The 288358-nt window shown below is 36.7% G+C and overlaps 1 protein-coding gene across 1 annotated transcript; it reads right to left on the reverse strand.

Annotated features, from left to right (window-relative positions):
- Positions 1-5155: 5155 nt before the first annotated feature.
- Positions 5156-184091, reverse strand: LOC129248917 (kinesin-like protein GA13060). The gene is made up of 14 exons (XM_054888530.1): positions 183919-184091; positions 175967-176230; positions 18901-19075; positions 18194-18403; positions 17965-18058; positions 17566-17769; positions 13164-13358; positions 12750-12970; positions 12207-12336; positions 9003-9266; positions 7368-8850; positions 7151-7258; positions 6897-7082; positions 5156-6262 (listed from the first exon to the last, which is right to left on the reverse strand). The coding sequence occupies exons 1-14, from the start codon at positions 184089-184091 to the stop codon at positions 5689-5691; spliced, it is 4281 nt and encodes a 1426-aa protein (XP_054744505.1). The 3' UTR covers positions 5156-5688.
- Between the last annotated feature and the right edge of the window lie 104267 nt (positions 184092-288358).

The raw sequence follows: 288358 nt of genomic DNA on the forward strand, positions 1-288358 counted from the left end.
TACTCTGCCAGAAAGCAAAATAGAATAACGAAACCAACGCAAGCCTGAGTCTTGTCGAGGCCCTATGCTTCCGAGTGGAGTGAACTACGAAAAAAAAAATTACGGCATAACTTTCGTACGATTTTTGCATACGAAAAATTATTCGCGGGTTATAACGGAACTATTTATACTTTCTTTGATATATTGTGCATTCAACAAGTGATTTTAATCGCGGATCGAAGCACGTGTTGTTAAAAAATAAAATGGAATTTTCGAACGCATATAAGAGGCATATTTTGTATTTTTTTTATAAAAGTAGTAAAAATGCAACAACTACTGCTGCAGAAATAAGCACTGTTCACGCTGAGGATACCGTGAGTGTAAGGAGTGCGCAAAAGAGGTTTTCAAAATTCCCAAGTGGTTACTGCGACGTGGAGGATGCCCCGCGCGCTGGTCGTCCTGAAGTCTTTAATTCCGACGCCTTGCTCGAACTCGTGGAATTTAAGAGCCGATATGATAGCTAAGAGGTTAAATTCATCGCATCAAACATTTCACAGGCACCTGGTTCAGTTGGGAAAGGTTTCAAAGCTGGGAAAATGGGTTTCGCATAGACTTTCCGTCGCCAACCTTCAGCAGAGAGTGAATGTGTGTTCTCAGCTGCTGCAACGGCTTGAAAATGAAAGTTTTTTAACCGTATCGTTACTGGTGATCAAAAATAGGTCCTTTACAATAATCCTGTTCGCAAACGCCAATGGTTAGATAAAGATGAAGCACCAGAACCGGCCCCTAGAGATGGCCTTCACCCCAATAAGATTATCCTGTCTATTTGGTGGGATATGGCCGACCAAACCAGACAATAACTGCTGATTATTATTCCCATCAGCTATCAAACCTGAATGAGGGACTTAAAAAAAATCGACCGTCTTTAGTGAATAGACGCAAAGTTTGGTTCTCCCCGACAACGCAAGACCTCATACCGCAAGGCAAACATTAGGCAAGCTGAACGAGCTCGGATGGGAGCTAATGCCGCATCCACCACACTCTCCGCATATTGCACCTTGTGATTATCACCTTTTCCGTGGACTTCAATCCCATATGAGTAAGAAGAACTACTTCTCAAAAGAAGCTATAAAAAGGGATATCGAAGCGTATTTTGGCTCCAAGGACAAACAAATTTTTGAGCAGGGAATTAAAAATTTGCCTAAACGTTGGGAAGGCATTGTAAATAATGAAGGAAAATATATTATTGATTAATAAATACTTTAAACATCTTTTTTATTAATTTTAAAACCACCTTTAATAAACGCACGAACTTACGGACTGACCGATATTAGAAATGCTGTGCAGATAATCAAAGTAAAAAACGATTTTTTTTGGTTTAAAAAATGCTTCTTTTATTTATTTCCACACTTCTCTCGCTTAGTTTGTGACGTTAGTTATTTCGTTAGTATTTTTTTTTTTCGAAATTTTTTCTTACTGCTTTAATATTAAATTCCAGTTATTATTTATCAATAATCAATGCTACCTTTATAAATTTATTTACACACATGCACATGTGTAGGTGTGTAAGTAATGCAATATTTATATTAATACAATCAATAAGGGTACGTATGTGTGTATGTGTGCTCTGTTCCTGTTGCTCTTCTTCGTTTTTTGTGGGTCAGAATACACCAAAAATATTTTGAGTACTGTAATTTTGAAACTCTTCAAATATTTTTTTTTTATTGTTTTATTTTTTATTTAATTTAATTTTTTTTTTGAGGTTGGCAAGGATAGACAGTTAACGCGACACGCTGACACTAGACAGAGAAAGCGCTGGAATATTCGAAAATAAATATTTAGGCGCTTGTGAGTGTAGACTGCATTTGGTTTAATTTCGTTTCACCGATTTTACATTTTTTTTAGATTCTCTTGGTTTTGCATAGATGAGTAAAATTTTGGTGTACCCGCTTTTGGGTCTCTGAACTCTGAATATCGGCGATTTGTATGCATAATTCTCAGTTTAAGCTAAAGTTAAGTTTAAATTTCCATTAAAGTTAGTTTAGCCACTTCTATAGTATTTTTTTTTTTTTAATTTTTTCCAACGCACACACATACATTTACACATATTCTCATGTACATACTATATTATATACTGTGTATGTATAGGTATATTTATTTATTTATTCACTTATTTTTATGCACTTGTAAGTTTTGTAATAAATTTTATTTATTATAATAATAGCAGTTGTGTGTATGTATTTGTATAGTTATATGTATGTATGTAGTTAATATGTATGTATATCGAATGTGAAATGCATTTAAATATTTATTTAAATTTTTTTTAAATTTTTTTCTCTTTCAGTTGCATTTCGTTACACTGCATTATTTCATATCAGTTGAGTTAGTTTCGGATAAACATTTCAAAATTTTAACATAGTTTAAATAGGCAAAACTGGCAACAAAATTTCTATTTAGTACTTAAGTTTTTATAGTTTGTAGCTTTTTTCGATTTTCGGCTTTTTTTTATGGAAAAGCTTTCGTTTACACTTAAATTTAGCTAAATATATTAACAATTTTAAATAAAAAACTTATTTATTTAATATTTCATTTTATGTCTAAGTTTTGTTGAGTGTTTAGCAAAGTCAACTTTTAAGTAGTTCAAAGTAAAATCGCGTTAATTACATAACAGCGCTAAGAAAAGAGGCAGCAACTGTAAGGAAAATCACTTAACCAAAAAAAAAAAAAACACTAAAATTAGAGCATAGGCTGTGAAAAGCCGCTGTAAAGGTAGCAGCCAGATGTGGTAAGCACGCAAGCGAGCTTGAAAGGAGGCAGCAAATCAGCATAAAACTTTTCAAACATTTATTTTCATTTTCATTATTTTCTTTTTCACATTAGGCATGAGCTTTAGCAGCAAACTTATAAAGTGAAAGCTGTGCATGAGTATTCAAAAGCATTTTCTAAAGCTTGCGAAACCATTTCATGAGTAGCTTAGATTTTTCGCGTTACTTGCTTTCAACTGACACTTATAGTAATATAGCAATGCATTAAGCTTTCACTGGTACTGTGGGGTAGCTATAGGCGCACACATGTGCTTGACGAGCTGTGTTTAAATCACTAAACTGAAACACTGAAGATTAGTAACCTTTCCATGCATTTCAGAATCTATAAATTTATTTGAAAAAACTCTTAGTATCTCTATTTTCACCCCACATGTTGTTCAAACTTTCATGAGCTTTCACGAGCTTTCATACGCGTTTTGTGGCAATCACTATGTAACGAATTTGGCTATTACCTTTCAACTTAAAAGCTTTCGCATGTGTTTATGCTTGTAAGAGCTGGCAAAATTGTTGTGGAAAGCTTTTGAGATGCTCGTCTTCTTAGTAGCGCATTGAGCTTTCACGCAAAATTCCACAAGCCTTCCTTACGTTTGGTTGCTTATGGCAGTAAACTCTCATGCTGTAAACTACAAACTCTCACATATCTTTGGGGTGTATGTATAGGGTGTTTCAGAAGTGAAGTGGTTGCAGATCTTTGGTGATTTGGAATTTGGTAATTTAACGTAATACACTCATAACCAAAAGTCCGATACGACCCCGCATTATGAATAATAAACAGTCTGAACTACAAGATGAAGTCCAAAGTAAACAAGACAGGCATCATAAAAATGGTTTTGATGGCGCCATCTTTTTAATGAAAGGTGAAAGCTTGGTGACATTCGGTTCAGTGTAATCGAAGTTATTGCGTCTAAAGTGTCATTATGTTTGTTTCATCGGTACAAAAATGAGCTTCAAACAAAGAGCTAATATCAAATTTTGTTTTCAAATTCACATTTGAATTGGAGAAGTGAAAAATCACGTTGATGCTCATTTGTTTTTGTGATTCCAAGGGAATTACCTACAAGGAGTTCGTGCTTACGAGCCAAACCGTCAATGCAAATTTCTATATTGGCGTTTTGAAGCCTTGAATACCGCGAAGGAGGAAGCTGGCGGTTACTGCATGATAATGCACCATCTCTTCTATCCACTCTTGTGATTAATTTTTGGACTAGAAATCGCATTTTAACCACCAATAACTCACCGTATTCGCCTGATATGGTTTCCTGTGACTTTTACCTATTCGAAAAATTGCATTTGGCCATGAAAGGAAAACGTTTTGTGACCGTAGCGGCCATCCAAAAGGCTTGTACAGGATGTCTGTCGCAGGACATACCGGTCAATGACCTGAAACACTCTTTCGAAAAGCGTTTAGATCGCGCAAAACAGTCTATCGAGGCCAGAGGGGACTATTTTGAATAAATAAACTCGAAGTTTTCTGAACAAAGTTACTGTCGTCTTTGTTTCACCTACGCCTTGTTTATTTTGGACTCCACCTTTTGTGTCAGAAAGAACAATTTTTATATACGCATCGTGTATTGCCAGAGTAGTCGTGGTGGGCATTTAACGGATAAGAAATTTCATACATTAACCGCAACAAGTGATGAAATTAAAAAAAATCAGTTCGCCAAATTTTTTTTTGGGTCACCCTGTACTTTGCAAAACCAAATCGTTTTTCAGTGCTTTTATTGCTTGAAAAGTTTGCAAATTTATTTTCGAAATGCCTTGTGATCGCTTTTTAAAATTGATAATAAAAATATTTTCACTTCTAAGGTTGATAGGTTTTCAAAAGCTTTTGCTCTCAGTATTTGAAAGCCATAAACTATGTTGCTTACAACTTACAATAAGCAGCATAATAAGCATACAACATGAAATGGATAGCTTTTACATACCACTAAATGCTTGGTTTCGCAGGATTTCATTTGAATAAAGCTTTCACCGTTGAAGTTTCTCAAAAGCTTGCAAACTTTATTTGTAAAGCTTCTGGTTTTCAGCTTTAAGGAGAAAATAAATGTAGCACAATTCATTGAATTGAAATTACTTGGGTATTTTTTCCAATGCCTTTTGGAAACCATGAACTTTAATAGCTCTAAGCTTTCATTTTTAAATAGCATAAGACTTCACATATTTATGTTTCGGCCCACAATCCTCACGAATGCAATTTAGCAATTATTAGTAGCCCACAATCGTATTTCGGAAAGCTTTTTGCTTTGTAGTATTTTACTATGTATATCTCTAGCCTTTAAAAGCTCACAAACAGCGTGCACTTAAGCGAGTAAAAAGCTTTCAACTCAAAATATAATATTTCAGCCCTCAGAAAGGTTTGCGAGCACACATTTTAAAGCACTCAAAGCATACAACCCGAATTCACGCAACTTTCACGTGGCTTTCGTGTGCTGTGCGAAAGCTTATAATTCAGCAGATATCATTACTTCACATCCAATACTTACTTACACAAAAGCTTTCACTTCACTAATGGATTATGCGTTATTACGTTTTGTTTTTGATAAGTACTACCATTTTAAAAATATTTTCCGTTTGTGTTTTATCATAATTTCAATTTAAAAATTCAGTCGCCATTTCAACTACCACATAAAAACATTGGCTTTGGTTCTCCCAAAAAAAAGAAACACTAATTTTAATATTAAAGTAAAAAATTTGGCATGCTTTCATGTTATTGTTTCTAACGACGCGCAAAAATTTCTTGGTGGGTTTGGCGCACTTTTGTTCTTATTTATTTTTTTGTATGTTGCATATTCTTTTTCAATACGTCTGCTCTCTTGAACCCTAAACTGGTTTACCTCTGTTCGTGTAATAAATTCGAGTTCCGCCCTCGGGCCTACTTTGCTCTTCAAAAGTCGCTGATCTCGCCTTCAGTCTCCGGATATGTGCAGGTAAATGGATTCATAAGCCAATTGCACAGCCCCTTATCCTGACGCTTCTTCTTCACCATTGTAATACGATTGTGATGTTCTTTCGACAGACCTGACGTAAAGCTACTCTCATCACTATCCCGCGCTGTCGCCACACTATGATAGCCGCTCTCGGCGCGTCGCGAAATGCCCGAATGCTTGGAAGTGCGTGGCGTTGACGAGTCGTGACCGCTGTCGTAAGCCTCACAGGAGGTATTCAGTGGCAGCAATGGTAATTGGGTTTGAGAGGATGTTGGCATGGCGGCGCCACCGACGCCTGGCAGATGCTCTTTTTCGAGGGAGGGTCGCTTAGAGGGTGAGAGTAGCGCTGCTTTTTCATCTACTTCGCAGATGTTCTCGTGTTCCATGACGAAGGGTTTCTCCACTTTTGGCAAATTCGGATCGGAAGCACCGTCGGGATGGCGCAGAGAAGCATATTGTTCCATGCCGGCGATTTGCATGATGCCATTCAGGCTGGGCAGACTGCCTTGGCTAGGACTGCGCGAGGGTTGTCTGTAAGTGAAAAAATAGGCAGAGGAGAGAGATGCTGATTATTCGGCAGAGATTTACAACAATTGCGACAAGATATATGCGATTTGAGGAGAGTAAATGAAGATGAAATCAAAGCGTTCTTAAAAGGAGAGTTAGTGAAATAAATAGAAGGTTAAGGTAAGTGGGCCAGAGTTAGATCCGAAATAACAAAGAAGTTAGAGAAGATAAATTAAGGAACAGAGGTGCTGATGCTACTGATTCAGATTAAGTGGTAAGAATACAACGTTCGGAACAGGAAATAATACAGTTCAGGAACGAAGGATGCTCGATGAGCTCAGAAGTAGAAAAATATGTGTAAGAAGACTGATCTTGGGACTGGCTAAGTTTATGATTTGATCTATGTGAACATAGCCCAACCAGGAATTAAAAAAACCGCCAGATTTGTTCCAAGACAATTTAGTCAAGAAACAAAGTACAAAAATATAAATGATTAATATTAGAGGATCAGCTATAAGAGATCAGAGGGGAAAGAATATTATGGGAAGTATTTATGTTAAAAAAATAAGAGCAAGAAAGCATCAAAAGTTAACTTAAATAAACAAAGCTGAAAAAATGCTGCATCATTTAGCGGCCATTTACACATTTCAGTACTCACCGCGGGCTTGGTGGCCTATAAGGCGGCTCACTGCACACACTACCTGGACCCGTATTGAAGCGGTAGGCGGGTTCACTATACACGCTGCCCACATCGCAGCCGCTGCGGAAGACAGGCGTCACTTCGGCCATGGCCAGCTGTGAGGTGAAGATCTCACGTAAACGCGCTAATTGATCGAATTGGTTCCTAAATGGAAGTAGAAAAAATTTACATGTATTATCATGCAGTCAAGGGAAACCTTTCCCATATCTTACCTCGTTCTTTCACCCATCGCACAATCGCTGAACGCATCGCCGGCCATGTTGAAGCTCGACACAATGGACATGTTGTCAATGTGACTCAGCGCGGACAATGGATGCTCGCTGCTTGGCAGAGAAAAGGGAAAGAGAAGGAGAAACAAAATGGTTGCATGAATTTTATGAATACATAGTAAGTACTTATACGCTGCCCAGTTACATGTGTATAACTCACCCGCCCATTGTGCGCGCTATTTCCTCCTCTGTCACCTGCAGTCCACAATCGGACATGCCCATGCTGTGTTGGGAGTAGTGATGCGATGATTGCCGTGAAGGCGCATTGTGTTGCAGCTCCTCTTGGCGTCGCAATTCTTGTTGCTGTTCACGTTGTTGTTGTTGGTAGAGCGATTCGCGTGACACATGTCGCGACAGTATGCGATGCAGACTTTCGTGCGAAATTTCACGCGAACCGAGTGGCTCAATTAGCGGCAACGCTGGCGGCACCTCCGAGGGTCCACTGTCCTGGTCCTCATCGCAGTCTGCTGGCCGATCGCTTTGGTGTCCACTCACACCAACACCTTGCTCCGACGCCGCCGTAGTGCCGACTTGTAGTTGCTGTGAAATGGTGCCATAACCGGTGTGCGAGTGCGTCGAATGTAAATCAGTCTCATCTTTTGTCGTCGTTTGGGTAAGTCCGAGCGAGCCTGTGGCGCTGGACTGTCGTTGATGGTACAACGCCTTGGAGCCGCGTATCTCCGCGGGTGCCGAGGCATTCGTTGTGCTCACAGCTGTCGAAAGACCCATGGCAATGGCTTGCGCCAGCTCCGCCTCGCTGGCGCACAAAATAAACTGCTGCTCAACGGGTAGCGAATTCTGCTGTTGCAATTGTGGTTGTTGTACAGTGCGCTGTTGGTGTGGCAATTGCCTTGTGCTTGTCGCATACAAATCCTCCGGTGCGTCGAGTGACTTCTGCTTGAGCTGTGACATGTGGTAAGTAATATTGCGTAGATGCTGCGCTTGTTGATCGCGATGAGCGGCGTTGGCAACGCCATGCGTGGGCGATGATGCTGCCGATGTGGTTTGGAAGACTTGCGAAGTCTGATTCTCCACCCATTGGCGTATCATAGATTTCTTATGCGAATCCATGAAGCCATAGCCCTGCACTTGTGAGGGCGCTGTAGGCAGATTACCGGCGGTCAGTGAACGGGTGGATTGCGACTTCGGGCCATCGATCCACGTCTCGCACTGCTTCACATGATTGACTTCGCGCATCAAATGACGCGCCTCAGCCACCTTGGCGCGCGAAACGCGCGGCCCATCAATCCATTGCTCTTCGCTTATCTTGCGCATTGGACTGCCGGGACAGTCGAGTGCGTCGGAAGTGGCGGCGACAACATTTGCGCCACCACCCACGCCTGGGCGTCGAAGCGGCGAGCCCTTAGGTGACGGCACATTCGAGCCTTTCGAACACATCATCGCAGTCATGCCGGTGTGGCGCAAAGCGCCTGCAACTATCTTTGGTGAGGAGGCTGAGTGCGATAGTGATTTAACGCTGTGCACGGGTGAAAAGAACTGTTGTTGTGGGTCGGCGTTGGAAGTTGCCCCTTGAAGCGGTTGTTGTTGCTGTTGCACTTGCTGGACTGGTGTTGGACTATTGACGTGGCCGCGTTTAAGGCTGCCATTGCGACTAGATGCATTAATGGTGGGACTTTGGGGCGCTGCTATAATAGAATGGTAGATTTGGCGGGAGGTAAAACAAAGAAGGGAGAAGTAAGAAGACAATATTAAAACATTTGTAAAAAAAATTCAGCTGCAGAGTGAAGTGCGCATTCATAACCTGCGTAGTCGCCACTTTTCCCTATCCACCCACCTTTTTGTGCAGCTGACTTCTTTAGTGTGCTCGCTGCACCACTTTTCGCCGGCGACTGTTGCTGCTTCTCCAGTCCACTACCTTTCAGCGCTTTGCTCATCACACAGCGATTATCGCCACTGCTTAGCGAGGGCAAATAAACCGGCGGATGTTCGCCATCCGTAGCATCGTCGCTCGGACCCATGTAAATGACGGTGTCTGCAGATAACTCGGAGCTGGAAGGATCTGCGCCAGAACCAGCCGATGAGCCAGTGGATTGATGTCCTAAGTGGGTGGAAACAAGAAAATGGTCAAAAAATAGTGACAGAGGCCAATGGAGATGAGAAGTCTTACTGATATATATACAAACTTATGAAACGACGAGCACGTCACAGGCTATTTTTACTCAAATTCTATCTGACTACGATTTAAAATAGAAGTAAGACTTGGCTTCATTGACTTACAGGCCAATAGTAACACAAGTAAAAATGAGCCTTCATGAAGGTAAATAAATATATTATATTAGAGAGCCCTGGGGAAATTACTTCCTTTAATAGCTCCTTACCTAATAAAAATTGCTGGTTGCTAATCAAATCTTTATTAAATTAGGAAAAATTAGTGTGGCATCTCAGCTGAGAGCGTCTTTGTAATGGTCACCAATGAAGGGTAAATGTAGAAGTTTGGAAGAGCGAAGTAAAATTTCTTCTCTTAGCAGGAAGTCGTGAAATTATCGGCTCATATTTTTTGAATATTCGTATTAAGATTTCTTAAATACGAATTTGCCCAAAGGATACATTTTGCCCCAATACAGTTTATTCTTGTATCATAAGTTTCATTATGCTGACAGCCATTTTACGCACAGAATCTGAACTGTCAGTCAGTATCATAACAGCGCGGAATGAAATTTGCTGCTATTGAAAAATCGCAGTTTTCAAAAAATGTTTTTTGATTAAATATTTTAATAAAATTTTTTTTTTTTCGTTCCATTTTTTTCTTGTTAACAATTTTTTTGTTAAAATTGTTTGTTTAATTTTATTTGTTTAAAAACATTTTTTGCTTGAAACTGTTTTTTTAAATATTATAAAAAATTGTTATGTTAATTTTTGTTTGTGTAAAATTTATTTAGTCTATACGTAGATTTATTAAAAAAATTGTGTTGAAAAAATGTAAAATTTTTTTCTTTAAAATTTTTTAATTTAACTTTTTAAGACAAAATTGTTTATTGTTTTATTTCATTTGCTTAAAATTTGTTTTGTTTCAAATTTTCTTTTTAAATAAATTTTTGATTGGTTCAAATTTATTTAGTACGTATACGTAGATTTATTAAAAAAATTGTGTTGAAAAAATGTAAAATTTTTTTCTTTAAAATTTTTTAATTTAACTTTTTAAGACAAAATTGTTTATTGTTTTATTTCATTTGCTTAAAATTTGTTTTGTTTCAAATTTTCTTTTTAAATAAATTTTTGATTGGTTCAAATTTATTTAGTACGTATACATACATTTATTAAGCAAAAACAAACCAACAAAAATATTTTTTTTTTTCAAACTTCTTTTTTGCATTTAATTTTTTAATTAAAAAGTTTTTTTTTTGCTAAAAAAATTTTTTTTGTGCATTTAATTTTTTAATTAAAAAGTTTTCTTTTGTTAAAAAAATTATTTTTGTTTGTTAAAAACTTTTTGTTTAAAACTTTTTTAATTTAATTTTTTAATTAAAATAGTTTTATTGTTTTATCTTATTTGTTAAGTTTTTTTGTTTGAAATTTTGTATTTAATTTTTAAATTTTAAAAGGTTTTTTTCGGTTTATCTTATTTGGTAAACTGTTTTGTTCAATTTTTTTATTTAATCTTTAAGAAAAAAATTGTGTTGAAATGTGAAATATAAATTTTTTTTATTTAATTTTTAAGACAAAAATTGTGTTGAAATGTGAAATATAAATTTTTTTTGTGTAAAATTTTTTAATTCAATTTATTTAAGACAAAATAGTTTTTTGTTTTATCTCATTTGCTTAAAATTTGTTTTGTTTAAAATTTTCTTTTTAAATAAATTTTGTGATTAAAACTGTTTTGTTTAAAGTTTAATTTTTTTTTAATTGTTTGTTTTTTGTTAAAATTTTCATCTTCATTAAATTTTTTTTTATTTAATTTTTTTTTTGTTATTTTTAAGATTTTATGTTTAAAATAAAATTTTTTTTTGTTTAATTTTTTCGTTTATTTCTTGTTAAAAATTGTTTTATTTACAGTTTTTTAAATTTAATTTTGTATTGTAAGTAAAAAGAATTATATTTTTGTTTAACTTTTTTAATTTTTTTGTTTTTGCTTAATATTTTTTGTTTAATTTTTTTTAATAAGAAAAAAGTTCGGTAGTTTTAAGTCACCGACGATTTGGTTTCTGTTGGAGGGGTAGTCTGGAGAGATTTTAAGGTTGTGGCGAGATCATAGTTGTTGTGTTTGCGTTGAAAAGGCGGGTTGTATATTTCGAGTTTGTTATTAGATGCGCGTGGGCCATTTCTGTTGATCCTAGCCGGAGTCATAATATGGAAATCTAGGTCGTCGGTGTTACCAATGATAAATTTATGTTTCAGCAGATTATAATTCCTTATTCTTACTACCTACAGGTATAGTAATAGTTTCCTTCGCAGTTTGAGAATAATTATCACTATCCCCTTACATAGCCATTCTGTAAGTACCGGTCGAGCTTTGTTCACAATGCCTAAACCTAAAACTCCAACAAATGCTAAGTGTTGTGACTTTAGGCAAATAATCCAACTGGAAACTATGATAGTTATATAAAACACTGAAAGCCATAAAGGCACAGAAGACTGATACGGAGTTCTAGTCTTGAGTGGAAGACCTAGCTTGCAATATCCGCCAAAGTTGTGTCTACGGATGGCTTTAGGCCATTGAAGAATCAGCCAGCAAAATACTTTCTTGATAACGGCTTTTTCCGCTTTGCCAGAGCGTTCGAAATTAATAAATAAACCTACTCTGCACTGCTTTTAAAGAATAGCAAAACCCTTTCAGGGCTTCTAAGGGTATCCTTCCACTTCGAGACATTTCCTCCCACTACACATGCTACACATATTTCCTCCAAATGTCAACACATATGAACGTACTTATATGTAACGCAGCCCATACTTTAATTTCACTGATTTACACTGAGAATTTACATATCTCTCCAAGGCGATTGTTGGTCGCTTTTCGAGTGTGATGCAACATAGTACCTACCTCCATTAACGCCCGCCGCCAACCCTCCCACACCCGTTTTGTCACTTGGCATTGGAAAACGATGCTTACGCCGACGCATGCGATGTATGCGTGAGGCCAGTTGTATCGTCGTCAGTGCATCCGTGTGCGACTGCATGCAAACGAAAGGACGAAAGAACGAAAAGAGCAAATGGAAAAGCAAACGTAACAACAACAACATTAGTAAAAAAGCAAATGTAAATTGAAAGTCATTTATCATTCTCATTGCGACACAGCAGGATGATCGCGCAGAGCAGAGTGCGATTTTATGAATGTGCAATAAATTGACCAACCGGGCAGTCAGTCGCAGTAGATGGCGAGTAAGCATTGAATCAATAGTCATTTCCATTATGGAATTGTTGCCCAATTAAGCCTCAAAACAACAATGACATAGTCCGAGCTGGAGTGCCACTCGAAAGTACCGCTTAAGAGCATACCAATTACCCGGCATTGAACCTCTTATTGCACATTCACACGCACAACGCTACGAGACGACCAATCAACCCTCTGTCAGCGTCAACTCACCTGTGTGTGCGTCACGTGCGCCATTATGGCGACATGACACGTCAACGGCGCCAGACAATCTTTCAACAACGGCGTCAATGGATGATCCTTGTTCGGCGGATGCCGTTGTCCACTCAATATGGCCAGTAGTATATTGCCGATGCCGGAGAGTGGCAGTCCACCGTTGCGGTTGGCACAACCACCCAAATCGATGAGATGTAAACGACTACGTCCTCCAGCCACTGTGCGAATTGTATGCATTCGAATGAAAATAAGTGCATTAAAATTTTAGCATGAAATATCTACACACATACGGTGTGCTTAGTGTAGCTGTGCATATGTGTAAGTGTGTGTGTGTGTAGGTGTTGCAGTTGAAGCATTGGAATTCCAATTATTTTGCCGTGAGCTTTGAGATTGAACAGATAATGTACTCACCTCCGCCCTTGCGCGACAAACTGTACTGGTAGACGTGGAGTGTGAATATCATGGCCGGCTCAAGCCCGCCTTGTGGTCGCCCGGCGAGTGCAGCGTCTAGGAACAATGCGGCACGTTCGGCGGTGGGAGCACGCAGTTCGGTGGGTCCGCCAAGAAAGTCATCACGCAAATACACACCCGGCGAGTCATCGGATTCTGTTGAGCATTTATGTGAAAGAGGGCATGGAAAGAAGTACGAAGAATGTAATTTAGTGACTAATAATTTAAGATATTAAAAAGGAGGCAAGCTTTGAGGGTAAGTTAACACAGTAGCCACAGTACCATATATAACTAGTTTTACACTAATATCTAGGAAAAAATTGAGAGTGTGGCGGCTAATAATAAAGAGGGACGTAGGGAAAAGGGCGTGAAATGAACTCAGTAAAACTCTTAAGGATGGTCTAAAATTAAAAAAAAATCGAATCTTTTTCTTTGACACTTCGAAAGTATAGGCTTCTAAAAATATACTGTCAAATTTTTGGAAAGAAATTCCCAGTATTTTCGACTCTACAGCCATTTTAGCAGATAGAGTTAGATTCGTTACGCGGCAGCATAAATGGTCGCATTTAAATTGTCAAAACTTTAAACTCAAATATATTAAAACTACTTTCTTCGGTCTGGTGTTATCAAAGAAAAAAAAACTATTCAACCGAATCGTGTGAAATTTTAATACGCTGTTCACAACATCAATGGCTATTGCCCGTACTAGAATCAAGAATTTCTTTATTAAAAAACAGAAAAACCAACCGATTTTTAAAGAGTCAAATTCGAAACCACGCCATTTTCTAATTTTTTTTTTTAAATTTTTGTGTTTCAAATAAATGGAAGAGCCAAAATGGATAACACTGTCCAGGTCGAGTTTTTCGGGCTTCACTGCCAATTTTAAAATTATTAAAATTAAAAATAAAAAAATTAAAAAAGGAAAATGTTTTTTTTTTTAATTTTTGTATGTATTTTTAATTATATAAAACGCCTAAAAAATTTAAGTATCTTTTTTCATTTTTTATTGTAAAAAAAAATCCTGAAAATACCCTAAATTTTCAAGCTCTAAACCGCCGTGACCCCTTAAGCTTCTTATCATTACTATTGAATGAATGGTATTTATCAAAATTGCAGTAAACATACAGGAATTCGAAACATAATGTCGGTATCAGGGTTCGGCATTTTGCACTACCACTAAATTGCACTTTCACTAATTTTTTAATTGTAGTTAAAATAATGGTTTCATTATCGTCAAGTCTTCAGTTTTTCAGCGTTTTAACTGGCCGCTTATAGCACTAATTATTTAGCCCAAGCCTGTTGTGTATTCTATATCTACATTCTGATCATAAGATACGGGCAGGCAGTCGGAATGTTCCCAATAAGAACAGCGCGACATACTGCAAAGTTTAGAGAATTTTTTTATCTTTCCTTTAATTTTTTTTTTTTTCTTTTTTTTTTATAAAAATATTCAAGCTACATCAAAAACCACATAAATTCAAGTTGCAAACTTAGTACAAAATTGTGAAAAATTCAAAAAATTGTCATCTAAATTTCAAACTGGGATATAAAGGATTTTTCAATAGGTGCGCTTCAACTTTTTTCCGATAGGGAGGGCGAACGACGCAATATTTTTTATTTTTCGCTTGTCATTTGTAAACTTCATTAGTATACATTTCATCATGGAACGCTACACACTTGAGCAACGATTGCAAATCGTGCAAATTTTTTATGAAAATAATCGTTCTGTTGCTGCTACTTTAAGAGCATTACGGCCATTTTACGGTCCATTTAACAAGCCGTCCCGTTTTGGGGTTATGTGAAGTCATTGGTCTACAGTAACAAGCCGGCGACGATTTGTGAGCTCAGAGCCAATATTGAACGCGAAATTGCTGGAATTTCGGCCGATTTATGCAAAAGAGTGGTCGAAAATTGGGTTCAACGTTTGGACTTCGTAAAACGTGCACGCGGTGGTCATGCAAAAGAAATGTATATGTTCAAACTCGATAATAAAAAAAAATTAGTTAAAAAAGTCAAACCGTTCGTGTTTTATTCAAAAAAATTCAAAAGTCGAAGCGCTCTTACTGAAAAGCCCTATATTTCGTTAATTCAAACTAGCTCAAAATTCACGTTGATTTTTGGTAATTTTTCTTGTTGACGGTGCTTTCGGCCATATAACGAATGCACGAAATGTTTTTTGATTGGGCTAAAGACTGCACACTCGACATTTTTTTAAAAATTCTGATTAAATTAGTTTGAAACTTTAATGAAAATTTTTGAATTAAAAAAAAAAACAAAAATTAAATAAAAAATATCTAAATAGTCAAAACTTTACAAATGTCAACACAACTATTATTTTGAGCACAAGTGGACATAAATATATTATATTTACCACGATGTTATGTGTTAGACTGTGCTTCTTCTCTTTCTACTATACCACACCACCTCCAAACGGCATTCAGTTTTATGGGAAGCTCTTTCATCACAGAAATACACTCGGAAAATTGCCATTTCTGGCTGAGAAGCGACTGCTATTTGAAGTCTCTTATATCATATATAAGTACATTGGGCTTCAAACATGGACCAGTCAAATGGTAGTCACATTCGAGCCCACTCGAATATGTCAGTCACCGTTTTATATAAATTTATCAGGAGAATCTGCTTAATCTCACAAAATATTTGCAAAGTGCTCTTTCTAATTTTAGTACGAGATTTCTGCATTTAATGTTTAAGTGACGAATAGTTTCAAAAGTGCAACAAAAGGTTAGGCATACCGAGTATAAGGAAAATAACTAAAATGGAAAAATGCTATATATTTTGATTTTGCGTTAAGGAAATTACGTATCTGGAAGAAAAGCGCAAAAGCCAGGCTGTGATCAAAAATTTTAGGTCGGCAACGACTAGCTGTAAAGCTGTTCAAAAATGTTGATGATATCTTTTTTTTCTTCGACCGCGCAGTGTTATTCCACACGAGGTCTCAGGAAGGCATGAAAGGTAGGCAGCAGTTGAAGTTAGAACAGCACAGGCAGCCTAATCTGGTTGTCCGTGGAGTATCCTGTTTTCTTTGATAAGCATGTAATGAACGAAGAACGCGGAAAGACAGTCAAAGGCGAATATTCGTTGCAACCTTTTGACGGCAGTGCTAAGTGGTGTCGGGAAAAATAGTCATATAGACTTCAAGTTTGGAGCGCCTCCCACCAGCGCCTTATGCGAGAGATGTAGGGCTGAAAAACATACAAAATCTGATTTCTGTAGGCCACTTTTTCAGGAACGTAAAATGCTAAGTATAGTTTCATTGGAAAGCTTGATTGGATGCCCCGTAAGAACGAGATGGTTTGAGAATTTATAAAGATAGGAATGGATTATATGTTTTCAGAGCATCACAATTGATCATTGTGGCCATCGTTTGAACTATTTTCAAGTCTAGATACATTGTACATTGAACTTAATAATATATAAGCCTGAATCCAGCTTGTCACCAGATTTCTTATTTGTTTGTTTTTTGAAAAATTATGAAGGGACCAGCTAGCTTTAAAAGGTTCAAACTTTGTTGAAAATGACACTTAAAATTAAGATTAAGATTCAAGATTTAAACAAAAATCATTAACTCACAGGTTTCCTTTCAAAACTAGTACAGACACAAGAAGAAAAAGTCATTTTTTTTTTTAAACAAAAAATTAAAAAAAAAAAAATTTCAAAAAATTTTTGAATTTTTTATTGAACTTAGTTTCTGTTTCCTTTTAGTTAAACTACTATTTTTTAGAAATTAGGTATTTTTATATTAGATTATTAAGATATAGAAACTTTGGTTGATGAACTAGCAGACAGAGAGAGGTTGTTTAATTCGCCTCTTCATCTGATAGTCTTGGTAGAAGAATAAGCACTACAATAGTCACATAAAAAGAGTTTAACGGCACCGCAACATTACGTTTGGTTCATCCCATAGCGCCAGTTCTGCTTACCAACACTGGCCCACTGGCTACATTATATCATAACTTCAACCTTCCTATCAAAAAATATTAGATTCTTACCCATTTAAGGTTTGAGAATAAGATCCTAAGATCTCTAATATTTCGATTTACAGGATAACAGCAGAGGAAGGGGCAGGCATTGGAGATCAGGTAGAGAAGGACTTAGCTTCACTTCGTGTGCTCAAGTGGAACCGGTTAGCACAAAAAAGAAACGATTGGCGCAGTTTGTTAAATTCGGTCAAAAACACAAAATTTTATTTTCGTGCGGTAAGACCCTTTGTATGCAAATCGCTTTAAGTTTAAAAGTTAAAAATAAGACATCCCTAACGCTACTGCAGTGGCTTTACAGTAGTACCATTAGTTTTAAAATTTAAAGTAAATTAACTAACCAGCCACCATTCGCTCGAACTTACCAGTCGCATGCGCCGCCAACAAATCCTTCGAACTTGAGTCCGGTTTCGTGGCGCTGACACCCAGCGCACTGACACGCACCGAAAAACGCGCACCACTCTTCTGACGTCGCTCATTAATGCCCTTGTAGAGCCACGAAATGGCGCAAGGAATAGCACCTAATTCCGTGGGCGGATTCACGCCACCCAACATCGTTTTCGGTTGACCTGCCAAATGCGAAGAAGGCGACGGAAAATGTAAGTATAAAAGACAATAAAACACAAGAGACATGTCGTATAGGAGAAAGTAAGAAAAATGTGCGATAAACATGTTGAGATTACGATTAATGTAAAATTTATTGCACATTTCCCGTCGCAAATAAAACTAATGAAAAAAAAGCAAAAAGAAAATGTAAAACTTACCGGAATTCGGATAGCCAATCGTTAGGAGACAACCGTCCGAACCTTCCAACACGGCGGGTATCACCTCAGACAAAGCAGACGCACATATATCGGACTGCGAACGGAAAGAGAAGACAGAAAGCCGAATAAGAGATTAAAGTAAAACTTTTAAATAGTCAAATGATATGCCAGCTTGGCGCCGTTGCTTCACTCCAACTTTAAAAGCTTTCACATTGATTAGCGCACTCACCTGTTGATCCTCCGCCGTAAAGAGGCTGTCGAAAGCGAACATTTTCGGTGCCGCTACCATCGGGCCACGCTCCTGCGAAGTGGAAGCAGCCACTGCACTCGCCGCCGATGGATCTGTCAGCGTCACTTGGCGTTTCTTCTTATCGACCGCCATAAAATGCGGATGCTCGGTGTCGGTGTGTGCGTCCGAGACACGCAACATTACCTTAACCTGGAAAATGGTTGGCGAAGAAACAAATACTTTTTTTCATGTGCAACAAAAAACAGAAAACAATTGGTAGTAAATTTACTATACTCGTATGACTAATACTTGTACACATTTACTGAATGTACCGCTGTGTATGTATGCATGTGTCTGCCACATTTCACTTATGATTTGCGGCATTTCGTGTTGGACACTTGCAACAGTAGCTCTGTTGATTGCGATCTTAATTGCTGCGGATTGTAATTTAAATTAGATTTATGCCTTGATCACCTAATGGGTACTTCACTATTTACACCGCCTTTAAAAATGTCTGGCAATTTTGTTGACAGACCGAGATTATTAGCGGTAAATCGTAGACGGTAATTGGATCGCGTTTTTATGGCACTGCACGTCATGCAATACTTAACTTTGGTAATTCTATACGAGCACTAGAGTTTATTTATATGCGGATGTGCACACAGGTATGGGTCGCTGGGTGGGAAACTACGTTGTGTTGTACTCACCTTGCCGATGCCGTAGTTTTCCTTGTTTGCAAGTCGCCGTGCCAGGCCCGGTGGCATGGGTGGTGGCGCTCGCTGTAGCGCCCCACAAAATCCACCATTTCGTGTGCTGGCGTTTGGCAGCTCGGCGGTGCGACTTTTGGTGGAATTGCGTGTCTGTGCAAGTTTCTGTGCAGCTCTATATGAAGAAATTGTTAAAGAAATTTGTTAGAATTATTCGTTGCAATTAAATTTTTCATACAACACATTTTAAAAGTTATGGATATATGCAGATGCAAGTAAATATTACGAAATGTAATTCTAGATTACTCCTTTTCTTATATAAGAACAAAAAAAAAAAAAACAAAAAATAAATAAATAAATTTAGTTTTTGTAGCTCAATGAAGTAGTTAATACTAGTCTCATTGACTGGCACTACAACCCTTAAATATATTACATTCGGTTCTTTTTAATTTAGTTGCTCGCTGACTCAGACTGAGAATTGGTTGAACGCCAAAATTATTCAGTAAATTTTCCGCCTTGATGAGAGATATGCAGTCTTGTCTTTGCCAAGGCAATATAGTTGCACAAGATATGCCTTGAGGTTTCATCATCATTCAGACAGAGCCGACACTCTCTCATTTGTAATGCGAATTTTTGAGAGATGCTAATTTAAGTAATAGTGACCTGTGGAAACCCTATTATTTTCCTAACATCAACTTTACCAATGTTTTAAGTTCCTTATTGCGGGTAGAAGGTCTTTTGGCTTGACGAAGTTCTTATGTAACTTCCCAATGGAAAATTCTGGAGTATTCTCCAACTATTTACCCTCCTTTTAGCTTCTGCCCAGTTGATACGGTCACGGTCTGGGTATCAGCAGCTATTTCATTACCTTTTATTCCAGAGGGACCCGGAGCGCAGCAAAGTACAATTTTATTTGTTGCACTAAGTTGCTTAAGATTGCTAAAGCATTCGTCCACTACTTCCGATTCCACAGAATGTGAAGCTAGTGCTTTAAGGAAGATTTACTATACTATTAGCTATATGTGCCCTTATATAATTTATTCTTGCACAGCTTGAAGTTGCTTGAATTTCAGCCTGAAAGACGGTAGGCCTTTTGTCCATTAGTTCGGAGATTTTCGTGTTTGGTCCATAAAGCGCCGCACCGACTACAGTATATGTTTTCGAACCGTCTGTGAACCTTTCGAAACTAGGATCGACCAAAGATACTCCCAGTTCCCATTCGTCGCGGTCTGAATATTTTTATTTCATTACCATAGAATAGTTTATGCATTTAATGGCTAAGATATTCCGAAGAATATTTGCTTCGAAATTAAATTAGCTAATTGTTTGGAAATGCCAGGGTAATCTTAACCGTTGAAGCAATTCTAACATAAAGTAAACCATGTGATACAAGGTGAAGTCCAAAATAAACAAGACTGAGTGAAAATAGAAATGGTAGGAGCTTTGTTCCGATAACTTCGAGTTTATTTATTCCAAATAGTGCCCTCTGGACTCGATACACTGTTTTGCGCGATCTAAAAGCTTTTCGAAAGAGTAGTTCAGGTCATTGACCGGAACGTCCTGCGACAGACAGCCTGTACAAGCCTTTTGGATGGCCTCCACGGACGCAAAACGTTTTGCTTTCATGGCCAAATGCGATTTTCCGGATAAGGAGAAGTCACAGGGAGCCATATCAGGCGAATACGGTGAGTGATTGATGGTTAAAATGTGATTTCTAGTCAAAAAATCAGTCACTAGAGTGGATCGATGAGATAGTGCATTATCATGCAATAAGCGCCAGCTTTCTCCTTCGCGGTATTCAGGGCGAATGCGATGCAACAAACGCTTCAAAATACCAAGATAGAAAATTACATTCACGGTTTGGCTCGTTGGCATGAATTCCTTGTGGGCAATTCCCTTAGAATCGTGAAAACAAATGAGCATTGACTTGATTTTAGAATTCTCCAAACGCGATTTTTTGGGTGGTGGCTGGTCTGGCGCATTCCATTCGGTACTTTTACATTTAGTCTCAGTTTCAGGTTCATGTTGGAGGCACTACGTTTCATCACCAATTACTATGTTGTAAAAGAGGTTCTAGTGTTTTCTCGCCTCTTTAATGAGGTCTTCCAATTTTGGTCCTCAGTTAACTTGTGCGAAATGAAACCTGCGCAGACCTTCCGTAAGCTCAAATGATCAGTTAGAATGCGATAAATCGATGTTTCGGAGATATTCAACTCCGATTCCAATAGTTTCAATGATGATTTCGGTTAATTTTTGTTAAATTTACTAATAATTTGGATGAAGTTTTCGGTGATTACTGATTTTGGGCGGACGTATGTTCATTGTCATTTATGTCCTCACAACCATCTCTGAAACGTGCAAACCACTCATGAATTCTGGCACGAGATATACAATCATCGCCATACATTTTTTCATCAATTCGAATGTTTCGGTAAACGCTTTACCGATTTTAAAACAAAATTTGATATCAGCTCTTTCGTCGAAACTCATTTTTGTACCGATGACACAAACATACAGACACTTTAGGTGCAATAATTTTCACTGGAAGTCAGCTAGGGATGTAACTTCCAACGCACTAACTCATTAAGAATATAGTGCCATGAGAAACGCCAAAAAATGACCCCAGTCTTGTTTATTTGGACTTCACCTGGTATATTAGTTTGGGGAAAATGAAACCATTATTGATGAAACCAAAATTGCACGTAATTAGCTGTTACAGTATCGGCACCGTAAACTCTAGTCACAACGGCCAGGCTTGCATTTTTGCCTTTACGCCTTCATCAAAGAAAAACTGTAAAATGTACCGAATTCTCTTTTTATTGACTTCCATTGTTAACACCCTGTTACTCGCAACTGAATGGAATAAACAAAAAACCCGCAAAATAATTTTTTTACTGTGAAATGTATTCTTCTTCTTAATTGGCGCGATAAAGCGAGCCAGTGGTTTCTTTCTTGTGCTAACCGGCGCCAATTGGACACACCAAGTGAAGCCAAGTCCTTCTCCACATGATCTTTCCAACGCAGAGGAGGTCATCCTCTTCTTCTGCTACCACCAGCTAGTCCCGCATCGAATACTTTCAAAGCCGGAGCGTTTGTATCCATTCGGACGACATGACCCAGCCAACGTACCCGCTGTATCTTTATTCGCTGTGCTATGTCTACGTCGTCGTATAGCTCATACAGCTCATCGTTTCATCGCCTACGATATTCCCCGTTGTCAACGTGCAAAGGTCCAAAAATCTTGCGCAGAATCTTTCTCTCAAACACTCCAAGCGTCGCTTCATCGGATGTTGTCATCGTCCACGCTTCTGCGCCACACGTTGGGACGGGCATGATGAGAGTCTTGTAGAGTGTTAGTTTTGTTCGTCGAGAGATGACTTTACTGCTCAGTTGCCTACTTAGTCCAAAGTAGCACTTGTTGGCAAGAGAGATTCTACGTTGGATTTCAAAGCTGACATTGTTATCGGTGTTAATGCTAGTTCCTAAGTATACGAAGTCCTTTACAACCTCGAAATCATAACTGTCAACAGTGACATGGGTGCCGATACGCGAGTGCGCCGACTGTTTATTTGATCACAGGAGGTACTTCGTTTTGTCCTCGTTCACCACCAGACCCATTCGCTTTGCCTCTTTATCCAGTTTGGAGAAGGCAGCGCGGTTGTTAAGGCCGATGATGTCAAATGCCACCTTGACAAATTTTAAAGTGTTTGATCAATATTTTATGAGATATCGATCACTACAGCCATCTACCGAGAAAATAATGGATTCCCTTTCCGCAAACTAATACTTTCAGGACTTGGCCAAATATGCCCCCGCCGCTTAAGGGGGTGGTAGGGTTTAGCGCTAAAAAAAAACACTTTTTTTTTTTAATTTTTTACAGAAATATGGCTTAAGATACTTTAATAAAATCAGTTGCATGTTATTGTACATCTTTTCAATAAGTTTTTAAAAAATATTAATAATAAAATATTGACAAAAAAGCCCATGACATGTTATGTTTTTCGAGAGGTGCTCTGCGGTGCCAATCGGCATTCGTCGTAGAATCATCTGAAACTAAAAAAGTCGAATTTTTCAGTTAAAGTATGACGTAATGCTCCCCCCTACATTAACAAAATTTTTTTTTTCATTTTTTTAGTTTTGGTGGCAAAAAAACGTAAAACGAGCATTTTTGGCGAAAAATTTCGCCATATTTGTAAGTGAAAAACAACCTTAAAAAAAAATATAAAAAAAAACAGTGGGGGGGGGGGGGGGGGGGAGGGTATTTTTGATTTAGAAAACGTGTGCCAAATTTGTAAAGAATCGGTTGAATAGTTTCGGAGTTGTGATTGGCACCGACTTTTAAGAAGTCGTTTCGGGAAAAACGCGTTTGAAAAAATGACTGAAAAATTATCGATGCTCCGCATTCGAGGTAGAGTGCCTACAAAGGCTATAACTTTGAGAGTTCTGCTCCGATCCACTTACAATTTTGACACAACATTCTTGAAATGATTTACTATAAGAATTTAATTTAATCTTAATTTACTGCATTGTATTTCCTACTGTGACTAAATTAAAATGTGGCTTTACTTAAAACTTTTACAATCTTTATTTATTCTTTGAACTAATTCTTCTTCACCAAAATACAAAAATTCGAACGAAATTTTAAACTCTATTTTTTTAACGGCTCTCAGTTCATGCAGCAGTTTACGTTGAACCTCTTCTATAGATTAGAAACGATGGTTATGTTTTTTTAAGTTTATTGAATAGCCAGAAGTTCTAGAGATTTAAATTAGCACAAAGGTGGGTGTGGCAAGATGATTGCGGAGTTTCTTGTCTTAAATTAAAATTAAAAAAAAAAAACACACGCACACACAAAAACAGAACAACAAACTTGTTTTCCCCATCACATTTAGTTTTTATACACTCCCTTATTTCCACCTGCCTCCTTTCCCACATCCATATACAAATGTTATTTCGCCAACCTGGCAGCCACAGTTTAATTTCTAAGTCCAGACAACGTAACTCATATTTTTATATAAAATAAGTACGTGCGCAAGTATGCGGTTGATAAATCCCCAAAAGTGTTGTCTCAGTCAGCCCAACCGAATGCTAGCCGTTGGTTGCGAATGAAATGAACCGAACAAAACCAAAAAATCCCAAAATGCAATTATGATACCCCAACATAATAACCGTATTAGACACGATGTTAATGCCATTAATTAACACACAACAGTAATACATGAGGAAGTGTTTGGGGGGGAGGTGTACCTGTGTGTATGTACTCGTACGTGTATCAACATGAAAATAGACCAGCAAAAACCATATACGAGTGCAGGTAGACAAGAAAGGAAACAAAAAAGCTAAATATAATAAATGTATGACTACGCCACTAATGGGATGGAAGAAGAATAACAACTTCCAAGGCAGCAGCATTTTCAGATTAAAGCGAATTTCCACTTTAGAACTCAGCTGTTTAAATAACTTCACTGCATGAATTTCAATAATTTAGCCCTTTAAGTGTTAGAACTGGAACTCGCTGGTGGTGGCAGAGGAAGACAAGAGCCGATTTACTCTTTAGATAAACTTACAAGAAAAAGCATCTGCTTCAACTGTATGCAGCTTCGGTGAGTGGTACTGAGTAGATGAAATTTTGGACAGACTGCATAACACCAGTTACAAGCGATGAGCTCAACTCTGAATACACCTGAGGGATTGGCACATCGGACCATAGAAGTTTTAGTTGGGTGAAGATCTCACACTCATGTGCTAATGGCTTAGTTGGTATGAAAGAAGGCTATAAGAAAGTTGGTAATGAAATTAAAGCAAATGTTTTAAGGGGCCAGATACCTGTAAACGGCCATATTTTCCCTGATTTTCATTAAAATTATTTAAAATGAAGAAGTCAATATATTATTTTCAAAATTGGCATACAGTTTATATATACATTAAAATATTATAAATTTTATTTTTTTTTTTATCATTTAAAATTGCGGATGTACACTCAATTCTTCCAGGAAGGTCGCAGCGAGGCTTTTCAATCGGCGGGCATTGTAGCATCAGCGTCAGTGACCAGAATACAAAAAACCAAATTTTTTGTTTGTTTATTAATGTTCTAATTTCTATGTGAATTAAACAGCAAATGGAAAAAAATTCGCGGAATAAAATGCTTGAAAAAACGAGTTTTCCTACTATTTTTGCTTCGAAAAAAATTTTTTTGAAAAATTTTCGAAAACTTGTAACTTCACATAGAAAGTAATATCATAAAAGAGATGTGTGCAAAATTTCAGAGAAATCGGTCAATAACTGTTCGAGTTATCGAGTACGCCAATTCGAAAAATGTAGTCTTGAGGAAAACGCGTCTAAAGTCGTCAAAGTAACTCTGGTATACCTCTCCCAGCGCTCGAACGCAAAGAATAGAGTCGTCACGGTTGACTATCTATAATATAAGAAATACTTACATTTACATTCTAAAAATTTTTTGACATATTCTTATAGGATTATATTTTTCATTTTATGAAAAACATTTTTTTTTCGAAATTTTACAGGTAACTGTCCCGTTAGGTAATGGTAACCAATCACGCAGCCGTCTTAATTGTTAATTGCAGGAATTTCGCTTCGATTTTCGTCTTAAAAAAAATCGTCTTCTTACTTACAACAAGAAACAGATTTATAAAATCAAAAGACGTCAAATTTAAGAAATTTAATTCAATTCGGATTTGTGCGTTAATAACTCAAAATACTGAACTTCCAAGCTTTTCCACTCTTTAAATGTTCACTTTAAGAAAAAAAAAAACGAAAATGCTTTAAAGCTGTCAATTTTAGTTCCAATTCAAAGCATCAAATTCAGCTACATTTTTCGTTTGTTTCCATTCTCTTTTGAGGAGATCAATTTTCTAAACTTCAAAGCGCATAAGACAAGTATTATCAAGAGAGACTCCTAACCATCGGCGTTACGGGTAAACGCACAAAGAATTTGGGAACAAAAAATATGCGGCGGCAAAAACAAAAATCAGTAAAAAAAACAACAATAACTCAAAAGCCAGAGCTAAGAACGACGAATTTGCGAACAATGCAACACCAAATTTCACTGCCTCCCAGCTACTCGCATATTTCAAAGGATTCGCACCACATGCAACCGAGCGCTCAGAGCGCGTTGGTTTATTCTACGAGTACTACGCAGCAAAGCAAACGTCCCAGAAGCAGCGATAAGCAGCAGACATGCAAAACGATAGCGCAATAGAATGGCAAAGCAGCAGCAGCAGCAGGAGCGGCAGCGGCAAACATTTAGGCAGTCAAGCAGTCAGTCAACCGAGCTATCAAGCGAGCTTTGCGTGAAATCGAGATACCCGAAAATATTAAACAAAAAGAAGTGGAATTTGGACCGACGGCGGCAAACCCAATGCTGCGGCGCAAGACAAAATCCCTTTGATGTGAGTGTGAAAAAAGCAGTAACGGCTGCTTTTGAGGCGAAGCAGCCCAGCAGAGCTAAGCAAATAGAAAGGCTTTTTTCGCTTGCCATAAGTTTGCACGCTTTGACTGCTGCGCCTGCCTTGTCGGTTGTTCGCTGTATAGTTACGGAGTAGAGGTACTGCCTCTACTGCTCCTGCTGCTCGTGCTGCCACAAGGATATCATTGTTCCGTGCGTCAAGAAAAAAATAAAGCACACAAAAATCCATGCAAGTGGGTGAGAATTTAGTAAAAAAATGTGTGGATTTTTGAATGAAAGCAGTGCATTGCTTTGGGCTTCGAATACGCTTTGTGGTTGGTCTGTTTTGAGCTTTGGCAGCGAATTCAATATTAGTTTTTTTTTGTTTGTGAAATGGCACTTGGGCGGAAAAAATTAGAAGTCAATGCCATTAGACCACAATTCGTATGATAAAGGAAAAGTGAGGAAAAATGGCAAAGAAAAACGAAAAATGTACGAGTTATTTCCTTTTATTTAATACGAAAGCTTAAAACTTAAAGTTTTGGAGTTGGTAACACCAAATCCATCCTGAACGAATCTTCGAAATACGCTCAACATTAGCCTAGTTTTACTTTATTGTTTTAAAAATTTTAGATGTAGAATAGAGGCCGAATGCAGAATGGTGTTTGTTAACTTCTAATTTTTTGCTAAGCCTATTAGGCATAAATACATAAAAAGGTTCATCGACTAGCTGCTCTATTCATTAAAGGAGCGCTAAGACCAACTCCAACAGCGGCTCTTGAATATTTGACTTACTACCGTAGACCTTTTTGCAGAAAGCATTGCATCTGCAAAATCCTGCAAAGTCTCCGGAAAGACTAAAAGCCCTAAATGAACTCTCATACAGAACCATAGGCATGGCTGAATAAACTGAAGCAATAAAGTCCGGTTTTTAAAAGGGGAAAACGGTTAAAGAGTACTATCGAAAACAAAACAACAACACTTTAGCTCCAAACTCAATACACTTAACTTTTACACGGACGGTTCTAAAATGACTAGTGGAGCAGGCGCTGGGATATATGGCCCAGATTTAAGCCTAAGGAAGTTGTATAACCTTCCACATTTCTGTAGTGTATTCCAGACTGAGGTTTTCGTAGTTCGACAGGGAGCAGACCCAGCTCGTGTTACTACTGAGGCAAACTCCAAGGTTAAGCTTTATATAGATTCCCAGGCAGCCATTAAAGCAAACAATCACATCGCTTGGTATAACGTCCAAGATACTTCTTCAGATCAGGGAGGCAATAGAAAGGTTGACAGCGATTTTTAAGCCACATTTCTAAGCGGACGAGGTAGTATTGTTAAAACGATGGTCTCTCTATCCTCGGATTTTGTCAACGAGATACCAAAGTGCAAACGAAATTAAACAACGAACTAGACGAAAACTTTATCAGAAAATTCAGTCCACATGCAGGCGTGCTAAGATCTGTGTAAAAAAGGCGGTCACGGACGTACTCAATTTATACTATCACTAATACGAAAATATGGTAGAACTATGATAAGCGGGCTGACGGGATATAGCTCAGTAGTAGCGCAGCGTTATGTACGGAGAAGAACTCGCGGTAAACTTTAAAGCACCTTCTTTGTGGATTCCTTTGTGAATATCCTGCGGTATTCAAAACACGCCTGAAATATTTGGGGCACCACAGTTAGACCTATTGGAAGACATCTCAGCAGTGGGTTAGAAATGTCTCCTAAAACTCACAAAAGAAACAAACACCATGCAGGTCAACTTTTTCAAAACGCATAACTTATAAACTCCGTATGGTATCGCTATGGACCGAACCCGTCTGCAAGTTATCCTGGTCAATCTAACCTGAACAATCTAATCTTTTAGGGTAAAATATTTCAAATTCCTTCAGATCAAAACAAATAGTGTACAAGCTTCTGTTGATTTTTGAGGCTTTACTACTTAGGTTGGGTTAAAATGGCTGCCCAAGGAATGGGCACACTTGGACGAAGAAAACTAATTCATCCTTTGCGGTCCCATTGTGAAGAAAGTAAGGTGGAGGAATACCTATGGGAAGAAAGGAGGGCCGGTTAGAGGTGGGGGTGGGAGAGTTCTTTTAGTGTATGTGGATTATGAACGATGACAGTGTGCAGTTGCTGATGAAGTTCAACAGATATTTAATGTCAAAGGCTGCTATATCAGCAGTTGTAGCAAAAAAGTAAGAGCCAATATGCAAAAATCTTAGCACTGCGTGAGCAGAGCAGCTAAGCAGAAGGTGCTGATATGATTCCACCTCATCCTCCATACATCTGATGCAGAAAGGACTCGAGGTAATTCCCAAACCTCACAGTACCTCGCTGATGGTGTCCTGTGAGAACACCCACGAAGTTCTAGAGATCGCTTAAGAGCTCCTAATCCAAACATGGCGAGAAGGATTTCGTGACCTTACAAGTTTGAGTACTTGCTCGGCACTCGCTACGCTCCATCTTTCCAGGAGCAGACCGTAGGGTCTTCCTTCGAGGGGAAATCACCTCATATGTCCCTTGTCTGCCCAGTTCATCCACATCACAGATTCCCGCAATATTGCTATGTCCGCCAACCGAAGAACTCGGATGCAATCGAAAGTGAGGCCAGGCATCCCTGACCACCATCACTGACCCGAGGGCCCTAATTGGCGCTTGGCTGTCGGAGTAAATATTTACTTTCTTCTTTCCCTCGTCTGCCCGGTTCATCCACATCACAGATTCCCGCAATATCGCTATGTCCGCCAACCGAAGAACTCGGATGCAATCGAAAGTGAAGCCAGGCATCCCTGACCACCATCATTGACCCGAGGGCCCTAATTGGCGCTTGGCTGTCGGAGTAAATATTTACTTTCTTGACAGTTAATATGCGTGTGAGTACCCAATCATTTACTTCTTTGATTGCGGCTACCTCTGCTTGGAGCACACTGCAGTGATCCACTAACCTGAATTTGAGTCTGATGGGAGCTGCTCCCAGAATACTGCTCCGCCAACCTTTCCTTCGAGTGTGTAGCCCCCCGTCCACTCCTCCCTTGATGGAATGTGAGTGGAGAAAGTTCCGCATGGACTAAACGAGTATTTACATTGATTCGTCAACAGGAGGATGAACCCAAAGTTTCTTAGGATACTTGAGTGTCCATGAGTGAGATTGAGCCCATAGTCTGAGCCCCTCAGTCCGATCTATAGGTACCACATTTAATATTGCGTTAAGCGCTAGAGTAGGAGTAGTTCGAAGCACCTCACTGAAGCCAAAGAGACTTTATTACTTGCTCGTCCCATCTTTCAGTTAGCATAAGAACTCCACACCGGAGGAGCTCCAGCGTGGAAGTTTCGGTAGTGCGCGTTTGTCGTATCTAGCGAATATCTCTCCAATACTTCTGACATGCTTCAGGCCCATCGAGGTTAAATTTTGTTTTTCTCGCTAAAAATGACGGACTGGCATTCATCATCCCAGAACATATGATAGTAGGCGAATTCAAGATTAGCTCGTTGTGGCCTCGTGTAAGCTAAGTCTATGTATTTTGATATTTCAAAATCGAACCTTTATTCAGAATTGGTTGCATTTTTCTCTTCGTAACAATTAAAGAAATTTCACATCTAATTTGGTTAGGGCTGCTGGTTTTATTGACAGCCTACTGTCTTATCTCTCTATTGCACCTGTCGTCAATCTTAGGCTACTGACCAATTCTTCTATTATAATTTTTCCATATCCATCAGGATTTTTCAAAAAGTGGTGGATGCTATTTTTATTTTGATTTACTTTTAGCACTATTTTGTGAACTGAGCCTGCCGATTCACTATAAACTAGAATACTAGCACGTTCCTCGATAAATAGCTGGGGTCCTCTATTTGACTCACTTAAATTGTAGGGTATACCATTTCAGGATATATTCGCAGTATTCAAATGAAAGGACCCTAACAAGATTTAAAAAATATGTTTTATTATCAAAAATATAGTAAAATTCTCCGTTTTAAGAATAGTAGTTGGTGAAAAACAATATAAATACGCTCAGGAAAATTAGCCTCCATCCTTTCTCTCCCTTTCCATGAATGACGTTTCGGTTTTCTCAAAAATGATCACTCAAAATATTAGCCTTAAATTTAGTTTTTGTCTACATTTCTCTGCAAAAATCAGATAATCTGCCCAAACTGTTATTTAAAAAATGCGACTGAAGCACATCTCGTGCTACTCCCACTATCCATTTAAAGCCTGTGGCACGTGCATCAAAATATGACATTTAAATGTTAAAGATACAGAGCGGAATAAAAGGGTACCAGAGCAGAATAACAACTCTTGTGAAAAGGATTCAGAGTGGAAAATGCAAAATTTGAGAAGAAAAATAAAATGGAAAATGCTGGCGGGCAGTAAGCGAGTCAGTCACACACACACACATTCACATATCCAAAAAATAGTGCAAAAAGCCGAAGTGGTAAGGGCAGACAGATGGATGGATGGATGAACGCAGAGTGTCCCAAGGGAATACCTGTACGCTTCCAAATGAAATATTTTTAGATGCATACACACAGGCGTATATATATTCGACGTAATGGGGAAAACAAGTTGTTATGACTGACATGGTCACAAATACAATTACATATTTGGTTGGTCTAAAAACTACTGTTATACATACACATAGAGATTTACAACTGAAAAACTACCGACATACGTTTGGGCGCATACAACTGAAGGATTATGACAGAAGGTAGGTCTCGAAATGGCGAGACATGATGAACGACGACAATGACAAAAAAATGTAAAAAAGAAACAAAAAGAGACTAGATTTGTTGCAAGAGACAAATCACAACAAATCTAGGCATGTGGGTACATGTATGGGCATTAGGATGGGTTGGTTTTGAATTGGTTAATTTATAGAAAAATATTAGTTTAGAAATGAATTTACCCAAAAATTTCCAAGATGTGTAGGCTAAAGATTAATTTGAAGCACTTAAAATAAAATTTAAAAATTGTAAACCGTAGCTTACTAAAGACACAGGGTTTCCTAATATTTTTCTCTGTATATATTTTACCATATTTTCTCTAAACAACAAATGCTCGGCACTTTTTGTATGGATGAAAAGAGTCAACACCGTTTGCAAACAAAAAAATTTTAAAAACCAACGCGCTTCTCCTTCAAACGTCTACTTTATTCTAGCACCATTCAATTGGCCATAGAACTACATACCCGAAATCTGATTCAAAATTTGAAATTTTGATGAAAATTGAGTTGAGATTGAGTTAGTTTTATTAGTTTGGGCAAAGTTGGATTTATATGCGACCTGGTCTATGAAAAGGTACCTTACGTGTCAAAAAATCATTTTTCACTTTTTTGTTGATTCGAATAGTGTGTGAAAGGCTCTTTAAAATGGTGAAAACCAGAAAGTCATAATTTATTTAAAAGTTTGTTAAAAGTAAAAAAGAAGAAAAGTACAAATACGAAAAAGACTGATTTTTTTTGTCATGATACAAATTAGAATAACGAAGACAATAATTTGTGCAAATTAAAAACTGAACCATTCCTGGACAGTCTGAGGTGTAATAAATGCGATACTGAAGTCTGTTTTCAAAAAATTTTTGTCACCGGGTCTTATAAGTTTTTTTTATGCTAACTTAATTTTTAAAACGATTTCTGCGATTTGCATTAACTTTTTCTTATTTATTCATATATAAAAAAATGTTTTTCACTGCTTCTGTGATTTTATTGATACTGTGAACTATGCTGAAGAAAATAAGCCAAACCGGCTTGAAAAATATTAATATTAAAAAAAGTTACAAGGGTTTTTAGAAGTTTAAACTTTAACTACTGTTTTCTCGAAAACTTGTTTTCGCACGTAAGGTACCTTTTCGTAGACCAGGTCACATATCATTTTTGTATTTCATGTTATTTTATAAAAAAAAGAAACATAAAATTAAAAAAGAAACAAATTAATGGTCAACATGCCAATAAGTCCCTGTGCTAAAGTTACTAGGCGCGCTTTATAAAGCGGTGTTATTTCGATATTCAAAGAAAAATGCTATTTTTTAATATAAATGATCGGATGTTTACTTCATTATAAAGAGGAAGGTATGTCGTTAATAGTGGAAAATAACATCGGGCAAATGACCACCACGACCACGCTTACAGGAGAATATCCTTTTCATGAAATTTTCCATAACCGAATTGCAAAGTGGCTGTGCTATGCCCTCGAAAGCCTCACGAATTCCATCTTTGAGGTATTGAATCCACTCTAGGCTGTTGGCCTGGACCTTTTATTTCATGTGGGCCAAAGAAAAACAGTCACAAGGTGTTAAATCACAAGATCTCGGTGGTCAATTGTGATCACTTCTTCGAGAGGCCCGGAAACTTTTCCCGTAAAAGATCAATGGTTTCGTAGCTTGTGCGGTCGTAGCTCCTAGGATGAATACCATCCAATTCCGGCCATAAAAAATCATTAATAATTTCTCGATCGCGCAATCCATTCACCAATAATACCTGTTATTGGAAAACCATATATGTAGGTGCAGCCCGCAAAAAAAATAAAGCATCTTAACATTTTCACAGGGTATGACTATTTATTTCTTTATTTTTTTATTAAAATAATTTTTTTGTAAATATATATATATATATACATATAAAAGAAAAAAATTCTAGTTTCAAGATTCGAAATTCGAAAATTTTTGACCAGAATTAATAAAACACATAATTTTTGGTACGCAGTTTTATAGCCCATTCGATTTTGTTCATAGTTTAAGTTGCTCAAAATTCTCCTTGGGTTTTTTTCATTTCTTTTCCTGATTCATGTCATTGATTTGTTATATGGGCAAAATGCGCAACACCTCATGGAAAAAAATTATAAAAATTCAACGTGCTTTTCTGGTAATTTGAAACTTCATTTACTGAAATCTAATCCGCACATAATTTGTTTTTCTTTTAACTCTGATTGAAAAGTTTGAAATTTGGATACAAATTTTTCCCAAGTTTTTTAATTTTTATTTTTTTTTTTTATGAAATTGGGATGACTATTGTTTTTTTGTTGGACAAAGTATAGCCCACTTTTTCTAAGAAATAATGTATATTAAACAGAAAACATAGCGAAAACTGGTCAAAATGTTATATTTTTTCGAGGGCCGCATATATGCAGTGTCGGTTAAGTCAGACTGAATTAGATGAGCAACAACAACAAAAAATCACTCAAAAGCTGCCTAAGCTCATTAAAATATCCAGGAAGAAAGCAGGTTTAGAAAAATATGGGTAGATGTGAAATTTGTTTTTTATTTATAAACAATATTTTATACACAAAAATTTTAGTCCACTGGTGGAAAAATTAATGGATAAAACAAACATCCAATTTACCGCCATTTTTATGAATAGCTCAGTTAAAAATGTGAAAAATTGGTAAAAATTTTGAATTTTTTTTTTATGTGAAAAATTTCTAAGAATTTTGAGTTTTTTTTTATTTCTAAATTTTTTTTACTTGGAAAATCTGCATTGGCAATCAAAATTTTAAGTTGAAAGTTGTGATTAAATTAAATCAAAATTTGCTAATATCTATAATCTATATACACAGCTCATACTCAATGATACTATGTTCTTTATAGTTATTGGAAAAGAGTTACGAAACCCTCAAAAGAAAACCGCAAATTATAAAAAATATGTTTTGTTTTGGCTGAGTGCAGACTTGTAAAAATTTAGAAAATTCCTCTGTGAACACATCAAAGGAACTAAATTCATAAAAGCTTGTTGGTTCCAACACAGGAACATTGAATAAAAATTTTATTATTAAAGAAAAAAATTAAATTAATTAACAAACTGGTTAAAAGGACCCAAAATATACAAATTCAGTTGCGTGTACATTTTTTGAATTTTTTTAAATACTTAGAGGCTTTAGAGGTATATGAATTGATCTGAGGTGGTGTTGACTGTCCGTTGCTTTTTGAAATGATTCTCTTTATTATTTGGGCCAGAGCTCTTCGCATTTCAGAGTTTTTCTATATTTGTCTCTCAAAACCTATTTATGCTTGAAATATTCCTATTACTAGAGCCTTAATGGAATTTAATAAAAACTCAAATCTGTTGAGATAAACTTTTCATGTTCAAAAGATCGCCTATTAAAATTTTTGAATATTTATTATAATTAGTTTATTTGAACTTTCCTATTTTTAACGCCTAATGAAATGAAATGAAAGCCTATTAACCTTAAAATATGGTTACTTAGGCGCTAAGAATCTGCTATACTCATTGGCTCAAAAATAAAAAAATGAAGAAATGAATATAAATAGAGCCGCCCTAATATTCGCAACCAAACATACTATTTGACTTACATAGACACATTGACATATGCAAAAAACACGACAATGCAAGTATGCATGTAAAAGAAAATACGGAATCAGAAAACACAGTTACGCACAAAAAAGACGCCTGCTTTTGACAGACAAAACCAGGTTAAAAGTTTAAAATATGTTAAAGCATATTTTGAGGCGATTTTCATAACAATTCGGTAGCTAGCAGCAGTTAGAGTGGTTTAGTGAATAAACATTGTATTTATTTATACACACACATACATACATGAATACACACATACACATATACATACATACATATGCTACACATATCTCTATTTTAATTTAAACAATTTTTTTACATTTCCTTTTCTCTGGCTTTGTTGTGACGGCCTCTTGATGCTCCACAGGGACTTAAGGCACAGAGCAACCAGAGCAGGAGAGTAAGCGTAACAACGTATATTTAATACCCTTGTTTTTAGAGCTTCATATGAACCCAAAAATGTTAATTCTAGCAAAACAAGAACAATAAAATAAAAAAATAAAAGCAAAACATTGAAAACAAAGCAAAGCCAACGGCCAACGGCCAACAGGAAGCCAATGCCGTATTGCTGAGTGCGTGTATTGATGGACATCTTTTGGGTGCAGTAACATGGAGAGGTGTACATGTTGTTGTGTAAAAGAGTATAGGGAATGTTTACAATGAACATGCTGAGCAATTATATTTCTACTCGGGTTTTCAAGTTCTAAAAAGTGAGGGAACAGGCTTTCATTCGTTTGCAAGTTACTTCCGTTAGAAATCTTTAAATGCCAGGTAAATATATCGCTCAATGATGCAGAGAAGCCCCAACTCAGTTAAAATTCCAATGTTGTTGATTTCAAAATATCTTGTTATGTCATCTACACACATTCCTGCCTTTACTGTGAGTAGACAGTCCCAAGAAGAATGACGTGCAATTTTTCACTTACGAGTATTACAAATTTTCATTCAAAAGAGGTCCTGGTTATGATGCAATACAGAAGTTGATAAATTAGGGATACCTGAAATTTCTCTATGATCAACATCTAAACTATGTCTGGAACATAAAGATTCCTATTCATCCTATGACAAGCGAGTGGAAAAAGGCAGTAAAGACAATGCTGACGATATCGATTGAATGTATCTCAAATCTCGAATTTGATACAAAAAAAGGCGATTTATAGTTGGGTATCTAACATACAAATCATCCGTTCACCATTGAATTATATTCCTTTCCAATCGGGAGCATTTACTATAGAAACATCAGCTACACACCGAGAGGCGGTTCTGTTTGGCAGCTGTCTTTATTGAAGATTAGACTACCCCACAATAGATTTGACAGACTTCAAAATGATGAAATAGAAAAATTATGAAAAATATCGACTGGTATTCACTGGCGTTATTTTATAGATTTTAAGTGCATCCAAAGGTTTCCTGGGTAATATCGGAAGAAAAATTTTTCGCAGATGTGATGAGTTCTGAAACAGACATAAGTGAGGTAGAAATCTTAAATAATTTTGATTTTATGAACTACTTAGAGAATTTAACGAATACAGCACAACGGCATGAAGTTGGTCCATGTACTAACAACACGAAACGGAAGCTTGTGAGAAGTTTCAAGAACATAAAAGTGAATGTTAGCTAGTAAGTGGTACTGGCAATGGTTATATGGGTTAGGCCAGGGTCTTTATGCACTGTAACTAGATTTAGCTATTGTGCGCCCCCAAGTGCTTAATTTTAATTATTTAGTATTGCGAGAAATCAAACCAGCTTCTTAGCAGGAATCAATCAAGTCTTCCTCTAGTAGTAGGTACGAGCCCAGGATTCTGTGTGCTATGGACTTCTCTTCATCAGAGCAGAATCTGCATAAACTAGTGCTAGACAGTCCTTTTATGTTGAAGTGTTTATTGCAGGCAAAGTAGCTTATAAGTGGTCCACAGAGTAATCTAAAGCCCTTTTTATCTGGCGTTAGAGCAGATTTGGGAGTATTTTGGAGGGATTAGGGCCAAGACAATGTCATCGCAAACATGGCCCTAGAATGGAATCCACAAGGCTCTAGAAGAAGAGAACGGCCATGAACAACTTGGATGCGATCAACACACGCGGAATACCAATCAAGATGTTCCTGGCATGAAATTCGAAAAATTGCAAAAGATAGCTCACGTTGGTCTGAGTTTGTTTCTGCTATATGCTCTGATTAAAAACGGTATTTCTTCATATAACTATATCAATAATTTCATGTAGAAACTATTTATTGTTAATATGGCAAGAGATATCAAGGAATAAAAAAAAGGGCCGTTTATCCCTGGATTCATTTAGATCCATTTTTTGACTTTCTGTTTTAGGCTATTTTTGTTAAAGCCAAAAAATGCGATCTAGGCCCCACTATTATTGCTCCTACCCCTTGGAGCGTTTTGCATCCATCTGTATACCATTTTTGCGAGTCATCATATGGCCATGTTGGGCTAGACGGGAAAATTATCTTGTGTCTCTGAATAAGATTGAGTTCGCTGTCTGTGCGGTCATTCGCCTGGCTTATGCATGCGGAGTGAACATCCTGAACCTTGTTTAGGGTAGCAGTGTCCGGTAAGATACCCTGGTTTTAAATTTTTCTTTCATATGAAAGGAGATTGCTTGCATAGCAGCTTCCTCTTGTATTGCTAAGTGTAGCGGTGGTAGATTTACAAACACTTCTATGTCTGCAGTTAGGGTAGTTCTCATAGCCCCTGTTATGCTTAGGCACGCCAGCCTTTGTTGTGTAGAAAGTTTTCATATAGCTCTAAATTTATTGGTTTTTTTCCACCATACCAATATCCTATATAGTAGTACAGGCCAACTCAAAGTTAAGAAAAAAATTGGTCACTTAACTAATGCAACGATAGTCCAAAGATGGCCGATAACAAGAGATTTTAGAAATATATCAGATACACCAACGCCCTTAAGATAACGTTTTTTCACTAGTGTGGCACACAAAGCGAGGATAGATTTAAGGAACCTACACAGCATTAATGGAAGAGGCTTTACATCCATTCCTCGGTTTTGGTCGAGATGAAAAAATTGACAGTTACTTCTATCCTTTAAGAGAGAAGAAGTTCCCTTATAATGAGAACTTTTCGTGTTTGACAGACGTTAATTTTTCAATCTTCATTGGCCATTAGACCCAATTATTTTGTTCCTTCTATAAGCTGGTAAAAATTGAGCCAATGATCCTGGCGAAGAGGCTAATGCTTTAAATATTGTCCGTGGCCTCTAGAGAGTTGCTTTTTTACTATAGCAAACAAAGCTGTTGAGAAACAGAGAACGGAAGTATTCGAACTCCAATGATAATAAATAGGACCAACAGATGTCGAAATTCTGCATAATAATAAAGAAATTCTGTAGACTGCTAGTATCCATGCGTGGTATCATCTCGGGTGTAATTAATGAGTGAGAGCTTAGACGCCCAAATTTTAAACTCGTAAAAGCAGTTCTGGTTCCACCTTATTATACGTCACAGAGCTATCACAGAAGAAACTTTAAGTTGCATAGAGTTTCAGTGCATGGATTCCCATCGGGCGGCGCTCCTTTAATACACGCACAACTATCGAGAGTTGCGGCTTTGTTAGCCTTAGACGATCATTCGAACGCCTCCGATTTACTCATTCAGACGTGGATATAAAGCCTTCGCGACCTTACATGTCCGAGCTCTGACTCCATGCATGCTTTGCAGAATCTAGGTCCAACTATCCAAAAGCCCATCACACATAGCCAAGGAGCACCCATCTCTCTTTACACCCTCTACAGTGCCGTGTCCTTAAGTCAGCTCCTCAGCCAGGCAGCCTCCTGGGAGTACTTAAAGTGCCTCGAAAAATCAAAATCACATTTATTCGGAATCTCATTAGGTAAATGGTTTTATGTTGTAAACTAAGTTTGTCGCGATTTATGGTATTTGGAGAAAAAGTGTAAAGCAAAAGTGCGTAACAGTTGGGTCTTCGCAGCGCTGTAGGGCGCGCGCATAATGCGTTTTGGCTGATAACGGCGCTGGCTGCCGTTGGCAAGAAAGTCAATTGGGTGGTATTGCGTTAAAATCGCATTATACTACAAGGATTTGTGGAGTTTCAACAATAAATGTGTTAAGCCGAAAAGTGGATAAAAGTATGAAATGGAAGCAGCGAATGATTGGATGTGCGCAGGACCTATGAAAGCAGGGCGAGGAAAGCGCGTTTGCATTTTACGAGGTGATAAATTTTGGCCTTGCATGAGCGTAGTTGTATGTAGGTATGTGTGTGTGTATATGTAATGTTATTGTTGCTTACCCTGTTGGAAAAAACTCAACTAGGCGATGAAATAAATTTCTGGTTCAGAGGTAGCAGCATTCGGACAGGAAAACCTCAAACTTTGGCAATGATTTATGAAAATGCGACAAATTTTCATCAGAATTTCAAATTCAAAAAAAGTTAGATTTAATTAAAAAAAAGTTTTCTATTTAAATTTAAATTAGAATTTAGTTTGATAAAAAAAAAATGTTACGCAGTTTTATAATCCATTTAATTTGAGTATAATAAAATACAAGTCTAAAGTGGCTTAAAATACTTGTTGATTTTTAATAAATTTTACGTCGTGCATTCGTGACGTGGAGAAAATGCGCAAAAAGTAAAAAAAAATCTTAAAAATCAGAGTGAATTTTAAACCAGAGTGAAAAATCCTCCTTCTATTTTGTAACGATGTCAACTTTAATAAGGTACATCTTGCATCGTACGAGGTTATTGGACCAACAAAATTCAGCGATGTGAGAGGGAAATAAGTAAACTTCTTTTGAATTCGTTCAAGTCTATTAAGGGGTTATATACAGTTAGAAGGCCGAAAAAAGCTAATTTTCCAGAAAACTTTTATGATTTAAAAATTTTTTGATTATTTATTGATTTAAAAATTTCTACACATATCACGTTATCTTTTAACTGTATTTTAAGACTTAGTATTAGTAAAAATATTTATTTCAAAAGGAGCTACAGCTGATCTCCGGGAACTCCTCTCAAAAAAGACGTTTTGCGGTGACCACTATATCTCTGAACTGGATCTTCAAAAATTAAAAAACGAAACACATTTCGTTAAAGTAATGTTAAATCTAGTAATTAATCGAAGGAATAAGCAAAATAAATTTTTTTGACAAAATGACGGTTTCTCAAAAAAAATCGATTTTTGACCAAAAATTCGGCCTTAAATTATTTATAAAAAAAATATTTATCAGCGAGAAAAAATCTTCGATTAAATACTAAAAAATATATTTAAGAAGCTCGAGTTAAAAGTGTTCGTGTTGAGACTAATCGGTTTCGCCGTTTTCGAGTAATGCTGGTTACCGACTTTGTAAACACCATTTTGAGAAAAATGCATTTGAAGTTTGAAAAGCACTTTAAAGCACTGAAACGCGTTTTCAAATTTGCTTCTAACTTCGAAAATACCGAAACAATATTAAATTGTCTGTGTGTATTATAAAATATATGTGTATTTACATTAAGAAGAAAAATCGATTTTTTGAAGATTCTAACTGTATATAACCCCTTAATAAGGCAAAGGTGATGCTGCCTTCACATAAAGACAATGCATTCCAACTTAGATCGAACAAGTGAGGCGAATAGTACCTTTAGCATATGGATCAATAAAGTCTGAACCAACCCGCCGAATAAGGCAAGTATACGACCTAGAAATAATATAATTTAAATTACTCAAAAATAGAAATTTCGAGTCAAAATTACATCCAGATCTGAAACTTCATTCATTATATCAGAATATTCCTTTAGTCAGAACTTTTGTAGTCACCTTACCATTGTGGCACTCCCTTTAGCGTTGTATAAATATAATATGAAATTTCGGAATTTGTGTGCCAGTAGTTTTTCTCCTCCAAACAAATCAACCAATTTTGATAAAATTTTGCACTTATGTGGTCACTTGCATGATTTTTAGTTGTAGTTGAAAGGGTACGTGTAGCTAATGTTGATTTATTCCAAAAAATTGTTTTTTTCCGATTTAACTCATATTCAGGATATAAAAAAAAAATGTATTAGACCAAAATGTAATTGTACTGTGGTAGATGTCTTAAGCACTGCGTATATAATTTTCCACAAATTTTCCAAATACAATGTATGCGTTGCTTTATGTGTGCGATCATTTTGTTAGTTAGATGTAAGAAATTCACGAAACCCTTTGAGTTGCTGGCTAGTCCACGCAGAAACGACCGCGAGGGCGAAGGTTTAAACTCGTAATTTTATTGTGATATATCATTAATAAAAATTTAAAAGGCGTTTAACATTGGGTGGAACAAGAAAACTTTGCGAGTTGCGCTTGGTTGCTCTTGAATTATTCTTAAAGAAATAATATTCCACATGCGGAGCCGTAACTATACATTTGGCAAATAAATATAAATAAAAAGAAGAATTTGCTGCACATCAAAGGTAGCCAGGTTTCTAAATGATATGCCGATAGTCTGCCTCATCGATTATTGCAACAACGGCAGCAGCGCGAGCTACTATCATATATAATAAAGTTTGTTTTCTCAGATGTACTATAAAATGGTTCAAGGCTTCGGAACTATCACAGAAGCGGTGCTTTCAGAAACAAACATCTTTGGGTCAAAAGCAGTTCAAAGCTTAGGGAAAAAGCTAAACATTGAGTGGAGCTTTGAAGTTCAGAATAAAGGAAAATGGAACGAAAGCATTGATTTACTTTAACAAAAGTTAGATTAGATAGTGCTGGCTGATCTGTAAAAACATCTCATTCAGACCACTAGGCTCCATTGTGTTGTCAGTGCTATATGTTTAGAGTCAACGATATTATTTTATCTAATCCTTAATGTCTTAAAGTCTGCGAGTTTTAACAAGCCGTTCAGCCTTTTGTCAGCAAAAACGTATGTATGTTGATCCTAGGTACATTTGTCGAGTCCTACAAAGAGCAGAACAGTGGCAAAGCAGGTGTTCAAAACTAATCTAGCATTCAATTCGATGCACGTTACCCGCATCGCTATGGACTAATCGTATTTAGCCTGCGTGCCGCGAGTCTTAAAATAAAGTTTGTAGTTTCCGTATTCCAAGTCCTTAGCATAATTCTGGCAGTTTTGTACGAGGTTGAGTATTCCCATATTGACTGCGTTTCCAGAGCTTGTTCCTCACTTAGTTCCGATTTCAGAAAAAAGAGTAATGGGTATATGTCTGACGTACTCAATCTCGACAAACAAATATCTATCTGCCTTAGCGAAGTCAACGGCTCTCTCATTTTCTTCTATTCCTTCGTGTTCTGGCATCCAGTAATTAGTGACCAGCCCATCTCCGCAGAATACATCCATTTTGAATCTATACATTCCGAGTTAGTTCAAGGAACCATAATTGATTTAATAGCCGCTTGGTTATCAATGATGTTTGGTTATCAAATGTTTGTCCGAGTATTAAGAGGAGTTAATTCCGGACCTAATTTAGTTGCTTTTGTTGCGGTATAGATTTCAGCTTGAAATATACTACAGTAATTAAGAAGTCTGAAAGGCTTTTGGATAAATTGCGGACAAATTGCGATTCTAATACTTCCGCCATTTTGGCTTCATCTGTGAAAAAATTGTGTGAATGATATGAGGATTCTAGACCTTCTGCCACCCATTTTGCTCTAAAATGACGCTAGGCTTTCTGCCAAATTTTACAAAAGCTATTTACCTATATGAAAAATGAGATTAAAATATTGGTAAAGTGATTTGATTATTATTAAAATAATGTGAGTTTGAAGGTCATGTCTGACCTTACATATAAAGGTTGAACGCCACAGAAAATTAAACTGTACACTCTGTAACTTAAACGGATTAAAAAAAAAACACATTTTTTAGGAAGGTGTTCAAAGTTCAAAGGAATCCGATATTAGGTTTCCCGTATATTTGGTAAGCTTTATTTAAATCATGAAGACATTATTGATACTTCAAATGGAATTGATGCACGAAGGACTGTCGGTTTGGTATTTAACTGATGAAGGGTTTTCCAATAACAGGTGTTATCTATCGCTATCGAGAGATGACTAACGATTTTATATGGCCGGAATTGGATGATATTGATCTGGACAATTTTTATTTTCAACAAGACGGCGCTACGTGCCACACAAGAAACGAAACCATTGATCTTTTACGGGAAAAGTTTCCTGACCGTGTTATCTCTCGAAAAGGTGATCACAATTGGCCACCGAGATCTTGCGAATTTTTTCTTTGGGCCACGTGACCCACGCGAGAAGGTCTACGGCAACAGTCCAGGGCCGATTCAAGGCTTCAAAGATGAAATTCGTGAGGCTATCGAGGAACAACATCAAGACGCACACCACAAATAGAAGGAGGAGCTCGGGTGTACGCGCCAATTATATATATATATACATATATATATATATATATATATATATATACATGTATATACCGAGGACTTTGCAGCTCGGTTATGGAAAATTTCATGAAAAGGGTATTATGCCGTAAGCGTGGCCGTGGTGGTCATTTGCCTGATGTTATTTTCCACTATTAACGGCATACCTTCCTCTTCATAATGAAATAAACATCCGTTCATTAATATTAAAAAATAGCATTTTTCTTTGAATATCAAAATAACACCTCTTAGTAGATAACCCTTTGCTTTGAAATATAGAAATTTAATGGTAAAGTTGAAAAAAAAAAAATAAGGAAAAAAAATTATGTCTACAGGCAAGTATCAATTTGTTGTTTACTTTTCCGATAGACTACCACAGAGCTATTGTCGCAAATTCTTTATGATTATAATTTTACTGTTATCATTGTTATCGTCAAGTCAAAGAAAAACAGAAAAATTAATAAAGAGTCTATTATATATCTATACATCCATCTGACATGGAAAAGAGAAAAAAACTAGTGCTATTCATGGCCCTAAATATTCACTAGAAGCAAACCAGTTCGCAACTAATTGATTTCCCTACAGGGTGTGCATTCTTGTCATTGTTTTCGTGCTATTTCTCCAGCACACACGCAGACCCCTACGCATACACAACTAAATATGCATGAGAAGTTCCATATTTACGCGCTTGCAATTTACTGTTTTGACGAACTGCTTTTGCTTTGATCGTAAATAATTTTATGTCTCTCCGTTCGCAGTTGCTTTTCTTGGCTTTACGTTTGCCGGAGTCGAGTATCGATATTCTGTAAAAAGACGCTTTTCCGCCTGACTTTCGCATTTGCCTTGGCGCTTTTCCACTTCATTCAATGCGTAATGAGTTTTTAAAAATCGAGCTATAAAATTGAGCGGGTCATAAAAAGCACGAGTTTCAAGAGGCGGTGGAATCGGCAGTGGAAAATCAAGAACGAGGTGGCTTTATTGATTAGATATACGATTGCTCGTAAAGGTAGCAGTTAAAAATAAAGAGTAAAATAAAATAAGTGAAATAAATTTAAAGTAGTTTGGCTGGCCTTTATCAACCTTAAAATATGTCTGATTGCTTAACTATTATGAGAATTAGTAGGTATTACTGCTAAAATTTAATCTTTTTAAACGTTGCTGGCGATAAATTTGTGTACTTCAATTCACTGGTGCAATATTAAAAAAAAAAAACAATACTAATCCAATTCAAATTTTAATTCCTAGTACTAACTGCATTATTGGCTTTGTTAGATTGTTTCAATGGCGCAGTTTTAAAGAAGGTGGCAAGATTTTGAGACATCAAAAATAATTTATAGAGGGATTGAAAATATGTAGAATACTTTAAAGTCTAAAAGGAGATCCATTTGTAAATATCAACGAAGTAAATTTTGTGTCAAGAATGGGACCTCCACCAGCACAAAGCTCAATTTATCAATTGAACATAACCTATAAAGTTCTTTGAGTTGCCCAGAAAACAATCTTCAGTGATAAGACCATTTTTGGTTATTGGCCATTTGGCTCTCAGACTAACTGACATTGTATTGTCAAATAACGTGTTTAGAAGGGAGGCAGCCAAAGAGGTACCTCTCTTATTGCTATAGGCTCAGAGACACTCGAGTGGTTAAGGAGCCTTAGATTGAGGTTCAGTGAGAACTCTTCTAAGTGCATTTAGCTTTCAGCAATCGATGTAGCATAGGTGGCTGCATAACATGAGATTTTCACATTTGCTGTTCTTGGTCGTTCTTACAAAGAACCTGTGTGCAAGGCAAAGGCGAGCGTAGTGTAGTACCAGCGCGCTGAACTTTGCGGGAATATCATCAAATATTTAGCGTCCCACCTCGATAGCTTTCTAAGCTCAAACTTCATTCAATGTATGAGCAATTTCATTGCATCTACTTAAGAATTTATCACATAAATGTGTTTGAAGAAGATTTAGAAGAATTTTCTGCGCCTCCCATCATGGGATGGCAGTGCATCCTTACAACCATACAAATTCTAAATTTCAAAAATCCTACTCAGCTACTAGGTTAGATAAGGTTGAAGCGGTTGTCTACTATGGGACGCACTTGGGACACACATAGCTCTCCTACAACCAGTGTGAACTTTTCAACGACATTAGAAGATCCCTGATTTCCACATTACTGAGATCTTCGAATTCATTAAAGAATCGCATAACTAAAATGGTAAATCTACGTTTGGATAGAGCAAGACAATGGCACAAGAGGTATGAGATCTTCCTCTTCCGCATTTGGACAACTTCTGCAGGAGTCAAGTGTTTGGACGCCCATCCTCTGCGCGTGTCTGCTTGTTAGACAGTACCCCGTTATAACAGAAATCATTGTGCTAAGCCTGTACCTACTTATTTTGTCTTAGCAGCGATTCTGTGCGTTTAGCATTAAGAGTCGGCCACAATTGCCGGGCGATTCTAAAAATGGTTTCATTACGCCACCTTTCATTTGATGTGGAGTCTTGCTAGTTCATCGGCCCTACAGTTACTCTCGATAAGGTTGCACAGGAATGCCGGGCGGCCCTAAATGATATTAGTGACACATTCAAGGTCAGCCTTATTTGGGTTCCGGGGCATAGAGATACTGAGGGAAACTGTAAAGCTGATGAGCTAGCCAGAAAAGGTACTGCTCTTCAACTGCTCAGTGATAAAGGTACCATTGGAATACCGATGGCCACGAGTAAACTAATAATAAAAAAAACCACATTATCCAAGAAGCCATTAGTTCATAGAAAAATGAAGATACGTGTCTTACAGCTAGACTTCTATGGCCGCAAATAAACAAGAAAAGAATAAAGGAATTGATAAATCCTTGAAGGGACAATATCTCGAAGGTCGTGGCTTGTTTAACCGGTCACTGCCTATTTGGCAGGCATTCCTCGAGACTAGGAGTTTTCTTCCATGAGTATTGCAGAAGTTGCAGAGATGAGGAAGAGGGAGAAACAGTTGAGCACTTCCTTTGCAATTGTCCAGCCCTAGCTAAAATCAGAGCAGGTTGTCTAGGTAAATACTTTTTTAATTCTCTTAAAGAGCTGTCTGGCGTGGGGTTGGGGTCAACACTACGTTTTATAAGAGCCACAAAATGGTTCCACGAAGGAAGATAAATGAGGTTCCCGTGTAGCACAGTGGTATCACCACGGACCTGTAAGGTCTAAGTGAGTTGGTCGTGCAGACCGACTACCACCATAACCTAACCTAACCTACGCTCAATATCACATTGACCAGGAACCCATGTTACCTTTAGGTGAAATGACTCAGCCATCTAATTAAGAGATGTGCCGCATTTCATGATTACTTTAGAGGTTTTCGATTTCTTTGTGAGGGATTTTATAGCCGTCTGGGTATCTGTGAAAGTGCAGATATAACCGCCAGGTATCGCATAGCACTATATGAGTAGTCGGACAGCCGAAAACTATAGGAGATCCTCAGATGTTCGGTATATACACCTCCGCGCACCCTGACCTCGACTTTTAAGTCATTTATGTATGCATGGATGAACTCGCCCTGGCTTACATCGTACCGTTCCAACTCTTCTCTTGAGGGTAGGAGTACCGTGAACGTTGTAATGGCAATTGCCGGCGGGAGTGCATAGTACACCAGTATGGGAAGCTAGAAAATGCGAGCTAAGACTTAACCATGGTCGTAGCCCGTGCTTGACCATTTACTTAAGGTGTGCAATCTTATTTCCACACAGCCTGTGATATATCTTGCCTGCAGATCCACTCGATGGAGGGAGCATATAATGTCTTCGATGGTGTGATTGACATTGCCCCGGTATGAGAACAGATACGACTCATTCAGTCTTTGGATCCACTACTAACTAATCGCTAATTCTTCTCAACTTCTTCTTACTTCCACCATCGTAAGCAGACAGATAAAGCTAAGCTTAACTAAAAACCGTAACAGTCAACGTGCAGTTTGACTTCATAATTTCTTGTTTTGAACGTGATAATTTTTTAATCGTTACGCCTCTTGAATAAATTTGGCTAACAAACTTATCTTTTGCAAATCAGCTTTCAACCACCTTTAGTTATTTTATACGTACGTCCATATTTCTCATTCTCAATAGAAATTTGCTTAAAAACTTTTGCCCATCGTCAATTAGAAGATTACCTTTTGAACTGTTTTGGCATCCTCATCTAAGTAATTATGAATAATAAATTTTAAGAAATACACAAAACCACACAAAAGCAACTCATTTGCAATAACTTAAACTTCTCCCACATCGCAGTTCCACCGCTAATAAATAATTCACACTCGCTGTCAAAAGTGAAGTTGAGGTTGCATTAAAAAGGCTGACAGTTTTCGTTGAACTTTTCCGCTTTCCGTCTGTTTGCTTTGCTTTGTTTAATAAATAATTGAAATTGTAAGCAGAGAAGTAATAATTTCGAAATTGCGGTTTATTGATTGCATTCAAACTGGAAGTGTTTCTTTGTGAAGAAAATGTGGTTTTATAAATAAGTATTGAAATATGTAAATATTTCTAATAAATCACACAGTGGTAGGTAGGCGTAGTGAATAAATTATACGAAATCATATGTAAATATGGGTGCATTATAGTTTCACATACAATCTCGTATAAACCAGCCGTTCTCATAGTGAAATATTCTTAGTGTTCTTAGATCATATTTTAAATTTGTGTTACATCCACTCCATCCGGTCAACATTGCTGGGCTTTAGAGTATTCAGATGGCCATCTCTCAAAACATGTTTCAGAAGTATTTGTTTCACATGTACCAGATTTTATTGAATGTAAACGGATGTACGGAACAATTTCCATTTATCTGTACCTCACAACAAGCTGAGTGAATTTCTTCAGTGTCCAGCGCAAATCTCCCTTCTTCTTCTTTGTTTCCAAATTCTTAATACAGAATGTAAGTGATCGCAGCAACAAATTCATTTCAATTCCTAATACTTTTTTATATAAATTGCTTTGAAAAATTTATTTTACTTTTTTACTTTTAACAACTTTGGGCCTTCCCGGACTGCTGTACAATGCACTCCCGCCTACATCTGCCATTACAGCATTTAGACCTTCCTACCTGCAAGAGGTGAGTGGGAACCGGACTATGTAAGACAGGGCGAGTCCATCCATGTATACACAGATAGCTCAAAGCTCGAGGGCAGCGTGGGCGGAGGTGTACACTCCAAACACCTGGGGGGGATCTCCTTCAGTTTTCGGCTCCCCGACTACTGCAGTGTCTTTCAGGCTGAACGGATGGCAATAATGAAAGCCGCAACACTAATACAGAGTGATCCGATATCCAGAAATGATATCTACATTTTCACTGATAGTCAAGCGGCGATAAAATCCCTCACAAAATAATCGACAACCTTCAAGGTACCCTCGCGACATTTAGGGTAATTGTAGAGCCGATGAACTAGCGAGACTCGGCATCAAATTGACCGATGAGTACATAAAAGGTATATACCTATGAAATAAGACTTTCAGCTAATAGTCCATAGACGTCGCTAGGAGTATTTTTACCTTCCCAACTGCCTCGTTTTTTTCGTCTATCATCTGTGAACAATATTCAGTTCATTGTTTGTTACGTTTCACACAACAATGCATTTTTGTCGCTCTTAAAAATGTCGAATTTCGTGCCTTCAAACTACGATTTGCGGACATCGTTGATTCTCTGTTTTCAATTGAAGAAAAACGCTTCTCAAGCTCATCAAATGCTTATAGAAACTTATGGTGGGCATGCTCTAAGTACAGCACAGTGCTTCAGGTGGTTTGAAAAATTCCGAAGTGGTGATTTTAGCGTGGAGAACGAGAACCGTGGCCGGCCACCGAAAAAGTTTGAGGACTCCAAATTGCAAGCATTGTTGAATGAAGATGATGGTCAAACTCAAGAAATGTAGGCAGAGCAGTTGGGAGTGACCCAAAAAACCATTTCCGAACGTTTGAAAGACATGGGCATGATTTTAAAGATCGGAAGATGGGTGCCGCATGAACTGACTTGATGACAATGCACCGCCACAACGAACAAGAGCAACCCGGGAATTGGTGGAGACGTACGATTGGGAACCGCTGGTGTATGCGGCTTACTCACCAGACTTGGCGCCTTCCGATTATCATTTGTTTGCATCGATAGGCCACGCACTTTCTGAGCAGCGCTTCAATTCTCACGAAGAAGCCAAAAAATGGCTCGATGATTGGTTTGCGGCTAAAGGCGGCCATTTTTTTTGGCGCGGCATCCACAAATTGCCCGAGAGATGGGAAAAATGTGTCGCTAGCGATGGCTATTATTTTGAAGATTAAATTTGTAACCATTTTTTGTTAATAAAAGTTTCATATTGAAAAAAAGTCTCATTTCATAGGTAGGAAGGCAATGACATACGGATACTGTTACAAATATGTAAGCTACACATCCTTGCAGAAATCGTAAGGAAAGCAAACGAAAGATGGCGTAATGAATTCACCTGCATAATCGCCCGTCAACTGTGGCCGACTTTAAATGCTAAACGTACAGAAGTAAACACAATCTTAGCACATTGATTTCAGTCATAACGGGGCACTACCTAATAGGTAGACACGCCGAGAGGATGCGTGTGCAAACTCATGACTTCTGTAGAAGTTGTCTAGATGAAGATGAGGCAGAGACAGACGCACCTACTGTGCCACTGTCCTGCTTTATCCAGACGGATTTTTACTATTCTGGGTAAACAATTTTTTAATGAGTAGGAAGATCTCAGTTCTGCAGAAGCCAAAGATATTTTAAAATTTTTGAAAAGCACACTCTGATTTTAGGAGAGATACGGACAAGGTCCCCACGCATCATCACAATGGGCTATGAGCCTGAGAGTGTCTCACAAGACAACCGCTTCAACCTAACCTAACTTGTAACAAAACTATGACAAAGAATCCCTCGTTTTCCTTCGATTTTGCCTTGCATAATAGGTTGCAATAACTCAAATTTAGGACCACGCATAATATGACTGCGATATAACCACATTCACTTTCTTCGGGTTACACCTACAGCAGGAGGAGTAGGTGCTGTTTGGAGTCCGAGGAAAATTTTAAGAGAATACAGGTCCGTAAGTGGTTTTTTTTCGATCTTATATTATTTTGACAGTTCCCTCTGCAAGTCTTAACAAAAGCTTAGAATCATATCCTCGCGGAACAAATTAACTCTTTTACACTTAATTATTGTAAACCCTTTTCAATCAATGTCATGTCCGTTTATTGAGAAAAATCAAAACTATGTTTTGTGACGAAGCGGATTTTTTACTCGGCGAAAGCTCGCATGTGATCGTCGAGAAGCCAGTGTATCCTCACAGAATGGAAGTTTTCTTCAAATTTTAGAACAGTGGTAGGCCAATAATTTTTCTTTGAAAATGATGCTCAAAACACCATTGCCATCAACTTCGAGCGCTACGGAAGCTTGATAAAAAATTGTTTGTAGCCGGAACTTGAAGTCATAGACTTGGACGATCTTCGGTTCCAGCAAAATGGTACGCCATGCTACACCACCCCTGCCCTCCACCTCGGAGCAGCGATTTGACGCAGGTACATCTTTGTTTTTGGGGCAGAGAAAGACTGAAATTATGTGAACAAATCATGAACGCTTCAGGTTCTTATGACGAATATCAAGTAAGCCATTCGTGGAAACTGTCAGCAAAGTCTTGGATAACTGGGTTAACAGGAAGGGCTGCTGCGAAGAGAGCCGAGGCAGCCATATGCATAAAATTATGTGCGCTGAGTAATGAGAATGTTTGCTCCTTCAAATAAATCAACTGATTTTGATAATTTTTTTTTTTTTGGTAAAAAGGAACCAGACTATATAGTCTGCCAAAGTAGGCAGACGGCTCATTTTCAGTTTCCCTGCTTGTACTTAAACAGCTTTACTTGAGGAGAAAGCTTCAGATTTATACTTTCCTAGGTGTAACTCACGAAATTTAATCAACGTCGGAAAATGTTTAACATCCGCATAAGATTTGATAATTCTTCTAATAAAGTGGAAGTAGTACTAAATTTGAGCGATTTCGGACTACTTTTGCAATTTTTTACACCTTAAATGGAGGCGTTGAAACCAGCAGCATTATTTAGCTCAAATTGGTCAACCAACTTGTCCGCAGAGGCATTTCACAAAGTTTCCTCTATAAGCATGCAGATTTGAAGACGGAGATGTGATGAAAGCGCATTTCTTAGAATCTAATCATACTTTTTAGGATGCATAATTTTACACTGAATGGTATTCGATTCTCGAAGTTGCAATATTCCTTAGCAACTCGCCTTAAGTAAGTATGATGGATTTCTAGATCAAATTAGTTATGTATATCAAATGATTCTGACCTTCTAATAGATTCAATTCTGCTGAGTTCTCGGAAAGAATTTCTTTCCGCAAAGCCGTAGAAAGGATAAAAATGAATGTTTCGTACATACACGAGGGACGTTTCAAAAGTTCGTGCAAAAATAATAACAACCTCTCGTAATAATCGACGAGAAAACACCATTCAAGTCAGTTAAACACATAGAAATTCAAGTTTCATGTCAAACAAAAAACCGCATTTCAGGCTCACAGGTTCGGCCATCTTTTTTGTACATGTTTGGGTCGCTAATTTTGAATCCGATGTCTATTTGATACTCTGCTTATCTTTCACTGCCCTCAGTGATACAATACTATACCTCTCCAAATTGTGCTGGATTCTCTTCATTTTCAAAAGTTCCTTATGGAACTCACAAATCGTTGCGCTAATTTAGCGCTGTAGATTACAACGAATTTCAAAAATAATAACAGAAATCGTGCTGATTTGTGTCACAATAAAGTGATTGTTGGAACTTCTTGGGGTGCTTTTTGTAGAATCAGATTGCACACTAACTAAGTCACCAACTTAAGTCGGGCTACTGTCGCCGGTATTGAGGATCCGATACTCTGCATCGCAAGACGCTTAAATGTGTCTGAAGTGACGGCATAATTCAAGGACTCAGCCGGTTAACGAGCTTTGGCAGCGTAGGGCTGTCTGGTTATAAGGTTTCAGATTTTTGGGTTTATTAGGAGCGAATAATATTGGCATAAAAGTTTATGGAATTTGGTTAATTGGGCTTACCGTTGGAGCATTGAGTCATAAGATTATATGGTTTAATTGCTCAGAATAATGTTCTTTTACGTTATGAAATCCAGAGGTGGTGGAAATAAATGGAGGGACTCAAAAAAGGTATAATAAACATGGTTTGACCTCTTAGTCCGAAAGTCGAATTTTTATTTTCTTAGTGTGGCTGTGTAATAAAATGTCGCGCTAAGTCCATATAACACCCTTTTATATTAAACGTACATCATCGACATAAGAAAAAGCGAGTAGTTGTCGATGAATTAACTACTTCAGATTGGATAGTTCAACGAAAATCGATATAAATTTACTTATAAATAATATTGATTTCTATAGGCTACTGCGCCTTCTCAACAACTTCTCTCACATCCCACCAAATTCGTTTGATAGTCCAACTAATATTGCTTTATTGAATTTTTAGCCAAAAGGCTTAGAACTGCCAGCCCATAAATGTATGTTTACTTGAGTGTACATGCGTGAGCATGTCGGAGTATTTGTGTTTGCACTTTCTTATAAGAAAACTTAACCCAACTGAGCCAGCCGCCTAATCATGTTGTCGAAGTTCAAAGCACGTTTTGAGAACTTTTTGAAGAACGCAAGTTAAGCATGCAGCGGGATGTCGAAAGGAAAGAAAAATAAGAAAGAAAATATACACAACGACAATGCCAAGAATAACAAGAACAAATACAAAGGCAAATAAAAGTATACACAAACATGTAAAGAGAGGCTGAAGTTTGTTGCAGCAACGTGCTTGCAATTTTGTGACAAGTTTTTCGGGTGCTTGCGAAAGTAGATAACAACAACTACATATAACAGACTGACGACGAAATGTAGGGTTTACAAAGAAAGTTGAGAATCGAAAAATACAAGAAAAACCAAAATAACACAAAAAACAAAAAAAAAAAAATCAACGAATAAAAATAAAAAGGTAAGGCAAAGAAAAAATTAGTAGCGCCAGAAACATTGCAAGTAGGCAGCATTTAGGGAGAAGAATAAAGTAAAAAGTAGCCTTACAAGCTACCGTCTAATAAGAAGCATTTTTTCCTTCAAAATTCGTGTTTGTATTTACTTAGGCTGGCAGTTGCTTGTTACCATGTGAAGCAGCAGTATTCCTTTTCTTAGCGTAGTGAAGTATGCTGGTTAGAATTTTTGCGACGTGCAAACATGCGACATTTTTCTCCCAACAGGCAGCAACCTTTCGCATGCCTTTACCACCAGCAGCTTAATTTTAATTTCTTTCCAATTTCTTTGTCGCCTACATTTTTCTTCTTTTTTCCTTTCTTTTTTTTCTTCATTTGCTTCATTTCCTTACTTTATTTTTCGATCGCACTTTGTGGATGCATTTGTGTACTTGTGTAGGTGGAAAATTGTGTCGAGGGACAAGCTGCTCACTGTCTGCTGCTGCGCCCAACTAGCAAAGCAATAACGAAGGTTACGTATACGCACCGCAAGACCAATGTGGCCGTGAATGATGAACCACAATAACAATAACTGGTTGCGGTATTTTTAGTATTCTAGTTGAGTACGACTGAGTGGCTGTTTGTATAGAAGTTTATTCGTTCCTACATTCCACCGCATGCCCACTCTATGCTACAAACAAGCAGAAAATGAACTACCATGGATGGATGAGCGTGGAAAGGTTAAGAATGTGAAAGTGAAAGAAAGGGTAGCTAACATCAGTTTGGGCAGTTGTTTGGTTGTTGCAGAAGCTCAAGTGGAGTGAGAGACTTGTAATAATTTAAAATGAGAAGGAGATTTGTGCGTAAAGAACAATTTTTTCCTAGTTTTTAAAATTGCTATGGGACAATTTCGTTCTTACTTTTGATTCGTTTGTTTTATGAGTTTATTACTTAAAAAAAACGTTTTCAACTTGGGTTGGCGTGTGAGTAACGGAAGTGGACCAAGCTTACATACGAAATGAGCGCAAAAGCAGACATACATACAAACATATAAAATGCAAATAATTGGCGAATAAATTCTCTAGTGCTTTTCAGGCAAACTCTTTCTCTAAGTTGTATTTTCTAAAAGTGGTCGCCCCACAGTAGGCAATGCCAAACCTTTTACTGAATTTCTTGCAAAATTTCTTCTTACAAAAGGTTTCTAGAAAACCAGCATCCATTCGAAGGAGCATAAAACTGTTAATGCATCCTTTAGAGTGAAAATATATTTTTACAAAAAAAAAAAAGAATTATAACTAAAAAAAATAAGAATAAGAAAATAATGTTAAAGATAATAGAAATAAAAAAATAATAATAAATAAATAGAATGCGTAATTGGCTTTTCTAAAGATATTCGAATGCCCATAGGATTTGATAAATGCCGAAAAATAAAAAAAAAATGGAAAGGGCAAAGTCATAAATGTTGAACCGGGTGCAGATGACAACACAACAGCGAACATTAAGGAAATGGAAGAAGGTGAAGTTTAAAGGTACCTTGGTGTATTACTAAAAAAAAAACAATGTTGAAACAATGCAAATGAGGCAAAAGCTTATAGCCGAGTATAAAAAACGCCTCCACGTACTTTGCAAGGCAAACCTGAATGGCAAAAACCAGATCAGAGCTATCAACTCATTTGCAATACCTGTAATTTCGTATAGTTTTGGCATAGTAAAATGGTCAACAACTGAACTGCACAACTTGGAACGCACCATGCGGACAATAATGACTAAACATAAATGGCATCATCCTAAAAGCTCTGTGTTGAGATTTGCACTGCCTAGGGAAGAAGGAGATAGAGGTGCAATCGTCGTTGGAGCCCGGCACGACAAGCTGATCCTCAAACTTAGAAATTACTTCTATGGAAAGGCCGGAAACTTAGCACTTCACTATGCCGTCAGTGTAGCTGATGACAAACTTACTGCCCTCAGAATGATGCATGAGTTTAACAGCAGGAACACCATAACAAAAATGGACAAAGTTGAGCAATGATCACGAATGCCCATACATGGCGTATATTACAAAGAATTTAGAAACCCGCATGTCCACGCGAAACTGTCGCACTGATGGCTTATTAATAAAGGAATTTTCGCGCAAACAGAAAATGATATATTTGCTATGCAAGATGGAGTAGTACCCACGCGAAATGATGTAAAGTACGTCATCAGAGAGCCCAATGCTCGGGCAGACATATGTCGTAGAGGTGGCGACCACGGTGAAACTCTAAACCATGATCTAGCTGGGTATACGCTATTAGCAAACTCTTTCTACCTTAAACGACACAACGATGTTGCAAAAATTATACACCTACGACTTGCTCAAATGTACGATTCTCACCGTGAGAAGACACCCTATTACAGATATGTTCCAGAACCAGTGCATGAAGATAAGGACATGCTTCTCTATTATGACAGAACAATCCTTACGAATACCACAAGAACTCATAATAGACCTGACATATTTGTGGTAAATAAAAATGACAACACTGCGTTTGTCATAGGCATTGGTGTCCCATTGAACAAAAAAAACATTCATAAAACGTACACGGAGAAAATCAGCACATACCGCGATTTGGGGATTGACATCAAGCGGCAGTGGAAACTCAGAAAGGTCTTGCCACTGATCATACCGGCCCACGGACTCGTTCATGTAAGTCTGACGGAAAGCCTCAAGAAGCTCAAATTGGAGAAGCACCTTTTCTATGACCTTCAAAAAGCGGCTCTGCTGAATTCATAAGAAACTTCCTTCAGTAAATTAGTATACATATATTTATTGTTACAATATTCACACCTGTACCTATTAGTTCTATGTTAATTTAGAGTACGATAGTTAAAAACTTATTGAAACAGTGTAAACATCTGACTTGCAGCTAAGTTGCCGCCAAGTTGTGTAAGTGCCTCCCGAAGAATGGGATGTTTGAGAAAAAAACAAAAACAAAATAATAATAAAATTATAATAAAAATAAAACTGAAAAAGATGCTGAAATTGAAAAAGAAACAATTTTTTGGCCCTTCTACTAAAAATTTTCTTTTCAAATCCTTGAATATCCTTCAAAATTTTTTTTAAATGTTTAAAAAAAAATATATATATGTATGTTCAGAACTAAAAAGTGTACTACCGTTACATCGAATTTCGTCCCACTAACTTTATTCATTTATGATTAAAAAAAATGATTTTGTTTCATTTTTGTGGAACAAAGAAAATGTGCGTTTTTCACCTGATTCGATTTTGAACGTATCCTTGAGAATATCCTTGAAAATTTTCCATATTTATTTTAGAAAGATATATACAGGGTGAACGATATGAAGTGTTATCAACTTCACACTGCTTGTATCTATAAAACAGCTCATGACATCAACGTCAAAATATTTCTAATGATAGTTCAATATATTGTTCATATGCCATCAAAAGCATTTGCGTCTCAGTTTTTTTGAATTTTTTTTTTCTGTGATGGAATTCAAACGTAATAGTGTGATTGCGTTATATTTGCCTGGGTTCGTGAGCTCAGTCACCTCAAAGTGAATAAAATGTTTGTGTGTCGCTCTATAAAACGTTACAATGATACTGGTAGCATTGCAAAACGCTATGGAGGTGGACCAAAAAAAACCGCAACAACGCCAGAAATGGTTCGGAAAGTGAAGGCTCGACTTGAACGAAATCTACGTCGAAGTGGAAGAAAAGTGGCCAAAGAACTGAAAATATCCGAAGACAGCATTCGACGCATATTGCAAAATGAGCTCAAGGTCAAGGCTTACAAGTTCCAAAAAGCAAACGAACTTTCACCCCAGCAAAAAAAAGTTCGGTGCGAAAGAGTAAAGAAGTGGCGAAGAACGTGGCGAATTTCCTAACATTGTGTTTTCTGATGAACCAAATTTCCCAATTGAGCAGTTCATAAATACTCAAAACGAGCGTGTTTACTTGACCGAACGCTCATACGAGAATTTGAGCCTACGTATGGCCACTCGAAGCAATTTCCCATCGCAAATAATGGTTTGGGCTGCAGTGACCGCTGGTGGACACTCTCCAATCGGTTTTATCGAGCCTGGGGTCAAGGTAAATGCGAAATATTATCGAGAAAATCTTTTAGAAGCTGCTTTAGCCGTGGACACGCAAAATTTCGGTTGTAGATCATGGACGTTCCAACAGGACTCGGCACCGTCTCATAAAGCTCGTGTGAACCAAGAATGGGTAACAAATCATGCTCCACACTTCATTTCGTCCACACAATGGCTTTCGAATTCGCCAGACGCAAATCCGATGGACTATACCATCTAGTCCATTTTGGAGAGCAAGGTGAGGACTAAAAAATATGCCAGTATGGATGCGCTGAATAAAGCGATTATACGAGAACGGGCCAAAACACCTCAAGACCACATTCGTGCAGCATGCAAACCATTTTTTGACCGGTTGAAGGCTATAGTCAAGGCAAAAGGTGTCATATCGATCTAAAGTGAATATACATATATTAAAATTGTAATCATTTTTGAAGAATATTGTCTTTGAAATGAATAAAAACTAATTTCACACAAAAAAGTTATGGTGTTTTGAATAGGTAACACTTCATATCGTCTGTATGTGAAAAACTTTATTTACACTACCATCCTCGGATTTCCTCTCTCGGACTTTGTTACTTTTAGTATAAAATTATTAATTTAGGCTACATTTTTTTTTTTGTTTTTGTAGAAAAAAGAAAAAGTACTGTTTTAACCTGATTCTGTATTGAAAGTATCCTTAAAAAATTTTCTATATTTATTTTGGAAAAAAATGTATGTTAGGAATTAATATCTACGCTCCCACATCATCGAATTTCCCCTTCTAACTTTATTTGGGATAAAAAAATATATTTTTTGTTTTTCGTTTTTAGCCTGATCGATTGTAAAGTATTTTTTGTTTTTGGTTTCGAGCTAAGAAAATTTTATTGTTTCAGAAAAAATTAGTCCGCTGCCAAACTTCTGCTTGTTTCATAAGAAGCTGTTGGTATTAGGAACAATTTTTTAGGCAAGAATTTAAGACTTATTTTTCCTATCAACTGGCACTTCAATAGTCATACTTAGTCAAGCGTAGCTTAGGAAATTCACATAAGCACCTTACCTACGGCCGCCGTAGCCGAATGGGTTGGTGAGTGACTACCATTCGCAATTCACAGAGAAAACGTCGGTTTGAATCTCGGTGAAACACCAAAATTAAGAAAAACATTTTTCTAATGGCGGTCGCCCTTCGGCAGGCAATGGCAAACCTCCGAGTGTATTTCTACCATGAAAAAGCTCCTCATGAAAAAATATCTGTCGTTCGGAGTCGGCTTAAAACTGTAGGTCCCTCCATTTGTGGAACAACATAAAAACGCACACCACAAATAGGAGGAGGAGCTCGGCCAAACACCCAAAAAGGGTGTACGCGCCAATTCTATATATATATATACCTAAAAAAATAATTAAGTTTAAAATATTAAGTTTTATTAAATTATTATTACTAAATATATTAAATTTTATGAAATTAAATTATTATTATTTTTTATTATAATAATTTCTTATTTTTTATTTGTTTTCGTGGTTCGCAGATCGAATCACATAAGAAAAATGATAATACCAGTATGGTATGGCATTTTTTTTTGGTTTCTGTTGCCTAGTGCTATTTCATAAAACGCGTAGCAGAACTAAGAATTCATTAGCAAAACGGAACAGAGACCAGTTTTTTTTTTGTTTTCATTTTTTATACCATAAAAGCATGCACAAATATTTCAGAATATTTCCAACGGTGCCATCTGCATATTCGTGCTGGTGTCCTTTTAATTCCTGACATGCCATCCATCGCACTACTACATGGGCAAGAACATAAAATTTCTACATTTCCTGTCCTTTTTAGCTTAAAAATTTCTTATTCCATTCAGCTTTGCAGTCGATGGCTATTGCAAGTAAGATAAATGATTTAAAAAGGATGACGATGCCAAAGGCTGTTTTCCTCTGCTTTAGTTGTATTGAAGCAACCTTTGCTGCATTCTGCTGTTTGTTTGATTAATCATGTTTTGAGCCATTTTATTGGGGATTTTTGATATATCCATTTTTTCCTTTCGCATTTCAGGCACCTTTTCATTGGAATTCTGCAGTAGTTGTCGCTGTAAAGGTTTCTATCAAAATAATTCCATTTGCTTGCTGTAGCAGCATTTGAATTCCAATCAAATGGCATTTGAAATTCAAAAATGGCATTCTTCATTTTTATTAATGCAGTGAAAGTATGTCGGTATTTAGGTGTAGATAAATAGTCATCAATATTAATACATTTCATTGCTCCTACTTAATTTTCAAAATGTGAAGCATAAAGGGGTATGAGTTTTCCGTTGATTGCATCTTACACTAGTACTAAAAGTGTTTTCTTTCAGAATTTTATTTTTAGAAGAGTTCTACGTCGCAGCTGTCTGGTATGCAAATCATTAGAGTGACCAATAATTTAAGGTTTTTCCACACAGGCTCTTAAATTACTTATTGAAAAAATGCAATGTAAAAAGTTCAATAGGCAATGGGAGAGAAACTACATTTTATCTGTACAAAAAGAGTCTTTTGGGAGTTCTGCAGGACTACAGGTACTTACTGAGGATTTTGAAATTTTCATTGGTTGACCCAAGAGATTTCGTAGCTCCTAAGACACTCAGGAGAATAATTAGTATTTTGATTTAATTCTGAATTTCGTTTTCGTTCAGTTGAAAAAAAAGCAAGGAATCGCAATATAAAACATCCTTCTTTATTTTATTTACTAATTGTTTCATTTTTAAGTGAAAATATTTATTATCCAGATCGCACACATAAACATTCTAGGAGACTTTAGCAGTGAACTGAAGAAATAATAAATACAGAAAGATATAGCGAAAAATAAGATAATGAGCGAAAAAGAGCGCAAAGTTGATCATCCCATTTTGTTTTTAAATAATTTTTTTACTAAATAAAAAAAAAAGATTTTGAATGAAGGAAATCTTTATTTTCACGCTTCGCACTCCAACGCTTGGCTGTTTGTAAATACGATTGGCGAACGACCCCATGTGCCAATATTATAAATATTTTTTACATATTTTGGTATTTTTCAATTATTCAAAAATTTTGCAGGAGTGAGCGCTATAAGTTATCTTAACTCAAAATTAAGAATTTGGAGCTCTATTTGAAATTCGCACCCTTCACATACGTAAGAAAAAATTAGAATTTATGGCAAATTGTGTTTATGTATGGCTAAAAAACTGAAAAAAAAATTGTTAAACAAATTCCTAGGTATAATAATTTTTCATTAAAGAAATATTGCATGAAACCTTAATCTATGGTTGCTCACTTTGGCTTCACAATGAACTCACACTTAGCCTGCCCGCTTCACACTTAGGTGATTCACTCGGCGAAAAATAGTGATGAGAAAGATTTAACAAAAAAATAGTAGGCTGCAAAAAAGTGGAAGTAGGGCGAGAATAACAAGGAAACTTTAGAATAACCTATACGTGTATATGCGTAGCCGAATGGGTTGGTGCGTGATTACCATTCGGAATTCACAGAGAAATCGTTGGTTCGAATCTCGGTGAAAGCAAAATTAATAAAAACATTTTTCTAATAGCGGTCGCCCCTCGGCAGGCAATGGCAAACCTCCGAGTGTATTTCTGCCATGAAAAAGCTCCTCATAAAAATATCTGCCGTTCGGAGTCGGCTTGATACTGTAGGTCCCTCCATTTGTGGAACAACATCAACACGCACACCACAAATAGGAGGAGGAGCTCGGCCAAACACCTAACAGAAGTGTACGCGCCAATTATTTATTTATTTTTTTGTATGTGCGTATTAGCAATTTAAAGAGCAAAATAATGTAGGAGCTCATTTTTAAAGCCCACTGTACATCGGACGGTTTTAATCTTTTGTGGCAGACCGTTCCGAAGGCGAACAGCAAAAACGAAGAACTGACGTTCATATAAAAGGCAACCGTATTTTATACATACTAAGCAGGTGATCGGGTGAATTGCAGATGAATTAAATTCATTCGACCAGGTATTTGGGCTCACGGGAGTTAATGACTTTGTGAAGCAGTATTAGACATTTTACTTTTAATAAAACATCAAATTTTATAGAAAATATTTTTAAGGCAAAAATTGATATGTGAATGGAACGTTTTACACAACAGCGGTGGAAAAAACTACTTAGAAGTATGAAATCATTCATAGCCGATCTATTAGAAGTGTGACCGGGAAAATTCAAACTTAAAATTTCGTTCCAAAAAACTTTAAAAGCTACTAAATAAGCACATTTTTTGTATACGCGTTATGCAATTTGTTAGTTTTGTGAGAAATTTAGAGAACGTACGCTGCTTTCATAAAAGGAGTTTCGCATGTGAAAAACGATCTTAAGCAGTGTTGCTATGTACACACCTTAAAGGTCCAAAAATGTCACGTGCACCTGCATCAAAATATTTAAAAAGGCGAAGACATTGATAAATAAATGATGCAATGGTATACCGGTGTTAAAAATGTTGAAGTCTTCCCACCTGGCGAAGACCAAAAAATACATCTTAAATGCAATGTCAGAGTACCATTGGTTTGTTTGTGACAAAGCCTAACTTATCGTTGCGTGAAGCTGAAAAAGTTTGAAAGAAAAGTTGTACTAATGTATTAAAAGGACGTTTACGTGTAGAAGACCTCAAATTTTGAAGCAAATAAAAAACCGCTGCTAATGAGAGCACATTGAAAAAAACATTTGCGTGGGTTAAGGTAATTTCAGAACGGAATTTGGCAAACGTAACTTTCCCGGATGAATCTTCCTTTTAGGCAAATACTTACATACGAGGGTCCTGGTCTACTACTGATAATCGACAACCTCAACGAACTGTTAATCATCCAGTTAAAGAAAAAAACAATTGGGAATCTCTCCAGAAGGAGAGGAGGGATTGTTTTAGTAGCTACACCACTGGACGCAGTGGACGACGTTCGCTGTAAATGCGAAGGCATTTAACCCTATATGATCCACCAAAAACAGAAAAAAAAATAGAATTGAAATGTTGGATTGGTCTTCACAGTCAACTCTATCGCAAATTCTTGGGCAAAAATAAAGCAAAAACTCAAAGAAAAACAAATATGGACGGCTAATTTGGAGGCGGCTACCTGCACAACTTGCGCAGAAATTAACACAAAGTATGGCTCGAAGATAGGAAGACTTTGGTGGTGACTATAGATTTTATTGAATATATTACGTATAACAAATATTATTAGCCCATAAAATGCAGTTTGTTAGAATCGAATTGGTCAAATAGTTTCTAAGTTATGGCGGTTACGCTTCTATTAGGTAAACTCTACACATAACTCTTCAAATATGATAGTTAAGCTTAAATTTAAGATAAAAATCTGTATTACCATACTTGTGGAATAAATAATGATACGAATAATATTATAGCTAGCTTTTGTACGATTTTTGCATACAAAAAATTATTCGCGGAATATAACGGAACTATTTATATTTGCTTTGATATATTGTGCATTCAACAAGTGATTTTAATCGCGGATAGAAGCGCGTGTTGTTGAAAAACAAAATGGAATCCTCGAACGCGTATAAGAGGCATATTTTGTATATTTTTCATAAAAGTGGTAAAAATGCAACAACTGCTGCTGCAGAAATAAACACTGTTCACGGAGAGGATAACGCGAGTGTAAGGACTGCGCAAAAGTGCTTTTCAAAATTCCGAAGTGGTAACTGCGACGTGGAGGATGCCCCGCTCGCTGGTCGTCCTGAAGTCTTTAACTCCGACGCCTTGCTCGAACTCGTGGAAGCTGAGCCAAATTTGACAGTCGATATGATAGCTCAGAGGTTAAATTCAACGCATGAAACAGTTCACAGGCACCTGGTTCAGGTTTCAAAGCTGGAAAAATTGGTTCCGCATTGACTTTCCGTCGGCAACCTTCAGCAGAGAGGGAATGTGTGTTCTTAGCTGCTGCAACGGCTTGAAAATGAACGTTTTTTGAACCGTATCGTTACTGGTGATGAAAAATGGGTCCTTTATAATAATCCTGTTCGCAAACGCCAATGGTTAGCTAAAGATGAAACACCAGAACCGACCCCTAAAGATGGCCTTTATTCCAAGAAGATTCTCCTGTCTATTTGGTGGGATATGACCGGTATTGTTTATTATGAACTTCAGGAACCAAAGCAGACGATAACTGCTATTATTTCCATCAGCTATCAACCTGAATGAGGCTCTTAACAAAAATCGACCGTCTTTAGTGAATAGACGCAAAGTTTTGTTTCACCACGACAACGCAAGACCTCATATCGCAAGGCAAACATTAGGCAAGCTGAACGAGCTCGGATGGGAGTTCATGCCGCATCCACCATACTCTCCGGATATTGCACCTTGTGATTATCACCTTTTCCGAGGACTTCAATCCCACATGAGTAACAAGAACTACTCCTTAAATGAAGCTATAAAAAGGGATATCGAAGCGTATTTTGGCTCCAAGGACAAACAATTTTTTGAGCAGGTAATTAAAAACTTGCCTAAACGTTGGGAAGACATTTTAAATAATGAAGGAAAATATATTATTGATTAATAAATACTTTAAACATCTTTTTTATTAATTTTAAAACCACCTTTAAAAAATGCACGAACTTATGGATTGACCTGTATTACTTAAGCAAACAGCTTTGCTTATTAAATCAATATAAAATATAGGAAAATAGTTCGTTTTTGCATTTATTTATATATAAATATAATTTGCGCGTACACCCTTTTTTGGGTGTTTGGCCGAGCTCCTCCTCCTATTTGTGGTGTGCGCCTTGATGTTGTTCCACAAATGGAGGGACCTACAGTTTCAAGCCGACTCCGAACGGCAGATATTTTTATGAGGAGCTTTTTCATGGCAGAAATACACTCGGAGGTTTGCCATTGCCTGCCGAGGGGCGACCGCTATTAGAAAAATGTTTTTATTAATTTTGCTTTCACCGAGATTCGAACCAACGACCTCTCTGTGAATTCCGAATGGTAATCACGCACCAACCCATTCGGCTACGGCGGCCGATATAGTTAAGCTTAAATTTAGGATAAAAATCTGTATTACCATACTTGTGAAATAAATAATGATAAGAATAATATTATAGCTATCGGTCAGTCCATAAGCTCGTGCGTATTTTACCCATAATTTCACTTTTGTACGATTTGTGCATACAAAAAATTATTCACGGAATATAACGGAACTATTTATATTTTCTTTGATATATTGTGCATTCAACAAGTGATTTTAATCGCGGATCGAAGCACGTGTTGTTAAAAAATACAATGGATTCTTCGAACGCGTATAAGAGGTATATTTTGTATTTTTTTTATAAAAGTGGTAAAAATGCAACAACTGCTGCTGCAGAAATAAACACTGTTCACGGAGAGGACACCGCAAGTGTAACGACTGCGCAAAAGTGGTTTTCAAAATTCCGAAGTGGTAACTGCGACGTGGAGGATGCCCCGCGCGCTGGTCGTCCTGAAGTCTTTAACTCCGACGCCTTGCTCGAACTCGTGGAAGCTGAGCCAAATGTGATAGTCGATATGATAGCTCAGAGGTTAAACTCATCGCATGGAACAGTTCACAGGCACCTGGTTCAGTTGGGAAAGGTTTTAAAGCTGGGGAAATTTGTTTCGCATAGACTTTCCGTCGCCAACCTTCAGCAGAGAGTGAATGTGTGTTCTCAGCTGCTGCAGCGGCTTAAAAATGAACGTTTTTTGAACCGTATCGTTACTGGTGATGAAAAGTGGATCCTTTACAATAATCCTGTTCGCAAACGCCAATCGTTAGATATGGCAAAGATGAAACACCAGAACCGACTCCTAGAGATGGCCTTCACCCCAAGAAGATTCTCCTGTCTATTTGGTGTGATATGACCGGTATTGTTTATTATGAACTTCTGGAACCAAACCAGACGATAACTGCTGATTATTATTCCCATCAGCTATCAAACCTGAATGAGGCACTTAACAAAAATCGACCGTCTTTAGTGAATAGACCTAAAGTTCTGTTTCACCACGACAACGCAAGACCTCATACCGCAAGGCAAACATTAGGCAAGCCGAACGATCTCGGATGGGAGCTAATGCCGCATCTACCACACTCTCCGGATATTGCACCTTGTGATTATCACCTTTTCCGTGGACTTCAATCCCACATGAGTAACAAGAACTACTCCTTAAAAGAAGCTATAAAAAGGGATATCGAAGTGTATTTTGGCTCCAAGGACAAGCAATTTTTTGAGCAGGTAATTAAAAACTTGCCTAAACGTTGGGAAGACATTTTAAATAATGAAGGAAAATATATTATTGATTAATAAATACTTTAAACACATTTTTTATTAATTTTAAAACCACCTTTAAAAAACGCACGAACTTATGGATTGACCTGTATTACTTAAGCAAACAGCTTTGCTTATTAAATCAATATAAAATATAGGAAAATAGTTCGTTTTTGCATTTATTTATATATAAATATAATTTGCGCGTACACCCTTTTTTGGGTGTTTGGCCGAGCTCCTCCTCCTATTTGTGGTGTGCGCCTTGATGTTGTTCCACAAATGGAGGGACCTAAAGTTTCAGACCGACGGCAGATATTTTTTTATTAGGAGCCTTTCATGGCAGAAATACACTCGGAGGTTTGCCATTGCCTGCCGAGGGCGACCGCTGTTAGAAAAATGTTTTTCTTAATTTTGGTGTTTTACCGAGATTCGAACCAATGTTCTCTCTGTGAATTCCGAATGGTAGTCACGCACCAACCCATTCGGCTACTGCGGCCGCCATTGCATTTATTTAGTTTGCGATATATTTTCTAATTTTCTCTTATGAAGAAATTCTTTAAAATTCGGCTTTAATAAATACCGGAAAGCAAAAGTGCACTTATTTCACTTAATGCCATTCATAATCCTCTAATATGCAAAAAATAAGCTTGGGTAAATTTCTATGCTCTCACGAGTATTTGTACACTTACAAACTTAGATACTCGTAGAATGCTTCTCTACATGCTCAAGTGTACTCTACTCTTTTATGTATTAACATTTACCCAAGCACAAGCACGAGATGCCAACTGTATACGCACAGGTATACCATAAGTATGTATGTGTTCACCTAACAGCTCGTGTATTAGAAGTATTAGCTATAATAGAGAAAATATAGCAAGCATTTTTTTATTTCATTTTTCATTTTAAAGCATTCGTGTTTAACGAAGCGTCGAACCAGAGTCTGACTACGTATGAATGACGGTAAATGATTCAAATGATGAGAAGGTCATAGAACACAAAATGTGTGTCTTTCAGAGACATAATAAGCCATAGTGAATGTACTCGAATGAGTACTTAGCAAATGAAGGAGTTAATTACAAATAGTTGAAAAATATGAAATATCTGTTATGTTTACAACAGAGCGACAGAATTTATGAACTCGGGACAGTGCGGAGGGTAGATTTTCAGTGAAAAGTTCTTCTTTACATTTGTACGTATTGATACATTTTGACTATTTACATTCTGTCAAAAAAATATCGGGAATTATTTATTTAATCAGTCAACCGCAGGTGTGATCTGCGATTTTCACTATGAATAAAAATATCGAACAAAGAATTTATCTTAAATTTTGTGTTTTGAACGGGGTTTCGTATGCCGAATCATTGAAAATGTTGAAGAAAACCTATGGCGAGTGAGCTTTACCAAAAACACAGGCCTACGAGTGGTATAAGGCTTTTGTAGAGGGTCGAAAATTCGTAAAAGATTTGCCCGAACTGGTCATCCATCAACTTTTTCAACCGATGAAAACGTCGACAAAGTCAAGGAAGTGGTGCTGGAAAAGCATCATTTAACTTTGAAGGAGGTAACTCGTGACCTTAGCGTGTCTCACGAATCTATTCGCTACATTTTACTCTATCGATTGGGCATTAGACGCGTTGCTGCTCGACTCGTTCCAAAAGAGCTGAATTTCTTTCAAAATATTAATCGGAAGATGGTGGTTGACGACATGCTTGAGCAAGTGGATTTGGGCCCGTCAGGTTATGAGACGTGGGTATATGAGTTTGACATGCAAACCAGTCCACAGGCGGCTGAATGGCGCTATCCATATGAACCAAAACCAAAAAACCAAGTCAAAGTCGGTGAAAGTCATGCTACTCGTTTTCTTTGTTTATCATGGTGTTGTGCACTCGAATTCATTCCAAATAGTACTACGGTAAATAAAGAATGTTATATGGAAGTTACGTGTCGTTTGGGAGAGAATGTGTGTAGGAAGAGAATGTGTGCCCAATTTGTGGAAAGACAACTCATGGATCTTGCACCATGATAACGCACCGTCTCACAAGGCTCATACTGTGAACACTTTTTTGACCGAAAACTCTAATATACCGGATTTAGCCCCCTGTGAATTTTTCCTTTTCCCAAAACTTAAATTGCCACTCCGCGGACGCTGCTTTGAGTCGATAGAGATCACTAAGGAGAATTCGCTGAAGGAGCTTAAGAATATCTCTTCAAAGGCTTTTAAAAGGTGGGCAGGAACCAGATCAAAATGCTTAGAAGTTCTATTATATGAGAAGTTAGAATGCCTCCCGAGGTTAGAGCTTGAGAGTTTACTTCGATTCGCAAAAGACGCAGACATATTACAAGATGTCTACTACAAAAAAACGTAAGACGCTATCTGATAACACTAAGGACGAATAGATCTATGTGATGGCTTTCAGCTAGCCAGGTCAACCAGTCAACCTGTAATTTCAGATATTTTTTTATAAAAGTATAGTACGTACTACAACAACTACCATATGAAATAAAGTTTACAAAAAATCTTCAAATTTTTAACAAAATTTCAAACTTTTTTCTCGGAAGTTTTAGACGAATTTCAGGTATGCAATTTTATAGATCATTGAATTTTTGCGTATAATGTGGGAGTTTCAAGTAGATCAAAGATTACACTGATTTTTGAGAATTTTTTTCAGACGCAGTCTTATGCATTTTCTCCATTTAACGCCTACTCTACATTTTTTTATATGAAAGAAAACAACCAACACCGGCAGAAAAAAAATGTTAAAAATCAAAGCGATTTTTGAGCCGGTTGAAACTTGCATTTTATTAGAGCAAAATCCAATGGATTATAAAACTGCATACCCAATTTTTTTTTTATATTCTAAGTAAGTATTTTATAGAAATTTGCACACTTGCAAACAGACTGCGACGAGAGTTTATATGTACATACATGAAGAACAACCAAACTAAAATAATCTCAAAATAATCGGCCGCATTCTTGAAAATCTTAAGCTCTCAGCTTTTAAAAAACACCCTTTACCATACACAGTCGAAAGCCATACACGAGAACGCCAAAGCCAGCAATACAAATAACATAAAAGCACGCCCATTCATGCAGGTGTTAATCTATATTTCATAAACTCCAACCGAAAGCTAGCAAATGCGCTGAAATTTTTGCATCATAAAAGCGCTTTTGGTAAATATGTAAATTTCTACTGGCAGCCGAAAATCAAAATAAAAATTAATGGCAGACATAACGTAGAGCTGAGGAGAGTAGAGCAGAGGAGAGTAGAGCAGAGGAGAGTAGAGCAGAGAGTATGCAAAATGAAAAACTGAAAATTTAAGGATTTTAAGAAGTCGAAAAAAGACAAAAGTGAGGTTATCAGCATAACAGCCCAAAAAAAGTAAAAAATAAAAAACAAATTAAACAAATACTCGCACGCTGCAATGTGGGCTGCGCATCTCTGCTGCTCTGCGGCTATCGGCTCGTTAATGGCTCAAAAGTGTTAATACGCGCGTTCGGTAGCACACCTCAATGCACTTGTTCACACACACACACACACAGAGCCACACACATTCACTTGCAAAACAAAGATAAAAAATATGCACCTGCAATTACCCTGTAGGGAAACGCAGTTGTTAAAATAAGTGACGGCGTAGTGAACTCCGCCCTTTTTTAGCAACTACGAGTAAAGTTACTCGCCAGCGAATTAAGAAGTCGCAAAAATTTCCGGCTACATTTTGAGACTACTGAAGAATGCTTCATTTTATACTGAGCCTTATAAGTTCCTTTTAAAAGTATAGTTTGTTAAAGTTCGAGGTAAATCCTTCTTCTCTCCAAAAGTCTGATTCCTTGAAATAAAAAAAGATTGATTGCTAACCGAAACATTAGCGCTTTCAAACCTATTTAAGGGAAAGATAGGTTATGTAAACTGAAACACAAAAAATTTTAAAAATAATTAAATATAAAAATAATTAAATTTGAAAAAAAAATTAAGAAAATAATAAAGAACGGATAGAAAAAAAGCTTAAACGTTTTGCATTTAAAGCTAATTTTCAAAGCATTTTGCTACGATAAAAAATTTGTCTTTCATCCGTCTATAAATCGCCGAAAAGTTTTTTTAATATAATTTGTTTATTTAGCATCCAATCAAACCAATAAACCATTTTTCCAGTATTGAAGAGTTTTTTAATTTATTATTCAGTCATTTTGAACTCTGTAGCTGTTTTCACATAATTGAGGCAGTCACCTAGACTTGCATCTCCCTAAGCTAAACTTTTTGTTTCATCAAACTCAGGTTCTTTAAAATTCATTATTTATTTCATTTTAGAGTTCATAAACAAAAAATTTGTAACTCCTCAAACTGATGTCAAATAGCCAAGTACAATAAAATTTCGGCACTTGTTAGAAGGATAAAAAAAATACAAAAAAAAAAATTTGTTCTATAAAAAAAAAATTAAAAAAAAAATGCTTGCTGAATTTCACTCGCTGTTCCAAGTTTTTTCGTATGACAGTCAATGCTGTTTTAACTAGTAACTTTCAGCAAGAGAAAAGGTATTTTTTTGAGGCACATGATTACATGCTTCAGTTTCTTCTTGTCTGTTCCATTCTTTCCTATTTAACCAGGTCGTTGAGATCACAAGCTTGCCCTATTGTAGTAAATTTATTCTGCATCCAAAGAGCGTCACAATCGCCTTTTATTTTTGAATATTTTACAGAAAGTGCTACTTCGAACACACCCTGTGACTCTTTATTACTCAATGTGGAAAGCAATCTTCCGATACTCCTTTTCGTAGTGATTTGTGAGTTTGAACAATGTTTCTATCACTGGGTTACTTCTTTAAAAAATACTTATATTGTTGTGAGCGGGCAAGGAGCAAGCCATAGGAGTTACCTCTTTGATGAAATTTAAGTGATAGGAGTTACCTCTTTGATAAAATCGAAAATATGTAGAAAAACATGGTGAGGTTATTTAATTTAAAATTCTCTATTATTTTGTTGCGCGGTATGCTTCTTGGCCCTTGTACCTATGCCAAGCAAAGAACCAACTGCTGCTCTATTTCATTCAAACACTAGAATCCCTTTCTCTCACTTATTTTTTTAAATTAGTATTTCACGGCATTTATTAAAAATGCACCAAATTCCATGTAAAGGCATTCTAGATGTAGTGAACTATTTCAAATTACAAAAAAAAAAACAATCACATGCATGAGGAACGAGGAAGCTGAGGAAAAAGATTATTATGAGGAGGCCAAAGAGAGGAATATCAAATCCGAATCCACTCAATCTGACATTTTCGCACACCTGGCTCTAAAAATAGAGCAAAAAAATTTTTTTTGAACCTTACAAAATGCTCTATGTGGACTTGAAACATATGAAGATATTTTGCAAGAGCAGTTGTGCGTCAAAAGCACTGCTGAAGAATTTATAGTAGAAATTAGAACTATATTTTTGTTATTTTAAAATTAATAACCTTTTTCTAAATTCAAATAATACTTTTTTGTATTTCTTTCTGAGTCATACGACCCCTATTTGCCTATTCAGTGATGTCGATTTCCCAGCCATTTTAGTGTTAAGAAGTGTATAGGAGTTTTGCAGCATTGTTAAAATTCTTGTTGACAGAGAAAAGCACTTATCATTCCTCATCACTATGCTAGTGATTTTGCAAATCAGATTTTTCCTACAGGTGTACGAGCTCGTAGTAGTAGCAGAATTGTAGGTATGATTGGCGCAAGTACAGTAGTATAGTATACATATAGGCGCACGTGCTGAAACAGGGTATATCGCAAGTTTTTGAATTTAAGAGATTAAAGTAAATGGCATCTGCCGCCAAAACCTATCACCTGAGTAGTCTGATTTTGTGTCAGAACACCATTTTATTTTACATGCCACCCTTTATTTGCCGCTCATATACATATAAAGGCATTTACATATGTATGTGTGTGCACAAATGAAAGCTTCAAAATATTTATGGCATACGATGATCTGTTGCAATGTTTGGCTGCCACTGATTGCTTGCCTGTTGCAATTTTACTACATAACTGCTATTAAATATATATTTTTTCTTGTTTTTTTTTTTGTTTTTATTTTCTACGTTTTGCTCAGCATATGCTTTTATGTATTATTTTACAGTTTTAATTTTTGTACAGAGCAAATTGTTGTGGCAGCCTGAGTGCCGCGCACTCAAAAACTTTTTAACGTTACAATGTTGCATGAACAAATTGTTTCAATTTTGCCAGCTCAACTTTTCAACACTCCCGGTAGTATTTGTGTTTATTTTCATACTAAAAGTATGCAACGAAATTTTGAACTTGTAAAGCTTTTTGAGTGGTTGAACATCATAATGCAATTTTGCTGATTATTTTGTTTACAAATTCTTTAATTTGTAAAAACTTGCAACGGATTAAAATTAATTGTTTTACCTATTTCTGATTGCGGAATATTGCACACATTTTTCATATAGAAGTTTAAAATGTCTACTTAAATTCGCAATAGAAACAGGCACCATGCGGGTGGACTAATTCAAATTACAAAGCAAATGAGCTCTGGTATTGCTATGGATCGAACCGGCCTATTCGTGACTGCAAGTTAACCAGTTCTTGCATTTTCAGTCTTTCCAAAAAAGTTCATTACGGTAGTAATTGCTTCTTATACTACAGTCTGACTTTAACCCGAAAAACATAACTTTTTTTTAAAAGTCCGCCATTTTCTATTTTTCAAAAAAATGTAGCACTTGCCAGAATGACAAGCCTACATAATAATAATCAGTTTAACTTTCAAGTTTCAGATATCCTAAAGAGCCAAAATCCTGTTGACAAGCCTCATATCTTTTCTTTAAGACGCTTAGTTGTTTTGTTTTTGCATACTATAAAATCAAAACGATCGCATTTTATTTTCTTAAAAAAAAATCCTAAAACATATCTATAAAAAATGAGTATTTAGGACCTATAGCTTTTCAAGCCGCCTCCAAACGGTAGGTGACTTTTATGAGATGCTTCTTCCTTGGCATAGATGGATATAAGAAAAAGCATTTTCAATAATTCGGTGTTTCATGCCCCTGAGCCGAATCGAAAGGTAGTCAAACACGAATGTCACGCGAATGGTGTTTCTAGGTTAGATTAGGTTATAACGGTTGCTTACTATGGGACACACTTAGGCTCATAGCCTATTGTGATGTCACGAGGGGAGATTGTCCTTGTCTCTACTAAAACTTTTCAAAAAATTTAGAAGATCCCTAATTTTCACAGTACTAAGATCTTCCAAAATTAAAAAAAAACATTTTTCTAATAGCGGTCGCCCCTCGGCAGGCAATGGCAAACCTCCAAAATATCTGCCGTTCGGAGTCGGCTTGAAACTGTAGGTCCCTCCATTTGTGGAACAACATCAAGACGCACACCACAAATAGGAGGAGGAGCTCGGCCAAACACCTAACATAAGTGTACGCGCCAATTATTTATTTTATTTTTATTTAAGATCTTCCAACTCATTCAAAATTGTCTACCTAAAGTGGGGAATCTGTGTCTCGACAATGGATTGATGGTGCTGGTAACTTAACCTTATAACTTTTTTATAAATTCAAACATTTTTTTTTGCATTTTTTCTGAGTCATATGACCCCTATTAGATTAGATTTGTGGGGGGTTAGATAAGTCCAAGTACTCAGTCAGGAGACCATTGTACTACACCCGGATAGATTTGAGTAGAAAGAATAGAGATATGAAAGATAAAAAGTGGGTGGTAAGACAGATTAAATTAGTTCTTCCAAAAATCTCTTGTACTCATTGATGAATCTTAAGAGATCCGGAAGAGGAAGAGTATGAACTTTATCCATACTCAGTATATCGCAACCCAAAATCCTAAGTCTGATTATGCAAAATGCAGGATAGCTACAGAGAAAATGCTCTGCAGTGTCGTCATTCTCAAGACAGGATAGGCATATCGGGCTATCTACGACCCCCATGGTAGCCATATGCTGGCCACAGACGTTGAGCCATGTGATTACACCCACCAGTACCCAGGTCTTTTCTGCTGAGTTTTAGGAGAAAGGTCGCTATTTTCCTGTTTGGTTCTTTCACAAAGCACTCGGCTACCCTGCACGCGTGCAACCCAGACCAACGTCCTCTATGGCCCCTGCTCATCATTTGGTATATCAATTTCCCAAGTATAAAAGGCCTTTTAGAAAAAAATTTCAAAAATCGAAGAATTAGTGCAGCTAATCGAGGAGTTAAATTCTAACAGATAAGAGAAAAACTACAGACTAGCAGACAATTAATTGGATACGAAATTTGTTTTTGAATAACGTTTTCACTAAATGAAATAAATGAATTTGGCTGATGGGAATCTTTATTTTTATCATTCCTCCTCACTCCGCTCAAGAAGCAGCTAAGGTTGGAGAGCTCTAAATTCTTTTTGGTGTAGTATCAAAATGATTTGGACGAAATTTGCTACCGAATTACAAACGTAAATGAAATCTGGAAACTCTTCTGCAAGGTCCACTAAAAAAATGCAGAGTGAAAAAATCGTTGTCAATACTATTTTCTAGGATAGCGAATGGACTTTATTAATTGATTAAGTTGGTTATTTGTCTGAAGGCACTACAATGAAAAGTCAATACCTACTATGCAAATTCATTGAGTCAGGCAAATGGACCAGACGGGGCGTGGAAAGTTGGCGCGCGGACTGCTGCTTCTGCAAGAGAACACTCGGATGGCGAGAAATGCCTGAAAAGCTGCGGAACTCACAGAATTGATGAATTGCATCACACAGTCAACAATTGGCTCCCAGTGCTTTTTCCTTTTTTTCAAATTCAAAAAATTAATTACGGAAATGAAATGGTAGGGCGATAGTGAGATGAAGGCGGTGGTCATCATCATCATCATAATTTCCTTTATGGCAGTAGTCTGGTCAAATACTCGTTTTTCATAGATATTTTTCAGGATTTTTTTTTTGCATGTGCTACAATGGGAAAACTTTCTGTTCTACATATATCTGATTCCCACCCGAAAAAAAATTACCTTTTCTTTAAAAGTCCGCCATTTTGTTATTTTTCAAAAAAAAATTTCCCATTGTAGCACCTGCCAGAATGACAAGCCTACAGAATAATAATCAGTTTAACTTTTTCGTTTCAGATGTCCTGAAGACAAACATCCTGTTGACGAGCTTCCTATCTTTTCTTTAAGACGCTTACTTAGGTGCCACACTACTACAAAAAAAATATTAAAAAAAAAGAATGTTTTTCTACAATATATTATTTGATATCAATAAAATCATACTAACAGGTGGCGCTAAAGTAATCCTCCTATCAGAAAATGCTATACATTTTGCGATTGGCCCCTACTGTCAGTTCTGTTTTGACATTTGTGTAGTAAACACATGCGAAATACACGTTAATAAACAATGTTACGCTACACTGCTCCCGAACGCGGAATATTGCTGACTATTTATTTGACCAATAATCGGTCGGTGACTTTGGCACAACGTGAATTTCGTCGCAGATTTCCTCGCCGTCCAACGCCTACTGGTGAAACACTGCGACGTTTAGCCGCTCGCCTCGAAGAGACCGGCACAACACGAGATGCTGCCAGGCGTGGCAGACCCCGGAGTAGCCGTTCTGCAGAGAATATTGCTGCTGTAGCCGAGGATGTTATGGAAGCCGGAAGACGTCGCGGGCCAAACGGTTACTGTGAATGGTGAGCGCTACAGAGCAATGATCAACGAGTTCTTTTTGCCGCAACTTGATGAATTGGAATTGGAAAACATGTGGTTCCAACAGGACGGTGCAACGGCACACACTGCACGTGCCACAACCGATATGCTGAAGGATGCATTTCCCGGGTGCCTAATCTCCCGTTTTGGCGATTTGCACTGGCCAGCAAGATCGCCTGATTTGACCGCTCCAGACTTCTTTTTGTGGGGCTTTTTGAAGTCGCGGGTTTATGTCAACAAGCCTCAGACTCTTGCAGTTCTTAAAGACAATATCCGTCAAGAATGTGAGGACCTATCGCCGGAAGTTTTGGCGAAAGTGATGGAAAATGCCATAAAAAGGGCTCAAATGGCAATCAACTGTGGCGGCGGCCATTTACATGACATCATATTCTCGACTTGATGTAAACAAAATTAAAAGACCAAGTAAAAATAATCCACAAGAAGAATCAAAGTTTTTCATTTTTTTTTTAAATTACTGCCAAAAAACATCGCAAGGTTACTTTTGCGCCACCTTGTATAAAATGAAACGATTTTATTTTCTAAAAAAAATATTCCTAAAAAATATCTATAAAAAATGAGCATTTGACCAGACTATCTCCCATTGAAGCACAGGGCCTCTATAAAAAATTTTCACCTGGTTCTGTTTTTGCCTAGCAATTTTAGTGCGTTCCACGGTTTGCCGCATTCATCGACTTCTTTTTAATCTTAGGTCGGCCCCTCTTACGGCTTCTTGGGGGTTCTAATCAGGAGCCTGTCGACAGACTTCCGTTGCATCTTTTCGCGGTGTGTGGCCTATCCACCTCAACTTTCGTAATTTTATATGGTTGGCTATTGGCTGCACGTTGCATTTTTTATATAACTCATCGTTGCTGATGCCGTTTGGCCAACACCCCTTGAGAATACGCTAGAGACATCTGTTTATAAAGCTCAAGTTAGATGGTCGGTTACATCCCAGGTCTTGCATCGATAGAGCAGTACTGAGATGATTTTTGATTTAAATAGCCAACAGTCCCATTTTTGTTTGGAAGGATATTTACGATGGCTTCCAGACTTGGCACAGCTGAGCATACACGCCAGTTGCTGTGCTTATTCTGACAAGGATATCCTTTACCGCACTATTCTCAGCAGATATTACACTGGCTAGTTAGGTACTCTCTGTGAATTCCGAAGAGACGTCGGTTCGAAAATTAATAAAAACGTTTTTCTAATAGCGGTCGCCCCTCGGCAGGCAATGGCAAACCTCCGAGTGTATTTCTGCCATGAAAAAGCTCCTCATAAAAATATCTGCCGTTCGGAGTCGGGTTGAAATTGTAGGTCCCTCCATTTTTGGAACAACATCAACACGCACACCACAAATAGGATGAGGAGCTCGGCCAAGCACCTAACAGAAGTGTACGCGCTAATTATTTATTTTTTTTTATTTTTTTTATTTTTTTTTAGTTAGGTACAATTTTCGACTTTTCAACTTCTTTGCCACGAAGCATAAAATTGCTGTCATTTTTGGTGTTCTTTTTTATTGATTTCATGATGTTGAAAGGTGGTAGTAGAACACCATTTTGAAGAAGTATAAAGAATACATTTTCAGTGGCATTGAAACTGAAACGATACACTAATTTGTGTAGCAAGTACCTTAGACCACAAACTTATTAGCCGACTCTTGTAATCCTAACCGATTTTATTTATCTATTGTGTTAAGCCTTTTTTGGATTTTGTGGGTATGCTGGGTGATCAAAAACAAAAAAAACAAAAAACTGCGAATACCAAAGCACTTAATAGCTTCTTACACATGCATATTTACCATTCTTACAGTACTTTGTACAGGGCCCGCCATCTATCTTTATGGGTTTGAACTAGGTATTATTTGAAGAATGGTAACACTTAGGTCATCTGATTTGACAGAAAATTAGTTTTATTCTTCCCCTGAACGAAAATGGTTGTGTATACGCTCAAAGAACGCTGGGAAATATTGCGACATTACTTTGAAAATCATGGTAATATTGCAGAATGTGTACGAAAATACACAGCTATGAGCAATCTTTTGCGCACTGTCTTCGAAGATCGCAATATCAGCCGAAATTCTGATATCGTTTGCCGCCTCGGAGCTGCAATTTGACGCCGTTGGATTATTATCTTTGGGGTGCCGTCAAAGACCAGTGTTATTCCAACAAACCAGCAACAATTGATGCACTGCAGACCAACATACGCGATGTCATAGCTGAAATACAGCCGCATACAATCGAAAATGTGTTGAAAAATTGGACCGATCGTATGAGATGGTGCATGGCTAGCCGAGGCAGCCATATGAATGAAGTTGTGTTCCATAATTAACCGGAAGGATAAAAAAAACAGTTTGGAAAAATATTGAGTAGTTTCTTTTTTATAGCATTTTTAATTCCGAAAAGTTATATGGCGGACCCTTTATATATAAATATTTATGCAAAAACATTCGGCTGCATGTTAATGGCCATAATGGACAGCAAAAACTTACTTAGCTTACTTTGCCTTTTAATAGCCAATGCCTGGCGATGATGATCAAGATATACTCAGTGGCACAAAAGCAACTACAAATAATTTTTAATATCTGATTTATGTGCTTTCATTAACTTTAGCCTGTAAGACTAAGGAAATTGGGAAATGCAAATTATGTATAAAACAGTAATAACTTAAAATGGATTTTTTATGATTTACAGATGGGTGACAGGAAATTGAACTGGGGCCAATTCATGAGAAAAAACGACAAATTAAAGAGTTATAACAGTTTATATATCTGCGGTAAACTTATCATTTAAGACATTGTAGCGATTGTGTCCGAATCGACTGGACTGGCAACAACAGCGAGGGAATGAAATACCAAAACAAAAACATGAATTCTCCTTAATGGCGGCATTAGATGGCGAGGTAGAACTCGTTAGAAGATACGAGCTGCCAGATCTAGAAATTACGATAGTTACTAAGCACATGGACTTATACCTACATGAGCAGAGGTGCATATATACATAGATATAATTGGCGCGTACACCCTTTTTGTGTGTTTGGCCGACCTCCTCCTCCTAAGCGTGGCGAGCGTCTTGCTGTTGTTCCACAAATGGAGGGACCTACAGTTTCAAACCGACTCCGAACGGCAGATATTTTTGTTTTTTATGAGGAGATTTTTCATGGCAGAAATACACGCGGATGTTTGCAATTGCCTGCAGTCTTCTGCCATATTCAGTCTTAAGTTAAGAGCGTAATAAAGCAAGTAAATTGTTTTGCCATAATTGTGTGGCTTCCATTTGACAATCCAGTGATCGAACTCAGAGGAATTATTGTGGTATATTTTATTGGGATTTTCCCGTAGCAAATTCGTAGCAGCCTTACCCTTCTCGTATAGAAAAACACATGACAAAGTTGACAAAAACACAGCGTTTACCTGAAATGAGTAAAAAATAAACAATAAAAATTAGTTTATACGAATACAAAAATTGTATTATTATTCTTTTTTTTTAAATATAGAAAACATCTGTATGTGGTAATTGGATTTTCACATCAGGGTTTGGAGATCAAAAAGAAAATACTTCCATTTTTGTTTGTGACATTCTGATATAAGCATTTGAAATAGCTTTGCCGTATTGGTAATTTTTTAGAACAGAGTTGATTTTATAAAAGAGGAGGGACGAGGGAGTGCAACAGGCTGAATTTTAGTTACATATACACTGCGTTAAACAATTATAGCACAGGGAATTATTGGAAAGGTTTACAATTGTTTTTATTTCTTATTTAATTTTAATAATTTTTTTTTATTTCTTATTTAATTTTAATAATTTTTTTATTTCTTTTTTAATTTTAATAATCTTTTTATGCAAATATAGTTCATTCTCCAAAAAACCTATATAAATAAATCCAAGCTGAAAATATTATGGAAATTAAACAAAAAATTCCGAATTTTCATAAACATTTCAACCTTTAATAACAATTTTTCGAAAAATTTCATTCCTGCAGGTACTGAATTTTCTTTTAATAAAATGCGAGTATGAAGTGACTTAAAAATTGACAATTTTTTTTGCTGAAGGTTGGCAGTGTTTCCTTCCGAGTAAAAAAAATGTCGAGCAGATATGAAATATTTTACCTAAAAAGTTTGCGAAATGCTTTAAAACCGAAATGTGTTGACAAGTTTTTCAATATCAAAAGCCAGTTACGTCAGCAGCATTCAAAGGCGCCGTGGTCGCTTTCTTGCTAGTAGATATCTCGAAAATCCTTTGAAATAACAAAAGGTGCATTCATTAAAGGTCGTGGCACTAGGTCAACAACAAAGTTTTGTACCTTTGATTGTCAAAGCAAAGTATTGGCAAAGTAGAAAACAAAGAATAAATTCGCCTTGTTTCATTCTTGACTGACAGCCACATGGACACGGCGAGCGAAAACACACAAATCAGCTGATTTACCAATAGAGTCGACTCTCGTTAATTCGACCTGCGATATTTCGAAACTCCCATTAATTCAAAGTTATCACGAGTTCCCTACAAAATCTCTTCATATTTCAAATTATGTCCATAAATTTTTATGCACTCGGTAATCCGAACGAAAAAATCATTGCTACGACGCGGTATTCGAACTCATATAGTCAAACCCTCGACAATGCAAATTTGCAAAGTTGTTTGGTGTGTTAGTAAGAAATTTGAAATTGGAACTTTGGAACTCCCCTGAAAACACGGGCACATTTTGACGCTCGCTTCCGCACGAATCGCTTCGTTGGTATACAGATTAAAACTTTGTATTAAATATGAGTCCTAAAAAGTGTAAATGTTTGGCAATTGCTGAAAATAAGAAATGAATTGAAAAAATAGAAGGAGGTGAGAAGAAAAGCGATGTTGCAAAAGAATTTAAGATTCCTCTCAGTACTAAAGAAGAAGGAGAAAGTTACTGCTGCTTAAACTGCTGGAGCACGAAAAAGAACAAATAAGGTGAATTTCCTCGTCTGGAAGAAAAAGAAAACAAAAAAAGAAGTTAGAGAAGATCAGGAAAAAGACCCATCAATGGTACCAGTAGTTGACATCAGCGGTGTGAGTTTTTCTGACTATGTTCAAGTGGATGAAGATGTTGCTCTCTCAGGATCACTAGCCAATGGCGAAATTTTATCTGCGACAGATACGAATGAAAAGAGCAACGATGAAGATGAAGGCGACACACCAGAAGCCTTGGCAGAGGTGTCCGTTAAGGTGGCAAATGCCTCATTCGATGACTGACAAAGCTTTTGTTTACAAAACGAAACTGATGAAACAGCATTTCAGGCACTTTTTCTCCTTAAAAAGATTATTGAAAAATCTGAGCAGCAGCAATGTGGTACGAAGCAAGCCCGTAAAAATGAGTTCTTTTCAAGGATTCATCAATTCACATTCTGAATATGTAAGACATAAGCAGTTAAAGAAAAAATCTTGATGATTCGAAATTTTATTTATTTTATCTCAAAAATTTCGAACCGTTTAATATTTCAAACACTCAAGAATTCCTAATAACACTCAATAATTAAATATTTAAAGTGTACTCTGCCCAGCTTGTGAAGAGGAGGATGAGATGGCGGACCACTTCCTGTGCGTATGCCCCGCCTTCGCGCGAATCAGGTTTGAGGTCTTTGGCAATGATGTGTTCAGAAGCGACCATCTTGGCTCCTTGGCACCACAAGATCTACTCAGATGTCTTCGGAGATCGGGTAGATTTAAAGAAAATTAAAAGGGAATCCAAGTGTAGTACAATGGACTTAATTAATGTGTGAGTGCGGAACATGCTAGTTGTCGCGACAAAAAAAAGAAAATATTATAAGAGTCCCTCGAATTTCGAATTAACGATTTTTAATATATCCGCCTTGAAATAGTAAAGACAAAAAAATAGCATGGAAAGCTTTGAAAATATAAAAATTCACTTTTCATTCTCACAATTTATGAATACCCTCTGCTTCCGCAGCAATACCTATTGCTTCTAAGCACAAGTTGCTCTTCCATTTATTTTCAGCGTTGCCTAAAAGAACGATAAATTAAAAACTCAGCTATTGGGTAGTTTAATTTTTTTTTTTCATATAAAAACAGTGGACGAATTTGCTCATAATTTAGCAATAATACTCAGATTTGAAGAAATAAGGATATAATTAAAAAAAATAAATAAATAAATAAAAATTTTTCACAAAGCTATTCGTCAAAATTGTTTCCAAAGAGTAGATGGCAATAAATGTCATAATCGGTTTAATATCGCCTGTTTCATATTAGCAAGCAAAAATTGAGTTTAAAATAACCTTCCTTCTTTTTTCATGGATAGAATTGAGCATTAAAGTTGTCTCTAGATGAGGATGTTCAATTTGTCGTTTACCTCTCTGATCGTAGTCAGCATTTGCAAAACTTAAAATGTCCAACTAAATAACTTAATTTACACAAAACACATCACTTTACGTAACAAGAAGAAAAAGGTAAATTTCAGCCAAAACACGTGAAACAAAATGGCAATAATTTAAGGATCAACAAACTGAGAGCAAAATTCACAGGCGTAAGAAGGTCGCAAAAAATCTCAATTCAACCAATTTTCCGCACTAAAATGTAAATGGACACCCGCATTTTTCTTTCACTGCAACTTAAATAGCCATAAAATGTTCGGGCACGCATATGCTTTATGGGCTACGAACCTTTTTAGCCAAGTAAGAAATATAAAAAAAAAACAAAAAAATAAAATAAAAAACAAAACCAACAAACGGTCTATTTAGGGCAGAAAAAGTAAACACAAAGTCGATATAAAATAACGAAAAAAGGTGAAAAATAAAATAGCAGAGAAAAAGGTAAATATAACTAAAAAATGGGGAAGGCACACAAAGGCGCTACAAAAGGAAACATAAGTGCGTATGACATAAAAAAGGCACTTGGCAAAAAATGTATCAGTACATTTAGAAAAAAATATATTTTTTGCAAACTCGGCATGAAGCACACGCGTTTCGATCAAAAAACAGCGCATAAATCAGCATAATCGTTTTTATTGTGAACGCTGATTTGAAAAGGAATTGAGGCAGGTGTTGGCGTAGAACAAAAAAAAACGCGTTTCAAGAAATGTAGGAGTTCGGAAATTGGAAAAAGAAGATATAATGGAAGGGATGCTTATATAAGTAAAATAGTGAAAGAAAAGCAAAAAGGAAGGGAAGGGAAACTGATTTGAGAATATTTAGAGGTGGTAAAGGCCATAAAATACAACAAAGGCCACTGGCCGAAATGAGGTTGAGCTAAAGCTAAGTAGCCTGAAATTCAAGCAAACAAAAAATCAAACCGTCAGTGGCAAAAAACCTGAGGAATGTGTGGCGAAATAGATGTATGAAGCACAAAGAAGCAGCCAGTGATTTGAGGGCCAAACCGAAACAAATCATGGAGGTGAAATAAAGTTTACTTAAGACATGGAATTTGCTTCCTTTTATATTTTATTATATAAACAAAAGAGGCGGAAATAAAGCTGAAGGGCTTTGAGTGTTAAGGACAGCTCTGCCAGAATTGGTTTCTAATTTGAAGAGGAAAAAATTGGTGTGAATCGATGCAGTATTTAAAATTTTAAAGCAAAAAACAACCAACAATAAACAAGAAAATGAGTTAAATGAAGCGGATACTAATACCTGAGCACAAAAGCATACGTATAAGAAAAAAAATCAAATAAATCTGTGCCTTTTTTACGGATTCATTAAAGGTGGTGGTACTAGGCCAACAACACTGCAACACTGTTCTGTACGTTTGATTGTCAAAGCAAAGTATTGAGAAACTAGAAAACAAAAAATTAATTCGCCTTGTTTCATTCTGGACTGACAGCCACATGGACACGGCGAAAGAAAAAAAAACAACTCAGCTGATTTACCCACACCACCTTTAATAGATTCGCCTTGAAAAATTCCAAAAATGTTCATCAAAATCTCAAACTTTTTAATTTGGACACATTATAGCCTATTGAATTGTAGTACAATAAAGTGCAAGTTTCAAATGGTTCAAACTTTTCCTTGATTTTTGAAAACATAAAGATGTCACGGCAATCCTTTGGAAAGTCGTAACTAATTTTTATTATATTATATCCACAGCTCTAAATCTTATCCCATTGACTTAGTGTTTCATATTTAGCAGTTCTTTAGCTCACCTTGTATTTGTAGAGGATCTCCTGAATAATATTGTTTGGAGAAAAAGTCACCCTTTTTTTGCTTAAAATTCAAAACATCTTCAATGTTTCAGATTGTCCAATTTAGGTCAATAATGCACCGCTTTGTTGTTTAATTTGTTGCCATTTTAGAAGTAGCTTCCTAATGACTATCTCATAGAAGTCTTCGTGCGTATTGACGAAGAACTCTAGTAATCGATTTTTACAATCTTTTCTTCATACCCATTTCTTAGAACTCAGAAGGTTTTGCAATGAGAGAAAACGGAGGTAATCGCTTGGTGCTCGGTCCGCATTAAATGGTGTATGCATAAAAACTTCCCAATCAAGCTCCCGCAGTTTTTGGCGAGTCACTACTGGCGTGTGTGGCCTTGCGTTGTCCTGATGGAGCACAACACCTCTTCTGTTGGCGAATTCTGGCCGTTTCTGGTCATTCGCTAGTCTCAAATGGACCAGTTGTTGATAGTAGAGATCTGAATTTAGTGGTTGGTCAACCGGAAGCAACTCATAATAAATGATTCCTTTCAAGTCTCACTAAATACACAGTAGTCCAGCCGTTAGTCCTGGTTTGGCCACCGATGCACCGACATTAGCTTTCTGTTAGTTGACTAAACGACAGTCCAGAGTATTGTTTACAAGCGCACGGAAGCATTTTGCCGAGAGTAAACGCGAAAAAAGAAAATCAGTAATGGATTTCAAACATAGTAGTGTGATTGCATTTTATTTGGTCGGAAAATCACACCAGCGATTGTTCGTGAGCTCGAGCATCTTAAAGTAAATAAAGCTTTCGTTTATCGCACCATTACTCGTTACAATGATACTGGAAGCATCGCGAAACGTCATGGAGGTGGTCATGAAAAGACTGCAAGGTCATGTGAAATGGTGCGAAAAGTGAAGAAGCGACTTGAGCGAAATCCCCGACGAAGTGCCAATCAAATGGCGAAAGAGCTGAAAATATATTTATGGCCGTAACATCCGCCGCATACTGAAAAATGATCTCAAATGCCATCCTTACAAGATCCAAAAGGCGCAGCCAACCACCCACCTGGGAGGCTGCACCCGCCCCTGTTATTGGTTTGGGCCGCTGTAACCGCAGATGAGCGCTCGCCAATCATTTTCATCGACCCTGGCGTCAAGGTAAATGCGAAATATTATCGGGAAAGTATTCTTGAGGTTTCTTTGAAGCCGGGAGCAGACAAACATTTCGGTGGACTGGCTGACCATGGACGTTTCACCAAGATTCAACACCATCTCGCAAAGCTCGAGTGAACCAAGAATGGCTAAAAAACAACATTCCGAACTTCATAACGTCCACAGAATGGCTCTCAAATTCACCAGACGCGAATCCGATGGATTATTCTCTTTGGGCCATTTTGGAGAGCAAGGTCCGAACTAAAAGTTTCACCAGTCTTGAGGTGCTGAAAAAAGCCATTGTCCGCGAGTGGGCCAAAATACCTGCAAGTCACATTCGGGTAGCTTGCGATTAGTTTCTGGGCCGTCGCAAGGCCATAGTCAAGGCAAAAGGCATATCGAGCAAAAGTAAATTAATTCTTAATTTTGTATTATTTTCACACATTTTTTACTTTGAGTTGAATAAAAGTAATTTTCCAAACTAAATTTATGATCTTTTTAATTGGTTACACTTCGAGTGCCGGACCCTGTTCATATAAGTATAGGTATATAATATAATTGATATTTACGCCATTTTTGGCCGAAAAAAGCTCTGAGAGAACTTTCTGCGACTTCACCTAATATCTCACAATTAATCGGAAACAATATACCTTTCTAATGAAGCAAAAATTATTGAACGTTGCTTTTTTTTTGTACAAAAAAAAAATGTATCCAAACGTTGCCCCACCCTTTATAATGCGTTACAAACAGAAAAATTACAAAAACAAAAATATATATTTCATATCGGCATACAGACATGCATATATGAGTATCTACATGCTTACAGTACCAACCAAGTATCACCAAACACAAAAAGTTTCACAAAAAAGCTTCTCCTTAAAGGTAAGAAAATAAAACTAAACACTTCCTTGCGGCCATGGTCGACTCGCCATGAATGAAAAGTCCATATATTTTCTTATTTATGCCACTGCAGCAAGATGCCGTCACTGCTATGGACATAGCGCTGCCCAGGTGCTTAGAAGTGAGCCAAACCAAAAAAAGAAAAAAAAAACACTCAAGAAAGAAGTAAAACAACTCTTGCCAAGGCTTTGCTGGGCTTTGTGCGTATAAAAAGCAAATGAAAAACAAAATGAATAACAACATTTGCATGTGATTTTAGATATACTATTTTACATAATGCAGATTCAACATCACAGATGAAAACAGCCCGTTAAGGTCGGCCGATTTACGTATGAGCTGAAATTGGTTTAAACAGTAGATGAGTGAGATTTGAAATGAAAGCTACATTGTTGCTGTTGGCGATTACAAATGGAAGTTATTCTGGACATAAAATAAAAAATTATAAAGAAAGCAAATATGTGAAAACTAAAGAAGAGAGAAAGATTATTTTTGCTGCCAGAAGAAAATTAAGTTTTCGTTACTATGAGCAGGCAAACAAAAATAAGATAAAAGAGATGTTAGACATCTGGCAGCTGAAAGGCATTTTTCTTAGGGGCTGAATACTCTGCCATACAAGAAGGAGTTTTTTATCAGCATTTTTGTTATACCTTCTAAGAACATTTGAAAGCAGAAAGCACAAAAAAGCGTGTTTTTTTTGTATTCACTAGAAGCAAATTTTTATTGTGCGTGTGGCTGTATTTTCAAAGGTTGTATGGGTTTCCGAATGCGCCTTATCATTTTTTTACATAATTTTTTTAATTTTTTCTTTTGTGCAAAGGTTGAGCTTATATCTATTTTATTTGCTTTCTTTAAACTTTGACCTACATAATGAAGCATGTGATTGCTTTCAGTTTAGTTAAGTAAATAAGTTTGAATAAAAGGAGGAATCAAGCAATGGCGGAAGCTGCTTCTTTGAGTTGGAAAAAGAGAAAAGAGTTGACAAAAAATATCATCTTTCGAGTTTACATTTGTGTTGAGCGAAGTTGAAAAATATAATGGAAAAACAGAGCACATCTATTAGAATTGAAATTATTATTTGCGGCACGAACAAAAGGCTGCTAAAGGCGACGTGTCGGCTTCCGAAATGATTCCTGCTTCTAAAGGGTGGTTAAATTTCAAGGGCCGATGTTGAATGTAAACCACACCTAAACGTCAAGTTTTTTCTACATTTAATTTGGCATTTTTTAATTTCAGACTAACGCAATTTGAACCATCGAAAGATACACAATCGAGTGGGCGTTCAAATCAAAATGCATATCGCGCACTTCGTGATTTTTTCATCTTCAGTGATGAGGCACATTTACACCTCAGTGCATTCGTCTATAAGCAGAATTGCCGCATAATAATCCAAGAGTGATTGCCGAAAAACCAATGCACCCACAAAGAGTGACTGTTTGATGCGGTTTATGGGCCGGCGGCATCATTGGGCCGTATTTTTTCCAAAATGAGGCCGGTCAGGCAGTTACTGTGAATAGTGTTCGCTATCGCGAGATGATAACGAACTTTTTATGGCCCGAATTGAAAGATATGGATGTGGACGACATGTGGTTTCAACAGGACGGTGCCACTTGTCACACAGCTAACGAAACAATTACCCTTTTGCGCGAAAAATTTGATGACCGAATAATCTCACGTCGCGGCGATGTCAATTGACCATCAAGATCATGTGATTTGACACCGTTGGACTTCTTTCTTTGGGGTCATTTGAAAGAAAAGGTGTAAGTCGATAAGCCAGAAACAATTCAAGAGGTAACGGATGAGATAATTATGCCTCAGCGTCATCGAAAATTTGGACCATCGGATGGAGGTGTGCCGCCAAAGCCGCGACGGCCATTTTGCCGATATTTTGTTCAATCGGTAATTGAGCCACACCAATATGGTGATAATAAAGAAAAATGATAATAATTTTTTAAAAAAATAGTACTTTATTCTAAATCAACACTGGCCCTTGAAACTTAACCACCCTTTACTTACTCTGTTGTGTGGTTGTGTGATTTCTATTATCAGTACTCGTACATCGGTTTGAGTGCAAAAATTCAGTGGCAAATTTGAATAAAATTAAAACAATTATTTTTTAATAAACTGTTAAACAAGGTGGCGCAAAATTAATCATCCAACTTTGTTGGTGAATGAATTTTGACTAATAAAAGAAATTTATTTGAGTGATGGAAATTTTATTTTGCCCTTTACGCGCCCCTTTGCTTGTCTGCCTAGCTCTAAGTGTCAAAAATCATTGACGTACGATCATTTGAAAAAATTGTAAATCTTCCAATAGGGTGATTAATTTAGTGCCACCTTGTATAATAAATGCGGCTAATGTTGATTGATTGTCCTTCTCATTTTTCTCTTAAATTCTTTCATTATTCTCTTAAATAGAACTGTTGATGGCCTATCGGTTAGTCTAATTAAATGTTGCTCAGCTTTGATTTCGCCTCTAAAGCACAGTTTCAACATGTCACTTTCCACCGGAGTTTTCACTGAAGACTGGAAATTAACTTTCATTACTCCTATCCTTAAAAGCGGCAATAAAAATAATATAGAAAATTATACGTCGATTTCCAACCTATCTACAGTTTCAAAATTATTTGAGTGTATAGTCAAAGACAAAATATACTTTGCTATTAAACAGTTGTTATGCCCCAATCAACGTGGGTTTATTCCGGGCAGATCTACATTAAAGAATTAAGCTATCTTTACAGAGGACTTTTTGCAAACATTTCAAAGAGGTTGCCAAATGGATGCGATCTGTACATATCTCTCTAAGGCTTTTGGTAGGGTATCTCACCCAATATGAATAGCTGAACTTGAGCGTTTCAGCTTTCACTCTCGATTTCTTAATTGCTTAATTTCCTATCTCAATAGTTAATAGGCACTGCGTCGTTTGATTTGATAATGTATCGTCTTATTCTTTTATTGCTTCGTCTGGTGTTCCCCAAGGTAGTGTCCTAGGTCCGCTACTATATATCCTCTTCATTAACTATATTTCTTCCTGTTTTTCATTGTGTATTTTTCTTCTACGAGTATACGCGGATGATTTAAAAATCTATTATGAAATTAAATGTCCAGAAAATTCACCCACTCTCCAGTGTTAGTTGAATAACTTATATAGTTGGTTTGTGCGTAATCGTTTGTTCCTTAACATTAATAAATGTCACTATACTTCGTGCGCGAAAGTTTTTAACGTTGTTCCAATAGTTTACTACATCTCGAACTCGCCGCTAAAGTCAATTAGTGAATTAAAGGATCTCGGTGTTTGTTTTGAATCCAAGTTAAACTTCACCACCCACATCTACTTTCTTCTTTCTAAATCGTTCCGACTGTTAGCCTTTAATCGTCGAAATTATTCTTCGTTTTCTGATCCCTATACTCTCAAACTGTTGTAATCGTCCTTAATTTGGTCCAGGTTAGAATACGCGGTACTCGTTTGGAGACCGTTTCATGCAGTCTATATTAATAGATTAGAGTCTGTTCAGAGAGCTTTTGCGCTCGATGAAATTCGTTGATCCCATTCCGTCTTATCGGTCTCGTTGCTTATTAAAAAATTTAATATCCTTAGAGTCTAGGCATGTTCTGTTGTCGATGTGTTTTGTATTCGATTTTTATGCGGGCTTAAGAGATTGTCAGTAAATTAATTTTAATGTTCCTTCACGCATTTTCTGTTTTTTGTGGGTATTGCTAAAACTGTTTATGGAATGTATGCTCCTTTTAGAAGGACGCTGGTTAAATTTAATGTTTATTCTTCTTCCTTAGTCTTTGATTTCTCTTACTCTAAGTTTACTTTTAAGAAGTTACTTATAAGACTCTTGTCATAAGGTCTTAATTTGTATCTACCTATGTAAGAGTCTGTAAGCCTCTTGTTTGTTTATTAAATAAATAAATAAATGAATAACAAATTTTCTAAGCAAAAATTTTTTCAAGTGAGTTTTTCAGGCGTCGATTGAATTTAACTTTACTCTAAATAGTAATCTGAGAAGAAAGAAGTGGATATAAGGTCACGACTTTCGGCAAAATATTCCTTCACAATTTTAGACTTATGGCTACGGATTTCAACCAGTTAAAGGAAGACTTTTTCTTGCAGATAGGCGCTTCTAGAATGTAAAATGTGCAAGGTGTTATTTTTAATATTACTAGACCTATTTCTTAGGGTGATTTGGCAGGCCGCCTTGTGAAGCAATCCTCTGCCAAGATGTTATAAATGATTGTGGTTTTCCAATAGCCTTCATAGGTGGCATCAGCAATTGAAAAAGATTCAATTTGGACTCTTGTGAACTCTTTTTTTATATCAAAATATATTCCATGCTATAACAAAACCCACATAAATTTAATTTTAAAGCTTTGTGCAAAATTTTTAAGCATTCATCCAATTTCCACCAAAATTTTACACTTTTTATTTTGAGTTTTTAGAGATTGGAGTATTTATTTTTTTAGCCTTTTGTAGTCCTAGTATAAAAATGTTCAAGTATCCTCAAGTACCTCAAAGTTGTACTAGATTTTTGAAAATTTTCTCCTTTGACGGTGGTGAAGGAATGGCGCCCAGGCACGCATAAATTTGCTTAGCTACATCCATCGGTGACGAATACACTGTTTAAGTATAATTTTACGTCGAGTGAGTTAGAGGGTAAATTGATTTTAGATATTTCAAAGCTAATGCTTAGATCGATACAACGATTTTTTTAAATGAAACTTCTTATGCGTCGATGGACGAACGAGAATGGAGAGTCAAATTTCAAGGGCATCCAACGTTTTGGGCATTTTTGTTCCGCGAGAGAGAAAAAAGATATAACGTAGAGGAAAAGGAAAGTGAGAGCTATACCCTTTTTATTAATTACACTGTGCAACAGTGAAATTATACTTTTATGGAGACCTAGTGCAACTTGTAGGTATAGTAAAACTAAGAAAAATGGTATAGGAGAAATTTCCAATACACCCCCAAAATCTCATTTTATGGCCATAAAACCGTTTTTCAGTAGGTTGATGTGAAGAATAACTCCTAACTTCGCCATTTTCCATCCGATTTCGAATTTGCTTTTTTAGTTCGAAAGAACAAAAACAAGCCTTTTTGACAGTGTGTTGATATTTTTTCTGAAATGACAACTGACGAGACTGTAGACGGAAGAATTTAGAATTTTTTATTTTTTCTCTATTTTTTCAACTTTGACATAATTTTTACGATATTACCCGATATTGAGGATTTTTTTAGTACCCTACTGTTATAATAGGACTATGAATAAGTTCGTGCGGTTTTACAACAGATGGCGTAACTTGATTATTATTCCATCGATCCACATTTCCAAACATTCATTGGAGAGCTACTGTCGTAAGGCACAAACGTCAGTATAAGTTTTTTATTTGAAGCGTAAACAACAATATTTTTACCACACTTGAAAATGTCGAATTTCGTGCCAAATAATGTGTTTTTGCAGCAGTACGACGTAGTCATTATGGACGGGCAAGTGGTGGACTCCTTTATGGCATTAAAAAAGACCTAGAAAATGTTGATGTCAGATATTCGTTTAAGTGTTTAGACTGTTTAGACGTAATCGAATTTTGTGTGGCTGAAAAAACTGTAAACTTGATTCCATTATATTTGAAGGGTAGTAACTGGATACATGATTTTGAAATTGTAAAAGAAAGTTTTGTTCAAAATGATTTTGTAAATGGTGTTGTAATCGGTGACCTTAATGTACGAATTGGAGACTTACAAGTAAATATGGACGAAATCTTACTAAATGATATTGTAGGAGGAAAAGCAGATAGGATTTCAAGAGACAAAAAAATCAATAGAGGTGGGAGGCAGTTCATAGAGTTCTGTATAAATAATGGTATAATAGTGTTGAATGGCATGTTAAGTAGTGATATTGAGGGAAAATTTACTTATGTTAGTAATATAGGTGAATCAGTAAATGATATATGTGCAATATCTCGGGACATATTGAAACATGCGTCTGATTTTATAGTGGACTATAAAACATGGTCTGATCACATGCCTATTATTTTAAAAATGCAATTGCCTGCCAGAAAATCAGCTTCAATATGCAAGACGAACTTGTTACCAAAAATTGTTTGGGATGAATTACGAGCAGAATTGTATAACAAGAAACTTATTAGCAACCTACAGAAAAAGAAATATGTAAAAAAAGAGCTAGATCTTGAAGATTTAACTGATATAATTAGAATATCAACTTCACAGAGGCGCAATAAAGAAAGATTAAGAAAAAAATCGGAATGGTTTACCTGGAAATGTCGGTCAGCTAGAAAGATGTCTTTAAAACAACTGAGAATTTATAACAAAACTTTGAGTGGAAGTGATAAAAAGAAATATATTCAGGCAAATAGAAAATACAAGAAACTGTGTGAAGAGAGCAAGAAGAATTACTATGACAATCTTGAACTCAGAATAAATGAGGTTAATAACAGTAAGGATTGGTGGAAGATGGTCAACGTCCTTCGGTGTTCAGTCACAGAATCTTATCTAGAGGTATCGCCAGCAATATTCATGCACTATTTTCAAACATTATTAAATCCAACTCGCTGTGCACCATGTATACAATATGTGGCAAATCTAGTAAGGGATGATGGTCTAGACAGACCAATCTCAATAGACGAAATCAGATTGATGTTACAAAAAACGAAATGTGGAAAAGCTCCAGGCTCAGACAAGGTTCCATATGAGTTTTTTAAAAATGCCGATGACCGATTTCTTGTTGAGTTGGCAAACGTTTTTAATAGGCTATATAATATGGGCCAAGTATCTGAATGTTTCGAAACAAGTCAGATATATCCGCTCTTTAAAAAAGGCGATAGGAAATCTCCCTCCAATTATAGAGGTATCTCATTCATGAATTGTGTTGCAAAGATAATGATGGGCATTTTAAATGAGCGACTCACAAGCTGGGTAGAAAATAAAAATATTATAACAGAATTTCAAGCAGGTTTCAGAAAGCGACATTCAACTGTAGATAACATATATAACCTAGCAGCAATAGTCCATATTAAGTTTAGGGAGAAGAAAAAAGTGTACGCGTTTTTTGTGGACTTTAAAGCCGCTTTTGATACTGTCCCTAGACAACTATTGCTATACAAGCTTCATGAAATAGGAATCTCCACCAAAATGGCAAACTTTATTGAAAGTTATTACAGAAATACATGTTCGATAGTAAAAGTAGGAGATGAAATGAGTGAAAAATTCAAAATATCGTCAGGAGTAAAGCAAGGGTGCCTGCTTTCACCTTTGCTCTTTGCTCTTTACTTGAATGACCTGCACGACAGCTTGGAGTGTGGACTCTTTATAGATGAGTTAAATATCCGTTTGTTATTATATGCTGACGATATCGTCATATTGGCAGATGAGGTTAGTGCTCTTCAAAAAATGATAAGCAACTTAGAAAAATACTGCGATAAGTGGAATATGCAAGTGAACTTATCTAAGTCAGCTATAATGATTTTTCGGAGAGGCGGTAGAATAGCAGAAAAAGAAAAGTGGTTTTTTCACGGCGAAGTTATACCAATAACGAAAGAATATAATTACTTGGGTGTAAAGCTAACATCAAAACTCAGTTTCAAGCAACATATAGAAAATAGAAATGTTCTAGCGAAAAACAGCATAAATGCAACTTGGTGCACATTTCTTAGTAAAAATAAAATTAAGTTGTCGGCAAAATGGAAACTGTTTTTAGCGGTGACTAGAGCAATCCAGAGTTATGCTGCTCAGGTATGGGGAAACTCGTTGTTTGAAGAAGTAGACAAAATTCAACTTTATTTTTTAAAAAGGGTACTTCATCTCCCGAGTAATACGCCATCTTATTGCATTCTCTTAGAGACAAACGTTCCAAGTTTTCATTTGTATACACTGCAGCTTCACTTAAAATATATATTTAAAACGTTATTTGAATATGATGATAATAGATTGCCTCATATACTATCAAAAAAGATTTTAGAGAAACAGATATTTTGGGTTGAAGAAATTAGTAATCTAGCACAAAAGTTAAATATAGCATGTAACTGGGGCACTTTAAATAAAAGAGAGTGGAATAGAAATATAATTTCAATAATAGAAAATCTTCATGATTCGAATACTCGTACTTTATGGGAAAGGGCACACCAAAGCACCCGATTATATAAGGAATTAGATCATAACAACGCCAGAAGCTATTTAAACGATAATACTGGAATCTATAAAATTATGTGGATTATGAAAGCCAGATGTGATTTAATATACTTGGGAAGCCAAAGGGGTTTAAATTGCACTTTATGTAACTTAAAGGAATTAGAAGACATCACACATTTCTTAGGAAAATGCCCGATACTTAAAAGAATTCGTCAAAGATTTTTTGGAAAATATAGTTTAAACCGAGATGAAATCATTGACATTTTAAATGGTGTTGGCCCTTCTGGATATAATAACTTATTTAAGTTCATCACTGGTGCTATAGAATATAGAAAATTAATTTTAAGCGAATTCAATATATAGTACCATAGTAACATATGTAAAATGTAAGATTTTTGTTTTTTTTTTTTTTTTTTTTTTTTTTTTTTTTTTTCTTTTCTTCCGACAAACGACCTAGTGTCACTGTCGTACGTTCTAATGTTAATGATTAAAAATGAAATGTAATGTTTATTTTAAGAAAGTCGAACAATAATAATAATAATAAATAATAAATAAATAAAATAATGTGTTTTTGCGGGGAATTCTTCTTCATTATTTTAATATGAAGAAAAAAGCAGCCGAAAGTCATCGTATCTTGGTGGAAGTTTATGGTGAGCATGCTCTAGCTGAGCGAACGTGCCAGAAGTGGTTTGCACGCTTTAAAAGTGGTGATTTTGGCTTGGAAGACGAAGAACGCGAGGGTGCGCCGCCAAAGTTCATGGATACCGAATTGGAGGAATTGCTCGATCAAGATCCGGCTCAAACGCAAGAAGAGGTTGCAAAAACTTTGGGAGTTGATCAATCAACCATTTCCAAACGTTTAAAAGCCATGGGAATGATCCGAAAGGTAGGCCATTGGGTGCCGTATGAATTGAAGCCAAGAGACGTTGAACGCCGTTTTATGGCATGCGAACAACTGCTTCAACGGCACAAAAGAAAGGGTTTTTTGCATCGAATTGTGACTGGCGATGAAAAGTGGGTCCATTACGACAATCCAAAACGTCGGGCAACGTATGGATACCCTGGCCATGCTTCAACATCGACGTCGGCGCAGAATATTCATGGCCTGAAGGTTATGCTGTGTATCTGGTGGGACCAGCTGGGTGTTGTGTATTATGAGCTACTGAAACCGAATGAAACGATTACGGGGGATGTCTACCGACGACAATTGATGCGTTTGAGCCGAGCACTGCGAGAAAAACGGCCGCAATACGCCGATAGACACGACAAAGTTATTTTGCAACATGACAATGCTCGGCCACATGTTGCACAAGTGGTCAAAACATACTTAGAAACGCCCAAATGGGATGTCCTACCCCACCCGCCGTATAGTCCAGACCTTGCGCCATCCGATTACTATCTCTTCCGATCGATGCAACATGGCCTGGCTGACCAGCACTTCCGTAATTACGATGAAGTCAAAAAATGGATCGATTCGTGGATTGCGGCAAAACCGACCGAATTTTTCACAAAGGGAATCCGTGAATTGCCAGAAAGATGGGAAAAAGTAGTAGTAAGCGATGGACAATACTTTGAATATTAAATTTGTAACCAACCGCACGAACTTATTCATAAAAAAGAAAAAATCTTAAAACTCACACAACTCTTTTAATTTTAATTCAATTACAGTCAAATATAGCTCATTTGACGCAGAATTAAATTTACTATAACAGTAGTGTACTAAAAAAAATCTTCAATATCGGATAATATCGTAAAAATTATGTCAAAGTTGAAAAAATAGAGAAAAAATAAAAAATTCTAAATTCTTCCGTCTACAGTCTCGTCAGTTGTCATTTCAGAAAAAATATCAACACACTGTCAAAAAGGCTTGTTTTTGTTCTTTTGAACTAAAAAAGCAAATTCGAAATCGGATGGAAAATGGCGAAGTTAGGAGTTATTCTTCACATCAACCTACTGAAAAACGGTTTTATGGCCATAAAATGAGATTTTGGGGGTGTATTGGAAATTTCTCCTATACCATTTTTTTTAGTTTTTTTATAGCCACAAGTTGTGCTAGGTCTCCATAAAAGTATATTTAATTTTTTTTTTTTGTCACACCATGTTATTCGTGAGTTTTTCCTTGGGGTTGCTGATTTTTTGCTCCCAATTTGTTTGCGTTTTTATTTGGTGCCTATTTTTTGGCGCTTACTTCCGTTTCCTGGCTAGTGTTTGTGCGTTCTATATAGTGCTGCCCATTCCGGCGTCGGATTTATTGGTATTGCCTTGCGTTTACCTACATCGGTCGAGTCTTCTCCGTTTTTTTGTAAATTTTGTCTATTTGAATTCTCTGCAAATGTTGTGAATTTATTTAGAAATATATTCTTTCTCTCTCTCTCTCTCTCTCTCTCTCTCTCTCTCTCTCTCTCTCTCTCCCTCTCTCATTCTCGTTCGGGTCGCTCCCTCTTTCTTTGTCTGCCTTGAAAGTTTCACTTCTTTTATGTGTACTGCACTACTCGTACTTTTTTTGCGAATATGATGTAAACCTCTTCACCTCATCGGAGTATTTATAATTCTTCCAATACAGTAATTCACACTTGCAAGCCAAACAGCTTAAGTATACAAAACGGCATGCAATCGAGCGCGAAAAAGACAAACTAAAGACTGTCATCATTAAAAATATTTTTTTTGTTAAATTTTTTTTTTAAGTTATTCAAAAACATGAAAAACTCAAAATATTTCTATTTTTGATTTTTAGTTTTTTTTGTAATTATTCCAAAACAAAATTGTGGGAGGTTTTATATTCCTTTGATTAAAGTTTTCTCTAAACTTGGTTAAGTAAATCGCTTAAAAATCGTCATGCTGTTAGAAACATTTTTTTTTTGTATACAATGTTGAGAATTTTCTTCCATATAAGTCGTATATTCGGGAATATTTTCTATGAAAGAAAATGATCAACATCTCAACGAAAAAAAATGTTGAAAAATAAACGAAAACTTCGAGGCACTAGAAACTTGCACTTTATCCTAATTCCAGAATTCTTCTGAATAAAGAGTTGAAAATTTTCTTTTACATTTTTTTCGTTTGAAATTTTTGTGCATTTTGTACAAAGTATGGAACTTTGAATTGTATGGTTTTTATTTTCGAAAGCTCTATATTTTCTTAAAAACACAAAAGCTGAATTCAGGTAAAAAGTAAAACAAATATCTAAAAAAGCATACTGAAAAAATACAATTTTATAGTTCATTAAATTTTGGTATAATAAAAATGTAAAGGGCAAGTGCCAAGTGGTCAAAAAAAATTGCTTTGATTTTTGACAGTTTTTTCTGCGGGCGGTGTTAGGCTTTTTCTTCCATATGAAAAAAAACTCGGAGCAGGCGTTAAATCGACAAAATTCATAAGACCGCGACCAAAAAAAAATCTCAAAAATTTGTGTGACTTTTCATCTAGTTGAAACTTGTGCTTTATTACACCAAAATTCAATGATCAATAAAATTGCATACTCGAAATTTGTCTAAAGTAAAATTTGCCTAATAAAAAGTTTGAAATTTTGATACAAATTTGAAGCATTTTTACAAATTTTATACACAATTCGAAATTTTGGTAGTTACATGGTAATTGTTGAAGTATGAATGCTGACCGCATGTAAAACTACAACAAAGTAAGCCCGCAGAAATACTTTAAAAGTATTATAAAATCAGTGCACAAATTCTGTAATTCACCAAAACTATTTTAGGGGCCCATTTGTCATGCAACTTAAACTGTTCGCAAATGTTTCAAATACTTTATGTAACTCAAATATTTTAAAACATTTTTATACGATGCTATTAAAACTAATATAATTCATTTAAAGAAACAAGAAAAACAATGACAAAAGTCAGAAAAGGGACTCCCACTCGCCGCCATTCATACAAATACCGATTGGACAAACAACATTTAGCGCAGCCAAAGCATTGCTTGCGGCTGCCGAGTGGTAACCAAAATCATTTGGAATTCATGGAATTTTTCATTAATTTACAATTTTCGCCAGTTGAGAAGAGCCACAAACAAATTATTTCGCCGCCTACAAACTGCTGCGCAATCCTTGTGCTGTCCGGCAATTCCATTTATTTCATTCCATTCATTTCTGTATTGTTTTATTTTCATTCTGATTTTCATTCAACTACACCTTTCTGTTTTTGTGCCGTTAATATTGTTTTTTGTTGTTGTTGCGCTACTCTATTTCTTCGTATTGCTGTTCATTTGCACGTTCAGCTGGCTGGAGTTTATAGAAGAGGGGAAATTGAGGCTGAGTTGAGGTGAGATACTAAAAATGATGAAAGAAGTACGCTTCAGCTATTTACTATTTGCCTAAGCGCCTAAATGTATACAAATTAACAAAGTGACGTTGCAATTTGCTTGTCGTCGAAGTTGTCAGCAACGTCATCGCGATTTTCATTTGCCTTATTGCCTGATTGCCATTGCTGTTATTGTCGTTTTCGTCATATTCATTGGCATTGCCTCTTTGCTTCACTGCCACATTGTATTTGCTGTCAAGGCAACACTTTGCTAACTCCGTTACCTTTTCACTACTTTTTGTTATAATTTGTTTGTTTTTGTTTTTTGCTTACGGCCGACCTCTTTTTCGGGCATCGCATGAGAGTCGCAATTAAATCAAAGAATTCGCTGTCAAGTTCATTGAGCCATTTGTGGCATGCAAACGGTACTTTCCGCTGCGGATGTACGGCCCTTCATTCCCTGTCTTCCCCCAGTCAATGTTTCCTTCTTTCTCCCCCCAACTCACTCACGCCCCTAATAACTATGTATTAGTTGAATTTGGTTGTTTTTGTGTCTATTTACTTAAAAGCATAATTGTTGTTGCTATTACAGTTGCCCTCATTGTGTTTAAGAAGTGCGTAAATAAGCAACGGAAATTGGGTCAATTTTGGGTTAAAGGACTTGTAAGTTTTACGGCAGCTAGTTTGTTGTTGTTGCTTTTGTTTTATCTTTCCTCTAATGCGATTTTGTTAGTTTCATTTATTTTCCCCTTTAGACCTCAATTTCTTCTATGCAGTTGTAGTTAGCTATTCGCTTCATTCTTCTTTTGACTTTGCATACTTTGAGGCGTGCAAATGTACGATAATACTTATTTGATTTCACATAAAATTATGTAATGTAGCTGAGTGAGTGTGATTGGGGCCATTCATTTTTTTGCTAAATAGTCTTCTTCACTTATTACTTCTTTTCTTTAATAAAAACGTTACTTTAATTCGGAGCTGTTTATGAGTGTGTTAAGTGCATTGAAATTGATGTGAAAAAGGCACGATAAGCTCTTTAAAGAGCCATGCCAAATTAGGCTTTAGCTGGATAGAGAGCAACTGAAACCGGAAGAATTTTTATATCCCAGTAAGCAGTTATGATAGGTATTTGAAATGATTGAAGTGCCAGTCTGGCGCTCCCCAAGTAGCACTAAAGTGCCGTTTTGATGCCATTTTGAGACCTCCAAAAGATATCTACAGCCAGCCAGAGCTGTTGATGGAATGGAGAAGATGGATTGGATTTAGGTTGGCGCACTGTCCCAGGCTATCGAAGAAAGGAGCATCCAGTGGCCTTAATCGTCTAGCTGCCAACCCCAGACATTTGCAGAGGAAGTGCTCAACAGTGTCCTTCTCCAAAAGATCTCCACAACTTCTGCAATGGGCGTTAACTGGTAACCCTAGTTTTTTCGCGAAGTTCTTCTTCTTCTTGATTGGCGCGATAATCGCTTACGCTATTTTGGCGGAGTTTAACAAAGCGCGCCAGTCGTTCCTTTCTCGTGATAACCGGCGCCAGTTGGACACACCCAGTGAAGCCAAGTCCTTCTCTAGCTGTTCTTCCCAACGCAGGAGGCCTTTCACTTACTCTGGTACTACCAGTTGGTACCGCATCGAATACATTCATTTATATCCATTAGAACGACATGACCCATTCAACGTAGCCGTTAGATCTTTTTTTGCTATACTATGCCTATGACGCTGCACTAAGGAGGATGGCTCCATATGTAGAAGTCCACGCATGTGGAGAAAGTCACTGGTTGCCATACACTTGGGAGTGACCAGAAAGATTCTTTTACATATGGTGCATGCAACTCACAACTTCCGTGCTTGGCCCAAGTATCCTCTGGGTAGCTTCCGAACACACGGGTGAGAGCAAGCTAATGTCAGAAGGCGAAGCATACCAGGAAAGCTGGTTATGCGCGGGGTTTGGGACCTGCCACATAAAAATCCCTCTCAATGAAAACACTAACAAAGCCTCAGATGAGAACTTCCTATACTGTGCAGTCACTTAACCCTCCGATGTTCGGTGCCTTATGATGCGGTAAGTGCATCATAAGGATCTGCCAGACCCATACAAATAATGTAAGAAATATGGTTTTAAAAATAATTTTATTTATTTATTTGAACGGATTAGTATTAATTACGAAAGCAATTGTCCTGTCCATATAATTTTCCATCAATTTCATGACGACCCGTTCACATTGATTCGTTTCTCGCTGGCCACCTGGTGGTTTCCAGGTATAAATTATACCTTTCAAAGGGTAGTTTGAAACAGAGTCACAAATCCATCACACTTTCATGCCATATTTTGCCGGCTTACTCGGAATATATTGGGTGAGTCGAGTGCGCCCACGATATGGAAATAACTGTTCATCGACGGTTACATGACAATCCGGAGTGTATGCTTTCTCTCAATTGGCCATCAGCATGAGCCATACATCGTCCAGGGCAGCAGATTTGCTTTGCTTCAACCTCTCAGCACGAGTACCACTGTTATCGAAACGGATGATAGTAGTTAACCTCTTGAACCGAGTCAATGACATAGTGGCCTTATAAATTGGCATATTGTAACTGGCCCACAATTCTTTCGCTGGCTGAGAATTCGAGTGGAATACATCAGCAATAAGTAGCATCCCAAAAAAAGCATACATTTCGTCTTCGTTAGTCATTACCCAAGTCATTACCCATTACGCTGTTTATTACTGGGATGCTTTTCATTCCATAGACGAAACGCTTCAACGGCTTTTCTGTTGGTTTCCTGCACAATGATACTTACGATTTCAGGAGACAGCAATAGCTTGAAAAGAGCTTTATGACTCGGTAACGCTCCTCGTAGTGGCCCTTTACGAGTAAAAGTTGTAACATTGTGACAACGAGGCCTTCCAGGTGGTGGAGGATTTGAATTCCACATCTTACCATCTTTCGACTTGTATATAAGCCTGAAGGGCGATAGCTTCTCTATAAAAATCCTCAATATCATCATGGTTTTCATCCAGAACAGCCTCTTACTCGATTTCCTGTTCTATATCTGATGCTTCACCGAAGTCATCTTCATCTGGTAAATATTCATCATCTTCTACGTCGCCACTTGTTTCAAATGGATCGGACTCCTGTCCCATAATTTCTTCAATTTGTCCCAGAAGTCGCTGACATTCTTCCGGACTCACATCTGCTGCACTTAGCTTACGAAGCAAACGCGTCATCACATCAACTTCATCCATATTTACTTGTTCCATTTTATTTAAAAAAATACTTCCCACTAATTAAAAAACACGCACGTGTTAGTTGTTTACACCTAACGGCTAACCAATTTACATGAGAAGCTTATATGGGTCTGCACAGACCCATGTGATCTTAATTAACGGAATTAGTTTAAAATTATTATTTTTACAACAAATATAGCAAAAATCTTAATTATGCTACATTCACAGTGTGCTACACTACATTTTAGGAAGTCATGGACTAAGAAGCCTCAGATATTAAAAATAAAAGATCTACATACATTTAAAGATCGAATGGGTCTGGCCAGACCCATATGAACATCGGAGGGTTAATGGGAAAGGTGCGTCTGCATGGCTGGTTGATGTCCTCGTGAGAATAAAAACTGACATCACTGCCATTCAAGAGATGCGATGGACGAGGCAAGGCAAGAAAAAGATAGAAACTTACGATGTCTACTACAGTTGCTATGTAAAGGTGCGCAAATGCGGCGTTTTATTTGTTGTGGGAGAGGACTTCGTCGCCAAATACTGTCGTTAACTCCGATGGACGAACATCTCGCAATAATCCGCAAATGAGCGAGTTTTTTCAAGTGAAGGACATCATAACTTTTTTCTCTCTCGCGGAACGAAAATGGCCAAAGCGATGTATGGCCTCGAAATATTACTCTTCATTCTCGCTCGTCCATCGACGCCTAAGAAGTTTAACTTCAAAATCCTTCGATCAGACATTTTTTTCAAAAGCTGTATAAATTTTATTGAAATCTGTCAAGCGGTTTTTAAGTTACAGTGATTCCTTCTATGAGCGCCTGGAACGTTCCTATGAGCGCTGCCTCCACTACGACAGAAAAACTCGTGGTTAACGACTTCAACACCAGGGTGGGTGAGGAAGTGATTTTCGATCCCATCGTCGGAAAATTCAGCCTGCACACGAAACATCCGGTAACGGACAGAGGCTGGTCGACTTCATCGGGGCGCGAAACGTGGCAGTCTGCATTCCAGCATTCCAGAGATACTCCAAACTGATCGAAAAACGCGGAGCCAAATCGATAGTGTTGCGATAGATAGAAAACATGCTTCTAATTGTTTAGATGTACGTACGATTCGAGGACCCAACATCGATTAAGATCATTACCTCGTTACAGCCAAACTGTGCACACGTCTCTGTGCAGCAAAAAACGTACATCCACGCAAAGAATGTTCAACATCGGAAAGCTGCACTCATATCCAGAAGACTCGCCACTTAACTATCAGCCCTGCTCTCAAAACTAACATTCTCCAAGGTTCTCATCATGCCCGTTCTAACGTATGGCGCAGAAGCTTAGACGATGACAATATCCGATGAGGCGTCACTTGGAGCGTTTGAGATAAAGATTCTGTGTAAGGTTTTTTGACCTTTGCACGTTGGCGACGGTGAATATCGCAAGCGATGGAGCAATGAATTGTATGAGCTTTACTATAATACATAGATATAATGCAGCGAATAAAGATTTAGTGGCTGCGTTGGTTGGATCAAGTCGTCCGAATGGATACAAACGCTACGGCTCTGAAAGTAGTCGATGCGGTACCAGCTGGTGGTAGCAGAGGAAGAGGAAGACTTCCTCTGCGTTGGAAAGATCAGGTGAAGAAGGACTTGGCTTTAATTGGTGTGTTCAACTGGCGCCGGTTAGCACGAGAAAAAACGACTGGCGCGCTTTGTTCAACGGCCAAAATCGCTTAGGCAACTATCGCGCCAATCAAGAAGAATAATAGTTCTGAATGATTGATCATCTGAATGGTAAGGAAGGTATAGAGATTTTTGCTGTGCTTGCGGGTTCTTGACAGCCTTGAGTTTCATGCGATGTGAGGATGGAAGAAATTATCGTGGATTCAGTATTAAAATACAGTAAAAGAGGAGAAAGAAGGTAGATGGGTTTTGGGAAGGTTGCTCTTAAGTCAGTGTTGTCTTGCTTTCACACTCGGAGTTAGAAGACATACCATGATTCAATTACATTCAAACCTATGTGAACGAAGCCTTTGAATGCGGTAATCTCAATGCAATTTTCAAAGCCAATATTAATCATCCCTACACTCCACAATTTCCTCTAACCAACACTTTCTCACTGCTTCGTGCTGTCTTCTCTCGTTGAACCATGCGCTAACTTTTGCGCTCACTTTCATGACTCATTTTCGGTTCATTTCTCATGGTTTTACGCACAAATTAATTTCGTTTTAAACTCATTAAACGATGACAGCCGACAAAATGTTTTTTAACTGCGCAGCAGCGAGTTAAGCAAGGAAAAAAACAAGCAGAATTGGTTAAAAATGTATGGCGGAAAATATAAAATACGCGGAAAACAAATAACTTTAGTATACAGCAACAAGAAAAATGACAACAACAAAAAACAACAACCACAAACACAACCTCACTAATAGAAACAAAGTCCAAAGCGTCCAACTCTGGCACGAAAATTTTTAATTTCATTTTCACTTGCAGTTCAGCGGGTAGACAGACAGACAGTTGAGCATAGCACAGCATAGTCGCAAGAGTGAGGAGGGGTGTAAATATGCACAAACGAAGTGACAAAACTTTCACCCAGTCAGAAGCCTGGTCTACTGTGTGACTGGCGCCAGACAAAGCTAAAATTGAAGCGAAGCGGGCAAACGCGCAAAAATTACATATAAATAGGGCGATGACCAGGAGCGATTGGAAATGGGAATGACAAGTGTAATCCACTTTCGCTTGCAGCAAACGGGGGGCGTGGAAAAAACAAATTGGAAATGTAGGCATGGAAGTATGTAAGCTTGTTTGTATGTTTTCCCCACCGCTTACTTCACCAAAAAAGGAGAGAAAAAAAATGTTGCAGAGGTTCCTCCTCGCCCCCGCCCGCAATTGCCGAAAAATAGCTGCGCTCGTATTTCATTTTGCATTTTAAAATAGCCGACGAATATTTTTTAATAACAACGGAATGTTTCGAAGCATTCGACGGACAGGCGAGCAACGCGCAATGTTACAGAAAAAAGAACAACAACAAAAAAATAAAAACAAACGAAAAACGAGACACAAAACCAAGCAGCAGCAGAAGGAGAGCGTCGGCTTGGAAACTTCGCCTGTCACTTTTGCTTTTCGTCCTTTCGCCTATACATCTTTCGATAGGAAAATGAATGACTGTCAATTTGTTGACGTTGGCTTTGTGAAGTGCGTTCCCTTTTTATTCTCAAGAATGAAATTCATGTTCGCTTGTTGAAAATTTTACTAATACCCAGGAATTAAACTTCAATTAACTTTGATTTTTTCTACATCAACGCTCAGGCCACCGCACAGCCGGCAAAGCAACTGCGACAGTCAGGAAAAGAAAGCGCCAACCACAGAGTGCCTGCCAGAGGCCAGAACACGCAAAGAGGGTGCAAGGGAGAGAGAAAGAGAGTGTCTTAAGTAAATCCTCCACTCAAACAACCAAAAACAAAAAAAAAGACAACAAATTATATTACGCGTGTCTGGCCTTTTTTCATACCTTCCAATAACTGTCTACCCTGCTGTCAGACACCCACCCGCCATGCCAATCGCCCATCAGCTGAAGCCATCCAATCCATCCATCTCAGCTTTATCATCAACATTTTTCCTCTACTGATTTTTCATTCACGAAACATGACTTTGCTTTTTGTGTCCAAAAAAATTTTCTTAAAACTTGTTTCAAGTGAACTGGAATGCCATGACATGATGGCTGCCATCCGTAGTTGAGCCAAAAATAATGCCAGTGCAGCAAAAACAGCAGCAGCAGTGGTATTTGAAGCATCCTTCGAATTTCTTGCGAAACAAAAAAACGTGCTTCGTTGAAGACACAAGTAATTGTGAGGGCCATCGTTTCCTCATTTCTCTGGCGGCACGCATTCATGCAGAAAAGTTGTCTCAGGTCTTGTGGGAATTTTATGAGGGGTGCTTGCCCTCGGCACAGCCACGCGTTAGCCTTTTGTCAGCTCGGCTGAGGGTTGAAAGTGACTGGAAATAGGAAAGCATACAAACTCACTCTTCTATACGTACCCGGTGCATAGCAACAACAGCAGGAGTCTATAATCCAAGTGCGGTTGCAATGATTATTGCAAGCATTTAAAAGTTATTAACTCTTGAGGGTGATTTCCATGAGATATTGTAATGGATTTTTTTTCTTCTTTTGATAAGTGTATTGGCACTCACCCCCGCACTTTGTGATTTGGTATAATTTCTAACTGATTTTGTACTTTTTAAGTGCTTTGGATTAAGCTGTTCGCGTATGTGAGGGGAAGGGATGTCATTTTGCGTTATACGCTTGAATTCAGTTTTCCTTTCGCAGGCTTGTGTGCAAATATTTGGAAGTGACGCAATTCAGAAATCCATAATCGTAACAGGAGATTTTAGAGGAAGTTTGGAATTGCTTAAAGTATTAAAAATTCAAAGAAACCACACAAAAAACAAAGACACATATAACACTGTGGTACAAAAAAAAAAGTTGCAAAAAAACTTTGGATCGGACATGGTGAGGGTTGTAGCTTATGAAAAACTGAAAATAATGGTATAGTTGAAATTTCCAATACACCCCCAAAATCTCATTTTATGGCCATAAAACCGTTTTTCAGTAGGTTGATATGAACAATCACTCCTAACTTCGCCAATTTCCATCCGATTTCGAATTTGCTTTTTTAGTTCGAAAGAACAAAAACAAGCCTTTTTGACAGTGTGTTAACATTTTTTCTGAAATGACAACTGACGAGACTGTAGACGGAAGTATTTGGAATTTTTTTATTTTTTCTCTATTTTTTCGACTTTGACATAATTTTTACGATATTATCCGATATTGAGGATTTTTTTTAGTACACTACTGTTATAGTAAATTTAATTTTGCGTCAAATGAGCTATATTTGACTGTAATTGAATTAAAATTAGTAGAGTTGTGCGAGTTTTAAGATTTTTTTTTTTTTTTTTTACTAATTTGGAATGTTGGTATAGCTTACGCTAAATGGGAATAAGGACGTGTTTTGATGCGTTATTATAGATACGTAATATTTATTGGAGTATATATGAATACATAAGAGTACACTGTACTGCATACAACAGAACTGGTTAGAACTTACGAAAATATCTGACATATTATAGCACATTTTTTTCAATAGAAATATGGAAAAGCTCCCAAGTGTGCCAAAGTTCACACTGTACATTGATTAACAAAAGAAGTTTGTTATTATAATTTAACCTTATTAAAACGTCAAAGTTTTATTGTTTGTTTCATTGAAATTCAAAAGATATAAATCAAAACGTTGCCAGAAAAGTCAAATTTCTCAATATTCTCCGATGATATGGCATCATCAGCCTTATCATAAACCAGATGATTGTTATTTTTGTAAAACGGACGTAAACGGTCATCATTATAAAACTCGAAAGCACATAAAGTATGCTGATGTTGCAACTGTTAAGAACCCCGTAGTCTTGGACGATATGATTGACTCAACTGCAGGTCATGAACTGAAGGAAGTTCAACTCATTGCTGATGATGATCAAACTGATAACAATAAACCTGATGATGAAGAGTACTTTCCGTCTGGTTCTAAGTTTTCAGAACGAGACATTGTATCAAATTCAGATTTTCAGGATCTTTCTCCTGATTTACATACTTCTATCGGGAAGGCAATCTGAAACGCTCGCTTCTCGATTTAAACAATGGAATTTAGTTGATGACGACTTCAGATGAATGATGATGATCGAATTTCTTACAGAGAAGTATTCAAAACTGATGAAGAAATGACAAATGTACCGTACCATACTAAACTCCAAAGGGCCGTTTCCAATGCATTTTTAAGTTTGGAACCAGTGCCGTTGTGTACTGCACCGTACCATACCGTACAGTGCTGCACTGCGCAATACTCCAATAAATATTATGCGTTTATAATGACACTTGTTATTATTTTCATGCTTCGAAACGCATACCAAATCTCGTAGTAAAAAAAGAAAAAATCTTAAAACCCACACAACTCTATTAATTTTAATTCAATTACAGTCAAATATAGCTCATTTGACGCAAAATTAAAATTACTATAACAGTAGTGTACTAAAAAAAATCCTCAATATCGGATAATATCGTAAAAATTATGTCAAAGTCGAAAAAATAGAGAAAAAATAAAAAAATTCCAAATACTTCCGTCTACAGTCTCGTCAGTTGTCATTTCAGAAAAAATGTTAACACACTGTCAAAAAGGCTTGTTTTTGTTCTTTCGAACTAAAAAAACAAATTCGAAATCGGATGGAAATTGGCGAAGTTAGGAGTGATTGTTCATATCAACCTACTGAAAAACGGTTTTATGGCCATAAAATGAGATTTTGGGGGTGTATTGGAAATTTCAACTATACCATTATTTTCAGTTTTTCATAAGCTACAACCCTCACCATATCCGATCCAAAGTTTTTTTGCAACTTTTTTTTTTGTACCACAGTGTAATTTGCTGCGTACGAAACAAAAAGTGTTTAACTTATAAACTAAGCAAACTTTTTAAATGTGAAAAAAAATTATTTCCAAAAATCAGCTTAACAATTCAAAAATATTTAAAAAAAATCTTCGCAACAATTAATTTTTTTAATTTCGACATTTCTGATTGTTTTTAAAGGAGGTTTGGAATTACTTAAAATATTAAAAATTCAAAAAATGGGCACATTTTGATTTGCAGCGTCAAGAAAAAAATTTTTTGGCCCATTAGGTTTGGCAGCCGCATGCCACTTAGACCACGAAATGGGTCCCTTGTGAGCCGCGGGGGTTGAGCTACATTTCCCTCTCCATATTGAACCAGCCTGAGCTTTTGACAAAGCGATAAAGGTTGTTGATACCTAAAGTGTATAGATTATCTATATTCGTTAAGAAGTATGATCTTAAAAATCGGTTTCTGCTTCTGGCTAGAGCCGGGCATGTGCAAAAAAGGTGTTGAATTGTTTCCAATTGTTCCTCATTTCTGCAGCTACGACAGAAATCATGCATGTAAACGCCTAATCTCCCTGCATGATTTCCTATGAGACAATGTCCTGTGAGGGCCCCTACTAAGGTCCTGTATTGAAGTCTACTCAGTTTTATAATACTCTTGGACAGACGTAAATTTAGCCTTGCCCATGTTTGCCTAGCAATTTCACAGGTGTTAACGCCAATCCATCTTTGATTTGTAGAACTGATTAGTGCGACATTAATAAGAAACTTACAAGTTGCGAGAGGTATCTCCATAAAATTACTTATGTTTGGCATATAGGTACCTTCTCTTGCAAGTTGGTCTGCCCTACAGTTCCCTGGTATATCTCTGTGGCCTGGAACCCAGCATAAGATTATGCGACATTGCTTGTCCATCTCATTTAGAGATTGGCGACAACGTAAGACACTCCTTGAAGTTGTTTGGAATGCATCCAGGGCTCGTAGGGCAGCTTGGCTGTCTGATAGAATGCAGATATCCGTTGATGATATTCTGTTTATCTTTAGCCATTTTAAGGCTTCATGAATAGCGTTTATTTCCGCTGCAAAAACACTACAGTAATCCGGTAGTTTAAAGGATTCACTAATAGAAAGCTCTTCGCAATATAACCCTGGTCCTGCAACGGTGTTCATTTTAGATCCGTCCGTGTAGATCTCAACGGGTGTGTTGGGTGATGGATCTTCTTCAAGCCATTCCAGTCTAGAAGGAATTTTCATTAGGAAGTTCCTTTCGAAGCAAAGAATGCGAGGGTGATAATCACAGTCACTGGGTATTTCCGTGTAGGAGTCTAAGATGGTTGAATGTCCATGTGTGACAGTCCTCCATTGCGAGCTCGCTTTTGGCTCATAGTAAATTTTTCATATATGTATAAAAAAAATTAAAAAAAAAAATCAGCTGAACTTTTCAAATATATTTTTAAAATTTTTTTCGAAAAAATAGAATTTGTTTTTTATTTTCATTTTCTTAATTTTTTTTTAATTTCGACATTTCTTATTTTGTTTTTAATTATGCTCAAATGAAAGCTTAAACATTTCTTTTTATTAGTTTTCCATACTTTTTCCGCTAATGCTGTAAAATCATTGTGTTTGTAATTCATCACTTTTCCAATTTTAAATAAAAAAACAAAAAAAAATTGAAATATCTGATAATCCTTTAATTATGCTCAAGTGAAAGCTTGAAATTTATTCAGTGGAGGTGTTGGGAACCGCTGTAATGAATAGAACCCAGCACTTTGACTTTGCAATTTCTTTCATTTTGTTGTCATTTACAGTCATTTACACTCAATGCATACTTATATTACATACATACACACATACCAATTAAGCGCTCTCATTTTAATCATTTTGCCTATTACTTATATTCGTTTCTAATTTACTGTAACATCTTGTACATACATTTTTGCTATATAAGGTCCTACTCAACTTATGTACATTACCATTAGAAAAAATACGCTAGCGAAATAAAGTGAATTCGAAGTCAAGACAAATCAGTCTTCCGACTCTTAACAGGAGGTTTAAAATTACTTAAAATTTTAAAAATTCAAGTATAAAATTGGACGCAGTAAAAATTTGCTGGGTCAAGAAAAAAATTGTTGAGTCCCTAAAGTCGTAAAACAAAAAAAAAACATCTAAGCTCAACAAAAATATTTTTAAACATTTCTTGGAAAATCTGTATCTTCTACTTTTCATTTTGTTAATTTTTTTTTAATGTCAACATTGCTGATTGTTTTTAATTATGCGTAAACGAAAGGTTGAAATTTTTTCAGTGGAAATTTGGCATTACTTAAAATATTAAATATTAAAAAAAAGTGCCGTTTTTAGGTATTAGTTGCTTTTTCAAGAAAAGAAATTACTGGATACATAAACTCGTACATGTAAAAAAAATAATTTCAAACAATCAGCTGAACTCTTCAAAAATATTTTTAAATTTTTTTTGAAAAAATCAAAATTTTTTTTAGAATTTTTTTATTTTGGCATTTCTTATTTTTTGTTTGCAATTATGCTCAAATGAAGGCTTGAAACGTTCGGTGGAAGTTTGGAATTACTTAAAATATAAAAAATTCAATATTTGGCGCATGCCCAAGTAGATTTTTCAAAAAAAATTTAACTGCACTCTTTAAAAATATCTTTTAACACTTCTTCGAAAAAATTAAAAAATTTTTTCTCTTCATTTTCTTAATTTTTTTTATGTTCACATTTCTGATATTTTTTAATTGTGCTCAAATGAAACCATGAAACTTTTTCAGTAGAGGTTCGGAATTAGTTAAAATATTAAAAATTTAAAAAACAAACAGTGCCGATTTACTGCGTCAAGAAAAAAATTTTTAGGCACATAAACTAGTAAATTATTCAAATGTAAAAAAAATAGTTAAGCTCTTCAAAATTATTTAAAAAAATTTTTGAAAAATATTTAAAAAAATTTGTTCAGGTTTTTTTTAATATCAACATTTTTGTTTTTTACAGACGCTTGGAATATTAAAAGTTCAAAAAACTAAACCACAGTTATGATTTCTTAGGCTCATAAACTAGAAATATCTAAAATGTAAAAAGAACAAATTTTGGAAAATAAGAAAAAAAAATTTTAAAGATATTTAAACATTTTTCGAAATAATTAAATTATGCTCAAATGAAAGCTTGAAATTAAAAAAAAGTGGCACAGTTATGACTTGCTGCTTCAAAAGTTGTTAGACACATAAATTATTTAAATGTGAAAAACAAAAATAGTTAAACTCTTCAAAAATATTTTAAAAAATTTTTGAAAAATATTTAAAAAAAATTGTTCAGGTTTTTATTTTTAAATTCAACATTTCTGTTTTTTACAGAGGCTTGAAAGATTAAAAGTTGAAGAAACAGTAGCACAGTTACGATTTCTTAGGCCCACAAACTAGAAATATCTCAAATGTAAAAAAAATTTTTGAAAACTCTTGAACTCTTTAAAAATATTTAAAAAAATTTCGAAATAATTAAATTATGCTGAAGTGAAAACTTTAAATTTTAAAGACAAGGGGCACAGTTATGATTTGCTGCGTCAAAAGTAGTTAGACATATAAACTAGTAAATTAAATTATTTAAATGTGAAAAAAAATGCAAAAGAAAACTTCAAATTTTTAATAAAATATTGGAGAAAATTTAATTTTGTGTTTAAATTTTAATATATTTTTAATTTTTTCTTTGCTAATTTTGAGTAGATTATTAGATTAGATTAGAGTTAATTATTTAAACGTGAAAAAACTATTTAAAAAAATCCTTCAAAAATATTTTTCAATTTATGGAGAAAATTAAATTTTGTTTTTAAATGTTAACATTTTTTTTATGTTTTTTTTTTTAATTTCGACATTTTTAATTGCTTTGTTGTTATACTCATATGAAAGCTTGAAATTTTTTTTTCGTAATAGCCTTTTGAAGAAATTGGCAACGAATGCGGAGCTAACTTTCCGAACAGATTTTTCCTATGTATCACAATTTTTCATGTAAAATATGGAGTACCTGTTCATATAGGATGCTGGGGCTATCAGCGAGTTCCCGCTTATTCCAATTTGAAGCTACACAAACAATTGCATACACTAGTTCAATGATTTTTGGTGTTATTGCAGTTTGGAAAGAAATTTGCTTCTACCCACAGTTTCATTACATTCCATTCCCTACCCTCAAATGAGTTATAAGCACAAATTTTGACTCTCTAATCATAATATACTTCAAAAGTTCCACAAGTGTACCGCACCACTACTTTAATTTCGAAAGTTATCCAAAGAATTTCGATGCACTCCCTCCCATTCCTGTTTCCAACTCTAACCTCATTTACCAAGTAAAAACAGGGAATAATGAAATGAATTAAACACCAAATTACTCCACTTTCAGTTGACTCACTTTTCACGCCTTTTAATTAGATGCGCAAATGTGAAATGAGGCTTTGAGGTTTTTCATTTCAATTCATTTTATTTCAATTGCAATCGGAATTGCATACAACTCACCACAACCGACACAACAACACAAAAACACAATTTGTTGCGAGTCATTGCAATGCAATTCATGTGGCACAAACAAATGAAAGTGAAAAATGCATGCAAGTGGAGTAATGAAAGCTTCTGTGTGTTTCAGTTGTGTGTGTGGCTGTGCGTCAGCAGCAAGCAAAGCGAAGGCAGCATTCGGATGAGAAGTGTAGAAGTGTACATACGCAAATAGGCGCTTGAAGTGTGAACAATTTTGTAGGTATGTATGTGTATGTATGTGTATGTATATGTATATATGTCAATGCATATGTGTATGTGTGTTGGTTTGTTGTCCGTAGTAGGTGTCATAATTGCCGCAACTCAACACTTCAGCGTGAAGTGAAGTGATGTTGCCCAGCAGCTATGTGTTGGTGAGTAGACATGAAAATACCTGCCGTTAGCGACAGTTTGCATTTTAGGTGGATCGGAAAATTACAAAAATTTAAATGAAATATAATTTATTAATAATTCAAATCATATGAAGTGGAAATTTGTTTGCCAGTAATGGGAAAATTCGTTCTGCCAAATGGCGCAAAATTAAGCATGCAATTTAGCTTTTTAATAATTAAAAAAAAAATGAAAAATATTAATGATGAAAATCTGTATTTTGACCTTTACGCGTTCCATTGCTTGTAATTTTAAATATTGCAGCTGTCTGATTCTCAAGTGGCAAATATGTTTGACGTACGACACCATTTGCAAAAATTATAAATCCTACGAGGGGGTGATTAATTTTGCGCCACCTTGTATATAATATATTGTATGTACATAAAAAGTACTACTAACATTGTGAAAAGGTGCAACAGGCATCTGAAGTGTGTCAGTGGTAAAATCTGAGAAGAAATTATTAGTAGCCAACATAAAAAGTGACTCAAAAAATTTTCCTTATTGGTAATAGCCGAGGCAAGATAAGTGAATAGCTCCATAGGTAGGACTTGAAGTGGAAAAAAAAATTTGGTGTCAAATGAAATAGAAAGCTCTATATTTAAATTCTATGCAAGTTTTGTTTTTTTTTTTTAATTTTTATGTATGGAAACAAAAGTGCTAAATTGCAGACGATCGCCGTAGCCGAAGGGGTTGGTACGTAACTATTATTCCAAACCCGATATGACCAGTTCGAAACCGCGGGCATGAAACACTAAGTCATAGAAACCTTTTTTTCTAATAGCAGTCTCCCTTGCTAAGCAGTGGCGAACCTCCGGGTGTAAGAGAGCTTAAAAGGGCACACAGGTTTGCCCAATCTCAGAGTGTGTAGGGCTTGCCGTACAGTCTCCGATTAAGCAACCGCTGTACTCGCTAGGAGATTACCCCTTGGACCTAGAAGTTAGCGAAGTAGTGGAGGCAACTTGACTTCGCCGTGAACAAAGTGATCGAAATAGGAATAGACTGACAGAAACACACATTGATGAATGGCAACGGCAGTGGGACACAACACAAAGCGGAAGATGGGCGCACTTCATAATTCCAGTGTTGGAAACTGAATGAAACAGAAATGAGAAACTGAATTTCTATGTGACCCAGTCCCTCTCCAGTCATGGGTGTTTCGAAAAATATCTGCACCGATTTAAAGATGCCAGTGATCCATACGGCCAATTCTGTGTCAATAAAGTCGAAAGACCTGAATACGCATGCATGCAATTTCTTTACATCATCATCATTATCATCATCAATAGCACTACAGCCTTGTGCAGATCATTGCCGCAAGTCGGTTGTGAGCTCATCCATCCAGCGTTTATTTGGTTTCCCTCGATCTTTCCGTTCAATTACTTGCCTATGGAAAGCTACTGTCCTATTTGGGCATTCTATAAATGCATCCCAGTCATCTGATTCGTTGACTTTTTATAAAGGGTATTGCGTTTCTATTTTGAATGAATGCAACGATGTTCCATCATTTTGGCTGAAGGGAATATATATAACGGAAGAAGTAGAAGCGGCTGTCTTATGCCCGCAGTTTGATCTCCAAAAGCCTTTCAGGCTTCCTAATCACTGTAGCATATGTTAAGCTGAGATCTATGCTGTAACCAAAGCAGCTGAATTAGCGTTGAAATTTACTCGTCTCGACACGCGTCCAACCATTTTCATCGATAGTCAAGCTGCTATTAAAGCAATAATGGATGTAATGACTAGCACGGAGTGAGTGCAATACTGCAGATCCAAAATGGATGAGCTCTGCGAGAATACCCAAGTGAATATTTACTGCGCATCAGTGCATAAGAGAATAGATGGAAATGAGAGAGCTACCAAGCTTGCCTAGTATGAGTACGTCGAACATATATCCCTCACTCTCAGTTTTGAAGACGGATCTATACGAGGAGCTAACTCTGGAAGCACAGTCTATATGGGAAGTTTCGAACTCCCACAGGATTACCAAAATAATGGTACGAACTTGCACCTCGAAAACAGCCACTTGTTTTTTCATCACTCCCAAGGAAGTGAACATTGTCTCACTCCATATCGCGCAGCTAAAATGGGATTGGTCCAGAATTTATGCGAAGAAGAAAGGGGTACGTTAAAACACCTCATTTGCCACTGTCCTGCTCTAAGCAGAACTCATTGTAACTGCCTGAGATCGGAATACTTTGCTGCTCTGAAGGATATAGCTAACAAAAGTTTAAACAGTTTAATAAAACTCACCAAGACATGAGTCACGAACTATGTTCAACACGACTCTAACAATACTGGTAACACTAAGGACCCTTGGGCGGCTATGTGAGATCTGTTCAGATCAGTCGGATATACCTAACATACAGCACAGCGGGCTATAAATATCTTTAGAAGATTATTTATATAAAAAAATCCATTTACACCACGACTCACCCTTATTGGAAAACCCTTTACATTTAAAAAATTTAAAAAAATGTAAAATGCTTGTACGCTGAGTAATCGTCATAAAGCCAAAGGCCGGAAATGAAAAGGAGTGCATATAAATAATTTAATTGCGATTTTATTGCACATTTTCTCTTTTATTTCTTTTACTTTTAAGGACTCAAAGTACAGAAAATTTTTTGCTGAAGAAAAATGTGCGACATGCAAGCAAGAAAAAATGCTATACCAGCCATACATACCTATGTGTGTGTATGTGAGTATATTTAATTATGGTATTACCCTAAAGAATATATCAGCTAGTCACGTTATGGTTGAAGTATCTTAATTGCATTATTATGTGTCAACTCAAATAAAACAAAAGAACACAAAAAAAAACTTCAGCAACAAAGCGAAAAACTGCGCGAAAAAATTAAGGAAGAGGAGTAGGTTACTCTGCAAAGCAGTAGAATAATGGGTCGCCGGCTGGTGGGTACATCAAAAGAAAACAATTTTTCAACACGCCATACAATCATACACACATGCGATTCGGCAGGATGAGTCAACTACAACTGAACTAAACACTTACATACTTTTACTTGTTTGTGCATTCATTCTTACTTAGCTAGCAGACAAGTCGCGTGGGTGGATACGGTTTGCCAAGGACAACGCAAACAAATGCCAGAGATATGAACTGAATTAGCAGTGAGGTAGCCGACATGCGATATCTGCAGTGCTTATTAATAGCATTAACGAAGTGACCAAATAGACTTTACAAATACAATAAAATAATACATTTAACAAGCAGGCGCATTGACCGTAACCGAACTGTGACCGAAATACTCGGCGCAGAAAGACTCCAAGTATAAATTTGACATAAAGATAGTAAAAAATGTAAATATTGAAAAAAGTAGGCATAGTAAAGCGTTTTTCAGTAAGAGCGCTTCAACTTTTTGTTTGAATAAAACACAAACGGTTTGACTTTTTTAACTAATTTTTGTTTTATTATCGAGTTTGAACATATACATTTAAGTATGAAATTCGATTTCTTTTGCATGACCACCGCGTGCACGTTTTACGAAGTCCAACCCAATTTTCGACCACTCTTTTGCATAAATCGGCCGAAATTCCAGCAATTTCGGTTTCAATATTGGCTCTGAGCTCACAAATCGTCGCCGGCTTGTTACTGTAGACCAATGACTTCACATAACCCCAAATAAAATAGTCTAGAGGCGTCAAATCACACGAGCGCGGCGGCCAGTCGACCGGTCCATTTCTGGAAATAATGCGCTCATCGAACTTACTCTTCAACAAATCAATTGTAGCGTGTGCTGTGTGGCTTGTGGCCCCGTCCTGTTGAAGCCACATGTCGTCTAAGTCCATACCATTCAATTGCGGCCAAAAATAATCGTTTATCATGTCGCGGTATCGATTTCCATTCACAGTAACGTGGCGATCATTCTCGTCAACGAAAAAATATGGGCCAATTACGCCGCCGGCATGTAAATCGCACCAAACAGTGATTTTTTCGGGATGCAACGGTGCCTCATGAATCACGTTTGGATTGCTTTCTGCCCAGTAACGCATATTTTGCTTGTTGACAAAGCCATTGAGCCAAAAGTGAGCTTCATCACTGAAGATGATTTTTTGGAAAAAATGTGGATTAAAGTAGCAGCAAAGGAACGATTATTTTCATAAAAAATTTGCACGATTTGCAATCGTTGCTCAAGTGTGTAGCGTTCCATGATGAAATGTATACTAATGAAGTTTACAAATGACAAGCGAAAAATAAAAAATATTGCGTCGTTCGCCCTCCCTATCGGAAAAAAGTTGAAGCGCACCTATTGAAAAACGCTATAGAAGTGCTGAAAATCTAAATATTAAAATTAAAAAAATTAAAAATCTTACACAATTTCGTCAAAGTATTATAATCAGCCAAGTGTAATACCAAAAATAATAGTACATTATCAAACATTTTTTTTTTTTCATACATAGCACATGGAAAGCTTACATAGCATGCCCATTTTATCGAATTCACGTTCTTCAACAAATGAAAACCCTATTCAAAAATATATTCAAAATAAAGATTTTTCATACCTCTTTCTTTTGGCACCCATTTTGAATGGTTTTAAATATTTATAATTAATTATTTAATTTATTGAACTTTTGTTTTAAATAGGTAGCAACTTTATTCAAAAGAATATTCGAAATTAAGATTTTTCTTTTATACCCTTGTTATATTTCATTTATTTTATTACTATTGCTTGAACTTGATCTTTCAAACTGATGGCAGCCCTCTTCAAAAATATATTCGAAATAAAAACGTTTCATGCAACTTTCCTTCGGCATTCACATTGTTATATTTCATTTATTTTATTACTATTGCTTGAACTAAATTTTTCAAACTGATGGCAACCCTCTTCAAAAATATATTCGAAATAAAAACGTTTCATGCAACTTTCCTTCGGCACTCACATTGTTATATTTCATTTATTTTATAACTATTGATTGAACTAAATTTTTCAAACTGATGTCAACCCTCTTCAAAAATATATTCGAAATAAAAACGTTTCATGCAACTTTCCTTCGGCACTCACATTGTTATATTTCATATATTTTATTACTATTGCTTGAACTAAATTTTTCAAACTGATGGCAACCCTCTTCAAAAATATATTCGAAATAAAAACGTTTCATGCAACTTTCATCCGGCACTCACATTGTAATATTTCATTTACTTTATTACTATTCCTTGAACTTAATTTTTCAAACTGATGGCAACCCTCTTCAAAAATATATTCGAAATAAAAACGTTTCATGCAACTTTCATCCGGCACTCACATTGTAATATTTCATTTACTTTATTACTATTCCTTGCACTTAATTTTTCAAACTGATGGCAACCCCCCTCATATATGTATATACTCGAATTAAAAATGTTCTGTACCACCTTCGTTTCACACCCATATCGTTTTATTTAATTTATTTAATTAATATTGCTGGAACATCAGTTTAAACTGATGGCAACCCTCTTAAAAATGAATCGAAATAATAATGTTTCATGTCACTTGCGTTTGATAGCCATATTATTTTACTTCATTTATTGTTTTATTATTACTTCAACTTAATTTTCCAAACAGTTGGCAACCCTGCTCAAAAGTATATTCGAAATAAAAATCTTTCATGCCACTTTCGTTTGGCACCCATATTATTTTATTTCATTTATTGTACTACTTTTGCCCGAACTTAATTTTTGAAACAGGTGGCAACCCTATTCAACAATATATTCGAAATAAAAATGATTTATGTTTCGTTATATTTCATTTATTTTATTAATACTGCTTGAACTTATTTTTTTGAAAATGATGGCAACCCTTTTCGAAAAAATATTTTCGAAATTTAGCTCTTCTAAACCATTTTTCACTTAACACCTGTATTTTGAAATTAGATTAAATTTATTAATTTAATTTAATTTAATAGTTGTTAACAGCTGGCAGCTTTCTCAAAAAAGTAGCCCAATTTTCACAAATTATCAATCAAGTCATAAATTATCTGCGAGCAGGGCAAAAAGTACTAAAATCAACGAGAATTTTGAGCCACTTGAAACGAGAACTTTACGGTACTAAAATTTAATACTCGTAGGCTATAAATCTGTGTACCCAATTTATTCTTTATGAGATTAATTCTTGAATTTTTCTAAATTTTGTGCAAAATGTGAAGTTTGAATTGGCATGATCGCTGTTATAGAACAAATTATATTTTAATAAAAAGATAATTTAAATTAAAAAATAAATAAAAAAGTAATTATAATAAATAAATAAGTAAAACTCGTCAATATGTGGCGCTTTTACGATCACAATTCTCTTTATCTTTATAGTTATTTGTGCATGTCTTCTTCTCTTCCTTTCCATACTTGCTTGAGTGGTATACAAAAAAACTTTAGTTTTACTCTCACTCAACTTCACAGTTCGTCAGTCTTGTGTCTAGTGCCCTATTAGGTCTCGTGGTCATATGTTGCAGAGTACCATAAAATTGTGTTTCAGCGTTAATCGGATTATGCCAGGCAACTGACCAGCAGGCGCAAGCACTGAATATTACATGTACGAGTATTTATTTATGTGTGTTAATCACACACACACACACACACACACACATATGTGCAAATGTTGGTATTTATATACATATGGATGTGCATGTAGTCATGGTACAGGCCTTATTTCACAAGTCTACAGAATTTGATGTGGGTGGTGGCTGCGATTACAAGTGCTTCTTTTTATTTGTATCAATTATATGTCTACTAAATACGCTTCATTGTTCTCATAAGCGCCAAACACACACATATACATGCATGAAAATGTAGAGGCACATAAATTTACCACAGTTGTAGGCGCACATGTGAATTACCAGTATGCCGAAGCGCACAAAAGAGGCACACAGCTGCACAAGAATGGGCGCAATTAAAGTGCGTTTATATTCACATTATTTTTCTGTTTGTTTTTGTTGTTTATTTATTTTTATTTTATGTGGAGCTTCTTAACATGCTGGCCACAATTGCTGACATTTTGATTAATTTTTATAGTTAGCGATTGACGACGCTTCAATGGCAATTCGCTGGCGAATTTATGCATGAAAGATGATGTCAGTTCGAACTACAGACTAGCGAATAGGCTTCCCATTGACAGACGTATAAAGTGTGGGGAGCGATCAAGAACAATTTTAATTTTTATTTGCAATTAAATTATGATTATTAAAATTTTATGCGCGGAATTTGCATTCAGCTTTCTAGCTTTCTTGAACTCGGCAAGCCAATACGTACATATATCCAGGGTCAGCCATTGAGCTTTGGTAAATCGCACTTCATTTTTGTTTTTTTATTTAGACAGCTAATCTAGCGTGATAATGCGTGAGAAATTGTGTCCATGATTAAAAATTTACAAATTGGTCCCTTTTCACTGAAGAAGAATGAGAAAGAAAAAAACAAAAAAGATTCGAAACTCGCAAAAGCAGTCGAAATGGTGGCGCCAATTGGTTACCTATAAGTTGCTATTTTACTTAATTAGCCTCTCTTTTGTGGAGAGTAAATCTTACCCATATCATGCGTTCTAAGAGTTGAAGCAGGAAATCGGATCTGCTAATGGTCAGATAAGTGACGAAGCTTACGAAAATGTACTGAAAAATCCCTTCGACAGAATGGACTGCTGTACTGCCAGCCGTTGAAGTTATTTGAATAAAATTGTATTTCCAGCAAAGAACCAAAGAAATCACAGAAAAATATGCATGCATATTTTATTTATAGCTGACAGGTAAACCAAGTGGTAGTTGGACTACCCTGTCTGTTCAACTCTTCGCAATTAATTTTGTGGTCATAAAAATGTATTTGTTAGCTAATTTTTAATTTTTTATTTTTAAAGAAACAAATTTTTGAGCTAATTTTTATTTTTTATTTGTACTTAATATAGTTTAATTTAGTTTCTAAAAATTTAAGTGACTGAAAACAAACTTTGGGGTAAAAGAAATCCATTATTTTCCCGGTAAGTGACTTAAGTGATCGATATCTCGTAAAGTTTTTAAGTTACAGCTTATGGTCGTTGTCAAGGTGCCTCTTCACACTAAAAAATATTATTTTCCTTTATTTGCTTGTTCCATTCAGTTGGGAGTAACAGGGTGTAACAATGGAAGTCAACAAAAAGAAAACTTGGTACATTTTACAGTTTTTCTTTGATGAAGGCGAAAATGTAAGCCAGATCGCTGTAAATGTGAATGGTGTTTACGATGCCGATACTATAGCAGCTAATTACGTGCAATTTAGGGTTAGTCAATTTCGTTCAGGAATTTTCGATGTTAACGAAAATGTCGATAAAATCACAGAATAAATCGAAGTTAACCGCCACGTTAGTAGTCGTAGCATCGCCCAGGAGCTTAAACTCGACTTGGATTTCTCTATCCGCAAACTAATACTCTATGATAATTGAATTTTCATAAGTACAGCCCACGAAAAAAATATAGCAACTCAATATTTTAATAAATTTTAATAAAATTTAACTCTGTATACATTTAATTTTTAATTAATTTTTTTTATTCAGAAATACAAGGTGGCGCCAAATTTGAGATTTATAATTTTTGTAAATGGTGTCGCACGACGGGTATATTTGACATTTGTGGACTAGATAACAAACAGAAAAGCAATGGGGCGCGTAAGGCTATTTAAGGCGCGATTTACAAAACTCAAAATAATTATTTTTTTAATTAGTAAAAAATATGGGTGATTGATTTTGCGCCATCTTGTATTAAAATAAGTGCCATAAAAAACGAATAATTTTACTTTAATAACTTTTTCGTAAATTTTTTATTAAAATTATTTTTAATTATACAAAATTGGGTTACTACTTTCCAGCTGATTTTTTAGAGTACTTTCTATTCTATTTCTTATGCCTTAGGTCGCTGCTAATTAGACCAATAAGCAAAGACAAACAAACAAATAAGTAAACATTGAGGTATTCAAAAACAAAATTGGATGATTAATTTTGCGCCAAATTTATACAAATTCTACCAATTTTGATAAAAATTTCAAACTTTGTAATTAGAATTAAAAATAAAATTGGGTAGGCAGTTTTATTGGCCATTAGATTTTAGTACAATTAAATAGAAGTTTAAGGGGACAGATACCTGTAAAATTTCGAAAAAAAAACATTTTTTTTTCATAAAATGTTAATATTCCTTTAAGAATATGTCAAAAACATTTCTTATATTATAGATCGTCAATCATGACGACTCTATTTTTTGCGTTCGAGCGCTGGGAGAGGTATAGTTACGTTGCCGACTTCAGACGCGTTTTTGTTTTTCAAAACTATATTTTTGGATTTGGCGAAAAATTTTTCGAAAAAATAATTTTTCCGAAGCAAAAATAGTAGGAAAATTCGCCCCAAAATTTATTTTCTTTTTTTGAAGCATTTTATTTCGCGTTTTTTTTTTTTCATTTTTTTTAATTCATATAGAAATTATGACATTAATAAACAAACAAATTTTTGGTTTTTTGTATTCAGGTCACTGACGTCGATGCTACAATGCCCGTCGATTGAGAAGCCCCGCTGCGACCTTCCTAGAAGAATTGAATATACATCCGCCATTTTAAATGATTAAAATAAAAAGAAAATTTTTTATATTATTTTAATGTAAAAATAAACTGTATGCCAATTTTGAAAAAAATATAGTGACTTTCTCATTTTAAATAATTTTAATGAAAATCAGGGATAATATGGCCGTTTACAGGTATCTGTTCCCTTAAAGTGGCTCGAAATTCTAAATTTTAAATTTTTGATATTTTTTCCTTCCTGACAATGTTGAGTGTTTTCTTTATAAAGAAAATTTTGTGGATTTGAATCATTTATTTAATTTGAGGAAATAACGACATAAGTAATTAATTCAAAAAAGTTTGATAATCAGTTTAAATCGGATATTAAATTCAGGACCATTAAAAGTAAACTTATTCATTCTATTTGTGTTAAAGAAAAACTAAAAAAAAATCCGATGCAATTATTTTTTTAACAAGATTATTTTTCTTTACGTTTAGTAATAAATACATATATCTTAAAATCATTTTGCTTAAACAAAAAAACTAATTTTTCCTTTGTCTATATATTTAAGGCATTTAGTTTTTATCTACAAAACAATTTAAGAAATACACAGCTAGTGCTGTTCTTTCTTTTGCTATTTTTTGTATATTTATATGCTTAAAATAAATTAACAACAATTTATTTAACAAATACTAGTCTTCGAAATATAAATTCTACGCTTTCTTTAAAATATTTTAAAATAGAAAACAATGCAAAATAATAAGAAAAGACAAATAGAAAATACTGAGCAAAAGCATAAGAAAAAAAACATAAGGAATAAATAATTTATTGATTAAAAATAAACTATATTTTTTACTTATTTATATAAAATTTTTTTTTAATTTGTATTTTTTTTTATTTTCAATGTTTTTTTTAATTTGTAAAAAATATTAATATTTTCATATATGATATTTTAACTTTTAAAAATCAAAAATTATAGTCGGCTTTCAGGATGATGTTAGTACAACTTTAAAACGAACAAAAAACTCAATTTAATTTCTCTTTTCTGACTCATACATCCCATACATAAGCATGAATATGTGCCTCTGAGCAAATACTTCCATACATACACACTCATACACGCTCTTACTCTTTACTTATGAGTAGTGCATCACCCCAATGAGCCATTTCTCCTCTATGCAGCCACTTCAACTTGATTGAATAAAGTGTAATGCATTTAATTGTTGCAATTTAAAGTGTCCTAACGGCGTTGAAAATGGCACGAGAGAAACATTTAAATATGTGGGTGTGTGTATATGTACGCGATTAAAGTGACATACTCTATAGTATTTTTTATGTGTATTTATAAGTATATGGGAACAGGGCGCATTTATCTGAATGTGTGAATGACACACCTTTCTATTTAATATATTGCCACACTTTGCAAAATTAGATGAACGAAAGCGACAAAGTGGCGTTGTGACACAATGTGCGCTACAACAAAGCAAACGTTAAACAATGAACTCTCCCTATGGGAGAGTGCTCGTTAACCAATCAGCGAAAAAAGTATTGCATGACATACGAATAACAGTAATTATGCAATTTTTATGACAATTTAAATGTATAAATAAATTACAGGAGATAAAAATGTGCGCTAGCAAACAATTTGCGGGGAATTCGCAATAGGAAAACAAATTTACTTGGTTGGGGAAAACCGAAATGGATATATTATATTACTAATGTTTTTCTTGTCTTGTGAAACAGTTTGAGTACTAAAAAGTGCTTGAGATTACTTAGATAGAGGAGAGAAAATCTTTTTTTTTAATAAGTTAAAAAATAAATTTTTGGTTTTGGAGAGAAAACTTTTTTTTTTTAATAAGTTAAGAAAAGGAGTTTTTGGATTTCATAGACCTTATCTTATCAAAAATCTCTCATCAAAAATCCTTTTGAGCTGGTCGCCTTCATAGGACTACATTTTCGCCATGCCTTGACTATTAGCTAGAAAACGCCCCTCATTTGTCAGCTGCTGATTTTTTAATGTGTATTTTATCTCTAGCAGAAAACACAATTTTCCGCTAAGTATAATTTTATCGATAGCTTTAGCGGCAAGTGCCTATGCCCTCGGGTCGTGTGGGAGTTGCAATGATCTATAGGAGTATATTTCCCGGTCGATGGCGTACCATTGTGTCGCACACTACCTTAAAGTCTTCTCACTAGCGGATCGGGCAATGGCTGAAAACCATTAAATTGAAAAACTTTGAAGCAAAAACCAAATGATAATTTTTCAAAACCAATGAAGTGATTTTTTTTCGGACTGAATATTTCAATAACTTGAGGCTATTCCGAGATTAGATGCAGATTCGAAAACCTCCAAAAAAGTGTTGTTTGGTTATTTGTTCTAAATGCTAATCAAATTCCAACAGCCTGTGTAATAAATATCTAATTGATTTCTGAAGAACTTTTATTGGGATTAATGTAACTGCAGTCCATTGCAAAATTATAAAGGCAGATAGAAAAGTTTTGACTATTTTTTTTATTTATTTTTTAATTTAAATTTTTTTTTTTTTTGTAAAAGTATGGTTTATTCTATAACAAAGACCGTATTAATCCAAGTTTCAAATTTGTTACAAGATTCATAAAAATTCGACAATTTTCATCAAAATCTCAAACTTCTCAGTAGGAATTAAAAAAAACTTGGGTGCGCAGTTTTATTGGCCATTAAATTTTAGTCCAACGAAGTGCAAGTTTGAAGTGGCTCAAAATTCACGTTGACTTTTGCTATTTTTTTCAAAATTTTTCCGCATAAAAAAATTAATGTGTTTTTTTTATATGGAGAAAATGGCGATGCCAAATCTAAATAAAAATATAAAATTTTGATAGAAATTTGATGAATGTTTAAAGATGTGTACAAGGTTTGAGACTTGAATTTGAATGTATGTAGATGAAATGAAATTCATATAATATAAAAGGTGGTGCAAAATTATTCACCTTCCAGGAAGATTTATAATTTTTACACTAGAAATGCCCAAGACCAGAAACATAAATAGCGACCCTTGTAGAATAATTTTCAAGAAATTCTGAGACTTTGAGCAAAATGATAAGATAAATTCTGCAAATGGACCTGACAACACTAGAAGTGCCCAGGACCAGAAACAAAATAGCAATCCTCGTATAATGATTTTCACGGAATTCTGAAACTCTGAGCAAAATGATAAGATAAATTTTGCAAATGGACCTGACAACACTAAAAGTGCCCCAGACCAGAAACATAAATAGCAACCCTCGTATAATGATTTTCACGGAATTCTGAAACTCTGAGCAAAATGATAACATAAATATTGCAAATTGACCTGACAACACTAAAATTGCCCCAGACCAGAAACAATATAGCAACCCTTGTATAATGATTTTCAAGAAATTCTGAAACTCTGAGCAAAATGATAACATAAATATTGCAAATGGACCTGACAACACTAAAAGTTCCCCAGACCAGAAACAATATAGCAACCCTTTTATTATGAATTTCAAGAAATTCTGAAACTTTGAGGAAAATTATACGATAATTTTTGCAAATGGGCCTGACAACACTAGAAGTGCGCAAGACCAGAAACATAAATAGGAACCCTCGTAAAATGATTTTCAAGAAATTCTGCAACTTTGAGCAAAATGATAAGATAAATGAGGAAATAAATACATACATATTTCAGAAATTGTAAAATTACCAAGTCGCCCTTTTACACCAACATTCGGTCCTATACAATAAGCTAAAGATACGAAGCGCCTTTAAATATACCTCTTTTATCAAACTCATTCATATTTGCTAAAAACTTCTTAAATTCATAAGCAGCAAGCCCTAGAGCCTATGGGTTCTTCAAAGTGAAACCATCTTCCCAGAAAATCAGAATCAAGGATAGAAAATATTGCAGTTAGTAAACACGTACACACACACACTTAGGCTGGCTAACATTGACTTAGTACTAGACCAAAAACTAGTATCCCTTCTGTCAGCTCAGCGGTAGTGAACACAGCACGCCGCTGTCTGGTGCGAAAGCTTTTAACATCCTTCAATCTGAACAGAGGGAATACAAACATGCGGAAATCACGCAGTTCGCTTTGTTTGGAATTTTTTACTACTTTTATGTACTATAATTTTCCCTTTTATTTTATTTTTTTTTTTCTTCCTTCGTTTACTATTTCTTGCTCCTCTTTGCCTTTGTTGTCTTTGTTGCAAATGTCATTTACTTTGTTGTTTGTTGGTTGTAGGATTCACAATTCACGACCCATACGGCCTGTTTAGGCGTAATTAATTTCGTTGTCATGGGGCGCGTTATCCCAATACACTTCCATGTATGCGCTCACCTATACATACATACGTGTATGTTCATAATTGTGTAGAGTGTGAAAACAACAGCGCCGTATAGTTAGCAGAGGTTTCAAAGCTGTAACCAACCAACTACAAACTGCATGGATCGATGTGTTAGCATAAACGGCCATTGGACTCCTTCGAGAGCTCTGCGTTTGCCTGTTGGCATATTGTCACTTCGCTGGCGTCCAAGTGGGACATTTTAACATATCAACCGATGTTTGCACTGATATGCATATATACATACATGTCTTTATGTATATGTCCGCACGTATATGAGTGCAGTCTGCTCAACTAGTCAGCTTATGCCATTTTCCTTCAGTGCTTGCAGTCGTTCGCCTGCCAGCTGTTTATCTTTACGCCAAACTGCACCAACAGCGCCACAGGATATGCCTTCATTTGCCCAGCCTTCAATTAAAACTTAGTGGTTGCTGTAGGTCGCTGGTTCTCACTGTTTGCTCTTGTAAAAGTATGCGTGCGTGCCTGCGATACAGGCATTAGTTAGTTGCCACTTGCAATGGGTGCAGTCGTCATATGCTGTCCGAACATTAAGACGCTATCGAGTGCTTACGTATTAACTGGGTAATCGATTATTAAGCTACTTTTGAGAAATGGTTTCCTGGTGTTTTGGAATAAAGAACTATCAAAAAAGCAGGTGGTTGGCAAAACTAATTGAAGCTCTTTTGGAGCATGTGAGTCATATCAGTCAAATGATCCATGAATTTGGATAGAATTAAGCATTTTGTTTCCAATTTTCAATTTTTTAAATTAATTTTTATAATTTTTTTTTTATGAAAATATTGGGTGGCACAAAATTAATCATCCAATTTTGTTTTTGAATAATTCTTGTTGCAGGCAAAGAAAGAGGGAGAGACCCGAGAGAGAATGAGAGAGAGAGAGAAATAATCTAAATAAATTAAAAGCATTTGCAGAGAATACAAATAGACAAAATTTACAAAAACCGCACAAACGCAGCGATTCCAGGACCGCAGCAACGGCACAAATTACCGCAAGGCAATACCAATAAATCTGACGCCGGAATGGGTACCACTTTATAGTACGCACAAGCACTAGGCAGGGAACGGAAATAAGCGTCAAAAAGTAGGCACAAAAACAACGCAAAAAAATTACGATCAAAAAACGCCCCAAACAGTAGGCACCAAGGAAATATAACGCCAAAAAGTAGGCACCAAAAATAAATTTCCTACAAGTTTTACGGCCGCCGTAGCCGAATGGGTTGGTGCATGACTACCATTTGGAATTCACAGAGAGAACGTCGGTTCGAACCTCGGTGAAACACCAAAATTAAGAAAAACATTTTTCTAATAGCGGTCGCCCCTCAGCAGGCAATGGAAAACGTCCGAGTGTATTTCTGCCATGAAAAAGTTCCTCATAAAAATATTGCCGTTCCGAGTCAGCTTGGAACTGTAGGTCCCTCCATTTGTGGAACAACATCAAGACGCACACCACAAATAGGAGAAGGAGCTCGGCAAAACACCCAAAAAGGGTGTACGCGCCAATTATAATATTTATACAGGTTTGCACCAGCAAACAAGCGCCAAAAAGTAGGCAGTGTTATTTCTCAATAGAAATTAGCAACCATAAGCAAAAACTCGGGAAAAATAGCGTAAATTGTATCTAGGATATATATAAGGTATAGCTTTCTCGCTCTCCTCTTCCTCTACGCTATATCTTTTTTCTTTCTCGCGGAACGAAAATGCCCAAAACGTTGCATCCATCGTTGCCTAAGAAGTTTCACTTCGACAAAATTATTTTAATGATGGAAACCTTTTTCGAACAAAAAAAATGTTTATTGTTTTTTTTCAAAAATTCAGCTGCGATGAAAAACGGGCTTCTAATTAAAAAGCATAAAAAGGCATACAAATTAAAAAAAAACAAAAACAAATACAAAATATCAACGGTAGTGTGCTTTCATTTGTGATGATGAATAAAGTTCCAATTTGTTTCCACGCTTTTTCCAAAATTTTTTCCCCATTTTTCTTTCAAAGTTTTTTCCAAATTTTTTCCCAATTTTTCTCTAAAATTTTTTTCCAAATTTTTAGTTCTTTTTTCCAAAAAATTACCTCCAATGGAAAAGCAGCTTCCGATTGAAATGTATAAAAATGGCATAAAAAATATTTTGAAAATTTATCAACAGAAACGTACTTCTCTTTGTGAAAACAAGAAACGTGAATGGGTTAATGAAATTGTTGAGAAAATAAGTCAAAAATAGCATATAAAATGACTATTTTGACTATTCATAGATTGTAACATTCCTTTTCTATGCGCTTAGCAATTTTTGGCTATCAACAAAATGGTTTAAAGATTCTACATTTTTTGAGCAAAAACATCACTTCAATCTTGACTCGGTCACTATATTTACAAGACTTGGCCTTGTGCGACACTTTCCAATTCCCAATCCCGAAAAGACACATGCAAGGAAGAAGATTTGCTACGATTGAAGAGGTAAATATGATACAAGGTGGCACAAAATTAGTCATCCAATTTGGTTTTTATATAACTTTTTTACTGAATAAAAAACAAATTTTGAGTGATGGAAATCTTTATTTTGACTTTTACGCGATCTATTGCTTGTCTGTTTGTGTAGTGCAATTTTCTAGTGATTGACTTACGACGTTTTTCGCGAAAATTATAATTTTTCTGTTAGAGTGATTAATTTTGCGCCACCTTTTTTAAAATCACTTCAAGAACGCACATCAGATCGAGAATTGGAAAAAGTGATGGGGGGTGTATTATAGCTAGTTGTTGGATTACTTTAAAAGAAGAATAATGAGAAAAATCATCATTTTTTTATAAAAAAATCTAGTATACATTTATTTTTAAAAACATATTTTTTTATAATGCTTTTCAATTTTTTTTATTACCCCACCTTTTATCCATTTTATGTGCGTTTTGTGACTTGACTACTATTCCAGTCTTGTAATTTGCTTTAGCATTTGATGGGAAAATCGAAGTTGGCAATTTTTGTTGATTTTTAATTCAATTCTTTTATTTATTTTTATTCATTTTTAATTTCATTTGCTTTATGGCCTATTTCACTTTGAAGCTACACAGAATTTTCAAATGCAATACTATGGAATTTTACATAAATTGTATGAATTTTTCTTTTCCATTACCAAATAATGCAAATATTTTTTTATACTTTAACTCACATACTTCAAATTTAGCTAAGTTTATTTTAAGTTATTTCTTTTTAGTTTAGTTGCTTTATTTAAAACCATTTTCTGAATATTTATTTATGTATATGAATTTTTATGTATGCAAATTTGCGCGTTTTATGTTATTATAAATATGTACATACAAATATTTATTTATATTGTATTTATAAGCGAATTTTTCAAATTTGTAAACAATTTTATTTTTTTCAAAACCTTTTTCACTTTTCTTGTATTACATATTTTTATTCCCTCACATTTCCACTTCACATCGCGCTCGTGCGAAATTTCCTTCTATTTATTAAAGAATTTTCATTAAATTCACATTTAATTCGATTTATTTATTGCCAGCGGCCACACTCGCCGCATCACATCCATCTACCCGAACTCGTACTTCCGCTGCGAACACCCAACTAACCACAATCACTACCACCATCACATCACCTAAAACACTTAATACTATGGTACATTTCTTCACTCACTTCATTTCACATTCCGTTTAGTCCATTTCAATCGAACTTCAATTTGCTACTGAATTGTTGTGGCCCAACGACGTTCGTTGATACGTTGAGTCGCTTCGTTTGCTTTGTCGGGCGGTGTGCGGCATTCGTGCGCCAATGCAATTTCACATTTTCGTACACTGAACACACGCATTCCAGAGTAAGCTCAGAAGCACTGACACACGCATACACCCACACACACACACAGTTTATGCGCCCCATTATTTTCAGGAAATTTTCAAAACATTGCAGTTGAGAGCGTCAGCTCTCAGGTGAACGCACGCATACCATTACACTACTTTGCGCATTTTCATTCTCAACTGGCAACGCTACCAGAGCCGGCAACATTCTCTGTTTTGTATTTGTGAATATCGTAAATTTGGTGTGGCATGCAACACATTATTTGTTTGTTGGCTCAACAGCACGTGGCAGTCTTTTGTATTCATATAAATAGACGAATTTGTTTGTATTGCTTTGAGTTTTGTGTGTGGGGAGCTTGAGTGTAGCAGCAGCAACATTTCTCACGCTCTGGCAACATGTTGCTCAATTTGTTGATGTTGATAGAGTAAAAATTGGTACAAGGAGCTCATGTACGAGCTGTATGGAGGAAATGCACAAGACTGCCTGGAGAAAAAATTTTGAACATCAACGCGAACTTTGAACCATCTGAAACTTTCATTTGACCTGAAATTAATTCGACCGATTTTTGACTTTAACCCGATTTTAGTGTTTTTTTGCATATTTAAAAAGTTTAACGCTCCCGTAGATTTGTGTAAAACTTTCAAGCAAATCAGAGGAAAACTGAGGAGTAATACAACTTTTTATACAACGAATTAACCAATTCAGGTTAAACATTTCACCAAAATTCAACGGGCTATTAAACTAGAAGTTCCGATCACAAATTTTATTTGAAATATTTGAATATGTCGATTTTTTATAAATTTTGTAATAAATTTGAAATTTTTATTTAAGTTATCTCTGTAGAAAAATTAACTATATTTGTATAAAGAAAATTATTAAAAAAAAAACAATAAATACGCGTGTAGTTTGAAAAATCAGTGCGAAAATAAAAACTGCTTAATGGTTTTCTTTCGGGTTTCTTTACTTTTCGACATTGTCTCCTGTAGGCTTAAACACTTCGTCTATCGCTGTTATAGTTTGTTGATCCCTTCCGAATAATAGGATTTGTTCAAGTCTGCGAAATAGCCTTTCCCTTTGGCAATCCCCTCCTCGTTTGAATAAAATCTGTTTCCCGCTAAACATTTCTTCAAATTGGGGAAGAAATAGTAGTCTGAGTGATACGAGTGAGCCAAATCTAGAGAGTATTGGGGATGTGAAACTAGTTGAAACCCCATTTCTATTAATTTTGCGACCACAACTACTGAGGCGCGAGCTGGTTGACGTGAAGGAAAAGAAAACTCACTCGACTTCCTCGATTCGAAGGAATGCCAAATACAAAGAAATACACCTATCTGGTTGAAACTTCGTGTGAGTTGTTCCAAGAGATGCTACTAACTAAACATAACCTCGATATGCGCCAGCAGTGCCATTTCTCTACCTGCGGAGTTTTCAAACGACCCTTGTAAATAGCCAAACCTTGTATACTATGAAGTGCTTTGGTAATCCTGAAATAAACTTCATAGCCGTTCACCCATTTGCTATGACTAAAATACTGAGGTTTTGTGAGAACGCCTGGAAACGTTTACAAGTTTACTTTGATTCGCTAGGAGGCGCTATAGTCGAGATATTCTGAAAAAAAAAACGATTTTAGGATGCGACTTAGTTGATCCTCGTACGTTGTGGACGTTATATCCTTAAAATAAGGTTCTGGGAAAAGAAATATACACGGTAGGTAGTGCTGTGGTCGATTATAGTTCGATGTATTGAGTTTCGGGGTGTTCGTTTCCTAAATTCTCTATAAACGTCCAAAAAACTTAAATGCTTCACGATTTCGTTCTGAATTAAAAGTGATTGGAAATATGAGAAGAGAAAGGGATAAATACATATCATAGGTCTAATGCCTTCCCCTCATATTCGCAGTGTGTGTCTTGATATTTCTCCACGAACGGCGGGGCCTGGAGTCTTATGCCGCATCCGAACGGTAGATGGTTTTTATGAGGCGCTTTTTCATGGCTTCATTTACGAGAGCGGAAAAAATTCACAAAATTAGTTTAAGTGCAACCTGAATTATAACACCCAGAAGAAATAGTTACCAAATTAAGAATTTCATTTCGGTCTCAATAAAAGGACACAGCTGAGCCCAAAGTAAAAGAAAAAGTGTCATTAATTTATTTACAGGGATGTAAAAAGAGGGAACATTCAAGGTATTTTTATCGAAATATTTCTAGCTTGGAAGCGGATGCGATCTTTTTGAGTGCAGCACTAAAAAAAATAGAAATTTGAATGCGTTTTTAACTTCTTTATTACACTAATTGGATGACGAAATTGATGTTGAACATTTTTTGTTAATTATTAATTCAATTGATTTATTTTCTTATATAATTTCATTTAAGCAAGGCACACAATTAATGACCCAATTTTCTTTTGAATAAATTTTTAACTAAATAAAGAAAGAAAAAAAATCATTTTGGGCGATGGAAATATATACTTGGACCTTTACGCGCTCTATTGCCTGTCTGTTTGGTTACAGCAGCTATCCAGTTCACAAGTCTCAAATATGATTGGCATACGACGTCATTTTCAAAAATTATAAATCTTCCGATAAGATGATTAATTTTGCGCCACCTTGTATTTAATATGGCATATTCCACTTTGAGGCTAAGCACAACTTTTTCACGCAATACTTCTTCAGTTTCTGTAAAATGTATAAATTTTCCTTTGAATTACGAAATAAGGCAACTTTTTAGTTTTGCATTCCCCATTTGAGATTGAGAAACTGACACCGGATTTGTAATCAGCGACACCAAGCAATCCGGAGTAATAATTTGCATGAGCTTAACACAGAACAGCTTGATCGATCGTCACCACTGGATCTTAAAAGTTAACCGCATTTTGATAAAAATTCTTTATGTTTTTGGAACTTGCACGGTTATTATTAGGGTAAGACTCGATCTTTAGTTTTGGTATGGGTTGAAGTACCTAACATGAGAAGGGATCTCTAGATTTTTGAAAAAAAGTCTCTAGCCTTTTGAGAAAAGCAGGCGTAAAAGAAGCCAAAAACACAGCTCTCTCAACTGTATGTTCCGCGCAACCGGAGCGACGCGGATGTATATACGACCAAGGACTGTCACTCTAGCAGCATTCCCCAAACATCTGGGCATGTTTATGCTGCTATAACAACAAGAACATCCAAATACTCATTTTTGTGAGTTTCACAATTTTTCGAAAAGCCTGATCTGATGGGCACTTTTGAACAAAAAAGTCATATTTAAGGCTTAAAAGTGCAACGCCAATCAGTCTTAGATAAAAAAAAAACCAAACACAAAAACAACAGATAGATCTTTTCTCTTGTGCACTAACATTAACAAAAATATATAAAAAAAGTCTTGCGGTATTTCCGCAATCTTGTCTTTGCAAGCGCGTAGTTCTAGTTCTATTCGTCGCATCGGTTCACGCTAGAGCTTTTTGGAAAGCTCTTTTCACGTGCTAACACGTGTTTGATTAATTGTAGTTTGGTTTTAGTCGTTCGTGAGTTATAGCGTCGCAAACATGGAGCAAAATAAAGAGAAAATACGGCATATTTTACAGTACTACTACGATAAAGGCAAAAATGCATCTCATGCTGCCAATAAAATTTGTGCAGTTTATGGACCCGATACAGTTTCCATTTCCACCGCACAACGATGGTTTCAACGTTTTCGTTCTGGTGCAGAGGTGATCGAAGATGCGCCACGGTCCGGAAGGCCTGTCTTCGAAAATTGCTATAAAATCGCTGAATTGATCGAAAGAGACCGGCATAGTAGCAGCCGTAGCATCGGCCAAGAGCTGGGCATGAGTCATCAAACTGTTATAAACCATTTGAAGAAGCTTGGATTCAAAAAGAAGCTCGATGTATGGGTGCCACACGACTTGACACAAAAAAACATTTTTGCCTGTATGGATGCATGCGAATCGCTTCTGAATCGCAACAAAATCGACCCGTTTTTGAAGCGGATTGTGGCTGGCGATAAAAAGTGGGTCACTTACGACAACGTGAAGCGCAAACGGTCGTGGTCGAAAAGCGGTGAAGCTGCCCAGATGGTGGCCAAGCCTGGATTGACGGCCAGGAAGGTTCTTCTGTGTGTTTGGTGGGATTGGCAGGGAATCATCCACTATGAGCTGCTCCCCTATGGCCAAACGCTCAATTCGGACCTGTACTGCCAACAACTGGACCGCTTGAGTGCAGCACTCATGCAGAAGAGGCCATCTTTGATCAACAGAGGCCGAATTGTCTTCCATCAGGACAACGCCAGGCCACACACATCTTTGGTGACGCGCCAGAAGCTCCGGGAGCTCGGATGAGAGGTTCTTTTGCATCCACCGTATAGTCCGGATCTCGCACCAAGTGATTACCACCTATTTCTGTCATGGCGAACGAGCTTGGTAGTCGAAAGTTGTCCACAAGAGAGTCCTGTGAAAATTGGCTCTCCGAGTTTTTTGACAATAGGGAAGTGAGCTTCTATAAGAGGGGCATTATGAAGTTGGCATCTCGTTGGGAACTCGTCATCGAACAAAACGGCGCATATATGACTTAAATCGCATTATTATAACCAATTTTATGAACAATTGAAAATTCAATAAAAATACCGCAAGACTTTTTTGCCAACCTTATATATTTAAAAATTATTTCACTAAAAATTCCAGCAAACCATTTTATCAGAGAGAATTCGATTCATGTCGTTTTGGGAAATATGGAAATTTTAGTTCGGCCAAAAATTTGTTAGCTCTGTGATAAATTAAAATAACTTTACGGGCAGAGTCGCAGGCAAGATCTGGCATATTTTCTTTCACTTTACTCAGACCCCCTGCCTCCTTTACTCGTAAGAAACCCTTTCTTCGGACTATAAATTTCAGCCTCTCTAAATTCCAAGCCTCCCCCACATACAAATGTGAGCACCTCTAGGGGGGCGTGCAATGCCAACTTGACGAATTCCTGTCAAACGAATGCAAACAAAGACTTGAGTGACAATTGAATTGTGCTTGAACGTGTGAATGCATAAACAACTGGCTTTAGCAGCAGCAACAACAAATCAACTAAAAAAAAGAACGAAAATTAAATAGAATTAAAAGGCGGAAGCACCAACAACAAGATAGGGTATAAGTGACAACAATAACATTAAACGACAGCAAAGTAAACAACAAATGACAGGCAACACAATCGAAAAGAAGAAGCAAAGCAACTGCACTCCTCTCTTACATATGTATGTATGCATGTATGTACAAAAATTAAACAAAAACAACAAGAAAAAAATTCAAACATCAAAAAGCAAAATAAGCAGAAGAAGCAAATGTGACAGTTGAGCCGTCACTTGAGTGCACTTTAAAAAACGTTTTTAAAACTGGTCGAATAGAGGCATGGGCGTTGCAAAATGTAATACTTAACGGTGAAGCATGCAAGCAAAAACAAAAAAACGAAAGAAAGAAAACATGAACAAAAAAGGCCGCTGAACAAAAAGTAGAAAAAAATCACTTTAGAAACAATGAAGTTTCAACACATTTGCGGCGCGAAAAGCAAGCAACCAACTACAAATGCAAAAGTGTGCTTGTGCATGTGTGTGGGAGTGTACGCAAAATGGGGATAAAACGATTTAAAGTGAGCATTTCGCCAAGTGAATTTCAATACAAATATAAGTAGTGCAACTTTTTAAGCAGCAGTGGAAAAAAATTTAGTAATCGTATGGGTAAAAGCCGGCATTGAGGAAAATTCAGGACAAGCCCACACTGAAGTGTGAGCAATTCGAGAAGGTGTGGCGAGCAAATGGTAAGTAAAAGCTGGCAAAATGAAGTGGGTGCCAATGCATTGCTGATGCAGTGCAGATGTGAAGTGAAAACGTGTGAGTGAAAAAGTGTAGTGGAATTGTGAGAAAAAGCGAATTTGGAAAGCATAGGCAACAACGCGCGCAGAAAAATGAATGAAATGTAAAAAAAAATGTAAAAGTAAAGAAAAATAATAAAAATAGTAAAAAAAAAATTCAAAAATACAAAAAAATTGAAAGATATAAAACATGGTGAAAAAAATTTTTGATTAAATTTAAATTACCAAAAAAATTTTATAAACTTAAAATAATATTTCTATAAATAATATATTTTTATAAAAAGTTTTAACACATTATATATATTATATTAAATCACAAAATAAGTGATGTCTATCCAAGTAAATGAAGTATTTATATTAAGCGAATTATTGCAAAACGTCAATAGAGAAAAATAGTAGTGGAATTTTTGGAAAAAAGTGAGAAAAGCCCAATTCGAAAAACACAGCCAAGAACGCGTGCATATAAATAAATGAGAAGTACATAAACTTTTTTTTGTTTATTTTTAAAAATAAAAAAGTGAAAATAATAAATAAAATAAAAAGTGAAAGCACAAAATAAATTAAAAATTTAGTATAACAAATTAGTAAAAAAAATATTAAAAACAAAAAAAATTTCTTTTTAATAGTGAGCAGAAAATTAGAAAAAGCGCATTTGAAAAACGTGGCTTTTTATAAAAATGAATGAAATGTACAAATAAAAAAAATAATTTGATATATTAACAAAACGCGTTTTCAATAAATATTTTTATAAAAAACTCTAGAACATTATATAAAAACAAAAAATATAAATTGCGAAAAGTAAAAAAAAAATACAAGTTTAAAAAAATTAAAGAACATAATTTTTTTCAATAAATATTTTTATATTGTAAAACTACAGTGCCTGGCCATTGAATTATGACCGATGGCATTTTTTCTGAAAACTCCAAATATCAGGTAAAATTTTCAATCTAATTTGGGCTTTTCCAAATAAAAAAGGGTATTAATTGGCCCGCGTCTGAAAAGTGAAAGAATTAAATAGTGAATATTCATATATTTAAAATATATAACAACAGTAAGTACAAAATATATATTATATATCTTTTGAATTTGTCACGTGGATTATCCTTTTTTTAATTTAACCAGTTTTTTTTAGAAAATAGGCCGAAAGTCGGATTTGACATCGGGACAAAAGCAACAAATTCCAGTTCTTTTGAAAGCCAATAACCTGAGCTATGAAGACATAGCAAGAACCGTTGGAATATCCAAGGCGTCTGTGATAAATGTTGCCAAAAAAAAGCACAAAATAAATTAAACATTTAAAGTAAATGTAGTATTTAGCGAATTATAGCAAACCGTTAATATTGAATAAGTGCGAATTTGTAAAACAAAGGCCAGAAAGCGTGCATAAAAATGAATTAGATGTAAAATCAAATAAACTAAAAAAAAAATGTTTTTTCAATAAACACTTACATCAAAATAATATAAAAAGAAATAAAAAAAAATAAAAATAAATAAAAAAAAATTTACTAAATAATTTTATAAAAAGTGTTAAAACTTAAAAAAACAAATTTCAATAAATACTTCTATAAAATATGATAAAAAATTAAAAAAACAATAAAAAAAAATTCTTCAATGAATAATTGTAGTGTTAAAAATTAAAAAAAAAAAATTTCAATAAATACTTTTATAAAAAGTGTTAAAAAACTTAAATGAAAATTAAAAAAAAGTAATTAAACAAATTTTTTTTTCGATGAATACTTTTATAAAAAAATTTTAATCAATACTTTTACAAAAATTATTAAAAAACTTCAAAAAAAAAATTAATGTTTTTTCAATAAATACCTACTTTTATAAAAGGTGTTAAAACACTTAAATAAAATTAAAAAAAAAAAAATTTTTTTAAATTGTTTTTCGATGAATACTAAATAGAAAAAAATGCAATAAATACTTTTATAAAAAGTATTAAAAAAATTAAACAAAAAAGTTTTTTAATGTGCTTTCAATAAATACTTTTATAAAGGGTTAAAAAATTAAAAAAAAATTCAATAAATACTTTTATAAAAAATGATGAAAAATTCAAAAAAAAATTAAAAAAAAAAATTCTTCAATAAATAATTTTACAGTGTTAAAAAAAATGTCAATAAATACTTTTATAAAAAGTGTTAAAAAAATTAAAAAAAAATTTTAATATTTTTTCAATAAATACTTTTATAAAGTGTTAAAAAATTAAAAAAAAAATGTTTCAATAAATACTTTTATAAGAAATTATAAGAAAATTCAAAAAAAATTTTTTTTAAAAAGTATTAAAAAAGATAATTTGAAAAAAAATGAAAAAATTGGTTTTTCGATAAATATTTTTATGAAAAGCCTCGAAAACGGTATAGCAAAAAATATATAAAGAAAAAATTAAAAAAAAAATTTGTATAAAAATTGCTGAAAATGATATATAAGCAAAAATAAAGAAAATATTTAAAGTAAATCTAACTTTTAAATTTAACGAATTATAGCAAATTACCGAGCAAAATACCAAATAAGCAGAAAGCGTGAATAAATAAATGAATGAAAATGAGATAAAATTGAAATAAATAGAAAAAAATGTGCAAAAAAAAAGCAAAACAAAAAAACAGCTCTATCAAAATTCAAAAAGGCCCCGGTGTAAGCGCGAACTCGATCTAACCGACACTTTGCCCACACCAAAGTCCAATCAAATACGTACAACTCTTTCTACTGCCGTACACACACACACACACACTACCACATGCACACTTTTACCAACTCCTGCCCCGCTACTCTATTTATTTGTATATCGCTTCATCATGTACGGCAAATTGTGGATTTTGCTCTTGCCCGCCGGCTGCAAAACAACAACAGCCATTCTCGTTTGCGCTGCCATGGGAAAACGACTGTTGCAAGTCCGGTGTTGCATGGGTAAGTGGCATCCCCTTGAGTGATTTTTTTCACTCTTGTCTCGTTTTTTTTTTGTACCTCGGGTAAGTGAAATTGATTTCAATATTTTTTTACTCTTTTCTTTCATATGCAAATTTTATATTTTGGTGGAAAATCTCACTGCTTGTTAAAGGAGTACTGATTTGGGCTGTTACTCGGTTTTTCTCAATCAAAGCTCTATGGGGATTAGTTTTAGAAAGTGTAACAAACACGCAGTACCAAATATTTCATTAAACAAACGGCGTTAGAGTCAAGGATCAACTGTTGAATGGCAGCGTATGCTCTGTTAGTCGGTTATATATTACGTATTTAAGGAGCGAAGTCGATGCCTTTTATACTTAAAAATAATAGTCAAAATATTAACACAAATAATAATAATGTTAATAACACTAATACCATATTACACACATCCGCCACAGCCGACAGAGCGAGCTTCTCCTCCAACCCAAAAGATGGTTTTCCGTCGGTCCTTAAAAAAATCTTCATTCTTTCTCTTACCGAACGATTCAGTATCCTTCCCTTCTCGAACCATTCAGTATCCTAATTGTCTTCATTACTTCTACGTTAGAGTCTAGAATATTTGAAGAGACTGATTCCATCTGAGCAGTCCTCTAGTATGCAGAACCAGATGATTTTCTATATTACTGTTCTACTATGGGCGAAGGAGCCTGTCAAATGTAGCGAAAACATCAAACCATTGGTTGATTTTAATGAAACCTCGCAGAGAAGGGTTTTCGAGGCCCCTAACTACGAACCTGAAACTAATTTTTTTTTAATTAAAAGTAACGCATACAATCTGTTGGCTGGCTTTTAAAAATAATAATCCGTTTTTAATAATTATAGGGGGTGACTACGGTTCGATGAAGATCTTAGTTCAGCTCGTGGAAGCAGCGATTGTAGTTAAACGCAGTTGGGTTGCTTTACTTCAAATATTTCAAATATCTAATTAAAGAAAAAACTCCATGCGAAAAGACAATGCATCGGCAAGCTTAGACCCAAGGGTGGTAGATTACCAGGTTTGGTCATCCGCTATGGTGATAAACAAAGTTGTGAGAGTAGCTTCGGCTGCCACATCACGGGGTATTCAGTAATTGAACTCTCGTCCGCTTGTTTCACACGCATTCACACACTCGTCTAATCAGTCATTCAGATGGCAACGAAGCAACAGAGGTCGACGTTATGTTAATTTTGTTCGTCTATCACCAATGCAATCTCAGTTTTTTCGAAAACAAACCATTGGCATCACCTCGTCTATGTCAGTCAATCAGCTGATTCTTGCAAATTCGCTGAAAGCGGTTTATTGGTCTGATCTTGGCCACACCTCGAAAAATCTTCTCGCCATGGCTTATACCACAAAGAGTAATTAGTGAGCACTAATGAGCTCTAAAATTCGCAGGTATTTTGTGCGTTGAATAAAGGCGCATAAAAAAGAATGTAGAAAGATTTTATATTTAAAAAAAATTTGCAAAATTAAAAAAGTAATAATAATAAACACAAAAAAACAAAAACAAATAATAAAAAGAGGTCCCATAATAGCACTGAAATATGTTGATAGGAATTATAAACTTCACACAACTTCATGTAGGCATCGGTATCAGGAATCAATGCTGAAATCATTTGAATTTAAAAAAATTGAAATTATTTTGCGGAAAAAGAGTGGACAGAAGACATTAAGAATTCAAATAATACTGAGATTGAAAAAAATATCTATTTTACAAATTTTATTTTTTTCTAAAGTTATTTGCGCTCCAGTATTTAAGCGTCCTTGCGCGATCAACAAACCGCACTTAAAGCATTGATAGCATTAGGCGTGTCATCTTTTCTCCTATATCTATACTTGTAAATTCCATCAGAACGTTAGAGAACCAGAACATTCGGATACCAACTGCAACGTAGACGCCTATTTTTTTTTACTTCTACACAAAATATGACAAGCAGAATATATGCATATTAGGGCGGAACTTTGCCGAAGGTACCATACCTCCCATACCCCCCCAATTTGGGTCGAACTTTTGGGTAGGGGCAAATTTTCAAAAATCCATTGATCCATTTAGAGTGCTCCAATCGAGTCCAAATGTATGACCGACCACCACTAACTTTGGATGGCCGATCCACCCATGCCAGTGGCACACCCCCTGGAACTCCCCTGGGAGGTTCCCCATACAATCATTTCAAAATATCACCATTTTTGGCCTTTAAATGAGAAAAGAAACTAAAAAGTTCGACCCAAATTGGGGGACATCAGAATTCGTTTTAGAGGTATGGTTCCTTCGGCAAAGTTTCTTATTTTGATCCCTAGAATATGATTTGCACAGAGCAATGGGCAGTTTTTTTTGCCTCCCCACAAAAGAAACTAAAAGTTCGACCCAAATTGGGAGACATCAAAATTGGTTTTAGAGGTATGGTTCCTTCGGCAAAGTTTCTTATTTTGATCCCTAGAATATTATTTGCACAGAGAAATGGGCGATTTTTTTGCCTCCCCACAAATCGACCCGGCCTTATGCCTATCGATTGGAAGTTGTTAGAGCGCTTACCTTGAAATTAAAATCGAAATTTGAAAGGCGGGCCCAGGGGCACCGAGACATTTGATAACTCCTGAAATACTCAGGCTAAAAAGCCCATTGTATCAAAGCTCTGAAAAGTAAAAGGGTATACAGTCAAGGAGGAAAGGAGAGGAGTAACAGAAAGAAAGAGATGGGAAAGAATAAAAATAGACACAGAAATAGCTAGTTATATAAATATTCTCCAGTTTTAGAGAACGAATATTACTCATTCTCACGACATCGGAACGCAAAATTCGCAGACTGGCTCCAGCAAAGGCAGGACACTCACAAAAATAATGCTCCGGCTCCTCTAAGCAAGACAGGCAAACCGGATCCTCAACGATCCCAATGGTGGTCATATGCTGATCACATGGGTTGATTGTAGGTACTATTACAGGACACAGCGCATAAGGTCAGCATAAGACCATCATATGACCATATGGCCACCGGTAATAATACCGACCTTCAACCGAACGCCTTTTCTTCCAAGTTCTTGGAGAAAGTTCGACAGTTTTCTGGTCGGGCTTCCCAAAAAACACTTTGCGATTCTGCAGCGTTCTAGACCCGACCATCGCTCTTTATGTAAATTGCATTCATAATCGCTGATCCAATTCATGATTCCTGTAGAACTGATTCCGATTGCTGGCTCTGGTCCCTGTAGGGTATCCGCTGATCCGTAGTTGGCCAATTCAACGAGAGCGAGTTTTTCGTCTTCGCTGACCGCCAGTGAAATAGTCTGCTTAAAATTTCTGTAGAACAATTTAACCCTCGAACTGCCTCTTAAATGAACTTTTATTATGCATGTTTCGAGTACCTTCTTTCACATAAGACGCATTTAGGTTGTTGTTATTGTAGCAGCAAAACCCTTGCCCTACACGTACGGGGGTGCCGCTAGAGCGACAGTCCTTAGCCGGATTTAGGTTGGAGGTAGCGGGTTAAAATATACTACGAAAAAATACCCCATTGAATTTTATTATAGAAGCTTAAAGACAGAAATTATACCTGACGTCGTTTTATATTTTCATTAATCTATTCCCACTTTCATCCCAAAATTTTAAAATTTTAATCCTGCGTAAAAAAGTATAAATCTCAGTATTAGTACTAACTTCGGCAATGTTGCTTCTGGAGATATCTTCTTTCCTCATTACTAAATGCTAAGCGTCAATTATTAAATCGCAAATTCTTGTTGAGTAAACAGTATTGGAGACAGTGTAATCGATGTGGGTCTCGTTGAAGTGTGAGAAATAAGATTCTGCAAATATTAATAGACAACTGTCCGTTGGCGATGGAGCAAAAAACCTTTCTTGCTATATGCACTAATTGTAGTGAATAAAGCTTTATTTTCTCTTTTGACTTGATCTTGCCATGCGAAGGTATACAAACGTTTACTCTACGCCCGAATGCCCTGGTAATAGAGAATAAGTAATTTTAACTGGAAAAGTAAATTTTTGTTTTTAAATTTTCACTGAATTCATATATATTTCGATTAGATTTTTGAGCTTGATTACTATTTCACTGCAAACATTTAGCTGAATATTAATTTGACTCCTTTTACTAATTCCCTTCTGCCATCAACTGCCGTTTATCAACAACTATCTGCTACTGAATACTTCATCTCTTACTTAATACAATCTCCCTAAAACCTGTTGCTTTCGCTGTAAGTATTTATTTGTATAATTTAATTTTGTAAGCAATTATGAAAAGCTTTCCGATACTACAAATTTACCCGCAATCCCATAAAATTCCCCATGGAGCCAACTCACACGGCTGCTCGTTTATTTTCAACGCCTCAACCGAACATATTTTTTGTTGTGTTTATTTTCTTGGGGGGACGCTATGGATCTTATCAGCAGCTTAACAAAACGTTTAAGCAAATAATCAAATTATTTTTGTATTAACTACATGAAAAGACATTTTCATCAACTAATTTAATGCTTCCATAGGAAACCCCGCGCCTGCGTTGGACACAAAGTTACGCGTGACTTCAGCGTAATTTAGTTTGTGAGTCTCATTACGATAAAGAAACAAAAACACAAAACAAAAAAATAAAAGAAAAAAGCATAAACCCAACAAATGCTACATAGGCAATAATAACAACGCCGACACACAAAGAGCGAAAATGATGTGGGAATTGGCAAAAAGGCAATCCTTTTTAGGCATTTGAAGTGAAAGTGGGTTTGGGAATTTGGGAGCGCTGCGGTAGGTGCGCTACAACCCTTTCGAGGTGGTGTGATTAAGTGGACAAGAATATGCCAAAGCACTTAATTAATGATAGGTCGATAGGATCACGAAATTTTATTCGCGAATAGAACAAAAACTGAAGACATTCAGTTGGTGGATTACGTTTGACTGAAGATGCGCTATTTTGAGTGTGGCGGCGAATGTTTGTGGCTCGCTAGGCAGTGCGATGGAAAAGTAAATTAAATAGAGAATTGTTTAAATTCTTTGCCAATGCTGGTTTTTGGTCATGCGTAGGTAAGATGGCAAGAGTACCCCAGGTACACTTAAAGTGGCACTTACGTGTCGTTTTGATATCATAAGGTGGACCACCTGGACCTGTGAAAAGATTGAGAGAAAAAACCGTCTACAGCCATCCAGTGCTGTTGATGTAGTGGAGAAGAGAAAAGGGATATAGGCTGGAGAACTTCTTCAAGTCATCCCCAAAGGACACGCTAAGGAATCTCAAGCGCCTAGCCGCCAGAGCCGGACATTTGCAGAGAATGTGTTCCACAGTATCTTTCTCTGCAGGATCCCCACAGCTTCTGCAATAGGAGTTGTACTGAACTCCAAGCTTCTCCGTACGAGTACCGATCACCCAGTGACCAGTGAACACCGCAATGAGTTTGGAAATTGAATGGCGGGGGATTCCCATCACCTCAAGCGCTCTGTTTCTATCACATTGAGGCCATAGTGTTTTCGAAATGGCACTCGATGAGACAGACCTCTATCTATCTTGCGCTTTTTTTAGAAAAAAATTGTGTAGTTTTCTTTTAACAACGGTGAAGGGGACACCGATGTCTGAGAAGGGGACAGTTGAAACCGATTCTGTCAACCCCTTCCTAGCGAGCTTGTCGGCAATTTCATTTCCCTCTATATTCCTGTGCCCAGGAACCCAGATAAGGGAAATGTTTTCTGCACGTTCGAGACGTTTGAGTTCCTCCTTACAGAAGTTCACCAGAAGAGAACTGCAATACGGTGCCGACAGAGCCTTGATCGCAGCTTGACTATCGGAAAAAATATGAATGTCTCCCTCCCAACAGCGATCCCGAGGCGTTTTGCATGCCTGCAAGATCGAGAAGACCTCTGCTTGAAAAACGCTGCTCGCTTCCGGCGGTTTAAGGGAGACCGAAATGCTGGCTGATTTAAAGAAAACCCACGCTCCCACTCCAGATTCCATCTTGGATTCGTCAGTGAAAACAGAGGTAGCTACATCCGTGCCGACTCTCCCCTCTTTCCAATCTTGCCTGCTCGGAAAGATAGCCCTAGTACAACACTCAAAACACAGTTTGCGGATGGAGAGATCAGTGCGAAGAACAGAGAAGGAAGGAGCGATCTGCTTCAAGATGCTACTATGTCCTACAGAAAATTGTCTTCAAAGGCCAATCTCCTTCAACCTGATAGCGCTCTGAGCAGCAATGGACTTAACCTCAAGATCCACAGGAAGTAAGTGCAGAATAGCGTTGATCGCAGCAGTGGGACATGTTCTACAAGCACCATTGATGCTCACACATGCAGTTCTCTGCACTCTCTCTAGTTTAGTGGTGTTGGAGCCCTTCTGAAGAACTCCCCACCAAACTGGGCAACCGTATGTCAAAATTGGCAGAACCACTAAGTTGTACATCCAAAGTACGACACGTGACTTGAGACCCCATTTTTTGCCGAACATAGATTTACAGGCGTAGAAAGCTATACTGGCCTTCCTACCTCTATTTTCTATGTGCAGCTTCCAGTGGAGCTTGGGATCAAGTATTACACCAAAATACTTGTCGTCCGATGCGAGTGTTAGACACTGGTTGTTTAGTCTTGGAAGCTTAAAAGGTGGAGGCTTGTATCTGCATCAGAATTGACTCTGAGATCGCAACTGGCAGCCCATCTACTGAGTGTAGCCAGTGCACTTTCCAGAATTTCAGAGATTACTGATGGGAAGGGACCTGAGACCATTAGAACCAAGTCATCGACATATGCTACCACCGTTACCCCTCCCTGTTTAATCGAGTTAAAGCTTCATCCACAGCTACTAGCCAAAGGAGAATCTAGTGATTCTTGGCCCCCCTGCCATAGCATTTATTTCCCTACCACCAAGCAGGGACGAGATCCAGCGGTAGATAATATAGGTCTTTCCACCCCTAGCCTATTTAGAGCAGTGACAATTGACTCAGCCGTAATATTATTAAAGCCGCCCTCTATGCCTATAAAGGCAGTGAATTGTTTTCCCTCCAGGGATTTCTCTACGGTCCCTACTACTTCATGTAAGGCTGACTCGGTAGATTTCCCTTTGAGGTAAGCGTGTTGGGCTGAAGAAAGTCTGGTTTCAAAGTACTCTCGGATGTGATAGGCGATCACTCTTTCAAACACCGTGAGAGTAAGGGAGGTAAGACTTATAGGTCTGAAGTCCTTGGCCAGGACGTGGCCCCTCCTTCCTGCCTTAGGAATGAAGACCACCTGGGTTTTCTTCCAGCTAGCAGGCACGTGATTTAGCGAGATACACGCCAAAAAGATCTTTTAAAGAGCGGGAACCACCAAGGTTTTAGTCTTCTGAAGCATTACTGGCATGATACCATCGATACCTGGAGATTTGAAAGGGGGAAAGCTCTCGATTGCCCAGTTTATTCTGTTGACGGGCAAGACAGGTGTCAGGGACATTGCAGGTAACCCCTCCTGCCGGTGCGCGCCTTCGTTACAGACTGGAGCAATAAAATTTTCCGGGAAATGGGCATCAATAAGGATTTTTAAAGATTCGCCTGCAGATTCAGCCCACTCCCCATTCTCTCTTTTGACAAGAGTTTTACAAGAGTGGTTTTTGGTTATAGGATTTTTATCATATTTTAGAAAAAATTAAGGAAAAGATGTATGCCAGGAATGCGTGTAAAAGAGGTTTCAATGTCATACAGGTGCTCAAAATAGTAACAGCGTGACATATTTCAAATTTTTTACTAATTATTTATTTTTATTTAAATCTTTTTATGGTTTGTATTTTTTTTTAATATATATTTGGGAATTTACATACCAAGAAAAAGATTAGTTCTTTTGATATCTGAATGAAATTTTGGAAGAAAAGCATTTACATGTATTTTTTATTGTTATTGTTTTTTCATTACAACGTAGTTACATTTCATTTGTTTTTTAACTTCAAAGCTGCATGCGACCGAATATACGAATCCATCTCATCGCCGCCATGGATGAATGAATGGATGAATTTGAAATCCCACACAAACTTATTCGACTAAAAAAATTAACGCTATAAAATGTTAGAAACGTCGGCAAAATTAGAATCTCGTGTCATCAAAATTCATATTAAGAAACCGCCTCAGGTCTTTCATGCCTGCTGTTTAGTCTCGCCCTTGAAAAAGTAATGAGGGAAGCTGGATTAACCATAGGCGGAACTATTTTCTTCAAATGGCTGCAAATCCTGGCATATGCAGATGATTAGGACATTATAGCCTCAACTCTTGATGACCTTAAATAAGTCTTTGTAAAAATGTATAGAGCGGCAAGAAGAATGGGATTGCCACTTAATGCAGACAAGACGAAGGCAGTGGTGTCATCACCATAAGGACAAGGCAGTGCAGAGCATTGGCCAAAGTCCCCAAAATCAAAGGGAAAAACCGAGAGTAAAAACAATTTTATGACTGAAATTGATCAAAGAGTACTCGACGCGTACCGATGCTACTTTACGTTACAAAGACACATAAAATGTCCCACTCTTGAAAGACCAGCGAAAAAACAATGTACCGCAGTCTTATTGTACCTGTACTCATACACGTAAGTATATACACTAATGAAACTGGGACACCAAAAAAAGCCGATGAGCAAAATCTCAATGATCCTATGAAAAATATTTGGTGCCTTTTGCGAAAACGACATTTGAAGAAATCGATTCAATTACGAGCTTTAAGGTGGTCCGGATATAGCCACGACAAGAAAACTTAACCATTTTCGATAGGCTGGTCACATTAAAAGGGCAGGCAGACGAAGCATACCTACCGAAGAAAATCCTAATGGGTGCGTGCAGAAGAAATAGAAGCAGAGGAAAGCCAAAACTGCGCTGGCTGAATGGTGTAGATCGTAACGCTGAGCTATTTGGTATAAATTGTTGGAGAACTCAAGCGGGAGATAAATGGAACTGGAGACAAATGTTACAGTAAGCCAAGAACCGGACCGGTTCGTTGAGCTAACAATGATGATAATGATGACTGTTGACGTTGATTACCGTTATTTTGACGCACTCGTAACGCTAGAAAAAGCTTGAAATATATGAATGTGACTCTGGGCCAACTGGCTCTTGTGCATTTTAGAGACGAATCAAAATAGAAACACAGCTTTTCACTTTTTTTCTTTAAAAAAATGTTTTATTGTTTTTGGCACCTAAGTGGTTGGCATCTATAGGTAACAATCACGCATGGAATTCAGAAAGGCGTTAAAAATTGCTAAAGCCTTTACGTTCAGCTTATCAAATTTTTATTAGGAGTATTGTAGAATATATGGATATCAAATGTGGCGTGTTTTGAAAACGATCTCTCATAAACTTCAATGTATCACCAACAAATACTTGATAATCCGCCTCATCAGGGCTCTTTACGAGATCTCCGAACTGGCAGTGCTACACAACGACAACATCAGCAACCCATTCACAATCAACGCAGGCATAAGGCACGGTTGTCCAATTGACCCTGTACAAAAGAGGCTTTGTATGGAGTTTCACCAGGCACCTTGAGGACCTGGACTTCGTCGATGACATCTGCCTCCTCTTTCACAAGCTCACTGACATGCAAGAGAAGGGGAGACAGACTCTCACGCTGGCACGCACTGTCGGACTGGAGATCAACATCGCCAAGACGATGGCTATGAGAATCAACCACAATAAAGCAAGACTTATAATATAAGGATTGACGGGTGCCCGGTGGTATTTGTGAAAAGCTTCTGCTACCTCGGTTGCACAATCACGGCAGACGAAGGAGCAAATTAAGATGTCAACTGCAGACTAGACAAAGCAAGGGCAAATACAAACAGTGTGGGTGAGTTCACAAGTCTCCAGGCACTCTAAACTGCGAACATTCAGCGCATGTGGGAAGTCAGTATTGTTGTACGAAAGTGAAACATGGCTGATCTCTAATACCATCACACAGAGGGTATACCATCTTTCGTCAACAAATGCCTTGGCATCATTCTAGAATATTCAGCAATGGCGCGCTGTCGAGATTAACGAATGAGGAATTTATCATATGGCAAATTAAACGCAGAAAGTGACGTTGGATAGATCAAACGCTTAAAAAACCACCAAACTGGATCACGAGAATGACCCTGGAGAGGAATGCGCAAGGGAACAGAGGTCGCGGTCGGCCAAAGATCACTTGGAGTAGGTCGATGTTGCGCAAACTAATATATCTAGAAGATACCGACATCACATGGGACGGCGCAAAAACAGCAGACCAGAACCGTGTACGACGGAAGAGTCTTGCTGAGGTCCTATGTTCCACAGTGGAGTGAACAGGGATATAAAAACAAATATGGATAATATTCTGACCCAACATAATAAGTAATGGAGAAACCTGGAAACAAACGAACGAGGAGCCCATCTTATGCTAGCTAACACACAGGAAATGGAGTTGGATAGGCCACACTCTTAGAAAATCGCCCACAGCTTCACAAGAATGACCCCAGATTGAAGTCCTCAAGGAAGCAGAAGCCAAGGAACAACTAGAAAAGATGCATTCTGGAAAGATCCATGACTTGTCTTTCATAAGCAAAAGCTGGAACAATGCTAGGATGAGAGACGATAGTCGCGTACGCTGGAGAAGTCTGGTAGAGTCCCTATGCTGCTGAAAGGAGTAATAAAAAAAAATAAAAAAAGACTGTAGAATAGACCTGTAACTAAGTCCACGGCCAACCAGCGCAATTCAATTAAATTCTATAGAAAATCAGTAAATTCTACAAATCGCGCCTAAAGAAACTTCATATCACAAATATTTATTTTTGTCTCAATCGAAGGATGAGCAGCGTGACCTACTTACTTTTCCTTTCCTTGTATGAATATTTAGAGCCATAATTTATCTTTCTATGGCGTGATATTATTGCCAATAGGTCCGCTCTAAATTATGCGGCTACTGAGCTGTTTGATTTAATATTGATTTTCACACATCTACGCGATAATTAAACGCGCGTGTCTGGGCCCAATCAAAATACAGGCACAGCGAGAAAGGGACGACGACCGCGCGGAAAGGGAGCATACAAATGCAAACACGCACACAGACGCACGCCATACCACCGGTAAGAGGCCAATGTCAAAGTCTAAAGCCTGTTTGTCCAGCTGGTTGACTCTGCGCCATTAGCACCATCAAGGATAGTAACAAAAACGCAGCCAAGAGAGAAATCATAACAAAAAAAAAAAAAACAGCAAAACACAAAAAACAATAACACACTTACTCACACCCATCGACTCATTTGCTTGTGATTTTTCGACTCCCATCCTTACATTTTCCACACGCTGCGAGCAAGTGCAGCACACCTACATACATACATACATACATACATACATACATACATACATACATACATACATACATACATACATACATACATACATATGTACATGCACATAGATCACTGCTATTGACATAACCTAAAAGCAAACGTTGAAAGCACCCTCATCACGCGCACCACAGTCATTCAGCCAGAAAACACTAATAACAACAAGAATTGAGCGAAAAAATAACAACTACGGTATAAAACGCACATCAACGAGTGTTGTTGTATGCAAGTATGTAAGTAAGTATTTGTGCAAATGACATTGGGATACTCTTTGTAGCTCCGACTGTTACAAATTGGCCTAATTTGACTTTTGTAACGTCGTCATTTTTGGTGTTTTGATAGGCGAATGAAGCATACAAACAGGCGTACACACACGCGCTGTTACACTTCGCTTCAACAAATGTTCAATACCCAGCCACTTCCATTGGTTCACTAGTTTGTTTGCTGGCAGTAATGGAGGATTGGTGGGATTTCAGATCCTCATCATCGCATGATTATCGCATTTGATTTAGTATTGAAGGCCAGCGATGTCCACACATCCACATATACACACACTCACATTCGATGTGCACAAGTGTAAGTGAGAAAAAGTGTGGTAAGTGTGGCTTTTCCTCTACATTTCGTTCTGCATGAGTGTTGGAGTGCTGGAGTGTTGGTGTAAAAGGATGCGAGCGTGGCTGTGTGCGCCATTCAGTCAGGCCATTCATCGGCCGTTAGTGTTTGGACAAATAAATGCTTTGACAGATAAAGCTGTCAAAATAGCGTTTATCGTTTTGACTCGACAAAGCCCGAGTGAAAGGCACTTCCAGTATATATTGTATAAGTGTGTGTGTGTGTGTGCGAATGGCCGCGTATCATGCGAGACTATGTGCGTAAAGAGAGGGAAAAAGCAGGCAATTTTCTGGCGCATAAAAAACTGATAATGGCATAAAGGAAGACAAATTAAGTGAGTAAAGAAAAATTGAGTTGACATTTTTTCTGACACCGTAAGGTGGCTTCTGACAGTTCAATCGATATTGAGGGTGACAGCTGTCATTATTGTTGGCACAACTGTTGGTAAGGTTTTTTTTTTTGTATCAAGGAATTTGTTGCAAAAAATAGCTGGAAATTATTTAAGAAATTGGTTGCAAATAATAGCTGTAAATGATTTCTTGAGTGCACTGTAACTAGCCAATGATTTTTGAATTGGTTTTTATTTTGTCAATTTTTAAACCTACGCAATTTCCAAGTTTGAGAGAGAGAGCTCTAGAAGGAAAAAACGGGCTTTCAACTTCTTTATCTCACCCAATCTCTATACCAAATATGTCACTTTTAACAACAAGAAGTTCTGAAGCACAGAAGGTTACTTAAACTTGTTAGAGATGAAAATAATTAGCAACAAATCGAGTTGTTTTACTTAACTATGCCCCTGAAAAGCAGCGTCAGGTCAGTTCTTGCTCCAGAAGTACCAAAGCTCATTAGAGCTAAGAAAAATTGTTGCACTCGAAAATCAAAATTCTAAGCAGTGATGGTTATATTTTTAAATACACACAACACTTGTCCACACACACAGGCTTTCTGATGGTCAAACTACAGGACAACTGGAGGTGGACCAAAAAAAATCGCAACAACGCCACAAATGGTTCGGAAAGTGAAGGCTCGACTTGAACGAAATCCACGTCGAAGTGGAAGAAAAATGGCCAAAAAACTGAAAATATCGCAAGACAGCATTCGACGCATATTGAAAAATGAGCTCATGGTCAAGTTCCAAAAAGCACACGATCTTTCACCCCAGCAGAAAAAAGTTCGGTGCGAAAGAGCAAAGGAGTTGTTGCGCTGCACGAACGTGGCGAATTTCCTAACTTTGGGTTTTCTGATGAAAAAAATTTCCCAATTGAGCAGTTCATAAACATTCAAAACGATCGTGTTTACTTGACCCAACGCTCACACGAGAATTTGAGCCTACGTATGGCCCCTCGAAGCAATTTCCCATCGCAAGTAATGGTTTGGGCCGCAGTGACCGCTGATGAACGCTCTCCAATCGTTTTTATCGAGCCTGGTGTCAAAGTGAATGCGACTTATTATCGGGAAAATGTTTTAGAAGCTGCTTTAGAGCCCTGCACACGCAAACGTTTCGGTCGTAGACCATGGACGTTCCAACAGGACTCGGCACCGTCTCATAAAGCTCGTGTGAACCAAGAATTGGTAAAAAATCATGTTCTACACTTCATTTCGTCCACACAATGGCTTTCGAATTCGCCAGACGCAACTATTCCATCTGGTAATATACATTTTGGAGGGCAAGGTGAGGACTAAAAAATATACCAATATGCATGCGCTGAAAAAAGCGATTATACGAGAATGGGCCAAAATACCTCAAGATCACATTCGTGCAGCATGCAACTCATTTTTTGACCGTTTGAAGGCTATAGTCAAGGCAAAAGGTGGTCATATCGAGCTAAAGTGAATATACATATAATATAATATATATTATTAAAATTGTAATAATTTTTGAACAATTTTGTCTTCGAAATCAATAAAAACTAATTTCACACAAAAAAGTTATGGTGCTCTGAATAGGTAACACTTCATATCGTTCACCCTGTATTAGTCAAATAAGTTGTTCAATAAATTTTGCAGTTCGATAAGACAGGCCATTGCCACTAGCCTAATTTTGTTTTTGTATGTGAAGTTTCATTTCAATCTGTCAATTCGTTCTTTGTTTACAGACCTTTTAGTACCCACAGTATTTTCTACAATGGAAAAAATTAAGTATCGTCCAGCGCTGGAGTTTTTATTTTTGGTAGGTTTAAAAGCAAAGGAAATTTATGAACGAATGTTGAACTTTTCGCCACCAATTAATACAGTAAAAAGACTTCCAAGGACGTCCAAAATCGGCAACAACAACAGAAATCGTAGAAAACATAGAGGAAATCATATTGCGAAACCGTCAAATGACTGAAGAAAATCTAGTAGAAGCCCTAGGCATCTCATTGAGCAGCGCAAGCAATATTTTTACTGAATTATTTGGTTGTTCGGCTCCAAACAGAGTTCGTGCTAAGAAATCAGCCAAGCAGGTTTTAGCATCAGTTTTTTGGGATGCGAAAGAAATTTTTTGTGTGTGGACTACTTGTAAACTGGTAAAACAATAAATTCTGAAAATTATTGTATCCTTTTAGATTATTTTCTTCTCTTCTTAAGGGGTTAGGGGTAGTCAGAGGCCCGAAAAAATGATGATTTTAACGAATTTTTTTTTGCTACTTAATTAATTTATTTAACAAAAATAAAAACATAGCATAAAAACATCATGTTTTAACTTGACTTCACCAAACTTTCAAAAAAAAAATTAATAATTGTAAAAGTTATCGCGGTTTGTGTGAAGCCCGTTTCTCCAGAAGTCCCTTGCGGTGAACATCACAAGTCCTTGCAGATTCATCTAAAACCAATCGGACAAGAAAAATTAGTTTTATTAATAGATAATCTTGTGCCTGATCGAAGCTTTTTTTTTTGTTTCAAAATGAACAAAATGGCGGCCTCAGAAAATTTTTTCCAGATTTTAGAAAAAAAAACCAACAGTTAATTGTTAAAAAAAAATCGAAATTTTTGAAAAAAAAAAATCCTTCGATCAGGCACAAGTTTTTATGTTTTTCAAAAGCTGTATAAATTTTATTGAAATCTACGTAGCGGTTTTTAAGTTACAGTGTTCACCAGTTTGAAAAACATAGTTTTGAGAAAAACGCATTTAAAGTTTTGCTATCGGCTCCGGAGCGGCCGAGCGCCCTTTGTTAATTGTTGAATAACTTGAAAAGTATTTGTCGGATTCACTTCAAATTTTTACACAATATTTTTAAAACATTATACTTTAAGAAAATGCAAAAACAAAATCGATTTTTTGAAAATTCTGACTACCCCTAACCCCTTAATTGGTGTGATAACCGCTTACGCGATTTTGGCCGAGTTTAACAAAGCGCGCCAGCCGTTTCTTTCTCGTGCTAACCGGCGCCAATTGGACACACCAAGTGAAGCCAAGTCCTTCTCCACCTGATCTTTCCAACGCAGAGGAGGATGGTTCCATATGTAGAAGTCCACGCAAGTGGGGAAAGTAACTGATCGCCATTCACTTGGAAGTGGCCAGGACGATTCTTCTGCATATGGTTCAAGCAGCTCACAACTCCCGGGATTAGCCCGAGTATCCTCTGGGTAGCTTCCGAACACCCGTTCGGGAGTGAGCTAAAGTGAGAAGGCGAAACATTCCAGGATAGCTGGTTGTGCGCTGGGTTTGGGACCCGCCACTTAAAAATCCCCCCCAATGAAAACATACACAAAGCCTCGGAACCTTTTAGATTAGCTGAAGGAAAACATTCATAAAAAAATACCCAGTTTGCAAAACAAATTATTTTTCATCAAGGCAATGCCCTGCGTCGCAAGAGCATTTTGGCAATGGCTCAAATCCATGAATTAAAGTTCGAATTGTTAGAGCACCCACAGATATGGCCCCTTGCGACTTGCATCTGTTTCCAGAACTGAAAAAATGCATGCGTGAAAAGCGTTTGCCATCAAATGATGAAGTCATAACAGCTGTAGAAGCGTTTTTTGCATCCCTTCCAGTTTCTCACTTCAGGGATGGAATACATAAATTGGAATCTCGTTGGAACAAGTGTGCTGATGATCAGGGAGACTATACTAAATACAAAGGGTATTTTACCTTAAAAAACTTATTTAACAACCTAGTAACAACCTTTACCTTCTCGCTGATCTCCGTGAAAGAGTGAGGAAAAAACTACCCAAATTGTGGGAGACCTGTGTCGTAGCCTGTCGAGAGGTTAATAGCCTAATAGATAATCGGAATAGTAGAGAATCAATCCTGTTTTTCATGTGACTTGTATCTGTTACCTACTGGGAAACATATTTCAAAATAACTTAGATTTGAGCCGACTGAAGTCATACATTCAACACAGCTTAGAATAGCAAAATAATAATGAGAGACTATCGCACGTAATCGTGAATGGAGTTTGGGCCTAATTTTTCCCCAGTAATTTGTAAATATGCACTCTGATGTCATCCCACAACTGTAGAGCCCAAAAATAGGTCTTGGTAGTTTAGTGTTTGGAGGAGGCAACTGTGTGTTGTAGAATTCCAAAACGAATGTAAAAACTAGAAAATTCGATAAACTCCTCAGTATTTTTACGATTAAGGAGAAAAGTCAAAGCAGACGGCCTAATAATGTGCACTTTCTAATAAACTAATATTGTAAAGAATGAAACAGCAGCTACAGCAGTTTTGGTAATATGGGCACCGAATATGACGCAATCTCTAACAGGCCAATTGAAAAAAAAAAATTGATAAAATCATGGAACGTTGTCCAGGAACTCAAAATTAGTCAGAACACCATTTGCATAAGGCTGATCTCGGAGAATAAACCTCTACGAATGGGAGCGAATTCGTACAAATGGAGGTTTGGACCGAGTTAACGACTGCGAGCTTTTGCTGAAACCTAACGAGGATGACTCATTTTGGAAGCTGCGGTAACTGGCATTGAGAAATTATTCACATTAGAGAGCCAAAGAGATCGTCTGGACTGGAATTGTGACCAAAAAAGTTATGCCGCGATTTTGCTAGAGATGGAAAGGAATTACCTACTAAGCTGCTACCGTTGGAGTCTGGACTTACGTCCAAAAAGTTTATACTGTGATTTTGGTAGAGATGGAATTAAATGGTAGGACCAACTCACTTCGGACTTTTATTGCCATTAACTGACTAAATTGAAGCAGGCGGTGGACTAGAAGCTACTGGAATTAATATAGCAAAAAAAAAATATGGAGTTACGTTCCATCAAAATAACGCCAGTTCACAATGATCTTTGACGCCGCGCCAGAAACTTCGAGAGCTTCTGTCTTACAGTTCTGACCTGGCATCAAGAGATTCTCACCTTTCAATAATTTGCAAAATTTTCTATCACGAAACTGGCTTCACTAGAGGCTTGTGAAAAGAAGTTGGGGAAATTTTTGATCAATAGGTATGAGGAGGAGAATTTAAAAAGCGCCTTGAAAATCAAGAAAATTTAACGCACAAACCGACACATATTTGATTCAAATCGGATCGCTGCATTGCTGCCATTTAACAACCAGAGCACAGAGATTCAGTGAAAAGTTGTGACATTTTATTTGCTCTTTATTTAATTTTAATATTTTTTTTTTATAAAAATACAGACTCTCTAATATAAAAGCCATATGAAGTGTCAAACTTTGAGCAAATTAAAAAAAAATGAAAAAAATTTCAAAATATTAATCAGAATTTTTAGAAAAATTTCGAGTATGCAAAGTTGAGGCACTTAAAATTTTGGTATAATGAAATGCAAGTTTGAAGTTGAAGTGACTCAAAAATCGTATTGATTTCTGAAAAAATTTGTATATCAACGAATTTCATTAAAATTTGAAACCTTTCAAAAATAATTGCTAAAAAAATTCACGTATGTATATTAGTTTTATAGCCCATTGAATTTTCGTATAATAAAGTGTAAGTTTGAAGTAACTTGAAAATCGTATCGATTTTTGACATTTTTTTTTGCTGGCGATGATGGGTGTTTTCTTCCATATATTAAAAATGTCAAGCCTTCATCATATAAGGAAAATGCAGAAATTAATGAGATTTTTAAGCTACTTAAAATTTGTTTTTGATTATACCAAAGGGCTAGAATCACTAGGTTCGTACATAGAGGTACACCGCAGGGCGGCGTCCTCTCGTCTCTCCTTTGGCTAGTAGCCATTGATGAAGTTTTAACTCGATTAAACAGGAAGGGGTAAAGGTGGTAGCATATGCCGATGACTTGGTCCTTATGGTCTCAGGACCTTTCCCATCAGTATTGACTGAAATTTTGGAAGGTGCACTGGCTACACTCAGTAGTTGGGCTGCCAGTTGCGGTCTCAGAGTCCACTCTGACAAAACGGAGTTGATGCTATTCACCAGGAAATACAAGCCTCCGCCTTTTAATCTTCCTAGACTAAACAACCAGTGTCTAACACTCGCATCGGAAGTCAAGTATCTTGGTGTAATACTTGACCCCAAGCTCCACTGGAAGCTGCACATAGAAAATCGAGTTAAGAAGACCAGTATAGCCTTTTAGGCCTGTAAACTTATGTTCGGCAAAAAATGGGGTCTCAAGGCACGTGTCGTACTTTGGATGTACAACTTAGTGGTTCTGCCAATTTTGACATATGGCTGCGTAGTTTGGTGGGCTACAACACCGGTAAACTAGAAAGAGTGCAGAGAACTGCATGTGTGGGCATCACTGGTGCGCTTGTAGAACATGTTCCACTGCTGCGCTCAACGTTATTCTTCACTTACTTCCTGTGGCTCTGCAAGTTAAATCCATTGCTGCTGAGAGTGTTATTAGATTGAAAGATTGGCTTTTGGAGACAACTTCCTGTAGGATATAGTAGCATGTTGAAGCAGAGCTGCCCTTCCTTCTTGGTTATTCGCACTGATCTCTCCATCCGCAAACTGTGTTTTGAGGGTTGTGCTAGGGCTATCTTTCCGAGCAGGCCAGATTGGAAAGAGGGAAGAGTCGGCACGGATGTAGCTACCTCTGCCTTCATTGATGGATCCAAGATGGAATCTGGAGTGGGAGCGTGGGTTTTCTCTAAATCAGCCAGCACTTTTTCAAACAGAGGTCTTCGCGATCCTGCAAGCATGCAATATACCTCGGGATCGCTGTTGGGAGGGAGACATTAATATTTTTTCCGATAGTCAAGCTGCGATCAAGGCCCTGTCGTCGCCGTATTGCAGTTCTCTTCTGGTGGACACCTGTAAGAAGGAACTCAAACGTCTCGAACGTGCAGGAAACATTTCCCTTATCCGGGTTCCTTGGCACAGGAATATAGAGGGAAATGAAATTGCCGACGAGCTTGCTAGGAAGGGGTTGACAGAATCGGTTTCAGCTGTCTCCCTCTCAGACATCGGTGCCCCCTTCACCGTTGTTAAAAGGAAACTACACAATTTTTTTCTAAAAAAAGCGCAAGACAGATAGAGGTCTGTCTCATCGTGTGCCATTTCGAAAACACCATGGCCTCAATGCGATAGAAACAGAACGCTTAAGGTGATGGTTGTTGAACACTTTCTCTGCAAATGTCCGACTCTGGCGCCTAGGCGCTAGAGACTCCTTAGCGTGCCCTTTGGGAATGACTTGAATAAATTCTCCAGCCTAGATCCCTTTTCTCCCCTCCACTAAATCGACAGCACCGGATGGCTGTAGAAGGTTTTCTCTGCCCAAAATATTTCTTTGCACAGATACTGGTCCACAATATGGTATCAAAACGGCACGTTAGTGCTACTTGAAGTGTGCCCAAGATACTTTTGACATCTTACCTACCTACCATACCAAATTTCAAATTCAATTTATACAAAATTGAACACTTTAATTTTGTTTTTGAAATACTGGTGAAAAAATTTGAATTTTTAATGAAGTACATATGTATGTTAAAATAAAAAAAATTCCAAAACCAACACTATTTTTGAGCTACCTATAACTTGCACTTTTCAAAATTCAATGGGCTTTAAACTGCATACAGGAAATATTTTTAGAAATTCTTATTAAAAATTATGGAAGTTTGTTGAGTTTTTCTTTTTTAATTTGTACAAAGTTTGAAACTCGGACTTTTAAGTTTTTTGTAAGAAAAACAGTCTTATTTCTATAATAAAACTACTAAAATGAAAGAAGAAGAAGAACAGTCTCTGAGCTATATTTATTACATTTCATCGACGAAATGGAATCAATAAATCCTCCGAAAATTTTATTTGACCAACAAAGGCTTCATTTTACAGAGGCAGAATAATATTAAGACATTTTAAGCGAAATAAAACCTCCAATATTCCCTTTCATCTATCCAGCAGTCGCTCCAGTAAAGGCCATATGAATGTAATTTTTAAAGGCCTCAAGCATGCACACACACACATACACATACACATACACATATATGCATGTACACATTTCGAAACTATTAGAGTATTCATTGCCCATCAATCAGCAATCATTGCCTGCGCTGAAGAAAGAGTAAGTCGTAAAAAAATTAAATAATTTTTCATAAGCCATCAGCGCCGGCATTTTTCACACATACGAAACTAATTAAGTTTATTCGAGTTTTCAACATTTTTGCTTTGCTTTTCTTTGCTTTGTTTTCGCTTGAGAACAATATTTATGCGCATTCGCACCCAAAACTGACAGATGAAATTAAAAAACAATTAGTCGTTTGGGCGAAAAACAGATGAAGAAAAATATGAGAAAAATCAAAAAACAAAAAAAAACCGGCAAATGAATGATGAAAAAGAAAAATATGCGGAACACGCAACTAAATTGGTCATTAACGTTTCTTGGTTCACTGTCGCTTAGAGCAAATTATGTCAATAAATTTTTTTTGTTTTGGTTGACTGTATTAGAGTGAGTGAGAAGGGGTGACGTGAACGAAGGGAGCACTCAAATGCAAGGGGCGTGTGCTGGAATGTCAAAATAAATGACTTCGCTGTTCGAAATACCGCACATGGGAATTTTTTCGCATTCAACTGTGTCGACTGGTCCTACGAAAGCGTGTGCCTCAAGAATAGCCGAGTATTTTGGAAATTCAGAAAATCTCTATGGCCAATCTGTCAGTGTAAAATATCATAAATCAACCAGGCTACAATGGCATGCAACACGGATCGCTGAGGCGCATAAGAACTGGAGCGTGAGGAGTAGAGCAAACAAATGAGATTAACTGATTTGGCGCACTATCATTTACTCATATTTGCCACATCTGTTACACGCTTGCCACACATGCGTTAGGGCACTAGCTTCGTGCAGCCTGCTTTATTGTATTTTGTGCTCTCCCGCAAACTAATCACTCGACACTTGGTAGCACTCAACGGCGCCATAGCTTTCCAGGCGGCAATTGTATTTTTTACTTAATTTTTCTTTTTTTTTGATTTATTTTGGCCACTGTTTGTTGCTTTCTAATTTTAATTGCCTTATATTTCACTGTATATGATTTGAGTTCTTATGAAAAAAAAGTAATATTCTGACAAATGAGCGGGTGAGCGCATAGTGGTCTCATACATCTTGGCTGTCATTGCGCGTAGTTCAAAAAAGGCAGTGCCGCGTATACGGAAGGGAGAGTGAGTGCCCGAGTCTTATCCCTACTAGTCCAGTGAACCACGACTTGTTGTATAGTATGCAGTGTAGTTTGTTAGAGGCTCATTTCCCCACTCGAAAATATGGTTTACAGTCGCAGTTAATTGATTTTGCTGGTTCGTGTTTAGCATTTTTTGCAATTTTATCAGTAATGGATTTATGCCCAAGCAATGCGTGAGAATCGTGTAAATTTCTTTTGAAAATCGGACTACATCGTGAATGATAAAGCTTAGTTTTGGCAAAATAACTAAAATTTTCGGGAGTTGGAGTAAACGTAACGTAACGTAACCTTTTTTTAATTCTTTCAGATAATATATTTTTTCAGTAATATTTTAGAGATTTTTCTTTTGCCATTTAGAAATATATATACTTTTTAAAAAAATTTCTTGGATAAAAATTTACTTCATTTTTTTTTTAATTTTGTGAAGGATTTGTGAGAAATTTGTGTGTTTTCCAAGTGAATTTCACGTGAGGAAAAAATATTTATTCCAAAAACTTTTCCTAAAGCAAAAATCAAATTTGCACGAAAAATTTCATCGCAAGTATATAATACTTAAAAACAAAGCAATATCTTCTCACAAATGTCAACAAGAAAAGAAAAAAAAAATATTTAAGAAAGAAATTTTAATCTAATACTAAAACAAAAAATGTTTACAAAAAAGTTTTTTTTGCAAGATACATTTTTAAAGAGTATATGTTATTTTAAAAAAAAATTATAAAAGAAATGTTTTCACAAAAATTTTTACAAAAACATGCAAGCCTTTTCTATGAAATTTTTTTTGAAAAGCATAATTTATTCTAATAAAAGGCAAACAAACAATGTTTTCACAAAAACTAAAAAAAAGTACATTTTTCCCCAGAAGCTTTTTTTTTTTAAATTACATTTTATTCTAAAACATTATTAAAAAAATGTTTTGACAAAAGTGTTAACACAAAACTTAATTATTTTGAAAGAAATATTTTTTTCGGAAGTAGATATACCTATTATATTATAATAAATGCCAAAAATTAATAAAAAAAAATTTAAATTTTTTCCAAGACAATTTTTTTAAAGCATATTTTATGCTAAAAAATGACAAAATAAAAAAAAAAATTTGCGAAATGTCAATTTTTTTGAATAACATTGTCAATTTTTTTGAATAAAATTAGAATTAAAATTAGTAGTTAGTAGTTAGTATATTTTATTCTAAAAAATTACAAAAAAACGTTTTTAAACAAATTTTTACACAAAAAAAGTTCCTTTTAAGAAATTGTTTTTAAAAAGTATATGTAGAAAAAATGTTTTCCGAAAATGAATATAAAATATTAAAATTTTATCCAAGGCAATTTTTTTCAAAGCATTTTTGATGCTCAAATATGAAAAACTAAAAAAATTGTTCGCAAAATTTTTTACAAAAAAGTCAATTTTTTTTTAATAAAATTAGAATTAAAATTAGTAGTTAGAAGTATATTTTATTCTAAAAAATTACAAAAAAAAAGTTTTTAAAAAAATGTTTACACAAACAAAAAGTTCTTTTTAAGAAAATTTGTTTAAAAAGTATATGTAAAAAAAATGTTTCCCAAGAGTGAATATAAATATTTTTTCAAGGCAAGTTTTTTTTAAAGCATATTTTATGCTAAAAAATGAAAAAATAAAAAAAAAAATTTCGCAAAAATTTTAAAAATTTTTATTTAGAAGTATAATATATTTTATTCCAAACAATTACAAAAAAAAAGTTAAAAAAAAATATTTCTTTCTAAGATAATTTTTTGAAAAAGTGTATGTGTTGGACAAATGCAACAGTGCGAAGCAATTTCGTTTGCGAGTTTTTTGCGCCATCTATAAATCATTTTTTGATTAATTCAACATTTTATTCTGTCTCATATTTTTTCAACATACATTCAATATTCCGCACTTCCGTTTCTTGATAATTTTTTTTTTCTGTTCATTGAATAAAGCGTGCTCTGAGCAATAGTATGTAAAAAATGTTTTCTCAAAAATGAATATAAAATATAAAATTTTTTCGAGATTTTACACTAAATTCTTTTTCTCAAAATTTTTTTTCAAAAATAAATTTTATTCTAAAAAAATTTGTAAAAATGTTTTTCTAAAAAATTTACAAACCATTAAAATTGTTTTCAAACAAATTTCTTTAAAATATATTTAATTTAAAAAAATTACGAAAAAATATTTCACCAAAAATTTGTACCAAAAATTTCATTATTTTACAAGAAAATTTTTTTAAAAACTATATTTTGTTCTAAAGATGGCAAAAAATTTTACCAGAAATGTTGCCAAAAATTTTTTTTTCCTTAAAAATTGACAAAAAATATTTTCCCAAAATTAAAAAATATTTAATATTTTTCTCAAACAATTTTTTCAAAAGTCTATTTAATCCTAAATATTTATTTAAAAAAAAGATTTTAAATGTTAAAAAAATGGAAGAAAAACCAAAAAACTTTGAAAACGCTGTAGCAAAACTTTCAACATTGAATAAATTACAAAATTATGCATTTTTTCATCAGTTTACTTCTTATTACACTCAAACCTACAAATAAACCAATTTTTTTCAATTTACGACAATGTCCAATATACTTGGATCACTTGGCGTGGAATCGCTCGGTAGAAAATATTCGATGACCCCATAATTTATCAGAAGTCTACAGGCTGCCCCCAACATCAGGTGATATCACACCTGTGGATTATTTTCAGAAGTCTAGTCTCCACTGATAAACCAATAGCGTTGGACATTACTTGATTGACTAGCACGCTGTCTGATTGGGTATTGCCCAGAACGAATTCCGTAGAAGTTGTCAAGATTTAAAGGAAGATGAGACAATTTTTACATGTAATTCTCCACTATCCGGCACTATATAGATCCATGATCCCTAGAAAGCCGACTAACCTCGCTTTCAGTAGGAATTCTTTTTAGGATACCAAGGTATTTGAAACCCTCTGTGGCATCCCGAAGTTCATCTATCCTTCTTAGAGGTGACCGCCCAACCGTCTTATCTAATCTAAACTAAGTTTAAGCTGGAAATCTGAGATGGAGCTTAAACTCATCTGTGATGAATGAATGAATTAGGGGGTCCACTAATTATGTACTTATAGATGGCAAAGCTAAATTCTGCTCTTGAAGCGCAAAAGGCTTAATGGCTTTATCAAACGTTAGGTAAGTAACCCCTGGTACTAATTTAATTATATTTTTTGCTACGCTTGTACACTAAATTAACAATGGACCTTAGTATTTTCCTCGTACCCCTCCTGTAAAGCCAATTAATACTCACACTTCCGCACTGGCCTTACTTTTGCGGAGTGTTGATTTTTCCACAATATTTATACACCATTCAGCACTCGGTAAAGAATTTTTGAAATGCAATGGAAAAACCACAATTCTCATGTCTAAATGCGCCAATAACAAAGCAAGCAAACGACCGACTGGCCGACAGATAGCCCTGTTGCTTTCCTGCCTGTCTGCCTTAGGCGACAACACACTCACTTACCGTTAAGTTAATTATAGATGAACTAAGGTTAGAGGGATTCATATCCCATATGTATGTATATGTGTGTGCGTGTGTGTGAGTGCATATTTGTGTTATGATGTGCAGTGATTGATTGTATGATAGAATTAAAATTTCTAGCATACTTATGAGTTCACCACTCACACGCTCACATCAAGTGGAGCATAATTTTACAGCCGCTGGCAGATAAACTACATTTCCAAGTGCAGTGCCACCACCAAAGCAGAGCAAATGAACAATGGGAATTGAAAGTCGCGCCAAAATACATTGGAATGAGAAACATGAGAAATTCTGCAGCATTTTAATTAATAACATAACTGCCGAACAACAACAATTGCAATAGCAACGGAAGCAACTAAAACAACAAACAAATACCGCGATTACCACTTGTAATGCTGCGTGTAATTATTGGGATATCATTTGTGAAGTGTTGTGGCGCACACAAAGCAAACAAATTCATACATATTTATATGTGTATGTATGTGTGTATGTACGTATTATTTCGCGCTGCTGCCTGATACTCGGTCGGTTGTGTTGTAGTGTTATGTGGCGTATGCCGTGTTGGAAATCAAATGAATGTCATTGTGGGCGAGAGTCCACCGCCGCAACATGACAGCGAGTTAAACATCGACGATCACACAAAGGCACACACACATATGTACATATATATTCTGGCAAAACAGCACCGGTAATTCGTCATTTAAAAAGCTTCAAGCATTCTTAAAATTCAGAAATAAAAGGTTACAGACTAAAGATATTATTTGTCGTTTGGGAGAACAAATTCGTTTAAAAGGCCAAGACTTGTAGAATAAAGGCCTTAATTTTTGCACGACGATAGCACAACATCTTACAAGACAATGATTTTCAATTAATTTTGGGTCGAGAAAGATCGAACAATCACCATATTCACCTCCAAAACTCAAATTAGCGCTTCGAGCTACTTAGTTTCAGTTGACAGAAGACACAAAAGTGAATTCATGGCGAAACCTGAAGTAGATTCCAGAAAATTCATTTTAAATGTACCTTAAGGGGGGAGACTGGTTTATAAAGTCAAAAAAAAAAAAGGTAGGCGCGTTAGGTAGTTACGCTCTGATCGGACAGCTAGGAGTATAGTACAAACTTTATCTTCTTTTCTCGACTTTTCATTTTTATGATTTCTTTGAATTGGCCTACATGACTGAAAAAAAACTTATGAACCGTTAGAAATGAATCAGTATTAAATTTTCTTCTATTTGAACTAACAAAATAGATAAAAAAAAAAAAATTTTCAAGATTTTTATACCAAGTTCAAGTGAATTTTTTTTTTATAGAAAGGCATTTTTTTCTTTAAAGCCTCCAAAAAGTTGAAATTTTGGAATTTCTCTCAGTTTTCTTAGTTCATCTAGAATAAAAAATCATGATAATTAGAAATCCATTTGAATTTTTTGCTTTAGATAATAATTACGAGCTATATCTTGTACGCCAGTTGGAAACTCCAGCGTTGCAGCGCTCTACTAATTTCTATGTTAAACATTTTTTTCAACTTATTGTAACCAGTACACAAATTTTTTATACTTTTTAAATGTTCATTAAAAGATAGAAAAAACTTTGCAGTGCTAAATTAATTTTTTCCTTAAAAAAAAAAAAATCGCAAAGAGATGCAATTTTTAGACCTCATAAACCAGGCACCTCCCTTAATGATTGGATTATTCAGAAGCACAAGTGCTTTAATCTTTAAGAGGCCCAGTTTATGAACAATAGAATAAATTTTCGAATGCATGATAAACATTTTGTGTTATAATTACCAAATTTCCGGTACTTTTTTTGACAGAAGGTACCCGAGAATTTGCTAAAACCATATGAGGAAAATATTGCCAGTTCCCAAACACAAATTAATGTCAACCAATTATTCTGAAATTTATTTTTCTAAATATTATTTTATAGTTGATTAATAGCAGCAAAAGAAGTCTACTTTGGTTTAAAGATCTTCGAGCACTTTTTCTGATACTCTGAACAAATTGAAATAATTTTCGCCTTGCAGCAATGTATAGTAAATTATTATTTTGAAATTGATTTAGATCTGATGGCTACCATTTTTTCTATTTATTTAGAGCTTACATAGCCGAGCTGCAGGCTATCGGACGGGTCCCAGGTTGCGGATAGTGCATTGCCTTCAGATATGGCGGTTAGCTACGAATAAGTTTTTCCCAATGAATAAGCAGTCCCGGACAAGCAACTGGTGGTGGAAAAGACGTAGTAGGTGGACCAGTACGATCTTTAAAATCTTATATAAACAAATCCGTTACGGATAGGCGAGTCGCTTTTCAGTAAACATTTCCTCTGCAGCGCCTGTCTTCTAACAATTGGCTGAAAAACTAAATGCTGCTCCCACCAGCTAAATCTAAGAATGCAGCAACATCGTTCGGATAGAGACCCTAGGCTAAAAACCTGTCGCTCCTGATTGGAATTTATTACTGAAACCGAAACGAGTAAAAGGAAATGGAATCAGACTCTGCCAATGACTTTTGCAATGAAAGAACAGATACAAATTGGAGTAAAAATCGGCACTATGCGCCCACAGCCAGCGCGATAGTCGGCTGCCTAGCAAATATAAAGGAAAAAATTTGAAGAGGATGAGCAAAACTTGCCAATTCCTTCTTTAATTACACCACCGTCATTAATTTCCTCTCCCTTCAAATTTAACAACAAATTTTTAAAGGCACATTAACAAAAGTATTTTCCAATATTTTGAATAGCCCACTATTTCGGTAGATGTCACTTTTGAAGCTGTGATTTTTTGATATTTGACAAGTAGAAACTACGCCATTAATAAAAACCGACCGATACAGGCTTAAACAACGCATTGAAATGATTAAAACTCACTATAAAAATGACGAAAATTTGGCAGAGACAGTTCGTAAAACTCGAAACATGTTTGGGTCATCGTAAAGCACCTCGTGGGACCGCAATACAGAAATTGGTGATAAAATTGGAGCTGTTGGGACAAGTTAGTGATGTGAAGAATAAATCCGAAATGTTGAAGAAAACCCAGGTTTGTCCATTCCTCGTCGTTCTTTGGAATTCGGCATTCCACAAATGTCATTACACCGTATTTTGCATTAAGATTTGGGTCTTATGGCTTATAAAGTCCACCTAACACAAGAACTCAAGCCGACCGATCATCAACAACGTCGTGTCTTTGCTGATTGGGTCGTTGAAATGCATGAAAATGATCCGGAATTCCATCGGAAAATCAACTTGCGTGATGAGGCCCATTTCCACCTCCGTGGCTTCGTCAACAAGCAAAATTGTCGGAAAATCCAAGAGTTATTGTTGAAAAGCTGCTCTATCCTCAACGTGTGACTGTTTGGTGCGGTTTATGGTCCGTTGGAGTCATTGGATCTTACTTTTTCGAAAATGAAGCTGGAGCAACAGTTACGGTGAATGGATTGCGCTATCGAGAGATGATTAACAATTTTTTATGGCCGGAATTGGATGGTATAGATCTGGACAACGTTTATTTTCAACAAGACGGCGCTACATGCCACACAAGCAATGAAACCATTGACCTTTTATCAAAATAACATTGGAAAACTCTTTATGTATTTGTAATTTAATTTCGTTCTATGTTTTATTCGTTTTCTCCATCTTCATCTTTATTATCCGTCTCTATATGTTTGCCGGTCTTCCTCTGCGGCGGCTGCCCTGCGGGTTCCACTCGATTGCATTTCTGGCGATGTCGTTGTTTGATCTGCATAAGGAGTGGCCAAGGCAGTTCCACTTCCGTTTAGTGATTTCAATTTCAATCATATTAACTAACCTTTAGACAAATCTGTCCGAGAGTTAAGCAGACTTTTGACAAAGCTAAAATGTACTTATCGGCCTATGTGAAGCGAAACTTAATAACATCGAAACGAGATAGCATTGATTGGATTCCGAATTAAATTCTCTTCTAGATGAACCTAAAAAACCTTAAGAAAGTTATGATTAACCCACTTTTTAAACAATCTGAAGTGAATTTGTTTTTCCAAAAAAAATGAATTTTTTTTAATTAGCGAAAAATTGTTGAATTTCTCACTTTTTGTTTAATTTTCTTGGTTTAACTAGAAGCTATACTATACTAAAATAAAAAAAATTTTTTGGTTTTTGGTTTCAGATGAAAATTGCGACCTGCATCTTTCCCGCCGCACGACACATGCACGCTCGAGAAGTCTCGGCAATATGCTAGTACGAGGCATAATATGACATATACTTGAATGAAAAAATTTGAGAAGACTGCTGAAACATATAAGAATAACACCTGAAAGTTTCGTTTCAATCGAATATTTCTTTCCTTCCCAAAAAAATCCTCGAAAAAGTCGATTTTTGAAGCTTCTAAAGCAGGCTCCCCCCTTAAGGTCGGTGGCTTATAGAATCCTAAAGCGTTACTTACTTTATAAGAAATATATGCCAAAGAATGCTTGAGTAGGCAAACACAAATAATAACAAAAAACTCCAGTACACCTTAGTTGAAAGGAAAGCTTATTAAATAGCCTCAATATATCTCCAATTCCTGCAGGGGCATGCATTTTTCGCCAATTCATGTTGCTCTTGTCTGTACTGCTGCTGCTGTCGGTTTAAAAAACATGCTGCTGTCGCTGATGATGAGTAGACAAACAGACAAACTGTCTTTCTCTCTGACAGACTCGCAGCCAAATCCACATTTACCGCGCATTGAAAGTGAAGGGTTGTAAATGTGTAGATTTGTATTTATTTGTGTGAGTGAAAGTAGCGTTTACAGCTTTCGATGGCAACAGACCACCCGTTTTGTGAAATTTCAAACTTAATTGAAATTCCAGCATTTCGCTCTCGCTGCCGAAAAGACTGAAATTCATTGAATTTTCTCTGTAAAATTTACAAGGCACCTGTCGATGCTTCAATGCAAAGAACGTTAAATGTGGATCTGGCATTTATTCGGGAAGAGCAAAACAAATATATTTTGATTGCGAAATACTTGTGGGTTTCTGGATGTGTAATAATGTGGGATTTTACGCCTTGGGCCATAGGAGCCATAGGAGCCTTTTATAAGGTCTGTAAGAGTGAGGCCCATGGATCTTAGAATGATAGTCGCGCATCAACACTTCGCTTAAATATATATACCTATATCACAGGGCTCGGTTCAATAAGAGATGGAATAACAAACAGAGGATGGTTGTGCGTGTGTGGACACGTAATTTTAAATGCACTTCCTCTAAGAAGCACAACAAAGCTTGAAATGAAACCACATATCATTGCTGTTCCAAGAGGTCTATTAATGAAGAATAGAACTCGGCCTATTTGGGATGTTTGAAAACCAGGTTGGTCCATACTGCTTTTTTCTAATCATGTATGTCTTATTTCGTCAGTGACAACTCTTTGAAATTTTGACAAAAAGTCAGTAACATATCTCGGCGAAACGAAATGAGTTGTCTTACGCTTGAACAACGTTACGAAATATTGCAAACCAATTTCCAAAGTCCAAGTTGTGTCCATTTATTGAAGAAAGTCAAAACCATCTTTCGTGACGTAGCATATTTCATCTCGTCGACCAGGCTAAGAAGCAAAACTACTACATCTGTAGATCGAAAAACCCACAGATGATCGTCGAGAATAAATATATCCACAGGGAATAGCAGTTTCCTTCGGACTTTGGAGCGGTGGCATCACTGGATCATTTTTCTTTGAAAATGAAATGGCCACTGCAATTTCGATGAGCGGTGGACCCTACAGAGGCATGATAAACAAATATTAGTGGCGGAAAGTAGCAGACACGAATTTTTAAGATCTTCCGTTAAGGCAGCAATGCGCACTATGCCACACAGCCCATACCTCAATCGATCTTTTGCCGAAATCTGTAATCCGCCGTCGGGCCGATGTAAATTGGCCACTTCGGAGCTGCGATTTCACACCATTTGAATCATCCATGTTATTTCAACAACCCCTTAACGATTTAGGCCCTTAAGGCGAATATCAAGGAAGTCATTCGTGAGAAAGAGCCAAAAACCGTCGACAAGGTCTTGGAAAACTGGGTTAACAGGTTACGCTACTGCGATGACAGCCTTGGCAGCTAAATAAATGAAATCGTATGCTATAAATAATGGAAATATTTGCTCTTTCGAATAAACCAATAACATAATAAAAAAATATGTAATAAAAAAAAATTAATTTTTAAGAAGGCGCCACTCTAAAGATCATAGAAAAAACTCCATCGTTGAAAAAACTCCATATGGAAAGTATAATAATGAGTTGTACGGAACAAGGTCCGACGGTCGTTAAAAGTTATGTTAATTTCAAAGGGTCGTTAGAAGTTATGTTATTACCCATCATGGAACGGAAAATCAGTATTTAGGTTTTTCGTAAGGAAGTTAATTCTTCGGATGACGCTCATCTAACCTTAAGGGGTAACACCACTGTAGAAATTTCAAAAAAATGATTTTTTTTTGTAAGCTTAAAAAATTCTTTGAACCTTTTAAAATACAGAACAAAAAGTTTTATACGTTACCGAAGTCTATTTCATAAATATTTTAAGCTTTTAACCAAGCGTTAGTGACTGCTACCTAACGACTTCTCCAAATTTCCAAACTTTAAACGCGTTTTTCTCAAAACACGTTTTCTGAAATTGGCACGCAGCATAACTCAAACAATTTTAAATATTTTTAATCAGGTTTTTCACTACGTCTGTATAATAACCTTCTTAAGAGAAGAGCGTAGGGGATTTTCGATAGATTAATTTAAACGATTGTTATAATTATTTAAGTGCCGTTTTTTTTGTCTAAAATAGAGTTTTTTCCTTCAAATGCTTGCTAATTCCACAAAAATAAATATTTTTTAAATCCCCTACGTGTTTCTCTAGCTATTCTTATCTAGATTAAGAAAAAAAATGTTTCTTTGTTCCAGATTAAAATTTGCACCCTCTGTGCTGCGTGCCGCGGAGCTCCTTCAAGAGAAACCATATTACAAAAAAGTCTCCAATGCCGTAGTTTTGTATTTTAGTATATAAGTAATAACTTCCCAAATCAGAGTGATTGTTTCCTCTTTCCTTCTATACAAAAAAATTCTTTAAAAATCGTGTTTATTTTACGCGTGTACAGTGGTGTTACCCCTTAATACGCATACAAAATATACCCACGCTCGTATATACCCACGCTCGTATATACCCACCTAATTAAGCCCAACTCATGAGAATGTTTCAAAATAAGTCGGTTACCAAGAATATGTTGGACTGGGCAAGTTTCGAGTACCATAAGATGTTGCCATACCTTTACGACTGTTGATTTAATGAAGCGAATCTGGACTTATTTGTGAAACACGAACTAAACTTGCATAAACTGAGCAGCATATTTCAATTGAGGAACTCTTTGCGAACCATAACGTGCATCAAATAGTGGTCCCCAGCATCATGCAAAATTCCGCACTTGCGATTCGCCGGTGTGTAAGGAAGCCACTAAAAATCTCGAGTTCCGTTTGAGAGTTATTGTAAACCGGCTCAAATTATTCGTTCGCCATTTCATGAGACACCTTTCTAGCATTGGATTTGGTTATGAAAAAGCGATTTTGAGAATAACTTTTTGTAAGAAAGCAACTGCAACCATTAAGATTTGGCGCAAACTCCGGCGGAAAAACGTCTCACCACAATCCGCATCAAAACGAGACTTTTCAATAACGGTTCGCACACATTCACACTCCGACTTCGACTGAGAAAGACCAATGAAACTAAGTTTTCGCGCTGCCTTTGAGTATTATCGGACTCTAAGAGCGAAATGCAAGTACTTTTCCAAAAGAAATCAAGGAAGCTAGAAGTCGATAGAAAGTCGTAAGAAAACCTGACGTCCTTCTGATGATTTATTTGTCTGTATAAATTATTTAAATACAAGAATGAAGCTGATAAGCATACAGAGGAACTAAGATATTTTATTCCCGGCTGTGCTAAGCATTTGAATAACATTTCAAAGAGTCAACTACGCGATATGCGAAGAAATAAAAAAAAACTTCTTATTATATTAAACAAATACGTAGTAATGTGCGGTAGAAATATTTTAAGAGTATCGCTGCTTGAATGCATATCCATCCCATAAACAGGAACTCGAACTATGAATTCACAGAGGTAAAAAGTTGAGCTAAGTTAAGCCAAATTACGCTTGAACAGAACTGACGCCGCGACTAAGCAGTGAGACATAAACGACTGAAGTGTTGTTGACAAAATTTTCAGCAGTAAAGTGTTTTGTTAAAAGAGGCATCAATGATGATGGGATGATGATGATGATGGTGATGATGATGTTGTTGTTGACAGTTGCCAGGATATGTGAATACGGATTACCAATGGCGTTGACGAGAAAGAGCTTACGGAAGTGCAGATGGTGAGTAAAGCGGAAAAGGCAATTTCAATAGTGACTTGAGCAGATATATGCCACCTTTAACATGCATGTGTGTGTATTTTTCAAAAGTTCCTGCCGCCAATTCGTACTGTAACTGCTGAAAAACACGCTGTAACTGACACTCACTGCAATTACGTGAGTGTAACTCTTTTCCAACTATGACTACCAGTTTCTTTATTACATGCACAAGGCTTCACTTCGAAGTGTGACACGAATTTTTCTAAACTTACTATACTATACACCTGTATAGGTGCCTGGTTTGATGGGAAGCTCTTCGGAAGGGCTATAATACCACTAAACTGGAGAAGGTGCAAAGGACTGCATGCATTGGCATCACCGGAGCATGTAAAACTTGCCCTAATGCTGCTCTGAATGTCGTTTTGCACTTACTTCCCATCGACTTTTACGTTATTACCATCGCAGCTCAAAGTGCAATCTGGTTAAAGGAGATTGGCTTCTGAAGGCAATCTCTCAAGGGATATGGTAGCATTTTCGGACAGTTAACACCGTATTTCTCCGAACTTCGAACAGATCTCTCTATCCGCAAACTAGAGTTTGAGGGCCGTGCTAGGGTCTTTCCAAATAGGCAGGAAAATCTTCACCGAAGCTGGCACCTCTGTCTTCACTGACGGTTGCAAGGGGGAATCGGGAGCTGGAGCAGAGGTTTTCTCTAAACCCACCAGGCTATCTATCTCCTTTAAACAACCGAGTACTGCTAGTGTTTTTCAGGCAGAAGTCTTTGCGATCCTGCAGGCATGCAAAATGCTTAGGGAAAATCAAATCGCGATCAACGCTTTGACGATGCTATGGTGCAGAACCAAACTAGTAAAGTCCTGTAGAGAGATCAAATCTCTTGGGTGTGCAAGTAACATTTATCTAATCTGGGTTCCAGGACATAGGAACATAGAGGGAAATGCAATTGCTGATGAGCTTGCCTGGAAGGTGACTTAATAGGCCTCCGCGACCTTCTACCCGGTCATCGGCATCCCCTCATAGTTGTTAAAGGGGAACTGCACAAATTATTTCTGAAGAAAGCGCTCTATTTCTTCATGGGCTATTTCGAAAACTCTTTGGCCACGCTAAAATAGACGCAGGACTCAGCCAGTCCTGTGAACTCCACGCCATTCAATTTCCAAACTCGTAGCTGTGTTTACCGGTCATTAGACGATCGATGCCAAAGACCTCAAGCGTGATTCGCGCGAAGGCGGAGCAGACGCACAGAAAGTGGTCCGCCGTCTCACCCTTCTCTTCACAAGTTGGGCAGTGTATACTCTCTGAGATGCCTACCTTTTCCATGTGCTTCGCCCACAGAAAGTGGCCCGTCATCAGTCCAACCAGCCATCTGCAGTCCCCTCTTCTTAATGAAAGGAAGATTTGCGACAGTCAGTCGGACATGACTGGTAACATCAGTTTTGTTCATTTGCAGCCTCTCTCAGCCTGCCGAACTCGCTTGTGGGTTGTAGTAAGATATTTGCTAACAGTGGTTTTGATGGCTGCAGAAGGGAGTGGCAGAACGGGCTTTGGGCCAATGAAGTTGGCCTTAGCCTTCCTAGCTAAAGAGTCAGAGGTCTCGTTTCCTGCGATACCCACATGACCCGAGACCCATGCTCGCGTCAGGCTATTATGTCTACCGACATAGTTCAGCCTCGATTTATAGGACTCGACTACCCTTGATGTGATTGGTGGGCTGTCTAAGGCCATGAGCGCAGCTTGGCTGTTCCTGCAGATACATGTAGATCTGCCTCTCCATCTGTTTTACATAACAAAGTTCATCGCTTTTTGAACCACATACACCTCCGCTTCAAACACCGATGCATGCATTTCAAGAGCAAAATGCAGTTTTGTCTCGCTGGGTTCCACGTGAACCCCAGAGCTGGAGCCATGCTCGGTCCTGGAGCCATCCGTGAAAATGCGAAAACAGTGTTTGCCGAGCTCGGTTTCAGAGTGGTAGACCAACCAGAGCATCTTATGCCGGGTCTGAAGTAGTCGGAAAAGCTCCGGTACAACAGAACGCCACAGTGCGTTGAAGTCCTGATAAGGCCCGCCTGACTCCCACGAGAGAGAGTCTGCTCATCCAGACTACTGATGCATCGGTGATAATTGGTCTTAACATAGCCTTGTAGATCCATAGGATATTGCTAGGGGAAAGACCCAACGTTTTCCCGAAGACACCCTTGCACCGCCTTAGTCCGGGCATAAGTTCTGTTACAAGTAAAGTACGTTATAGGTATGAAATTATAACACTTTTTTTAATCAAGTTAGTTTTATTTATTCATGTAAACATTAAAAAAAATGTAATTTTCATTCGAAATGGTCACCATTTCAGACCGCAAACTGTAGTCCAATGGATTTAGATCTGGACTTGAAGACGGTCAGTCTTCTGAGGCTATGAATCTAGAAATATTGGTTTTAGCCATTGCCTCATGGACTGGAGCGGAATCTTGTTGCAAGATCCAACGCTTTATATTGAAGAGAGTATTGCTCAACTGCTTCTAAGACATACTCCTGTTACACTTTTGCTTCGGTCTTTACCCCTTTTTCGCAGAAATGAAGAGATGTAACGCCTTTACAAGACACTCTTCACCAAACCATTACAAAGGCCGGATAGTGGCCAATTTGAATCCTTGAAACAACATTTTTTGCGTCTTTAGAAGTTTCAGCATAGATTTTATAGTTTTGCTTATTAAAAACTTCTTCAACAGAGAACATTTTCCCACCTGTGAAATGAATATCTTCTTGGCTGTTGTCCGCGTGCCACCGAAGAAGCTGCTTGTAACTATCGAGTTAAATTTTCTTCAAGTGCGTTGTCAAGAGATGACCAGTTGATTGATGGAAGGCTTTCATGTGGAGATCATCTCTAATTAGTCTTGACATGGATGAGGTCGATACATTCATTTCCCGGCATATTCGGTCACTCTAGCCTTGGCGCTTTCGCAAGTCTCCCATCAGCCATTCTTTAGGGATGTCGGTTTCACTGTTTGCGGAACCAATTTGCATTTAGGTGCATATTCAATTTCGTATACGAGTACGCGCCTCATCTCATCGTTGGGCTGATGACCGAGTCTGGTGTATTCTGATGTTTATTAACTTTAATGATTCTAGTTTATTTTGTTTTTTTTTTTCTTCGCTTAAGCGATTTGCGCCGTCACCAACGTGCAAAGGTCAAAAAATCTTTCGCAAAGTCTTTCTCTGGAGCATTCCAAGAACCATCTCATCGTATGTTGTCATCATTTTATTAAATATTTCGAAAAATTTCATATTTTCCTTGTTATTAAATCTATCTTAAAATCACTCCTTATATACAGATTATTGCTTATGTGAACATTTTAACGCAAATATTTATTGTCTCGAAAGCATTTCATAAATCTTCTCCTCTCGAAATTCCTCCACAGCGCAGCCAACTACAGCTTGCAACCGAGATCACTGCACTCAAAGACATCTTACGCCACTTACGGCAGAGAATAGGCACCAGCTATGCACTCAGTAGCAATGATTATTGCAACACTTCCACAAATATTCTCAAATATACTCAAAATTCATCAGCTTCCTTTGCCGTCTGCCGTCTGCCGCTGCGGTGCCAGTTGCCAGTTACTCGCTTCTTTATGGAATCTTTAGCAATAGAATTTCATAAGTTAATATTTTATTTATCAATTTTCAAAGTGCATAATAGCATTTGCAACATAGCGGAGTAGCAGAGCAGCAATGTAACAACCTGGAAGCTAGCAATGTTGCAAGACGGCATACAAACAAATTTTATTTATTCATGAATTTGTGCAATTTCAAATGCATACCTACACAACATCAAAGCAGAATTGCTGTCCTTAAAAGTAGAGAAAAGGACGCAGAAGAAAATGAAAATGAAGAATAAGCAATAGAAACCATTCAAGCAACAGTAGTCAGTCAGTAAATCAGTACAGCAAAATGCAGAGCTTGTGGGAGTTGTTGCTGCTGCTGGCGGCAATACGGCGTTGTGATTTGTGGCAGCTTGTGGCAGTGCAAATTGTTCATGTCAATTCGCATTTAGACAAATCATACAAATGCAGTGGCATTAACTGCAACAATAACAACAACAAAAAGAACATCACAACATCGATGCATGCGCCAGTGAGTGAGGGTGAGTCCGAGTGCGAAGTCAGAAAATCCAAAGTGTCTATGTGGCAAATCATTATAAGCCATTGACAGCTGACAGTTAAAGTTGCAATACAGCAGGAGCAGCAGTGAGTTAAAGTAAGCAGATTGCTGAGCGAAAGGCAACTGAACTAGGGCTTGTTGCAGCAATTGACACAGGTCATGTTCTAGAGCAGCAACAGCAGCAGCAGTGGCAGGAGTTGCAGCAGTCATCTTGCCACTTGCCACTTTGTGGTGTTGATGCCCTGCCTGGTCGCTTAGTAATTGCTGCTGCTGCTGGTATTTATTCAATTCACCTAAATTTGTTTTTGTTCGTGTTGTTGTTGCTGCTACTGTTTGCCTTTTGGTGTGGATAAATGCTGTCGAATTGAAATGAAATTGCTCGATTAATAGCCAGTGATGTGACTCTGCACAAATTCCACAGGATGTACAGGAAATGCAGCTATGCTGTGTAGATTTGTACAGGGTGGGCCAAATAAGACCTACCAATGTTAAGCACAAATAACTTTTTTATTTTTTGACATATTTATTTTTCTCTTTTTGTAGGTTATAATTGAATTGTTGGAAATTTATATGGAACCCTACCGCAAGACCACCAACAACGACTACAAAATACGCTATTCGTTTTACACAATTGATTTTTTAAATAATGTTTTAATGTCGGATGAAGCGCATTTCCATTTAAATGTGTCAAATATGTCAAGAAAAAAAACTGTAGATTGTGGGGCTCTGAAAATCCAAGGGCAACACACCAACATCAGTTGCACTCATCTAAATGTACTGTTTGGTGCGGTGTCATGGCCACTAGAGTTATCGGTCCATATTTCTTCGCAAATACGGATGAAACGCCGGAATCGATGTCAGGAGGTTCTTACAGAACATTGATTGAAAACTTTATGCGGCCAATGGCGGTATCCTAATTTGTGGTTTCAACAAGTTGGAGCAACTGCGCATACTGCTAGGCAACCTATGGACCTGCTGCGTATTAGTAGTAGGTTTATTTGGCCCACCCTGTATATTTGTGCGAGTATTTGTACATCTGCCGTTGCTGCTGCTACTTTTACAAAGGCATAAATAATTTATTTAGCACAATCAGTACCCTTTATCGTTGATATCTGGCAACACTCAATTGCTGACACTTGACAACAAGTGTCAAATTGGTTATATCTATGATATTCTCAGTTGCAAGTACGTAAGTGGATAAATATGTAAGCCATAGTCAACCAGGCGGGCTCGAGAGATAAGTAGAAGAAATTGTATTCATTCATTGTATTCATTAATACAACAAGTGAACGGAGTAAATTTTGGTTCTACGAAAAACGAAAAATGTGCTGATTGAAAATATGATGTCCGATGTTAGGCATTTCTTGAAGAATTCAGATAGGGCCACCTCATAGTCAAACGATTTTTAGAAGTGCTCTTTAACATACCGTTATTCGGCTCTAAGCGAATTTGACAGAATCAGCTAATAAGCTGACGTCACTTGGGATGGGTTTAACAAAATTTAGCTTGTGTTGGTTGGTTGATTGCTTAGAGTGGTGATTCTTCCAGAATCCCACCAGCGCTTCCGCACCATTTTGTTGCATCCTCGTTACGAACTTGTTGAACGGTTATTTACAGCATGAGTATACACAGTATGTGGGGTTTAAGAACCTTATTCGGCTGTTGACGTCTAAGCCAGACAGTTGTTCGAGATTCTCGAACAGCGGTCGGCCCTGGGTTAACATTCTGTTCCTCCATAGGACAGGGCATTCACAGAGGAAGATTGTTTCCTTTTTCTTCGGATGTTTACAACTGTGCCAGTATGGCGGCTTGTTCTCCGATAGACCTAAAGCCAGTCATGACTGCCCTGAGTCTCCTGGCGTCCCGTCGTTTCATGTTTATCAATGTCCTCGATTGCTTCAGGTTGTAGGTGCGCCATAACATTCTGCTAATTTTGCATTTCGTCTGGTTTTTCCATCTACAATCCGCTATTCGGAGGTAATTTAGGAAAATTGTATTCTGCACCTAATGGTGTGAATGCCGGTACTGCAAGAACGTCATTCATGGCAGATCCACCTCTTGCCAATTCCTCTGCTTTTTCGTTTCCTTCAATGTTCCGATGTCCCGGGACCCAGATTAAGGTAACTTAATGGTTATAACTCAAGGTGATGGGGCTATTCCTACTTTGTTCCACCACTTTAGAGGTTGTTGTAACTCAATCCAGTACATGGATTGTAGCGGTATTGACCTTAAAAGAGAAATCTGAGATTAGTAGCCTATAGGCTTCCCCAATTGCATGTACTTCCGCCTGGAAGGCACTGCAGGCATTAGGAAGACGCACAGATTTTTCAATTTTATGTCTATGAGAATATATACCAGCTCCAACACCACAATCCATACTCGTATTGAAGTCATCGGTATAGACTGTAGTGTTGAAGTTGTTTAGTGATAATTTCTTATTCCATTCCTTCTTAGATGCAAAGAGAGTGGCAAAATTCCTATTGAATGTTACCGTCGAGACGATGTAGTCAGTCCTCACCGAGGTTAACTGAGTTTGTCGCAATAATAGACTGGCATGACCAGATCTAATTGCACCGACCCTTATTGCACAGGCTTGTCTCAGTATTCTGCCGAAGAATTTGGTATTGTACTCTCACCCTAGAGCTTTCCACCAAACTACCGAACCATACGATAAAAGAGGTCGGACAACCGCCTTATACAGCCATAATGTATACTTGAGTTGAAGATATCATCTTCTTCCAAGCATACATTTACAGGCATATAAAGCAATTTCTGCCTTCCTTACCTGTTCTTCGACGTTTAATTTCCAGCTAAGTTTGGAGTCCAGAATTACCCCTAAGTACTTTGCACTGGGTGAAAGGGAGGGAGTTTGTCCGTTAATATTTTGTAGGGTAAAGATTGGTACCTTATATCTGGTGGTAAAGAGCATGAGTTCTGTTTTACACGGGTACACACTTAGGCCACCCACAGCCTGTTGCCCAAGAATTAGGTTCACCTAATGCCCTTTGAATGATCCCACTGATCATATTAGGACACAGTCCTGACGCCATTAGCACCATATCATCAGCGTGGTCAGCGTCTGAAAACTTTAAAAAAGAACCGAAAAAATCTAAAATTTTAATCAAAGTTTGTGGATGTGCTGAATTCAAATCGGTGGTCAAAGTTGACATATTCAAAATGGCGAAACCATTATTGTGAACACTTTTTTTTTTTAATTCACAGGTTTTGGTTAGGTTAAATTTGTCCCCTGCGATACCATACAGGGGGAGGGGAGGCGAAAAGAAAAGGAGAGAGATACTGACGGGCGGGAGAAAAGAAGAAGGGTCTTGGATTAGTGGATGACAACAGTGGCAATTTATTGGGTTGGCAACTAAGTAATTGAGGATGTTTTTTTTTAGAAAATCAAAAACAATTTTTTCATCAAACTAAATAATTTTATTCCGTAATGTATTGCCCATTTTAGTCAAAGACCTTTTGTCATCTTTCAGACAGCATCATAATCTCACATTCATAAAACTTCTGGTTTTTATTAGCAAAAAACTGGGTCAGGTACGATTTGACATCATCATCTTTATTGAAATTTTTACCACTCAAGCAGTTTTGTAAAGTTCGAAACAAAAAGTAATCAGATGGTGCAAGGCCAGTACTATATGGTGGATGTGGCAAAACATCCCAACCAAGCTCCAATAATTTTTGCCGAGTGGCCAAAGGTGTGTGTGGCCTTGCACTGTCATGATGGAATACAATACTTTTTCGATTTGCCAATCGAACCCGTTTTCTTCAACTGCATTGTTTAATTTCGTTAGTTGTTCAATGTAGACATCAGATTTGATCGTTCGGTTGAGTGGTAAGTGTTCAAAGTAGACAATTCCTTTGTAATCGTACCAAACTGATAACAAAACCTTCGTTTGATGAATATCAGCTTTTGATGTTGTTTGAGTTGGTTCACCTGGCCTGCTTCATGACCTTTTCAGCTTGACATTGTTGTAAATAACCCATTTTGAATCGCCATTCGTTTTAAGAAAGGATCATTTTCATTACGTTTCTTTAGCAAATCTCAGCTGGTAATGCGTTGCGTTAAATGCGTTTCTTTCGGTACCTGAGGAGTTTTTGAATATAGCCAAGTTGTTTTAAGTGATTTTCAATGCACGTATGTGATACATGAAGCTTCTCTGCAATCTCATGTGTTATATTGTCCGAATCAATTATTGCTTTCATTAGGGCGTCATCAACTTCAACTGGACGACCAGAGCGTTTTTCATTTTTGAGTAAAAAATCACCAAAACGAAATTTGGCAAACCAATTTTGACACTGACGTTCTTTTAAAGCTTCGTCACCATGAACAGCACATAACGTTTTATGAACTTGCGATGCGGTTTTCCCTTTGCGGTAATAAAAAAGCAAAATATGACGAAAATGCTACTTTTAATTTTCCATTATCAACGAACGCCAAACGAAAACTACGCAACCGATCAAACAACTTTTTCTACCGATTAACAGCTGGAATGCGAACTATGAACCTAAAAATTCAACTGAAGCTATCTATGAGTGAAATCCGCAATTACTTAGTTGCCACCCCCATTCGTTTGTATTAACCGCTTCAAGCTACTGATGAATTGACATAGTAATTTTTTTTGAAATTGGAATATACATAGGTATATTTACCTGTTTTTAGGGAAAAAGTGTCTGCCCTACAAATTCGATAGCAAATTTACCTGAAAGAAAAAAAGGTAAGCAATTATTAAGTTTGTTACAATAAAAAACAAGAAATCATATCCCCTGAAAGTACCCATAGTGTAAAGATAAGTTCCAGTGGTACCACAATGGATCTACAACGAGTGTGCCATTACGACAACCACCTACCTACCTACCCAATAAAAAATTTATGTGGCTAGTGAATCATAACCTAATTTTGTTTTTAATTACTCTATGCAGCAGCAGTTACATATGAAAAAGGCAGAGAGCTGTAGAATATTAGACCGCTCCATGATATTAAACATTTTTTTTAGAGTATTGAAGTTTTCCTAATTTGGTCTCAAGTTGATCTAAATGATTTGAAAAGCCTCATGTAAAACTATAAATATTTTCCATTAAGAGTTTTTAAAAAGCTTTAAGAGATCATGATAAAATTTAACGGCACATATTTTTCTGGAATATTTTGGTCAAATATTTCTTACCCGTGTGGGAAAATTTAACGTTTATATTCAATTATTAAGATATTAAGACCGATAGAGGGTTAAAATATTCTACAAAAATATTTCCCGGTAAATTTCAGTAGTGGTCTTCTCAGTGAGTGATAACGAGCAAAGGTGCACTTAGACTATAATTTTTTTTAACACTGTTAAACCCATAGTACTCACTATGCTTTTTCACGAATTAAAATATTGTATATAAAAAATATGTCGAAAACTCACTCTCTCTATAAAATTCAACAAATTTTGAAAAAATATAAAAATAAGTTTCACTTTGGTAGATCGGCCTATTTTGCTTTATGGAATACTTCTGGGGTGGCCATCAAGGCAAAAGGCAAGTTATACAAAACTGCTGAGCAAGGTCCAAAGAACTGCATTTCTATGCATTACCGGCGCTTTTAGGACTAGCCCAAATAAAGCGCTTGAGGGGCTAGTTAACTTGCCTGCTCTAAGTCTGGTAGGAAAACACGTGGCCGCCGCTTAGACTTAAGACACCTTTCTGGTCTAGAGACGTGAAAATTGAAGGCGGTTGAAATTGAAGAAAAACAATCAGTATCAATTTCAAATCGATTTTATACATTCGAAAAAATCTTTATTTACAAAATAATTTTTTTTTTCAATGGCAATAATACAAAAAATTGCTTCCCCTGACGTAAAACATTCCACTGGCGTAACTGATTCGGCTGCTCAGGTACGTCTGAAAAAAAAAAAATTCGGTCGACTATTCATCAGGAGATAAGTCGCTATGGTGAGTAGCAGATTTAGAAAACAAACACTTTTTTTAGATATTTTATCTGTTTATTGGAAAATCAAAAAAAAAAGTATTTTTTTTACGTTCTCGCTCTTAAAAAAAAAAAAGAAAAATTGGTTATAAAACTATAATTCTGCTACTCGCGAGAGCCACAAGTCTACTCAATAATATATTATATTAAAAATTCACATCAATCGGTTCAGTACTTTTTGAGAAATTACCAACGCCAACCCAGGAAAAATAGTTTCGTGAAAAACACGGTTAACGCGCTTATACCTGGGCGTCGTACTCCAAACGGGTCTCGTTTTAAAATAATGTAACGTCTAAACTACAACGAACTTCAATATCAAAATTTGCAAGTATATTTTTTAAAGTATAAACTATTATAACATGAAAAAAATCGATTTTTTCGAAAACCAGAAAGGTGCTTTAATAGTATGGCGCTATGGAAGACCCGGCGGCTTGGCCACGCTTCCATATTACATACTATGAGTAGTTAAAATCAATACATCGACTACTCTTTCCCGCAACCCACCTTCTATAGGCTCTTCAAAACTAATATCCCGTCAAGAAGAGAGTGGAAAACTCAAAGATCATGGAAAAGAGGGGTAATAAATTTTGACACGGATTTAACACGAATTTAAGCTAGAAAATAAAGTCGGCTATGGAATTACCTATCCTACTTCCGGACTACGGTAGCGTTTACCTGGCAGAAGTCTTAGTCATAAAGGAGAAAACTGTGTGCCGTAACAAAAACTACGATAAATATCTTCTCAGACAGTCAGGCGGCCATTAAATCAATAGAGGCAGTTATACTAAGATCAAATATTGCTCAGGAATGCTTGGCAACTCCAAATGATCTTTCTTCAAATTCAGTCTTATATGGATTCCGGGACATAGAGATATTGAAGGAAATTGCAAGGCCGATGAACCTACCAGAAAGGATACTAATCTTCCACTTCTTAAAAGCATTGTAATCCCTATGGCAACCTGCAAATAAGGGATGAAAAAAATATTCTGGAAGAGGCCAATAGTGTTACAGCCAGGCTAATTTGACCGCAAACTAATAAAGCAGGGTCAGAAGAATTACTCAACCTTTCAAGAGAGAACATCTCGAAGGTTGTGGCTTGTGTCACTGGTCATTGGCTGCTAAATAGGCACTCTTCTAGGCTAGGAAAATTTTCTCATAAATACTGCAAAGGTTTTGGAGACAAGGAAGAAACAGTAGAACACTCCCTCTGTAGAGTAGAGCATGGGTGTTAGGAAAATACTCATTTGACTCTCTCTTACAGAAACACCTGGTGTTGGAATAAAACCTATTATACGTTTCTTAAGAGCATCTAAATTGTTCTATAATGAATAAACACTAAAGTTCCCATGTTACACAGTGGTACCACGACGGACCTACATAGTCTAAGGTCACACTTCGTCGTGTTATTAGTATTTTTATATTAATACGTACCTACAGGGTATTTTTTTAAAATGATTTGCTTTGCGAGCTGTCAAAGTTCGATGACGTCTGTTTTTACAGATAAAAAATAAATAATTGTCGCGTACTCTTTTGTTTGGTGTTATTTGTGGCATGCGTCTTGATCACATTCCACAACTGGAGGGACTTACAGTTTTAAGCCAACCCCGAACGGGAAATGGTTTTTTATTAGGAGCTTTTTCATGGCAGAAATACGCTCAAAGGTTTGCCATTGCCTGCCGAGGGTCGACTGCTATTAGAGAAAACTTTTTCTACCATTTTGTTGTTTCATATGTTGCTAGACAATCCTGAATGGTAGTCACACACCAACCCGCAACGGCCGCCATACAGATGTTAAGTAAAAAATCTATTACTTAGTAAAAAAAGTTCAGAGGAGTGGTTGCAAGAGTGTTGCTGGAAAAACAATTATCACCTACATGGTGCATATTGCAATCCGGCGATGCCATGGGGCCATTTCTCTTCAAAAATGAAGATCTCTGAAGATCTAAAAATCTCCATCAGAATCTTTCTCTTAAGCACACGAAGTGACTTCTCATCGGATCTTGTCTTCGCTTTCATCCGATAATATTTTGCATAGGAACTGATGCACGCACCTTACTAGCTGCCCGCCGCCATGTTTGAGTAGCTCAGCTGGTAGCCCGTCTGCTTCTGCGAATTTGTTGTTCTTTAGCTCTGTTATCGCTATTCTCATCGCGTTATGGTCGGATAACAGAATGACAGTCTCATTGTCAACGATTGGGGTATCGGGATCTTCACATTCTCTCATTAGTAAATTTCCTCAAGTGTTCCCCCCATAACTTAAGTATGCTCTGGACGATAGTCAAAACATAGCCGTATTTATTTTTAGTGAAAATCCCACTGGTCTTGAAACCATCTGTAAATCGAACTTTTTGATAGGCTTTTTGAGACGTTTTTCCTACCGATCGGCGTCTTAACACCCACGTATTTCGGGGTATCGTTTATTCATTCTGGCAATACATCTCACTACCATCCTCAGCTCCCTGTAGTGATCCCACTCGACTCGCGTTGCGTCCGATCGCAGCATGGCTCTAAAGGCAATGTCCTCTTTCTCGTGGCAGCGCACATTTCTTTTCGAAGAAAATTATCTACACCGCAGCGAAAAAAAATTGTCAAAAATCAACGAGAATTTTGAGCTATTTGAAACTTATTGTTTGTTATACTACTACTGAAAGGGCGCTATAAAACTGCGTACTTAGAGTTTTTCTGAAAATTCTTCATAAAAAGTTTTTCAACTCGATGTATTTTTTTTTTAAATTTGTTAAATTTTTGCGAATTTCGTACAAAGTTTAGACCTTTGAGTTATATGGTTTTTGTTGTAGGATGTGCTATGTCTTTTATAAAAAAAATTATAAATGGAAAAAAAATTGCTACTTAGTAATTCGTCGATCCTTTGTTACTTTACACACGGGTGTGCACATGTAATCCCGCTTTAAATAAGAAATATAAAAAATATTAAGACTCAAATTGTGGGTTTAATATACTCGTAACTTGACGCAGACGAAGAACGACAAAAAAAGCACAACCCGCAGCCCAACCAACCCATCATCACCAGCAGCCAAGCTAATCACACTTCACCTACCGCGCACGAAAATGAGTGTAAAAAATTACAAAACATATGATGCTAATCAACACTCTTTGCCACTAAAACAAGTGCTAACACCATACAATAAAAAACAACAACAGCTCAAGCAATAACAGCCTTACAAAAACAGAAACTCCATTGTTGCTGGAATATTAACATTGCCAGCGCGACACTCCAACGACACCAACAAGCAACTTAATGCTGTATTTCTGCAACAACAAAAGCAACTCACACCAGTGTAAGCTTTTCAAAAGTAGTAATCCTACTCCTGCCACAGAACCGAGCCAACTTATCCAAAGGATACCAAACGCCAGTGCGGAGAGTTTTCCAGCTAAGCAGCCTCGTTTTAGTGTATGGCTTATGGTGCGAATCTAATGTTATTGCGACACGCGCGAAATGGCGCTCACACACACAATTGCACCCTCACATACTCACACACATTCATTGTATCCACTTCGTGCTACCAACGCGCTCACCAGCTGTGGCAGGAGATAAATGTGGCGAGAAGTCAAGAAAAATCGTAGCTTATTACCTACATTATATTGCAAACTGCGCCCCAACAACAACAATGTGTGTTGTGTGAGGAGAGTGTGAGTGCGTGAACTACAATAACGAAAGGATATGTGGAGGAAAGAAGTGTGTGGAAGCACACCTTGCAACCAAGTGGCAAGCATACCAAAAACACATATGCCACGCATGCATCAAGCGACATGTTGAAAAGTGTAACGAATTCTCAACCGCGCGACATTTCTCGCTTGAAAAATGCACAAAGAACGAATTGAGCGAAACGTGAAAATTTCAGATGATTGTGCATATTTGCTTGGAAGTCAGTGTGTGCGTGGAAGGGAGCTGAAAGGATAACAAAATAAACGCTTTTGCTTTGGTTTTATGTAGGTGGTTGTTTTGAGAAACGTTGTGTGACAATGCAAGACAAAAGACGTGGAACAAGGAATCAATAATAGGTGTGGAGGTGTTCGAGGCAATAAAGTGGAAAATCCAATCATAATATGAAGAATCGAAGTAGGATGTGGGAAGAAGCAGAAAGCAGATTGTCATTCAGGTTGCGCACTAGGCAAGAATGATCCAAAAACAACGAGCGTTCGGAAAGCAAGTTGTTTTTATGCATTTTTTTATCTTTTGAAACCCCTTCCATCGACCTACAGTTTCAAGCGGACTCCGAACGGCAGATATTTTTTATGAGGAGCTTTCTCATGGCAGAAATACACACGGAGGTTGGCCATTGCCTGCCGAGGGGCGATCGCTATTGGAAAAAAACTTTTTCTTCATTTTGGCGTTTCACCGAGATTCGAACCTACGTTCTCTTTGAACTCCGAATGGTAGTCACGCGCCAAGCCATTTGGTTACGGCGGCATGAATGCTGTCGGAAAATATTTCATCACAATATTTTCCATTCTAACCACTTGTACTAAAGTACCTACCTTTTTGTCCCTACCTCTTTGAATCTCTGAATGAAAAAAAAAACATTGAGTTTTTTGAAGAGTGAAGAGTTTTGCTTGTTTGCTCCTTCAAACGGAGTTTGCGTGTTTTCGTTTATGTAGGAACCAGCGTTAACACCGATAACAATGTCAGCCTTCAAATTCAACGGACTCTCTCTCTCTCTCTTGGCAAAAAGTGATACTTCGAACTAAGTAGACGATTAAGTAGTAAAATCCTCCCTCGACGAACAAAACTAACATCCTCTAAGGCTCTCATCATGCCCGTCCTAACGTATGCCGCAGAAGCTTGAACGATGACAATATCCGATGAGGTCTCCCTTGGAGTGTTTAAGAGAAAGAGTCTGGTACGTTGGCGACGGCGAGTATCGTAGGCGATGGAGCAATGCGCTGCGAAGTGCAGCGGTAAAGATTCAGCGGCTCCGAATGGATAGCAAAACAACGATTCTGAAAGTATCCGATCCGGTAACAGCTGGTAGTAGCAGAGGAAGAGGAAGGTCTCTGGATTCGCTTGGCGTGTCCAACTGACGTCGGTTAGCATGAGAAAGAAACGATTGGAGCGCTTTGTTAAACTCAGCCAAAATCGCTTAAGTGGTTATCGCGTCACTCAAGAAGAAGTAGAAGTTGTTCTTTAAAGAGCGAAATTTTCTTGCAAGAACGAAAGAGTTAAATTATAAGTTTTCACGCTATTTTTCATCTGCATACTCAGCCGCACGAGATCCTACGTTGCATGAAGAGTCTTTATTCATAAACACCTGAAGGCGAGTCTGACTCTACACACAACTTAGACTCGGAAATAGAGTACTAATACCCACAAATGTGTTCTAATACCTATTCCTTATACTGTACCAGTCCAATTCCCAGGTACCGCCCATTGCTTTTATAACTGTATATTGCCGCCAAATACGTGCCTCTACTAAACAACAATGAATACCATTGATGGCTATGAGTTTATTGCCAACAAGTGCTGGTCGGCACGCACCACACACCGTCAATATATTCACATTGTGATCACCGCTAGACTGGAAGGATATTGAAAGGACGAATGCCGCAATTGGTTATAAGAAGAAAATAATAAGGGCCAAAATAATCGCATGAAACAGCCAGCATAAATTACTAACTAACCGAACTCCCTGCACAAGTTGGAGCTATGTGGCATGTGGAATGTGGAAAAAAGAAGTTACGAACAAAGGTTGCATGCTGGTAGATATTGACCAGCAGCCAACACAAGTTAACAAAGGCTCTAACAACTTAAACTGATGGCCTGATAGTCTAACGGAGTATTGTATTGTAGTAATAACAAGCAATCTAGTCGATAGTTTATGTGTGTGAGTGCAGAGTGCGGCGTGTGTAGTGCATTGTGAACTGGACATAGGACACGTGCAGAAAACTAAAAACTGTACTCGGCTGCAGGCAGCAGGGGTATGCAGCTAATGCACAACTGACAGGGGGAAGAGCTTGAGGCGTTGAAGAGGCGGGCAAACGGAGGTATTAGAGAGAAATTGCTAAATGACCCATAACACAAAATAGACAGCTAAGGGTGAGAGGTTGAGAATGTGGAGTAACTGCAAAAATCAATTGCTGACCAGGAAGTGGACAACGACCACGAGGATGACGACGGCGACAACTGTGAATCGGAGAGGATAAGTGTCGATGGTGGATAGGAACTACAAAGTTAGTGCAGTTGAAATCAAGGGGGGACAAGGGGAATGGCAAACGAATATTGAACTCAACTGTCAGGATATGTACAAATGTCGGATTGGAAGTTGAAAATACAACTGAACTGCATGCGAAAGTTAAAAATAAACGATAAATAAATAAAAAGAAGTATCAAGAAAAAACAACGAGTGAAGAAAAACCGCACAAGAATAGTATAAAACAAACAGCGAAAAGGAGCAGCAAATCGAAGGAGCTGCAAGGAGTGCAGGCAGACACGAGTGGACGTATGGCAAACAAAGTCCATTTGGACGCACAGCAGATGTTGAACAAATGCACAAATAGCAGGCTGAGGAAGGTGATGGCAAACTGCAAACCGACATTGAAATTTTATTGCTTGCAAAGGATCAACGGCAGCGTCAATGTATGCAGGCAAACACGCACACATACACGGATGGTGAGTAAGTATTTCTGTTGTCGCTGCACTTGTCCATCATACGCAGCATGTGGCATGTGGCACTCACCGAGTGTATAAAATGAAGTTCTTGTGGCCATCCGTACAATAGTTTATTTTTCTACATTTGTTGTTCTTGTAGCATTTGCTGCAGACAGCAAACATAAGCCTGGTTTGTACGTGAAATTGGCAGCACCAATCACACGCAAGCACATATCCATACATACATGCATATAACGGTAGTTAGTTGCAGGAAAATCTGGAACTACTTAGTTGCGAAAAAAAATTTGGTCCGGAACTAGTACGTTCTCGGCATTTGTGGACCACTTCGCTACTCATGTGACCAGTAGCGACTTCTGTCTTCAAAGTGTGGCAGAAAAATAGACACAAACAGTCACGCTTTTCACAGAGTACGACGCTACATTTTTTTTGTTAATTGAATAAAATCCGAAATACTGTCTGGGAAATTATTTATGAAAAATCAACGAGACTTTTTCATCATCATTACATATTTTTGAATGCCTAGCGGGACATAGGGCACCAAAAACACCTACGCGCCATCTCGCCCGATTACTGGATAACGCCTTCCCTGTCTCCAGCTTAACCCGAGTTAAGCCGTCTCAAGATCCACAGTTCTTTTCCAAGTTTCCTTTGGTCTGCCAGGCGACTCACCTCTCGCTGCGAGTTGGTTCCATTCCATTGCCTTCTTCGCTATGTTACCGCCTTCCTTGCGTAAAGTGTGACCAGTCCACTTCCATTTCTGTCTTCTAATCTAAATGTCTAGCGGCTCCATATTTGGCATTATTTTTGGCCAGAAAATCCGGAATATAATCCTTAGACAGTGGTTGACAAAACTTTGTAAGCGACTGGTTATAGCGGTGATGATTTTCCAGATGGAGCTATTGTATAACAGTACCGATAGCACATTCCTAACCTTTAAACTGGAACTCAGGTTGTTGTTTCACCATACAGAGTACAACATCTCGAATGCCACTCTGGCTTTTTTGGTTCAGGAGCGTATGTCTACATTCGTGCCGGGGCAACTTTGCTGCCGAGGTGAGGTAAGTTCCTTCACTGTTGCGATAGGATTACCTACAATTTACAAATACCCGCCCATCTTATTTGCCAGACTCATCACCATCGTCCTGTCAAAATTGATTTGTAGGCCGGCACACCTAGCTTCCCTGTGAAGCGCGGAGCCCATTTCCTTAAGTTCGGTTAGGCGATGTGCCAGGAGGGAGAAAAGGGATGAAACGCGAACTAGTTCTAAATTTGTGTATTTCCTTCCAGGGATATAGTCCGCAGTGTGCGCAAAAGTTGACGTCTGTCGCTGTGGCAAACACTCACCCAATTGTATGAATTCTACTGCAGCTGACCGCTACCCATTGCTCGCACACTCTTCAAACTTTTTGTTTTCATTTATTTACTCGTACGCTTCTTGTGTTTTCGAGTGGTACTGGCAAATGGCTAAATGGTTTTTATGGTCAACCAGTGGAGTATTCGTATGTGACACTTTACATGTAACTTCTCTTTGGCATTCATTGAATGTATGGCTCTTTTTTTTACTTTAGTTTTTTTTTAATTTTGTTTTTGTCTCTCTTTTTTCTTTACTGATAGCTCCCAAAGCCAATCAAATTAATGTCAGCACTTTTTGTTGCAGAAGCAACATTGTTGAAAATCCTGCGTGCGGCTTTTTAAAAAAGTTTTTTTCTCTGCAATTTGCTCAACTTTTAAATTTTGAAATGTTCAATTGATTCAAGGTCGATTAAATGACCAAACGGAGTACGTTGAGTATTTTCTTTTATTTTCAAATTTAAAACGTTTGCTTGCTGACAAAGATTTCATCTTTTTATAGGCTGAATTTTTGATGTCAAGATTGAAACTGCTACAAAAATCTTTGTGAAACCTTTAGTCGAATAGTATGTTCATGTCATGACGAGCCAACGCTCAGATCTGCATTGTGTTTTTCTTTTCTCAAGTGTACTAAAACCGAATAAGGCATATGGGCGGATTAAACTAAGCGGCATTGAAGAACGAATCGAATGAAATCCAATTGTACAATATTTCCCATTGTATTTAAGGCCAAGAGAGAGGTTTAAAAAGATATGGAGAGTGGCAGGTGGGGTAGCAATTCTTTACTCCTCTGCAAAACTTTCAAAATTTTTTTATGAACTGAGTAGTTTGTTGAAGGATGGATAATGCAGCTCGTCCTCTCTCAGTACATATGACCAAAAACGTGCCATCTAAGCTTGGCAAAAGGCGGATAGCGGCAGAGGAAATATTCTGTACTGTCGTTCCCACAGCAGAGGGTTCTACGTTACCGGAACAACCGGAATTTATATCCAGCCAAGAACTGTTACTGTGGATACAATAACAACAACGTGCCATGTATCGTACTTTACTAATCATCCAAACAAGATGTGCACAGTAGTCGTCGATGATGTCTTTGATGGCCATATGTCGTCCGTTCAGGACTCTTGATTCCCCTAACTCCACCTGAGACGGCATCTGTCGGGCCTTTTCAAGAAACAATTGGTTATTTTGCGAGTGCTATAACTGCGCCAACGGGCCGAGGTAAAAAATGAAGGCAGTTCGCTAGAGCAGAAATAAGCTTGATGAGCTGCCTCTTTACAGGAGCTCAAAGTTTCAAATTTTCGACCTTTAACTCCGCGTGAAACATGGTTCTAAAACAAAGGTATTGAAGTCGTTACGCTTATTAAGAAGTTGTTTGAGATAATACCAGTTAGTATTGGAGTTCCTTAGGTTGGCATCTATCATACGCCGTCAGGAGGTATTTGGTTTACCACAACTACTTGCGCCTTGCGGATTTCAAGAAACGATAGCCCTGCATACTTCGCCAACGTCTTTGCGCAGGCATTTTGGGTTGGCTATCCAACCAAACTGTCTGTTCTGGGAGTTCATTGGTCGATTCCAATAGGTCCGCATTAAAAATGATATCCGACCACTAGATTCTTAAGATTTTGCGCAGGCTGGGGTTGACAAAAGTTCGCAGTTTCCTGATCAGCACACATATTATTGCCTAGAACTTAAAGGCATAGACTTTATATTAGAACTGAAGATCCGAAGTTTCGTTTTGACTGACTTTACATTAGAACTGAAGATCCGAAGTTTCGTTTTGACTGATAATCTTTATATTCTATAATATTGAGGACCAAATGTTGTTTAATTGTAGAAAAGCACCACGAGCTTTACTTATTCGGCTTGCAATGTCTTCGAACATCCCGCCTGTTGGTGTTATTTTGCTCCCGAGGTAACAAACATTCTTCGTGTGGTTTTTCCCCTTCTGTCTACGGTAAAATGTGGGATCACTCGAGATGATTCAGTTCGGGATGGATTTGGTTTTGTTTACAATTATTTTAAGGAGAACTTCGCTTCCAAGTGCGCTAAGTATGTCTAAATTATTTTTTAGGTCCAACGTTTTGACAGCAAGGAGGGCGACGTCAGTTCTTCTAGACCAGTGATTCCCAAAGTGGTCTATATCGACTCCTGGGGGTCTATGACAACCTGCAAGGGGTCTGCGTCAGCGAAAAAAAAATTTGGGGGTCAATGAAATGAAAATGGGGGTCCGCGATAGTGGATCTCAACACATACACTGATAGTATGTACCTATTTACTTACATCATACTATCTTATAATATCAAAATATCTATATATCCATTACTAGCAAACCCGGCCCCCTTCGCTGGGCACACTAAAATAGAATAGATATGGTTTAGAACAGAAAATATATGATTTTCATATTATTTATTTCTTTATTCTTTATTCAAGCGCTTTGGCATAAACAATATTTTTTGTTTTTCTATTTGTTTTTGAGTAAATATAAAATATAAATTGAAAATCAGGAAAAAAGAAGATTGTTTTTAAATGTCAAATCAACGCATATGAATAAACAATCGTCTTTTTTCCTGATCCATTGGAGCTTTTTTAACCATTATCCATTTATATTTTTCAAAAAAAAAAACGAAAAAAATTTTTTTTTCACGAACACATAATTTCATTCGGATTTCACATTAAATTCTCAAATTTCGTAAGAAATTATTCACTGTTCCAAAATCCACTCCAAAAAAATTCACAAACAATTTTTACATGTTGCACTTACGTTTTTTCCTTATGGCATCCAAATCAGAAAGAAATATAGACCCATTGTAACTCACACTATCAATTTGACAGTTCAGTTCCGCCCCAAGCGTTAAAAAAGTAAGCGACATTATGGATGGTTCAAAAGAACGCTGTACCCGTTGCCAGTGCTCCGAATTACAACCAAACTTTACGAAACCCATTTTCAATACTTACTTAACAATGTGCGTAAGTTTGGTTTAATTCGGTGCAAAGACACGGCGGGTCCACGTTTTGGCATATATTTCGAGACCCTAGTCATCAATAGGTATGAAAATTACCCCGTATTAAAGCACTTATCAACAGCTTTCATTTGATACCCATATTGTACATACACAACCAAAGGTTACCCGGGTCCACGTTTTGACCTATATCTCGAGACCCCAGTCACGGAGCGGCATGAAAAATACTCTGCACTAAAGCATTCCCCAACAGCTTCAATTTGATATCCATATTGTACAAACACATTCTAGGCTCCACGTTTTGGTCTCTATCTCGAGACCCTAGTCACGGAGTGGCATGAAAAATACTCTGAACTAAAGCATTCACCAACAGCTTTCATTTGATACCCATATTGTACATACACATCCGAAGGTTACCCGGGTCCACGTTTTGACCTATATCTCGAGACCCTATCTACCAATAGGTATTCAAACTATACGGAAATCATCTTCAATATCTACTTAACAATGTGTGTAAGTTTGGTTTAATTCGGTTCAAAGACACGGCGGGTCCACGTTTTGGCATATATTTCGAGACCCTAGTCATCAATAGGTATGAAAATTACCCCGTATTAAAGCACTTATCAACAGCTTTCATTTGATATCCATATTGTACAAACACATTCTAGGGTCCACGTTTTGGTCTCTATCTCGAGACCCTAGTCACGGAGCGGATGGAAATACTCTGAACTAAAGCATTCACCAACAGCTTCCATTTGATACCCATATTGTACATACACATCCGAAGGTTACCCGGGTCCACGTTTTGACCTATATCTCGAGACCCTATCTACCAATAGGAATCCAAACTATACGGAAACCATCTTCAATACCTCCTTAACAATGTGTGTAAGTTTGGTTTAATTCGGTGCAAAGGCACGGCGGGTCCACGTTTTGGCATATATTTCCAGACCTTAGTCATCAAATTACCCCGTATTAAAGCACTTATCAACAGCTTTCATTTGATACCCATATTGTACATACACATCCGAAGGTTACCCGGGTCCACGTTTTGACCTATATCTCGAGACCCTATCTACCAATAGGTATCCAAACTATACGGAAACCATCTTCAATACCTCCTTAACAATGTGTGTAAGTTTGGTTTAATTCGGTGCAAAGACACGGCGGGTCCACGTTTGGCATATATTTCCAGACCCTAGTCATCAATAGGTATGAAAATTACCCCATATTAAAGCACTTATCAACAGCTTTCATTTGATACCCATATTGTACATACACAACCAAAGGTTACCCGGGCCCACGTTTTGACCTATATCTCGAGACCCCAGTCACGGAGCGGCATGAAAAATACTCTGCACTAAAGCATTCCCCAACAGCTTCAATTTGATATCCATATTGTACAAACACATTCTAGGCTCCACGTTTTGGTCTCTATCTCGAGACCCTAGTCACGGAGTGGCATGAAAAATACTCTGAACTAAAGCATTCACCAACAGCTTTCATTTGATACCCATATTGTACATACACATCCGAAGGTTACCCGGGTCCACGTTTTGACCTATATCTCGAGACCCTATCTACCAATAGGTATTCAAACTATACGGAAATCATCTTCAATATCTACTTAACAATGTGTGTAAGTTTGGTTTAATTCGGTTCAAAGACACGGCGGGTCCACGTTTTGGCATATATTTCGAGACCCTAGTCATCAATAGGTATGAAAATTACCCCGTATTAAAGCACTTATCAACAGCTTTCATTTGATATCCATATTGTACAAACACATTCTAGGGTCCACGTTTTGGTCTCTATCTCGAGACCCTAGTCACGGTGCGGATGGAAATACTCTGAACTAAAGCATTCACCAACAGCTTCCATTTGATACCCATATTGTACATACACATCCGAAGGTTACCCGGGTCCACGTTTTGACCTATATCTCGAGACCCTATCTACCAATAGGAATCCAAACTATACGGAAACCATCTTCAATACCTCCTTAACAATGTGTGTAAGTTTGGTTTAATTCGGTGCAAAGACACGGCGGGTCCACGTTTTGGCATATATTTCCAGACCTTAGTCATCAAATTACCCCGTATTAAAGCACTTATCAACAGCTTTCATTTGATACCCATATTGTACATACACATCCGAAGGTTACCCGGGTCCACGTTTTGACCTATATCTCGAGACCCTATCTACCAATAGGTATCCAAACTATACGGAAACCATCTTCAATACCTCCTTAACAATGTGTGTAAGTTTGGTTTAATTCGGTGCAAAGACACGGCGGGTCCACGTTTGGCATATATTTCCAGACCCTAGTCATCAATAGGTATGAAAATTACCCCATATTAAAGCACTTATCAACAGCTTTCATTTGATACCCATATTGTACATACACATCCGAAGGTTACCCGGGTCCACGTTTGGACCTATATCTCGAGACCCTATCTACCAATAGGTATCCAAACTATACGGAAACCATCTTCAATACCTCCTTAACAATGTGTGTAAGTTTGGTTTAATTCGGTGCAAAGAGACGGCGGGTCCACGTTTTGGCATATATTTCCAGACCCTAGTCATCAATAGGTATGAAAATTACCCCATATTAAAGCACTTATCAACAGCTTTCATTTGATACCCATATTGTACATACACAACCAAAGGTTACCCGGGTCCACCTTTTGACCTATATCTCGAGACCCCAGTCACGGAGCGGCATGAAAAATACTCTGTACTAAAGCATTCACCAACAGCTTCAATTTGATACCCATATTGTACATACACATCCGAAGGTTACCCGGGTCCACGTTTTGACCTATATCTCGAGACCCCAGTCACGGAGCGGCATGAAAAATACTCTGTACTAAAGCATTCACCAACAGCTTTCATTTGATACCCATATTGTACATACACGTCCGAAGGTTACCCGGGTCCACGTTTTGACCTATATCTCGAGCCCTATTTCCAAAATAAAATATAATCCATGTTACTCGTGGATAATGTAGCTTTCGAATGGTGAAAGAATTTTTAAAATCGGTCCAGTAGTTTTTGAGCCTATTCGTAACAAACAAACAAACAAAGTTTTCCTCTTTATAATATTTATCCATTATTTATAAAAGCACCTATGAAGTAAAAAATTTATTATATATTATATTGTAGAATGTAATGAATGACGTTTTAACCATTAAAATATTGCCAACGTCAATTAATGGAAACGTCAAGTGTAAGAGCGGATATCAGCAATTCTGGCTGCAAAACAACATACCCGTTACTTATCCCCTATTACGGAATATAGCGAGGAAATTTTTAATTTCCTTTCCATCGTCATACCTACTGGAAAGGGGGTTCAGCGCTGTTACCAATCTTCTAACGAAAAAAAGAAACCCTTACCCTAAGATTAACCCTTACAAAATTGACGCCAAATGTTGATAATTTATTATTAAAGCATCAGGTTCATCCTTCTCACTAAAAATATTGACTTATTGCTTATGTTATTTTATTTATAGTTTATTTTCTGTTACGTATATTTTACATAACAGATACAAAATTTTATTTTGAGTAGTTTTAATTTAAATTCAATTAATAAATGTATAATTTAACATGTGTTTTTACTTAAAGTTTTTAGCACTAAACTTCACTACAGTTAGAAATTTACAGGAAATCAATATCAAGTAAGTAGGGGGTCTACCCAACACGGAAAAACATGGCAAGGGGTCTACGACACAAAAAAGTTTGGGGAACTCTGTTCTAGACGATCTGAGATGTTGCAGGGTAGACGCTGCTTGCCCGTTATCGCCTGGTTCAGCACATCGTCGAGAATATGTGTTGAGGAACAGCAACGGAGACATGGGGTAACCTTGTTTTAAGCCGTTTTTTAAGCATATAAGATTCGAGCCCTATAGAACTGTTTTAGTTTCAGTTGTAAAGATAAAACATTACGTAAGGAAATTTATTAACAAATATTTTTCTTTTAATTTGTTTCTATTTTTTCTACTGGTCTTAAAAGCAACTAAATTTATTTTCTTTAAAATATTTCAAGTTCCGCGAACACAATACTGAATGAAATCGTTCTATTAGGCGGGAAGTAAACCGTCTGGACGCCTCAGGCACCTACAAGGATTAGTAAACCGGCTGAATAAGGATTCCCGTCTAATTAGACACCTCTTGCATTACGAAAATTACCACTATACGCTGTCAAAGTTCAAATGCACTTGTTGAAAAGGACGTTGTAGAATTTTCGAGAATATAATTTTGCCGAAACTGTCAGCTGGCTGGACACCGATACCTTTCCCACTGACTGACTTGGTAACTTATGAGGCTCCCCTTACTTGATAGTTCCTGGCAGAGTTTTTGAAGTTGTCTTCTTAACACTTTGGTGACCGGTGACGAGTTAACTCGTCTTTTCATGCCCAAACGTTGTTGACCGGTGACGAGTTAACTCGTCATTGCACTTGCATTATCTATTTCACTTTTTGACACCCAGGGCGATATAGAATATTGCAAACACTTGGCGTATCGGGTTTAGTCGTGTCCGCTCTATAACAAAAAAATTACTTTTCTTAGTATTTCGATTTCTATCACAATTTGAGTAAAATTTCAAGAATTTCAACCATGACGGAACGTATCGGCGAAGAACTTTTTAATGAATTATACGCGGATAGCTTATCTGATTGTCCGAGTGATTTCGAAATAAATTGTAGTGATTCCGAAAGTGATGAATCTGACATTATACCACCAAAACGACAAAAAAGAAATGCTATAGAATCCGATAGTGAAAGTGAATTTGAAGATTGGAATGAAAATGACTTTACACCTTCTTTGGAGGATTATTCAAACATTTCGGGTGTAACCGTTGAATTAAGTGACACACCGAGCATTAGTGAAGTAACGGATTTATTTTTTGATAACGACTTTTTTCATTTAGTTGTTTCTCAAACAAATTTATATCACTTCCAAACGAAAGAATTGCATAAAAATTCTGTTAAAACTTTACCATGGACAGAAGTTACAACAAACGATATGAAGAAGTTTCTTGGGTTATTGATATTGATGGGGCAAACTAAAAAAGCTTATTGGAGAGATTACTGGTCAACGGACCCTTTGGTTGAAGCACCAATATTCCCTAAAACTATGAGCAGGATGAGGTTCGAACAAATCCTTACATTTTTCCATCTCAGTGATAATGTACAAAATGCACCTAGTAAAGACAGACTTTGTAAAATTAGACCTCTACTGGATTACCTTATTCCAAAAATTCAATCTATGTATACACCGAAACAGCAATTATCACTTGACGAAGCAATGATACCATGGAGAGGACGTCTCAGCTTCAAAACATATAATCCGGCAAAGATTACAAAATACGGTATTTTACTGAGAATGGTTTGTGAAAGTGAGTCTGGGTACATTTGCAACTTTCAAATTTATTCGGGTTGAGGACAAAAACTACAGGAAACTATATTATCAGTCTTGCAGCCGTATTTTGGTTTTTGGCATCATGTACATCAAGACAACTACTACAACAACGTTTCTACAGCTGCTATGTTATTAGAAAAGAAAATACTTGTATGTGGCACCATACGAGAGAACCGTGGCTTGCCAAAGATACTAATAGAAAAGTCCAAGAATCTTCAGAGAGGGCAAATGACTTTTGTACGGAAAGGACCCATTCTTCTTATCACATGGAAAGATAAAAGGTTGGTGCGCATGATATCAACTATTCATGATGCGTCTATGATATCAACTGAAAAGCGGAATAAAAATTATACAAATGATAAAGTGAAACCTTCGTGCATAATACAATACAATAAACACATGAAAGGAGTTGACCGTGCAAACCAGTATTTGGCGAACAGCAGTATTTATCGAAAAAGTATAAAGTGGTACAAAAAGGCAGCATTCTTTTTAATCAATTGTATTTTGTTTAATGCATTCATAATTTACTCTAAAAAGTCGCAAAATAAAGTAAGATACAAAAAATTTTTTATTTATTATTTATTTACAAAAAATTTCTACTAGAAGTAGCTAGAAAATGGATTTCTGTAGATTCAAATGAATGCAGCACACCACCTGGCAGTTCTTCTCGTACTTCTAAAAGGGCTCCTTACAAAGATCCACCTTCCAGGCTTTCAGGAAAACTAAGCGAGCACGTTTTAGAACAAATAGTCACTGGCGTAAAAACAAATCCAACTAGAAGGTGTAGAGTATGCTCTTCAAAAGGAAAGCGCAGCGAAACGAGATATATCTGCAAAACCTGTTGTGTACCATTACACGCAGGTGATTGCCATACAGTTTATCATACCAAAAAAAATTACTAAAATTTATATAAAAAGTATATCCAAAGTTTAATTTGATTTCATTCAGTATAAATAAAATTTATTGGAGTTTATTTAGAATGTTTTACTTTCATATTCAATTACAAAAAAATAGGCGGTGACATGGCATAGTTTCTGTGTAAAATTGCCGGTCAGCAAAGTGTTAACTTATCATTCGAAATGGCTACTTTACCTATTAATCAAATTTAGTAAATGGCTGCAGATTTTTATGACGAGACTCGAGCCTACAAAGAAGTCCCAGTTTTGGCCGTAACTCAAAACTGAACGAAGAAAGTTTATATCATGCGCAGCTTATGTGACCTGAGGTGCACGTAAGTGGACTGGGCAGTAAATTATAGGTACGTTAAGGCAACTCCTATTTTGATTTTGTATTCATGACACTTTCAAAAAAGCCATTTTTTTAAGTTTCAAAACATTAAGCAAATCTAACTAAGTTAAAGGTTTTTCAATATTTTTTCCTCCTTATCATTTTATTTAGGAGGAAACTTAAATGAGGTTACCACATCCAATACTCCATTTATAAATAATGGAAAAATAATATTTTCAGCCAACCAAAAATATTTTAAGTACGTACTGTGTCGAGATGTCAAACCCAATGTAAGATGTCATCCTACATTTGAGGTGCCATCATAAATGGAAAGAGATGTCATAATTCATTTTGCGAAGTTAACATGAAGCAGCACAACAAATATGGCAAGTAACAGCGATGGAGTAGCAAGTGAAGAAGACTAAGTAAAAATTACAAAACGACAGCCAAACCGATCAAGAAGGATATTAAGGCAGCGCAGCAGTGAAAAATAGAGGGGAGTATAAGTGTGACGAAGCAATAGGTTTTTATGAAGCAAAAAAAAAACATTTGTGACAACTTAATAACCGAAAAATATTTCTCAAATCGCAATAGCAAGGAACGAGACACCGAAGCAGCAGCAGCAGCAGTAGCCGAAGAAATCGACAATGGCAAAGAGTCGTGAGAAGTAATGAAAAAAATGAATGTGGCAAGAAAATATGTCGCACACGTAGAATAATGACATTTCATGCCATGGTAACAACAACAAGAACAGCAACAATAATGAAAATAACAACAATGACAAGTCATCATAACAATAAGATTGGCAAGAACAAGCTGGAAAATATTACAAGAATGGGCAAAAGCAACAATATTGCAAATACACACACACTCACACACCTATATGCATGCGCAAGCATTACACACGCAACAAAATGACATAAGCAGGCAACATTTTTATTGAAATGTGCGTGTATGAGTGTTACATACTTGTGTATGTGTGTCTATGTTGCAAGCAACAGACGATAAAGTCTTCGAAGTTAGCGGTTATGGCGCTGAACGTGACGTTGTCGAACGACTGCCAGCGGCAATTGTCTCAGCGGAGTTGGAGCTCTCAATGGCATCGAGTCAGGCAGTGGTTAGGGGGTGCTACGTTTTTTGGAGTGCACTCATAAATTTTGCAAGCACTTGAAACTGAAAAGTTGCCACTTTAATGGGGTGAGGCAAATGATCAAGAAACAAATGCATATAATTTTCATTCAGGAAGAATTAAAAGCAGAAGTTGAAGGGGAAGGGAGGTCGACGGGAAAGCGGGATATGAAGTGTAATTTCTTGAGTACTTAAAAAAATTAGTTTAGCATTTTTGACAAATGTAGTAAAGCGATTTCTCTTCTCAGACCCGGTTACCCTTGCCTAAAAACCTACAATCAGATCCATCAGTCCGATCTCTTCACTGGCAGATAATCTGCGGAACAGCGAACTACCACTACGAACGAACTAAAACAAAAAATATTCTTTGATAAAAATATTTCCGCAGCAAGTTGTAGGAGTGATAAAAAATACAGTCAAACCTCTCTCTGGCGGACACTCACGGCCATTCAGCTTTTATCCGTCCAATAGAGGGTGTCACCTCAAAAGAGGGTAACTTCTTCCGATACATAAGATTTGGTACAGAAAAAATGTCCGCTCAAATAGATGCTAAATAGGCTAATAGAGAGGGGCTCCATTAGAAGAGATTAAACTGTATTTTAAACTAGAGCCGTTATCGCAGCTAACCTCTAACATTACTGCCCACTTTGTCGTATAAGTAGAAAATTTCGTTCTCTCAAAAACTTGTTGAACTATCGGGTAATTTCATCTCTGGAAGCCAGATTTGCTTTTGTTTTTTAGCTAGAAAGAGTCAAAGGCGTCTGGAACTTAGCAATAGTTTATCTGCTGAGTTAGTAAAGTTCACTTTATTGCTTAGAAGTTAAAATGGTCCATAGTAATAAAGCGAGCTATGCTTATTTTCTCTCTGGCCTGTATGTTTACGATTCTTCGGAAGTTACATAATTCGATTATATTTTCATTCGTCTAGCATACGTCTCTGAAATTCTCAACCGGCTTATAAAAATGATATATTAAAATTGCAGGCATCCTGCCTACCACAATTAACCGTTATTTTGCATTATTATATTCTATCTTAAAATCAAGACACTTCCAAAAATGTTATAGCTGCCCAATGCTGTAATATTCTATAAGTTCAAATTCCCACATCTGTTAACAGGCTATTGCTTTAACTAAGAAGAAGAAGAAAAAGAAGAAAAAGTATGGATCAGTTTGAAAATTTAAACTAATGCAGGAGAAGCAGAATTGGCTACGAGCTCAACGCGTAAAGGAAATTTAACTCTTACAATCGGCATACAAAATACGAGTATTTTACCTAGTTTGTACGAAGAAATTAACTTGACTAAGACAAATGCCAAGAGAAACTCGAGTTCAGTGCATTATTTTTTATTCCTTTTTTGTTTCATTTCATTGTATTTAATTGGTTTTTGTTTGATTCAATAAATAATTTTGTAATTCATTTATATTTTTATCTCATTGTTTTATTTTTAATTGTTTTTACTATTTTTATTGTCTTTAGTTTATTAATCTTTTAGTGGTCAACCCTCGGCAGGCAATTGCAAACATCCGCGTGTATTTCTGCCTTAAAAAGCTCCTCATAAAAAACAAAAATATCTGCCTTTCGGAGTCGGCTTGAAACTGTAGGTTCTTCCCTTTAAAGAAGAGATGTTCGACCAAATACCTGACAGAAGTGCCAATTATTTATTATTTTTATTATTAGTTTTGTTTTAATTTTTTTTCTATTTTATTTTATTTCTATTTTAAAATTTGTTTTTAGTTTTATTTTATTTTACTTAAGTTTTTTATGGTAAAATTTTCTTAGTCATTCTATTTATTTATACTTTTTTGGTTTGATTATATTTTTATTTCATTCTTTTCTATTATTTTTATTGTTTACAGTTGACTCAATTTAACTTTATTTTAGGTGCATTCTATTTTTACTTTATTTTATATTATTTCTTTTCCTATTTTATAGTTGATTGAATTTAATATAATTTTATTTATCTTTTTCATTACTTTGATGACATACTTTAATGACTTTATTTTACATAAATTTAATTTCATTTTTTACTCATGGACTTTTTTATTATTTTTTGTATATTTTATTTAATATAATTCTTTTACTTTATTTAATTTTTTAATGTTTTCTTTATTATTTCTGTTTTTGTTATTTCGTTTAAGTTTCTAGGTTCAGTCCTTTTTCATTATTTTTTTGTGCATTCAATTCAATTTAACTAAACTGTAATTTAATTTTTTGTTTATGTTTTAATTCGTTTATTTTCATTATTTTATTTTATTTACTTTTATTACTATTTTTCTTTGTCGCTTCCTTTTCCTTCAAGTAAATTTTATTCCTGACATTTTGTCGTCCTACCGCAGCGTGGAACGTTTTCGTACTATATAATGTTTAATAATTTTAGATTTCTTTTATTATTCATTTTATTTTGTTTCATATTTTTTAACATCCATTTTATTTTATTTTATTAGTTTTATTATTGTATATATATATATTTTTTGCTTTATCGTTTCTATTATTCTTTTTTCTTGATTTAATAGAATTGAACTATCATATATTTAATTTTTTTTCCATTTTACTTCACTTATTTTTATTTTATTATTTTATACTTTATTATTTTTTAGAATTTTTAGTTGACTCAATTTAATTAATTTTTTTTTTTTAATTTAAATTTTTTTCTTTTTCGTCTCCTTTTATTCAAATTAAATTTCATGTTTTGCATTTCGTTGCCGTTCCGCGGGAAATGGTGCATTCAGGATGTATTTAACTTTTTCTATATTTTTGTTGTCATCCACCATTTTTTTTATATCTTTCATTACCCATTTTATATTATTTTGCTTTATTTTGTTTAACTTTTATATATATATATTTTATTTGTTGTTATTTTTACTCAATTAATTATTTTATTTAACTTACATTTTTAATCCTTTGTTTTATTCCCTTCTTCTTTTTAGTTGATTCAAATTAATTTAATAAAATTCTGTTTTTTGTTTAGTTTGTTGTTGAATTTAATTTCATTTTCAATTTTTGTCATTTAATCTAATTGTTTTTCCTTACCGCCCTCTTTTACTTGAATGAAATCTCATTCATGACATTTCGTCGTCCTACTACAGCATTCGGCGCCTTCGAGCTGCCACCAACGGAAACGGAAAACGTGGTACTCAGCGCTATCGTAGTGATGCTTATCAAAAACACAATAAAATTGTTTTGGCAAAATTGCGGAAAACGAGCTACACAGAAATGTAGAGCAGCAAAAAACAGTGCCAGTCAAATGTAAACGTACCAACGGAAGACACGCAACATATTGGCAGCTGCAACGGCAACTACGTACGTGGCAACAGCGACGCACACGTCGCAATCACGTAAATAGTCGAGCGTACAAAAAAAACAAAAAATACGAAGGAAAAAACGTGAATTGAGAGTGCAAAGGAGGTGGTGGCCCGCAGAAGCCGGAAGAATAGTGGAAAGATAAGCGACAAGTTGTTTACTTTATTGCAAACGCACAGCAGCTATTTTTGAAACGATTTTTTCATTTCTTCAAACATTTTCTTTAACCATTTCTGCAACAATTTACTGAATGGGTCCCACACCCAGGCTATCGAAAACAGTCACATATGTTACCTAAATATTGGTAGCTTAAATTTCTATTATTATTATTATTTTTTTTTTTTTGCTATTACGACATGCAATACAACCACCGATTGACGCTGAGCACGTGACGCAACGAAATAGTTTGGAGGAAATCAGAGCAAACGCATAAGGACGCGCTCGCCCACATGTTTTAATGCACATGCACGTGTATATGTTTGTAGGTAAGTACGACAGTCTTTTAGTAGCATAAACGAGCACTACTCAACAGTCATCAGACGCGCCAAACAGCTCATACACAAGCGCAAATGTGCACATACACACTGCCACCCAGCCGTGCGCTATTCTACTGCAAAAGGTACAAATGTTCTGAAAAGGAAGAGAATTCTTTACATGTATTTTTCTTCATTTTGTTTTCTTTATGTTTAGACATTTCTGTTTTCTTTTTTTCTTTTTGATAAGAATTTGTTGTATTTGTTTTTCGGCTTTCTTTACGTATGTTGTATTATAAGTCTGTGGTAGTAGTGGGTGTGGTATGCGAGCGCGGCACGTGCAACATTTGTGTGTTAACGTAAATAAAAGCGGAAGTCGTAAATTTGTCGTAACATTTTATCAAAGATACTCGCTTTTTATGCGAAAATCTCAACCGCGGAGACAATCGAAGAAGTTCAGGTGTTGTCTACATTTAAGACTATCAACTTAAATGAAATAGAGTGATGAGTAGGAGCCAAAGGAAGGCGATTCAGAAATCAAATTACACGCAGCCGTGATGTATTTGCATGCAGATGAGATACGGGAAATTAAGTGGATCTTATATTATTTATGTATGGGGATGTGGATATGGGATGGCACTTAGGTAGAGTGACTTCTCATAAAATTTACTTCAAAATTTATACTGAACTTGCGTGTTAAATTTAAGTTAAAGAAAATTTATAAGTGAAAAGCATTTAGAAGAGATTTCATACTTTTGGAAAGTAAGACCAAGTGACTTGGCGTCTTTTACATACAAGGATACAGGACAGGGTGGTCTAATTGCAGGAATATCTTATTACTTTCAACGAGGAATTTTTTTACTATTATATTGTGCATTATTATACACTCACCTAAGGTTTTCATCCCTTCGATTTGGGTGAAATTTGGTGAAGATGCGCCACTATAGAGTAGCATAAACTGTACAAAAGGGGCGCAGAAAAAATTTTAGTGGTAGACGAGATACTCGTATAAAAGTCAACAATATAATTTTTTTTGTGCAAGTCTTTTTTCTTTCAATTGCAAGTGAAATAATTGCCAGTCTAAGGGAAAACAAAATAAATATTTTACGTAAAACTTTTTCCATATTTTCCTACAGAAAAATTAAGAAGAAGGAGTAGAACAATTTTTTGGGTAAGGAATAAAATATACAATAATATAATTTTTTTTTTAATTTTGACAAAATTTTATTATAAGTGAATTAATTGTCGGTCTAAGAGAAAAAAATAAATATTTTCTATAAAACTTTTCCCATATTTTTTTAGAAAATACCTATACAAATTTAAAGAAGGAGTCAAACAATTTTTTTTTGGTAAATAATAAAAAAAGTGTTTAAATCTCGAAATTTTTGACAGCTACTTTTTAAAATGATATCCAATTTTATGGAGAGGCATATTTTCATGTAAGAATTTTGATCTCAAACCTACTCTTCCACTTTCTAAATTTATCGAAAGATTCGTGAGTATTATTTCAAATATAATTTTATCACTAAACTACCTAAGAAATAAATAAAATATCACTAAACATCAATTGAAAGATCTTTTCTACAGCTTGAACTTGGAGAAAATTTATTAGTGGGGTTGCCACTTAAATCTTAATAAAAATCCTTATTTACAACGTTTTTTGAGCTCTAACAACTTTTTTAGTGGAGTTGCCACTTAGTTTTTAACAATTTTTAATGTTATTATATTTAAATGGTTGAAATACAATTTAACGAGGTGAAAAGCGAAAGGCAAAAACAATAAGCTCCCTGTGGTTTGGTGTGATTCCTGAGTATATTCGCTTACTCAAAACATTTTTTAAATTAAATCATTTAATACAATTAGAGTACGACGGGTGCCTTTTATATTTCGGGATTTGGCAACCCTGGTGTTGCAACCTGCAACTGACAGCTGTATCGCAAAGTTTGACATTTTTTGGCTTTTACGTACTCAGAACGTTTTGAAATACCAGCGCTATTTGTGTTGTTTACAGTAACTTAAAAGATTCATCTCGGTCCAAAAATGGAATTAAATCGTGAACATTTTCGTGCGATTATTTTTTACAACTTTCGACGTGGATTAACTCAGCAACATTGCATGGATGAACTTAATTCATTTTTTGGCGATGAGGCTCCATCAAGGACCAGTGTTTATCGATGATATGGTGAATTCAATCGTGGTCGTAGTTCACTCCAATACGAATTTCGTTAAGGTCGTCCAAAATCAGTTGTTGTTCCGAAAACCATTGATGCTGTGCGCAAACTGATATTGCAAGATCGTCATGTGACCTATCGTGAGATTGAGACAATCTTAGGCATAAGTGGGACCAGCATACATTCAATATTGCATAAACATTTGACTGTCAAAAAAATTTGTTCGCGTTGGATCCCACACAATTTGTCAATCGCTCAAAAAAAGGCTCGTGTCGATTGGTCGAAGGAAATGCTGAAAAAATACGATCGCGGGGCTTCGAAACACGTCTATGACATCGTGACAGGTGATGAATCATGGATTTACGCGTATGAGCCCGAAAGTAAACAGCAGTCGACTGAATGGGTGTTTCAAGATGAGCCAAATCGGACAAAAGTTGTTCGCGCACGAAGCACTTCCAAGCAAATGGGCGCCTGTTTTTTCGGAAAAACTGGACATGTCGCAACCGTACCACTAGAACAACGCAGAACAGTAAATTCAACCATTTGTTTGCCAGTTGTCTTCCAAGAAATTAGGAAAACCAATCGCCAAAGACGGATAACTCTTCACCAGGACAATGCGAGCTCTCACACATCGGCTCAAACAACTGCATTTTTGAGCACCCAACACATCGAATTAATGGGTCATCCGCCCTATAGTCCTGACTTGGCACCGAATGAATTATTTTTATTCCCGTACGTAAAATACAAACTGAGAGGTCAACGTTTTTCGACACCTGAAGAAGCGGTTGCGGCATTCAGAATGCATGTTTTGGACTTACCTCATTCAGAGTAGCAAAAGTGCTTCGACAATTGGTTCAAACGCATTCAAAAGTGTATAGATCTTCATGGAGAATATTTTGAAAAACAATAAAGTGATTTTCGATGATTAAAATTTGTTTTAGTTCTCTAATCCCGACATATAAAAGGCACCCCTCGTATTAACTACTAACTTTTATGTTTTTTTATAAAGTTGGCTCCTATTTTAAGTTGTTTGAAAATTAAAAAAATATTATGGCATAATTATCTAATTAATTGCTTTTAATGCAGATGCAATTCAAATTTTTACGTTTTAATAAAGTTCCCATCTATTTTAAGTTGTTGAGCTACATTTATGGAAAGGGTTGCCACTTAGTTCATTTTGACTTCGGAAAGTTAAATAATTATCATCGTATATAGGTGGGAAATGAGGCTTTCAGGGACTACTATACATAAACTCAGATATTAATGAAAAAATAAGAAAAAAATTGAGTGGCTGTTTTTTCACATATGACAAAAAAGGAAAAATTCCCCAAAAATAAAAAAGAGAATTTCATTCTAAAAAAAAAAAAAAAAATAAAGAACAAAAATGTATGTAATATATTTTACTAAAAAATTAGAATTTGAATTTTTCCTAGATAAAAAAAAATGTCACAAAAATTTTTGAAAAAGATTATTTTATTTTAAAAAACTAAAAAAATAAAAATGTGTCTTTGCCACATAAGGCAAAAAAAGTTTTCAAACATTAAGAAAAACAAAAGGACGTTTCCAAAAAAAAAACAATGTTTCAAGTATATTTTCATGATTCAATTATACAAGGTTAAGTAAAGTTTGACAACTGATTTCGGATGCTACTTAATCCATTGATGCAATTTGGAAGCAAGGGAAAAAAGGGCATACGTTTATCCCCTTTCTGAAAAAGTAGTAAAAAATTGAAAAAGGTAGTTGTAAGCCATAGAATAATTTAAGTTATTTTATAAGTGGTACTTAATTATTTATATTTTTAACTTAACTATTCCTATGGATTTGTGTCATATATATATGTATTTTGACCATGTATCGGATTGGAATCTATATGTGCCACTTGCAAACTTAAATGTAAATGTAAACGTTGTAACTTCAACAAAGTGCTGCATGATTTTACCCAATTTTTTCTTTTCACTTCGTCTTTGGGAACATGAACAAACTTAACTTTCTCTTTTTTCCACGTTTTGTGGCATAAAACACAGCTTGGTTTTGGCATATTTCATGTGTTAAAAGATTCAATCCAAAAATTAATAGTAAAGAAAACACAGGCATTTTTGATAAAGTCTTCCCCGAAAATTGTTAAGAAAAATGTGGTGTTTGAGTGTTTTCCTTTATTGTACTTTAAATATAAACAAAGTGTTGTAAAAATCTCAATTTTATTAATTTACTTAAATGTTATTTCACGAAAAATCTTAAGCTATTAAAAATAAAGCACTTCAAGAAATCTTTTTTTCCGTTTATTTTCTTATTCTTTGGCATTTTTTTTTTCTTATAATTTACTTAAATGATTACTAAATATATTAAGCCGATAAAGGATTTTTTTTTTTTTTTGAAATGTCAAACTGCTAAAAACTTCATAGACCAGAAATATTAATAGCAACCCTCGTATGTTTCTGTGGTCAAAAATGCTAAGTGTCAGTGTTATTTTTTGTCACAGAAATCATGCTTACGTGGATAAATGCCTGTTATTTAAAACTGGGTTCTTTTTTTTTGATGAAACGGGTTCTTTTTTTTTGATGTTGGTGGCAGGGCTCTAATCACACCTGTGTATATAAATTTTAAGCAGTTATTAAAAAAAATCAGATTGATAATCTGCAACGAAAGACGTACCTAAATGTGGCTATGTGGCAGCTATTTATCAAAGGTCCCAAAACTTCAAATACAATTAATGCAATGTAATTTTCACAATGATTTTCACAGAACTTTCAATAGAATTGAAAGATGCGAAAGTCTAAGCAAAATGGAATAGGCAAAACAGTATTGCCTGCTAACTTTTTCAGCAAAAGTTTTAATTTCTACGCTTTTGAGTACTTTTTCTTTAGAATTTGCTCTGAAATAAAAAGTAGCTTTTCCAAGTGGACAACACGGATTTATTAAGTAGCTTCAAGATGGCTAACACAGGGTGAAAATTAGGCTACTTACATCACCTTTAATTATTGCTTCATAGTATATTTTATTCTACAAAACATAAAAATAAAAAATTGCCTTTTTCACATGAAATACACAAAAAACTGTTTCCCAAAAATAAAAAATGAAACAAAAAATATTTTTTTTTAAATTCCTGTTTCCAAGAATTAAAAGAAAACATTGCCTTCAATAAAATTTTGTTTAAAAGTATATTTTATTCTACAAAAAATAAAAAATACAAAAATGTAAGCTTTTCACATATGATATAAAAAAGGGTATCCCAAACCAAAGAAGAAGAAAGCATGTTAAAAGCAAAGTTAGTCGGTGGTGTATTTGTTGTTAAAATGACAATTAGAAAACCGGTTGAAAAGTTAAATGTCTTAATTGAAAATAAAATGTTAGAAAAGTGGCATAAAAGATTCGGGCATGTAAATATAAACTATTTGCGAATTCTGTCAAACAAAAATCTGGTACGAGGTTTGAATATAAGTGGCGTTCATAATTATCAGTGTGTAACTTGTGCTGTTTGCAAAATTCGTAGCTTGCCTTACAGTGCATATGGTAGGGTATTATCGGAAAACGTGCTGGACTTGATTCATACAGATCTTTGTGGTCCCATGCGGGTTAAATCGTTGGGGGAGGGTCATATTTCATTACATTTATTGATGATTTCTCCCGTTATATGACAGTGTATTTTTTGAAAAATAAATCTGATGCTTTTGATGCATTTAAACATTTTGCTGTGGCTGCGGAGACACAGATAGGCCGAAAAATAAAAACTGTGAGAAGTGATAATGGTAAAGAGTTTGCCAATATGATGTTTAAGCGGTATTTTAGTGAAAGGGGTATTGTTGACCAAACTTCAGTTAGCTATTCGCCTCAACAAAATGGCGTGGCTGAGAGAGCGAACAGAACATTAGTAGAAATGGCGCGATGTTTACTCGAAAGTTCGACATTGCCTCAACATTTGTGGGGAGAAGCCATTAATACATCGGTGTACTTGAGAAATGGAACTATAACTAAAGTGTTGAAAAACTTAACTCCTTATCAAGTGTGGTATAAAAGGAAACCTTCGGTGTCACATTTTAAAATTTTTGGCTGTGACGTGGTGGCTTTAAAGAAAGGGCCTTATAAGGGTGGCAAATTCGATACAAGAGGCGCTAAACTAAAATTTGTTGGCTATGCCGGAAGGCTATAGACTTTATAATCAAAACAAGTGAAGTATTGTTATAGCTCGTGATTTTTTGAAACGTCTTTTGAACCAATTTTAATACAAGAAGACGTTAGTGAAGAAGTACCTTTCTACCATGAAATAAAAGAGTGATCTCAATCGAAATTCAGAATGAAAGTGTTGTTGAAGAGCAACTCGAAGACAATGGCGACGATGATGATGAGGGGTATTTTTTAGATGAAGAAAATGACCCGGTAGTTACGCGAAAAAGAGGTCGAGGAAGACCAAAATTATTACGAACAGGTACTGTTGGTAGACCAAAAAGACGGTATAATGAAGTAGAGGTTTAAAATTACATTGCTGAGAGTCCTGAAACTGTAGAAGAAGCTTTGTCTTCACCAGAACGCGAATATTGGGAGGAAGCCATGCAAATAGAGTTCGATTCGCTTACTAAAAATAATACGTGGGTGTTGCTGGACCGACCAAAACACAAAAACGTCATTGGTTGTAGGTGGGTGTTTACCAAGAAGCGAAAACCATGTGGTTGTATCGAAAAGTACAAAGCGAGATTGGTAGCTCAGGGGTGCTCCCAAAGGCGCAACATTGATTACACCGAGACTTACGCACCTGTTGTACGACATTCGACCATTCGATTATTGTTGGTTTTAGCAGCGAAGTACCAACTGGTGGTTAATCATGTCGATGTGGTATCAGCTTATTTAAATGGTGATTTAAACGAAGACGGTACAACCATTAGCGTTTGAAAGTTCAAGATACCCCAATAAGGTGTGCAAATTAATTAAACCCCTCTACGGTCTTAAACAGGCAGGCCGCGAGTGGAACAAAAAGATCTCCGAAATCCTCACGACTATGAGTTTCAAAAGATGTCAAGCGGATAGTTGTGTATATTTTAAGAGGGAGTATGGTTCGATGTGTCTTATTGGTTTGTACGTGGATGATATGCTGTTAGCTTGCTCTAATGCAGGGCAGACGAAAATTATTTTAAAGCAGCTAAATGAGTTTGTTGACGCTGTAGATAAAGGGCCAGTATCGTTTTATTTAGGTATGGAAATAGAGAGAGATGCATCTACTGGCACAATATCAATTCATCAAGAACATTATGTGAATAAACTTCTTAAAACATGGGGAATGGACTCATGCAAGTCGGCAACTACACCTTGGGTTGATGGCACGGTACTCAGGAAGTGTGAGAAGCAGTGTAACGATATTGACGCGATGCGATACCAAAGTTTAATCGGAGGGTTGATGTACCTGGCGGTAATATCTAGGCCAGATATCGCCCATGTTGTATCTAAATTATCACAATTTAATAATCATCCACATGAAGAGCATTTTAAAGCCGCGAAGCACGTGTTACGATATTTGAAGCAGAGTTCAGCAGCGAAAATTACTTATTCATCTACAGGCGAAAATTTGGTGTGCTACACAGATTCCGACTGGGCGGGTGACGTATCTGATCGCAAATCATACAGCGGTTACGTAGTATTCATGTCTGATAGTCTGGTTTCTTGGGAATGGAGGCAGAATATATAGCTCTATGTCAAGGCGCAAAAGATGTTGTTTTTCTTCGAGCGTTGTTGCATGAAATGGGGTATGACGGATACGTAAATGAACCTACGAACATGTATTGCGATAATCAAAGTGCACAATTTTTGCTGAAGAACCCGATGCTGCACAAGTGCAGTAAACACATAGATTTAAGATTTCATTACGTCCGTGAGTTGTTTGAAAAGGGCGAAATCGAGGAACATTTTGTAAATTCTGATGCAAATGCAGCAGATATAATGACTAAATTTTTAAAGAAATTGAAACGTAACAATGGATGTAAATTGCTAAAGCTTACAATGTAATTAAAATGTACTCAAAAGTAGCAATATTATTATTACAGTTATGTCGTAATGAAAATATTAAAAAACGGAAAATTTTGAAAAATGTAATTTGTAAAATAACTGGGTTGAGAGGGAGAATTGTAGGAATCATAGCAACCCATGATTGTAAGAATCATAGCAAGCCATGTACATTTTGTTCAATCGTTATTCTTAGTTTTCATATGTATAGTTAGTTGAAATAAAGCAATCGTAGCATTTACACGTGCGTTTCCTTTTTCCGGATATATAAAGGTAATATAACCTTACAAATTTTAAACAAAAAATTTGTTCCCAAAGAACCAAATTTCCAAAATATGTGGGAAAAAATTGTTTTTCTAAAGAATTAAAAAAAAAATAAGAATCTATAAAAATTTTAATAAAAAAACTCCATACTAAAATCTAAAACATTGCATAAATTACTAATTATAAGTTTATTAAAATATTAAATTTTTTTCAAAATGTTTTCAGTTTACTTCTGATTATACTCGAAGCCTACAAATAAGCCATTTTTCAGAGTAATTGAAGACAGAAAATTTTAAAATACTTGAATCACTTGGCATGGAATCGTTCATTGCAATTTTTCCTAACAGTTGTATCTGCCCACTCTCAAAATACATACAAACATATTTCTAAAAATGAAAACCACCTTTCCATTGAGGCAGCCCATTTTCGTGCGCTGTTTTGGCGTTTCACATTTAATTGCAAGTGAAACGTGTCTAATTGCTTTTTCCGCAACAACACTAAACAGGTGACAATTTATGATGACTTTTCCTTCGATAAGTTTGCAGTGGGGAAATATATGACAGTGAATTCAAAAATAATGTTGTAAGACTCTCAACCACACTCCCCCAAGCAACGATAAAAACAAAGCTGCTTATTCCCCAAAGGGCGCGCAGAGCAGAGATGCGCGCCGAAACTTTCGATTGGAGGCAGCAGACGTCGCAAGAAGCAAAAACGAAAAAAGCGCATTTTGTCTAAATATTTAATAAGAAGGTAAGCCACTTGAGAAGAGACCGACTCTTCGACACTTTCGACTGGTTTAAATTTAGAAGGAAACGAAAGGTAGCGGTGTACTCTCCCATTACGGGAAGCGAACTCAATGAAGTGAAACGCCAGTACGGCACATTCGTTACACTCATCTGTTCGCGCAGTTCGTTTGCTTGTCTGTCAGTCAGTCTATGTGTCATCACAAATAGTCCTCTACTTTCGTTGTTGTTTGTCAACGTGGCACCACCAAGAATTGAGATTGCCCTCAGTGCCAAGCTACATTCTTTACTTGTACGTATGTATGTATGTGTGTGTACACTTTGCGCCCTCCCTATTTGGGGCTCAAAATCCAGTTGATTTCTACTTAGTTGCGCTTGTCAATTTTGAAGTTCTCCATGTAAAGTTATTAATTAAAGAAATTTAAATATTTTCCCTACCTTCCACGATTCCCAACTGCATACAGAGTACTTTATAGTTTCAGTCTGAAAAATCTGTTGACAATATGGCCTTTTCGAAGTGTGCAAGTGGAGCAAATAAGTTTCGAGAGGTGTTGCTAATTGGATGTCAAAAATTTTAAGGATTTGCTCGTATATTTGCCGCTCCGTTGGTGTCACATAATTGAAATTTGTTTCAATGTTGCGGTTAGTGTAAAAAATATCATATTCGGTTGAATCGATCGAGTGTTGGGGGTAAAACAACTCAGCAGTGACAACCGGCTCAAATTTAAAGGAGAAATAACCTAAGAAATTTTATCATAACCAAACAATTGGATAGTAAATATTGAATCGACCAGATTCAAAATGTCGCAGCAAAAGCTAGGTTAGATTAAGTCCGCCAGACTGCTCGTAAAAGGACTTCACTCTATAACCCTAGCGAGCTATTAAGGGGGGAAGCTGGTCTAGAGCGCAAAAAATGGGCATATTTTATGAATTTATTTTGACTCAACAAAGGAATCAATCGAAAATCTGTGAAATAGGTTTAATAATATAGCTTTCATGGTACAAATACAAAATTTTTCGTCTGAATTAATTTCAAAATGGCCGCTGTCCAGCAGTTCTCCTAATGCGCCTTTTTTTCTAGTGGGTCCATTGCCGAAGACGTAAACTCCTTAATTTTTGTCCTGGATCAAAAAATAAAATATTTTAGTTTCTATATAACAACAGAAAGAGACGTACGTAGGATTTTTTCGATATTTTGTTTTTTCGCGAAATGGTGCACGTTTGAACAAAAAGTTACAATTTTCACTATAAAGAACGACATAAAATTGTTGATTAAAAAAAAACTATGTAATATAAATGAAAAATCCTACGTACGTCTCCGGAGAAAGGTATTTCGAATGTATTGTCAAAATTTCGTAAGAATCGGTAAAGATTTGTTCGAGTTATGTCTTCGGCCAGTTTAAAAAAAGTGATTTCGAGAAAAACGCGTTTAAAGTTGTAAATAGCGTTCGGGGCATACCTGCGAGGCACTGCCGTCGAATGAAAAATTTGGGCATTTAGACATTTTTGCTGGCATCCCTCATTTGGTATATTATTTCTAAGACCCTAAAGCACCTTTTAAGACAAAAAAAAATTTTTCGATTTTTTCAAAATTCTAGACCAGCTTCCCCCCTTAAGACACTGAGGGCAGATTTCCATAGCCCTATCCATATGCTCCTAAATAGTTCCAATCTTTTGGTCAAATCGGCCTCTTCAGTGAGACAGTGTCAACGCTATTGAGATATTCCTCGAGGCTCCCCCCGAAAACTGAAGCACATTCTTCAAAGTGCGCGGTATCTTTACGGTAAGTGCTATGGATAAGATGGACTACATCACTTCTTTACCTCTGCAACTCCTACATAAATCGCTATGATGGGTTTTTGCGGGCATTTTGCGGTATTTTGCCTTTATTAACTTTTCTATTCTTTTTTCAAGGTTTGTTGAGCAAAATGAACGCGCAACTCTGCACATGCTCAGAGAACTCCATTAGTAGCTGTCTTGAGATATGACAAGGTTCATCACCAATCTTCAACATATTTCAAGTTCGTCGTTACCACCCCGTAGGGCTCGGTCACAGTCTGACATTGCATTTTGTCGCTGTCGTTCCATAAGCAAAGTCTTCAAACTCGCGTACCGAATTTACACATTCTAGGTATATCTCATCCGAGACTTTGTTTTCGTTTTCATTGGGGGTAGGGGTTGTATGTGGCGGCTCCCAAACCCAACGCATAATCAGCTATCCTGAGTTGCTTCGGCTGCTCACATTAGCTCGCTCTCGAATGGGTGTTCGGAAGCTATCCAAAGGATATTTGGAAAAAACCAGGGAGTTATGAGCTATTTGGACCATATGCATAAGAATCGTCCTGACCACACCCAAGTGGACCGATTCTCCAACTCCGTAGGCTGGGGCATGTCGTGACATACAGCTCAATCAAAGTATTGTCCGGTCTTAGTATTTTATGAGAAATTCTAAATTTGGAGTAAACTCCTCCAAGGGCAAATCGCTTCAGTCATTAATTCTCCTCTTCATTCAAAATAATGAACTCTCAATAGAGATATGTTGGAATTTCTATACAGCCAGTATTTTACACACATTGTGAGCTTCTATATAAATCTAAAAGTACCCTTCAACTTCAAACATCGGAATACTTGAATATCTACTGCAGGATCACTTAAATTGAAACAAAAATCAATACCTACCCTATGATCAGAAAGTACCAGGCATGTTTAAATAAAACAAAACAGAGTTAAATTTCAGTCAAATTTATTTTATCTCCTTCAAAATATGACCTGTCTGAAGCAACACACAAGTGCCAACGGCCCATTCTCGTATCGACTCAAATCTCCTTCCACGAAGTAGTAACTTTAACTTGTGAAACAAAAAGAAGTCGCACGGGGCCATATCAGGTGAATTCGGTGCTTGCACGATAGTATTTACTTGTTGTTTGGTCAAATAATCCAGCACAATTTGGGCTCGGTGCGATGGCGCGTTATCATCATGCAAAATCCAAGAATTGTTTGCCCACATACCCGGCCGTTTGCGACGTATAGCATCTCTCAAATGATCCGATGGCGCTAAAAAGTGAAATATGTGTGTCTTACAGTCCTACCAACAGAAGAAAAAAATATGGGCCGGTTCCCACGTGCGCGGTTCGTTTAAATTAAACATTCCCGGTACTTTTTGATCATAGGGTATATCGAACTCAGTGAAAGATAGTTAAAAAACAGGGCTGGATTAGCTTTGTGAAATAATCAAAGCAAGGCAAACCACAACAAGAGTTCAGCTACACTGTGATTTTGTTCAAAAATCAAAAAGCTAACGAAAATTCTCCATATGATAACTTAATTCCCCAAATCATGCATCAACCAAAAACCGAAATAATTTACAGTGACTCACAAAAGTATTTTGCATGAGAAGACAAATAAGTTCACGCTTCAATTCCTGTATATTTTTTAAATTTATTTGTTAATTATTTCATAAATTCTTAAACATAAACCTTATATCTACATAAACAATGTATTAAAACTTTAAAAGAAAAATATGTTCCAATGTAAACGTAAAAAAAGTAAAATAAAATAGAATTCATTGCTCACAAAAGTATTTTGCTTTTGACTAGGTGGTGTACAAATATACTAATTTCTATTAATTCAATATTTCGTATGATAACCATTATTTTTGGAAACTGCTTCCAAGCGCCTTGGCATAGATTCTATTAACTTGCGACAAAAGTCAAGAGGTATTTTTTCCCATTCTTGGAGTAAAACATCTTTAAGGTCACTTTTTGACGAAATTTTGTGTTCTCGCACTCTTTCTTCGAGATAAGTCCACAGATTTTCTATGGGGTTGATATCGGGACTTTGGGGAGGTGTTGGCAAATGTTTTGTATTAAAAAGTATCCACATTTTGACATCTTGAGCTGTATGCTTGGGGTCGTTGTCGTGTTGAAACAAAAAGTGGTTAGACGACATTCCCATTTTTTCTGCACTGGAATGTTTGAGAATAGACAAATAAAGATGTTTATCCATCGTTCCATCTATAAACACCAGCTTTCCGACTCCTTGGGCCGACATACAACCCCACACCATGACGGAACCTCCACCGTGCTTAACAGTGGATTTAACATTTTTTAATCGCAGCTCTTCATTTGGCTTCCGCCATACCATACGACGTCCGTCCGGACCAAAAATGTTGTATTTGCTTTCATCACTAAATATGACGGTTTTCCAAAACTCAAAACTTTTGGTTTTATAGGTGTTGGCGAATAAAAGCCGCTTTGCTTTATTGACTTGTGAAATCAGTGGTTTTTTCCTTGCTGCACGACCGTGAATATTGTTGCTTCTGAGGGCTCTGCGCACTGTCTCATCGGATACTTCAATCTGAAAGGTTGCTTTTATTTTGTCATTGATTTTTGGGGCTGATAAATGTGGGTTTTTGCGAGTTTCTTTCAATATTTGGCGTTCTTCTCTCTCAGTTAGCAACTTTTATCGACCAAAACGGGTTAAATTTTCTAAATTACCGCGTTCTTTACACCGTTTTATTACATTTTCTATCGTTTGGCGGCATCGACTAAACATATTGCAAATATATTTCGTAGATTTTCCTTCATTATGGAGATGTAAAATAATTTTTTTTTCAGCTGTAGTTAGTTCTTTACCCTTTGGCATTTCCGATATGCACAGTACCACAATTACAAACTAAATGAACTCAATTACAAATAAAATTGATTATAATACGCACTTGTAGCCACAACTTCAGCGAAAACAGAAAAAGTAACTGAACTGCGTCCAGTAACGGTATCTATAAACAATAAGCAAAATACTTTTGTGAGCACACATTTTCATTGCTACGCACGTTTTTTGTTATATGCACCTAACGTACAATTTTTGTGCATGATGTGTAGCCCAATTGCTAAGACAGTGCTCAATAATGCGTGTAAGTATTAACATTTTTATTTTCGGATACTTAGTACATACAAAATCTTAAATTTGTACATACGCGCTATTATGCAAAATACTTCTGTGAGCCACTGTATATCGAATTAATCCCCATTAAGCGCACAAAAGCACATCATCAAGACGCCAAATACTAGAGACATATCAAAAATGTTAAGCCAACCGAGCGCGGGACTTACGCATGTCTCTCATTGATTTGCGCTGCAACTCCCAGCCGTTGTCTTCCGTTTCCACTTTTAATTTATTTTTAAACAAACAGAGGATATAGAGGCTCCAGCAAATTGAGGCATTCAATAATTTTCAAGGCTAAACACAACAATTTTAAAAAGCCACTTGAAGAAATTGAAGGAAAAGAACGCAGCTGCGTAGAAGAGTGAAACGTATGAGTGGCTACTTTGGACTTCAATATTGCTGCACGCAGACTTTTTAATTTCTTTTTATATGCGAGTATTCTTTGTATGCTTTTTGCTAAAAATAATTATTTGGAAACTGCGTCGCGCACACACATCGATTTTCTGTTTGTTTATTTGTGTAATTGTTTATTTTTTCTCCTCAGTAGCTCTTCTTGTCATTACAGTTGACATGGAGTAAGGCACTTAAGCGTGTGTCCCCCTGCCAAGCGTGCAACATGTTGACGGCAGCGCGAGTGTGTGTTGCGTTTGTCGGGGCTATGACGTCAAGTGGGAGCATTACTGGGCTAGGGAGGGCCCACTTCTAGGGCTACAAATACGCATATGTTGGTGATGTTGATGATGTTGACGATGTGGAGCCACAGGATTTATGGGCGCACAGATGTTTGCCATCATAATTTTTCGTGTCTTTTCGAAAATGATGCGTGTTGTTTGTTCTTTCTTTGGGAAGTTGTTGTGGAAAAGTTTTTCTTTCTGACATTTTGGTGTAAACATGATGATGGGTCGCGTTGGCGGGAAAATGATGTCAGTGATATATGTGTAAAATAATTTTTGTAGTAATAAAATAAAATTAAATATAATAAAATAAAATAAAAAATTTAAAAGAGTTAAATTAATTTGAATTTAATTAGGTTAGACTAAATAAAGCAAACAAATATGTCAACTGCTGTTTATGGCTCTTTTTCAGACAGGCAAGCAACTATCAAGGCCTTAGACTCCGACTCCATTTCATCCAAGCTAGTCTTACGGTGTAGAGAGGAACTAGAAATATCAGATCAGTCCATAAGTTCGTGCGTATTTTACCCATAATTTCACTTTGGTACGATTTTTGCATACAAAAAAATTAATCGCGGAATATAACGGAACTATTTATATTTTCCTTGATATATTGTGCATCCAACAAGTGATTTTAATCGCGGATCGAAGCAGGGAATAGAAAAATAAAATGGAATCTTCGAACGCGTATAAGAGGCATATTTTGTATTTTTTTTTTTATAAAAGTGGTAAAAATGCACAACTGCTGCTGCAGAAATAAACACTGTTCGCGGAGAGGATACCGTGAGTGTAAGGACAGCGCAAGAATGGTTTTTAAAATTCCGAAGTGGTAACTGCGACGTGGAGGATGCCCCGCGCGCTGGTCGTCCTGAAGTCTTTAACTCCGACGCCTTGCTCGAACTCGTGGAAGCTGAGCCAATTTGACAGTCGATATGATAGCTCAGGAGTTAAATTCATCGCATTGGAACAGTTGACAGGCACCTGGTACAGTTGGGAAAGGTTTCAAAACTGGGAAGATGGGTTCCGCATAGACTTTCCGTTGCCAACCTTCAGCAGAGAGTGAATGTGTGTTCTCAGCTGCTGCAACGGCTTGAAAATTAAAGTTTTTTGAACCGTATCGTTAATAGTAATGAAAAATGGGTCCTTTGCAATAATCCTGTTCGCAAACGTTAGATAAAGATGAAGCACCAGAACCGACCCCTAGAGATGGCCTTCACCCCAAAAAGATTCTCCTGTCTATTTGGTGGGATATGGCCGATATTGTTTATTATGAACTTCTGGAACCAAACCAGACGATAACTGCTGATTATTATTCCCATCAGCTATCAAACCTGAATGGAGCACTTAACAAAAATCGACCATCTTTAGTGAATAGACGCAAAGATTTGTTTCACCACGACAACGCTATGAGGTCTTGCGGCCGCAAGGCAAACGAGCTCAGATGGGAGCTAATGCCGCATCTACCACACTCTCCGGATATTGCACCTTGTGATTATCACCTTTTCCGTGGACTTCAATCCCATATGAGTAACAAGAACTACTCCTCAAAAGAAGCTATAAAAAGGGATATCGAAGCGTATTTTGGCTCCAAGGACAAACAATTTTTTGAGCAGGGAATTAAAAATTTGCCTAAACGTTGGGAAGACATTTTAAATAATGAAGGAAAATATATTATTGATTAATAAATACTTTAAACACATTTTTTATTAATTTTAAAACCACCTTTAAAAAACGCACGAACTTATGGACTGACCTGATACAATAAAATACAAATTTAAGGTAGTCAAAAATTCGGTTTATTTTTTGTTTGAAATTTTTAAAGTCCTATACAAAAATTTAGTCTTAGTTTTTTAGCGTGACACAAAATTTGTGACTGGGATTAATATGGCCTTTGGTGAAGAACAGAGTGAACTGTGTTTTTATAAAATAAATAAATGAATTGGAAAAATAATTAAATAAAAAGTCAAAGCTTGGCAAAATGCTGGAAAAAGGTAGTGTTAGGCGAGCGATAAAAAAAATTAAATAAAAATGCAATAAAAATTAAATAATGTAAAATCAAAATAAATTAAACAAACTTAAAAAGTTCATTTAGTTAGAATTAAATTAAAATATACTAAAATAAGTTAAATTCAAAATAAAACGAAATAAAACAACACAAAATAAAATAGGAAACGAAACAAAAATTAAAATCTTTAAAAACATTTTATTTAATAAAATCAAATAGCATTGGATTGAAAATAAAATATTACAAAATAATAACCATAAATAAAAATTTTTTTAATAAATAAATTTATATAATCAAAAAAATAAAACTGACATAAAAAAATGTATATCAAATAAAATAAAATAAATTTTAAATAAATTAAAAAATGTAAAAATTGTTTTTCATAAATAAAATGCATTAATAAAAACACTAAATTTAATTAAAAAAAAAACTGATCCGAAAATAATGAAAATACAATAAAACAAACTAAATTACAGCCCGTGGAAAACTATAGCATCTGAATATTTTGACCAGTTTGAACTAATCAGCATTCTTTTTTTTTTTTTTGAAAGTTAATTGTTCTCTTATATATAAAAATGAATGTGTGTTTGTATGTCATCGATGAACTCAAAAACTACTGGACCGATTATTTTAAAAATTTGTATATGTATGTATTTTTCCACGGAGCAGGTTTGTAGAATATGCTCATTGATGCCATCAGGTGGCGCTGCAGATTGAAGACATATGTTTGACAATCGCTAACAAGGCATTGATGCAACTGGGAATACCTGTTCAAACCGACCTGCAAATGACCTTTTCGATCGTGATTTGCAACGAGAAACTTTTCTTCTTCCACTAATTTTGGCAACCATTCGATCACAAAATATTATTGCACTGACTATTGCATCATCTGGAATTGCGGCAACTCTTTTGGATGGTGGCCGAACAGCGCATTCAGCATTGAAACTGCCGCTCAATTTGCAAAACACTGAGGCACCAGCATGCAACATCAGCAAAAACTCTGGAATGGGAAAAGTACTCCAAACGTGTCAAATTATCATATGGGACGAATGTACAATGCCTCACAAGAAAGCATTGGAAGCGCTTGATCGTACACTGCGAGATTGCGTTGATGAATATCCGCTGATGAACTTAATGCATGTCTTAAATCATCAGTTCTATGGCGTCATTAACAGAAATTGGCATTGAAAACTAACATACGTGTACAACTACAACAGGATGCATCGGCTGGAAATTTTGCAAAACAATTATTGGATATTGGAAATGGGCGAATGTAAATTGATGAATCTGTAAGATCACAGAAACCATCGACGAATTGGTGCAAAAAGTTTTCCCAAACATTGCACAAAACTACAAAAACCATCAGTGACTCAGTGCGCGTGCTATATTAGCAGCCAAAAACATCGATGTCAATACCATCAACTTCACCATTCAGCATGGAATACCCAGTGAAACGACAACATATAAGTCCATCGATACTGTGGAGAATCAAGACGAGGTTGTCAACTATCCAACTAAATTCTTGAATTCGCTTGATTTGCCAGGCATGCCGCCGCACCACCAATCCACCACGACTTTGCAACGGAACCAGACTGGAAAATTCAAAGGTGAGGACATACTGTTGCCATTCGAGTTCAAACGTTTACAGTTCCCGGTGCGACTCGCTTGCGCAATGACTATTAACAAAGCTCAAGGCTTTGCTCACCTGTGGCTTGCTCACCTGTCGGAAAACCTTCTGATTTATTCGTCTACGCACCAGATGGAAAAAAGAGAAATATTGCGTATCCCACAGCACTTCAATAAACATCGAATTAAAACTAAACTATGTAGTGTCACAATTTTTTCGAATTAAACAAAAGCAATAAAATGGTTTAGAATGAGTTGAATATTTGTGTATTGATTTTTCTCTATAGTTATTTTTCTTAAATTTATTTTAGCTTTTTGTTTATAAATTATAGCTCATTGTCTAATAAAAACCATATAAACTCAAATTTTAAACTTAAAACTTTACATCACAATTCCACGGGTTTTAACAGAATTTTTAAAAAAATTCCTGGTATGCAATTTTACAACTTATTAAATTTTAGTATAATAAAGTGAAAAACACCCGGTTGATTTTTTGTTTGAGATTTTGATGAATATTTTTCGAATTTTTATAAACCTTCTAAAATTTTGCGACTATGGCTTTTATTACAGAATGAACTGTGCTTTTACAAAAAAAAAAAAAATAAATGAAAAAATATTTAAATAAATAGTCAAAACTTTGCAAAATATTGAGGACCTATAGTTTTTTCGAGGGCTGTAAAATTAAATAAAATAAAATATCAAAATGAAATAAAAAAAATGATTATAAAAAAAATCATTTGAATAGAATTTAAAGAAAACTAAATTAAAGTAGACTAAAATAAAACAAAAATACAATAAACTAAAAATTTAATACACAATATAAAAAATATATTTAAAATATAACCAAAATAAAATAAAAATAAATATAAAATAAATAAAACCAAAAATTATTTGAACAGAATTCAAATAAAATTAAATTAAAATAGACTAAATAAAAATAAAAAAATAATAAATAAAAAAAATATTATAAAGCTTTTATAACAAATATAAAAGGACAATTTATTAAATATTATATAATATTAGCAAAATAAAACAAAAAAAATAAAAAAACAGAACAACATTAAAAAAATAAAAAAAAAATCAACATGCTTACTCTATAATCCAAATCTACGCCACTCTCCTAACTTGCAGACTCATCTTAGGAAATCATTCAGCACTCCCCCTCTAATACCCACCACTCGTTAAAGGTCACGTGACAGCTCTTCCCCTCTAACTTCCTGACGCATTGTCATCATGCCATTCAAGCGCATTGCAAGCCATGCACTGCAGTGCCGGAGGTGGGTCTTAAAATGAGAGAGATGGCGAAGCGTGTTGCACACATTAAGATTATGAACGCATGTTGCACATTATCAAATTACCAAATCGGTATTTGTTGCACTTAGACACGCATCAGCGCAGTCACTTAAGTACTTATAAGCATAGAAAAGTGTTAGACGCAACGTAGAGTGTAGAGTGCGTGGAAGCTCCAAAATGAAAAATGTCTACACATTTAGGAAGTCGACGGTAATTTAAACAAAACGAAGAGAAAAAAATGTATTTATATGATTGCAAGCACTTTAAAAGCAAGTTCGAATTACCACAAGGCGGACGTTGAAAGCACAAATCATCAATAAATTAGTAGTCTAACACGTTTTGAAAGCACTTGAGTTCGGTCTCTAACTTGGCACGGGCGTAAAGTAGAAAACTTTGTTCACACACACATACACACGAGCACAGTCACAGCGGATGTCATAAAAACCGAAAGTTTAATTTCCGTTCTTTGAAAACATTTGAGGCCGTTAACGACAGGGATAATTTCGCAATGTTGCAAACTTCAACTTAAACGAGTGCTTAGAATATTTAGGGTGAGTGTGCAGTGCGGCAACTTTGTTGTTGTTTCCTTGAAGCCTCCATAACCGATTTGCACACAACAATAAAAATAAGAACAACGTAAGTGCAAGTTTTATTACTTTTTCAACTTTTAATGACCGTCTGCGGAAGCGAGAAGGAGGTCGGAGGTGTCAGAGCTAAAGCAAAATTGCTTTGGTTGTGAAAGTGTTAAGTCAATGGAAAAACTTGAAGAGGGGCAGGAAAGTGATTCAACAAACACATGTTTATTGGTCAAAGTTTCTGGCGTAAGTAGCAGCTGTTCTGGTATTTAAGTGTTAATTCTCCTATTCCTCTTGGCACCTACAGTCGAGTTTCGAGTTGAGTATTAGAAGCGGCAAAAGGAAGGAGTGGTACAGCTAATGAGTGAAACAGCTAAGGAATTTTTCGGTAAATATATTATAATCGAATGAGCTGTGTGTTTAGAGACTTTAAAGGCCGTCGTTGGGGGTCTAGTATTGCTCCCTGTATGCGTATAAGAGCTGTGATTTAAATATGTAAGCAACTCTGCGTTTGAGTATGAGCCCTGCAATTTTCAGAAATTTTAAAAATTTTTTAGAAAGCTCATCCGTTTGAGCACACATACGAGGGTAGCCTTTCATATTTTGTGCCCAATAATGAAAATGTGGTAAAATAATAATGAAAATGGATTTATTGTATCTCAGAATATTCTTCTTATACTCCAATATACTTCCGCAATCGTTTAAACCAATTCTCAATGCACTTTTGCCACTCAGAAGTGAATAACTCCAAAACGAGTTGCTTAAAGGATTCAACAGTTTCTTCAAGCGTTGAAAAATATTGATCTCAAAAGTTATTTTTGGTATTCGGGTACAAAAAGAAATCATTAGTTGCCAACACAGGGCTGTAAAGAAGGGGACACATTAATTCGATCTTTTGGTGCTCAAAAATTCTCTTGTGTTTACTGAGCCGTGAGAGCTCGCATTTACTTGGTGAAGGACGATTCGTCTTTGGCGGTTGATTGGTTGGTTTTCCTTAATCCTCCGAAAACTGTTGGCAAAAAATTGTGTCTTTAGTGGTACAGTTGCGACAGGACCAGATTTTCCGAAAAAATTGGCCAGGTACTTCTTCCGCGAACAACTTTTGTTGGATTAAGGTGTTACGATGGTAGAGAGGTGCTTTCAACCACCTCTGTTGAATTTCAAAATGTCCTTAACCAATCGACACAAGTCCGAATCCTGTTTTTGGGCAATTGTCAAATTGTACTATCAAATCAATTGAACTATCAAACGATCCCACAGCATTGAGTGTTTCTGGCACAACAACTGTTTTTGGACGACCTTCATAGAATTCATTCCGCAAGAATCGACGGCTCGGATGGAACTCGTTGTACCAGCGTTTCGCAGTGACGAAGTGAAGGGTTTCAATGCCAAAAGTCAAAGTAAGTTGATCAATGCACACCTGTCTCGATATTCCACGTTGAAAATCGTAATAACGAAAATGTTCACGAGATAATTCCATTTTTAGGGCGAAAAGAACTTGGCTACTATGCCAGTTCAAACGAACTCTCATAAAGTAAAAGCACCACTGGAACTAGAGTGCCGAAGCCGCAATTTACAGCATAGGGTTGCCAATATTCGACGGGCCCATCTGGCAACCCTGTATCTTTTGACAGAGACATCAGATTGCTTAATGACACACCGCGTTGGAAGCGTCAGTCCAAGCAAATTTTTACCACGGAACAGTACACGCCATACGAGCGCTCCCAAATTGTTGAAATTTACATTCAACAAAAGAAGTCAATTGAGAAAACTCAACGTGCGTATAAAAAATTAGATAATGTGAAAGGCGATCGGATGAGAATATTGCTCTTATACGGGCCAGTGTTGAGACGTCGCCAAGGACATCCCAAAATCGCTGTTCTCAGCAGTTGGACATTGCTCGGACCACTTTACAACGAATTATCCGCATTGATTTGCATTTATTCCCGTATAAGACTCAACGAAATCCGTCGGGTCCGTCAAATATGGGCAACCCTGTATTATATTCAATAGCTTCATCGTCCCGCATCGTTGCATTGGCCTGCCCTCACATATCACTGAGTCATCTTTTCGACCAATTCATATCTTACAAACTAATCTCCGGAATGAGCGATATGTCATTCGGTGCGACAGTCAGGCGGCACTCAAGGCACTGTCATCCTGTGAGGTTAAGTCCTCACTGGTCTTTGAGTGTATCGGCAAACTGAATTTGTTAGGAACACACAACTGCATCCGACTAATTTGGGTCCCAGAACGCAAGCGTATAGCTGGGAACGAAGTAGCATATGCATTGGCAAGAGAAGCTGCGATCGCGTTATTCATAGGACCCGAGCTCTTCCTTGCTATTGGGCAACACACCATCCCACACCAAGCTAAGGAGTGAAGAGCTGAGGCTAAGTGAGGTTAGCTGGCACCAAACTATGGAGTACGCCAAGCGAAACCTTTACTGGGTGGCACAACGCAAAGAGGTTTAAAAAACTCATAACTCCAAGAAAGCTCATCGGAATCCTCACAGGTCATTGTACAGTGCGGAGTCAATTGCACAGAATTGGGACATGGTTAACTGACTCATGTCGTGCCCGGAAACTCCAATACAACCTATCTTTGCATGCAGCGCCTTGGTGCCTAGATGGTTGAGATATCTCGCCCGGATGCGGCTTGAAGAGATGCACACACGCTCATTCCAACCCATAAGTTTAAAAAGGGAATTGAAATTAGATGAGCTACTGTGATGAGTAGAGAGCACAAGGGACTATGAGGTTGAAGTGCAAACTTCAAATTAAATATTATATATATATCTCTCTTCCAAAGTAGTTGAGGTAAAATCGCAAGCAAGTGAGAGTCTTAAGCACGGCTCAATCTTTTCTTTCAGTAAAACTTCTTCATTTTGCACCCTGCTTAATCCAAATTGTTTTTACAAACACAAAAAGAAAACTTAACATCCACATATCCTGCCCCATAAATGCTTAAGTATATATTTTATTGCAAGTGGCACTTAAAAATCTCACTCTTTTCACGGCTTCACGTCTCTATTTCACTTACAATCCTCACCCTCGCATTGACATTTTCAAAGTGATTTATGCCATTTTATCATTTAAATGGCGCTAATTTATGAGAACCACAGGCACATTTTTAATTGAAACAACCCTCGAAACAAATGTAAATGAACATCAAATACAAGAATAAAAGAACTCGAATAATAAAATAAATATAAAAGGACACATTACCCACTTACATTCACATATTACTTGCACTCTTATGCAGATGAATGAATGGAAGTATACAGTTGTGGACATGAAAATACGGACTGATAGTAAGCTCGTATTAGAGAAGTACAGAGTCTAGTAGGCATAAAATGCAGAGGATAGGCTACATTTTTTTATACAAAAAGGAATTATGCGCCTTTTTAAATCATAAATGATCGAAGTGTTTGCTTTTAAGGAAAGAAAAATATGTTTAAAAAAATATTTTAATTTGTCAACGTTCTTCGACGTTCTCCACATTCGGAGTTAACCACAACAACCGCATGGCCTATTTCATATAAAGATTTGGTTTTCAAGACTTACGAGCTCCAACTGGTGCAAGATTTGAAACCTCTTAACCATTCACTTCGCCGTAAATTCACTTTGTTCATTCCCGCTGGTGTTTCTGAAAAAAAAAAAATTCCAGACGAGTCCCATTTTCATTTGTCAGGATACTTCTATGAGTAAAATGCCATATTTGGCCTTCTAAAAATCCAAGATCGATTGTTGAGAATATTTCGACGTGCACAACGTCTCACTGTTTGGTATGCTATTTGGTTTGTGGGCGTAGTTTGACCACTTTTTTCCGAAAATTTGGCTGAAAACGCGGTGACTGCTCACTCAATGGATTACGCTATCTCGACATATTAACAACTAGATTTGGCCTTTTATCATCTAAATTCATTTTGTTTTATTTTGTTTCGAAAAACAAAGTTCTTCTTAAGAAAATTAAAAAATTCCTCATTCATCCAACGGACACCAAAAGTGAATCTCTAAGTATTGAAGAAGAAACCTGGCTTTGTCAGAAAAGTTCAAATTTAACCTTTCTGTTTCAAAACTATATTCCACGTAGGGAACGCAAGCGGTGGACGCTGTAGTGACGAGTTGATTCGACGTACCGTTACACAAAGTGGGAACCGAAAATTATCTGATTCTCATATGGAGTACACAATCTTTTTAGACGATTCTTCGCGCTGTCATTATTTAAAAATTTTAGAGTGTTTCAAAATTTCTCTAACTTGAGCCTTTGTTTGGAGGAACAAAGCCATTTGTCACTCCATATAGAACTTTTAGCTCATATTGAAGAAACCTTTAACACAGAGTAGATCCAGCATTTATTTCAAACCATCTCTTCTATAGCCTGTTTCACTTCTCTTTCCACTTCTTCTTATTCTTCGCCGTGTCCCTTAGCTGGGGTCGGCCCTCCTCGTACACAAACTCCTAGTTAAACGATCCTGACTTATCCCTTCGTTGATTTCGTTCAGCTACATACCATTTTTAATGCTTCTTAACCAGGATTTAAAGGGTCTCTCACGTCCGATTGATAGCTCCAATGCGTTATTCCACATAGCAAAAAATAAAATTATCAACATATTCTCGCCTGAGAAATGTTTTTAAAAAAATGCTACGAAAACTGGAACTGCAGATTTTTTATGTCCATATATTTATGCCCACAACTGTACGTAGCACTTTTCATATGTGTCTTTTGTAAGTCCCCATTTAAGAGTACTCTCACTTAGATGTATCCCCTCAATTTGTTGCTAAAAATAGTAACAGCATTGCAACATTTTACCGATGCGATGGCTTATTGAGAATGTAAGTGGTTGCTTTGTGTCTTGTTTGTGAACATTGAAGAGGTCACAATGTCGGCAGTGATTTTGTGAAGGTAAATATTGCAGTGAACACACAACAAAGTATCCATTGGAACATAAACATATGCAAGTACATACAGAGAAATTCACTCGTATGTGGGTCTTAAAATTGGTTTGAATTGGGCATATAAGTTTGTTCTGGTACAAATATACATACATACATACGAGTACTATCCATATACCATGGTGCGTATATTTTTAAGGTATACGAGTAGAAAATGCTTGTGGTTGAATTGAATGTAGACCGTTAATGGATGATACTTAAGATGGCTCGGCGATTTGTGTGAGCACAAGAAGACTAACTGCTTATAGTGCGGTGAGAGGAAACTGTCTGCAATATTTATTTTGGAAGACTTTCCCTTGTGTGAATAATATCCTATTCGACTGTCTTTTAAATATTAAATTTTTTTATATTATTTTTTTTTTTTTTTACTAATTATACAGTACGATCAGGGTTGAATAATCTTCGGCTTAACTGAACTCCTCGATTGAGTGAACGCGAATTTCCGCCGTTGAGTACACTGTAGAATGAAAATATTTCATTCGTACTGAGTATAGTGAACAGACATTAAGACTAAAATAAGCCACAGAATTTATGAAAGGGGTAGTTGCTTTTATTTTAGAATTATTTTACGACAAAAAAAAAATTTCATAAAAACTTTTAACATAATCATAAAATTTTGTTTCAAAAAAAAAAAAAAACCAAAATTTTTAAGGTCTATTTTAACCTGAAAAATAAAAAATGTAAATGTTGAAAAGAACGCAACATATAATATTTCACTTTAAAAAAACGGAAGTTTATTTAATTTAAAAGTTTAAATTTTTTATTTGTGTGTGCTAGTCGATTCTAACATAACCTAAACGTCATAAACCAAGCTTAGACATATGGTAAACCAACTGCTTCGACACATTATAACAACAACATATAATATTTCACTTTAAAAAAACGGAAGTTTATTTAATTTAAAAGTTTAAATTTTTTATTTGTGTGTGCTAGTCGATTCTAACATAACCTAAACGTCATAAACCAAGCTTAGACATATGGTAAACCAACTGCTTCGACACATTAGTGATTTTGTTTTGGTTTTGTGAAAATGTTTGATTTTGTGCCGAATAATCGTCATTTGCGGGAAGTGTTGACTTTCCCCTTTCATTCGAGAAAAACGACGGCTGAAGCGCATCGAAATCTATAAAAAGTTTATGGAAATTCTGCTTTAAGTGAAACAACGTGCCGAAATTGGTTCCGTCGCTTCAAAGACCGTGATTTTAATGTTGACGACCGTCCGCGTGAAGGAAGACCAAAAACCTTCGAAAACGCTGAATTGGAGGCATTGCTCAAAGAGGATCCGTGTCCAACGCAAGAAGAACTTGCTTCAGTATTAGGAGTTACCCGCCAATCCATTTCCAAGCGATTGCATGCTTTGGGAATGATTCAGAAACAGGGGACTTGGGTTCCTTATGAGTTAAAACCAAGGGATGTTGAACGTCGTTTTTTTGCCTATGAAAAACTGCTCCAGCGGCAAAAAAAGGGAGGGTTTTCTTCATCGCATCGTGACGGGTGATGAAAAATGGATTCATTAAAGCAATCCAAAGAAAAGAAAGTCATGGGGACTGCTCGGTCATGCTTCTACGTCGTCGCCTCGGCTGAATATTCACGCTGCGAAGGTTATGATATGTATTTGGTGGGACCAAGTTGGTTTATTTATTATGAACTATTAACACCAACCGACCCCATCACTGGGGATCAGTATGAACTTCAATTAATGCTATTGAGCCGAGCACTGCGCGTGAAGCGGTCGCAATACGTAGAGAGGCATGAAAAAGTGATTCTACAGCATGACAACGCTCGGCCTCACGTTGCCAAACCCCTTAAAACCTACCTGGAAACACTGAAATGGAAAATCCTACTCCCACCAATTATCACCTGTTCCGATTGGTGGCACATGGTCTAGCTGACCAGCAGTTCCATTCATATGAAGACATCAAAAAATGGCTTGTTCGTGAATAGCCTCAAAAGATGAACAGTTTTACCGCGACAGTATACGAGATCTACCAGAAATATGGGAAAAAGTAATAGCCAGCCATGGGCAATACTTTCAATATTTCACTTGTGAACAGCGAGAAATTAGTTACGCAAATAAAAAAGAAAATTTTAATTTTAAAAAGAACCGAAGATATTTCACATTAAGAAATTACGTACCCTAATTGTCTACATTGAATAAATCTCAAGACTGGGGTGCAAGTCTATTTTACAACTTTCTCTCAAAAGTTTGAAAAAATATGAAAATTTCGAAAGAATATGAATTTTGAGTCTTATTCAATGTTGAAAACTTTCGTACACAGATTTTTGAAGCGAAATATATTCCGTTCTTTTCAACGTTTACATTTTTTTAAGATGTTTTTGAGCAGAACAAATTTTGAACAAAAAAAAAAATAGAAGGAGGAAATGTGAAATTTTTGTCAATTTTTTTTTCTCACTTGCTAGACATTTTTTCTTCCTGAGTGTGTTATTGAAGGTTTTCAAATATTTGAGCCATAAAAATTAATGATCTACAAATGCATGAGAAACCAAATTTAACATTTACACATTCCAAAATTCGGGGTAACAAAAATAATTAAAAGCAATAAAACCAATTGCAAATAAACACAAAAAGCAATTATTAGCGAAAAGAGGAATGAGGGAGGAGGAATTATTAGTGGGGAAGAGGAATACTCAAACAAGCATTGGGGTTGAATGTTAAAGAGGGAAGAAGAACACATGAAACACGTAAGTGAAACTGTAAAGAAAACCAAAATAAGCGCAAAATGTATAGCAACTAAAGGGGAGAGAAAACAATCAAATTGATAGCAACAACCAAGAAAACGAAATCTAAGAGGAGTAAAACCAATAATAGAGCCAGTATCAATTTTTGAAATCAATACTCAAATCTTTCAATATTATTTCACTGCTGCGTAGCCACTAATTCGACAAGCTTTTGCAAGTATTTCCGTTACCACACGCACCCCTCCAAGTGAGCCATGGATCAGCAGACAATTCATTAGGAAGTCATGTATTTGTGTGACCCCAACTTGAGAGCAGAAGCAACACATGTGCGCCACTTTAGTTTTGGCTGTTTTGATTCCTTTTCACGCTCCCCCTCCAACACTCACAGCATGCTGCCACTAACAGCTAACTATTTAGTTTGCTGCTGAAAATCGAAGGGGAAGAACCAAAGTCATCAATTCGAGCGACACTCTGGGGACACATTATTGGATGACCAAATGGCGTAGGACAAGTAGTGTAAACTCGAAGATGGAAGAATGCAAGAAAATAAAGAATAGATTTTTATAGCGGCATTTTAAGGGTCATTACTTGAGTGCTGAGTGTTTTTCAATTAGCTCTCAAAGGTCAGGACGCACACCAAATGAGTGGCCTTCATTAATTATTAAATAGTTCTAGGAAACTTCATGTGACAACATTTGGATGAACATTATAATTTTTAATGACTTTTCAACAATTAACTCATCACAGTTCCTTTGTTGCATTTGGAAGCCGACAAATATTAAAAGCTGCTTTCTTTTCTCGGAAAACAATCAAAATCGCTTTGTTGCTTTCTCAGCAATTTATTTCTTATAGCGTCATAAAATTAAATAGCATGTTGTGTCAAAATTGACAGCTGTCGTATAAACTGTCAAATGGCGCACACTCGTGCCGATAATGAACATCAAACAGTAACACATAAAAATAGCCTCACCACATAATCGCAAATATGCATATTAGGGAGACACAGTTTGTTTTAAAGGAAAAAACTTTTCAAAACGCTCGGAGGCGATTCCACTTGAAGTTATCTAAGTATTTTGTGCAAGGTATTCTATTTTTTCAGAAAATTACTTTATTTGTAGGCTTAAGTATAAGAGTAAGTTAAAACAAAACATATTGTATGGAAAAAATTTGATGATGGTATTCAATGTTGAAAATTGTGTGGAGTTGGTGTGGAGTTTTTAAAATCAAAAATATCTTCGGTTTTTTTAACATTTCAATAAATTTTAATTTTTTAGAATAAAAAATACTTTTGAAAAAAAAATTTTTTTTTGGAAAAATTGTTAAAAAAAATGTTTTTTTGGGAAAAGTGTTTTCTTTTTTTGTTTTTTTTGGACAATTTTTGTTTTACTTTAAGTTTTTTTGTTTGAGAAACATTTTTTTATTCAGAAATATTTTCGGTTCTATTTAACATTTTAATGATTTTATGTTTATTTTTTTCATATACAATATACTTTGGAAAAAAAAATCCACATTTTTTATAAAAAATTTTTTTGTTTTTGAAATTTTTTTTTTTTTGAGGAAACCTTTTTTCTTTTCTTGCTTTTTTTGTTTTCTTGGACAATTTTTTTTGTTTTTTGAGAAACATTTTTTTTTTATAGAAATATTTTCGGTTACTTTTAACATTTTAGTAATTTTTTTATACTTTTTTAAATAAAATATACTGTGGAAAATACAATCCATATTTTGTATGGAAAAATTTTTTGTTCTTGAAATTTTGTTTTTTTTTTTTGAGAAAAATCTTTTTTCTTGTCATTTGTCAAGAAAATTTTAAATTCTTTGTTATTTGTTTTAACATTTAATCCAAACAAATACAAAAAAAAATATGAAAATATCGAAAAGAACCGAAAATAATAGACTTTAAAAACGTTAAAAATTTTGGTATGGAGGTTTTTTAATAAAAAATATTTCCGGTTATTTTTAACATTTTTTAAATTTGTTCTAATTTTTTAGAATTACTTTTGGCTTTTGAAAAGTTGTCTGTTTGATAAAATGTTTTTTAGGATAATTTGTTTTTTGGAAACAATCCTTTTTTTAAGAAAATCTTGTTTTTTTAGAAACATTTTTTTTCTTGTCATTTAAGAACAAAAGTTTTAATTTTTTGTTACTTTTTAACTTTTAATCCCAAAAAATACTCCAAAAAAGATATGAAAATATCAAAAAGAACCAAAGAGATAATCGACTTTAAAAAACTCAATTTCAAAATTTCAACACTTTGTTTTTTACTTTTATATTTTTATTTTTATATTTAAAAAACACACGTAAAATTCAGAAAAATGCATGAAATTTTTACTTAAATCGATAGTAAAGCCTATGTAATTTAATGTTTGAAGATTCTTTCATGCAAATGTTGACCGCGACTGCTCTTCAAATGGTTCATCCGCTTAGTCCAATTTTGGCATACTCTTTCCAATGTTTCGGCCGGTATCTCACATATAAATACTTTAATGTTGTCTTCCAATGCGTTAATTGAAGCAGGCTTGTCTGAATAGACATGAGCTTTAACATATCCCCACAAAAAGTAATCTAAAGGCGTTATATCGCACGATCTGGGTGGTCAATTGACAGGTCCCGAGCGTGAAATAAAATGTTCACCGAACTCGCCTCTCAACAAGTCCATTGTTACGCGTGCTGTGTGACATGTGGCACCGTCTTGCTGAAACCACATGTCTTGCAAGTCAAGCTCTTGCATTTTGGGCAAAAAAAAGTTGGACATCATTTCACGGTAGCGCTCACCATTCACAGTTACGTTACGATTCGCAGCATCTTTGAAGAAGTACGGTCCAATGATACCTCCAGCCCATAAACCGCGCCAAACTGTTACCTTTTCTGGATACATTGGTAGCTCTTGCAATTCTTCTGGCTGATCTTCACGCCAAAATCGACAATTCTGCTTATTTACGTACCCATTGATCCAGAAACGAGCTTCGTCGCTGAACACAATTTTTCGATAAAAAAGTGGATCTTCTTCCAACTTTCCAAGAGCCCATTCACCAAAAATTCTGCGTTGCGGTAGGTCGTTCGGCTTCAATTCTTGCACCAGCTGTATTTTGAAAGGGTTCACACCTCAATCCTTTGCAAAATTTTCCACATTATTGAGTAACAAAGGCCCAATTGCTGCGAACGGTGACGAATCGATAATTGATTGTTCGCACTCTACGTAAGCGTATTGGTGGTTTGATGTCCAATAATGTAAATTTGGTTCTAAATTTAGTCACAATAGCTCGAATAGCCGCTTCAGTGGGTCGATTAAACTTACCGTAAAATGGAAGAAGCGCGCGATAAACTTTCTTAACAGAACACGGATTTTTATAATAAAATTCAATGATTTGCAAGCGTTGTTCGTTTGTAAGACGATTCATGGTTAAATTATAGACCAAACTGAAGGAGTGTGACAGTGGAAAAAAACACGAAACGTGGGGCAGCTGTTTAAACCAACTGTTTAAAAAGATAATAACTAAAAACTCAGCCGTTACTTATCAGGTGATAGTGGATTTTCCTCGGAGCAAGGAATCTGAGTAAAATAATTTTTCAATAACCCTTCAATCTATCTTTTCATGATTGATTTCAACATCACAATACTCGTCCAGCTCCTTTAAAACTGCAGCCAACAAAGTTTTCAAAATCTTCTTTATTAAACCTTTATTATTAGAGACGCAGCCTAAATGGTAGACCAATGTTTCTAAATAATCTAAACTCTAGAATGTTCTAGAGAAAAACTATTTTAGTTAGAGTTAGTCGTCTCACAACGGACTCATTTGTGGTCTAAGTGGCATCGCTGTTCTTGTGTGCGATGCGGCTACCAAGCCTACCAAACCTAGTCGTCTAAGGTTAGGTTAGACGAACTGCTCTTAAAAAGAGTTCACTTGGTCTACGCAGAGACACATTGTGGTGCTTAGAAAAAATTTCGCAATTGGCCCTTTCAACGAGATTGCCGAAGCTGTGCAGGTTTTTGAAAATGTGGTGTCATCTAACAAGCATTTTGCTCTGGAAATGTTGATGGGATTTAGCTACTTTCTCATCTCTTCTCCTATGACCAGCTTTACGTGCAGTTTAGAAAAACTCAATAAATTTTCATCGTCTGTTGGTTAAAGTGAACGTGATACCTGCGGTTAGCAGCTGTTATAGCCTTCTTCTCAACTTGTAAAAACAAGTTGCTCATAGGTGGGTGCTTAGACCCAATTGCTTAAAATCTGTCTCAGGCTGTGTTCTTGCGCCGTCATCTATTTTCACGTTTATTTCTCGATACATCAGGAGCCGATTACCCCTTTACGCTAAGCTACAGAGGAGAGATCTTAGACCTTTTTGGAAATCACGTCGAGTTAGTCATTAGTGATCTGAAGCTTCAGATTGCAGCCTGACTGCCTAAAAAATTGGTAAGTTTTGCAGGAGTGGACTCCATTATCCTTACCAGCTATCCTACCATGACAAGTGCACATGTAAATCTAGGCTTGGGTAACATTGCACTACTCGCAAGTCTGTGTGCTTTTATGAGTGAGTGGCTGGAAAAAGATGCGAGACTCTGTTTGAAGACCCATTTTTGTATCATCGTGCCATTCCCATGATAGACAGATCCTGTTTGAAGTCTCATATTTTAACCGTCTGCGCTATTCCCATGGCAGCTGCTTCTACGTATCGGAACGACATGAGTTTTTCCCAACCAAGCGCTGTCGTCTCAGTAACTTAACTCTGTCTAGTGCGCTAAACCTCACCCCAATTGAAATCGTCTAGAACGATGCTAGATTCTCGTTCGCTTCTGAGAATGTAATAGAATGGAATGAAATTTTTTGCCCATTGCACTTAACGTCAGGAGACGCGTGACCAAATCGTTCTGATTTCAGCTTTTATTTCAACTAATTTTTGACTTTAAACGTTATAGGTGGGAAAATTCTAAATACTTTCAGGAAGTTAAGAAATATGGAACACCCTAAGGCATAAATTCATGCTCCATAAGAGTGATATGTAGTGGCCAATGCTTTTATATAAATTTTGCCTATTTTTCAAACATTTTCATTCGTCTTTTATAAGCACAATTATTTGTAATTTTTTAAGCATAAAAATAATAAAAACATTGTTGTTCTTTTTTAAGCACAAAAATAATAAAAACGTATTGTTGCCCCTATTTTGATTAGCTCACACAGTTCGTTTGCTACGAATAGTTGCGCCTATTTTCCATTTATTTTATTTGAAAATTCTAAGCTTATTCTTCTCCGACACGCTGACAAATGACTTCAATGACAGGTGTTCATTAATTTGTCAACACTCCGCTCATCTGCATAAAAAGCTGTGCTAATGGTGATATTCTGTCAAATGTGGAAGTGGAGGAGTTCCTTTTGCGTTGGAGGAAAAATATGGGTCAAAGATGTTCAAATATTAATAGGCGATTACTTACAATGTAAATATGGATATTTCTTCGGATAGTGATTTTTGAGCTTCTGAGGAAAAATATTGTGCAAGGCAGATAAACTGAAAATGCATATTTGAAAATGTTGAAATTCAGCCAGCCTCGGGCACTACCTTTTGAATTCTTCCTGCAGGTAGATCATGGACTTGATAGGATTCTGATAGCTCTGAAAATCGAAAAAAGTGTCTAGGCTTTTTGTAACAAACGCCATACCTTAGAGAAATGTCTTAGAGTAATTCAGAAGGCAGCCAACCCATGACCATTGTGCGTCACCAATCAGCCAAATTATTTGCTATTCAAATGAAATAATCTTCTTTTCAGAAAATTGCTCATTAAAAATTTCCAGCACTTGGCCATCGTGAGTTGAATAACAAATTTAGTGCATCAAATTACCAGCTCAGCATAAAAGGACATTCACCCAGAGCATTTTAACCTAATGAACTTGTTTACTCGCACAAATTGTCCAACCAATCAAATACTAATGTACACATACACACATATATACGTACATGCATAACACCAACATATGTGTATGTGTACGTGCAAATCCAAATAACAGCAAATCAACTAACTTGCCTAAGAAGATCAATCAATATAAGTAAGTACATGCTAAAAGTATCCGAATAATAATATGAATGAATAATAATTTTTTTATTGTTGTTTTACTGAAACATTAAAAATTGATTTACATTTCATGATATTACCGCCCAGTTAACATAATTAACAAGTTAAATTTTTTCACGCCATGGACGTATTATTTATTTATTTTATTTATTTATTTTTGTGGTATGGTGTGAATAATAAGGAATAAACATTTTTTTCTAATTTTTTTATAAAAATATAGTTCATTGTATGACAAAAATCGTATAAATCTAAGTACCAAATTTTGTAAAGGATGCTTAAATATCAAAGGCCGATGTTGAATCTGAACCACACCTAAACGTCAATTGTTTCTCTGCATTTCATTTGACATTTTTCAATTTCAGACTAATTCAACTTGAACCATTGAAAGATATATAATCGAGCAACGCGTTAAAGTTATTCAGGTTTATTCAGAAAACGGGCGTTCAAATCAAAATGCACCCACACAGAGTGACAGTTTGGTGCGGTTTATGGGCCGGCGGAATCATTGGGCCGTATTTTTCCCAAAATCAGGCAGTTATGTGAATAGTGTTCGTTATCGTGAGATGATAACGAACTTTTTATGGCCCGAATGGGAAGATATGGATGTGGACGATATGTGGTTTCAACAGCACGGTGCCACTTGTCACACAATTAAGGGGTTACATGGGTTTCGTCGGGTAAAAAAAGGCCTAGTTTCAATTTTTTTTTTCTGTGTAAAAAATTATTTATTTAATTCAAACTCTTTTCTGTCTTATACATACATATTTAAAGAATAATTCCTGAAATTTTCAAAAAAAAAAAATTAAAACTACTCCATTGTGACCCCCTCGAAAAAAAGGTGCGTCCGCGTTGTCAGCATAACTCCTGACAGTCTCTTCAAAAATGAAAAAACAAAAATAAGTGTTTAGTTAAGACTATAAACTCGTGCTTGAACGAAGGAAAGAAAAAAAGTAAAAATTGGAATTTTGGCAGACATTTTTCCAAAAAAATGAAAATTTTGGTCAAATTTGCTTGACATTTTCTTTTTTTAAATAGTTGTAATTAAAAAAAAACAAAATCCTTCGTTCAAGCACGAGTAAATTGTATTTCGAACACCTGTGTAAAATTTCATCAAGATAGGTTGAGTAGTTTTCGAGAACATTTGACAACCGACTTTGAAAACACGGTACCGAGAAAAACGCGTTTAAAGTTTTGAGTAACAATAAAAGTGGCTTGGAGCGCACACCTTCCAAAGGCTGTATCTCCGAATTTATTATTCGGATCGTCTTGAAAATTTAGGATAATCTTCCTGAGATGTTGTAGAAATTAATAAGCCAAAAAAAAATAAATCGATTTTTTGAACCAACGAAACCCATGTAACCCCTTAACGAAACAATGGCTCTTTTGCGCGAAAAATTTGATGGCCGAATAATCTCACGTTGCGGCGATGTCAATTGGCCGCCAAGATCATGTGATTTGACACCGTTGGACTCCTTTCTTTGGGGTTATTTGAAAGAAAAGGTGTACTTCGATAAGCCAGCAACAATTCAAGAGCTAAAGAATGAGATAATTCGGCACATTAACGGCATAGAACCTCAATTATGCCTCAGCGTCATCGAAAATTTGGACCATCGGATGCAGGTGCGCCGTGTGCCATTTGGCCAATATTTTGTTCCATACGTAATACCAGTATTATCATAATAAAGAGAAATGACAAAAATTTCTTAAAAAAATTGTATTTTATTCAAAATCAACACCGGCCCTTGAAACTTAACCACCCTTTATAAAAATTACAAAAATTGAACAAACTTCAAACAGATTCACAAATCTCAAAAAATTTTACAAATTTCAAAAAATTTTGAGTTTTTTAATTAGAATATTTAGTTAACTTTTAAGTATGCAGTTTTATAGCCCATTAGATCCAAGTAGAATAAAATGTAAGTTCAAAGTCACTCAAAAATCTCGTTGATTTTTGACAATTTTTTTTTTTTTGAGATACAGCCATCGGATGATTGAGCTCATTTTCCTTCACAATCCACACCGACTCAAAGCCTCTTTCTTAAGTGGTAACTTCAGCTTTGGGAATAGAAAAACAAAAAAAAAGTGCATGTAGCGTACGTAACAGAAGTGAAACGTTCAAGGCAGACAAAGAAAGAGGGAGAGAGCCGAGAGAGAATGAGAGAGAGAGAGAGAGGGAGAGAGAAGGAATATATATCGAAATAAATTCAAAATATTTGCAGAGAATGCAAATAGACAAAATTTACAAAAGGAAAAGGGTCGACCGGTGTAGGAAAATGCCGGACACAAACCGTGGCAACAACGCGCACTACTCCGAGCGTTTATCATACGCACAAACGCAGCGATTCCAGCACCACAGCAATGGCAGAAATTACCGCAAAGCAATACCAATAAATCCGACGCGGAAAGGATAGCACTTTATAGTACGCACAAGCACTAGCCAGGAAACGGAAATAAGCGCCAAAAAGTAGGCACCAAAAAAACAAACGCCTAAACAATTGGGACCAAAAAACGCCCCAAACAGTAGGCACCAAGGAAAAAAAAAACGCCAAAAAGTAGGCATCAAAAATATATTTCCTACAAGTTTGCACCAACAAACAAGCGCCAAAAAGTAGGCAGTGTTATTTCTCACTAGAAATTAGCAACCATAAGGAAAAACTCGGGAGAAATAGCCTAAAGTGTTTCTAAGATATACTCGTATATAAGGTATAGCTCTCTCTCCTTTTCCTCTGCGTCATATTTTTTTTCTCTCTCGCGGAACGAAAATGCTCAAACCGTTGCATGGCCTTGAAATTTTTCTCTCCATTACCGCTCGTCCATCAACGCCTAAGAAGTTTCACTTTAAAAATAAGCGGAACAGTAGCTGAATTAATCGCTGTCCCGGCCGCGTCTACTAAGGTTTTTGTCAAAAACTCTTGCGTGGTGATTGTAGTCGAGAAAAATGCTTAAATGTACTCCCACAATTGTGGCCTCTTGTATGGGATACTCAACCTAGTCAGTGACAAGTTGCATTGAAATATCGCAATGTTGTTTTTAAAGCAGTTTGTATACTTCAAAAGGTTCGGTTAATAGCCCTCCACATCCCAATTATTCTAATCTATATGCAATTACCCAAATATCAAAATTAAAAAAAAAAAAATAGTTTTTTCTAATAGCGGTCGCCCCTCGGCAGGTAAAGTCAAATCTTCGAGGGTATTTCTGCCATGAAAAAGCTCCTTATAAAAACATTTGCCTTTCGTCTACATTAAACTGCAGTTTTCTCTATTTGTGCAACCACATGAAGACGCATAACGCAAATAAAAGTAGGGCTCGGCCAAACACCCAAAACGGGTTTAAGCGACAATTATTATTTTTGTATTATTTTTATACTCAAGCATCTCACTCTTTTTAGGTGAGTTCTGCACGATTGGCAATGAATGAGGTGCCTCGTTAGAAGCCCTCTCTCTCAACATGCTTAGACGCCACCGAGTTGTGCTCCTTAAGGTGAACAACTGGTATCTTGTATACCTCATGTAGCTTTTGCACTTAAATTATTTTTAAGTCTTATCTGAAGCCTTGTAACCATACATCTAAGAAATGAAATGAAATGAAAAAAAATAAAAATAAAACTCCACCCAGCTGCACTAAAAAACGTGACATTTGGCAAAACTGGAGGTATCTGCACCGCGTGTCGGTCTGCAAAGCCAGATGGTCGCAGTACGGCCGATGGTTCAGTATGTAAAACAAGCAGACTTTCCTCGTTTTCTTCCTAATTACTGTCAAAAGAAACAAAAAGTATCTAATACTTTCCGCGCATTTTTCTCACCAGACGTGCTATCCACTCAAGCGACCTTGTGGTAGATCTGAATAACAGCAAATGATTTGAAAGAATGGTGACAGAAACTTTCAACAGCTCAGACTGTCCTGCCCAAACTGCCGTCTCTAAAAGAGGTAAAAGGTAGACGCTTGTCTCACACAATGTACATCTTCGGATCCGACTTATCTGTTTCTTCTTTCTTCTCCACTCTTCTTGTTCTGGATTGGTGCGATAACCGCTTACGCAAATTTGCCCGAGTTTAAAAAAATGCGTTAATCGTTTCTTTCTCGAGGCAACTGGCGCCAGTCGGACCCACCAAACGAAGCCAAGTCTTCTCCACCTTATCTTTCCAACGCTCCTCTTCCTCTGCTACCACCAGCTGGTACCGCATCGAATACTTTCAGAGACAGAGCTTTTGTATCGATTCGGATGATATGACCCAGACAACGCCGTCGCTGGGTCTTTATTGGTGCTGATGCCGATTCCTAGATAAATGAAGTCACTTACAATCTTGAAATCGTAACTGTCAACTGTAGGTGCCAATACGCGAGTACGCCGATTGATTGTTCGAGAACATGAGGTACTTCATTTTCTCCTCGTTCACCACCAGACCATTTTGCTTTGCTTCTTCATCTTTCTCCATTTGCCTCGGTTATTCATCCAGTTTAGAAAAAGCAGACCTTACTTCTTGTGGCTGATGATATCCGAAGCCAGCTCTTGCGTGCTCTTATAAAAGACAAGCCTGAGCCACTAAGTTTCGGAGCTCGATTAACAAATCAGATTTCATGGCAAGCTGTGAAAATATTAGGAGAAAAAAGGCAACTACCCGATGTTGGATCAATCACTCGATGTTTGGTTATACGCCACCGCGTCGACCCGGTCATAGACTGTCACTGGTTGTTGCAACCAGTAAGCAGTTGCGGAAATCACGCCACAGAGCTTTTAGTTTGCTTGTGGTTGGTAAATTTTAAGTCAGTTCGGAAACTATTTCTCCTGTCCAAATATTGGAAAGAGTGGCGAGAACTCAGTGGCATATAATCTCAGCTTTTGGGTAAAGAATAACTGAGAAAATCATTGCGGTGAGTGAAGAGATTACACAAGTTTTCGCCAGCACACAGAAATCCTCAATATTTGGGTCCAACAATCAGCAGTGCATGAGGCGATGTTGATGCGCCTTAAGACTAATTCACATAACAGCTGACGTTTTCTCTATTCGAGATCGGACGCAAATGCAGTTTAGGTTTCAAAATTAAAAACTTGTTAATACTTTTTAAACAGAATGTATTCGTAGGTAGATATGCCACATATGGAAGTCATGTCAACATTTGTTTTTTTTTTTTGGTTTTTTTTTTTCATTACAACAAATTGTCTAATAAATGACTTGCGATATGCGCTCGAACAGAGAAAAAATGGCACATCATCAATGTCATTGAGGTATTACAGCACAGCATTACAAAGTATCCTTACATTGTCGCATGAAATGAACAAAAAAGTAAAGTTGCAAGCTGAGGCAGCCAGGGGGTGACAGCCACCAAGCAGGTAACGAGCAGAAACAAGCCTGGTAATTCATCCATCATTGATTAAAAATCGAAGCAAAACAGAGAAGCAATAAACAAATCAACACAAAAAGAAAAAAGAGAAGAAATAAAAAGAAAAACCTCCAAAAATGCCAACAAAAAATTACTAGAAAAACACATGCGACACAACAAATCAAATTTCATGAATGCTGTGAAAAAATTGGCATTACAAAGGATAGCAAAGCTAACGACCGCTGCTGCGAGGGCCTGGCAAGCGGGAAGCGGGAAGCGGAAATTGATTTGTCAGCTGTAACATGAGTTTTGATGGCTACCGTTTTTTGCTTTACATTTAGCCATTTTCCAGATATCTAAAACTCCGTCTATGCGGTCAAGCGTCACAACAAAAACAACGGCGCACACCACAATAATAAACACAGCAGCCAGCGCCACACGCTGCATCTACTCCCTAAACGCGAAATCGTTGAGCCAAATCAAAAACTTTGAAGTCTTTTACGCGATTGATAAATAAAAACGTGGCCGAATGAATGGAGGCATAGAAAAAACAAAAAAAATACCAGCAGATAATAGTCGCACAAAACCCAGCAGTGGCCACGTAATAAAGCAGTCAAATACAGGCGCCAGTAAAAAACATAGAAAAATAGAAATAAAATAGAAAAAAATCGAAAATAACAAATAAATAAAAAAAGAAAAAAATTTAAATAAATAACAAACATCAAGGACACTGGCAAGGGCAACAAGGATGACCGACGACAGTTGGTTCCGAATAGAAATCGTCAACAGCAGCAACTGGCATGGCATTGACAGCAAAAAACAGGACATTGGCAAAAGGTAAACAAAAAAAAAAAAAATTACAAAAATTACTTAACTCCAGCAGCAAGTAGCAGCAACTTTTTTGCAATCCATCAAAAAAGTACAATCAGTAGAATTAAACGTGGAAAAAGCTAGAAATGATAGGAACAGAGGCGTAGCAGTCGAATACTGCAGGGCCAAGTGAGATGGTTCATAAAAATTACAAAGCTACTAAACGAAATTAGCTATGAAGAATAAAAAGATGTCACTTTTGATAACGGAAATCAATTATTTTGCTTGCGGTATACAAGGTGGCGCAAAATTAATCACCCTATCGGAAGATATATATACTTTTTGCGAACGACCTCTTACGTCAAAAATATTTGACAGTTGCAAACGAGACAGCTGCGCTATAGAAGCAGACAGGCAATGGAGCATTTAAAAGTCAAAATAAAGATTTCTATCACTCAAAATCATTTTTCTTATTTTCATTTAGAGAAAAAGTTATTTAAAAACTGAATAGGATGATTAATTTTGCGTCACCTCGCATTTGCATTACTTCGCTTCTTTGTTATGGCACAAATCAGTTTCTATCTTTTACGAAATCTGAGACAAATTTACTCTCATTTGGTCTTTTCTCAAGTTCGTCTTAGTTGGCTGGTCTGAAGCCAGCACCATTTCCTTATTAAGATCTATGTTAAGAGAGATTTTCAGTGTCTAGATTTTCTTTAGCAAATACTCGTAACCAGGCCAGTACTGGACAAATCAAAAGCCACACATTTCGAAACTTTTCATAGGCAAGGCCATCTAAAGAAAATTTTTCAATTCGCTAACAGCCACGAAGGGAGATATCTTCAAAGTTGGACCACTCGGCAGAAAAGCTCACTAAGGACTGCAGTATTAATTGGAAAAGTTTACTAGAAGACACAATTGCAAGATACCGTTATTCACAATGAAACAATCACTTATACTTATATTGATATTTTCGTGAAAAAAGCGTATAGCTGCACATAAAACTATTTTGGAGCTACAGTTCAATGATTCTATCGAAAAATTATATACTGTCCACGAAAAAAACTATAACGCTTCAATATTTTAACCAATATTTTATAAAATTAGAGCTAATTGTCTACCAAAACCAACGTAAAGCCAAACGTAAACTTTATTCAAAAATTATAATACTGCAACAAATTTTCACTTCAATTTGAATACTTAGAATTATCAGAAAAACTTTGGGTACGCAGTTTTATGGCTCATTAAGTTGTAGTGTAATAAAGTGCCAGTTTCAAGTCGCTAAAAATTTTCGTTGATTTTTGATAATTTTTCCCTAATGGAGTTGCGCATTCTCCTCATATTACAAATGCGCCAACACCGTCGAGTAAAATCAACGGAACTTTTTAGCAACTTCAAACTGGCACTTTGCTGTATTAAAATTCTATAAGCTATAAAACTGCATACCAAAAATCTTTCTATAAATTCTAAAATTCTATAAATTTTCTGTAATTTCATAAATTTTCTATAATTCTATAAATTCTAATTCCGAACCGTGGAATGAAAAGCTTGTGGATTTAAATTTTTGTAGGAAGTTTGATATTCGTTATGCGGTTTTCATAAGAAAAGGAGCTACACTTTTATAAAAAATAATGAATATTAAAAAAAAACAAAACAAAAAAAAAAAATGAAAATATTCAAAACTGGTCAAAACGTTGCGCTGTTATAGTTTTTTCGTGCGCTGTATTAATAAATAAGTGTAGCTGAGTTTTTTTCTTGTCCTTTAAACTTTGAAGTACTTGAACCAAGATTTCTGAACCGAAGTTGATTCACTAAATTTCATTTTTAAAACTTTTTAGCATTGCAAACTTAAATAATAATAATATTCAACTACAAACTCCAATCTTTTCTGAAATGTATGCCGCCTTACGGCATTTCTCTTTTGTATAAAAATTAAAATAAAATTTCAATTAATTAATTATAAACACCTCAGCCACTCTTGAGTCTGCTTATACCTCACAGAGTATTTTCCATTTTCTTTTGTTTCACTTTTCAAAGGACTGCCGCCATAACTTCAAACTTCAAAATGAGATAAAAATCTTTAATAGGTTTCTGCTTCATTACACTCAGCAGCGGTCTGCGGCAAACATAGAAAGTTTGTAGAATAGTGGGTGACGAAGAAAAGAGCAAATTCATTGAAGATAATAATCGAAGGTAGGAACTAGAAAACACTATAAACAGCGAGGAAGAATAGGCGGAAAAGGCACAAAGCAGCATCAATGAAAAGCTTGCCTGCGCATTGAAATAGGTGAAATCGGCTTTGTGTGGCCGCAACAGCCAAGCAACACAAGCCGGGCCACTTAATTAAATTCGCACACATTGCACGTTAAAACATATGACGTAATTCTGCACAAAGCATTTTCAAGTGTTGCGTGTGAAGAGGAACCAATAAAAGTTCGTTTAGTTCGAGATATTTTTCTCTTTTGATTTTTAAAAAATTTAAATATCGCTGAACTTTGAAAGAAAATTGTACGAAGTTTCAGTTTGAGGATAATTTTTTAATATTTTTTTAACCTATTTTTATCCAAGAAAAAATTTTTTTCTAATTAAAAAAAAAATTCAAAAATCGCAGGAGTATCAAAAAAATATTAGGAAATTTTCGTTTCTTTTTTAATTGCTAAAAAATTCAAATATCACAAAAGTATTAAAAAATTTCGTATTACGCCCCAAAGCGCCCCTCCCACTTCAAATTGAGCCTGTGTGCCTGTAAGTTTTCTACCAGATTATCAATAAATCGAAGTCGAGATATAGAATCACTGTTTTCCGTTGGTTCCGAAAATTGCTGACAGAACGCTTTTCGATGGAGAATGAACTGCGGGATGGTCCAAAGTCTTCAACTGAAGAGAATAATGAATACAAAGAAGAATTCAAGATGAAGAAATGCTTGGTAAAAAGAATTCATCTGAACAACTGATTGGAAAGGGTAAGAATACGTGTGAAATGAGCAGGCACAGTTCAGCTGCTGAATTCGCTTTGACGTGGCAGCCGAAGTTGCATTCACAATTTTGATTCGGTTGACCAAACCTTGTAATCTAAGATGTTTGAAAGAAATAGAAGGGGACAAACTTCTCTCGACTGAGACGAAAGGCTCTTCCTAAGAAAAGCTTCAGCAATACCAAAGAGTTCGACGGTCCAGGAACGCTTGAGACTGCACAGTAGCTGTAAAGCTCATACAATGCAGATAGGCCCACTCCAAGTGCCTTTTTAACGGATGCTCATGCACCGGCGCCATATATTGTACTATATGAGAAAGCTAGAAAATGCGCCTCATAGACTTGCATTGGATCAAATGATAAAAAATAAGTAGTACAATTTTAAACTGCAACGGTAACTGTAACGATATTTCAGCAGACAGTTAATTCTTAGTAGAACTAATGAAACGTGCTCTGAGATATTTCAATATTAGCTTTGCGTTGATGGAACCGCTGAAGAGAAGATGATGAGACATATCATCGCCCTCGAGAAAGCAACGAAAAAGCAGAATTTGAGTATCTCTAAAAAAATTCTATTCTACCACAAGCGTTCCAAGACTCCCATCAACATCTATAGTTTACGTTTCATTAGACGTATAAGCACCATCGAACGCCCCTAGAAGGTCCAGAGGGTGGCTGTTGAATATCTTCTGGTGATCAACCAGCGCATATTGAGACAAATCGCTGGTAGCTAAAGTGATCCCACGTTCTCTTTGCTACTCCCTACCTTCAGTTTTCCTGTCTAATTCAACCCACGAACTTATCAAGGATCGTAGGATCGACAAAACTTTAGCTATATTGGGCTATTACTCATGTTGGTAATCGACTATAACTCTGCTGCAGTCACTCAGCAATCTAGGAGTTTCAGAGCTCTGCCATGTGGTTTGAATTTCATTCACCTCGCTCAACACAAAGCTCAAATTTTTATTCAAGCAACCCGACTTTTTCGCTAAAACAGCCACAGAATTCTATTAAAGAGAATACCTGCCTATTTCTGGATCCAATACTCATTTGATGGTTGAGCGCAAGGTTGTGAGTCGCATGCAGTGTTGCTGAAAGGAAGCCGTGCTACGAATTTTTCGTGAGCCTCAGTTTCCTTCAACCAGGACATTCTGTGTAAAGAGGCACCTGCGCGAAACGCCAAAATGTTTAGGGAGGATCTATGTGAGATCTTGATCTAACCGGACATAAAACATATTGGAGGTGTGGAGAATAGTAGACCAACGAACGTTATGATGTGGGCAGTATCACAAGTCGAATTGGCTAAATTTAAGGGCAGTTTTCGGGCGAAGTATTTACTAGGCAAATACATCTTTGAGGTTGCTGTGTGTGGGTATGGACGAAACGGTACGAGGTGTATGAGACAAAGGCTTTGGCTACCAGTGCGGGGCTGTGAGGAAGCACAACAACGGCTTGCTTCTGAACGAATACTTAATTCTGGTACCGTGGAGAATGGAATATCTTAGGTTTTTGTCCAACTTGTTATGGGAAATGGTCTTCAGAGAGTTTCGGGCTGGTTGTGGTTTGGAGGCCAAAAGCCTTTTATCAGCTCGATGTGTAGTTATATTAACACCGAGTATTGGGCTTGAAGTACGGTTGTTGTTTTAGTTAGGCCTGAGCTCTTATTAAAATGTTTGGCGTGTCCTTTTCCAATTGTTAATCTGTACCGAAATACTTGCACTTCGAGGCGCTGATACATACGGGACATATTGATTTCATTTTCACTATGAGCTATGTTAGGTAAAACCTCGTTGGGAAATTCAAGCGTAGAACACACCGGACGCTGTATAATATTTATTTGGTTCACTGCATATATCCTCGGCGCACAAATAAAGAACCTTCTAGTTTTAAAACGTCTCTGGCCCTCCAAGGTTTTGCATTGCCTGCAGTGGAGCGAGCACAGCAGACAAAAATTCCAATCTTACAGTTCCCAGTGACTATTAAAATCCGGCTTAGGGAGTATTTCGGTATTTTAGAACTGTGTAGACCTCAACTGCATTTTAGTATAAAAAAGTATTACTAATTTCCATTATAATCTAACTCAGTGAACTTCTATTAATCCACCCAATATAACCAATTCCTGGCGGTGGCTCGCTCCCTTTCTCACATGATTCCTATTACCAACTCAAACGCACAAAAGCCGCCCACTTCTCATCACAAATCTAACATCTGAACTCACCTGGCATAGTAAGCAGCTGCGGCCATCGCCTGCGCCGTCTCCAGTCGCACCTCGATCTTGCCATGCCGATATGGCAGTTTGGCAGTGCCGTCCTCTTCGAGGACAAGTACATCCTGAAATTCGCCGATATCCTCCTCGAAAACGATGGGCAGGGCAGTGGGACGCTGGTGATGGATATTGGGCATATTGTTGTTGTTATTGGTGCCATTGTGGTTTCCGTTATTATTATTAGTTGCATGCGCACTTTTGTTGGTGCCGCCGTGTGCCGTTAATGAGGTGGCATGCGATTGTAGTAAACCGGCTTGTTGCAGCAACAATTCCACAGAGCTATCAGAAACATCAATGGCGGAGATGCTGCTCATGGGGTTGGAGGTGGTGGCTACCTGTGTTGAGGATGTGGCATGCACAGTTGCTTTGGTGGTGGTTAATGCCACTGCAGGTTGGGTTATCATAATTTCAGCAGCCTTTGTGGCGACAGCGTCCTTCTGCTGGCAGTTGCCGTTATTGGAAAAGTGTACTTGTTGTTGATGTTGTTGCTGTTGTTGTGTCTTATGGTGGTCGCTATGGGCACCCAAAGGATGTTCGCGCACTTGTGTGTGATTTGGACGTTGCTGTTGTTGTGGTTCCATACTTTGGCGCTGCGCAGCTGCCTTCGTTGGATGCGACTGTTGTTGTTGTTGGCGCTCGCGCAACTGCTGATAGAAGTAGGGACGCTGTTCACCATCCGCTTTGGTGCGTTGTTGCGGATTATATTGCTGATGTTGTTGTTGTGGTTGCTTTTGTAGTTGCTGCTGCTGCTGCATGGCCTGCTTTGGACCCGCAGCTGGTGGTGCCACATATGCTGGGGGCTGCATAGGCAGCAGTTTACTATTGAGCTTTCCATCCATCTGACCAGCATCCAATTTGGTGTGACCACTACTAGTTGTTGCTGTACGCTTATTGGCACTCGGCTTCGGATGTCTCACACCACCTCCACTGCCGATATTATCTGCGAGCAAACGCTTTCTCAACTGCCTCGATGGCGGCAACGGGGGCGCTACTTCTTCTCCCCCACCTGCCCCGCCTGTGCTGCCTTCTACACATTTCCCAGTGCGTCCAACACCTTTAGGAGGTGGCATCGGTGGTCGCTCTTTAATTGTCTCGTAGACGTGATTGAGTGGCGCGGGCGGTGGTGGTGGATTAACAGCTGCGGCGACATCAGACTGCAGCAGAAAATGTTGCCGACTGTCCACCGGCTCGACGTATGAATCAGAGAATTGGAAATGTTGCTGATAGGAGGTGTAGCTTCCAAACTCTGTGGTGGACGGTGTTGGCTCTGATGCAACAACAGCGGCGTTGGTTGGTGGCGCTGGCGGTGGTGGTGGCAACTTTAGAAAATGTACTGGCTTATGAGCAACATTTTGCTTAGTGGCGCTGTGTATAGGCACAAATGTTGCCAACGCAGAGCTGCCTATATCTTGCGGCTGCTGTTGATTTGTGGTAGGCAAAAAGTGACGCTGTGCTTGTTGCTGTGTATGCTGTTGATTTCGCAGTTGTTGTTGTTGCTGCGCTGTTGAGCTGGCGAAGTTGAGCTCCACTTCTTGCCCCACCTGACGGGCAGCCAAGAAACGCTGCTGCTGCAGCTGATGCCTTGGCTGCAATTGAGGCTGCGTATGCAGTTTCTGTTGCTGTTGTATTTGCTGCTGCTGCTGCCTTTCATGTCCGCTCTCCAACTGAAACGTGGTCTGATTTAGCAAATGACGTTCGTAAATGTCGTTCAATAGATTTGTGGCGGTTTTGGATATTTGATTAAAATTCGTTTGTTGTTGTAGTTGTTGCTGCTGCTGCACTGGTATACGACTCGTCTTAGTTGGCGACAAATCGCGTTGTAGCCCACCGCCTCCATTGATTTGTTGCATCGGTGGTCTGCCATGGCCAGTAGCACTAGCAGCCGCCACCAATGATTGCGGCATAGCCACCGCAATTGATTGCTTCGCTGCAGTGTTGCCGGAATTGGCCTGTTGTTGTTGCTGATAGTGTGACTGTTGTCGCTGCATTTGTTGCTGTTGCTGTTGCTGTTGCTGCTCATTCCAAATGCGACTCGTTTTGGCTAGTTTTTGTGCGGCACTCGAATTCTCGTTGCCCACTGACTGTTGCTGCTGTTGTTGTTGCAGCTGATGTTGTAATTTACGCCGTTGCTGATACTGATGATAGCTTTGACGTTGCTGTGGCCCACCGCCAGCTGTTGCTGTTGCAACTGCATGCCCTTTTGAGAGGCCTTCTCGCCGGGCGGCTGAGCTGTTGCCGCCATTGTGACGCGGCCGATGCACTGAGGCCTGGAGAGAAAAAAGAGAAAATTTTGTTGAATTTAGATCTAGCTGAATGAAGGGGGATTTGAAAGCAAAGAAAACAAATTTGTGTTAGCAATTCATAGCACTTGTGCTTTTTTCTATTTCAAAAAAAAGTTTAATTAAATCTTTTTAAATTCACAGCTCGAAATTTAACTGCAGAAAAGCTGAAAAACTCTGAGAGCGGTTTGTTTGGAAGATCAAAGTGGGTCCAATCATGAAATTATTGATACCGGGCCCGGAGTTCTTAGAGGGGTCCGGATTTCTCAGAGGGGTCCGGACTCGAGAGGAATTCGAATTATATGAATTATATATAATTGGAAAGGGCCCACATTTGCAGTTTTCCCCCGGGGCCCGGATATGTTCTCTACGGCCTTGCTTGTGAACATCAAAAAGTCTTCAAGTCTCGATTCAGCAGTAAAGTTAGATTAACTCCTGGTAGGGTTAATAGTAGCAAAAGGGCGAATCATTTCATTTCAGTAAAGTCGTTTTATGTCGGTACTGATTTATGAGCCTCTCTACATCGAGTTTTTTGAGAGCAGCAAATATAGTAAAGGTACACTTTTAGCAACATAGTCATCGCATCAATTTCATTGTATTTTTGTGTTTGATGGGCAAATCTCGTTACTAATGGACTGCATTGCTAAAATTTTGTAGTGTGTCCAAAGAAAATTGGTTGTCAGTGCAAATACAGAGTTTACTTTTCTCTTTAGAGGCCTTTTCGAGGCAGCTTGATAAATCGATGTCTTTAAAAGTAACCGCAAAGGATATTGAAGAGTTATTTTTTAATCCGATAATGATAAGTATCACTACGCTATGAGAGGAATAGCAACCGTTTTCCAAACGAAAATGTTTGCCACTCTGAAAGTAGCAGAATGGGTAATTGAGATGGGATGGAGCTAGAAACAGATTGAAGTCTTTAGCGACAGTCGGGCTGCACCGAAGACCCTGAAGAACGCAAAGCAAACCGCAGAGATTGTTCAAGAATATAAGAAGAAGCTTAATTCTGTTGCAAGACGGAATAAGCTCGTACTTATATGGGTTCCAGGACACAGCGGTGTTAAAGGAAATAAAATTGCGGATCAGCAGTTATCCCACATGGACCAGAGACAATAATAGGAAGCAGTTCTACATGAATCCTGAATTTGATCAGCGATTATGTATGCAGTCTAGAACGCTGCAGAACTGTAAAGTGTTTTGTGACAAGCCAAAACAGAAAACTGTCGAACTTTCTTTTAAAACTTGATAGAAAAGACGTTCGGTTGATGGTCGGTATTGTTACAGGAAACCCACAGAGTCTTCATATGACCACCAATGGGATCGTTGGGGATCCGGTTTGTTTGTCTTGATTAGATGGGTTGGATAGTATAGAGCATTTTCTCTGTGAGTGTCTTGCCTTTGGTGGAGCAAGGCTACGAATTTTGGGTTCCGATGTCATGAGAATGAGTAAACCATTCTTTCAAACTAGGGGATATTTACAGATTTACCAAAGAATCTGAAAATTCTCATAGAACTAGCTATCACTGTCTCTGTCTCTATTCTATCCTATCTTTTTTTTTCGATTACTTTTTTCCTTTCCTATTTGACTATCACTCGCTAGAATACTAGACGAATATCCCTTCCTACATCAAACGACAGACTTTTGTAGCTCAGTAGAGTTGCTTTTAAACACATCCTACAACTTTCCCAACGAGAGAAGATTGGGACAATGGGCTTATGGACAATATAAGCGGAATCACTATCTATACTGACGGTTCCAAGCTAAATGATCAAGTAGGCGGAGGTCTTCATTCTGAAAGAATGGATGCCAACATCTCATTCCGGTTACCGAATCACTGCAATGAATTTCAAGCTGAAATATTGGCTATTAGAGAAGGCCTGCTAGCCCTAAATAAAAGTGTCCTCACCACAAGAGATATAAACATATATTCAGATAGTCAATCGGCCCTGAAAGCTTTAACATCGTCTAATATTAACTCGAAGACAGTAAAAGAATGTATCGACGTTTTGACAGAACTATCACTGTACTTTGTAATAAACCTGCTCTGGGTGCCGGGTCATAGAGACATTGAAGGCAACTGCAAAGCAGATGAACTAGCGAGATTGAATGTCAGATTACCGGTCCAACCAAGCAAAGCGAACATACCTATACCTTTAGCAACTTGCAAGATGCCTATAGATAAACACACTATCAGTGCTGCCAACAGGCTATGGTCTCAGTCCCTGACCTGTGCAACTAGTTGAATGACGTGGCCGGAATGGAACATGGGCCGCACAAACCGATTGTTGAAACTAAACAGGCAAAATATGATAAATCTTCTCGGGGTCCTAACCGGGCATTGTCTGATTGGCAGTCATGCCAGTAGACTGGGAGTACCCTATAACGACTATTGCAGAAGCTGTAACGACATTGAATAAGAAGAGACTATAAAACACTTTCTATGCGGGTGCATGGCTCGGGATAGAAGAAGGTTCAATGTTTTAGGAAAAAGTTCACTGAATAACTTGGCAGAAGTAGCCAATATAAAAATAACAAGTCTTGTTGGATTTATTAAAGCCACAGGTCGGTTCAATGAAGACAATGGAGAGTGAGGAGAGGCCTAGGTGTGTCAACCGACAACCACTATGCCTACCTACCTAGCTACTTGACTATCAACCCTTTTACTTTACAGAGCCTTGAATAGACTGAACTTTCTAGCCTGAGTGTTTTAGGAGTTACCATTCGCCCGGTGCATCTTGGCTCGGCTTTTTCAAATTTCATTTCAAATGCACGTTCAAAGTGGTCCAAAACTCTCGTTGATTTTAAGATAATTTTTCCCTCCTGCCCCTGTGTTCGTTTTCTCCATACAACAAAAAAATGTAGTGCATTATTTATATGGCGGAAATGCGCCACAGAGTTAACAAAAAAAAAATTACCAAAAATCAACGAGAATATTAAGTGACTTCAAAGTTACACTTTGTTCTACTAAAATTTATTGGGCTATAACACTGCATACGCAAAATTTTTCTAAAAATTCTTATTGAAATTTTTTCAATTTTTCTTAATTTTATACAAAGTTTTAAGCTTGGATTTATATGGTTTTTGTAGAAGAATGAACAATATTTTCATTAAAAAATTTAATTTAAAAAAATTAACTGTCAAAAACTGTCAATAAGTTCCTGTACAATAGTTTTTTTTAACGCACTGTACATTTCCAACCACAAACTAAGAATCGCACCACTTACAGTTCCTCCTTCAAGTTGAAAAACCATCCACATTCAGCCCTGCATGAAAACATTTTAAACTTTATTAGGTAAATCACTTCAAATTCTATGTTTACACGCGCGACAGTTGTTCGCCAGCTACCGAAATTCTACGTCGAGTAGGTTTAATTTTAATTTTACGGCAACACGTCTGATCTATTAAAATGCGAACACACGAAAAGCGTCTCCAAGTGGAGCACAATTAAAACATTAAAATCGTCAAACTGAATGCACCGGCATGTAATTGAAGCGGAGACAAGTTGTAAAAAGGCGAATGATGGAGCGGAAACCAAGCAATGAAAATAGCTGCAACACGAACGAAACGAGGAAAAATGCAGCACGCACACACACATGCACACACATGGACATATATGCCAGTGATACAATTACACCTACATTCATGAAAATTGAGATGGGGGCGGCGGCATGTGTGCGGAATTTAGAATTTTATTACTTACAAGTGCAGCATGTCACTGGTCGCATGCCACACGCCACATGCCGCATACCACATTGGCATCGTAAAATTTACTATCACCAATAATGGGAACAACTCGAGTTAGAACAATTGTCGCCATGAAAACCATGGAAGAATCCCATCAAAACCATGACCAGTAAAAAGTCAAAAATCAACAAATCACTGACTGACTACGAGCGCATCGAAAAACAAGCAAAACAGACACACACAAAAAATTCACTTGTGTGCCAGGAAAGAGAGTAGGGAATGAGGCATGAATGGTGATGATGGTGCGGAGTGTTGCGGTGTGCCCACATACATATGAGTGTATGTGGTTGCATGCCGCAGAGAGTTACAAAATGCACAAGTGTAGGAATTTATTGTGTTTATTTTTCAGATAAAATATACTTTTTTAGAAGTTTCAGATTATAAATTGAAATTTAAAACACAAGTCTGAGAGTAATGCGATTTTTTTTTAATATTTTAAATATTCATCATCTATTTTCTAGTTGATTGACTTTAGCGCAAGCAACACACAATTTCTAACACAATTCAAGTGTAGATTCAGCCTACACAACTCAAAATATTGACCCTGAGCTTTGTCGAATATGGTCCCAATCGAAAACACTTAAATTGAACTAAAGAAACGCGCACATTTTCCTCTTTGAAAGGCCAGAAATCTTACAAACCTCTCTATAGACAAATTGTGAATACCCACAGGAATTCTCAGTGGCCATGGGAGACTGCAAAATCCTCTGCACAGCCACGGGGTGCGATTTAATGCCTCCAATCGATGCTGCGATCTGCCCCCAGAAAAGCCATCACACTTGCTTTTTGAGTTCGATGCTATATTGAGAAGAAAAAGAAACTGTGTCAGCCTGGTACGACCGGAAGAGAGCCCAATACGCCGAACCCAGCCTAGTACCATCATAACTTTGTTGGAAAAACTGAATCGGAACGAGGTATTATAAAGAGTAAAGAGCACAATAGATTTTAATGAAACCTTTCTTCTTCGTAATTGGCGCGATAGCCGCTTTCGCGATTTTAGCCGAGTTTAACAAAGCGCGCCAGTAGTTTCTTTCTCATATAACCGACGCCAGTTGGACACACCAAGTGAGGCCAAGTCCTTCTCCACCTGATCTTTTCAATGTAGAGGAGACCTTCCTATTCCTCTGCTACCACCAGCTGGTGCCGCATCGAGCCGGAACGTTTGTATCCATTCGGACGACATGACCCAGACAGCGGAGCCGCTGGATCTTTATTCGCTGCGCTATTTCTATGTCGTAGTAAAGCTCATACAGCTCATCGTTCCATCGCCGTTGCCAACGTACAAAGGTCTAAAAATCTTGCGCATAACCTTTCTCTCAAGTCTTTTTTGCGTCAGTTGCATGGAGGATGAGGTAGACTCATCTCAATATTTTATACTTAACTGATGCTCAAGCATCTCTCATCTCTTTGCTACGCCTGCTTAGTATTAAAAACCTGATGCATTTCATCAGTAGTACGAAGCGGTTAAAAAAATAAAATAAATAATTGGCCCGTACACTTCTGTTAGGTGTTTGGCCGAGCTCCTCCTCCTATTTGTGGTGTGCGTCTTGATGCTGTTACACAAATGGAGGGACTTACAGTTTCGAGCCAACTCCGAACGGCAGATATTTTTATGAGAAGCTTTTTCATGGCAGAAATACACTCGGAGGTTTGCCATTGCCTGCCGAGGGGCGACCGCTATTAGAAAAATGTTTTTATTAATTTTGCTTTCACCGAGATTCGAACCAACGACCTCTCTGTGAATTCCGAATGGTAGTCATGCACCAACCCATTCGGCTACGGCGGCCGCCATCAGCAGTTAACACCACCATAAATTAGTCATCGCTCGGTTGCCTTCGCCAAATACAAATTACCCCTCCTCCTCCTTCCTTTCTTCCCACTCTTCTTATCTTCTTTGCAATGGTATCACAAAGGACGAAGTTTTAATTTTCGTCCAAATGTGCCTCTCTATGGGCAACCATTTCAAAACGACCTTGTGGGGTCCGTTGTATGCTTGCCAGTTAAAGAGTTGTGAAATATTAACCAACTACAGGTTTCATTAGCGACGCTTGTATTGTTTGAGAGAAAGATTCTGCGGAAGATTTTTGGACCTTTGCACGTTGGCAACGGCGAATATCGCAGGCGATGGAACGATGAGCTTTACGACGACATAGACATAGCGCAGCAAATAAAGATCCAGCGGCTACGTTGGCTGGGTCATGTCGTCCGAATGGATACAAACGCTCCGGCTTTGAAAGTATTCGATGCGGTACCAGCTGGTGGTATCAGAGGAAGAGGAAGGCCTCCATTGCGTTGGAAAGATTAGGTGGAGAAGGACTTGGCTTCACTTGGTGTGTCCAATTGGCGCCGGTTAGCACGAGAAAGAAACGACTGGCGCGCTTTGTTAAACTCGGCCAAAATCGCGTAAGCGGTTATCGCGCCAATTAAGAAGAAGAAGGTTAGGTTAGGCTACGGTGGTTGCCACTCTCAATAAGCGTTCAGAGGCGGCCCACTTAGCCCGGGAGGCCCACTGTGATACCACTAGTTTCGACTCAAGTTCCCTCTCTGTAATACTCAAGGTGTTGAAACCACTTCGTCTCTCAGATAAACGATAAAATTCCGTGTATGGCTGCCGATTCCAAGTCTGCTAGACATCCAAAGAAGTTAGAGTTTAGACTGCAATGCCATGTACTGGCAAGAGCGAAACAATGGCAGAGGAAGCGTTCAACGCTCTTCGCCTACTTCTCGTTTCTGTAGATAGGACAGATGTCATTTCCCATTAGGCCACTCTTGTGGGAAGATTCTGAGTAAGATTTATAAATATTTGGATTTTCGAAACATTTGACGACATTCTGTAGCAGTTTGGTCATCAAGATCGACCGATTGTATTTGGATATTTTCAAATATGGAGTTTAAGTGAAGACACCAGAAACTGAAGTTTAAAAAGAGAACGAGGTTGAGCCCCAATTATATCAAAATTTCATAAAAGTCAAAGTACAGTTTTCCATCACGCAAAACCATTTTTTTTTCTCATTTAGTAAAAACAATTTATTCAAAAACAATAAGATGAATAATTTTGTGCCCCATATATATTGTATTATTATTATTATTTTTATATATGTACTATTGGCGGCCGCCGTAGCCGAATGGCTTGGTGCTGACTACCTTTCGGAATTCAGAGAGACCGTAGGTTCGAATCTCGGAGGAAGATCAAAATAAAGAAAAACTTTTTTTCTAATAGCGGTCACCCCTCGACAGGCAATGGCAAACCTCCGAGTGTATTTCTGCCATGAAAAAGCTCCTCATAAAAACCATTTGACATTCGGAGTTGGCTTAACACTGTCCCCCATTTGTGGAACAACATCAAGACGCACACCACAAAGAGGAGGAGGAGCTCGGCCAAACACCTAAAAAGGGTGTATGCGCCAATTATACATATATATAGGCTTTAGAACAATAGATTAATTCAATAGTTTCGCCATTCATTGGTCTATCTGAAGTACTTTTTATAAAATTATAATTGGCTACTTACGAAAACCGGCGCCTCATTCGCCGAAGAGTCTCCATCGCTGCATCTGAAATGAGAGTAAAACAAAAAAACGTAAATTTAATTTTAAAAAATTAGTTTTTTATTTTTATTTAACTATTTTGCATTGAGAACCAAATTTTAAGAAAATGTAAAAAGTGTTTTCAGAAAATAGAAAAATTAAAACCTTGTAAAAAAATGTGTTAACAGATTTTTACATACAAACATACATAAATATGCTATACCTATAAACGAGATGAAGGATTACTTTGAGGCAAGAAAAATATTTTTAACCTTTAACTGGGGACAGTGGAGCTCACAGGCCACTGGAAATTCAATTTAATTTTTTTCACTTTTATAATTAATTTTTTTTTCAATTTCTCTTTATTTCTCATTTCATTTTTTCAGTTAAAGTATATTAATAAATTTATTTTTAATTTTGACCTTATTTTTTTTTATTTGGTTTTATTTTATTTATTTTTTCTAATTTTTTTATTATTTCATAGCATATTTTACTCTATTATAAAACTAATTGAATTTTTATTTTTTATTTAATTTAATTTTTATTTTAATATTATTTTTTGAAGTTTTATAACACATTTTTTTTAAATTTCATTTACCTTTTAATTTTTCACTTTATTTTATTTGAATTTTTTATTTAATTTCGTTTTCACTTCATTTAAATGTAAGAAAAATTTATTTTTATAATTTTTTTTTAATATTATTCTCTGTTTTATTCTTTTATTAAATTAATTAAATTTTAATTTTCTTATTTAATTTTTAATTATTGTAAATATTTTAAACCAATTTATTTATTCCTTTATAAAAGTAATTCAATTTTATTTTTTATTTAATTTTTTGTTAATTCGGAGTTAATAATTTTTCTTTTTTTATTTATCTTAATATACCATAATTATTATATATTTTATTTTTGCCAATTATTTTATTTTAATTTATTTATTAAATAATTTAATTTTATTTATTAACTGAAACAAAAAAATTGCTGCTATTTCTCAATATAAATTTTTTAATAAATTAATTTGTATGTTAATTTAATTTAATAATTAAAACTACCGCAGCTTCAGAGGCTTTCGACTGAGATTGACAATATTTGTTGGTTCCTTAGAATACAAATGAATTATTTCTACAATGAATCTCTTCATTTAAGATCCTCTTATCGCCTTATAGTCTTTGTTTATCGATTTTACATGGAATTGCTATCAATGTGTTGCCGCAGATTAAAGAGTCCATAAAACTCAATAAATTAATATAACAAACAATATTGTAATAAAAAAAATGTAAAAAAATATATTTTTATTAATTTCATTCCTACTATATAACTATTTTGAATCAAACGAACGAACTTTTTTGAATCTGCCGCTAGATGACGCCTTGGCAAGCTTAATATGATTTTCCTTGAACACTCGCGCAAAGGCCAACTCTAGTTAACACACAAACCGAAAATCCGCAGTGGCCGCCAAACTGTCGCGTGTTTTTGCTTGGTTCCTGTGACCGTCAAACTGTTGGCTCTCGGTTACGCATTTTCTCGCCAGAGCGCTCCTAACGGCTGGGTTGCGACTTTGCTAACGGGAGAAGTGTGAACTTTGGAATTGCACTTTTTGCGTGAGTTAACTTTTTTTTTCTAATTTGATATTTTCCATTTTCATTTATTATACTAAATTATATTTTATTCAGACTCAATATACTGAAGGATTTGTCATCCAAAGACTCTTTAATCCATACACACACCTTAGTCAATATCGCTGGAGCAATGATACTTTCTAAGATAGACTACGGTCTACCTGTGTACGGATGGACCGCCAATACTAATATTAAGCTACTTGATGCTCCATACCATACTGCTGTTAGTCGTAGTATTGTATAAACGCGTTCCCAACATCCCCCGTAAAATGCGTTTTGGCTGAAGCTGGTCTCCTTACTATAAAGGAACGTGTAATCGAAGCGACATGGCTACTAATTCCGAAACTCTTTTGTACTACTAATCATATTTTGCACAAGGATTGCATATCGGCGTTGCGACACAAACGTAGATATAGGCTCAAGTCCACAATTTGCCGCTGTATTTCGTATGGCTTAGAGATTGATTTGACTCCACCTAGGAGCTGCACTAAATTAAACTGCCAACCATTTTGGTTTATATACAATAAGTATAAATCGAATTTCAACACCCTTCTTCACGCACTTAATAAATCTACGACAAGTAGTTCGACCTATCAACGACTCTTCGCAGAACAGGAAAGAAACTACCGGAACAACAATTGGAATTTTTTATATACGGACGGATCAAAAACCAGCACTAACACCACGTTCGCTGTAGTTAAGCAACAAGGATTGCTCATTCCTGGAGGCCAGTTACCTGAACACTGCTCGGTGTTCACAGCGGAAGCAATGGCCATATACAAAGCAGCGGATTTCGCGCAGTGTAATAAAGGAAAATTCCTCATTTGTACGCATAGTATGTCTTCAATTAAAGCCATAGAAAACATTTACAGTAGCAGCAATTTGGTTGAGGAAATAAGATACCTTTGTATTCGGAACTTGAGAAAGATCAACATTATGTGGGTACCATTAAGGCATCCGAGGCAACGAGCGAGCCGACGAAACAGCTCGACTTATGCCAGCAACAAGCTCATTGTTTCCAGTTTATTCAGAGAATAATTTACATAGGCATATAAAAAAAAAACATATTGGCTCGATTAAACTGACAGAATGGTATACGTTTAGGCATTGGTATACTGAATTTAACGACAGGCGTAAACCATCTCTATACCTAAGCAATACCCAACAACAATGTCCATTTTGCGATAATAACGCATCAGCTGACCATTTTTTAAACGATTGTCGGATCCACCAAACCTTCTGCTCTACTAGCTACTGTTTCTACAACCAATATAACTGCTTTAAATAATTTTTTGAAAGATTGTAACTTAACTACTATGATTTCCTAATAATAACACAGACTGTTCTATCTAACTATCGAGTTGTAGGCCCTGGCAGCTAGTACTCGTTCTTGTATTATATATTAATTCTAATAAATAAATAAATAAAATATTTTATTCTTTTACTAAATAAGTTAAAATAACTTCTTTATGTGATTCGATTTTAACTTATTTTATTTTGTCACTATATCTCATTTTATTTTTTCGATTTTAATAAGTATTTTTTTTTAATTTCGTTTAACTTTTTATGTTTCAATAAATTGTCTTTGATTTTACACTTAAAGTAATTAATTTATTTTTAATGTTTACCTTAAGTTTTCATTTGGTCTTATTGGATTTATTTTTTCTATTTTTTTTATATTTTATACTATATTTTATTCTATTATAAAATTAATTAAATTTTACTTTTTATTTAATTTAATTTTTATTTATTTTATTTTTTAAATTTTTATAAAACAAAAATTTTAATTTTATTTGGCTCTTTATTTTTCACTTTGTTTTATTCAAATTGTTTTTCATATCATTTAAAATAAAATTAAACTGATAAATCAAGTAAAAAATAAAATTCAACTATTTTTCTAAAAGAATCAAATAGAGAATAATTAAAAAAAATTATAAAAATTAAAAAATATTTTTTTATTATTATTCTCTGTTTTATTCCTTTATAAAAATTATTAAATTTTATTTGATTTAATTTTTATTTATTTTATTTATTTTTTGTTAAATTAATTCATCAATTTATTTATTTTATTATTATTTTTTTTAGTTTTTTCTATTCATTTTTTAATTGTTGTTTATGGTGCTATAGTCAATTTTTTTGGGCTCTATTTAATTCTTATTTATTTTATTTAATTTAATTTTTTACCTTTATGTTCTATTTAATTTATTTTATTTTTCTTTTTTTTTTGTTTTTTTATTCAAACATCCCATTCTTTGGGAGGCACTTACACAACTTGGCGGCAGCTTAGTTGCAAGTCAGATTCTTATACTGTTTTAATAAGTTTTTAACTATCGTACTGTAAATTGTCCGCTCATTTATTTGATATTTATTTATTTTTTTAATTTAATATAATTTTTTATTTCACAGAATTTATTTTTATTATGTTTTCTACTCAGGTTTATTTATTTTTCTATTTTTAATAAATATATTATATTCTATTTTAATTTTTAATTTAAACTCATTTAACTGTTCGTTTAGTTTAATTTAATTTATTTAACTATTTTTATATTTTTCCATTTATATTTTTTTAATTTTATTTTACTTACATTTTGCATAGTTTTTTCATTTAATTTTTAAAAATAATTTTTTTTATTTTGTTTTCATTTTTCTGCTTATTTTATTGTTCACTTAATTCCATTTAACTTTTCATTTAATACAACTTTCTTAATTTATTTTTTTTATTTTGTATTTATTTGGAATAATTTATATTCCAATATATTTTTCTACTATTTATTTGATTTTTTTATTTAATTTTATTTTATTTGGAATAATTTTTATTTATTCTATTTTTTTAATTTTTCCATATATTTGACTTTAATTTGTTTATTTAATTTAGCTGAACTTTTTATTTAATATAATTAATTTTTTATAGTTATATTTATTTGTTTTCCGATTTTCATATTATATTATAATTCAAATTACTTTATTTTTTATTTGAATTTATTTGAATTTTTCGTTTTATTTAATTTTTAATTTTATTTTTATTTAAAGTACTTTGTAGATAAAATTCCACAATTTATTTTTTTCTTATTTAATTTTAATAATTCTTTTTATGAAGTCAAAGTTCATTCTCCTATAAAAACTATATAAATTCAAGTTTCGGAGTTTAATTTAAATTTAATATTAATTAAAAAAAAATAAAAAAATAAAAAAAAAACTCAACACATTTTTATCAAAATTACACACTCAAAATTTTTAGAAAAAAATCCAGTATAAATTTTATAGACCACTGAATTTCAGTATAATAAAGTGCAAGTTTCAAGTGACTCAGAAATCACGTTGATTTTTGATAACTTTTACCCTTGCCGATGTTGCGCATTTTCTCCACATGATGAATGCCCAACATTATTTTAAACGAAAGAAAAGACACAGTTAAAGTAAAATACTATATTTTTCTATCCAAAGTCTGTCAAATTCAGATAAACTGCTTTGTCAAAAATCCAGTTTTCACTCTTTCGTATTTTCTTACCTCCCACTGCTCTTGCGATTCCTCGCCGATTTTGTGCGCTGCAACATCTTTCCGCTTATTTCTCAATCCTTTTCGCAATCATCAGCGATCACTCCGTAAGCATTCAATGTTGCCAAAGGGGGTTTCGTTTGCCCTAATTTATGGCATTATTTACGTATGTACCACGCATGCTTTGTCTCGGTGCTGTAATAAAAAAGAAGTTAAACAATTCATGAGTGGAATGACGATTCCAAAGAATCTGGAATTTGATAATAGATAAGAGTAATGGGAAACAAACGCAAATGTGAAATATCAGCGGCACAAACGCGAGCAATGAGTGATGAGAACAAAGCGGCGCAATTTTAATTAAAATGCAGAAGCTTGTCACACATTGATCGACTTTGATGTGGTTGACGATAGACAAAAAAAAATATATAAAAAATGTTGTAATGTTTTCAAAACGTGCCATACAAAATGGGAATATTCTGAGTACTAAACAGTGGACTTTCAAGCTCTTTTTAATGATAAAATACACCTTTACAGGCCAGGCCCCTCATCATTGTGCGCTCATGATTGCTTCATTTGGTACCCAAATTAAAAACGCATTGACATTTTTTGTTGCTCACACATACATACACACCATACTGTATATGCCCACCTGCTGATTTCTTATCTCTTATCAGCACGCCGATGCAGATGAAACGCAAATACTTAGCAAAGAATTCCAAACACAATATTCATTTCATCTGTTCGCCAAAAGCTCCATGAAGCCTTTACACATCCATCACAGTTCATATTTGCCGCTCAAAGGATTGTCGAAGCAGGAAATGACGAAACGCGGCCTTTTGCGTGCTTGGCTTTATTAACGAAAAAAGGAAACGCAAGCGAACGAGTTGGGAATCAACACAAAAATTGCATTGCTCCCACACATTTTAATGGAGATTAAGAGGAGTGTGGCAAGAAAGCAAAAATGTGTATGGAATTTGTGTGTATGAAGGGATGAGTAGGTGGGGGAGTAGGAGTGTGTGAGAATTCTAGTGCCCGACCGAAACTGATTTTTTAATAGAAACCGAAATTTTTGTGAGTATTTCTGAGCTCAAGCAGGGCCAGTGTCGAAATCGAATGGTTTTTGAGTGGATAAATAAGTATCTTAAAATTAGAGTAGAGGCGATACCAACCGTAAAAAAACGCTCCTCACGGTTTGAATATCTGTCTGACACAGGGTGGCTGATGAATTTTGCTACATTAAGAAACTCAAATAACTTTTTTTTTAGTGTATGGAATTCATTTACTTTTTTTTCAAGTTGACGGTCATTAAATTTTATTAAATGTAGCTTAACTAGTGTTAAAAATAATTGAATTTAAATGCCCCCCATGCTCGTTGACACAAGTGCGGCATCTTAGTAAAAAGTTGTTCATTGCTGCTTTGAGAGTTGCGACAGGAATAGCCGCAATTGTTGCCCGAATGGATTGTTTTAGTTCATCCAAATTTGTTGGCTTTGTTTTATAAACTTCTTGTTTACATAAACCCCACAAGAAAAAGTCAGGTGCAGTAAGGTCAGGCGACCTGGGGGGCAACGAAATTCGGAGTTTCTTGTTTCAGTTTATTGGGAAATTTTCGTCGCAACTCTGTCATAACAGTCTGGGCTATGTGAGACGTTGCCCCATCTTGTTGAAACCACACAGAGTTGAAGGGAATTCTCTTTCGGCGTAGTTCTGGATAGAAAAATTCTTTCAGTATTTTCAAATAACGGTCTCCAGTAACCGTAACGGTGTGACCATTTTCTTCAAAAAAATAAGGCCCGACAATACAGCGTGAAGAAACCGCACACCACACTGTCACGCGAAGAGGATGCAATTCCGTCTCGTGGAGTATCTGTGGGTTAGAAGTACTCCATATTCGACAATTTTGTTTGTTCACATTGCCGTTTAAATCGAAATGGGCCTCATCAGACATGAAAAGGCAGTTTAACATGTTTTGGTCTTCTTTCACCATTTGCAGGATCTTCTGGCAAAATTCCAAGCGAATCGGCAAGTCTGCTGCATTCAGTTTGTTAACCATTTGAATTTTGTAGGGAAATAAGTCTAAATCTTTGTGCATTATTGTTTGCAAAGACTGTCGGCTGACACCAAGTTGAGCAGATAAGCTTCTTGTTGAAACCCTTGGATTGCTTTGTATAGCTGCAGCTACAGCAGCGATCGTTTCCTCCGTCCGAACTGGTGGGTTTCGATGATAAGGCCTTCTTGCGACTGTTCCTTGCTCAGCAAAATTATTCACCAGTCTCATTATGGTCCATCTGCTCGGGGGATCGCCGCCAAACATCCGCCTGTACTCTCTCTGTACCAAAACTACGGACTCCAGTGCGTGATAGCGGCGGACTATCCAAATTCTTGTTTGCGTGTCCCAGTTATCCATTTTAATAAATTTTAAAGATCAATCTGCAAATTAAAACAAAAATGGAACAGATAACTTAAAAAGAAAAAAAGTTATTCAATTTTTTTTTGGTAGCGGCTTTCATCAGCCACCCTATAGTTTTGTTCTGATGGCCATTTGAAATTCAAGCCCACGAATATTTTCGTAAAAATGTAGAAAAGTGAGTTTCGTCTGTTTTTCAAACGTCACTTTTTTCATCGAAAAAATACGATCACCGCAGCCACACGAAAGCCTAAACTGAAATCATCCAGCACCGCTTTATTCAATTTCTGAGTGGGCGTACAAGTGCCATTGACGTTATTATTGTTGTGGCATCAAAAACATCCCCATCCACGTTTGGGGAACGCTGCTTGAGTGACAGTCTTTGGCCAGATATAAATCCGGATAGTTTCGATAACATAGCACCGACTGTCTTGGGAATGTTATTGTTTTCGTTTTGTTCCCACGATAACACCCAATCAGAAATTGTTCGCTGAGCATTTCGCTGTGATTCTTGATCGGGAGCATGGAATCATCGCTGTGAACGTGTTGCTAATGAGATCTCAAGAGACATCTCGTGCTTGTTCCAATAGCAGTATTTTGGACAGTTGTGGTGCTTTGTCCACTGCAAATCACTAGTTGCAGACGACCAAACGGGCGCATTCCCATGGGAACCGCTTCTAGGTACCGGAACTATGGGTTTTTTCCGACTAAGGGCTGCCGTCCGATCAAACTGGCACTGTCTAGTGCACTGAATCTAAACCCCTCGTGAGAACGTCGTACATTCTGGTGGCCCAACTGTGATTACCACATCCGAAATTATCGATAAAATTCACCATATAATATTGAAGATCAGTTAGTGAGCTTGAAGAGAAGTAAAGGCTCATCACATCGATCAGAGATTTCAGATTTGCATAATATTTGAAAATGCAAAAAACAAGTATTTGTATGATCCGAAGAAAGAACTCGGAACCGTGGACGAAAGATTGATTCATCAAAATCACGAAAGAACAGAGTAGTCGAGGCTGTAGTTAATAAAGCATTTAATGGTGAATCGAAGCCAAGGAAAGCGCCAAGGTGGTTCTGTAAGCAAACTGCGGCTGCGGCATTTGTATTCCAGGATCTGTGTCTGTTCAAGATCCGAGTACCCTGAAAAGAGTAAAACAATTGCCGTCGCACAATATGCAAAACTGGTGAATTGATGCGATGCTAATTTAAAGCAAAGGCAGCCTCATTCGGCAAAAAAAAAACGCTTTATACGAGAGCAAAGTATTGACATACAAACGCAAGAGAGCCATTGCGTGAAATCGATTACGAATTGGTCCCTCATCTAACAAATTCCTCAGATACCAAACCATTGTGTAACAAATGAAACTACTACTTAACCACCCTCATAAACTTTTTTCGAGACACTGACCGTTTGCAAAGCATATATGCCAACCGAAAGCGAATATTCGGTTGATCACTAGAGAATACCCCACCACATGCAGTGTGGATAATAGCCAGGATTGTCACTTGTTAAGCCCCCCATAGTGAGCGATATTATTCGCTGTAGAGAGACTCTAAAGCCTGGTGCCTATAAACAGGCGCACACACAAGTAGGCGTGCACGTACAAATATGATCACACTCTTGTTTACTTGGCTGTGTGTGTTTGCTTCGGAAAAGTGCATATGAAAATCCCAGATAAGACAAATAGAGCCGAGCATTTTATTAAAAGCAGTAAAAGTAAACAAAGCGCAACTTGTCAGTGTGCACAGCAAAGTGATGCACAGTGGGATTTCAGTCAGAGCTAGAGGACGAACGATGAAAGGCTTAATTCATACATGCATTTGGAAGGCATTACAATACGCTGGCGGTGCCATGTATCTGGGTCTCATACTCGGTGGGACACTTTGTTCATTTTCATGGAGTTTTCATTTCGGGGCAACTGCAGGTAAAAGTCAGACGGGCCAAGTGGAACTAGTAAAGACATCTGCAGAACATGCGGCCTGAACTCAAAGTTGAGGTGGAGACTTTACGTTGATGATGCGGTCGATTGTAACTTATGCTTCCTTAGCTTGGCAGAGGCCTACTTGACAAAACACTGATATTATTCTGAGCCGATTAAACTGCTATATTGTCTCCCGATCACTGTTCCGATGAGAACTTGTTCAAGTGCAGCAATGAAGGATCTTTATCTTTTTTAGGATAGGATCCTGCACAGCATCGAGAGAGCTGCAATGTCGAATATCCGATAGACATCAGTAGATATACAAGTATTTGAAACAGATATTTCGGCAAGAGGTCCTTATTTGGGAGGTGTTAGATTTCTACTGAATCGGTGACTAAAGAAATTTACTTGCATGAAATTTGTAGTATGATGTCCAGCTGCGGATGGATGTAGAAATTGAGTATCGTATCTTGACATGGATGTCAAGTCATTATTACTATTATGACAACGAGATAGCATTGTCATCTCAAAGATCTATTGTGGGCACTTCATGGATTCATAGTATTTCTCGGAGTCCAACTTCCGCAATAAATTTTAATATATGAGAGTGTCCCTACCGTCATCAAGCCGTCATCTGGACCTGTTTGGCTCGCCCTTTATCGTTGAGGTAATGCTGATACCTAACAGACTGATTTTAGTCGCCATTTACGACAGGCATCGATACAAGACAGGGAGACACCATCCACTACAGATAGCTCAAAGCTCGATGGAAAGGTGTATATTCCAAACATCTGGCGATCTTCTTCAGCTTTCGGCTCCCCAAATAATGGAGTATTTTTCTGCCTGAGCTGATGCGGCAGTAAAAGCCATGACGTATCTGGACATCTCCTTCAGCTTTCGGCTCCCCAAATAATGTAGTGCTTTCCAAGCTGAACAGATGGCAATAATCAAAGACGTGGCATTTGCCACAGTGCAATGCGATACCTGGAGATGAAATCTACACTTTCACTAATAGCCAGGCGGCGATAAAGTCCCTCACAAATCAGTCGATAACCTCTAAAGAATCCATGAAACGCCGCACATCTCTGCACGAGCTGGTTGAGTCATAAAAGTAACATAGGTTCCTTGTCACTGTGACATCGAGGCGGATTGCAAACCCGATGAACTAGCGAGATTTGTCACCCGTCTGAGTGATGAGTACGCGGACAATATAGCTTACATTGCCATACCCTCGCAGACTTGTAGGCTTCTGATTTTCGAAAAAATTGTAAGAACAGCGAATGAAAGATGGCGTAGTAAACCTACCCATAGAATCGCGCGACAATTATGGCCGACTCTCAATACTAGAAGCACAGAATCCCTGCTGGATCAAAATAAGCCTTAGCACACTGGCTTCCCTTATAACGAGGCACTGCCTACAAGTAATGGACAGTCATGCCCAGGGGATGGGCGTACAAATACATGGAGATACTGTCTAGAGGAAGGGACGGTATCGTATCTTTATTCACCACTTTAAATCGACAATTTTTTATTGAATTGGAGGATTTGAGTACTATGAAAATCAGGGATCTTCTAAAATTTTGAAAAGTTCACACTGGTTTTAGGAAAGGTAAGAACCAGTTCTCATCATGCCCGTCCTAACGTATTGCGCAGAAGTTTGGTCGATGACCTTGCTTGCACGTTGGCAACGGCGAATATCGCAGGCTGTATGAGCTTTACGACGACATAGACATAGCGCAGCGAATAAAGATCCAGCGGCTACGTTGACTGGGTCATGTCGTCCGAATGGATACAAACGCTCCGGCTTTGAAAGTATTCGATGCAGTACCAGCTGGTGGTAGCAGAAGGAGAGGAAGGCCTCTTCTGCATTGGAAAGATCAGGTGGAGAAGGACTTGGCTTCACTTGGTGTGTCCAATTGGCGCCGGTTAGCACGAGAAAGAAACGACTGGCGCGCTTTATTAAACTCGGCTTTCTTACGCGGTTATCGCGCCAATTCAGGAGAAGAAGAAGGATAAGTTCGCCAAGCGGCATTACGGTGGGCTATGGGTCTGAGTGTGTCCCATAATGGACAACCTAATCTAACGTAACTTACGACAAGCAACCGTTAAGGTGTTTGGCCGAACTCCTTTTCCTATTTGTGGTACTCGTGTTAATGTTGTTCCACAATTGGACAGGCATCCGTTACCGCGGGCAAATTTTAGCTTTTTAAATCGCTGGAGGTTCCTTCAATTAAGAGATGGATTAAAAATAGGCGGGAGAATAAGCGAAGGTATAGTAGTACCAACATTTTTATTTTGATGGGAATCTGGCTTGTCGCGTTTTAGGTTGATTTGCTAACAACCTCGGACTGCTTTTTTGGGCATTTTTTATCATATTTTCAGTTAGTCAAGCAACTAGAAAGACTATTTAGTCGGATTATCACATACAAGCTAATGAGATACTATAGTGGCGCCCTTCTGCTGAGCTATGACATCCTTTTTCTTCTATCACCATGCAAGTTGTTTTTTGGTTACTGCCTACTGTGGGATGGCAGCTAACGAGCTCACCGACGAGTTGGTACATTCGTTGTCTTCCTGTTACCCTACTTTGTATTCGCTGCTCTACGTCTAGGAGGCTAATAAGTGAATGGGTGGATTCAGATCGGGTAAACCCTGCGATGCATTGGGAGCATCGAACACTTAGCTGACCCAGTGCGTGTACATAGAGCCAACCAAGAAGTAGAAGAATATAAGTTTCTGTAAGGCGAGAGAGAAATACTCGCTGAATTGGGTCGTAGTGACCACTGTGCATGTGGCATGGCGCTTTGACACGCAAATGAAAGCTTTCAAGAAAATCCGTAGTGACATTTCTAACGACATTTCTGAACAAACATACAAACATAATAAACTGCTTTGAACTCGGAAATAATATTGTTTGAGGTGCGATAAAAATCACGCAGCGAAGCACAAAAGCCGCTGCAAAACTGCTGATGGTTCTAACTAAAAAAAACCAAAAAAATCAAAATTAGAAGGAAGGAGTTTTAAATAAGTGCATTTTTCTATTTAAATAGGTATGTATGTATGTATGTATGTGTGTATGTAGGTTGGTATATTTGAATGGCATGCTTGGAATTAGTATCCTTCTTTCTTTCACAGGACAAATAGCATTAATGCATACGGGTAGAAAACTTTATAAAAATAATATATTAGTTGAAAAAAAAAAAATGAAAATTACTGCGTAAAACTCATGCCATTTTACACATAAAAACTCCCAAAAAATCCAAAACTTCATTTTGGGTCGCAGAATGTGGATTTGTGTTCCAGTTGTTTTGAATTGGGTAATTTTTTGAAAATTATTTCGATTTTAAGTTTGCATTGTCTCTGAAGCGATTTATTGATTATCTTTGAATGAGAAAGAAAAGTCGCAGTCGCTGGGAAGAACATTTTTACTCTGTGCTTGCGCTCTCAGTTGGTCGACTGGAACCGAAGAGGAAAATAGAATCATTTTCCAACACAGCCAATGCAAAGCATTATATTAATACGAAAAAATAAATACAAAAAAAAAAAACCTTTAATTAAAAAAACTTGGTTTCTAGGTCAAAAAGTGCCCAAAATTGGTGAAGTAATAAACATTTAGTGAATAATTCAAAATTCAAGCAGCCATATTTAACTGTCAGGGCTTGGTTAAAATTTTATGAATATTTTTTTTATTAATTAACGTACCCTTTAACTAAAAATAGAAAACTCGGGTCCTTGAACTAACACTTCAAAAAAAGTGGACGGACAACGAAAAAAGATAATAAATTTTAAATAATCTTTAAAATGGAAAATCTGGAAAACGATTCCGTTTTAGACATCGGGTAATATGAACAAATTAATCCGAAATACCCTAGATAATAAGGTCCTTCAGTAAGTATGTATATAGGACGACTAGGACGACGATTCGTTTAATAGGAATCCGAAAGATTTTTTTATTTGGTTTTTCCTTGTTCACCCCTCTCGGGAGCATATGGTCTCGACCAGACTCAGTCTTGCGTTGGTTTCTTTAATCTGTTTTTTTTTTTAATTTCTGACAGGATAGGTGATTAGCCTGCTGCTACCAGTCCTAAGTAGTGGGAATGCCCACCTGTCGTTGCTTAGGAACCACGTCTTCTTTACTGCTTGAAGCGGCATCTGTGTCTCACATTTTTATGGCAGAAGGATCGCATAGATGGTTGAGGACTTCGCTAAATTTGGGGTGTCTGCGCTATTCCTGCGATTGCCCGCTTCCTGTTGCTGGCGCCACTGATGCATTGTGTAATCGTGTGGTTTTCTTTGTGTTTTGCTTGTTTTAGCAGCCAAAAATGCAAATAATGCGCAGACTATTGTGCGGGAGTAAGGATGGAAAGGTTAAGTTTTTGGGGGAAGAGTTGTTGGAGGTTTTTGTTTTTTCGAAACAGGAAAAGTAGGTAAAATTGGAAAAGTGCGAGGACCGTGCTTCACGTGGGATTCGAACCCACATCTTCTGGGATAACAGACTAGTGCACTTACGCTAGACTACCGAGGCCAGAATTTGAAACTTTGAAAACACTTTTCCCCGATAATACCTCTTGTTTCTAATGTTATACTTAATTTTAAAAAATTTCAAATTTTTTTATAGCAATGGCTTAGAAGTATATTTGAAGAAGTTCAGACTCGGCTTTGGTATAAATGAACTTTTAATATGAAGTCCAAGGAAAGGATAATAGCAGTTTTCTAAGCTATTAATCTATGCCGAACAGATACAAAGAGTATATACTGCCCGACACTGAATAGAAACTTCACGGGAGATTTTTCTCTATTCCATTACCTTCTATCGTGAATAAAAATCCCAGAGAATTGTTTCCATTTTCCTTAACGCCTTATCACAAACGAACTTAAATAATAATAATAATTAACGCTTACAACTATTTCTTTAATATCATTTGCAGCTTCATGGCCAAGTTTCGAGCCGGCGTATTACCAACCCATTCGGCTACGGCGGCCACCAAAATGAGCTTCGAAAAAGGGAAATTGTGTTTGGGAAAAAAGTAGATATCACAAATTCAAAAAAGGGGGAGAATGTAATGGTATTTTAAAACGAATTTTTCGCCAGCAAAGTGTAAGGGAGCAGGATAAGTTACTCATCTTCTCCTGAACTGCCCACTGTATCCCACCTGTAGAGATCTAAATAATATTTACTAACACAAACCCAATTTCACTCCTCTTAGCCCCTTCCGATTAATCACTGATAACTAAATTCCTTAAAAAACCAATCTTTATCATAGGATCTAAAATAAAATTTATTAAAATTTAAAAACGGAAATTTGTATGAAATTATCGAGCTTAAGCAACCAAAACTGCGCTCAATATTTGTACACAGTATTAGAAATAAGAAAATGAAGGTTTTAGTAGTAATATTTATTTTTCTCTGAAAAGTTCCATTCATTTTATGATTAAGTTCAACGTGGCACAAAATGTCATATTTGACAGATGTGAACTAGAAAATTGCAGTATACAAACAAACAAGCAATGGAGCGCGTTAAAATAAAAATTTCCATCACTTAAAATCATTTTTTTTATTTTGCGAAAAAGCTATTTAAACACAAGATTGGATGATTCATTTTGTGCCACCTTATATTAAAAGTACCAAAATAAAATCGCATAATTTTAAAGGGTGGTGAAGTTTCAAGGGCCGGTGTTGATTTTGAATAAAATACAATTTTTTTAGGCCGCAGCCTCGGCGGCACACCTCCATCCGATGGTCCAAATTTTCGATGACGCTGAGGCATAATTGAGCTCTTCAATTGTTGCTGGCTTATCGACCTACACCTTTTCTTTCAAATAACCCCAAAGAAAGAAGTCCAACGGTGTCAAATCACATGATCTTGGCGGCCAATTGATATCGCCGCGACGTGAGATTATTCGGCCATCAAATTTTTCGCGCAAAAGAGCCATTGTTTCGTTAGCTATATGACAAGTGGCACCGTCCTGTTGAAACCACATATCGTCCACATTCATATCTTCCAATTCAGGCCACAAAAAGTTCGTTATCATCTCACGATAGCGAACACTATTCACAGTAAATGCCTGACCGGCCTCATAAACCACACCAAACAGTCACTCTTTGTGGGTGCATTGGTTTTTCGGCAATCACTCTTGGATTATCATTCGCCCAAATGCGGCAATTCTGCTTATTGACGAATCCACTGAGGTGAAAATGTGCCTCATCACTGAAGATGAAGTGCGCGATATGCATTTTGATTTGAACGCCCGTTTTCATAATAAGCCTGACTAACTTTAACGCGTTGCTCTATTGTGTATCTTTCCATAGTTCAAAGTGAGTTAGTCTGAAATTGAAAAATGTGAAATGAAATGCAGAAAAAGCTTGACGTTTAGGTGTGGTTCACATTCAACATCGGCCCTTGAAATTTAACCACCCTTTATAAGAGCGGTTGAATGGGATAGTACAACTTTAGATCAAGTATAAAGACTTCACTGCCACCGTGGAAAATTTTTTAGAAAAATCGCCTGAAAATAAGCGATGAGTCAAAGTAAATTATTATTTTTTATCATGAGACTATTGCAGAAGCTGTGGCGATCCTGCAGAGAAAGAGACTGTGGAACACTTTCTCTGCAAATGTCCGGCTCTGTCGGCTAGGCGCTTGAGATTCCTTAGCGTGCCCTTTGGCACGACTTGAAGAAATTGGCATGACTTGAAGAAATTCTCCAGCCTAGATCCCTTTTCTCTCCTCCACTACATCAACAGCACCGGGTGGCTGTAGACGGTTTTTCTTTTCACTAAATCTTTTCACAAGGTAATGGTCCACATTATGGTATCAAAATGGCACGTAAGGGCTACTTGAAGTGTACCTGGGGTACTCTTGCCATCTTTCCTACCTACCTACCAAATGTCGCTTTACTTTTTTCATTTTTTTTATTTTTTCCACATAAAATGTTGGCTTATATTGACTTGCATATGGACTTGTTTTATAAATTTATTTTCATGAGAAGATTTAATACAAAACCCCTCCTTTTGCAAAAATAAATTATTGACTAACAGCGATTAAATTTTTTATTTCTAATTAATATGCATTTTGTTTCACTTATTCATATTATCATATTTCGGCATTTTTGGCATAGGTGAATATGAATTTCCAAATACTCTAAGCGCTTAATTTTCATCACATTTCCACCATTTCCACCAGTGCTACTGAAATTTCGCTAATTAATTACTTACATTCGCAAATTTTCGCTGGCTATAGCACTTTATCATTTATTAATTTACCATCAGTTAACGCGCACGCATACATATGTACGTAAATGCAATATTTCTCATAAATAAAATACACTAATTTTGGGTTGGTTTGCCTATTTCCCTGAGAAGGGGAAAAAGGCTCTGATGTGAAGGCGGTAGAGGGTTAATACACCGCTGGGAAGTATCATAAAGGCACCACAAATTGACAAGTTTTGATTATTTATTTATTATTATGATTAATTTTCTAATTTCAATCATTTTTTTTATAAAAATAAAATTCATTCTATGTATAATAAAAACTATAATAATTCATGCTTTAAATTTCGTGCAAAATTTATAAAAATTCGACAAATTTTCAGCAAAATTTCTAAGGAGAATTAAAATAAAAAATTGGTTTGCAGTTTTATAGCCCATTAAATTTTAATTTCATAAGTGAAAGTTTGAAGTGGCTCAAAATTCACGTTGATTTTTCATAATTTTTTTCTCAAACTGTTTCGCGAGTTTTCTCCACATAAAAAAAAATGACGTGAATTCGTTATATGGAGTAAATGCAGCAGACCGTAAACAAAAAACACTGCCAAAAATCAATGCGATTTTGAGCCACTTGAAACTTGCATTTTATTACACCAAAATTCAATGGGCTATAAAACTGCATACTCGACATTTTTCACATGTTGAAAAAATTGGACGAATGTTTGCAAAAAGTTTTGAAACTTCATTTTGTGCAAATATATGATTTTTGTTATAGAATGAAATATATTCTTATAAAAAAAATAATTAAAATTAATATAAAAAAATTTAGTCAAAATTTATCAACTCCATATAAAATTTTTCAAATATTTTAGGTTTCTTTACTCAGTAACTAAATAGTGCTGAACTGTTAGAAAACGAAAATAGCGCGTGGATAACTGAAACCTTCCCAAACTCTAGCAGTCACATCTACGCTATCATATTAAAGTGAAGCAACGTAGACTAGTTATGATCTGAAATTCATCAGTTCGTAACTAGTATATTTTCCAGCAAGCTGCGCATACACATACAAATTCACATATACCTGTAATGTGCTTTAAAACTATAAATTATATAATATTCATACATATCTAAATAAAACCACTTAAAATTTGTTGCACCGCCACCGTTGCAGGTTGCATGGCGGCCACAATTGGCGTCGCAAAGTTTGCTAATTTGCAATTAGTGGTCAGTTTGTTGCGTGATTTGTATTTAAATAGTCGTTTTTATTTCCTTGCCATGTCCACTAAAATAGCAAAGCCTAAAAAAACAAGAAAAACCGATAATGAGTAACGGCAACCGCAATTAAGTGTTTTGTGTTCATTTTAGTTAATTGCTCTGTTGACATTATGAAATTCCCAACAGAAGCAGAGATTTTTGAAAAATGTTTGTAGTTGTATATATACATGAATGTATGTTTTGGAAAAAATCGAAAATTTGATAAAGGTTTGCTAATTTCGACTCGCTGCTCTGTGCATAACAGAAGCGATGAAAACCACCCCAACCGCGGCGCTGGAAATGATACTCAGCATGCCACCTATTGACCTTATGGCGGAAAACCTGGCAGCGAAATCCGCGTGGAGGTTAGAGGCTGCTGGGGTATTCACCTGCCGAACCTTCGGACACAGCTCAATAGGAAAGTGGAGCTCAGGTTGCACAGGCTACATGACTCCGTACTTTAGTTGGGAGAGAAGGTTTCGCACTACAATTGAAGAGGAGGGATAGCAAAAAAGCACGAAGCCTGGCCATAGAACTTTTCACATCTATACCGACAGCCCTACAACTTTAGAAGGAGTGGGAGCGGGTATTTACTGCTCAAAACTAGGGATAAGGCAGCCTATCAAGCTGCCGGACTGCAGCAGTATTTTCCAAGCGGAAGTTTTTGCTGTGGGGAAAGCCGCGGAGTTAGCCTACACAAGAACAAGAAAGAACTCAACAATTAATATATACGTGGACAGTCAATCAGCAATAAAAGCAATAAGCTCATACTGTATTAAGTCCAAAAATGTTCGACGGAGCAGGGATGCCATAGAAAGGCTCGCCGCAAACAGTAAGCTGCATATCTACTGAGTACCTGGTCACAAAGGCATTATGGAGAACGAAATAGTAGAAGAGATAGCAAAAAGTGCTGTTAGACTACCATTTGAACAAGAGAACGACATACCAAAACCGCTAAATACAATATACAATGAAATGGACGACTATATGAAAAGGCGAGTGGAAGCTAGGTGGACTAACCTGACCACATGCAAAACAGCAAAAGTCATGTGTAGAACTAACGACAAAAAACTCACTCAATTCGTACTTATGCTCTCGCGAAAGGAATGCAGAACTATCATAGGTATGCTAACAGGTCACAATCTATTGGCTGCACAGGCGTACAAGATAGGGATTGCTAACACGGACAAATGCAGAAAATGCAGAGAGGATGTTGAGGAAACTTTGGAACACCTTCTGTGAGTTTGTCCGGCATTATTAAAAACGCGATTAAAATGACTGGGAGCCTCATTATTTGAGGGTCTGGAGGACATCTCAAAAGCGGAGCTCCCAGCTCTACTTAGATTCGCCAAAAGTGCTGACACCCTACATGATGTCTACTTTCGGTATTCATAGAGGTCGGTCTCCATCTGGTATCGCTAGGGACCAAAAGGTCTATGCGTGGCTTATTGCCAACCAGGCTATAGCCTAACCTAACCTAACCTTGCTAATTTCGTACAAAATCTGGAACTGTGGGACATTTTTGTCATATAAAAATGTATTTTAAAAGTATTCTAAAAAGTCTGATTAACAGTTGAATATTTGTTGAGAATTTGATCAATTTTTCAAAGTTTCGTGCAAAGCTTCCTATAGTTTTTTGTTAAAGAAAGAATTATATTTTTATTGAAAATTAGTTTAATTTAAATATTAAAATATTTCGTAATAAGTCTGCGGGTTTTTTCGACAGGTGCACTATATTAAAAAGAGGTTATCCGTGAAGTCGGTGTACTGACGATGGTTTAACGTGACAACGTCATAAGAAAACACTGATAGAATGGTTGCATTTTTCAAAAAAAAAAAAATTTAATTTTATTTGTTTGATAGATATTTTATATGGATATAGAGAAGGAAGTAAATGGAATCGCAATGGAATTGATCAAGTTACATTTACACAAACGTGAAAATTCATAACATAACATAACATACAATAACATAACATAACACGCAGTTCAAGCAAGGTAACGATGCATGAGTAAGATAACGACGCATTTTTTGGTGCGTGCAGCCGGCTACATCGAATTATAAGACATTATCACGTCAAAAAGTTTATAAAATAAAGAAAAAAATAAAGATTTTGGAAAGGCAAAAAAAAATTAAGAAGTTAAAAAAATTAAGATTCTTTGTACTGATTTGAGATGGGTTCGAAAGCTCAAAATATACAATATATATATGAAAAAATGATAGAAAAAGAAAAAAATTTGAAGAAAAGTCACGAAAATTTCAAAACTTATTCTATACCTCGTGAAAATTTATTAAAAATGAGACAAATTAGTGCGACGATTTATTACCACAAGCGATGAATGGGTTTTTTCGATGGATTACTTTATGAAAAAAATGTAAAAAGAAAACAAAATAAAAAAAGTTAAAAAAATTAAAAAAAATCAAAATAAAAAATTATTAGAAAAATTTTAAAAAATCAACTTTTGAAAAATAAAAAATACAAAATTTGCTATGTGAAAAAATTAAAGAAGAACAAAAAAGTTTGGTTCTTCCAAAGGAACAGAAATTACCAAAACTTATTTTATGCCTCTTGAAAATTATTATTTTTATTATAACTGAGAATCTCTCTTGCCAACAAGTGCTACTTTGGAGGAAGTAGGCAACTGAGTAGTGAAGTCCTCTCACGAGCAACTGAGTAGTGAAGTCCTCTCCCTTCCTAACGTATGGCACAGAAGCATGGACGATGGCTACATCCAATGAGTCGTCCCTTGGATTGTTTGAGAGAAAGATTCTGCGAACGATTTTTGGACCTTCACACGTTGGCAACGGCGAATATCGCAGGCGATGGAACGATGAGCTGTATGAGCTTTACGACGACATAGACATAGCGCAGCGAATAAAGATCCAGCGGCTACGTTAGCTGGGTCATGTCGTCCGAATGGAAGCAAAAGCTCTGGCTCTGAAAGTATTCGATGCGGTACCTGCTGGTCGTAGCAGAGGAAGAGGAAGGCATCCGCGACGTTGGAGAAGAACTTGATTTGACTTGGTGTGTCGAACTGGCGCCGGTTAGCACGAGAAAGAAGTGACTGGCGCGCTTTTTTAAACTCGACTAAAATCGCGTAAGCGGTTATCGCGTCAATTACAAAGAAGAAGAAGAGATGCCCTACTATGTTGCACAAAATATTGATATCAAACGATCCTTAGTGTCTCAGGCATAGACTACATCGCACCAACTCAATTAGATCACCTCAGCTCTTATCCGCTTAATTTAATATCTTTCTTTTAGCTATTCGTTTTTGGAACGGACTACCATTAAACACATTTTGAACACGAGCTTCGGAAATATTTTACCAATTGATAAGTACTATTTTCCGCTTCTTGTCCTCTTTTCCCATTAGTTTAACTTTTATATCCTTACTATATAACATTTTCTCTCTCTTCATTTGAAATGTACTCGTTCTAGAAATATTTTATTTATTAGAAATATAATTATGAATATTCAATATTACATTAAGAAAGGCACAACTAGCTGAGACTATCGGCCTCCGTCTTAGAAATAAGTTTGTACTCGTCTCATAATTGGATATATATACCTATGAAATGAGACTTTCAGCTATAAGTCCATAGATGTCGCTGGGATTATTTTTAAACCTTCCCAAATGTCTTGTTTTTTTCGTCTGTCATCTGTCAACAATAATCAGTTCGTTGTTTGTTACGTTTCATGCAACAATGCATTTTTGTCGCTCTTAAAAATGTCGAATTTCGTGCCTTCAAGCTACGATTTGCGGACATCGTTGATTTTTTGTTATCAATTGAAGAAAAACGCTTCTCAAGCTCATCAAATGCTTATAGAAACTTATGGTGGGCATGCTCTAAGTACAGCACAGTGCTTCAGGTGGTTTGAAATATTCCGAAGTGGTGAAGTGATTTTAGCGTGGAGAACGAGGACCGTGGCCGGCCACCGAAAAAGTTTGAGGACCCCGAATTGCAAATATTGTTGGATGAAGATGATGGTCAAACACAAGAAGTGATGGCAGAGCAGTTGAAAGTGACCCAAAAAACCATTTCCAAATGTTTGAAAGACATGGGTATGATTTTAAAGGTCGGGAGATGGCTGCCGCATGAACTGACAATGTGACAATGCACCGCCACATCGAACAAGAGCGACCCGGCAGCTGATGGAGACGTACGATTGGGAACCGCTGGGGCATGCCGCTTACTCACCAGACTTGGCGCCTTCCGATTATCATTTGTTTGCATCGATGGGCCACGCACTTTCCGAGCAGCGCTTCAATTCTCACGAAGAAGCCAAAAAATGACTCGATGATTGGTTTACAGCCAAAGGCGGGCAATTTTTTTGGCGCGGCATCCACAAATCGCCTGATATGGAAAAATGTGTCGCTAGTGATGGCTATTATTTTGAAGATTAAATTTGTAACCATTTTTTGTTAATAAAAGTTTGATATTGAAAAAAGTCTCATTTCATAGATATATACATCCAATGCTGAAATATAGCCAAAAGTTGTTGTGTTGGATATTAACAAATAAAAATAATAAAACAATAAGTAAAATAATAAGTAAAAAATATAAACATAATTAATGAGTAAAATGGCCATTCTTTGGTAATTTGTCTTAGAATTACAAAAAAATCCTGACGTGATGAACCATTGGTCATGGCCTTCCAGCGTTCTTGTAACTGAAAAATTTAAAATTTCGCAGGACTGTCTTATCAATCAATAAAGTACGGAATCTGCTCTCCAGTATTCTCTTAGATTTAATTGCAAGTTGCAGTACTTGTAACCAAGTATTTTTGTATTCATCACATCAACTCATAGAACTTTCATTTTGAAAATTTTTGGCACTTCTGTTAGTTTACATTATTTGCATATTTTTACAGATATTATTTAATTAATATTTTGCCACTCTGTTATCGTATCCAATCAACAATTGGTGAAACAAAAATCAGAAACTTAATTTACAGCAACTTACTCCAATCTTTAATACGCCACACAAAGTTCAAACTCTCCATTTCATTGCAAACGGAATTCTTAGCTCACTACGAATTTGATCATCCAACTAACCACTATGATTGCCCTCCACTTAGCACTAACAAACGCATTGCCACAATCACTAAGCCTGCATACCAACTGCGCTATCTGGACTCCAAGTCTTTAGTACTCCCCCCCCTTCTCTGCTCTACTTACCTGCCTACATTTAGCTCGCTCCCAGTCTAGTTCTAATTCCAGTTACAATCATCTCATCAACTCCACTATTCCCTTTCCATTTGATGCCACAATCCATTAACCTGCCGACAGGGAGTCTCCAAGTTACATTATAATCAGCCAGCCGACCGATCTACCACCACCATCTTTCTGTCATTCCAAACCGGCAGCAAAGGTGGTGTTGATGGGGCAGTTAGCGTCCGGGAAGCTTCAATTAAAGCGGACTGCCGTGCGAAATGAAGAGTGAAATGTCATCATTGCCGGTCGAATATAGATGATAATGGTAGTGATAATCAAAGTACAACAAAAACACCAACTCATTTAAGGCAATGACAGTGAAGCAATTGTGTACATTACCCGCATTTGCTAACAAAAACCTTAACAACAACAAGAACAACAAAGTATAGTACAATAGCAATCATTAGTGGATGAACGAACGATTCAACTTTCTGCGAGGGGAATGGCAAGGAGAAGAAATTATTGAAGGCAAATTAGGTAGGGGAAAGATGTTAAGAATAACTGAAGCTGTGGTTAAGGGAATTCCACTGTATGAGCGCTGAAAAGATTAATTGTTAATTTAGGTTGATAAGCGCCTCAGGTGGAAATGAGAATTAATGGTGTGTACATTTCATCGGCACACACCAAGCAGCAGAACTGGGAGGGGATTGTTGCAGAGGGCCAGTGAAAGTATGCAGTAGGCGCGAAATATTACTTAGTGCTAATATAATATTTTTGTTGTATTTTGCCGTCTTACATTTTGGGTAAAGGTTGCTGCTGTGCTGTAAGGAAGAGCACGTTTGCTTGTGACTTAGCAGTTTTGCAGCACCTTCGGTAGTGCGGAAATTCCACTGAATATGAAGCCACGGAGTCGGATGTCGTGTCTGCATTGTTTCCGGTAGCACAAAGCATCAATGATACCCCTTAATTGGTATGACTTCATATTATGCAAGTGATTACCGCAACTTTTTGGGTTCCAAGGCAGGTGATTACAAAAATTATTTCCATATGAATTGCAAAGAATACCTTCCTTATTAAAATTTATGCGAAAATTCTCAAACATTTACCTCTTGCATAGGGTAAAAGCTTCTAACCATTTCCTATACTACCTAGGCATACAAAAATTTCCATGTTCGCACTTTATAAAATTCTAAATCTAAAAATCAAAGTTTCTTATTTCTCTAAATTCACTCCCACTGATTTTCTGTTATAATTTCTTCCTAAAATTTGCTTGGCATTTTTCTTCTTCAATCAGATTGCATCACCATCATCGGGGTGAGCTTCATCCGTTTCGTGAATCTCGATCCGCGGTAACAGTTCTGAATTTTTTAAGACTCAGTGAACTCAGGTTCATTAGAACTTGTTCAAGCCATGCTAGTCTTGGACGTGTTTTAGGCGCAACGAGGTTGTGTGACACGTATGATTTGCGGACGTAGCTGCAGCAATTCTTCATTGTAGCGTATCCAGTCGCAGTCGTAGCGGGCCATACCTCCTTGACAGCACTTTTTGCTCGATTACGACCAGAATTGAACATTTAGAACCTGTACTTCCGTATACGGTAATGCTAAAGGGTTTTTCAATTGGCGCGGGTCGATTTTGGCGCCCTGTGGCAGCCATTTTGTTTTGGTGACATCTGTCAAATCTTTTGTTTATTATTCAGTTGTTTATGCCAAATCATCATGGCAAGTAACACGATTGAACAGCACGTTCAAATGATAAAACTTTATTATCTGAGTGAGCTTAAATGAGTGTTCATTAACGCAAACGTTGCGCGCATTGCGCCCATTTTTCGGTAAACGTGGTGGCCCTTCCAATTTCTTATGGCCCATATTAAACCATATGGACCTAGACGACATGTGGTTCCAGCAGGACGGCGCTATGTGCCACACAGCAAACGCTATTTTATTCCATTTCAACATCTACCCGCCCTTATTGAAAAACCCTTTATAAAGTGTAGCCTGAGTTTAGTAGAAGTTTCACAGTGATACACATTGCTCTGCTTCCTCCTGCTCTTCGTCACACAACTTTTGATAAAGTCAGGTTGTAGGCTATGGTACTCACCTTGGTTCAAATCCCATTGTAATGCCACATGAGATGCTGGTCGTGATCATCCTAAAACCAATTTTAACTTCTCAAAAACTTTGGAAGATCTCCGATTTCCACAGTGTTGATATACATAAATCCGGGTCGTTCCGGTAACGTAGAACCAACTGTGAATCTTCGTCTCGATAGAGCAGGATAGTGGCACAGAAAGTACGAAATCCTGTTCTTCATATATACAGATTCTGCAGAAGTCATAGTCTAGACAGTGCTCCTTTTTATAGAAACAGTGCTCTGAGCCCATGCTTATTTTGACCCAGCCGGGATTCTGTGCGTTTAGCATTGGGAGATTTAACTTTGTGCCGGGTAACAAAGTCTAGATATTTAGCCCTTCCTATTAAGAGTTTTTCCTGCTAGGGATATTTGTTCATAAACAGGAGTCATAAGACACTCCTACTAAATGCTATTAAATCCTAGGATTTACTCCTTGCCCTCGACTGTTAGACCAAACGGACCAGAAATGAGTTTTATTGGTGAGAAATGGACAAAAATGCACATTTTCCACAGCATGACAAAGTCATTCTATGATAGAGAAATGGATCGCTCTAAGAAAGAAAGAATTAGATATAATCATGAGCTGAAACTATTAGCAAAAAACGAAACTGTGATAAGATTTATAAAATCTTAGAATATAAGATGGCTCGGCCACGTGTTTAGAACGCCCAAGGAGAGAACCACTCGAATGACAGTTGAGGCCGAAGAAGAGGAGGCCGAAGAAGACGACGCCCCAGAAAGAGTAGGCTCGAAGACGTGGAAGTTGGACTTCAAAAGTTAAACGTGCGGCGTTCGAAGGTGGTAGCCTTAGATAGAGGCAGATGGCGCAAGGTTGTGAATGAAGCAATGGTTCCCCAAGGACTGTGATGCTAAGAAAAAGAAAAAGGAGATGAAAGTGAGTACTTCTCCTTCGTGAAGAACCTTCCAGAGCAGCCTCAATGAAAAATTTTAAAGTCTCAAATTAAGATCTTTTTAGAACAAACCTTGTTAGCTCAAAGGTTTTAAGGTTGACGCCTTTTGATTCTTTCTCTCGCTTATTAAGGGCCCCACTTCCAGTTCGTGCTGGCTTTCCTAATGGGATAGCTACGCGACGTTTAAATATTATTTTTGATTGACAGCAAAAGTACGGTGAAGGCAATGACTTAACTTTAACTTGAATCCATTGCTGCTGCATGTGAGTAAATCGCCATATCACCAACTAAGAAAAGTTGTTTCCGGACTGACAAAAGTTTTTCAACGCACCCACAAGCATACACATCAAGAATTCTAAAGAAGTGAATAATTTTGAAAATGCATCTATTATTTAAATCTATTCAATTCGCTATGGACAGCAAAGTATGCAGAAACTCTATTAGCCTGCGGCCACCAGCAAGCTTGGACTGAGCAGAGCAGGGCAGAGCTGATGAACATTTGCAATTCTCAGTTGCACGTTCGAAACTTAAGCGACGTTTAGGCTTAACTGAGCACACATTTCGCACTTCCGTCATCATAGTTTAGTTCGAAACAAGCAGCCACAGCAACAGCCGCGAGCCCACAGGCCGTACAGCGTACGGTAGCGCAGCGTGACGTGCGACAACCAAACAGACGGCGTTGCACACCTACACACACATCAGCAGAATAGTAGTGTTGTTTTCCTTGATGACGTTGTTGCTGGGCGTCTTATTGTCTGCGGCGCAATTGAATGTGGACAACCCGTGGCGCACCAACTTCGGTCTACAAACAAATGAAAGAACGTGCAAGACACGGACAGTGCGGGCTCAGGAAGTACGGGAGGATTGGAGCATAAGCGTATAACTAAAGTGTGTGCGGAGGAAGAATATTTCGCATCATTTCGCTTTCTGTTAATGGACAACAATGTGATTGTGGAAGTTTTGCTGCCGCAGCATGAAATTCGCAGGGTGTTATTGAAATAGAAATGCAAAGAACGCAAAATTCAGAAGTGGCATACAAAGTAGAATGTGGATGAAGAATGGAAGAAAGACACTTGTGCTAGAAAAAATTGTTTGTTAGAAGAAAGTGAGTAAGTGGTAAATGAGTAAGAAATGGGATATTGTTAAAAGTTTTGAGATGGTTATTACCGGACGGCCAGGCAGTGACTCTTTACCGCTGGGTTCCGTTTGAAAGGACCCAAGCGGTATTACGGACGAATGATCAGCCTAAGGGCGTTGATGGCGATAGCGAGTCAGGAGTGTACAAAGAGAGGCAGAGGAAGCATATTAACCGTTGCAATAACACTAAAAACTGTAGGCCAACTTTTCCTATCACCCGACCCCTTTTACGCGTACCTCAATTTGCTAAGTCATAGAAAAGGTGGGACTGTGAAATGAGTGTCCGCTGAAGTAAATAAAATATAAATAAGTTTTCGCGCGTTTTTATTTTAAATTGTGGAACTTCAGTGCGCCCAGCCGGAGCTTAGTAAAATACACATAAACATTTATTGAGAAAAATAATAAAAAAATATGACAACACACAGCGCTCGAGTAATAAACGAGCTCACCACAACCATTTTGTTTTTTTATCTCAGCGCGCATTTATTAAAGAAAAATCCAGTTACTTTAACGCCTCATTGACGCGCGTGCTCCACTTCAACACGCTCCATTGCACGCATACGCGCCACGCCTCCTTCGACATAAATAGCAGTTATGCAGCATGAGCCTTGGAGCTTTAAGCACCACTTTCCTCAAGGTGAGGCACAATAGAAACTATACGCCCATTGTGCGGCAGCTGTAACGAGAAGGCCAGTGTGCACCTGTCCTATTAAATGCAAGCTGCTTTACCGTTGCAATTGCAATTAACGCTATGGCACGCCAACAACACGCTTCGGTGGCACTGGCTACCCGTCAGGTGGTAGGTGGCTGTCATCAAGTGGCCAATGCGCTGCTGGTTAGAAGAAATAGATGCAATGAAAATTGAAGTAAAAGAGGTTAGCAGCTATTTGCAAAGTCTTATACCCTCTAAGCTACTCGAATGTGGAAGTCGCATGCTTAGTGGTAATGACTGAAATTGTGATCAGTTCAAACTTGAGCGGCTCGGGCAATTCGAGACCATCGTTTAGCAAAGATGGGATCTTACGAAGGATGTGAAGGTCTCACTGAAAACTGTTAGGTAACCAATTGTTGTTGTTGTGGCAAGAGCATAAATATTCCCTATACATGCACGGGGAATGCTGCTGGAGTGACAGTTCTTAGCCGCATATAAATCCGGGTAGTTCGGATAACGTAAAATCGTCTGCCATGGGAACGAATCTCTAGTGTACGTCTGTGGTACTGAACAATCGTAAAATCGTCTGCAGTGGGAACAGATATCCAATTGTACTCTAACGCACTAAACAATCGATTTGTCTATGTTTTCCAGAACTACTAAGTGAAAGTTAGGCCCAGTGGATACTACCAAGGATTAAAACAACATCGTGAGAGTAACTTCGGCTACTACGTTACCGGCGATTCGTCAGCAGAATTCTGCCTGCTCACTTCACACGCATTCACACACTCGTCCAATCAGTCGTTGTTCAGATGACAACAAAGTAATATGAACTTTACTGACTCCGGTTACATCAGCCAATCAGCTGATTCTTTCAAATTCGCTGGCCACACCTCTAAAAATATTTTTAACATGAATATTACTATCATCTCTCCCCTTATCTGTAAAAATGGATGCCTCTGTAGCAACGTGTAATTTCAGTCTGTTTCTCGGTAAACTGCTTTAAGTCGTGGTAGCTGTAGGGGACCTTATAGAAGGCCGCGCCAGTATACTACTGGAGCTTGTTGGTGAATACAGCTGCGTCTTGATGTTGTTAAACAAATGGAGGGGCCTGCAGTTTGAAGCCGACTTCAGATATTTTTATGACGAGCTTTTTTATACAATA

The sequence above is a fragment of the Anastrepha obliqua genome, chromosome 5 (genome assembly GCF_027943255.1).
Source record: "Anastrepha obliqua isolate idAnaObli1 chromosome 5, idAnaObli1_1.0, whole genome shotgun sequence".
In the NCBI taxonomy this organism is placed as follows: Eukaryota; Metazoa; Arthropoda; class Insecta; order Diptera; family Tephritidae; genus Anastrepha; species Anastrepha obliqua.

What these genes read in the sequence shown, in the direction of transcription:
- LOC129248917 (XM_054888530.1), bottom strand. Translation starts at nt 184,091, where the DNA reads ATGAGAGAATGTGAAGATCCCGATACCCCAATCGTTGACAATGAGACT. An exon ending in CGCACGTGACGCACACACAG is followed by an intron (nt 12,337 to 12,749) that starts GTGAGTTGACGC and finishes GTTTGCATGCAG; the next exon opens with TCGCACACGGATGCACTGAC. An exon ending in GCGATGGGTGAAAGAACGAG is followed by an intron (nt 7,083 to 7,150) that starts GTAAGATATGGG and finishes ACTTCCATTTAG; the next exon opens with GAACCAATTCGATCAATTAG.